Genomic DNA, 288,358 nt, shown 5'->3' on the forward strand with positions numbered 1-288,358 from the left:
CAACAGGCTACAAGACAGTTCAAAGGACAGGTTCACAATTTTTGAAATGTATTTAAAAGTTTATCTGAAGCTAATACGAAGCTTCAGCCGTCCAAATGAGTCAAATCAAGTAGATATCTTTCAACGTTACAGTCTTTTTAGTGCTAAAGTTCCTCTTTTTGTTACTTTACTTCCACCGTAGCTCAACAGGGAAACACTGTCCGAGGAAACACAAAGAGGGAACCTTATGCTAAAACGTTTAAATATATTTTTGCACAAAATGATTGTGCGGACAGACTGTGGATTTTGGCCCCCATCACTTCAATCATTCTTTTAATAGCCAATATGAACAGAAGGAATGATTACAGCAAGGAAAACCTCGTTGAGTGTTCATATGGGCACCTGACTGTTGTTTTAAGACACACTTGAAAAATTGTGAACCTATCCTTTAAGGGTCAATCCAAAGAACACGCCGTCAGCTGTTTTTATAGAGACTGTTTCTTTGGCAGAAAGTAGTTCCAATGAAAACTGTGACAGATATTTCAAAACCTGAGCCAAAAAAAATTAAATAAAAAATAAAACATAAGCTCTGTACGTGAATAGATACCACAAGTGTAAGTGAGAAAATATGTCTTTTTGGTGTGCGATTTGGGTGAAGCAACTCTTTAAACACAGTCACAGTTACTGCAGTCGAGGTCTGTCGGGACACCAAGCAGCTTCACTGGAACAGCAGGAGGGGATTGACGTCTTGCTCAAGGGCACCTTGACAGTAGTTGTTCAAGGAGGGAACAGCTTTACTTAGTCACACTCCCAGCTTAAAATGCTGCCCACATCATGTCAACGTAATCTTAGATCCTTGCCCAGAGAGTTTCCCTTAATCTTACATTACCATATCTGCTATACAGGGCCATATGAACCTGTGAAATGGAAGTAGAAGCCTAGATATACATACACACATTAAAGGTATACTATGCAGGATTTTCCTAAAAAACAATGTTTCGACTCATACAAAAGTAATCCCTCTCAATCATCACTTATGACCCACTAGAATTGGTGGCGATGTATGTATCTGCAGATACTCTGCCCTCTTCCTTATTATTTTGCTGTGTTCAGGAAACTTCTGGGCGTCAACCTTTGGGCTGTGGGTGTGTAGCCCCCAGCCAATAACAAGGCGCAGGGTGTGAGGTTGGGACTTGTATCGTAGCGACCAGGTTACATCCCTGTCTCCATCTCTCTCCTCTGCTCCGCTCTGCTCTCTGTCTCTGTGTCATGGATGTATAAGGAGCTGCAGGTCTGTGTGTCTGCTTGACCGAGGGCGAGGCTGAGAGGCGAGAGGACACAGCGGACAGGATGAAGCCATGCATTCACACCAAATCCAGCAATGCAGTACCTTCCTGCAGGGTTGTGCGGAGCTGTGGGTGTTTTTATATGTGCTTTAGAACTACTGTGAAACAAGAAGAACATAGCATTTTGTTTCTCTGATTCCCAGCTTTTGTCTCACCAGCACCACTTGCTCTCTTCATTCACTCTCTAGCTTGCTCAACCACCAATGTTCTCCCTCTCTCTCGTTCTGCTCTCAGCTCACTCTGATCGAGCAGGGCCAACTTTGAATGCTGTGTTAACAAACACCAGCCAACAAATCCTGCATAGTATACCTTTAATGTACATGCATATAAACCCTGCTTTTAACATGGTGGTGTTGTATGTGTCTGGTAAGGCTGGGGAGGTTTGGTTTTGATCATTGTCACACCAATGTCAATGTATCATCTCTGACTGGACTTCCACAATGACCTCTGACCCCTTGCAGACCATCCTCATCAAGTCCTAACACATAGATCATTCCACAAAGTGTAAGGCATTATGGGAAAACCAGTGAATTGGTAGCATTTGGTGTTACTGTATGTAGAAAGTTGTACATAAGATTCGTGTGTGTCTGACAGCTCAGCCTCTTGACTAATCTCAGAGCTCACCAGAAATCCAGATTTTTTTCTGGTGTTTTCTTCCAGTTTTCTCCCTTTCCCTCTTGTCTCTGCATGTTGAATTGGCGTCATTAAGTCTCTGCCAAGTGTGAATTTTTTGCTCGAGTTTAAACATTTTCAACTCAAACCATCTCATCTTCACCTCAGTTTATGCTGCCCAGGGCAAATTTGCACACACTTGCATCTTTCTATTCAGTTACTACAGATAAAATGCGCTTGACATTTGGGCTGAACACACCTTAAGAAGATGAGGAAAACTTCTCAAAAAGAAAGAAACTACTCACTAGAAAAATTACAGCACTGTTAGTTTGTTCAGACAAACTAACGGACAGAAAATGTTAGTGTTTCAATATACCAATACAAAGACTTTGCAACCACTGTGGATTTGACAGCAATGACTGCAGTCTGCATTTCATCTCCTACCAGCAACTTTTTTTTTTAAATTTTAGGTATGAATGTGATCTTTAGATGCCTAAACTTAAGCAGAAATGAACATAACGTTTTGCAGTTTATAGAAATTCAGATTTTATGTCATTTATTATCCAATAATGGCATTACAACTAGATATGCAAATCTAGAAATCCAGCTCAGTTGGTCTAATAGAAAAATCCAAAATGATGAGTCCAATGCTAGTCCACTCAGGTACAATATTCATAGTCTTAACATTGATTCAAATCCAGAAGTAAGCCCCCAGTCTGGATTGCTCAATCCTCATTGAACCTAACACCTGGTAAGACCCCACAACTCCAAGCCTAGTACCTTATTATCATTCTGACCACTGAACTCCAGTTAATTAGCTTCATTTAGTATTGACAGAGTGGGAGCTTCAGATTGCCCAGTCTCCTCAAAGAACTCTCGTAATCCTGTGGCAAATTTGAGAAGAAAATCGTGCTTGAATCATATTTAATTACTTTTTCACAAGTTCCCATAGGAATATTAAGGTAATTCCATAGCACAATAAAAAAGTTCACTAACATAGACACAATTTGGATTACAATAGAAATATGATGGAGGAGAAGAAATTACATCCAGAATAATAAGGTCATCATACTGTATACTTGCTATTGAGCTCCACAGATGCATCATACCTGTTGGAATATTCAATGAATATTATAGTTATTCTTTTTCAGGGGTTAGATGTATATTACTCTTTAGACTAAGTGAGAAACTGGCCATTAGGGGTGGAATGAGAGATCAGTTATTTACTTGCGTTGTCTGCACCCTGTCCAATCAAAATCTACCAAAAGCAGATTTGAGCATATAAAAGAGAGTGTTGTGTTTTCACCAGGCCAGTGGATTCACAAGCACAACAGAACATAGTGGACACTTAAAAGTGCAATATGTAGGAATCAGAAATTCCTTCTCATTAATGACACCGGTGGCCGTAAAGTGAGCTGCAGTCAGCATCCTGTTGCTTGTGCACAGGCTTGCATTCTGTCAGCACGAGCGAGCCGCCGCACTAACATTAGCCAGCTAAAACCACAATATCATAATATCTTTCAAAGGCTTTGCAGTAATATTAGCTTATCTGTCCAATAGGAAGAAAGCCAGCTCAGGGTCGGACGTTAGCAGACTCCATTTCTAAGCTAACGTTAGCTAGTGTTGCACCCTGTTGATGCTGTAGGGGGACGGGAGAGAGGCAAGGCACTCGGGAGCACGCATAAATGTCACATCCTTTGGATTTTTGCTCAATATTGCTTCAAGTGATGTCACTTGAGTCAGCATCAGTTGGGGCTGAATACTACAAGTCTGAAATTAAACAAATATGGGAGTGTGGAGGTTAGCAGACCTGCGTAGCTCGCTCCTCGTCCCTGCTTGAGGCTAGCAGCTCCAGGGTACATTAGCTGCTAATAGCATGATACACCCAAGTCTGTGAAGTCTCTGACCTACTGACAGCGGTCAAGTTTCACTGTGGATAATGTAGGTGCCAAGTTGGATGATAAATGCATGGATTAGATAAGACAATATCTCTGATTCTCCTGCATCAATGGACTGTGCTTCATGGGTCTGACAGTGTTATAGGAATGCAATGCTAAATTGATTGAATGCTCTTTTAATATCAGTGAGGCAAGTAGTAATGGAGGACAAATCGTTAGATCCAGGCTTTATTGGGACATAGCTGTTGCATATCACCCACACAACAATTGAAGTTGATGTCATGTATAGCAGTCAACGGTACGGTAGCCAGAAGGCCTTGGACATTTGATGAAAAGTGAAAAACCACTGCTTCTCTTGACACTGATGACATTGACACTGGAAAAAAAGACATTGGCTTACCCTGACATGTCATCACATGTGTTTATACAGTATATGGCTGGTATGTAGGCATGCATACAAAATATAAGCCGTGGGTGTTTTGTCATGTGTAATGTACCTACAGTGAATGATGCTGATTGTTTCTTTAAATGCTTTAAAAGAGAAAGCTTGATGGATTCAAGATCGCCATCCTTCCTTTTTGCCAGCCACCAAAGCACTACCAACGTTACAAGATTTATTTTGATATTCTTTGCAGCAAAAGCACTGGAATCAGACGACATTTCCATGTTTGCAACTTACAAACATGGAAACTTGGAAGTTCTGAGCAGCAAATGAAAGCAGCGTATGTCTCCATTCGCCCTCCCAAGCCTTTGGCTAGTGTTGCTCATTGACCTGTCACATCCAGCCTGGCTCGCCTTCTCCAACAGGGCCGGACAGCTGACACTAGTGCTCCCCTCCCCTTCTCTTCCTAATGTGTTGTGATAAGGAGCTTATGTGAGGTTTCCCTGGCAAAATTACCCCCTCAAGCTATTCTAACAGTCTGGCGTATGTGGGCGTACATTTCACGATCACTTCCATGTAGAGGTGATGCTGGCAAGCAGAGACGTTGACCACAAGGAGGGAAATGTTTACATGTTAACCTGGGCTAAAGACAAAGCAAGGAGAGGCCAAAGCCTGAAGACATGACAGCAGTGATTTCCATTGTTTTTCTGACACACAGGGACATGTAGTAGCCTGTAGCAGCAGCAGGGATCAGCTGTCCTCATACTCTTTGATTGCGTGAGCTTGCCATACGCAGTAGATAATATTGAACTGTGTATACAGCTATTGATTTGAATTGGTCGCATGCCTTTCCAAACAAAAAAAATACCAAAAGCAGATGTGTGGATGCAGAAAAGAGTGATTCCATGTCCATCACACACAATAGGATATTCTAGCATCCTAATCTTTGACAGCATTTCAGCAGAAATCAGTTCCACATGTGAGCCGTGGCACTAATGCAGTGTTTACATCAACTGATTCTGATGGCTTTCTCCTTTGTCTATAGGCTCTGTGCAACTAGCCTCTACATGTCCTTATGCAGAATGTGTTTTGTGTAGATGTGTGTGTGTGTGTGTGTGTCTTGATGCAGACCCCACATGTGTATGATGCTGCCATGTGCATGTCGATCCCCCGAGCTCAGACTGTAAGATGTCGATAGCCAACCTGTAAATGACAGGCACAGAGGGAGTGTGTTTAGCAGTTTGGCTGGATCTTAAAAAGGTCACACCCATACACACACACACTGACACACACACACATAAAGGAAAGGACATAGAAGCATGACCTCCTTTGTCGCCTCCATCCAGAGCTAAATGCAAGAGCCTTGTTCAGTTATTCAGGTATTTTTTTTTCTGTTGTTAACATTACTTTTAATGCATGTGTATCATTAAAATATCCCTAAAAATATCCCTTTACAGAGAAAAGGACACATCCTCATGCATTTCTGTTGCCACTGTCAAAAATTGCTGCCGTCATGGGAAAAAACTGTACCTCAAATTTTGGTGATTTGACTACAATTGAAGGATTACGCTGTTAGTCTATTGGTGGAGAGAAATCTGTCACCCCTGGGGCTTATGAAAGCCTCTCAAAAGCCACTGGATGAACTCAAAAATGCATAGTTGCTCAAGCTAAAATCAGAAACATAAAACCTGTTTTTTGAAGGACTTTTTTTTTCTTTGGTGTTTTAAGTTCTTTCCAAAAAGTTAACAATTTAAAGCTACAAGTTGGCTGGAGTTGCATATCAAATAGGGTTTCAGGACTGGAGGAGAAGTGTATCAGTAGAGTTGTGGTGCTCTGCTAGATATGATTCCTTGATTTGGCCTATATTTTTGAAGTGTAGGTGTAAACTATGCAATTTAGATACTCAGTGTGCAGACTGATTTTTTATTTGATTTCTTTTCTGCGATAAGATTTATTTTTTAATGAAATTGGAGTATTGCAAAGTTGTGCTTTTTAGTCATGTTAGTGGTCTGGCTCCAGGGATGGAAATGTCAATCATTCGGTCGACGCTTGGTCAATCCACTTCTGTGATCCAGACTGAAACATCTACAATTATTGGATGTTGAGATTAAATGTTCATTATTGACTTTGTAAGCAATAGTTGGCAAAACTGTCTCCCCATAAGGTCCATTTTGTAGCTTTGATTAAATTAAATTAAATTCCCTCACTGTTCCTCTGTTGGCACCATGAGGGTGACAGTTTTGGTTTTAAGTGAAGTATCTTGACAACTATATTGGATGGGTTGCCATGAAATCTGGACAGATATTCGGTTCCCAGAGGATGAATCCTATTACTTTTGGATCCTTTGGCTTTTCATCTAGTGCCATGAACAGGGCATGAACTTTTCACTTATCCAAAAAAATATCCTAACATCTACCAGATGAAATGGCCCAAAATTTTGTAGAGACATGCATAATTCACATATTGTAAATCTTACTAGTAAGTGTTCTCCTAACTTTCCTTCAAGCATCCACAAGGTTGATATTTTTGGTTTTGAAATGCATGTCTCACCAACTGTTGGATGGATTGTCATGAAATTTTGTACAGACATTCATGTTCCTCATAGGAGGAATTGTAATTGTTAAAAAAAAAAAGACCAACACCTGCAAAATGAATGACATTCCCATCAGCCTCAGCTATACATAATGTTTAATTCTAATTAGCAAATGTTAGCATGCTAACATGCTATGACAGTGAACATGGTAAACATTACCTGCTGAACATATTAGCATTGTCATTATGAGCATATTAGCGTGCTGACGATAGTATTTAGCTCAAAACACAGCTGTGCCTATGAATGCAGCCTCTCAGAGCTACTAGTGTGGCTGCAGACTCTTAGTCTTGTTTCAAGTCATCTAAATTAAACAACAAAATCCTTTGTTTTAAAATGACCAATATGAGCATTTTCTGATCTGATGCCCCAATTTGAAGGATGACATTGTTTGTTAGTGCGTTCCACAATCTTGCAACTTCTACTGGTTGGTTTAGGTTCCCTTAGAATAATAGAGGTAAAGGAATAAAGCCTTCTTACTATCAGGTGCACTAAATAGAAGCAGCTGGCAGCTATTAGAATGAAATCAGTATCAGTGACAAATGGAACGTCTTATGCCACTGTTTATTGCTCAAACACAAGGATATGTATGACCACCAGCTGCAATATTAATGTGTGTGTTCACATTTTTTTGCAGCATACTTTTCCTGCTTGGATGTCCAGCATTGACCAGTGGAAAGAATGAAGGATCACACAACAGATGGAGCCAACAAAGAAAAGTGAGTAAGTGAGAAGATTTCATGATCGATATCAATATGAACCAATGTCAAATTATTTCATGTAACAGTGGAGAATGGTTTGGTAGCCCTGCATTCACTTGCGCTCGCGGTGTCACCCGCACAGACATATAACATTATAAACCTCATTGGTACCATTTCTCTCTATTTGGCCTCCTTTTGCTTCTGTTTCTTTCTCTCTTTATCTCCCTCTATCCCTTCACCATCCTCCCTCCATGTCACCGGTGCCAGGACTGAGCTCGGTGGAAGAAAAACAGAAAAAAGAAAGAGTGAGGAAAAAGAGGGAGAAAGAGGGAGATTGGATTTCCATTCCACATTGGATCACTGGAGTGGAGTCTAAAACCACAGAGTGCGCTGGCACTGGACAAAGAGGCTGGATTCAATAAATATGTGGACTAAGCTCTCCTATTCAGACCCCGCAGTATTGAATTCCTTATTTAGGTCATTTAGACTGGGCAAAATTGATACAGTATGCAGCTCAAATCTATAGCTCCGTTTTTTTTTTCTCTCTGTCTTTGCCCTTCTAAATAAAAAGGAGATGAGAAGGAAGCCAGTGTGTGTGTGTGTGTGTGTGTGTGTGTGTGTGTGTGTGTGTGTGTGTGTGCAACGGCTGCAAGTGAAGAAGTAGCAAAATAGAGGAGTGGATTTTTTTTTTTCTTCTTTTCCATGTGAGCCTGTGAATGTTTGTGTATTTTGTCAAGAGAACGTGAATGACAAAGAGAAAGAAGAGGCAAGGAATTAGACAGGGGGCATGGAAAGCAAAAACAAATTGAATGAAAGAGATTGAGAAAGTGAGCGAATGGAGAGAGAAAGTGCGCGTGTGTGTGTATGTGTGTGTGAGGGAGAAAGAGAGAGACAGAGAGAGAGAGAGAGAGAGGTGGTATTCTGACATTTTATTAGAGTCTCAATGAGGTCTGCACAAGACAATGCTCTCCTGCCTCCTCGTTTAGCCTGATCTTAATTGGCCATTAGATTGAAAAATAGCCTATACCTCCTCTCCTCCTCCTCCTCTCCTCTTCTCCTCCTCTCTTCTGCAGCTTCAGAGCTGATTAGACCTTTGATTTACTAATAAACACAAAGAAACAGATTAGTGGTGGGGCTGAGGCGGCATCAGACATGCTTAACTGTGTCTGGAATAGGAAAATACCCGCCAAGGCCTTAACACTCACTGAAACCTATCTGATTTTCGTTGAAAGTATTTTATTTTTTTTTAATTTAAAGGTGCTCTGACACTGAAAATATTGCTGACAAAAGACATGCTTTGTGTGCTTGGATACACTGGTCTTCACACTAAATAAAACCTCACCTCCTGCTTTTTCTGTCCAAGGTTTCTTGACACTGTGAATTATCCACAATGTGACTAAATCAAAGTATTTTAGCAACTGTTAACAGAGTTGTAAGTTCCATTCCATGATGCCAAGCCATCCCGAGCTTAGATTGACCTGCTGGTGTTTATGTTTTGTAGCCCTTATCTTCCCTAGCTGCAGATGACAACACTTCACGCCTGCTCTACATTTTTTTCCCCACAAAACTCAGACTGGGCTCTTATGATAAATAAGACATTACCCACAATGAGAGGAACTCAATCAGTGCTTGTGTTGGCTGAGAGTGAGAAAGACAGGGATAATTACTCACTAAATAGGCAATCACCGAGGTGGCGCCCACACAATCAAGCCTGCATGTGTATTTTGGGGAGCTTCCACAGAAATGCCGGCCAGGAGCCTCGGAAAATGAAGAATCGAGCAATAAATTAGACGAGCGCCGGATCCCGCCGGGCTAATGCTGTAGCAGAGGTCACAGGTAGGGTTTGGAAGTGGTCATTAAAGGGCTGTGTTTCAAACTGAAAATCGCATGTCCATTGCAAAGTGAGAGAACAATCCTGTGTCATGAGAAATGGAAGAACAGTCAGTGCTCTCACATAATTTATTCTAAGCAGAAATTGAGTTTAGGCTGTATCTATTGCCTTTTGGGATGTGTTAATTTTCTTCTCTGACACATCCTGTAAATTTTGTTTGCTCATGTGGTTCTGAAGGGATTTCTTTGAATCATAAACTTGACTCATGACCAGACTACTAAACTTAAAAAAAATAAGTTCACCAAAGAGAAAAAGACATCACAAGCACTGTGCAGGGTTAGTTGTTGCTTAGTCAGAGTTTTGCCATAGCGATCTAGTCTAGTGAAGCATTGTGACAATAACCAGGTAAAAACACATGATACTGAGAAAAAAATGCAATTGGGTAATTTGTGATGTAGTAATAGAATATAACAAAGGCTTATACTTAAAGCTACACTATTCACATATCCCAAATTCTGGCCAAGTACTGGTCAAAGCCTTTATTTGCTTCAGCTGCAGTCTTTGTTTCAAACAGGCTTATATTAGAGACAGGCCTTTATTCCAAATATTTTCATATCATTTTTTAGTTTAAAAAAAGAAAAAAAAAAAACAGCCTCCCTGTTTTCTGATCTGCTCCCATTTTAATTTGCTGTTGATGGTGTTGGCTGTTACTTCAAACTCCTGTTTTTAATGTTTCTCATTACAAGTCTTCCATTGGCTCAAAGGGCGTAATTCCAAACATCTGCAGAAACACTTTCATTGACAGTAGCTTCACACCGATCATAAAAATGGCAAAGATGAAGCAACTGGAATTAGTAAGTGATGGAAACCAGTATTTTTGTTAAACAAGAAAAAAAATCAGAGTTTAAAGGATGATGAATAGGACATGACTCTGTTTTTATACTGGTGAATTGAATGCAGAGGAAACATATATATGTTATGCTAAATTCACCTTTTGTTTTATGTTGTCTTTTACTTGGGACTTTATAGTATGTACATTGGTGAGAAACATCACCATATATTGAAAACTGTGCACAATTTTGGCCCAAAAAAAACAAACAAACATTGGATAAACTATATTCAGCATACAGCAAGTCCATCTAGCTAACTACAAATGGTGCTTAATTACTTTGACTAAAATATGAATCTATCAAACACAGACTCAATATCTGCCTTGAACAGATATTTAAGTGCATACAATTTAATGACAGTATCTGAATAGAAAGCATATTTGCATACTGTAATATACATTATTACTTAGCAATTATTAATTGGCATCTCGCCAGAGTAGACAAGCTCTTCAGTGTGGCGGGGGAGTGGATGTAGCTAATTTAAGTCCGTAAGAGACTCATCAAATTTGGCATGAACACATAATTCACTAAATGGTTATTGATTTGGATGAAGCTGTATCAGCAACAAAATACCTTTCAGTTATCAGCGACAATGCCAATAAACTTTTCATTTGGTCTTCCAAGCTGCTGACACAGAAGTTCCTCCGTCTGTGTGTTGAGCAAAGCAGGATGGCAAAAATACATGGATGCCAAAGATGAAATTACAATATTTTTCTTCATTCCTATAAATCTTGCTTTGAAAAACTTGCTCCCAGCAGATACAATACATTTACATACTGAGACTTAGTTTTCTATTCACCATTCATGATATGCAATTCATGTATTTTTCCGTATTTTTTCCCCCATTTTCCCTATTTATGTTTGTTATTATAATTTGTAACATGAGGCATGCTGTCAAATTTTCTGGAATGATTTGATATAGCCCTTGGCGAGTACATTTGTACTGCACCACATACTACATCTTTCTCTCACTGTGGGTGTGGGTGTGGGTGTGTGTGTGTGTGTGTGTGCTGGAGGCTCCTATAAAGTAGCATCCCAGTTTAGCTTGTCTTATAGGTAGTTAAACAGGTGATTAGCTTCACAAGGCAACACCTTTTAAACTTTGATGACTGGGATATCCTTGGGTTTATATAGAGCACCGGTGTGGCAAATATAACTCATATGTGTGTGTGTGTGTGTGTGTGTGTGTGTGTGTGTTAATGTACATGGTAGAGTACAGACCTTGCTGTTGACTCATACTTTGTAACACATCTTTAGAGATAAGATTATCACCACAACAATTTGAGATTCACAGACTCAACACTGTTATGCATGCGCAAAAGCTTAATGTGTGTGTTTTAGAGAGGTATAGTTATTATTGAGGAGATCCTTCCTGAGAAAGAAAGGCCAGACCTCGGAATGGTTTAATCAATAGAGGAATGTTCTCTGTAATGAAGTGTGTCAGCTTCTTAACGGGACTAAAACCTTCATCAAGTCAATGAGGAGAGCGAGTTAAACCTGAAGCCCATCGGAATAATCACGCCGCCTTATTGACTAGCTGCAAGATGATGCGAATGCCAAACACCGGCATGGTCAATCACACACACACAAACAGAGAGACGCATGCAAAAGGTTAGAACTTACATCCTATAATCAAACACACAAATGCAGGTGAATAAGAAATCCAACATATGCAGGACATGCAGTGTGAGACTAGAAAGACAAACCAGGCTAAGACAAAACTGAAAATAGATAGTGTGAGGTGGATACTCAGATGGGTTACCTATTAAAGGAAATCCTAACATAACCTTTCTTATGTTGGGCCATCACAAGCCTGCAGAACAGCTTCAGTGCTCTTTGGCAAAGACTCTTCAAGTCCATGGATCTCTGGAGGGATGAACACGGTTCTTCCAAAAGATATTCCCTCATTTGGTGTTTTGATGATGGTGGTGGAGAGCGCCAATCCACAAAGGAGGCATTTTTAGAAACGTTTTTGACATCTGTTACTTGTCCAACTCATGGAACACATACGTTTCCATTTTATCAAATGTATCAAACCACACTGACGATGTCACCCAGGACCCCCGCGTGAGTCTATTTTTTTCCCTCTGACTCGCCTAGTGAAGCATAACCCTCACAGACAGCTGTTTAAATCACACAAATCTCCCGCTCTTTATGTGTTGTGAACTTATGAACCGTATCTGTAATGATTGATCAAGGCTCACAGTGTTGCTATGAGCTTGTGGGTTTGACTATAAGCAGATCCCCCCTGCCCCCCCGCCCGCTGAGGAGGGCTGGAAAATAAAATAAGTGCATCAATAAATAAAAACAATGCTGATTTCTTCCTGTGGAGCCTACATGAAAATTATTTTGGTTCAGTAAATTTCTGCTGTCAGTTAGTCCGGTGAAGACAGTTTAGCTGGCAGCACCTCAAGAGCTGCTGCTGACAAACAGCTGCTTCTGACAAAAGTGACGACCAAACATAGGTTGGAGTCAATGGCGCCATAGTGCACAGGCTTACTGGGGCTTAATCCCCGGGCACCGGGCCTCAGGGGCTTCATGAGACATGAGCTTAAAAAAAACAAAAACAAACAAACAAACAAACAAAATACCAGAGTAAACACGATGTAGGAGCGTAAGCAGCCTGTGATGTGGGGACAGAGGTGATGAGGAGTGAATCATCAACACTCTTGGTTTGAACATGGTGGCGTTGTACCAAGCAGCAGCAAAAGTTTTGATTGTCAAAGTAAAGAGATGGTAAAGGACAACAAAAGTATCACACGGTCTTAGTGGAGGACTTTGTGGCAGAATTGATTCAATTTCAGGAGTTGGTGTACAATGAGGTGAACACATCAGCAGTTGAACTGCTCAAACTCTTGAGGCGAAAAAAACTGCAGATCGTATTTCAATACACCTATGTCCCTAATATCATGGATGTATTATAACTCTACACCCTTTCCTTACTATTCCAGTCACCAACGCAGACAGAGAGTGATTTTCCTCTAAAAGTTCCTTTGTTAAGAGTGGACTGTGTGAATGCATGACATTCTTCAGGCCGTGGATGTTAAAGACACAATCCAAAAGGTTTGTGGCCCCAGGGCCCAAATTAATATTTAGGCACCACTGGTTGGAGTTGGTTTGGACTGAACAGACTGAACCCTTTAATCACTCTCACGTGCCGCTCACATTGTGCTTTTAATGTGTGTTCTGTACATTCTGTATCTCTCTGACATCTTCAAACGTGTTCACACAGGTTGAGATCTGTTAACTATGAAGGCCGTAACATGAGTTTTCATTTTCATCCTAATCGAACCATTCAGTGGTGGAGAAAGTATTGTGATCTTTTACTTACATACATGTAAAAATATCACATGGTAAAAACACTCCATTGCACAAAAGACTCCTGCATTCAAAAGCTGTACTTATTATTCATATAAAAGTACTGCACTCATTATGAAAAATGCCCACTTGCAGAGTGTTAATGTTATATTATTGGATTATTGATGTATTCATGTGTGAGCAGCCTCTTAATGTTGTAGCTGGTTGAGATAGCCCATTTGAGCTTCTTTATATAATGTTGGGTAGGTTCATTTATAATGATTATTATATTTTATAAGCTGATCATATGTTTTGTGCGTAAAATTTGAATCTACAAAATAAATAGTAACTGTAAATGTCAATTAAATGTAGTGGAGTAAAAAGTACATTATTTGACTATTTGAAATGAATTTCAGCAGAAATATAAAGTAGAATAAAATGGAAATATTCAAATACCTTGAAACTGTCAGCACCATATTGTATTAATAGGAAATGATGCAAGGTGTGCGTTGACAGCCGTCAATCAAACAGCAAACTACACCGCCAGTTTTCTATTTATTTCCAAGGAGATGCATCTCTCTCTAATTCTTCCTCTGATGTTATTATTAAGATGCAACTACAAACCACTGTTCATTCTAATACATGAGGTAGTGAGCATCGATTGTACCACACGCTCCAGAACCACCCACAGAAGCATTTTCTAATACGTTGCTAATCTAGGTTTAGGCACAAAAACCACTTGGTTAGGGTAAGAGAAAGATCATGGTCTGGGTTAAAATGATCACTTGAAACGTTGTGTTGGTTAAAGTTACTACGTCATCATGCATGCATTGTCATGGAAACGATTAACACAAGTAACTGTCCTGGATCACGGTAGAAGATGTACGGAGCCCCCCTGGGTTCAGCTGAGAGAAAAAAAAGAGCCAATCCATGCACTCCAATGACTTTTTTCCTCAGAGAACAAGGACCTTCATGCATGGAGCATTTTGATGGCGACCGCATCATTCCAATTTATCTAGATTTTATTAATGTACTTGTTACCTGAGCAGATCTGGCCATGATTCCTCTCTTCTTTTTCTCAGTATTAATGTAAAAAGTTAGCACCATATTACACATCTAATTGTTTAAATGTAATGTACAGTAACAACATTAAAGCCAATGTAAGGGCATTTTCACACCTATAGTTTGTTTTCTTCAGTGGATGAGTTGCTACTTTGTTGTATTTTCCCTTTGGTTCAGTTTGGTTTCACATGGCAAAATTTCGAGCAAACCAAAATGTATCAACAAAAGCCACGTGGGAGCTGTCACTCTGTTCATTGGTCAGAAACCTTGTGGGGTTAGTGGGTGGAGAAAGGAGAGATTATTTTTCAGAAACAGCAGATAGACTACAGAATTTATAAAGGAATTGATTTTCCTTCTTGTCTTTGTAAAACAGAAAATAACACTAATATATGAACCGTAGCACTCAGGAATATGAAGGAGTACTTGTTCCACACAGGAGGGTGGATTAGTAAAATTTTCTTTGAACATATTTTCTATCAGCAATAAAGTGTATTACTGTTATAACTGAAACAAACAGTGTCTCTCTCTCCTCTCTGTCTCTGCTCTCCATGCCTCTGTGGTGCTGAAAGACGCACAGCAGCAGCTACTTTTCAACTATTTTCTTATTCTTATTATTCATATTTTTATTAATATAAATAATGATGAATAAAAACTAAATCAAGTGCTTTATAAATGGTGTATCTGCTGTTTCTGACCATGAAAACTATTTACATTTTTCATTTTTTTTTGCCCCTGGGCACTCGCCCCATGTGATATATGGATAATCCGGCCCAGTCATTTGGGTCATATACCAAGCTAAAAGCAGCAGAGTGGTACATTTAAACAAACTTCAAGGCAACATTTAGAGAACAATGTGTTGCTTCATGTTACACAAAGAAGATGTGCTGCCTTCAGTCAGCTGAAGAGGAGAAGGGAGCATAATGTACAGTACAGCTGGCTACGGGAGCTGGTTTAAGCCAAAAAATGTGTAATGCTTCCTGCAATTGGTTCAGATCTAGGTCAGATCACGTTCATATCACAAACGAACCATACCAGAGTTTGTTTGTAACCGGACCAAGACCACCTCTTTAACAAGGTCCTAGTCCGGTTGTTTTGGTCCACACCTGAGTGCGATTGTGGTGTTCACACCTGCCCAAACGAACCAACAACTAAACAAGGCAGGTGTGAAAATGCCCTGATACAAGGCCAATAGACTTGTCATCATGGACTATTATTACATTTTTGGTTGATGTGGACACTTGGTAACAGAAACAGTTAATCCTCAGTAAACTGTTGCAAATACTTTGTGTTTCAGTTCTCTGCAACCATGTACTCTGTACTCTGTACTCATAAGTTCTATATGTCACATTCAACTGAAGGAAAAAGCACCACATTAGGATTGTACAGAATAAAACTTTATTTTACAAAAGGAGCATGTGAAGGATTACCAAAGATCCTTCACATCCACACCCCAACCCCTGGATGCTTCTCTCTGAAACAACTGAACAAGCTGATGCTCCCATCAACACACCAACACAGGTGCCATCACGCTGTCTCTCCTGGCTGGACAGACTGAGAGGATATATTGCATTCATCTAAAGAACATTGGTGGATGTCTGCAGCTTGTGCTTCAATCCCGCATCGAGCTTCACTCTCTTCATGCGTCCCTTGTTGCTGTTGTGGTCTTCATCACTCACTGTGATGAAGCTCTGCCCCTTGCTGCAGGCTGTGGGCCTGTTGATGGACTAATTATTGTTTAGTTATATCACTGGTTATCAACAGCAAGTGTCAAATGCAAGTAAGTGTCAGGAACTTTTTTCATTTCAGTCATTTTTAGGAAGCTGTACTAATCTGGTGAATGTACAACACTGATTGATGTGAATGTTAACACAGTGACACTGATAACATTAGTCTATTGAGAGCATGACTGACCTTTAGACAGATTGTACTATAGTCATATGTTAAGGCCTAAGATGTAAAATCTACAAATGATCCATATGAGCTGACTGTTGCATCACAAAACTCTATGTGTGTGCATGGTTGTGAGAGTGCATGTGCATGCAATACACATGGCACCTAGTGTCCCAGATTGGGAATCTGGTCACCTACCAGACAATAAGTAAGTAAGTAAGAAATTTGAAAGTCAACATTGTCTTCACCCTGTTTGACACTTCACAACTGGAAAAGCAGTTAATGGAAGATACTAGTCTAGTGACACAAAGTTTGGCTAACAAGTAAGCCTGGGAAGCTAACGTTAGCAGCTTCCACGCTAGCCTCAAACTGAAAGGTTGGTTTTGGAGTGAAAATCACACTTAAGTGAGTTGTGAAACGTCCAATGCACAACATAATATAGCATTAAATCTACCCTTAAATCTAGATAAATTGGACTTAGTTGGTGCATGCGGTAGCCGTTGAAATGCTCCATGCATGAGGGTCCTTGTACAGACAGGGTACAATACAGATTTACACATGGCTCTTTTTTTTCAGCTGACCCCAGGGGGGCTCTGTAGAAATGTGCCACTTGCGGTTGGAAACAGGAAGTGAACAGTGGTCTCTTGCATCCAAGTCCACTTTTTTCCATCTATCTATTTAGCCATCCACCCAAACCACCACCTCTCAATTTGGAAATTTGTCACCTTATATAGACATCATCTGAACTGCGTCACTTATCCGGGTCATAATTACTACAGTTGCTAGCTGGCATCTGTCACTCAAACCTAACTATAGGTCATTTTTGGCAACTGAATTTACGACCTATACTGTAGTTTTTCTTGGGAGGAGGGGTTGGAGCAGATGATAACTATCCCAACACAAAATTAATCAGATATAATGAGGAAAAATGTTCATAACCTAATTTAAATGAAAGAAGTTTGGACATTAACCATTAAATGTTCAATCAGCTCTGTAAAAACAGCCTCCATAAACACAACCTGCCTGCTCAGAAGCCTCCACCACGGCTGCTAGAAAGGTTGTTATTTGACACGAAAGCCTTAATACAGTACTGTATATTCACATAAATAAACATGCACCAAAGCTTGTGAACAGTGAATAATAACACCAACTGATCTGCATATGAAAACAGTGTAATGCATAAGCTCTCACTCTCTCAGCATGCAGCACACACACACACACACACACACACTGTTATCCACACATCCAGAAAAGCTGGTCATCACTCCCTCTGTCTTCACTCATCTTTCACCACCCTCCCTCTCTCCTCTCTCTGTCTTTCATTGATCTCTCTCTCATTGGACTCATCACTCTGCATTCTCTGCAGACAAAGAGCAACCGCTGGATGACAATCACATTAGAGCACACAATCTATTTATGGCTTTGCCTCATATTTCAACTCCTTTCTGTCTCTCTCTCTCTCTCTCTCTCTCTTTCTCTCTCTCTCACACGCACACACACGCACACTCCTTCCCTCTTTCTCTTTTTCTCATACTCTGTGATAATATAAACGCAGGGATTTTAGTGGTAATGAGTTTTTAATGAAAAATGAATTATTTACAGTGGCTGGAGGACAGAAGATAAAAAAAGAGAGAAGAGCAGGTGATATGAAAGCTGTGAAAATAATGCAATCACAATGCAGTAAAGTTTATTCGAGTTTACTTTAGATATGTAAATGACTGCATAGATTATATGTAGATTATTTAACAAAAACACCTTTTTAATTGTCAAATATTTGGTTGGCTCAGGTTCACCGAATCGTCAGTGAAGTGAACTGCTGAGCAGGTTCTTATAAAATCATGAGGAGAAGAATGATTGTCTTTGACAGCTTCAGAATGTAGTGTGGAGCCTTCTTCAGGAGACATCACAGGTGCCTGTGTGATATGAGGTGCCAGGTGGTTAAATGCCTGTCTCTCCAAAGTGGCAAGACTGTAGCCTTTCATGCAGCCTGGCAGCTTTTTTAGGATAACACAAAACAAAACTTTCTCTTGTCACTTTACCTGCTTAGCATTACATTTAACTGTTAAACTGTATATTTTAAACTGTATAAACCTTAAACTGTATATTTTAACAAATATACAACTAACAGAGCTCTGTCATGGAGTTCCATCCTACAAATATGAACTCTGTCAATGCCAAGTGTCAGATGCCAAGTTTCAGCAAAGCACTAAAGGTTTTAGTAGGAAGAAAATATCTGCACCAACCGCAGAACAAAATACTTGTTGATGCTGTTAGCTAAAAGAACATCATCATTTAGGTATTTCATGCTCAAGGCTGGAACATTATTCTAACATTCACGTGGTTAATGTGTTATTTTTAATACTCTTCCAGAATTTCTGTATAATATTTATGTGTATTTTTTTCTGTTTCAAATCTGTCCCCCAATAGAGTTGCAATGGGAGGAGCTGATTCTGGTGCCCCAAGTCCCAACATTTTCTCCACAGACTATTTTAAGTGACTTACAGTTGGAGCACTTCTGCAGCTTAGATAGGCATGAAACTGTCCTGAATCGTCAGTATAAAAGATGGATAACTGTTAGAAAATATCTGGTTCTTTGACAAACAGTCAAAGATTTAAGCCTGTGTACATAAGCACTTAAAGCTTGAACTTAGAGCTTAAAATCCAGTACACTGCTAATGACTATGCTGTAGAGAAAACTGAAAACTCACCTGCAGCGTCAATCAGTTCACTTTAGATTCTGTGTCAATTTTGCATGCATATTGTTGTATTCAGAGTCATCCACCATGCAAAACAAAAAAATGCATTTCTAAGGAACCTAAAAGTTTTTAAAACTTCTGGCCATAACATGAACCTAAGATTATTACATTATTGAGGAGAGTCTTGTGTTTCTATGCTAAAGGGACACACACATAAACTACATATGTGAAAAAGTTGTATAAAGCCTTTTGTGACTCCAGAGGGAGCTGTGTGAAATCTAATAAATTGCCTTCAGTGATGTCACTGGAGGCAATCAGTGTGCTTGACACACAGCCAATCAGTGTGCTTGACACACAGCCAATCAGTGTGCTTGACACGCAGGTCCACAGGGGGTGTTGTTAAGGTTTATAACATTACGTTTGTGTCTCAATCCTGAGAGTGCAATGAGATATTTTGAGCATAGAAAAAGATTTTTTGCTAGCACATTCTTCTTTAACAACCTAATGACATCCGCTCTTGCTAGAGACAAATGTGACCAGGGGTAAACCACTGGCCACACTGAGTCAGTTTTCTGGCTAAAAATTGCACAGCATCAAACATAACATAACACAAGGGGCTGTATTGGTACATGTTGCTACAGGTACTGTTGAGAAAAAGAAATACAAACCAGATGACAGATGACTTTGGACTTTGGTTTTGAACCAGAATTAACTTTTGCTGGATGACCATGTTGTTTTTACCCTCTCAAAGGTCCTCCTGTGGCAACACACCATTTGGCGAAGACAGTGTTCTCATTGAATAAAATGAGTGCTAAAACCAGTGTGAATACAACATTATCGAGACAGTCAGGGGTGTTTAGTTGTGGTTTCATTGCACTTCAATACAAATCCCTTGTGAAGATTTTGCTGCAGACAAAGAAATAGTTAGCCAGTAAAATAAAAGGTCAAGGGCAGAATTTGTACATCTTAAAAAATCCAATTTTTAAAAAAAAAAACTTTGCTTTTTCTTTGCTGATGCTGTGCACAAAAGGTCTTGACTACTGATGCATTTGTTACTGTTAGAGTGAAAAACAAAATGTTCCCCTCACTTTGGCCTTTAGCTTCCAAGACTCGAACTTGCAACCTCACTGCTACATTGGCTCGGCTCTACTAACCTGCAGCCTCTTCTGTGTCAGGGCTCAGCCTTGATCTTTATTCAAGTTCACAGGCTTTGGTTCCTCAGCCTGGAGTTCAAAAGGTAGAACCACCAGGGGAGATGAAGGATGGAGGTGTAGAGGGGACTCACAGTGTGTGGTCCTGAGGTCTGAATGAGGAGGGGTGGATGAACTTTTTTGGGATTTTAAGCTCAATAGCATGTTCACTCCAATCCAATTTTCCAATCCAACAACAGAGCCCTGGTCTTCAATAGCTCAGTTCAGGTCAGACCCCTCAGTGCTCCACACCTGGACATCATCAAACTTGATCTCTTTAAGAAAATTAATTTCCTACAAATTAATTCACTCCATCACTAACCGGCTATAAAATCACTTCCCACAATCTTACATAATCATCCTCTTGTATGTAAATAATGAAAATTTAGATTTACATATTTGTTCTCTGGTGTGAACACAAACAGGTTTTCTTAAGTTTACACTTCCCAAGCTCTTTTAGGAATAATTACAGAATTACTGCATGGTGTTGCATTTCAGCAAAAAATTACGTGGTTGTATAAACAATACTTATGTGTATATCAGAGGAGGCTCGTCCATAGAGGCAGAGGAGGTTGCCCCTCCTCTATTTTGGAGAGGCAAGAGGGAGATGATCAAAATATAACAAAGAGTAATTGGTTGAAATAAACCATTACCAAATCTCAGTATCATTTACAAAATAATTTTTCTGTGTTAATCGGAAAAAAATCCATTATTGAAATTCTGATCAAAATGCTTCAACAGCAACACCTTCAGGGCAGGCAAGAGGAGGAAAGGCAGTGTATGTGAAGTGGTGGTGGGGTGCTCCTGCTGTCCTCCTTAGGGCTGGATCTCATATCAATTTAATGTACTTCATTTTTTTAATCTATGATTGGCCAAAATATGTAAAATGATGCTCCAAGGGAGGACGTCCTCCCTAACCGATCAACAACCAGAATACAACATTGACATCACGTTGGTCCAATGACAGTTTCCAAATTTTCAAATCTCTATGACTGTATACGGTAAAGCCAAGTGGCAACCTCCAGGACTGAAAAATGAAGCCAATGCGGAAATGCCAAAACCCTGCATTCTTCTGGCTGCAAAAAGAAGTCCAATTGTATGGAAGTCTATGAGAAAATGACTCTACTTCTCTCTTGATTTATTACCTCAGTAAACTGTTTCCTAATGAGTTTATGGTCTCAATCGCTAATTTCAAGTCTACTTGAATACAGCATGATGTTCATTTTGTAAATTATGGCCCCATTTAGAGTAAAATAGACGATAAAGCAGCATATGCTTTAGGGCGTGGCTATGTGGTGATTGACAAGTGGCTACCACGGCAACAATGTTGCTTACATAATGTAACCATTGCATATGGGCATAGCTGCTGCTATTTTCAGTTCACTTAAGTTAATTGTAACATTGTGGTCGCTTAAAAACAGTCTTGTTCAGCGTTTGGTTTTAATAAAAGACTCATCAATGAGGTGGATGATCAGTTTTCCGGGGGTAAAATTTTGTTATAATGGTTTTAGGCCTGTTTTTCGCTAGAGAAAATTAGCATTAGCATTAGCATTAGCATTATCACTGTTAACCATAGACTGTATATAAAGATGGACGTCATGACAGCTCCCCAAAAGTGAAGCCAAAACGTCTCGATCGTTTATAGGTCATAAGTCCCGCCCCCTCCATGTTAGTGGAGGGGACATGAGCCAAACTAAAAAATCAAAGTACACGTCAAATAAATTTTTCTCAAATATGGTTTCTGTCATTTCAGGTAGTTCCTATCATGCTGATGTTTATTCAAGTGCTCATTTTTCTCGTAAGTTTGTTTTTAATTAGTTATTTGATGATATAGAAGGGGTGGGGGTGTGTGACGTCATGATTGACAGCGGTGACAGCCGCTCTCAAACCTCCGTCAGGCAGTGGGACGGCTGAGGGGGCGTGTTCCGCGGACCGTCATGCCACTGCCCGACTCTACTGCGCACACTCTGGCTCTAAATGACGTCACACAAGCAAGATGGCAGCTTCACTTTTGCATAGCGGTAGGAAGTGGCGACGCGTCGTCCATATGTATATACAGTCTATGCTGTTAACCACAGATTGTGAATGCATCGTGCTAACCAAGCTAGCAGCTAGCGCTATGGTCAGCTCCACCCTCTCGTCCAAATATGGCCCCTTCTGGCTCCAAAATCAAACATGGCGACAACCAAATCCAAGATGGCGATGATCAAATCGCTACACTCGAGGCTTCCAAACGGCAGTTCGCAAAGCAATGGGTAACGTGACGGTGACTGCATTTATATTTTTTTTTACAGTCTATGGCTAAGGCCGTAGTCCATATTTCCTTTTTTCAGATTTAGAGGTTACCGTTCACTTCTTTTATCGAGCAGTAGATAGCTGCCTCCGTTAGCCAACGCAACAGAGGGCTTGTTGTAGCAGCACTGACTGTTGAGGACTGTTGTTAAGCTAACGGGAGAATGGATTTGGACCGGGCGGCGCAGCAGCAACAGGACGCCGCCGGGGAGCGGCTGGAGCGGGACTACGGTGACGTGCTGCGGCCCGACATATTACTGGTCTGAAGTGAACTCCTCTCAACAACAATAGAAAGTTAACAACATAATTTAAATGAAACAACCATGAGAGTTAGCTTGTTTGTCATTGTTGCTAATGATATCAGACTAACTTAACTAACAAACAAGATGACCAACAGCTACAAATGGACATTATGACATGGATACTTCATCTCCATGAAAGAAAGAAGACATCAGATAACGTGAGTCAGATACAGCTTCTCTCTCTCTGTCTCTTTGGTCGCTAATTTAATCTCTGATGGTTAAATGTCTCTCTGTGTGGCTTTTTAAAAAAAAAAAAAAATCTCCTTAAAAAGAATGCAGCAGAAATCATATAATGTGCAGTAGGTAACTTAGTTTGCTTGTTGAAGTTACAGTGAGCTGTCTGGACTCACTCATTCATTTGGAATTGATACAGTTTTTAATTGAGTAGTTGTTCAGTCACCTGTTGATGTTGTGTGATTAGTGAATGAGTGTGCAGGAGGTCTGGTTACTTGCTTGTGACAATTTCTTCAGTTGGCTTTTAAGCTGAGTCGTATATTGAGTAATCAGCTTAAAGTAACTAGAATAACAAGTGTTGACATGTCAGCTTTGTAGACTATATTTTGTATATCGTACATAAAGACAAGCGTGTGTAAGTCATGTATTTGATACATGCATTCATACTTTCTGATGTGAACCTACACTTTTAGATCTGTGGATGTTTTTAGTGTTCAGTCTTTCTAGTGTTCAGCACTGATCTGAACTTGTATCACATTATAAGCTTTGTGGTATTTTATATATTTATGTACACTAAGAACATACATTAAAAAACACATGTAAATCATGTGATATGTTGTCTGTTTTTGATGAGAACATAAATCTGTTGTCACAATAGAACAATACTATAGGCTAAATCTGAATTTCACTTTGTTGGTAAAATGACACATTTGATCCTCTCCACAGCTAAAATGAGCACTTCTTGGTTTAGAAACAATATGTATATGCTAAATGTATTTAAAGAAGCAGCCTTTTCACCACTCAGGGGTTTTTGTTTTTGAAAGCAAATTGTTTTATTGGCATATAAAATTGCCCCCCACCCCTCCGATTTCATGGGTGTGGGACTATGATGTAGTATGATGCGGTTTGTTGTAAGATTACATGTTGGTTTTCCTCCTGTCATCCCCAATTTTTTTGAGTCACCAGCCGCCACTGGTGTATGTATATACATAATAGCCTATATGTATGCAGTATGTTGGTCTGCATTTTCTTAGGACTATTCTTCTACTTTTTCAAGGCTTACATGGCTTCATTTAATAGAATAAAGCCGGTGATGTTCTATATGTTTCTTATTATCATTAAATCACATGAAAAGACTAAAACCAACAATGAATGAACTACTAACAAGTATTGTGTGTTTATCCAAAGCCTGATATATCTTAGTCCTCTGTGCCGCAGAGGTTCATTGTTCCACATCAGTGAGACACACTGTTGCACTGGCTGACATGTTCCTTCATTACCATGAACACAATGTAGTTCTATTTTACTCAGTCCCACACACACCATCCTGCTGCTGGACTATCACCAGTTCACCAATTTCGAGCTTGAGGAACCACATGTTAATATTTAATCAATATTTGTATATTAACAATGGGCCAAATGACAATGTGTAATGCAAAAAGTCTCGCTCATAGTGACAAACCCACAGAGAATAACCACCCAACTCAGAAGCTCTCCTCAGAGTTATGCAGCATTATAGCATCTTTCAGCTCATTGTTTTGGTTTTAGGGTCCACAAACTACCTGCTCAGTAGCAAATGGTACACGCACAAAGTTAACAGCTAGCTGGTGAACATAGTGAAGCACTTAGCAGTGAAAGAGCTCCTCATTTCCATCAGGAGTTGGTGGAGACCAAAGCAGAGCTAAAAGGAGTGTGACTGTTTGACTTACATTCTTAAGGTGAAATGAATGCATGTTTGCTACAACAAATTTATGGGATGAAAACATGTCAATGTTGTGTTTATGGCTTGTTCTACTGCCCCCAAGGCCTTTTTAATGTATAATACTGCTATAAAGGATTAGATCTTCAATAAGAACATAGGGGTTTGCCACTGACAAGGTGGCAAAGTCAGAAAACAGAGAGACAGACTAACATTGTTGGTTTCAGTCTTTTAATGGGATTCATTGATGGTCTTAGACTTCAACAAAATGTTAGTAGCTCTTACATTGCTTAAAACTCAAAATAATCAAATGATTTACTCTTATTTTCAAAATGTATTCCATATCTTTGTACTTGGTAGCAAATGTATTGAGTTAAATGTTCTCCGTAAATAGATTTCACTTGGCTATAAGGTTGTGTATGTGTGGATGTATGTATGCAATTGGAGGGTGGGGGGGGCATCAATTCCCTGCAGAAATGCTGTGCGATGATAGTAACGGTACGAGCAGAGAGTAATGAAGGAATTGATCTCCACTCGGTAGTAAGTGCTCGACATTTCAACCAAAGCCTTGAGAACCTAACCTCCCCATACACCCCCCCCCATCTCCCTGCTTAAATACCTCTCTCTCCTCCTCTTTCTTTCTTCCTTTTACCTGTTAACACTTAAGTTCGCTCCACTTTTCCGTCGCAGTCAACTCTTTCAACACTTTGGCTCGCTGTCATCTCGAACTTTAATCGCCGTCTCTCTCCGTCTGCCTTTATTGTGATAATTTCTTTCTCTCCCGCTCTCTCAACCTGTCACACTTTCAGGCACACTCCCTTCTTTCTGTCTCTCTCTCCATCTTTCTCTGTTTCTCATTCAGTCATACACATGCACACAAACACACACACATATACACCCCAAGCCACTGGTCCCATGGGTCAGCCCATATTAGCTTACTTGTTAATACTTGGACGGCTCGGGATCAATACTTAATCAACAAGTAATGGGATTCCTCAGTCATCCCATATGATCTTTCAATAAAGACTTGAATCTGTCTGGCCTAGACCTCCCCATCCCCATCCCCCCCCCCACCTCCCTCCCTTCCTACTGGGGCATCACCACCGATGAGGGAGGGTGAGAACGTGAGAGTGAGAGAGTCGGCTCGCTTTCGTTCTCACCAGGCAGGTGGAGGAGGAGCTGGAGGCAGACTGCAGACTGCAGGTCTGCCTCAAATTATCTGAGATGTTCGTGTGTGTAGAAGCATGCTTGTGTATTTATTTAGAAGGTAAAGGCACATATACACTGTGCAATAAGGCTTATTGCATTGCCATATTGTGCGAGATGGGCCTTATTTGATCTTAGTCACAATTTTAATACAATATCAAAAAAAAAGTCAAGCTGAAGAAGGCTGTGAGATTGGTTTGACAGTAGCAGGTTGATCTCAGATTAATGTGTTACCTGTTGCAGCAATGTGATGCATAGGCCTGCAATATATCAGTTGATAGGCATGTCAGACTGTCAGGGATGAGTTGAAGTCACTGTCAGTCCAGGAGCTCAACAGTGCAGAATGGCCTACAAATGTAGGACTGTTGGGAAGAGCAGTGGGAGTAAAACCACTGATATACTCGCTTTTAACTATGCGTTTGCGTGCACATCATGGCTACTTTGTGTGTCCTGCATTCCTTGGAACATTGCTTGTGCATGTCCTAAGAAATTAACGCTACGTGTCTGCGAGATGCAATTCAGCACATGACTGGTGGGGCAGATTTTCAAAATAAAGTCAGCAGCAGCGTCTGGTCCCAACAGCAACAGTGGAAAGTTTTGAAGAGAAACTCATAGAGCTCATCTGCAACAACCCTCATCTATATGATGTCTTTATGCCAATGTTAGATGTTGCCGCTGCTGAGTTTTCTGCCACAATCTCAACATCAAGAATATTGTAATTTCCTCCAGAGTTGCCATGGTTACTGTTTACGTTGTGCAAAAGAGGAGTTTCAAGGAAGATATTTTGTTGTCGACAGGGAATGATTAGGTCCCAATCTGATACAGTTTTTAATCCTCTATGTATACACAAAGCACGCAAACAAGAATGTGAGCAGCGATGCTAGAATTGCAGCCATTGTCTACGTGTGCAAGTTGATAAAAAGCAATAACTGCTTAAGTAACCTGTTGCATATGCACACATAGGCTTTTCATATTTTAATACAGTTTCTAACACGTAGTCATTGCCAGCAGAGAAATGGCTGGAAATTAGGGAAAGAGAGATGAAACGAAGAACCCCAGTCAGACTGAGGTTCATGGTCAGCAGTCTACAGTGTATGGTACTATCTCTTTTTTGGATTAATTGGATAAATTATCGGGCAGTTAAGATGCAACAAAAACTTATAGCAACACTATGAATTTAACACCATTCCAAACAAAAATACATTCAACAGGCCTCTTTCACAAAAGACATTTTTCAGGTTCACAGGTGTAAATAAAAAAATGAATGATAACTGAATTCCATTTAGCTGCTTCAGTTTCAGGGTCCTGGTATTGTGCATGCTGGCTCACTGTCACACTGTCATGGCTTACTGGGACACCTGCTTTCCTACTATGACAAGTCAGAATGTCTGCTGTGAAAAAGACATGCTCTTAATTGGAAGCTGACTAAAAGAAATATTTTTTCTTTCTGAATAAAATACTACTAACTACTAACGTTAGCCTCGGCTCTCCGTGTGGATCCAACCAGAGCACCGAGCCCCGGTTTGTTATTCAGGTTAAAGTGGGAAGAAGCGCCGGGTCTGACGGGCAGCTTGAGTGAAGTGGAGTCTGCAGAGGAAACACCGGGACCGTCAGGGAGAAACAGTCCGTCGAGGAGCTGCTAAGTTTGGCTGCACAGATAGGAAACATCTGACTGACAGGATGTACCACTCTGTTTGGAAAAAAAACTTTTTGGTTTATAACGGCAGTTGGCAACCAGCGTATTAGGTGCATTACCACCACCTTCTGCTCCGGAGTGTGAACCAGAGATTAAATCCTACACATTAATCCTGTCTGTCTAATAAACTCAATGAAAACTCTACTGCTCCACCAACTTGGCAATTTCATTCAAGTTTTAAGGCTTCCTAAGTTCTTCCTTCATATATTGTCTTTCTTGATCATACTTAGTACAATCTATGCTTGCATGCATAATAGTCTCCTCAGCCAACTGGAAAAAATGTGCACATATCGATATCAGCAATCGGCCACAGTGAGTTGGAAATATCGGCATATCGGATATCGGCAAAAAATCCAATATCGTGCATCCCTAATGTAAGCAGACACCTGCTTTAGTTCTTACCAAAGCATTACAGTTGTCATCAGTGGACATGTGTCTCGTTTTAATCTAGGAACAACGTTTTGAATTAACAATTAGATTTCAGCATGATTCTCTCTGTCAGCTTTTGTCTGGGACAGCCCAAAATTGAACAGTGTATATAGAGAGTGTGTGTCTTTCATAACGTTTTGGCAGTCTCGCTTTCTCTCTCCAACATGCATCTGATTAAGGCTTTAAGGAAGTTAGAAAGACATGGAAAGCACCATCTGACACTCACATTATGTCATGTGAGAAAATTCTGGAGATTCTTTGAGACAATTCTAAAGACAAATTTACACTTCCTACGCCAAGATTCAAATGCAGTTTCACTGTTTTAAGAAATTAGGGAAAAGAGTGACAAGTTTGGAAATGAGTGGAATTATCTGGAATACATAGTAGGATAGAGTGTATTGTACCTTAATTGCTGTGTGGTCCTGTGGTCAAAAGTACCTTTTCTCTTCAGAAAATCATCTCTCAGGATGGCAGATGGTATCAAATGTAGACTTATCACAGCAGACTGAAATATTAAAACAGACCATGTTCAGCTTGTTTGGATTGTGGGAGAGATGATAGATTTGGTTCAAAGTCCTCATGAGAGAGAGACAGTAGCTGTGGATGAATGTTTTTCTCTGCCAAAATCACTCATTCTCTGAAAATGATAAACAGACTAGTTAATGCATATCTGCGTTTCTGTCTGATTGCTGTTAGGGGTTATCGAGATGTGCTTCTGAAGATCACTAACAATACTGTGGCCTAAAGGTGTTCTAAAAAGTTACTATTGTCTTTCAGGAAATTCCAAAAACTCTAAAAGACATATTCTTGGCAGCATTTGAACCACAAAGGGACACTTAATTCTCCACTGAAATTCAGACTAATGAAGTAGAAGTTCACCAAGGACTGACTGGCAACAGACTCTTAGACACATCTTGGACTAGCTGGCCCTTCTTCAAAGAATAATAACAAGAACGCCAATTAAAGTTGAACTTTTTTAGTGAAAGAAGCAGGTGATTAAAAAAAGAGAAGGTAATCTGTCAACTTCACCAAGCCTCTCAACTTAGTTCTATCTGGTGTTGGTCATGTGTATCTTCATTCCATGATGGTGAGGTGAAGGGGTAACATGTTTTGACTTCCCACAAGGGCAAATCCAAAGTGCACTCCACCAGTTTCACACAATATCAGTCAGTATCCATAAGAAATATATCTATATTTGATGATTCTGCTTCTCACAATTTACATTCAGTGCCAGTGAAGAAGTATAGGAGTGTGTCCTCTATACTGTATAGTGGAAGTGGAGAGGTCAGAGTGGTGGATGGAGGAATGAAGTTAGTGTCCCATCTCAGTCCTGCAGTTAATATTTGCCTTTTTATCAGCTGTAACCATGATTTTTCTCTAACCGTAGCTATACTGCAGTTGCCACGTGCAGATGCTCTAATAAGTGAGAAATGTATTTGTCATCGGACATAAAAACATGTTGTAATTGAACAATATCCAGTTTTTTTTTTTTAAATCGTCCAATATCAACATTCTTGTGAGGCTGTGAGAGTTGAGATCAGTTTACTACTCACCCTGTGAAAACAGTTGTATAATGTCACCTGTCATCACCACTATCAAGTCATCTGGAAGAGCTTTGTCAAGTATGAGAAACTAATCATATTGAACAGAAAGTCTGTGTTATAAATGAGTGAGGCTGGAAAAGTTTTCATCCCGTGTTAATGTGTTAGTGTTAATAAAAATATTTATGTGGTTGCATTATGGGAAGTGTAGGATCCTGTGTTTTTGGAGCTTGACCCGCACCAGCCTCTACAGATTGGATTTCAACTAATCTTTTCTGTCTGTCTTTTGTGAGTCCTGCAGCTTTATGGGAGTGCAGTTCTAAATCACTATAGAGACTCTTTGAATTGAATATTAGACCCTACTTTGAGCTTCCCATTGAAAAACAATGGAATGTCAACTTGGTTCTGTACTTATATAGCACTTTTGTTCAGGGCTAATTACAAAGTGCCTCTCGTTCCCCCATTCACACACACTCACACACTAATGGCAGCAAGCTACCATGCAATTATTTGAGTGTCTTGGCCAAGGACACTCCAACATGTGGACAGAACCACCAAACCCCACATCAGTGTATGCAGCAGATTGAGCAGGTGGTTCTGTTGTTACTCCACAGAAAATAACAAATAGTCTGTATATCAGTTTGTGCTCATTTCAGGGAATCTTATCATATTTATAATCATTCAGTTGTTCAGTCCCTCAGTCTTACGTAATACTTCTGTGGTCATAGAAATATTATCCAACTCTGACCTTTGACCTCCATCCTGGCTGCTTGTGATATTTTAGGATGATCCAGGAGCATTTTTTCTAATGTTGCTCTCATTGTAAGTTGCTCTGCATAAGTGCGTCAACTAAATGCCTGGGGGGAAAAAAAATGTAAATGCACTGTACAAAAAGCTGTGTTGCTGTATTAAGTTGAGCAGCCTCCGACATGGGTGCAGTGTGATAAATCCCAGCAGAGTCGCATGCTAAACAGCTTCAACCTGGCTGCAGCCAGCCAGCTCCCTGTAAACAGGCTTTGTGTCACCATTGTCATATCGCAGCGCCATTAATATACATGAGAGTCTGAGGTCTTTAAGAAGCTTCATAGAGAGAGCTGGCAGCCTCTTTCTCTATCCTTCTCCCTCCTCTCCCCTCACTCTTTTTTTTTTCATGTTCTTTCTTTCTCCCCCTATTTCTTTGGCACTCTTACTATCTCTCTTTTTCTTTGAAGCCTCTCACTTGCTTTTTTCTTTCTTCCCTCAACAATTCTTTTTTTTTTTGTTCTTTCTCCTGCTTTTCTGTGCCGTTTTAGTTTTCAGTATTTCTTTTTAGCTAAATGAAATCAATCAAGTCTTTTCTACCCCTCCTCGCTTTTTCTTTCCTCTACTCTTCTCATTCAACCTCTTGGTCTTTTTCCTGCTCTTAGGTTGAATCCAGGGGTTCTGTTTTTGTGTCAGGAGCATTCCAGATGCACTTTTGGTAAATGTGTTGCCAGACTCATAGGATGCACCTGTGGCACACTCGCATAGGAGGTGAGATCAGATACATTATGGAGGCTGTGACAATCATGGCCGGTCACATTCGCTACTTTCTTCCCCTTTAAACACAGGGCTTTCCCTGTCATGATGCACTGACAGTTTGGGAATCCTTTCCTTTAGAGGAAACATATTGCTGTTTGGGAGGTGCACAGTTTGAAATATGACCAGCAGCTAAAATATAATGCTTTTATTGCTGTTCTTTTTTTTTCGTCACACACCATCTCTGATCCATCACGTACTATCTCCTCTTTCTTCTTTGTTTTCCTACAACTCACACACATTTTCATTCAAGTGAAATATCTCAAATCTGGAACCTGTGCCTCTCTTCTGCATATTTGTGTGTGTGTATACAATATATATTTGTGTGTGTGTGTGTGTGTGTGTGCGCCCGCTAAACAAAGACAGAGAATACATTTTCAGTTTGGACGCCCACTGAGGCTCGTCTGTGTTATAGATGCATAAATGCATAAATGTATGTGGCTGTATTTGTTTACAATGACTTCTACCAGCTACAGTATGTTACATAACTCTGAATAATGTTGGAAATAGATACTCTCTATCATTTTATCTACTGCTCTCTCTCTCTCTCTCTCTCTCTTTCTCACCCGCCCCCACCTTACCATCCTGTCAGATGGAGTGATTTATACAGGGTGTGTTTCCCTCTCCTTATCTCTCATCCCTCCCTCTCTTTCTCTCCTGCCTTCTTTCTATCAGTTGCCTGTTGACACTGTGGTCGCTCTCACTTCCTTCAGTGTGTGTATGTCAGTGTATATGTGTGTGTGTGTGTGGGTCGAATCAGGAAGTGTGTGAACGGGCAAATAGGAAGTATGGGCAGGTGCAGAAATGGTAGAAGTAAGTTGCTGTTCTGCCAGTGGTTTTCTCTGCCCTGGTCTGTGTTTTGTCAACTTTTGTGTGTGTGTGTGTGTGTGTGTTTGTGTGTGTGTGTGTGTGTGTGTGTGTGTGTGTGTGTGTGTTGGACCTTCATGATCTTACCTGTCATTCTGTCATGATCTCTTCTTTTTAGTGATTTACCGTTACCAACAGTGGGAACGGATGTGTGCTCTAAAACACATATTCTCGCATGCTTGCAAACACACTCACACACACACACACACACACACACACACACACACACACACACACACACACACAGTTTCCTTTTAATGCTGTATCGAACATGCACAATACCCCACACATAGCCTTTTGCATGGCTCTATAAAACATAGACTATTATGACTAATATTATTATTTTACTACCTCCATACATATGAATATTTAATGCTACTTAAGCATCATTACACACACCTTAAGCATGCTGCAAGCCCATTTAAATATGTGTTTTTGTGTCAGCTCATCACTTGCTGTTATTACGTAGAACCAAAGAAAGTAACAACTCCAAAAACAGCTGATATGTTGGCATAATTAGTCTGGCTGCAATATGGAAATGTTTGAAATATTGTATGTCAAAGAGTCACCATACAGGGAATACATTGTATGAAAGTATTTTCTTGCTTTATTAGCAACAAACTTTGCAATAAGATACAGTATATGTAATCTATCTGGATGCAACGTCCTTGTCTACAGTGTCTAAATGTGCACAAGGAGTTTAGTCATATTCACCTTTATTTTTCTTCTTTTTCTCAGACCTCCAACTCCTGGATGCAAAACTGGATAAACTCTTGCAAGCTGACATTTGTTACATGATGACTTTAACCCAGAAAGTGCTTAAAAATAACATATGTTTAAAAGTTAGTCATTGGATCAAGTAATAATGTTTAAGGACTGCAAATTCAATTCATTTTTGAAGAAGAAAAAAATAAGATAATTAAAACTAAATGTTTACAAACTTGTGATGGCTTTGACTCCTACTACTGATGTTAAGGATGACTTTATATAAAACTTTTTTAAACTAAAAAGGATCAAAGTTTACAGTAGAATAGAGTAACAGTAAGTAAAACACACAAATCAATGCAGAATTATAAAATCATAGCAACAGGAAAATAATTAAATAATTCAAAATAGATTCATTAAAACTAGAAGGAAACCTTGAGATAAAAGTGTGCTTTAGGAAATGATGTGAAAGAGGAAAGTGATTTGGTTGTGATGCTCAGGCGGGCTCAAGCTTAAAGGCCTGATGATGTCTGATCAGTGATCACCCCTGCTAATCACTAGGGCTGTAGTCTCCTGGTCGACTGGTCAATTAATTGGTCGATATGCTTGATATGTGTTTAGGAATATACATTGCGCAGTATGTTTGCGTAGTGGGTGGGAAAGAGCAAGCGGTAGCAAAGTGACGGTGATGTCACTGTGATGTGAGCGGAGCAGAGGAAAAGGTTAGCAGTAAGTTGTCAGTCTGGCAGTAAATGTACAGTACAGACTACAGTGTGTCAGTTAATAAATGCTAAAAAGTCACATCTGTTGTTTCCCCAAGTGCTGGAAAAGTGAAGGTGATTAGCTCCAAAGTTAGCAACAATGGGTTTGCCTAACCTGAAGACACTAAACAGAGAAATAGTGAACAGAGAAATGTGTGGCTGCTGAGTTCACTGACTATCTGCCCTGTAAGATTGAACACAGTGTTGATACCGTGTGATGTTATGATAGTATTTATGATTTGAGACAGAGAAATCTCCATGGTGATACCTCCTCATGGTGCTGCCTCTCCATCTGCAAGAGGGATGAAAGTGTGTGTGAATGTACTCCGATGATGTGAAACTTATTCATGTGTATGTGTTTTTCATACATGTGTGCATACATCTTTTTTTTCTACACATCCTCATAATTAAATGACAGTATAGGTCTAAAATTCAGCTGGCAAAAAAATGACCTATAGTTACATTTATGCCATTCAGTGGCCATAGGAATGCACTCCAGAACAACCCATAGAACCATAATATGCTGCTTTCCAAAACTGTTACAAATCTCCGTTAAAGGTCAACTGTGTAGAATTTAGTTGCATCTATGGAACAAACTTGGCAGAAATAGAATATTATATTTATAAGTATGTTTTAATTAGTGTATAATCCCATGACAACAAGAATCATGTTTTGGTTACATTAGAATGAGCCCTTTATATCTACATAGGGAGCGGGCTTCTTCCACGGGGGCCACCATGTTGCACTGCCAGGTTTCTACAGTAGCCTAGAACGGACAAACACTGGCTCTAGAGAGGGTCTTAAGTGTTTTTCGCGAGTTTCACGGCCACCGCAGGTTCTCCTACAGGCTTAGAAGGGGAGGGTGGAGGAGGGGGGGTGTTTAGTTGGTTGCAATCTGCAACTTCACCACTGGATGGCACTAAATTCTACACACTGGTCCTTTAAAACATAATAATGTTTTATGGTGTGACAGCACTGTGGTTAAGGTCTGGTTAGGTTTAGGGTTAGACAAAGATCACGGTCTGGGTTAAAATGATCACTTGGTTTATACTTCCTTTAAGTTACGCAACCTTTGTCATCATGGCAACAGTAAACACCACGACGTTGCGGTTTTTAAGATAATGTCCTGACTCACGGTTGGAAACATGACACTAATGGGAAGCAAACAGCGGTCTCTTGCAGCTAAGTCCACTTTTTTGCCAGCTATCCACCCAACCCGCACCAACCTAATAAGGCAAAATCATCTTATCAAGTCACCTTATATTGACGTCATCTGAACTGCGTCACTTCCCTGAGTCATAATTACTACGGCCGCTGGATGGCATAAACGTATAGGTTGTTTTAGACCTATGCTGTTTTTTTCTTGTGAGGACGGGCTGTTTTTTCTTCTTAGCATCACTGATAACACACACAATATCTAAATGCCTGAAGGTACTGGGGTTATATGGGGGAAATAAACCACCTCCTGAAGTAAATATAGATGGAAGTGCATATGCATCTTTACATATTAATGTGATCATGTGTATCCTATCTCGTGTGTGTGTGTGTGTGTGTGTGTGTGTGTGTGTGTGTGTGTGTGTGTGTGTGTGTGTGTGTGACCTCAGAGCTATTGTTTGATTATAGGGTCTGTTAAAGTGGAGTGAAGATAAACACCACCTGGCACTCATGCAGAAGTTCACGCTCTGAAAAGAAGAATAGACAGTTTGCCCTTGTGAGTGTGTGTGTGTGTGTTTATGCTTGTTCATACATATACGCTATAATATCTCTTTCAGAGTTCAGCCCCCAGCATCCTTCTCATTGTTCATTGATTTACGAAATGCAGGTAGAACAAGAAAGGGAAGAGAAGTGGAGAAAAATAGAGGAATGAAAACTAAGAGGAGGATGGTGAAAGAGAAGAAGTGGTTTGATTCTCTTCACTATTCTGTTTTACCACAGTTTGGTCTCATTTTCATGGTTTCTGCCATCACTTCTAGTTGTTAGAACGCTGTATTACCAATGTACTGTGCAAAGTAAGTGTTGAGATTGAACCGTTATCTAAACCTTCTACAGTTAATGCAGTCAGTCAAAGTTGCTCCAGTAGATCCATCAGTAAACTGCTTTGTCTCTTCTCGTCTCGTGTCGTCACCTGTTCCCTGATCTATGGTACAGTAACTTACTGAGTACAATGTTACTATAACTGAGAGAAATGATGACCAAAAAAATCATAATAAATCTAGGGTTGTTTAAAAAAAAAAAAGACAAAAAAATGATAAAAGATTAATTTAGTCCCTTAACTGCTTCCACCCCCATTTAGCCCACGACTACTGATACCCTACCCTCTCTCAGTTCTGACGAGTCATTACTCCAGCATCCCTATCTTATCTCCCCAAATCTACGCCAAATGTGAACAGTTGTCTGTCTCACAAGTATCTGACAGACCTCGGTCATCACTTTGCTTTTAGTCACTACAGCAGTTTGAGTTTTAACTGCGCATAACTGTGAATAAAAGCATCTTTTTTTACCCAGCATGGAAAGTCGTGACAGTGGACTCCAATGTTGCAAATGACCGGACATGCAATCAAAATCCTTGTCACCACTTTCCCTGATAGTCCAGAGTCTTGTTTGTACTTGTGTGTGAGTGAGGGACAGGTAACTTCAAGGTTTCTCTGTGTCTGATTCTGATTTTGAGATTAAGGGGTATAATTTAGGGCTGCAGAGGGTTAATGCGTGCATAATTCTGCAGTTATCTATGACAATAAGTGCCAGAGAATATTCTGACCCTCTACTCATTGATTTGGTGATTTTTATATATAATATCTCATTCTGTCTGTTGCGTGATCCACTGATGCAGTTTGCTTCTGTCTTGTTGAAGCTACACTGTTGTGACAGACTGCAGTTAGTAATATAGACCCATAATTGTACAAGTACTGTAGTTATATATAATTTGTAGAGCCACTCAATCGCCCTCCCTCGCTTCACCTCCATCCCCCTCTCCATCACTCCATCTCCCTCCGTGCCGAAGTCTAATGTTGCTTTAAAGATACACTACATATGCTGAGGTTACAGCCAGAGCGTTGGCACGCGTGTTTCTGCATACATGATGGATGTGTGTGTTTGCATGCATACCAAGTGTTGACAAGAGGACATAGTGCATGTTTTGACAGTCATAAGGGAAAAATGCCCATCTTTACATTTAACTGTGACAATCACATGTTAAAACTGCTGTGGAATAAATCTGCAGGTTTCAGTCGTACATCGCCAGCGTCAGATAAAGATCTCAGTTGTGTTAAAATACAGCAGAAATATAAATATAAAACATCTGTGAAATAAAATAACAAAATAAATAATAAAAAGTGCATATTTAATCTTGATTATATAAGCTTTTGTCACAGATTTATTTGCTTTTTAAAAAGCCGAGACAAGAACTGTGAGTTTCACTGCAGTATAAATATACATATTAGTATTCATATGTAACTCTCTAACACTGGTTTCTGTTGCAGCAGCCCAGTTTCCCCATTGACTTCTATTCAGTTTGAGTGTATAAAAGTAAATATACATAGAACTTTATGACTGGAAACAGGTGAAGAGTGTAGTTTGCTTTCCCTGTGTGCTTGTGTGTGTGTGTGTGTGTGTGTGTGTGTGTGTGTGTGTGTGTGTGTGTGTGTGTGTGTGTGTGTGTGTGTTTCTGCCATGTAATAATCACTCATAGATGTTGTGGAAGCTTTGTGTATCTTAATTGTATAATTTATTTACCATTTAAGGAGGCAAACAGATGAGGTTTTTGTGACATATATGTAAGTGGGTTGACTCTGGCTCAGGAGGTAGAGCGGTGAGGTGTGTCCTTGGGTAAGATACTCAACACCAAATTGCTCCTGATGGCTGCACCAGCAGTGTGTGAGTGAGTGTGTGAATGTTTATTAGATTAGATTCTGATGAGCAGGTTGGCACCTTGCATGGCAGCCTCTGCTACCAGTGTATGAATGTGTGTGTGAACGGGTGAATGTTGACATGTGATGTAAAGTGGTCGGTAGACTAGAAAAGTGCTACATGCAGTCTCTTAACTTTTTCCATTTAAAGAATCATTTGCAGCAAAAGAAGGAATTTCATAACAAATATAATCAAAAATATTTGCATATTATTATAATTATATTATATCATTACTACTGCTTTATTTTTGCTACTGCTACAAACCTTTGACTGGTACTGCATATATATACAAACAAACATGCAGCCAGAAAACATATCCTTTGATGAATGGTTGTTACTTTTCACTGTTAACATTGAAAGTCCTGTGACCTTCTGTGACCCTAAGTGGGATCAGCATAGAGACTACTGAGAAGGTGGAGAATAGATGTATAAAAGCAAGTCCAAGCATGTTGACTGCAGGCTGTTACAGAATATTTTGGGAACCTAAAACAGAAGTATGTGAAGCAGTTAGACAGCTAATAAAACAAACAATCAAAAAAAAGTACATTTTCTCCTCCAACACATTATAATATTACTAATTATAGAAATTTAACAGTCTGAGCTTGGATTTTTTTCTTTAAATGACTTGTTAAAATGGATAATCTTTCAGTGTTTCAACCTGAAATCACTCCCTCAGGCAGCAAGTGTAGCTGTGGTTATCAGTTTATGATCCCCGGCCCTAACCCTGCACTCCCCTCTCGGTCTGTTTGTATCATTGTCCTGTATCAGTGCAGTGTGTAGTGTGATGTGTGTCTACCATCTGTTATAATCAGCCATGAATATTGCAGAGGCCTCGGCACTTTAAACGGCTTATATACCCTATGGATGTTGACATGCATGGGAGAAGTCATGTGTGCCAGAGATGCACTCTGTGTGCGTTTACAGTTGGCCCATTGATTTATAATTAACGCTGAGGTTACTGCTCCAGCACACACACAGCTGGCCTGCTCTCTGGGGTCACAGCAGTGTGTGTGTGTGTTTTTGCAGAAAGTTATTTCAGTGTCCGAGTAGGCCGTATTGTGCACATGTGGAAATGTGTAAAAAAATGTGTGTGTGTGTATCCTTGTGAGGGTGTGATGTGTGCTTCCGTACGAGTGTGTATATATTTCGCCTGCGCTCAGGAATCAAGCATATGTTCCTCTTTAAATAGGTTTATCTTTGAGTGTTTGTGTGCATAAGTGAGTGTGCGTACAGAGAGTAACCATGGTAACCCATTTAAAAATCCCTGCAGACCATACTTCAGTGCCATCAAATGTATTGATTACAGTGCTCCATGTGAATTAGATGAACACACACATCCTCCAGTCAGCTGCTTACACCACTAGGCTGCACTCTTGCAACTAGTTGCCTCCAACACACTAAAAGCTACACACAGAATGCATGGATGTGTCTTTTGTAAATCTTGAATACATTTCTTTATCAGTGTTTTATGACAGCGAGGGCCACTGTTCATATTGTCACACAAGAATGAATGACGGCAGAACTTCCCAAGGCCTCCGTTTGTTTTTATGACAACTTTTTTTCAGACTGGTTTAGCGAGTTGTTTTTGAAAAGATATGTTGTTGCAGCTCTGTTTATTTCACATTCTTCTCATTAACTGACATGAATGTGGTATATTCATAGAGGGTGAAAACAGTGGCTTTATTCACAGGTTTACGTTCATGTTTGCTCCTGAGCACACTCATGAAAATACAGTCTGTCGCTTCCACTCTCTGACATCAGGATTAGAGAAACTTTTGCTTGAGTGAACCTGATAGATATTTATAGTTATCCTATGAACTTCAAGATGACCTGAAAATGTTTCGGTTTGCCAGTTTCAAAAGCTTGAAGATCCTAACCATAATCACTAAAGGCCTAACCTTTATTTATAAGGTCAAATCCTATCAATCCCTGAAGGGAGATTAAACCTACAAAGTTTAATTTAGTGTTGCTTTTTCTCCAAAAATGCTGAATCCTTCCCTTCCTATATTGCTGTCTGGGTTTTTTCATTAATCTTCTTTGTTAATTGCCCATTTCTTTTAAAAGGTTCAGTGATTCAATTAATTTATTTTTATGGGTATTACCCATTCCCAATTCCATTTCCATACAATGAAAAACTTTACAACTCCGCCCCCAGTCTTTCTGTTAGACATTTGTAGAAACTGAGTAGTACCCACAGTCAAATGAACCTGCTGGGGGTTCTTGGGCCAACATGAAGTGCTGTAGGGCCCCTATTATCCCCCTTTACTAAATACAAATGCATTTACTAATATTCACAATGTAAGGCCAATATCAGCTAGAACAATAAAGGTCTTAAAACTAGATTTTGACTCAGGGCCCTTCTCCATCACAGGGCCTAAAGATCAAGTAAAATAGCAGAATACATGTCCCTTATAATGTCATGCTAGTATTGTGCTTCAGTATTGCATATTCCTAAGCAAAGTTAATATAAACTGAAGTAACACAAAGGAATTATCACCAACTGGAGCCCCATGACCAGACACCTGCTTTACCCAGTGTTTCATCCAGGCTTGGTAGTACTGCCCATGCTAAGTAAACTGATTTTAATGTGTAAAAAGGTGGAGTTTCCCTTTAAAAGTCAATAAACTTGACAATATAGTTTGAAAACATCAGTAAGCCAGGAGGAAATTAGGAGACATGATTGGGTACTAACTTTAAAGCAAATCTTTATAAGATCTGAAGTCCCTCATCCTAAAATAAAGCTTGTAGAAATGAGTTTTGTCCTGATAAGAGTATAAAACACAAACACACACATGAAGGACTACATTTCAGGGACTACGGAAATTTTGAAATAAGTTTTAAAAAACCTGTCATGTAAACACAATTTTAGACTGAATTTATGGATTCCATATATGTGTTCATGTTTTTATATTTGTTCCATTTCTGTTGTTACTGCTGTTGCTGTTACTGTATGAACTGTATACACAGGAACACAGTGTTGTGGACACTATAGCATATCCTGTAGTTCAGGGTTCACTATACTTTTATCATACACTATTCAGAGAAACAATAAGGAGCCCGTTCAAAGAAGCCTGAACAGTTCATAAAGTTCTCCAAGGCCATGATGGGTAAAAATCTTGCTTTGTCCACTTTGTTTACAACACAAACACTGTCACATACTGGGGCCCTATGGATGCCTCTAAGCACAGTCAGAGAAGCTTGAGGAAGTTCCACTGTCGAAGGAATAGTGAGATTTTAACTGTGTATGAGAACAATCACCGTGGCTGTAACGGATCTTTTAAAATAGTATTCCACCCAAAATTTGTGTACAAAACAACCTTTAAGGTGGCTGTAAAAAGACTGATTTGTGCAGATTGCGGAGGCAGTAGATTATGCTCAGGTCAGTATTAATAATAGTGTTTTTGCTTTGCAGAAGTACAGTAGCTCATACATGCTAACAAACTCAATTACATTCAAAGCTACTGTCTTTAAATTGGGATTGAAGTGGCTTCTGTTATTCACCACAGAGGGTTACTTGGGGATCAGTTTGGTTTTGTGGAAAACGTAGAATAAGGTGCAGTAAGGGTAACATTTTGGTAAGCAGTGGTGATGTTTGGGAGTTAAGAGTTTGAGACTGATTGTAGTTAATGGAAGGTTATTGGGACTGTATAAATACAAATCCGTCTTTATGTGTGCCTGTATTTGGTCAGTTCCTGCAGAGTGCATGAACTGTGCTCAGTGACATCAAAATAACCCTATTGTAGTCTCTCTATTACACACACACACACACACACACACACACACACACACACACACACACACACACAGAAGCCCGGCATGACAACTTAATCCTTCTCAGTCCCCACTCTCCACACTACATCGCTCTGCACTCACTGTTTGCCCTCTCTGCCCCACTTCTTTCCCTCTCCTAATCTCTCTCTTTCTCTGTCCCTCTTTTTTTTATTTTATTTTATTATTTTTTTTACTTCCACCTCCTCCACTTTCTCTGACCTGTCATCTCACCATCTGATCTCATCTGCTCCGTCTTATAAGGTCATCTCTCCACTCTCCACCGCTGTATTTTCTCAGGGAGCCGGGGCAGCGAGAGGCCCTTTCTCTTTGATTCATCTCTCCGTCGGGAGGTGAAGGGCCTGGGTGTGTGAGGTGACACACTGGATTAGGGGGTTGTATTCAGCCTAGACGCGGGGTCATCCATGGGGGTCCTCGGGGGGCCGCTCTGTGGATTGTTGCCCACTGATCTGTCATGGCCAACCAAAACACATTTTCAAGGCCTTTTTGATCCACCCCAACACTCTCCACAGGCAACACACTCGTGCACACCGCATATGCATGTACGCATTCGTGCAAACTTTTTTTTTTTAACAGGGTCACTTGGAGTTCTGGAAGATAATCTCAGGACACCATCAGACAGTCATTAGCATTGTATTATTCTGAAAAAACTGTTCTCACAAGATAAAGAATACCATTGTTTGAGACTTCGGGAGCTCCCGTGTGTAGAAAAGATCTCCTGATAGGGGCTACAACCAGCAGAATTTATTGAAGCACAAGTAGATGAGTGGGTACATATCCATATGGATGTTGAGGATGCAAAAATTAGATAGATTCAAGGGTCCAATCCGACACAGGACCATGAAAAATCTACCCAAACCTTAAGTGTATTAATTAATCATGAGGAAAAAAAAGAGACCTGATCTGAAAGGTACCCAAGGATAATTAGACCCAATTCCAAATGCAGTCAGCCCGAACAGACCCAAATAGAGCGAGAACATCAACTGGCAGCAGCGTGATGCACCACTAATTAACAAGCAGTCACAGTCGAAAAGGGTAGCAAAATAAGATGCACCACAGGATCCAACAGATAGTTTACTCCATCTATTCTAGGAGTAGACATGTTGATTCACAGACCTGAGACCCCAGGCAGTTATAACTCTATCCCACCCGATTAGACCGAATAGAATTTGAAACCCCGTCCACCTCTGGTCTTGGGTTGGATACTTAAGTGGACCTGTGACGTCTACACCGGGGTCGTAGTGTCCCCGGAGCGTTTTAGTTGTCTGTCAGTCAGATATGAGTTACAGCTATATCTGATCACCGAAGAGATACAGTTACCATCTAGTTTCGTCCAGCTGTGGCCTCTTTCATCTACCTTACCTCCCCCTTTTCATAGCATCCATGTTCTTTTGCATCATCTATACTTTTCTGTGCTGAATCCAATCTAAAAGAGAGTACAGGACATGTAGAGTGCACTTGAGAGCCTTCGCCTCTTCCCTCCATCCCTCCATCTATATCCCCTCCTCCTATTTCCTATCCTTCGCTGCTCAGGAAGCTTGTGTCCAGGCAAGTGGAGAGAGAAAGAGAGCTATTTTTAAAAACAGGTTGAACTTTATATTTGGATCATCAGAAGTGTGCTTACAGTACAGTACAGTATGTAGAGGTGCAAGTGTGTGTGTTTATTTGCGCTCTTGTGCATGTGTCTAAGTGTGTCTAATGTGACATACTGGCCATGTTTTGCAGCCTTCTGGAAGATAAAAATTGTGAGTGTGTGTGTGTGTGTGTGTGTGAATCATTGTCATTGTGTACCTAGAAATGTACGGACCTACACGCAGTGTGCAGTTCTATTTGTTTGTCTACAGTACACAAAGATCAGTATCTAACCCACACAAGAACGCACATAACTGTGTATGTGTGTGGACATGGTGTATGGTGTGTATTTTAAGCTTCCCTGTGTGCGTTTGTGTGTGTGGCTTGTGGCTTAAAAGGGCCCTGGCGTACTTAAAGGTGCATTACAGGTCTCAGGCTAATCCACAGTGATAGCTAAAGTGCTCTGTGTCAACCACAGGAGACCGTGTGTGTGTGTGTGTGTGTGTGTGTGTGTGTGTGTGTTTCTGTTTTTTTTTTTTGGGTGGGGCGGGGGGGGGCAGCACAGCACAGAGAAGACAGCATACGATGTGGCCACCATACACATTATTCAGCATGAATTTTGTATTGGGCCACAACTCTTCTGCTCCTCATATGTACACAGGATGGAGAGATGGAGGCAGGGAAGGAGGGAGCAAGAGTTCATGGGAGGACGGGAGGAAGGAGAAAGAGATGGAGGAAGGGTGGTCAGGCAAAAGATGGACAGATGAGAGACAGAGGAAGGGATTTGAGGAGAGTAGAGGAAGGAAATGAGAGGAAAATGAAAATAAGTAAGGAAGAATTGAAAGATAGAGTTTGGAGTATTAGAAGTAGGATAAAGGGCAGAGAAGTTGGAGGTGGAGGATCAGGGAGGCCTTAAAACATCTCCTGTATTTATTATGCAGATTCTCCTGCTTGTTTCTCTCCCTTCTTCTCCCTTCAGTTCCTATTTATTTTGATGTACTGTGTGTCTTAAGTGCCCATTGTAAACACCGCCATGCCATCTGAGTGCATGCAAGTGCGTCTCTGCACAGATGATGCGTGTATGTATTGTATATTTGCCTGTGACTATGGGCTGTTTACAGTTTGTGCTTGTGTACTGCACAGTGTATTTGTGTGTAGATAGGATGTGTGCTTGCATATCTATATACAGATCCTGTGTGTGTGTGTGTGTGTGTGTGTGTGTATTGTGCATGTAGGTTTGTATTTCTCTACTGAACATCCTTGATGAAAACACACTTGCTGGACTTGGACTGTCAGTTTCAGAATAGAATCCAGTCATTGATCTGTTATGACCATCATCATCTGTTACGTTTAGAGAAGAATGCATTGGAATTTGAGTTTATTATGTATATATAACAATATGGTATGATAACAGAAGGCATTAGAAACATGCTCTAAACACAAGATAGTGTGGAGACTCATTAGTTACACTATTATACTGCACAGTCCAATTTTATAAGACATGAGCTTATTATTGTGTAACAAGGTGATTATTCAAAATTATATAATTGATCAAATATATTATATAGTCATTTCCTGATTATAAATCAACATCTAGACCAACAAAGCAAAAATCAGCTGGTTTAGTAATCTGTGAGGTGAAGATTTTTTTCACAATGGAAACACTGAGCTGCTGCTGCAACACAAAGTAAGCTAGTTGATCTAATGCTAGTTCAAAGCTAGTTAACGCTGTAGGTAAGTTTGCTCCAAAGATGGACTTTTTAATGACATCTGTGATGGATGTGGTGGTGTTCTCAAAAATCTGTGTTAACAACTTGAAATGTATGGTAGGCTGCGTCAACCAATCAGGAAATGAATTCCTGATGAGTGAAAATGAGTCAAAGTTGTCCGGGGAGTGTGTTATGGGGAGTGCACTATTAATATATTAATTATTTTACAATTTGACAATGCTGTCTAGCCTATTAAACATACAATTCTATCAGCAGAAGTGACACATGAATAAAAGAGTTTACACACAAAATTTGACCTTTCTGAGTCAGATAAATTCAAAATTAGAAATATATAAAATGTGCTAAAATCTTGAGTGAAACCCAGTGTGTGTGTCTGTCTGGGAGTGTGCATGTCATAGAGTATTATATGTGCAATATGTGGATGCATGTGTGTCTATTTCTCACATTCATAAAATTGTTTTAGTAATACATTAGTAAAGATGAATTCAGACTGATTTCCATATATTTCTAGTTTTTGTAGCTCTTATTTATTTTTATGGCTTAAATATAAAACTGTCTGCAGATGCTATTTCAAGTAGGCGCCTAATCATTGTCATTTTAATCTGCAATTAGAGACTAGAGATAATATCAGAGGCTAAAACGTGTTAGCTTTTTGCGTTTGCCTCCTGGTCAACTGATGACATCTGTTCCTTCTGGCTCTGCGTCCGTCAGCTGGTGAATTCTTTCTGCCATCATGCTGCTGTGTCCATCTGGAGCAGATCCAGAGACCAACACATCTCCAATGACACAGCACTGATGTGCACGTCAGCTGTTTGCAGGTCTCCCTGTGTGGCCTTGATGCCACTGTGGTTGGCTGCTGTGCACTTTTTTACTAAACTGTTTTAAATCAAACCTACTACAGTGTTCACAGTTAAGATTCAACAAACTTCACTTGCTCTGTGACCTCCTCATTCTATATGTGTTTTTTTTTTGTTGTCAGAATGTTTTTCAGTGTTTTTGGTGCAGTTTGGTCTAGAATGTATTACTGTTGGTGTTCTCTGTTGCCTAATACAGCATGCATAGGTGATGCCATTATGTTAATTTTTGATAATTAGCATCAGCTGAACACACTTCCCATTTAGAAGTGATTTGGAATTCATCAACTTACACTCAAGGATGTGAATGGAAGCACACTGATAATTATGGTGTCACAAATTAATATTTCCTGAATGAAAAATAATGTGTACATTTGTATATCCGTGTAGAAAGTCTCCATGTACTGTATGTGCATACATATGTCCTGTAAATGTGTAAACACTCAGATTATGTGCAATATGTAGTTTTGTCCATGTGAAAGTACATATAGAGATACTGTGTGTGTGTGTGTGTGTGTGTGTATAGGGACTGGGCTGTGGAGGTTAGCTCGGGTGGTGCAGACCTATTTTAATTCTTAACTAGATGTCCATGATTTATTAATCTACGTTTGAAATAACAATTACCGTGTCAGAAGGGATCAGGCCAAAGCCTTAATTGCAATGGAAAACACACTTAATATGGAACTTGGTCCAACCAAAGCACACGCATGGCATCCCCAACAGGCCTGAGAAGATGTGTCTCTTTCTGCATATGTGACTGTGCATTATACAGTATGCATGTAAATCTGAGCATGAATGTCAATGCCGTTTCTTCACTAACTCTTGTGACTAAGTCATATGTTTCCACATGTGCATTATTCAGCGGCAGTCTCAACCAAATGTGAGCCTTCATCCTGCTCTATGGTTTAAACATGTGACATGTAGCATCTTTACCCTTCAGTATAGGCTACTTGTTACACAATGTCATACTTTGCTATACTTACTAAATGAGACCATAGTGTAACCGCTGGTGTTAGTGATCATCAAATACCACATTTCCCATAAACCCCAGTGCCTCTTCCCCCTTCCTCTTGTTTTCTATCAGTGTTTCAGTCTAAAACCAGCCCAGTATCCTGGGAATTATATTCATGGATGATTCTGCAGGTCCCACTTTACTCCCAGTGCCAACGTTCAGTAGTGTGTAGGAGGTCAAGGTGGTGGATGGGCATGTAGACTTTTATGTGAGAGACCAGAGTATGTGTTCTGTCACAGACATTAACATACATACATTGTCTACATGCATAGATATTTTAGAGAAAAATAACATGTTAAAAACATTGTCACTGAACATCTGAGGTTCAGAATTGTCCAGGTGATAGAAACCATGAAGCAATCTGTATCTGAACTGTGGGTTGAATGATATTTTGCTTTTTTACAGATAAGTATGCTTTGATTGTACACATACCTGCCTGCTTTCTTCATGTGTGCCTGGAGGTTTACTAAATAGATCCACTATGTGGTATATCATGGTGGAATCATCTCTCGCCAACACTGGAAGATTTCTCTTGAAAACTTCCAATTTTGCACAACGTAAACATAAATACACCTTGCGACCTTCAAGGAAGTAACGTTGTTGATCACGGTTGAAATCATTTCACTTTCCACCATTGTTGTGATTGTTGTGAGGACACACATCTTACAGACATGTAGCATTGATTAGGGGATGTGCTAAACCGTTACCTATATGTGGAGTAGCAATTATACTCACAGAAACACATGAAAGCAAGTATATGAGAGGCTTAAGGCAAATGTTCAAAGAGAAGTATGGTTTGCGTGCTTGGTGCATGCCATCCATTAAAAGATAGGTTCACTTATTCTTTCAAGTCTGTCTTAAAACAATACTGACATGCCCATATGTACACCAAGTAATCATTCGTCCTGACTAGGGCTGCACTAACAATTATTTTCATTATCAATTAATCTGCGGATTACTTTCTTGTTTAAGTGATGAATCCATTTGTCAGAAATGTCAGAAAATAATCAAATAGTGAAAAGTGTAAGGCACCTTACCTTAAGTTCTAAGGTAAGGTAAATAAGTTATTATTTGGGTTGAGCTGTCTGAGTTAGCCAAATCAAGTTATCTTTCAAATTTAGAGTATTTGTAGTACAAAATTCAGCCTTTGTCTTGAACCCCTCATATTCCAGCTCAATAAGGAAACATTGGGCCTCATGCAAGAACAGTTTTGTATTCTTATACTAAAACTCTTACTGGTTACTTACTGGTTCCAGCCCGATGAATGTCACCTGTTCATGAGGAGGTGAGCTTTCAGAAGATCTGATCATGAACATAGCCTAAGCATCGCCCCTAAATTGCCATATAAGACTACATGTTGTGCTTGGTGTTCCGCTCAAGTTTCATTCACAAAAATGTTACCAAAGAGTAAAAAGAAGAATTTCACAGTGCGGAGCCAGAAGTCCAGTCCAATCAGCAGACAAGTTTAGGACCCGAAACAATTAGAAAATAGTAATAGAAGGAGGCAGAGCAGCGGTGTAGTGTGAAAGCAATAAAGAAGGAATGCTTAGACGTGAAGTTAGACACTAAAAAAACATCTTTCTAAAGCAAAGCGCCTCATGATGGGAGGCAGTCCAGGGATGTGACAGACAGACATAGGCTATTAGACGAGACAATAATCAGGTGCGACAGAAGACGATGCTGGACAGAGACCTGCAGAGAGACAACCAGGAAGCTGTCGGAGTGAGAGAAGTTTCCTAGTAACTACTCAAATGTGGAAGTTGCGGCGCCAAAATATACCAATAAAAATCATAAAAATCTAAAAAGCTTCTCTGTAAACCGGCAGCCACGATGATGATAGTATGGCGAACATAATATTAAATTTGCATAAGACCTTATTGTGAAGAAAGGCAGAGCTCATGACTCATACAACAGGTCTGGACCAATCATAGATTCCAAGAAAATTACAGGAAGATTGATGAATGCCACAGATCTTAAATCACTTGTACATGTCTCAAGAACAACTCTGTTCATACAAGTGGTTCTTGCATGAAGCTCAATGTCAAGGAAAACACAAAGGGGGAATTTTCTGTTAAAAATACTTTTTTTTTTTCCATCCTTTGAATTTTTCCTTTTTAGCATCTGAGTTCAATGTTATACATGGCACGTCACAGAGGAAACAAGAATACTATACTTGTAAGTCTTCTAACTATACTCGTTTATTAAAATGCAAGGGATTTATTGACGTTAACACACAACACATGTCACTTTCTGAAAAACAAAACTCTTCTCCAGCCTCAGTGTAACAGCACATGTACAAGGATACGTCTCATTTGGCCCATTTCGTTAGCATACATCTTTACGAGGATTACCCACTATCACTTAGCGGCCCTTAAACAACTATTTCCTTGTACAGCCTTGGTGCATGGTTGCTAATGGCATCTGTAATGAGGCTGACCTGCAGGCCTTGTCTAATTTAAAGAGCCTGTTAAGTGACTCAATGATTTTAAAGGTAATCTTTAAAAGCCACGTAAAGCTTGGAGAAAGTTGGTGGGAGGCGTGTGAGAGCGGGGAGGAGAGCCGCTGAGCTTTTAAAGAGTTGGAGAAGAGCAGCTGCGGAGAGACTTTTCACTGACTTGCTTATGATGTATCATAGGTTTGTATTATCCATATTCTGTTAAAGAGGGTGCAGAGAGGAATGTTTCCACTTTCAAAAAAAAAAAAAAAAGTGTGTGTGTGCACGTCTCTGCTTGCTTTTCTGTCACTTTCTCACGTACTTCACACACACACACACACTCAGAAACACTCAAATATCCCCTTTCCTTTTTCTCATAACTCTCTTTTCTGTCTCTCCTCTGTCTGTACTTCTGAAGGAATTCTCCATCCATCTAATTCCCCTCCTGGTTCTTTTATATTGAGGCTGGGCCCCGCTCGTATTCCATGTCAAAGGCTTTCTCTTTTATTGAACATCAAATCCTCTGTGTCTCGCCTCGCGCTCTCTTCTCCCTGCTCGGCACCATGCATATTCAGGAGCCGGCGGCCACGCTATAAGGCCGGCTAGCCCTCCAAAATCCGCGATTGTGGGCATTAGCGTTGCAATAACACTACATGAATAGCCGGCACGCTCTATATTTAGGTGTTAAGTCGACTGCGCTGTAGCCAAGATTGAGGCTGCCGGATGGAAGTGCATGGGGAGAAGCAGACTTTCTCCTTTCTCGTGGTATTCTCTCTGTGTCTCTCTCTTTTTTTTTTTATTCTCTCTCTCTATCTGTTTCAGAGGCCGTCTCTCTTGGCTCTGGAGGCGGCGCTTGGTGTCCAAAAGTTCCAGCAAAGCTCTGGATGTAAGGAGCCGCCCCACTGTGTGACACTTTGCATACTGATTTGAGCTTTACTGCTGACTTGAAGGGGGGAAAAAAAAAGTGTAAAAACCTGACTGCTGTGAATTGGGATCTAATGCGCTCACTGTGTCAAAAATAAAAGCCGCAGTAGAGATAATGTAAGCATAAACAAGGAGTAAATGGCTTCACTGCATCTTGCTTATTTGCTTTATTCATTTTGTTCATTCATTCAAGTGTTACTGAAATGCAATCAGTCATCATATAATGGTTCTTTTACTATCATTGTTAAAAATCATTCTGTAATCATTGTGTTGTTATTATTATTTAAAAAACAACACAATGCACTATGCCTTTTGAACCTTATTGGTGCAATTTGCAACCGTCAGTGTCATATAGGAATTTTGGGAAATTAAATGAGAAGATCAATACCACTCTGTACAGTAAATATGAAGCTACCACCAGTGGGTTAGCTTAGCTTAGCACCAAGACTGTAAACAGTCTGTCATGACTCTCTATGATATAGATGTGCGTACATGCTAACAAAAGGAGGCTAAAGTAAAGCTTATGTAGTGGGTCAGACTCAGTGTTGTGTTGTGTAGAAAGTAAGAATCACAGGAATTTATTCCCAAGCAACAGCTGTACATGTGGAGAAACAAGACATTCACAGGATTTCTCTTGCATTCATGCTCTTGGCACCTGTGTACCATGATGGATAAAATCACCCCATGCTAGCAAACACAGTCTCAACAGTACACTAGCGTGGCAAACTACACAGCAGCCCTGCAACACACACAGGCCTCCACACACTTCTCCCCTAAGTAGAAGATTTATGCATGAAAAGAAATAAAATTAAAATGCAACAATGTTAATACAATGACTTCACATGTGTGTTTTAAGTAACTTCACATTAACAAAAAAAAAATGTTAAAAAAAGTTAAAGTACAGAGAATACCTTCCTGGGAAAAGTCCATTACACAAAGAGAGAGTAAAGCCAGCGGAAATGCAACAAGTGCAGTTCGTAAAATAAGATGATCGCTATGCTTCCTGTTATAACCCCTGACATTTGCCTTTATGGAAAGGTTCTAATCTTTACATGAAACCAAATATACTTATTTACACAATTTCATAAGAACATATCAACAAGTCCTCCACATTAAACAACCACATAGGTCTTTTGTACCTGCACTCCAGAATGATCCATTTAAGCGTAATATGCTGCTTTCCAAAACCCTTACAAATCACAGTTAAAAATATAATGATGTTTTATGATGTGACAACGATGTGGTTAAGGTCTGGTTAGGTGTAGACACAAAAACCACTTGGTTAGGATTAAGGAAAGATCATGGTTTGTGTTTAAATGTTCACTTTAAACGTGGTTATCACTTCCTTAAAGTTAGGCAACCATTGTCGTCATGGTAACAATAAACACCACGCTACTTTTTTTCTTTAAAAACGCCCCAACTCACAGTTGGAAATGGGAAGTGAACAGCAGTCTACTAACTATCTAGCCATCCAGCCAACCCACCTCCACCTAGTAAGGAAGTCACCTATCACCCATATGTCATCTGAACTGCGTCACCTCTCTAGATTCGCTAGATGGCATCTGTCACTCAAACGTAAGTATAGGTTGTTTTTGGTGACTGAATTTATGACTTATAGTGTTTTTCTTGGGAGGACAGGCTCAAACATACTGCCAACATATAAACAACAGTTAAGGAACATAGGAAACGTGACAGCAGAAATGTTAATCTGCATCCTTAAGAATAGAATCGATCTATATAGGATTTTACCAGGATGTACAATACCCTGTTCACAACATATCACAACAACATCACACTACCACTCCTACAGCTAACTCCCTGACCCCATGGCAACATGGATATAAAGAGAACAGGATACAATCATTGCCAATATGGCGCCCCATTCATTCCTAAGGAAATTGCTCACTGGGCACATACGCCAAAACCATTTGATGGGTTTTGTCAGGTTTCAGCATACAACTAATACAGCTCCTCAAGACTTTTTCATTTCACTTGACCTGGATCAAATTGTGATGCAACAAAGAGTCATTCTGGGTGTTTGTGACTCCCAGAAAACTTGATTTTTTTTTTAATATCTGTTTCTTTTGTTGTAAAATGACCTTGGAATTCCAAATGTTGGCACACAGATGCAACAATCACCTCACTGCCCTGTTACAAAAAAACAGAAAAAAAACCCAACCCGCATATTTTTCATAAAAACTGGCCTCAATATGTGTAAAGTAGCACTGACATGCCTGTTTCAGAGTAGCCCAGCTCATCCTAATAATGTTACAAGACAAAAGAATAATAAAAAAGATACATAACAAGTCTAGATAAGACATGTAGTGACTTTAGTGTAAATAAAACCAAGTGTAGGGTTCACAGAGTTCAATTGAATGTGAAATCATAATGTCATTTAGTGATTATAAAAGGACCAGTGTGCATTTATCCAGAATTCGTTTATGCTTTACAGTGCACCTTAATGTCCATCGACCTATTTCCTGTTCTGCATATACATTGTAATATCTACCTCTCCCCCAGGTCTCCGTTTCTTTCCTTTCCTGTTTATTTTACCATCCTTCTGCTTATTCTACGAGTGTGCCTTGTCAAAATATTGTTGCAGTCTCTTCCCACTGTTTTCTGGCCTACCTTCAGGTCCTATCTCGTCTGATGAAAAATACAGAGGGGGACAGAGAGGGAGGGAAGAGACAGAGAGAGAGAGGAGCTACAGCACCAAACAAGCAAACTGGGCTGGACTGAGAAGTAGGGGAATCCAGAGATCAGAGGAAGGAAAGAAAGAAAGGATAGATGGAGGGGAATGGTGAATTGAATGGAGGGAAAATTACTTGAAATGAGAAGAGAGTTAATACAAGAATCAGGGAAAGCCTGATAAAGAAAGTGTGGTGAGAGCGAAGACGAGGAGGAAAAAAGTGAAACAATGATGGATGAATGGAGGAAAGATGAGGTAGTAGTTTAGTGTTTTGGAGGAAATCTAGGAAAAGAAGGAGAACAGGAAGAATGGAAGGGTGCTAAGCAGGGAAAGAAAAGGGGAAGAACCTGAATATCAAGACATTAGGAGGAGAGGAGAAAATGAGGAAAGAAAGATTGAAGAGCAGAGGGGAAAGAACGAAAGGAAAGATGGTGAAAAGTGGAGGGATGGAGGGAGGAAGGAACAAACTAAGCAAGAGTGCATGAGTGAATGGATGTGTATGGGAAAGAAGAAAAGAGAGGGGAGCAATACATATGAGGGAGAAAGAAGAGAAAAAGGTAGATAAGAATGGAAAAAGTGAATGACAATTTACTGAATGGAGGGCAAAAAAAGTAAAAAAAAAAAAACAAATCAGGAAATGAAGTTGGAGGGACATACTAAGGACAGAAGGAAGGAAAGATGGCAGAGCGGATGGAGGCATGCTTAGTGGGGAATGAGGAGAAAAGATGACAAAAGGATGGAAAAAAGGAAATAAAAAAACCCAACAAAGCACAGGAGGAGCTGTATGTAGAGATGCTTATTTTAGTGCCTTTTTCTGTTCAAACTACACTCCTGCTAAATCTGTGTGTGTGTGTGTGTGTGTGTGTGTGTGTGTGTGTGTATGTGTGTGTGTGTGTGTGTCGTGATGTTGTGACGGCATCCAGTACCCTGGCATGCCTTTTTAATTCTACTGAGTAAATAATGCATCCACCACGGTTCATAATTTATGTAAGTGGACATGCAATCAGTTCAGATTAACGTGCACGATGCCGTGTGTGTGTGTGTGTTTGTGTGTCCGTGTGCATGTGTGTAAAGCAAAGGGATGGCTAAAACATGACAGGTCACTGACTTTCACCTGGTGGAGCTCTTTCCCTCTTTGTCCCTCTTGGTTCGTCTCTCTCTCTTTGCTCCTGCTTTATTCCAAGTTAAAGGAGCAATCCACAACAAAATCAACACAGATTAAAAGCCCATTTTGTGTTTTATCTTTTGCACTTATAGTTGATTTGATATTAGAAAGAAGATACTAGTAAGAACAGAATGACAAAATGTAACAGTCCAGAAGTGAGATCAGCTGTCAGATGATCAAGTTATCTCTAGAAATTGCAGTGTAAAAAAAACAGCAGCAATGTTGTGAAATCTTTTCAATCTGCTTCTTTTTTATAAGGAATTCTATTCTAAAGGAACAGTTCTGCTTATTTCACATGAGAGATTTCTGTATTTGTGTTTTCATCTGAACGCTCTGAAACATAAATATTGACAGTGAATACGGTGCACCATAAAGCAATTAGGGAGTGATTTTGGACACATTCCAAATCTATGCATGCGTTCAGTAAAAAACCATTACAACACCCGGATTAGACCATTGTTGCTGCAAACTGAAAATAGAAGACAAAGAGAGAAACACTGAAATAGACTATTGTGTTGACCAAGACTGTTTTGGACACGTTACGCTAAATGTTGATGACGTGCAAGGTGTGAGGTGTCATCAAACAAGAGAAGAACCCCTGATTTGTCCAATTCATCATGAATGCTTCAAATATGAGCTTCAGCTAAATTCCAACAATGTACAAAAAAAAGAAGATCACATAGTGTCCCAGGAGTCCAGCCAACTTCACGGACTATCACACTTCAAATCACTGAACCATCTCCAAACCAGCACCAACCGCTCCACGCGCTCCACATCTAGTCTTGTTCCCAACACCAGCTCCAACCACACCTCTCTCACAGCTCCTTCCAGGGCCATTCCAGAGATAGCTCTCCACCGGGCATTTGATTTAATCCAGACCAAATGCTAATAGGGCTGTTTGGTTGCTGGCCATCTGCCTGGGCTGCCGGTCAACTATGGCAAGCTGTGCCGAGCTGTGCAGTGCCGGGCCTCTCTGCCAAAGTCTGAGCTGCCCAGAGACCACTTCATAACCAGAGGACACTTCACGGCCAATCGTCCACACTTACTGGGAACAGACTCAGCGGCGAGTAATATGATCAAATTGATCTTTTCATGATTTGGGGGGCAGCTTGTCCATCTCTCACTCCCACGCCATTAAAATCCATATCAGAGGATGCCTTCTAGAAAATTGAGCACTTGGCCGTCACTAATGCCGTTAGCTCTGAACATTTATTTATCCAAGGAAAGTCTACTGAGCACTTCATGCAGTTACACATCTAGTCATGGGAGCTGCCCACTACTGTACAACTGTAGGCGGGCACTTTTGGCCACTGAGCAGCTATACTAGGGTCCAGTGTCACGCTCCAGGGCACCTCAGCAGCATTTCTACATTTTCCAAGTGTGCAGAAATGACTCTTTATTAGTGGAGGAAAGTATTCAAGCACTGTACTTCAGTTCAATTCTGAGGTATTCATGCTTTACTTTATACTCCACTACATTTCAGAGGGAAATATTGCTCTTTATACTCCACTATGTTTATTTGGCAGCTATGATCAAGAATTTAAAAATCTATGATGAGCTTATAAATTACGATGTCTTGTTACTGTACATTAAAGTATCTAACAGTATAAAAATGTTTCTAAACCAGCCACAGCATTGAAATGCTTCTTACACACTGATGAAGCAGTTCCTTTCAGCTCTGTGGAGCATTCTAGCATCTTTTCGCTCATAGTTTTGGTTTTACGGCTCACAACTTTAATGTTGTGGTTGACTCTCGCTGCTCTCATCAACCCCTTTTCCAGCATCAGCAGGCAGCTGTTTTCACTGAAAAAGCAGTGACACACTACCTGCCCAGTACCAAACTGCAGACAAAGTTATCAGCTAGCTGGTGAACATAGTGGAGCATTTAGCAGCTAAAGAGCCAGATATGTTTCTTAGGAGTTGGTGGAGACCAAACCAGAGCTAAAAGAACAGAGAATGTCAGACTTACATTTGCCAGGTGGCCAGAAACACAATGCTAATGCTGGTGTGGGTCTGCTGGTGTGTGCTATCGAGTTTGCTGTAACAACTGTATAAGGTGATAATATGTCAGTGTTGTGGTTACAATTTGTTTTGCTGACACCAAATGGCCAAAAAATCAATTAATGCAGGTTTAAGTCTTATTTTTACAATTTACAGATCAACTTCAACTTTGACCTACTCGCCACAAGTTGTCACACTATACACTATATGATTTGTTACGTTAACTCACACTACAAATTAAAATTTTGATCAACGTTTATGCACAGCCAAAACATACTGCTTCCATATTCACACTGCACAGATCGATTGACCAGTCACTTCATGTATGATCACACTCAAAGTAAAGAACCTCCAATCAGTTTTGTCTACTAACAATGAAGTTTTATTCAAAAAAATCGACAAAAATCTTTTGACAGCAGCAATATGGGTAATTGTATCATGGAACTGCTCAACCAAAGTTTCTGACATTTCTCAGACAGCCCTCAAACTGAACGTCAAACCAGAGCCATACTTGCAGAAATGTTGCCCTGAAAATTCAAAGTATTTCTTTTAATCTATGCCCAGTTTTACATGTAGTGCAGGATTTTTACATTGTGGTATTGCCACCTTTACTTGCGTAAAAGATCTGAGTACTTCTTCCACCACTGATTTCCATATCTTTATAATTGCATGATTTATACATACATGCATTCTCCAGCTTCATAGAACCTCATATACAGGTGAAACTTTCCAGCTTGTACTGTAAGTGTCCACTCTGTCTGTGCTTTCATTCAGCATCTTTTTTTATTCCAACCAACTCTTACCTTGACCTTGTGGTACAGGCTACAACTACAGCACTGCCAGCCACTCAGCAATGTTAGCTTCAAAAAAAAAAAAAAAGTATGTGTTTTGCACTGAAAATAGATCTCCAACTGATCTTGTTTCATTCAATATGCAGAACACTGAGTCTGTCCTCAGAGAGATGGAGAGCTGTGCATCTTTTGTATTTGTTGTGTTGGGTGGGTGGGGGGTATGTGGATGCAATTCACCAGATTTTCCGTGCTCACATAGCCCCGTCTTTTGTGTATTTTGGTTCTCTCTGTGCTCCGTCTCTCAACCTTGTCCTCATTATCCATTCTCCTCCAGCATAATGGCACAGGGGTTGTTAAACTTCTTCAGCCCGGGAACCAAATTTAGAAAATCCAGTCTTACTCTGGGACCGGGTCTAATGACTACTAGTACTTTACTGTACAAACTCATATTCCTGGCACGCGGGGACTCAGAATCAGGCTCCTTAGCCATTTCAGGTCCCGACCCATGGTATAGATAAAGAAAAACTCGCTTAAAGACAGATAATCATGATAAAAGAGTGTGGGCATGAAGCCGTTTTTCTATGTTTTCTATGTGTGCATTCCTACATAGGCTCTCCCTGCATGCTTGTGTGGGAGTGGGGCTTTGACATTGTACGTATGGGGGCATCCTCAAGCACAAATAGCTACATTAATTGCTCTGAAGAGAAATCTATGTGAGGACATCATTAACTAAGACCAGGCTTGCATTGATAATTGATATGTATGGTGCCCTCGCAGGCTCTGGCGGCCATATTGCCGCGGGCTTTTCTGTATGAAGATACCTCTGCTTTGCTCAGACGCCCACTCCGACTCCGGCGACCTCTGACACCGAAAGGGTGAGGACCACAAACACAGGTGTGCTGCAGGGACCGCCGCTCAACACGCTCCGCATCTCTTCTAGGTCAGATGGAATGTGTTATTTTTCCCCTATCAATTGTCTTGTTTTAACTGTATTACCTATTCTGCTAATTAAGAGGCATGCGGTTCAACCTTTGAATGTTAACGGTGGCTGGCTGCTCTCTGACTTCAATATGAATTTTTATAGTTATTATGATTGCATTCTTTCATATGGCTGAAGTAAAGAACTTTCTTTTGTTCGACTTCATGATCAAAAGTGGCTCTTTGCATACCTTCAAAGATTAAGTCAGGAAAATGACAGACAGCCACAGAATAAACAAGCAGGGATAAAGGATGAAGAATATCACCTTGTGTGTGTGTGTGTGTGTGTTACTGTAGCTTTTTCATGGGGGGCTATGACACAAGCCTACCTTTAATACCTCTGCGGAACTCATTACTCCCGACACCTTTGGGAAATTCATTTTCATATATCTACACAATCTCAATTACGCCACTTAATTGATATCTTTATTTGCTTAATTGGTGGCTTTATTCCTGGCTGGGAGAAAGAGAAGCTTTTGCGTAGGAACGCCGCACTTCAAAGGCTGTTTTCTATCATTCTTCCATCGCCTCGTTATTTCCCACATGTCAGGGATGTCACAACACATCCAATGCAATTTTAATGAAGAATGACTTTGACATGTTTCCAGTGCATTTTTTTTTTCTTTCTCTTGAATCAGAAAAGGTGAGTTGGAATTTGTTAGCTCCATGACTGAATTATCATAGTCAAGCATAACAAACAATTTTCACAATGAGGGTTTTTTTTTTTATGCAGGAGACATTAAAAATATCATTTTTGTGGCCCGTACTGATGAAAAGCGGTGGTTCTTTGTGAGATCAGAATACAGTTTGCTCTGAGGTCGCGCTGTCGAGCGAACGAGTGGAATCCAAAGTGTTGTAAGTGTGCCTTCGCATTTAACAGGAAATTAAATTAGCATTTCTGATGAATAGGTGGACAAACAGCTGCGTGCCTTCCGCGTCTCTCTGTTGCTGGGTTAGAAAACAGCTTAGCGCAATTAAGTGCTGCAAGGTTTGGCCGTGAAGTGTTGCAGAGTAACCCCTGGACATGTTTCCTTTTCTGCCAGTGCCAGAGCCTCCCCCCTACAATACGCAGCAGCCAAGGCCTACTCCACAGTCTCTTATCCTCAGCGTGTAGTTTCACCCACTCTTATTGATTCTTTATTGACCTAAGGTGTCCTCCAGTGCCACCGCTCCTCATCCTCCCTGCTATCCACCACCGCCGCTTCACCCCCCTCCCCTCTTCCCTCCCTTCCTTCTCCAAGTGCAAGGTGAAAAGGAAGACCGAGCTTGACATTGATTTCTTCGCCGACTTTTCTCTCCCTCTCCCTCTATTTCTGTCGGGGGCGTCGACCCTGCCTCCCTCCTCGTACGGCCAACCTTTCTGAAAAGGCTGCAGCGCGGTGGACGCCTCGCTGCGGCAAGGGAAGGTGCTGAGGCAGTTTTTTTTTTGAATAACAGCTCCTACATATGAAAAGAGATGTAATTCTACCTTTGATCTGCAACTAGAAGCCATAATAGCGCAGGTTCAGAAGTACAAGAAAAGACTTGAGTGCCAAAAATAAAAAAAAAAAACAGATTTGTCGGCCGGAGGGAACCTTTCAGAAAGAGCAAGTACGTACCAGTTAGAGTTTTGCCATACAGTCAATAATACTGCAGGAGGGGGGGGGGGGGGGGGTGGGGGGTGGGGGTGGGGCGGGGGGTGTATTCATGCTTGTGATGTGCAATGCCAAGTCAAAGCGTGAATTAGATTCTGACATTATGATAATAATAATAAAAGAAAAATCAACAATTACTCCCACTGTCAAGCCAATTATAGCTTAGCCTATTTCCTCTATGGAAATTTGGGGAATATAATTACACAAACAAGGACAAACACACACTCTTACACACACAATAATAAGTCAACCCCCTGGAAGGCTACCCCCCCCCCCCCCTCCCCCCAAACCCCCTTCCTCATCCCGCCCCTTTGGACAACACATGAGAAACCAAATCTCTCAAATGGAGAAATAAACAAAACAAACAAAAATACACCAGATGAAAGAAGAGAGACAATAAAGGAAAAGTGTCCCCCGTGGATTGTTCTATCCCTCCTCTTTGCTGTCTTTTTTTTTTTTTTTTTTTCTCTTATTATTTTATTTGTTTGTTGCCTGGCCATTCATTACATTTTCTTTTTCTTTCTCTCATTGTTGTTGTTGTTTGTGTCTTCCAGATCTTAGTAATTCTTAAATGTTTTCGACTCTTGCTTTGATCTCATTTAGAAAGTGAAAGAAGCCAAAGCTTTGGAAGTTATTTTGATTAGACTTTTATTAACTTCTGTCTGCATTCCTAATACCGTCTCTGAAGAATTCATTGGAAATCCTGTGATACTAAAGGAGAGACGAGAGAGAACAAACTAATATAGCCATAATTTCCAGGACTGTTTGTGCACTTGTGCATGTGTGTGTGTGGAGCACAAATCCAGCCTGATACTGTTGTCTCAGGACTCTGACACTTAACTTTAACCTAAACTTTAATTATGCTGTGCTAAATGAAGACACAGTGTTAGTTTTTACTCACTTTGAAAATACATGAGTATTTCTATGTCGAGGTATTTCATTTTGGGCGTTACACACACAGTTTTAATAAAGAATGACTGACATGTTTTCAGTTCACTTCTTAACATCAGAAAAGTGAGCTTTTGTTCAATTCAAATGTGTTAAATTATCATATTCAATTAGCACCTTGAGTCTTATGCTGGAGACCTTTATAAAACATCATTTCTGTGGCCTGTATTCACAAAAAAATGCTTTTCATTGAAGTTGAGAATACACATTTTTAATTAAGGCTCTGACACTTTCACCTAAACTTGAATCATGTGGGGACTAAATGAGGGCACAAGGTTATTTTTTAACAGACTGTTAAAGTACATATCCACTGATGGGCTAAAGTAAAATCAACACATGGCTCTGCTTGAGTATCTATGTTAGCAAGCAGATGATGTAAATGAAACATAAGACTGTTTACGAATGATTTCAACCGTTATTTAGACGCATTTATCCGTATTCACCAAAGAACCTCGCTGGGTTTTGTGCACTGCAAGAAAAATGCAGGTTTGTGTTCACTGTATTTCCAACTTATTCACTATAATGTGAAAAAGCAGCCACCACCCAACAACTGAGAAAACATACAAAAGACTGCAGCTGTAGGCCTGCCAGCAACAAAAGCTCTGCAAGAATCTCAACCACACTTCAAATAAATCTGCGATTGTCCACAAAGCCGATGTTTTATAGCGCTTCTGGGACGTTTGCGTTTCACAAACACGGATGCTCTGATTTCCACATACTGTTATAAAAAGTAAGATACAACCTAATTTCACAAGTCTGTATTTAGATGGGATTTTTTTGGAGTAAATAAAACTTGATTTATGACCACAGACTGACCACTGCAGCAGAGGAAACTGCTTCCAAAGTTCTGGGAAAAGCAGGTGTAAAGTGCAGTACTGATAAGACAAGTTTCACACAATGACAAACCTTCAGTAACAGCAGTAAAGAATAATGTATGAGGTCACTTTACAGGAGCTGTCTGTTCAGCACCACAACCACCTAAACACCAGCAATGCAACACTTAATATTTACAGTTTTCTTCTTCTACTTACATTTATTATTTTTCCATATTTTTATGGCTCATAGCAAGTCCAATCTAGTGATTGAAGTAGCCAATAACATTTATATAAATAATTTTCATTTCTGTTTCCAGCAATAATCAACTCCAAGAAGATTTAAAGGTTTTACCAAAAACCTCACACTTTCATTTATCATAACACCGGGAGGTCATTTTTACTGACTGATGTCTTTGTTCAGCTGAAAGCATTTGTTTTTTTTTAATGTAACAGTTTTTAAAGCTCTTAGTCACATATGGCCTTCCTCTTGTCAACCAATATTTCAAATGTGGCAGCAGAGAACCTCCATTACTTTCTGGACATGCACAACACACTGTATGTTAAACAGCGCAGTATCACAGCTGATACAACTGCACTTGATGCAAATCAGATGAACTGAGGCTGGGCTCATATGAATTTTCAGTCTTAATAAATACAAAATGAAAATTTTAGGGGAAGCAAAGCATTTGCACCCCTGACAGTAATTTCCGGAATGCTTTACTATATCTGCCACAAAAGGTCATAAAAGTTCCTCACACTTAGAAGAAACCATGTCATTCTTCAAGTGAAATGAAAACACGAATGTCACCAAATATTGAATTAGAAAACATATAAGACGAGACGCAGTAGATGTAACTTCCAGTCCAAGCAAAACTTCTTTCATGCATCCGTATGTGTGGTTAATAACAGCAACAGCGCAGCACAAATACGCCTGGTTTTAAGACGTGATGAGTCTTGGCTCCTCAGTGGATATTTATGAGGGTCTAAATGGCCAGGGCTGCTTATTAAAGCACCTTATTTGAACTAGATAATGTGATTATGATAAGATCGATTAACGCCCAGCGATAACGGCAACTGCGAGCCCATTGTCGTTTTGATGACATTTGCGTTTGGTCTGGTAATGTATGTCCTATGGTGATAATTAAGACGGCGGCTTCAGAGGCAGGCGCACTGAATGGGAGGGAAAGCATTACACCCGGACCTTTTGGCGATTAGCATCTCCGCTCTGTCTCTGCCGCCACCAGCTTCAAGTGGAGCTTTTGAAGAAGACCAAATTGATTCCGCATCCCACCGCCGCCGCCGCCGCCGCCGTGCTTGACAATAATTTCTTGATGTCTTGATGTGTGTAATGTTTACAGAGCATTAGAGAGGGAAAGCCTTGAGCAGCAGACTGCCGTGGAGAGGGTATTCTGTGAATACTTTAAGGTGAACCCTCTGATCAGAAGAGATTTCATATTGTATCAGAATATGGTTCTTTAGGGTTACACCATGGCAGAATGCTACTAAAACTCTAAAGAACCTTTTAAATGTCTTCCTTTCTCTGTGTGTCACACTATTACTATTTCCTCCACATCTTATTTTATGAAGCGTTTTGTTTGTCAAATAGGAAGTGATTAATAATCACCACTTCTATTTCTAAAGAGTAATTGAAAGTGTCCTCAAGCAATAATAGAAGAGGGAAGAGGTGAACCAAAATTCTAATGTGAAACATAATTATATCATTAAAGCATGTTAGAGTTGGATCATGTAGGATACATGTGTCTGATGTTGTGCTGGTGGAGAAATCCAACACTAGACTAGAAATCAAAGCCTACATCATTGAGCATAAATATGGATGAATGATTAGAGGGCTGCACAGGTAATCATAGAACTGGAGCTGATAGCTTGCAGTATATTTTCTTCCATTCACCTTTATCTGACGGCTTTCATTTTTACAGGTGAACTCATGTCATTTGCTAGCTCAATCTCCTCAGCTTATTAAACAGATGCAGATTTTACTGGTCTATTTACACCTGGCATTAAAACACAGTCTGTATCTGGACACATTGTCACACATTTATAAGAATGTGTGACAGAAGTCGGCCCAGTATATTGAAAGTTCCACTAGCTCCGCCTCTTCCTGCCAGCTACAGCAAGCCCAACAAAAGCTACAAATAATAACAGCAGCTAAAAGTCTAAACAAGAAGTGATTTAGAAATGAATGACGGTCATGACAGCAGTTTCCTTGACCTGAGCTAGCTCCACCCAGCTAATCTGCATATTGAGATATGATCACGATGTGGGCTCACCTGAGAACACGAGAATGCATTTTAATACCAGGTGTGAATGCAAAGACCCACTGATCCAGATACAGGTCACGTGTTAACACCAGGTGTAAATGGGGCCATTATTTATGAGAGTGTTATTTCAGAAGAAACAACACGTTTACACACAATTAGGTTTTTTTCCATCACACAAAGTTACATTGTCGATGTGTGAGAAGCAGTTGAAACACAGTGATATAACCTGCTTGGTTTTGAAATACTTGAGTCCTTTTCACACACACACACACACACACACACGCGCTGTGGAAGCTGACACAGTGATTAAGTGAGTAACACAGCAGCACAGTCAATCATCTTTACAAAGTGTTGATCAGTATTTACACATCTAGCAGGCGGCCTTGAACTGAGAGATCTTTTAATACAGATGTTGGTCAGCCACAGGTCTACACTTCAAAGAGCTTTTTTGGCAATTCTCTTAACAGAGTTAATTGATTTTCTCTCTTTTTTTTTTTATTTGACATTATTCCGCTTGGAAAATGCAAACAAAAAAACCAACAAAAAAAAAAAAAACCTCTTCATATTTTCAGCAGGGACTTGTGCTTGAAGATAAACAAGTTTGAAAATATCCCTGCAAATCAAAGATGCTGCGCGAGTTCAGTTAGATGTCTTCGGCTGCATAACACCTGTTCCAGCAAACAAGACCAACTTCCTGTGAAAAGCAGCTGTGTGTGTGTGTGTGTGTGTGTGTGTGTGTGTGTGTGTGTGTGTGTGTGTGTGTGTGTGTGTGTGTGTGTGTGTGTGTGTGTGGAGTCTAAAGGAAAATGCAGGGGGAAGAGGGGGGGTAGTTGAGGGACAGTTGGGAGCTGTTCACCAGAGAGTGTTGTTGTTTTGACTACAGCACCTTCTGCATTAAGGATTGTTAATTTGTTTTGACAGAGGTACACACTAGACACTACAGCCCAGAAAGAGAATTAAAAGTTAGTCTCCAAGTTCTATTCAGCTCTACGTTTTCTCCTCCTCACTCCCACATCTTTGACTTGTTTTACCTCCACCAGCATAAAAAGTGCTGTCTGTCATGTCGCTCAATCAGCCTGATCTAATTTAGTTCTGTCTTCATTGCAATAAGTCTCGCTTGATCTCGATTTAACATTGAAACCCAATCATGACTTTTGTGTGCTGCAAAAAAAAAAGGTAGACTTTTTCATTCAAGAAAAATAGATGAGCTGAACTGACAGTGATAAAATGTTGCATTCCTCATACTTAGAAAAAATACCTCACACCCAATTTCTGTAGAAAATTGACAGGAGATCAGGTAACAATCAATATGATTGCTTAAGACTTTGTCCTAGTTTTAACTATGACAGATTCATTCAATTAAACTATAGGGTTGGGTTTTGAAAAATGAATCAACACTAAAAAATGTTATGAAGTTAACCAATCTTTGCTAAGTGTGTCAAAATAATAAAGGCTACTGCTTAGTTCTTGTAGAATGTATCCACAGCTTGCAAGAGCATCAACATCTGCAGCCTCAGTGTGTTTAGAAGCATCTTGAAATAGATTTCAGCCGCCCCTCATGCACAAACACAACTCATTGTCCATTAACTAATCACTTTGACCACTCCTCATTGTTTTAAGGCTGCGCTCATGGCTAGTAACGCCACATCAGTTGCGTTTTTCATCTCGGGAGAGCGTTGCTGTCGCGCGGCTTCAGTGTCTTCTGCAGCCTTAATGAATATCTGGGAGCATCCTCAGATTGATCTCAGTTGTCCCCAGTGGGGGCTCCATGGGGCAGGTTGAGAGAGAATAGACGCCATGAAGGGAAAAGATAATGATGAGATGAATGGGGGGGGATGAAAAAAAAAAAGAAGTTTGATTGACAACCACAGACTGCAATTAGCGTGTTGTGTGGAAGCATCTGTGTATTGGTGGTGGATGTAATGTGTGTTTATTTTTGGTGATGTTTGGTGTGTGCAGTGATCTGGATCCGTGATCCAGCGGTTCTGATCCGACACACAGGGACGAGTAGCACTGGGTGTGAGGCGCCACTGCCAGATGGCATCCTGTATACCCAACCCCTCTCTCACGCGCACTCACACACACACACAGACACACACACACACACACACACACACTCATAGCTGACCGCTCCAGCGGTCTGATGGAATGGTCTTGATTCTGTCAACCTGCCAAACTTCACATCAAATACATGCTGTGAAACCAGTGTAAAATTAATTACTCTCTGTTTATTTATGGGCTGTGAAATCATGTTGTTTTTTTAGTGTTAATAGCTATCCCTTGATTGAGTTCTTCTTTACTTTTGTAATGTGTCTCAGTATGTGTGGAGCTACAAATCAAAGGTTTGATGGAGGCTCAAATCACATAATCACAAGCTCCATATACATTCAATATTATCATCATGTTACACAGAGTCTTACATTTAAAAGAATGAAATACTTATATGCATATATATATATATACATATAAGAAGAGATCAAATGAAACTTCCATCTTGTTTGTTTTTTGGGAAAGCACAAGGTCAGCTCTTTTAGTCTTTACTCTTAATTTCCTGGGAAAACTGTGTCTTTATTAGTTGAGCTGTTGTTGTTGTTGTCATACTTAAGTGTGGTAAGTTGTTTCAAGGCTATGAGACCAGTAATGTGATTGGCTGAGAGTGTGTTTATTAATCACCACACCCTCCAATCTGTATTCCACTTCATTGTGCACTTTGTGCTGCTGTGAATACATTAACCAAAATAGCAGGTGCACATGGAGACGCCAACACAGACCTTGCGCCCAAGACCTGCTCTTATCATTGTGTTAAAATGAGGCCTTTAGTCTTGTTAGGTTGTAAGACTTTATTTCTCAGGATTTCTGCTACAGCTGCTATTTCAGCATCAAGATAGATAATAGATAAATAGAGAGTTAATTTCTTTTATTTGTACTGTACTTATCACTTATTCATACCTACATGGCCTGAACCAGTATTATCAGAGGGCATGTCAGAACAAGGTTAAAAGAAAAAATCATGGAAATCCGCGGTTCCCTTGTGTTTCCCTTTAACTCTGAATCACAGTCGAGCATGGATCATACATATGTACAGGACTCCTTACTCCCCAACGCACGCAGCAGGTCCATCGCTGCAAATGAACGCGCCCCTTGATATAATTCTCATCAAGGTTCAATCAATTTTCTCTTCCTTTGCCTGCAGCGGTGTATCAAAAGGGTTCTTCATCAATCTCTTTCCCTCTATTCTCCTCCGCAACAACCTCCCCCCCACACCCCCCCCCTCACCCCCGCTGCTCCTCCTCTTCAGATTGAGACGAGGGACTTCAGGGGGTAGGGGCGGGGGCAGGCATGGAAGTTGGAGATGGTTGTACGCTGAGGTTGAAAGTTGAAAACGCGGAGAGGTTTCCGTAAGATTCCTTCGGGGTGAGGCTCAGCCAACCTGGCGGAAATGGAAGAGGTAGAGGTAATAATGCAGATGCTGCGGTGCGATAGGTGTTAGATTGAGGTGGTTTGTTAATGATGACAGTTTCATGTACGCATCCGCACCCACGCAAAAGGCGGTAGAAGGCTGAATTATAGCCGTCGGGAAGGCTCTTTGGCTTAAGGTCGGCTGGTGAGTGAAGGGGGCTGCTAACAGGAGAGATCGGCTGGTTTTCAGGGGATAAAAGGTGGATCAGAGGTCACCTTTGCTTGGGTTTCCTCGATTGGGATCACCGCCCCCCACCGTCTCTCTCACACACACACATATACACACCCTGGTCCAGTACCGTGGGAGGTGATGGTTAAATGTTTTGGCAGCCGGGTCAGGAGACGGTGGTCTGCTGCTCTGCTGGTGAAGGCTGGAGTTATCTGGAACTCTCCCAGTGATGAATGACCACTTATGGTATGGAGCTGCAACCTTGCACCGGCTTGTCGCCTGGGGTCCCACACCAGTGCACACACACACACACACACACACACACACACACACACACAAATAGCTATACGTAAAAGAACAAAAGGAGCTTATTATTTCCAGTTTTCAATTTTTCAATTTTGTTTTTAAGTTAAAGAAAAAAAAAGTTAAAGATTAAAAATGATTCAAATTGGATTATAAAAATAGTCTTTACCAAACAACCATTTTGTAGTTTCACCATGTATTATTATTTTTTAATCTTTGAAGGTTAACAGGATTTATTTGGAGGGCAATTTTGAGAAAAAAAGAAAAAAAAAACACCTCATAATGACTCCCACTCAATGCAGCGATTGGCCAGGTGTGTGAAGGCAGGTTAACAGTCGCCCTCTCGAGCTCTTTTTCATTCTTCACATAACTTCTTATGTGGCTTTTTGTAAGTACAACCAAGTACAACACCATGAATGCCTTCAAGGAGAAACTGTCCAAAAGTTTGCATCCTTATCCACATTTGTATGATTCATTCCATCTCTGCTGCTCTCCCCGGCTCTGGGACTCACACTGAGTCTGACTGTTGTCGCAATATTTCACTAAGTTTAGCGTTACTTGATTATGATACCGGCCTTGTTAGCTAAAGTAGCTAATGTAAGCCAAAGTGTTTCCAGTAAGCTAGCGCTAGCTTGGGTCCGACGTAGCGCGGCGTGTTTCGAGATCATGAAAGGCAACGCTCCACGCTCCTTATTTGGAAGGTCCCGGCTCCAAATGGAAAAGAGCTCACTGGACATAAGCAGCAACTCTGGGCTTCAATCTGGCTCTATTGCAAACCAACGGGTGACACATCGCTACATAGGCCTACATCTTTATGAAGTAATCCATACAATTCATCACATCGAGACTACAAAGACACACGAAAGACATCATAGAGATGGAGAAGGCACTGAGATACAGCCAGGAGACGGCTGTAAGAACAGGCTTTTTACCATTTGGAACACATATAAACACTTGAACCTTGAGACATGGTTAGACAACACTTACACATACAACCTAGTTCATTTGAAGCATGTAGAGCCCTTTAGATTTGTTCATGTTTCCTGTCTGTATCTACTACTATCCCATAAAACAGCAAAAAACCCGATGATGCACAGGATCATACAGTACGTGTGTATACACTAACACATAAAACACACATCATTCATATAGTACATACATCACATGTGTTCATACACTTATTCAGTCTTATAACCATGCAAATGAATCATCATATGTTTAATGACAGAAGTGTTTCATGTTGTTTTCCTGGTTAATAAATGCAACTAATTTCACTCTTACATTGAATATAAAATACACATTAGGTTTATGGTTCATTCTATGATTGAATGCATATAAGAGATTTACAGACACACACTGTACATATACGTCCTGTGTTTATGTTGTATTTAGTCATCTGTGGGCACTGAGACAACCTGCCGCGTTGTAACGTCCCTGCCGTCCCGATCTGTCGGGACCCAGATGGGAATATGAGTCCGACGGTGTTTGTCAGCAAGCCCAGACAGGCTCGCTAACCTCCTGCACCTCCTTCTTCCTTCCTTCCTGTTCTCCCATCACCCCCATCCCACTCACTTGCCCAACCCAAAAAGCAATACCGAACACAGTAATACCTCTGTTGGTCCCCGCTGCGTGTGGTGTTGCCGAGGTTACCCAATCAGAAGCCTCAAACAGAGTCTCAGCGATGGAGATAGAGAGGGTGGGATTGAAAGAAGAGAGAGAAAGAGAATCGGATGGGGAGTCCCAGGGTGATTGTGTTGTGTCCGTCCGCCGACTCCTGACGTGACTTCATTTAGATTTACATCAGCCGCTAAATTAGAATAATCAAGAGCACCGCGGGCTTTACCTCATTTCTTTTTCTCTTTCCGTTTCTTTCTTTCACAAGCCTTTCTCTTTTTTTCTTTTTTTTTCTCTCAATGCCATTTCTCTCAACTTTTCAATCTTTCCATTTGCTCTTCTTAAAGAGTATCTTACTATCTCAATTTTACCTTCCACTCTATCTCTTCATGGCCTTATTCCTGCCATCTACTTTAAACATCAATATCTCTCTTTCCTTGTAAGCTTTATTTTCCTCCGTCAAGGAAACATTACATCACTACAGATTCCTTATTTTTAAATACAGGCTGTGCAAAAAGTCAGTTAATCCACCAACTTGATAAATCTGAGAACAATTTTTGTGGAGATTTGTGGGTCATTTATGTATGTTAGCTTTACCTTTGCTGGTAAAGCAGTTGAGTTGCTCTCCTGGAGCAGTTGTAGGGGTTAAATACTCAAGTGCAACTCAAGATTAGTTGTTGAGGAAGAGCACAATGATTGTCCCTACATACATTGTCCAACAGATTATTCAGCTGCATGAAAGAAAATTGACAAATAAGTCATTTACCAAGCAGAAATCTCAAACATTTGCTGTTTCTAGCATCTAAATGTGAAGATTTTGCTGCTTTTATTTGCTTTATATCTTTGTAAAGTGAATCTCTTTGTGTTTTGGACTATTGGTTGGATGAAACAAGCATTTTGAAGACTTTTCATATATTTGTTAGTTGCAGGCCACTGACTCTAACCACATGGCGCTGTCTGTAGGCAGGAATAAACTATTCCTTTACCAAAATGTGCTGGTGTAATGTCTTGTATTGTTCCTCCGAATTTAGTTTTGATTCGCAACCAAACGGCACATGGATTTATAAGTCGTGTTCCACTTAAGAATTCACAGAAAAGCACATGCGCCGTGCACATGAACGCACCATTAGCCATTATTTGCACACCACCGATCCTCCACGGACACGGTGCCAGATGTGGTCGCTCAGAGTTTTGCGACAGAGTTGGACAGACCGGATGGGCTCAGGACAAAATGTGGCTTTTTTCCCCCCACTGCGAGGTGACAGCAGGGCAGCCCGATTTAACAACTGGGTCATTCCCAAAAGGAGCCCGGCGGATGTTTGTTTTATGACTTATGAGGTTTGGTTCTTGTGCATGTGCACACATGCGGACACAAGGACAAGAAGGCACAAACGGACACCAGCAATCGCACACGGACAAAGTACAGTATATAAGCACAAGCAGACACACTTTATTCATAGTCATTCTGAAACATGCATGATCTTAAATAAATATACACTCACGCACACACCTCTGAACACGAAGGCAAACCCACTAACAAACAGAAACATACATAAATGCTTGGTCACACACACAAAAGCACGGACAACCCTCCTTTCTAAGCACTCTCCCCCACTCTCACACACACACGCAGAAGAATCCTCAATAGTGCTACTAGTCCTAATAATGCTGGAGTGTTGTGGCAACTAGGCTTTAAGCTACAAATTGACTGCTAGCCGCGGGTGGGCTCATGTAGCGGCTTACTACTGCGACGCCACCACTGTCCATTCAGCCAGAGGAGACTGTTAGACAGATATATGGCCACTTAATTGGCCCATGATGGCAGTGTGGCAGAGTGGTGATCGCCAGCGGAGTGCTAGACACCAGGATGATTAGGGGCCTGTGTGTGTGTGTGTGTGTGTGTGTGTTTTTGTGTGAGAAACTGTGTGTGTGTGTGTGTGCATGGGATATGAAGCCAAGCTCAGGGTCTGGGTTTTCTTTTTGTGGATGTGTGAGTTTGTATATATATGTGTGTGTGTGTGTGTGTGTGTGTGTGTGTGTGTATGTATAAAGAGACTGCTCAGCCCAGCAGGACAGCACCAGGCCTGGACTTATTAGTCACTCGTCTCGAGCTGTCAGCCCACACAAAAGGCATCAGACGATTAAAAAAATGAACAGCCGCAAACATATTCTGCACACTGCTAGTCTTCTGCTACATATGTGTCAGGTGTGTGTGTGTGTGTGTGTGTGTGGTTGTCTTTGTGTGTGGGGAAATGTGTGCGTGAGAGCGTTTTGATGGAGGCCTATTTTCCCCTCCGAGTCCACTCTTCCTCTAAGTGGGGAAATCAATGCAAATAAGGGAAGCGGGGAGGACGGGAGGAATGGAAAGAATGACAAGAAAGGGCTGAAAAACTGAAAAACAAACAAAGGCTTGGATTTAAGAAAAAGAAAAAAGACAGAGAGAGAAGAAGCGAGGGGGGGGAAATGGGATGAGAATGCCCATTAAGGTGGGAAATTGGAGCCCTTTGCTGTTAAGCATTCTGCTTGTGCCCATATTTCCCTGATGGTGGTGCGAGATTCACCAGGCCCCGAGTTATCCAGATGAGACCAGCAAGAATTAAAACGCCATATGTTCAGGACGGCACCTCGGTGCAAATCAAACGCTCCTGTAATTTCTCTCAATACAAAAGAGGCCCCTAACATTAGGCTCTCTCCGCTTTGCTGGTTTGTTTATTTCCACCCTCTTTTTGTCATGTTGATGTGGTGATTTATTCTAACTTAGTGCCGGCTTCTGCTGCTCTATAAGATTGTGTGTAAGTAGGTGTGTTGACAGCATGTTAGGTTGCAGGTGATGGACATCACTGTACAAATCTCATTGCATTAGATGACTTCAGCAGCCTGAAACAGTTATTCCTTTCTAGTTTCTCTGTTGTCATTTCACCAAAGATAAAAGTCTGATGGTTACAGATATATAGATGGTCTTAGATGATTGGACAAATACTTTGTTTGAAGGATCCTAAAGCCTAAAACTCTCAAAATTCAATATTCTAGGAATTCCAATGACAGTGGGCTCTGTGTATTGTCCTGCTCTACTGGTTTGCCATAGTTTTGGACTGGGAGTGAGCCTGTGTGACTTTTTGTCAAATAGTGGCCACTGAGCCCACAAGTTTGCTAGCATTAGCTAACATTAGACACCATACTGGTCATACCAGAACAAGTAGGGCCGTAGTGTATTGAATTAAACAAGGGTTTGTTTTATTGTTTATGTATTCAACCTTTCATTTGGAAGAGGAAGAATATGGCATTTCTAATTTCAAATGTTACATCTAACTTTAAGTAAAGATGAGGGTTGAGCTTGCTAGCTTCATGCTCTGGCATCAGGCTTTTCTTTCCTGTGCAGGCTGAATGCATCTGTACCTAAATTTACATTTTTTTTCAAAGGAGATATTCACACATCTAACTATTTCAGATGCAGGTGGAAAGTATCACTATGTCTTGAAAAAGGTAGATCCCTCTCATCATCACAATTTATCAATCATACTAACATTTCAGTCCCTCTGGACCTTCTCCAAGAGTATTTTAAACAATTCCTACAACAGTGATCTTAAATAGATAATGCTCCGCCCATTCTGTGTGCACAGGTGTGGGATAATTATTCTCCTGTGGGAGTGTGTCTCTCAGTAATTTAAAGTGGCATGTCTACAATCTGTTATATTCTAGTCCAAACATAATAAAAACAAAAGAAAAACAGGAACAAGTGAGACACCACAACACATACTTATGTTTATTTTCAAGAATATTTACAGAAATTGCATATCTAATGAATGAAAACATCAGTCTTGCAGCTTTCATAAGTCATTCAAAGTTGTGCAGTCATATGAAACATTTATATCTTGAGTGCATCATAAATAGGTCTCTTTTCACTCTTGGTGTAGGGTCTCCCCGGAGTAGAATTTCTCATTGCCAATTTGTCTCATAATTTCTTCCTTGTATTTGCCATAGCCCTCAACTACTACTGATCCCCCTTGTCTGATGGTTTTAACACTATAGTACCATCTTTCACCAAATCTTCTAATGCTTTCTAACAATGAACTGTGCAAATATCCATTCATTCACCCAAGAAAACACCGACAGAATTCTGTTCTCCCCCTGCCCCAGTCTTACTGAGGACAACCCAGTCTCCATAGACAAACTGAAGGTTCAATTCCAGAGACTCAAAGAAAAATAGATGCGCCTATAACTACATGGTATAACTCAGTGACTATTGGCGCAACAAGCGCATTCCTGAGCTAAGGATCTAAGTAGTACCTACTATAGGCAAGAACTGTAAGACATTCATACAGAGATCGCGTGAAATCTTAAACAAATGTTCGCTTGATCCGATGCTACTGATCATTGAACAAGTGTCATCAGAAATGAAAGAGGTTGACTCTATGATAAAAGAACATGAAAGAGAAATTAGGCCCTGACTTCAGCATAGATGAATCCATCAAACAGTCTGTGGCTAAGTGTAAGGACCTCCTACAGATGATTATTCACAAAACAGAGTGTACCACTGGGAAGGTCAGAAAAAAGAGGTGCCCCAACCCCAGAGGAGTGCCACACCATATCCAGATGACTCCACTACAGAAAGCAAGTATCATAGTGACAGTAACTCCAGCTACTAACATGGCCAAGCGCGTTTTTTAGCGCAGAGGGGCAGGGACATCCCTCAAAACTGAAAAAACACTGCAGAGGGGGTAACGGTCCAACAAGAGACCCAGGCCACAGACCCATAACTTGCAACTATAGCAGGAGGATGCAGTAATCAACCTCTCCAAAAAACTATTGACTGACACACACATCTCTGTCCATTTAATGCATTGATGACATCTTTTGTCTGTTTGGGGAGGACACAGATGAATTACAAGAGTTTACCATGGTAAAAATCCCAATTTAAAGTTCATTATAGAAAATGCTTTGGATAGAGTTCATTTCCTGGACATGTGGGTTGAGAAGAAGTCTGCTATACTGTGCACTATTCTATACAGATGAGATACAGATCAAAACAACCACTGCTTGCCAATAGCTAAAATGAGGTCTACCAAGAAGTCAGACGAATTTGTCACATCACAGAGGATTTTATTGACAAATCGTTGGATATGAGACAAAGGGTTTCAGAAACGAGAGTTATGCGATTGTGTGGAGCAAGCCTATTATATGGCCTTGCAGAAATCAAGAAATGAATTGTTACAAAAGAATCCCTCGCAGAAAAAGAAATATTCCATCATGCCGTAGACCGGGCTCTATTATTAAAAACACAGAAGCACATATTATCATCAGACACAGCAATGTCCATGAATTTGAAAGAAGCACGATTAATAGTCTATCAAAGAGGACGTAATCTGAGAGATAGCCTTGTTTAAACCTCTTCCAAATGGGTGCTACAAATGCAGAGGATGTGCTCAATGTAATAATATGGTCAAATGTAACTACTTTACTCATCCTCATAAACGATCCACTTCTCATGTCATTCATATGATCAGATGTCCTTGTGGGTTAGCCTATGTTGGGAAGACATCACGTTCATTAATATAGAGAATAAGTGAACACAAGAGCCTTATAAGGAGAAATGATAGAGTTTACCCAATAACAGGACATTTCAATGACTTCAAACATGACATCTCATCTTTCAGGTTCCAGGGCGTTGAAAGGGTGACTCCGCCAGAGAGAGGTGGTAACATTGACGAAATTCTTAATAGAAGAGAAGTATACTTGATATTTAATTTGCAAACGTTTTCCCCTGGAGGACTGAATGATGAGATTCCATGGCATGTCATGCTGTAAGGAGCTTTGGGATCAAAAGAGACCTATTTATGGTGCACTCAAGACACAAGTGTTTCATATGATTGCACAACTTTGAATGACTTATGAAAGCTGCGAGGCCGATGTTTTCATTAGATATGCAATTTCTGTAAATATTCTTGTAAATAGACATAAGTGTGTGTGGTGGGGTCTCACTTGTTCCTGTTTTTTTTTCTTTTTCTGATATGTGGAGAGATTGTGCTCATGTCAGTTATTGAAAGACACTCCCACAGGAGAATAACTGTCCCACACCTGTCTACACAGAATGGGCGGAGCATTATTCAAGATCATTGTTGTAAGAATTGTTTAAAATACTCTTGACAAAGGACCAGAGGGAGTGAAATGTTAGTATGATCAATAAACTGTGATGCTGAGCCAGAGCAGTTTGCAGGATCTACCTAAATTTACCTAAAAGACTACACAGAGTGAAGTTTCTCTCCCTCCTTCACTGACTCTTGCATGCATTCACATTTATTGTAACTCATTCTGTCTAGGTTTAAGGGTAGTCAGATGAATCATAGCTAAACAAGAAACATGGTTTTGCATGTTGGAAGTCTTTGAAGGTCTCAGGGGAAACAAGGACATAGAATATGTAAGGAGATATGTCATGATATACATCTCTAACAGCACCTTTTCAACACACAATCATCCCAAACTTTCTTTCTTTGTGGGGCACAAAAATGTTCACAACTGCGCATGCATGCAGGCATGAGCCCAACAGCGACAGCTCTTAGAGGGCGAAGCCTATACGAAATAGAAAGTCTCTATCTATCACTATCTTTTTTTTTTTTTTTTTTTTTAAATGTTGGCCCTGCCTCGCCAGTCCCCATCAGCCCGACTCGCACCAATAATTGTGTGTTTTCAACCTCTGCCGCCTTCAGCTAATTTAACCACAGATTGAAATGGAATGACCCCCCCACCCCTCCTCCACCCACCACCATGGCTACCACACACACATACACACACACACACACACACACCGTGCAGGCTGGCAAAAGGAGTCTGAATGGACTGTGTTTCCTCGGCAGACACAAGGCTGATTCCAAAGCTAATAGTCATTGTTTGAAGTGACACCGCTGCCCTGGCATTTGCTTAACCTTCTGTCTTATGCACAAGGCAGAGTCAATTCACAATCCCTGCTTAATTAATATCTTCCCTCTCTGCCCACTCCCCCACTCCTCCCTCCACCTCACTTTTTATCCCCGTACAGCCAGACTGAGGAGAAAGAGAGATGGATGGTGTAATTTCCACATTTTAAGGTCTTAAACAGATGTTGATTATGTAACTAAAATATTTCTTTTTTTTTGTGTTTTACAGATCAACAACCAACATTATACTGGGAAGTCTTTCAAGTGTTTGTAAGTGGCTTTTTTATCAATATATAACATACTTTTACATTACATCAAACTGAATTTCTGATACCATTTGTTTCCAGCAATAGCCATTCAATGTATTTATGTTCTGTAATTGCCTCTATAAGTGTTGTATATCCATACATGAGAGGGAAACAACCCATTCACATACATGATATGATACTGAAGACAGAAGTCTGTGCTGCGTATTCAAAAGATGATGTGCAGTTGTTAGTCATCTTTATTAAAACAACATAAACAAAGAATCCTCTATAATCACATACAATTTGCTCTTCTTGACAGAGTAGCTGCTCATGGCCAGTGGTCAATAGACATGTAATTTCAAACTGAACTATGAAAACGGAATTGACGTTACTTGAACAAAAAGAGAGATAAAACAACATTAACGCTAACAATAGCTCTGGTTAAGCTTTAGCGACACGCGAATGGAAATTATAATACATACAAATAATTACACAGCAAGAGCAAAAAGAAAGAGAGAAAAGGTGTCATTGAAGATAATTAATTTGCCTTATGATGTCCCCATAAACACTCAGAAAGGTGATTTCAGAGGGCCTCTTTGTTAAATCCACTTTTTTTTTTTTTTTCTACAACCGTCGTGCTCGAGACTCTGCACTCCTAAATAAGAATCAATGCCTAGTTAAGACTGAAGCCCTGCCAATAAGCCCGAGTATAAAGCAGGAGGTAAACAATGCCACAACTGCTCCAACAAACACTCTGAATCCTAATCCCTCTGCTTTCTTCTGTCTTACTTAATTCTATCCTGTTCTGTTTTTTTTTTTTTTTTTTTTTTTTAATTTTCTTGTGATGTTTTATGAATGCTCCATCAGACCAAAGAGCAAATGTAATTTACCCAGTCAGAGGGAGAAAGTGCAAAACTGTGACATGACTAATCAACTAGGGGGGCAGCTGATGTGAAAGTGCATCATAAACATATAACAAACACATTATTCCTACATTCAAATTAAATCAGTAATTCACATACATTGTAATGTGAATGTGGTATGATTGTGTTTTTTGGGAAAGCCTAACAAGCATTCAACCCGTGGAGTTGCTATGCATTGTGTGTTACAGCATATTGTGTCTTGTCTTGATTATAAGGATTATAATGCGGCTGTTTTATAATGCTGCTGTGATTAGACAGAAATGGCTTTGTCAAGGCACACGCGGCAATATTCATAGTTTAGAAGTGACGCTGCTGGTAGCTCATTCTGTGCATTGATAGCATGTGGGGTCTAATGTGCTATTTGAGCTTTTTTTATGCTATTTTATTCAGTGTTTCTAGCAGAATGACAGAAACAACACACAGCTAAAACATTTCACTCTTAACCACCCTGACCCTTATTGCTCCAATTAGATCATAAAACAGTAGATCATTTTGATTGTTGCTCTTACAATGGATTTGGACATAATGTTTAATGATTTATTGCAATGTTGGACCGCCAGATTGTTTTGAAAGTAAGGAGACACTTTCTTTTAAACACACTATGTCACATAGTTTTATGAAATGCTGAAGTGCAATGAATGGGATACATGCACAACACATCTGTTCCAACTGCTTTTTACTGCCTGATTGATCAGGAAAAATCCCTGCACTCATGTGCATACATGTTACCATGGTAACCTAATGATGATTACATCACTTACACTCATCACTTATTATGTGATCGCTTGCTGACCAGTTTACAATCAGCAGACGGATTTAATAGTAGTTCAGCTTTTTTTTATTCATGCTAAAATTGCATGAATTGTTGTGTTTGCTTCCAGACCACAAGTGAACCGCACTGGAATCCACTTCAAAGTGGACCCAGACCTTTTCAAGCCGTCTCGGTCTGCTAATTTAGTCCACACCAGAGTTTGAGCTTTCATACCAATGCAAATCAACCACACTAAACTGGAAAATGCACCAGAGTTTCTTTCAACCAAACCAAACAAGTTGTGTGTGAAAGCACATTTACTTGCTGTATAGCTGACATTTCCTTATGCAGGGAAAGGGGTTAGGGATGCAAAGGTTGTGCGATTTTGCATCCCTAATTAAAAAAAAAAAATTGGAGTGCATGGCTGCAGAGTAGAAATCTCAGTGTTTTATGACACACATATAGACTTTCTGTGTCTCTATCTGGCTTTGTTGTACAGTAGGAGTGGACCCATCTGGACAGAGAGGTCAGTTGTTTGCTCTTCCTGCTGTGTGCCTCTAGTAGTCTCTCTCTCTCTCTCTCTCTCTCTTGCTCTCTCTGAGGGTGTCCGATGAAGTGGTCAGCAGTTGACAGGTGCTGCCATGGCTGACAGGCCAAACACAGCGTGTGTGTGTGTGTGTGTGTGAAAGAGAGAGAGAGAGACGCTGCTTGAGGGCACATCGGCCCTGTGCTGCAGAGCATGGCAGGAACAAAGCCGCAGGGACACAGAGTCAATGACATCTCTCTCTCTTTCTCCCTGTGCCTGTCCCTCTCTCTCACCTGCCTTCCTCCAGTCACTCTCCCTAAATTTTCTCCTCACTCCCACAAGAAATAAAAAAGAGCTGAATAATTGTTTGTTTTTTCTTGTAATAGAACAGAGTATTAGGGGTGTGCTTGGGGTGTAACCTGAGACAGAGAGGGATTATAGTCTGGTGGTGTGAAGACTGAGCTAATAACTCACTGGTTTGACCTGACACTCATGACATGGGAGAGTCTCAAGGGACCGCTAAGTCGTACAAGGTGAGGGTGACAGACAGAGGGAGCCAAAGACATCAGTAACTACTTTTTAGAAGCTTTGCTAGCTTGGTTACGTGTACTTTTAACAGGACTAAGAGTGTCCAGCCATGCTAGCTGCTCTGTGAGACTGATCAGTGGTGTTTTGAGCTAAGCATGCACAGTGACAATTGTGCAATGTTAACATGCTGATGTTTAATAGATAATGTTTACTATGTTCACTTTCTTAGTTAAGGGTGTTAGCATGCTAAATTTAGTTTCTCTGTTCTTTCACCTGTATTTAAGTTTTACATACAGTACAATGTGATTTAGAAGAATCTTCAATGCAATATTTGTAAAAAAACAAAAAAACCAATACAGTATGCATTGACATGAATAGTTACTATCTCTATACACTGTGCATAGAGTATGTGTAATAAATTAGAGAAAAAAATACATGGACTTAAAAAAATGGGTGCATTTTGAAAAAGCAAATGTAATTAATAAAGTAATCATAAAAAGTGGATATGGACATGGGATATGAAATATAGAACAATATGTGACATGAAACTATGGAACACAAAATTGTAGAATAGAATATAGAGGAGAAGTGTTACATAAAATGTAATATAAGACAGCTCTGAGAATGGTGTAAGGGTATAAAATGAGTAGTATACTGTATAGTTCAATACATATCATATATATTATTCTAATCCTATAGATGTTTATACAGATGGCTATGTGCAAGTTTTCATCTACATTTTTGATTTTCACAGAATCTTCAGAAACTACTTTTGTTGGCAGCCCTGTTAAAGGACCAGTATGTAAGATTTAGTGGCATCTAGTGGTGAGGTTGCAGATTGCAACCCACATAGAACCCACAATGGCCGTGAAACTTACGAAAAATGCGAAAGGCCCGCTCTAGACCCAGTGTTTGATTTGTCCATTCTGGGCTACTGTAGAAACACGGCGGTGCAACATGGCGGGCTCTATGGAAGAGGACCTGCTCTCTATGTCGATATAAAGGGCTCATTCTAAGGTAACAAAAACACAATGAGTCTTATTTTCCTGGGATTATACACTAGTTAAAACATACTTATGAAGATTATATTCCATTTCATTAGATGCCACTAAATCTTACACACTGGTCCTCTCAGCTTTCACCAATGCTTTTCAAAATTCCTTGCTTGAGTATGTGACAATGACAGCACAGACATTTGGACTGGACACTACCCATCCTTGCACATGCCTTCAATGCATGTGGTGTGGACTGTTATGTCTTACCTTGACAAAAAGGATTTCATGGCCCAAGAACTATGGTGGATGAGGCACACTGGGACAAATCAGAGAGAGAACAACTCCTCAAACAAGTGAGGCCAACCTTTAATAGAGAGAGAGAGAGAGAGAGAGAGGATGGGATGGGGAGAGAGAGAGATTGATAAATGATTAAGTCCCAAATGATCACACAATCTTAAATTTGAGAAAAAAACAGACAGTGTCATAGATTGTATACTCACTAAGTCAAAAAAGGCGTCTTGGCCCAAGAGGTATGGTGATGAGGCACAGTGGAACAAACAGGAGGGAAAACAACTCATCAAACAAGTGAGTTCAACCTCTAATAGAGAGAGAGGGGAAGGATGGGAAATGTGCATTCTCAGGCCACCTGGGTGAGTGTCAGTGTCGGAAAGAACTTGTATGCCAGACCAAGGATATGGTATGCATCTGTAAGCGTGTTGAACCACCTTAGTATTTGATAGCAGCATAGAGGGCACTCTTTGCCTGAGGCACAGCTTTTGGTAACTATTTCAAACTCCTCTTTGTCGTCCTCCTCTCCACCAGATCCATCCTCCAGTGTCCTTGACTTGTATTCAGCCAGTGGTGACACTTTCAGTCTGCTCCACTGTCCTGCTAAGCTTTTCAGCTCAGACTCTAGCTTTTTCACCATCGCCCTGCTGCCAAATCTAAGTAAGCACTTGCTGAGATCTTGGAGGGCATTCTGGGGAAGAGTACTGGTCCCGGTCCAGTGGAAGTTCCTGGGGTCAAGATACGCCATGTCAGCATAGAGTGCCATGGGTGAGAAAGTGTCTGTGGATTGTGATTAGGGGTGCAACGGATCATAGTTGATCCGTGATCCGTACGGATCGCCCCCCACGGTTCGGCACACATGTGAACCGCGGATTAATTGCAAAATTTAATATCTCATTTAAAAGAAATAAACAAACTGCTGTAAGTACAAGTCATAGACAGACAGCGCGTCGCTAACAGGGATTTTGAAGAGCAACGACCAAACCAGCATTTAACGGGTCCGTAGTGACATCTGCAGGTATGTTTACATGCTGTTTAATGTGCTGCAGCTGAGCAGCTAATTAGCTACGTAGCTGCTAACTGACGTTAGCGGTGCACTTTCCCCCGGTTAATGTTAGTGGCTCGTTCAACAAGCTAAGCTGCAGGACAAGATGTGTGTTTATGTTTGTAAGTTAAGAAGTTTTGTTGATGTGGACACAGGCTGTCGTTTCATTCACTACCATGTTTAAAGGAAGAAGGTATCATGCTTCTAATTGCAATTTAATTTAACAATTGAGCTTTGAATATTTTATATATTTTAAGATTTTATTTAAACATTGGACATCTTGAATGTTGTTTTCATTTAAGACCATGGGCAAAAGTTCCATGCTGTAAGTATTTTACAGAATATATGGAATACAAAGTTCTGTCTCCCCCTTTTTTAATTTTTTTTTATTGCTGATCCGAAAAATGCTCCGATCCGTGACTCAAATCCATGACACGATCTGAACTGTGAGTTTGTGATCCGTTGCACTCCTAATTGTGATGGCCCTAGGCGTTATGACAGTATCTGTGTTGGCCTGCCTCTGCTCTTTCCAGATTTTCCCTGATGGTCTGGCCCTTCCCACCTCATTGAGGGATTGGTGTCACCTGCTTGGAGCCTTTAAGCTGGGTGATTTTAAGATGGCTCCCTCTCTCTCCCTCCTGGAAGGCTGGTGCCTTTCAAGCACGGAACGGTGCGCGGAGGTTACGCAGTAAACGGCTGTGGGAATGATTGTGGCTGGGCAGCTGTGCCATTAGTGCTGTCTGGTTAGAGCATTCATTGTGTCCCCCAGATAGGCGGTAGCAGCAGTCATCTCACAAGGAGGAGTTGCTGATTTTTTTGTTTTCAGGGCCATTTGTTTTTTTTGTGTGTTGTTTGTGTGGTTATAGCAGAATTTGGCTCAGGAGCACCCAGAAGTATTGGCTGGGTCAGTTTGTTTTCCCTTTTACAGAGCGTTCGTAGGTGCATAAGTATCCACCGCCATTATACACATGAAGACTAGGGTGCAGTAAGTCAGTTTGCCTGTGATTTGTATTGTGTGACTCAGACTGCCTTATTTTGTTCTTTTGGATGTGCTTAATGTATTTAACTCTGGCTGTGTAGTCAATCTGATGGTGTTAAACATGGATACTGAGCACAGTAATACTTTGGCCTCTGAGTTTCTAAAAAGACCCTCTCATAGTACTTTAACTCAATTTACAGAGGCATATTTAGTTGATTTTGTAGCATGTTTGGGCTGGTTAAAAACTGAAACTGAGCTGAGGGGCATTATGGAGGAGCTTGCTGTATCTGCCAGGCTTTTGGAGGTAGTTCAGGCTCCAGTGGCTCCAACAGTTTCAGAGCTTTTTGGTGGGACTTTGCCATTTGAACAGTATATGCAGCTAGAGAAGGAAAAAGCAAAAATAGAGGAGAGATTAATGTTTGAGGTGGTGCAGGAGAGAATGAGGGTTGAGGCAGCACTGGAAAGGGAGAGAGTAAAAGCAGAGCAATTGAATTTGGAGCTGATAAAAGAGGGAAAAGCACATGAGTCATTGATGAGCACTGGTAGAGGAGGTGAATCTACAGGTGGCTGGTGGCTTCTGCCTATATTTGATGAAGGAGACCTGGACACATTTTTTGTATTGTTTGAGTGTGTGGCAGAGGTTAGAGGATGGCTGGATAGTCATAAAACTTTGATTTTGCAGTGTGTTTCCACGGGCAAATCCCAGAGAGCTTTCTGCCCTTAGTTCTGCTGAAAGTGGTGATTATGCTAAGGTTAAAAGTGCAGTTCTAAAAGCATATGAACTAGTTCCTGAAGCATACAGGCAGAGATTTAGGAACTCGAAGAAAGGGGACAAGCAAACCCATGCTGAATTTGTGTAAGATATCTTGGCTCACTTCATTCGCTGGTGCTCTGCTGCTGAGGTAGACAATTATGAGGATTTGTGTGATTTAATTGTGTTAGAACAGTTTAAAAGTTCATTGCCTGCCCACCTTGCTACTTATATCAAGGAGAGAAAGATGAAGACAGCATCTGCGGCTGCAGTTCTCGCTGATGAATATGTTTTAACACATGCTAGTGGCTCAGTATTTGGTCAAGTCCACAGAGAAAGGCAGCAGAGGGAAAATTTCAGATTTAGGCCTAGTAAGTCTCTAGGGGTCACTCATGAGCCTGCTCATCTTGTGGTGAGGCATGTTCTAGGGACAAATGGAAGGTTTGATCCAGCCAGGACATGTCATGCATGTAAAAACAAGGGACACTGCAAAGGGGAATGTCCAATCAGCTGATTTCAGTGTATATGTGACATACATGAGATGTATGCACCATTTGTCACAGGTTTTGTGTCTTAGGATGGAAAGGACAAGATACTTGTTAAGATTTTGTGAGACACCAGGGCTATGCATAACGATGCACAAGCAGCATTTTATTGTTGTAGCTTCTTGAAGTGGAGCTAGTTTGAATTGCTTTGTGTGGGTTATAAAATAAATCTCGGGGGTGTTGAGATGATAGATTAGGTAGGAAAGAAGAAAAAGCATAGTTCTGCTACATAACATTTAATTTGGATTCAATTAATCTTTGCATTTTTGTGAAATGTACTTAGTTACTTTCCACCACTGCATTTGAGTAACTGAAATCAACAAAAGGCTTTCCAAAGCTGTTTTGCTGTAATAAATGAAACATAATTGTGCATTAAAATCATGCTTTCTAAATTTTGACACCAAGATTTTCATTTTTACTGCAGTAAAAGTTCTTAAAATCAGTTATCTGTCTCCTTGATTACTAATAATCGGTATCAGCATTGGCCCTGAAAAAAACCATATCGGTCGATCCTTAATGAATATCGGCTATTTTAAATTCTTTTAATTCCACTTGTGTAAATATCTTAGATAATGTTGCTCCTAATGGGCTTAAAAAGCCTAAAATGAGATCTCAGCCCTGGCTTAACAATGAAATCCGTTAAATAAAGAGAACTTGCAGTAAAGCAGAATGCAAACGGAGGGCTATAAAACTTTCCAGCCACCATGAAAGGCTGAGAGATCTCATGAAAAGTTTTAACTTGGAGGTTAAAATTGCACATACTAATTATTTTTCAGATCTTATAGCTAAACATAAACATGACTCCAGAGGACTCTTGAATATTATCAGCCACACCACAAACCCTCCCCCACTTTTTATTGAGCCCACAGTAGATGAATGTGAAGACTTTTTTTTTATTATTATTTTTTTTTGAATAAGGTTCAAGCTGTTAGGAATGCAATTATCCCCCCTTCTCAAACTCTTCCTGACATTAATGCTATAAAACACCTTGCCCCCTGCTAGCATTTAAGTCACTACTAACTAACCATCCAATGTTATTACTAAAATGAAATCATCCTCCTGTTCACTGGACATTTTTCCAACTCATTTCTTTAAAGAAATATTTTATTCTATCTCCCCATTCCCCAAGTATCTGATCATTTTAAATTCGCTATAGATCAACCACTTCTCAAAAGCTATCTCTTGATCCATCCGATTTAAATAACTACCGCCCAATATCTAAACTTCCCTTCCTGGCTAAGGTCTTGGAGAAAATAGTTGCTGGGCAGCTCATCAAACATATGAATGGCAACAGGCTCTTTGATAAATTCCAGTCAGGTTGAAGGACAGGTCGCAGCACTGAGACAGCACTTCTTAGAGTTCTTTATATTCTTTTAGCATCTGACAATGGCCAAACATCTGTTTTATTGCTTTTAGATTTTATTGCAGCTTTTGATACAGTTGACCGTGTGTTTAATTGAAAGTTTTAAGCACTGGGTTGGCACATCAGGTACAGTTTTAGATTAGTTTTATTCTTATCTTTCTAATAGGAAATTCTGTGTGGCCATTGGTGACTTTAAATCCTCCACCTCCCATTTCTCCTGTGGAATGCCTCAAGGCTCAGTCCTTGAGTCCTTGGCCCTTTACTTTCCTCCATTTATATTTTGCCTCCAGGTCAAATCTTTCGTTGGTACAACATCAGCTTCCATTTTTATGCAGACGACTCTCAGATCTATTTCTCATTCAACAACACAACATAACTGGGCAAAATACAATCCTGTCTTACAGATGTTAAAAACTGTCTCTCTCCAACGGTTCTTCAGTTAAACAACGATAAATCAGAAGGCAGAAGGAAATCATAGGTCCAGACCCCTCCAGGGAGCACTTCTCCTCTCACTTAGGTTCTTTATCCTGTTGCATCAAAATCTAGTGCAGAAATCTGGGTCTTATCTTTGATAACAAACCAGCAGGTGAAGTAAGTCATTTAGTCATGCTTTCTGCAACTTCGTAATATCTCGAAAATTCTTTTTGATATGCTAAAAATCTGGAAACTGTCATCCACACTTTCATTACATCCTTTACAGAAGTAACTCATTGTATTCCTGTCTCACTCAGTACAACCTCTCCAAACTTAAACCGGTTCAAAATGCTGCAGCAAGACTACTGATAAAACCCAATAGAGGAGTCCACATAACGCATATTTAAGCATCTCCACACTGGTTACATGTACATTTTAGAATTGGTTTTAATGTTTACTTTTAAAGCACATTTGGGGTTGGCCCCTGATTATATCAATGATTTACTAATCCCTTATAAGCCTGAATGCAACCTGAGATCCTCTGGCAGAGGTCTATTAGTAATTCCTAGAAGAAGGCTGAAAACCAGAGGAGACCGAGGCTTGGAGTCAGGGCCCTGCAACTCTGAAACAACGTGCCAGAGGAGATCGAGCTGGCTACCTCTGTTTCTTCTTTTAAATCTCTCTTTAAAACGCACTTTTTCAGAATTGCTTTCCCTTAAATTGGTTATTCTTCCGTTTTTACTTGTTTTTACGGTGTTTTAGTAACTCATACCTCATTATTACTGTAAAAATTCTACTTTTATTTATTATTTATCTGGAAATTTCTGAAAAGTTTTTACGTCTTTGTAAAGCACTTTGTAATTTCTTTTTGAAAAGTGCTATATCAATAAAGTTATTATTATTATTATTGTCAAGTTTAAAATTTTCCAGAACCTCTTGACAGCAAATTGACAAAAGACTGTCCAGTGGACGCATTACACTTGACCACTGCAACAAGCCTCTCATTAATAACATCAGTGACATACCTGAGAATTACAGAGCACTGGTCCTGAGAAGTGAGGTCCTGCGCTGTTTCCAGCTAAACTGACAACATTCCAGCTTTTTGGATGTCAGTGGAAATGCTTTCTTAAATTAGATGCCGAATTGTATCTATTACTGAGTTTACTGTAGTTTTTGAGAGTAGGGTGACAAGGGAACCTCTGCCTCTTTTCCCACCAGACTGATGCAATTTTTTGCTCATCTCAATGCAACTACTAAGATGCTCTTTTGAGCAGACATCATACTTTCCCAGTAAGCGTATGAGCTGTAAAGAATTGCCATTATCTATGCTGTTGTGTTCAAGGGTATATGCCACCTCATTCTCCACCTGCTTGTAGCTTAGCCCCCTCCATAGAACTTTCACGACATCCACCATATGCTCCAAAACCTCACGTCTTTTCGGACCTGTTCTCTGTGAGCAGACATCTGACTGCCACACAGCATACTGTTTATATCAGCGTTGGAAGACTTAAAGAAGTAAGCTTCAGCACAGTTTCGGTCTGCAACGCTTATTTCATGCTCCTCTGTGCGCTGGTGTACATGCCTCCAATCTGACATTCCAGTTATGTACTGTATATACTACTGTCAGTTTTCTTTCTGAACGCCATGCAGACAAAGCAAAACAACGTGTGACGTTCCTTGCTATGTCAGCCACTTTCTACCGGTGCCGTCTTTACAACAAAACACTTTCTACACCACTGGGTTTTGGGTCTTTTGTTGAGTGTGGTAATTCAAAAATGACTGAGGGTTAGCAGGCTCAGGACAGGCAAAATAATCTCTAGTTGGGCTTAGACTGAAACTCTTCTGGCTCTCCCCTGACCCCCTGAGTTGTCCTGGACTTAACCTGAACCTGGCTGGATTGGGCATGCAAAGAGTTTTATATTACATTTATATTACTATTGGGTAAGGGATTAACATGATACATAGTTTTTTGTTTGTTTTGTTTGTTTGTTTGTTTTTAGCTCAATTTCATTAATAGTGCCAGGAATTTTCACAAAAAAGTGAAATACTGCTGCTTTACATCTCAATGAATTATTTTTTGTTTAAAAACACAGTCCTCCCCAACAAGTTAGAGTCATTTATTTAGCCTTATATCCTGTTTTGTAGAATTCCATTAGACATTTACTATTACCAATATACTGAACTCATTTCAGGTAGGCTATGTTTGAAGAGTGTGTCATGTACACCTCAATTCTACTTTTGCAATTAAGAAAAACACAAGAGGTTCAAAATAAAACATCTTCAATTTATTTGCTGCACTTGGTAAAAAGTAAAACAAACCGGTTACTGTTACAATTACATCTGGAACCCAATAAACCCCTGTACACAACCCCTGTGCTCACTTAACTCACACCGAATATTGCTACACTTTAAAAGTAAGTTTTTAAATGCCTGCTATAATATTTTAAAATGGCGTGAGGTTTGTTGAAGGAGCGTGAGTTGCCTGTCTGTGTAATTGGTGCTAGCTGCTAGCTGGCTAACAGCTGCTAACTTGTTAAGTTAGCAATTTGGTCCGCTACTTAGTGCAATTACAGTCACAATCCTTCGTTGGCCTATATACTTATGTTACTGCTTACCACTTCAACAACTCCTACGCTCTCCTTGGCTGGGTCACACAGTCCTGCCCTCCCTTTCGCTCTGCCTCATCGCATACATCTTGTTACGCTGCCGCCAAAGGTGCTATTGCGGCCTCTGCAGCAAATAAATCAGTGAGTTTGGCACATTTGGCGGCCTCCACCTCAAGAGACCTGCACTTTTTCGCCAGCAACTTCTCTGCACTACTTGGGTGTTGTTTTGGCTTCTCCATGCTTTTTACCGTTTTGTGCAGTGCCTCCTGCTGCTCACTCACAACATGAGCTGAGGGCATGGCATGGAGGGATCATAGTGGGATGTAATTGGGCCAGCCCAGTGCGCGTTGTGTGAAACAAAGAGTGCTGGCTTCTGCAAGTCATGAACCATAAGGTGATCCGCCATTGCTGTTACCACGGTTGTTTCTCCTTCTACGTATGTTGCCTAAATAAATGATGTGTTTTTAAATGACAGAGGAATTAGTCACCCTAAAAATTGCACTCTATATAAAGGCCTTAATAGTAGCTCAGATAGCTAGATGGGGCCTCGCGTTTGCCTCGTCACACTCGGCTCCGCTATGGTTCGCCTGGTGGTAGTAGAGGATCCTCATCAGGCTTGACCAAAGGAATGTGTGTGAGTGTGTGTGTGTGCGTGCTCCTTCTCCCCCCCATGTTGGTATCTAAATTAAATTGTCTTTATCTCCTCCAGAAAAAAGGAAAGAGGGAGGATGGGAAGGGCTGGGGAGTGGGGGTGAAAATTAATTTGTTAGATCAAAAAAAATATTTAATTTTGCTGCACATCAAACAAACTTTGTCTTCAGACAGGGTGTACTGAGGCGGGCCCGCCTTTTTCTTCTTCTTCCTCTTCTTTTTCTTCATCTGCTTCCTTTTTTTTTCTTTAATTAAAAAAGCATTCTATTATTACAGCAGATGAAAAGGAAACATCTATTCAAACAGTACAGTCGTACCGGACTACCACTAATCTTTTGGTAATTATTTTTTAATTGAATCTTTTGAACACAAAAGCCCTGAGCAGATGCTTGCATTACCGCAGTCCCACATCGCGCACCACGCCATGTATACGAGATGATGCCTGTCTCGCCACGAGCAAACGGCAGGACAACACGGGAATGGAAGAGAGAGAAGTTGGGAAGAAGAGGGAAAAAAAAGGATGGAAGGAAAGGATGGGATTGGATGGAAGGAGGGGGAGAGGATTGGACTGGAAGGAAGTCTGCAGAGATGGAAAGTTATGTATAGATGAACAGCTCAGCCGCTCTTTAGATGTCTGCAGTGTGTTTGCACGCACACACACAGAAGAATCCTTTCTGCTGATACACACACTTAGATGTAAACCGAGAGGTCAAGCAGCTTTAATCTAAACTGCGCCTTCTTACCTCCGCCACTTTTCCTCGCAATCCCTCCTTCGCCTCTCGTCTGGATGCATCTGAACTTCTTCAGCATCTGCAGCGTGCTGATTCCAAGCACATAATGACCGGTCTTAAGGGGATGGAGGGGGATGTTTTACTTAAAAAAAAAAAAAAAAGCTCCAAAAGATGAACCCAGTCTAAACTTTCAAGCATTTCACCTCCCAGAAAGGACCTTAAAAACACCTTATTACCACAGAGCTCCCCATTTCACTGACATTTGATATGCTTCTACGTCTGAGTTAGGGATCCTGGATGATGTGTGTGTGTGTACAGTTCTCCCTCTGAGATGCTTCAGAAGTGCTTAAAAGACATGTAGAAGGAGATGCAAAGAGGGGCTTAAGGAGCAGGCAAATAGGAGCTGCTCGGAGAAAGAGACATCTGTAGCTTGGCTGTATGCAACAGCATATTGGCTCTTAATCATGTTGAGTACCCGTCAGAGCTCGCTGAAGCAGGTTAAATCACATTACTCGTGCATTGTGCATGTGTGTGTGTGTGACTGCAAGGGAGTGTCTGCCCATGCTCTTACGTGTGTGTGTGTGTGTACTGTATGTGTGTGTCTGCATAAAGCAGGACAAAGTGAGTGTGTGTGAAGGTGTTAGCCCAAACTGTGGCTATAACCGAAGCTTTCTGGGAACATGTTTATTGAGCATCTCAGAGTAAGAAATTAGTCCTAAAAGCCCAAATGATTCCAAGAGTGACGGCTGTTTGTTCCTACTACTCAACTTTCTTAACATTGGATGTGTTTCCTGTGTCTCTGCTGATATTCAGGAGAGCATACAGTATGGAGGGACATACAGGATGATGTTTCGGTACGGTGTGATAACGATGAGCTCGTTAAACGGAGTAAGTTTGGTGACCTGTGCGGGATACAATTGTGCTGTCAAGAATACAGCTTTGCAACAGTGATTATTTGTTTCTGTCACAGTCAATAATTTTGGCAATAATAAATGAAACTTTGATCACTCAAAGATCACTCAGACTACTAATCATTCTTACAGCGCCTCTGATAATACACTTCCATGTCCCCACTCAGTGTGAAGTCAAATCAAGCTGCATTCATGCAAATAGCTTTATTATTACACATTACTAATGCTGTGAAATATTAGAGATGTGTTCATATTGTTATAGGCTGAAGTGTGTTTCAATAACCCGTTTCCCCTCACCCGCATAGAGCACAAAGTGAAAAAGTTAAGCTGGGAGAGGAAATGATCATTTGCTGAACCTATTCGCCAAACAGTGATTATCCAATCAGAGCTTAGCAACCACGACTAGGCAAAGCAAGCCTCTCAGGCTTTAGATTTCTTCAAACGACACCATTTATTAATAAATGTAAGGAAGGGGTTAAACAGTATGATTGTCTGCTCTAGCATAAGTTGTAATTTCCTCTCTGCACCGAGGTGTCCTGGTTGACATCAGCGTTCATGGTGACGTCAGTGACTCTGTCCTGCTCTTTATAAGATTCTGGGAAGTTAACACTCCAGCAACTCCACCCAACGTTACCTGAGAGAGAGAGTCACATTTACCAAACACAGCGGGTAGTCTTCATCCTAAAATCTGCTTCTCTCATATAGTGAAAACATACAGTTTTAAAATACAAACAAATATAAAAGTTAATGAGCAAAACATGCTTCTGTTATAAAGAAATAACAGTGTAATCTTAGATTTTTCCTTTGTTCCTTTCCGCTGTTTCATTATTTCCATGTCTTCTACATGAATCATTAACTGGTGGGGGGCTGACTTTTTGCCTGGGAGATGCAGCTTTAGCCTAAATCTTTTAGCCAATGTCATGTTTGTTATCATCAAGTGCATATTTAAGGCACATGAAAACATTAAAATGTCAACCAGAGATGGCAGTTTTAACCAACTCATGGAGCTGAGGCTAGCTTAATAGCTAGCTAACTCCAACTGATCAAATCTGCTTGTGACTGTTTTCAGTTCAGCAGGTAGATCAACGGTTACTGGCTAGAAATGAGAAGCTGCTTTTGTCTACTTTTGTCTGAAATAAAAAAAAAAAAACATGTTTAAAAAATGTTAAATCTGCCCCCTTTGATAACCACAGGCCCCGATCTCAGAGACAACACCTAAACAAGCACTGTGTGCACACATAGCAAATGATCTGCTTACTTCCATTATTTCCATTATAAACATAAACTCATCAATATTCTGATTGATCAAGTCTGGCTAATGACAACATGAGGTGAGGAGGCAGATAAACGGCGAGTGAGGAAGAGAGATGCCGCTGGGATGTGGGATGGCGAGGAACGAGGGGAGGGGGGGGGGGATCGGGCGACGGAGGGGACCGACTCTGAGAACGAGAGATCAACAATGCCATAAATAACCTTGGGAGAAGTCACCTATCCTCCCGCAGGCGACAGCTCGTCAGAGAAATGAATGGGTTGTCACTGTCGTCTTTGTGCCCATGGCTGAGGGCACTGAAGCTGGCACCGCTGCACTCAACACACAGATGGAAAAAAAAAAAAAAAAAAAAGGTTTTCTTTCTGTTTTTAATGTCTTTGCACCACACAAACACACACACACACACACACACACACACACACACAGGTTCACAAACACTCTTTGAAAGCGTGCATCCACTTAAGCAAAAAAGACGAAGTGAGGAGGGGGAGTGCACGGGAATGCTGGAGCGCACACACACATATGTGCACACACTTACCAACCCACACATTCACTACTCACACACACACACCTCTCAATCTCTACGTCCGTCTTCCTCTCCATATCTGCGTTCGTCTCTTTCTCTCTCTCTCTCTCTCTGGACTCCAGGTGTGTTGCTCGGATTTCATCCCCGCAGCATTTGATTCTCATTCGACACAATATTTACCCACAGTTCAATAGGCTCCGACGCCGCGTCCTACAAACACTGCGAGGGGAACAAAGTGTGTGTGTGTGTGTGTGTGTGTGTGTGTGTGTGTGCTGCGGTTCTTTGTGCATCTCGTGCCATGTGGATGAAACAGATCAACGGCTCGGAGCTACAGTATCTGCACGTTGTTTATCAAATTACAAACACCTTTATTACTCAACAGCTACTCATACCAGAAGAAACCCCACATATTGTTAAATTAGCGCAGATGTCATTGTTTTCATGTTTACCTGATATGGTTTATTCATAATTATGAGGGCGTATTTCTGCTGAGGATGGAGAGATGTGTCATATCTTTGCCCACCTATTCATTTACAGTTTTATGCTTTCACTGAAATCTCTCCAAACTGCTAAAATCCAGATGAGAGAAGCTCTGAGTCGATAAAAATCCTGATACGTTCATGTAGTTCACCTTCGATTGTTACCGTGCACGCACAGCAATAAGCTTTGTGGACTTTGTGCCTTGAATTTCACCTCTGAGGCTGCAGGCTGCCCTAACCCGCGTTTAAATTACTCTTTGGCTTTCGGAAGGCAGCGTGGGGATGATAGGTGATTGGAGATCTTTTTTTTTATTTGCAAGATGCATTCACACATAGATATGTACATAGAAAAAAAAACACTTGAATTAAACAGCTGATATAAAGCATTACATTAAACGTATTACATATTGTTTCAGAGTTTTAAATTTTACTAAAGTGATAAATGTGGCACAAATCCTGTTTTCTTTGTTTTCAAGTCCACTAAGCTAAACTTGCAAGCTTGAGTGTGTGTGCTTGAGTATGTGTGTGTGTGTGTGTGTGTGTGAAATAGCTGCTTTGTCAGTGAACAAGCTGACGTGTCAAAAATACATGACTCCAGCACTATTCCACATATTCACATCTCAAAAGAAAAAGTCACGGGCTCCTTTCATATAGAGAATGGCTTCACAATTCATTTCAATTTCCTGCAGGGCCCGAGTGACTTCAGAGAGCGAGTAATCTGACGAAGAACTCCATTTAGCCTCGCACTTACATCTTAACCCCAAAACCCGATATTTCACAAATATGACTCTATTGCGTGTGAGTATTGCTGCCTGTCGAGTTTATTTAATTTGAGAAAGGCCTGGGCGTAACGTATTACAACCCCTCCCTCTTTGACATCAAAACCTCGCCTAAAGTGGCGCTCCACACAAGTAACAGGACTACTTACATCACAAAATGGACTCTAAATGCAACCAGGCATAACTAGGGACAGCCAAATCATACTCTACCCCCCCTCCATCCCTCCCCTCCCCTTATTCGTATTTTTTTTTTCTTCATCTGGAAGAGGGTTCGGGGGCCTTTTTTCTTCAAATTTCACACTGTGTAGTATTGTGCTTGGATAAAAATGAAGCGGAGAAATGAGGAGAAAAGGATGGACTGAGGGAGAGGGGATGGAAGAAGAGAGAGAAAAATCAATAGTGAGGACATAGCTGGGGGGTTTCCATATTACATTTTGCATAGACGTCGGCTGTAATTTGCCTTTGATCTCGGTCCCAAGATGACTCACTGAAGCCATCTTCCACAGCCAATTGGGGGTGGTGGGAGGGGAGGAGAGGGGAGAGAGGAGGAGGAGGAGGAGGGATGGAAGGAGTGGGTGGAGGGTTAAGGATGGAGAGAAGGAGGGGAGGGGAGAGTCGACCACAGAGCTCGGATGCCAGGCCAGGCCTTCGTCTCCGGTTCATACATTCTGCTGAGATGTCTTTTCTGCTGCAGACTGGATGTAATGCAGACTCTCCTGGCTGCACCGAGAGACAGCTGTAAGTCCAGTATGTCCAGTTTGCCCAGACAATCTGATGCACTGGGCCAGACCTTCATCTGTTCAAGGCTTTTCACTCACAAATGGAATATGTATGATTAGAAAAAAATGATTTCTTTATGCTGCTTTCCTATTAATCAGTAGATAGAATATTTGGTTGTGCAACATATAGTGCGTCACAGAGTTTTAAAGGTGTAATATATACAAAAATAAAGACGTAAGAAGTAAAGTCTACAATATGACAACATTTGAATGAACTACTCATTATAGTTGGCATATATCTCACATCGGGCTTCCAATGACAACTTGGCACAGTCTAGTTCACCATGCACAACATTCTTTGGCATCATTTGGTTAGTTGCATACTTTACTATGGTCTTGTAGTATGTAGCAGTTAGTAGATAAGTGCAAATATTAATGTGAGGTGTATTTATTTTATTTTAGGCTGCAGGTCAATGTCCAGTGTTAAGCCTAACTGCTGACAGATGCTAAATGTTGACTTTTTTCTTTTTTTAATGGGATCAGAAGAAAACCTACTTTTACACCTTGGATTGCAGTTTAAGCAAGTAAAATCAATGTTGTCACCATCTATAGTTATGCATTGAGATTATTAAAGCAGATATAATCAGTTTTTATGATAACAGTGTATCAATGACAGTGTGTAATGTGAGAGGCATCGCTCGTAGTGATGAACCTACAGAGAATTATCAGTGACTCTGCAGCTCCTCTCGGCTTTACGGAGCTTTATAGCCAGATTCAGCTCATTGTTTAGTTGTGTGGCTGCAACTTTAGTGTTTTGATTCACTCTCAGTGCTCTCATAGTGTTATTTTTGTTCGCAGCAGGCAACTGTTTTCAGAGTAAAAGCTCTAAAAAGCCACTGTACACTACCTGCTCAGCACCAAACGGCAAACAGTTAGCTGTAGACTAGCTGGTGATCATAGTGGAGCATTTAGCAGCTAAAGAGCCAGATATTTCCCTCAAGAGTTGGTAGAGAGCAAAAACAGAACTAATAGAGAGTGAATATTGGACTTACATTCACCAGGTGGACAGAAACACGACTCCAAATTAATGAGAATGTTGCTAACAAGTTCAACATATCAACTTAGAAGGTGATGATATGTCAGTGTTGTGTTCACAACTTGTATCTGCTGCCCTCAAGTGGCCAAAAAATCAGTTATTACAGATTTATTACAGATTTATCAATGCTACAAAGTATCAATGCCACAATGTAAAAGAACCTATCCTAGGTTCAAAATTCCACTAAATAAAAATAAATTAAATGTACTTTAAAATTTTATTAGAGCAACATGTGCTCAAAAATAAAAGGACTGTGTTATATGTTACATAATAATGCATCAAATTGTATTAGCTTATCATTTGATCATATATGTGACTCTAATATATAATATATAATATAATATATATAAAATTGTGAGAAGTACAGTATCTGTCAGATAAATAAAGGGGGGCAAAAAGTATGCTTTCCTCTGACATGCAGTGCAGTAGACATGGTAAGTAGCATAGAAAGTACCTCAGAATTGTACTGAAGCACAGTACTCAGGTAAATGTATTTAGGTACTTTTAACCGCTGATGAGCGTGTTACAGTATATTGACCAGATGGGACAAACTTATTGCTGTGAAACACTATCAAATCTCACATGGTGAACTGCATCACCACAGGCGATTAAAAAAATCACTCCGGGTGTTGGAATGGTATGAAATAATAAATGAAGACATAAAAGTAATTAATAGATAGAGCCATCTCAGAGAAAAAAGAGATGAGGATTTGTCATCTCTTCTCTACACAATGCCATTGTTCCCAGCGACATTCACTAGTCACTGTGTTATTAATGAGACCGTCTTGCAGAACATACATTTTTCTCTTTCGGCTCGCTCGCCGTCTCTGGAAACTTTTTTTTTTTTTTTGGAGCTTTGTGTCCCTCCTCCCCACCGTCACCACCACCACCACCACCACCACCACCACCATCACCATCACCACCCTTTTTACGTGTGAAATTGTGCATGTACATGCTCTCCAGAGAGCCGTGCAGCCTCAGGAGTACTGATGTGTGAGGAGCAGGGATTTGGCTGAAAGTTTCTTATTCACACACAGAGGAAAAACTGGTAACAATGAAGCCCATATCTATGATGCATTATAAACATAATCAAAAAGTTGTGTCAAATTGGAGTACTACTAATGACTTTATAATGTATTACAACTATGATAATTATAATACACTATGACCCTTGCAAATAAATGTCAGCGTGTGACCAGCAATTATAAAGCAGCAATTATGAATGAAGTATTATGATATTTATACTTTTTAATGTGTTATGATTATAGTTATAAATCATTATGGATATTTATGAGCACCTCTAACTATAATTCTACAGTACTATAAGCAGATTATAACACATCATCAGTATGTTTATAATACATTATAGACATGGGCGTCATAGAAAGTGTTACTTAAGACCTTTCTATGGCTCGGAGTGTTGAATAGTCTATTATAACAGTGTGAGTAAAAAGGATGCTTCCTCTGACGTCTGACATTGATGAAGTTCATGGTGTTGTGCCAACATTTCCATTCAAAACTGGCTTGAGTTTTAGCTTGTTTTACAGAGACGCTAACAAAAAAAAAAAGAGCTTATTGAAAACTATCTTTTGAGTTTTTGTTTTCTCTTTTTGGCCCTTGACATGTACCCTTAACCTTTCCATTTATGTCAGAAGATAACCCTTACTTTTCAAATAGCAGAGACAGTCAAACAGCTTTTTCAGCACATGCAACCCTTTACAATTACAAGAGTTTTACTTGACATTTGAATGAAACACACTCCACATGAATAGCTCATAATTATGCTATTTGACACTCAGTGCTGTGTCCTGAACATTTTTTTTTTAAAAGTCTTTTAAGCTAAGAAAGTGCATTCAAAGTTAAATTGGCAACTCCTGATGCTCCAGTAAGTTTCCACCTATGCTGCATTTCTGTCATAATTTGGCCCCCACTGTCAAGCATACAGGAGGGTGTTATTTATTTACTTTCTTCTCATGCTAGCACCCAGTTTCTTGGTGCGGGTTGCAGAATTTGATATTATTTGAGGCTTATTCCTAATCGTCCAGACGGTAAATATTGCACACTTCTTCTGCGGTGGCCTAATGGGCATGTAACTTTATAGGCAAACATGTGAAGTGGTATTCCTCCAGTGACTGGGAGCTTAGAGAGAGTGCCAGGCACTCCCTGAAGATGAAAGACTTGTCAGATGGCACCGTCTAGCTCTGTTCAGACACTTATGAGAAACAGACCTTCAGGAGAGGCTAAGTGTCCAATCTCCTGTGAGTAAGAACAGTAATAGAGCACAATCGTCAGTAAATGGAGGACTATTTCAAAACCAGAAGAGTTTGCTCTCCTCGTGTTTTGGCGTCGTCCCCCTGTTGAAACGTACACCTTCGCCATCCCTTACCATGGAGTGCACTGCAGATTATTGCTATTATTACCACTTCATAAATCCCCTCTGTTCGCATGATTGATGATTTTCCACTGCACACTTAACACAGTGTGGTGGATCTTTTTTTTTTTCTTTTTTTTTTTTTTTTACAGAAAAATTTGGTTTCTTTTTATAAAGTTTCTCAGCAAAGTCCATTTTTGCTGTCCACTTTCTCCACTGGAACTGAATTAGCATGCAGCTTCAATAATCTACCCCGTCGTCTCTCATGGCCCAGTCCGCAATCCCTAATGATGAAATGAATTACACCGTCTATTGTCAGAGTGCTTTAATCATATTAGCTTCTGCTAAAATGACAGAGCATTGTTCAGGGCCCCAGACAAAAGAAGACACATCTAAGGTACAATGGACCTCGGATCTCTCTCAGTGAATTACATTAATTCTAAATAACGTCACGTTAAGCTGCCTGTCCGATAGAGGTAGTAAAAGAGGTTTGACTGGAATGGCATTTGCACCTTCATCATTGCTCCTAATGAGACAGTAGAATACTGATAGATGTTCACTGACATGGGGAAGGGGTTTTTTTTTTCCCACTTGGTAATGGATTCATTATATCTGCCTGTCTTATTTCAGGGTTGATTATTGTATCAATTGTGCTATATCTGTTCTAGATGATTTTACAATCAAAATTACAAAAAAAAAGACATAAAAGGAATTAATTAAAAGTGTAATTAAAGTGTGAAAATCTGAGAAGTTTAAAGAGCCAGATTCATCACAACCTACAGTTAAAATCAAATACATTGTACAGTATGGCCAATAATATATGGACACCTTTATCCACCTCTGTGTGTGTACTTTTGTTCTGGGGCTGTTTTTCATACAGTTAAAGGATAAGGCTGCTGTTATTCTGTATTTTTACAATAAGAAAAATATAAAAATAACTTTGTAACAATAATTTTCTTATTGTGTCAGTCAGAGCCAGTCTGTTGCACTCAGTCCCAAGCCCATTGGTTCAAGCCATGAATTTTCTACCAACTCACAGATATGTACTTTCAGATTCCTTTCATAGAACAGCTGAGCATCTTAGTTTCTTTTTTAAAATAGTTTATTAAATTTTTTTTTAATAAACTATAGTGCATATGGCCCAGTGCAACAGTGTGGCTCACTGATGTGTTTTTAATTGAGTCTGGACAACAACACAGATTGGCACAGAGGAATAAGATATATCAGGCTTTGACTACTTGTTAGTTGGATTAGTTCATTGGCGGATTTGGTCTTTTTATGGGATTTGTTGACAATAAGGAAAATATACAAGAGTTATCCTTTAAGGTAAATCTTAATGCTTCACAATAGAGATTTTCACAGGTTGAAGATTTTGGACCCCATAAAAACCTGCTTGAAAAAAAGAAATTAATTCAACAAAAATGTGACCCAAGCTGACTGAATATAATTTGAACTTGACCCAAGTTGTGGTCCAGGTCGGGTTAAGAACCTGTGAATGAATCTATACAACATACAATAGTGTGCTTCCAACTTTGTGGTAAGAGTTTGGTGTAAGCTCTTTCACCAAATTTAAATGCTATAAATACAACCACAGATCCAGTCCAACACACACACACACTGAAAGCACTGAGACACACACACTCATGCATGCAGGCAGGCTGCAGCTATGACTGCTAAACGATTGGCCAAGTCCTTAATTCAATAATTTCTACTGGGTACTAGCCCACCCCCGTCGCTGTTCATTGATGAGGGCGCTTTAAGGAGAGCAATATTTAGCATATCTGACTAAATGGTCCTAACAAGCCCCAGCTTGCACCGTGTTAAAAATTAATAAATAATAAAAGAAGGAGAAAGTGTGATGTTGCCAGGGAAATAATTTGCCTCTCTTGAACCGATGATGGCATGCACTTTATGCAAATTGGTGTCTGGGGACAACAAAATCCCTCTTAATACATATGCAGACTTCATAAAAGGGAGAAAGAGAGAGAGAGAGAGAAAGAGAGAGAGAGATCGCGGGGAAAGAGGGGTTAGATGAGATGAGGAAAAGACACGGAGGGGAAATCGAGGCGAAGATGATAAACAGCAAGTCAGCACAAAATTGGATGTATGTGAATTTTATGTCCATAAAATCAATGTAAAGGTTTAATTCTACTGGTAGTGAGATTAGAGGCTTTGTGTGTGTGTGTGTGTATGTGTGTGTGTGTGTGTGTGTGTGTGTGTGTGTGTGTGTGTTTTAGGTAGTCTGAAGTGTGTGTAATAATAAATCCAAACCACTAGGAATTCCAATTTATAAGCTTTTAAACAACTTATTAGGTATTCTCATATCTTAATATTATATTTTTCTTGAAGTATATTGTCTTTGTAATTTTGTAATAAAACATACAGATGTTAGAAAATTTTATTTATTCCAATCATGCAACAACTACAGTTGAATTCTCATCTAATTCTAATAACTTTAATTTCTAATGTGTTTATAATCTGCTTGTGATGTCTCATAATGTCTTATGAACACCACTACAAGTAAAGTAGAGTATAATGACTGGCATTATCAGACACTATGAATCTGATATGATTGTGTTAACATATTATTTTTGACACGCAGCCACAAAAAGTGAAACATTTCAAAAACCCCGTGTAGAGAGCTCCTCTGATGAAGAAATCACATGTTTCTGTAGGAAACAACCACAACAGTCTCAGCCTTTACAAGAAAAACTGGTGACTGTTGATATTCTAATTTTCCAATAAATGTCAAGAAATCCCATGAAAAACCAAAACAAACAATGAACTGATCCTACTAAGAAGTTATGTCAAGTATTATCTGTGTAAGCAAAAGTCTGCCTCCACTATGTGTCACAATGGATTCATACAACTTTACATCAGTTAATGACTATCAGATGTTTTTGAGTCATTATCTGTTCAGTAGGATGTGGTGATAGGTGTTTGATAAGTTGTGGTAGGCTGCTGACACAAGGATAAGTCTATTAATAGATTAGATTCTCTCTGTTAAGGAGAAACATCAGTACTTTGAAATCATAGAGAGAAGACGCTCCCTATAACTTGATCTTGATTCATAATCATATCATTTATGACTTTTCCTCCAGATATTAATACTTGTTTGTATTGTATGTGTAGTACTACTCACATGCAAAATGATTCCATCTCTGAATAGACTAACTCGTCCTGAAAAAACCAATATATGTCATGCCTGGATGACACATATAGTAACTATGCCATGAGTCTATAAATGAATGAAATGAAAAACAAGCAGAAAGGATCCTACAAAGGTTCAAAGGGTTAAACCCAAATTTCACTGTGAGCCGTTTCAAGTCTGTTGCACCAAGATCCCAGACGAGTGTAAATAACAACATTATGAAAGCCCCGTACACGAGTACCAATTTGTAAATGAACGCTCCACCATGAAAACAAAAACCAGTAATTATTTGTGGAATGATGTTGAGGGTATGAGAGTATGCAGATGAAGCCAAATACAATGAAATATTACAATATAAAGATTTCCATAGATGAGCAGTGAAACAGTAAAGAAGCCTGCAGTGTAGGGATGCACACACACACTCTACATACATAAACATGTACACTTGCTCCATTTCGTTGTCTCCACTCCCCCCCCCCCCCCCCCAACCCTCCACCCACCCTCCACCCCCATCGGCTCCCCACCACACCCTGCTCGCTCTCTCTGAGGAAGTTTTGAATCCTGTCATTCCGACTCGGAGTTCAGCACTTCTTTCATGTGTGCCTCGACAGCGGGCCTCCCCTCCTTTTGTATTGTTTTATTATTTATGCATGGGGAGGGGGTGGTGGAGGTGGTGGTGGTGGGATGGGGGGGGGTGCAGAGCGTCTTAGGCATAAGCAGCAGCAGCATTAGGACAGATGGGGAGGGGGGTGAGAGAGGGACTAATTCATATTCTGTTTCAGCAACATCTTAGTGAGCCAAAGAGTTCAAACATTTTCCAAGCAAATGCAGATAGAGGAGGGGAATGAAAGGGAAGAGGCGAGAAGAGAGGGAGGACAAGACACCAGGGGTAGGTGTGTGTGTGTGTGTGTGTGTGTGAGAGAGAGAGAGTGTGATTTTTGCATGCACTTGTCCATATGCCTGAGTGTGTATATATAGTATATACAGTATGTGTTAGTATTCCAGAACAGATGGAGATAAGAGGAAGTGTGTGTGAAAGAGCGGGCGCAAGAAAGCGAGGGATGAAAAAAGGGAGGAGGAAAAAAAAAAAGGAAGGAAACAATACACAGAAGAGTGGATGGAGAGTTAACACAAAAGAAGAAAAAAAATAAGTTTCTCTGCACAAAGTCATTAAAAATAGATTTTGCTTTTGGTGTGAAAGAGGCATTAGGGGGTGAAAAGAGAGAGAGAGGTGGGCTCTTGCCTCTACCCCCTGTGTGTGTGTGTGTGTGTGTGTGTGTGTGTGCACATGCATACAGTATGTCTGCGCATGTGAACGCACGTAGTCTCACAGACAACATGAACACGCACACACACATTTCTTTGTGAAAAGTTTCAGTCAGCCAGAGAAGGAAGTTGTCATTCCCTGTAGATATTCAAGAAATCAGGACAGGATCTATGACAGAGACGCAGTAAATTATGACCACAAAAAAGAACTCACTGACTGTTATTTTTATGCTGTTTTGTTGTTCTGTTTTACCAGCGACTCACACAAATATATTTACAGTTGTAGCTATGAAAATATATATGAATAAAATGTCATAAAAAAGCATTTTTCACAAGTGAAAGCATCCACTTTTACTGTATGTATACTAGATATGATACCTGATAGTGTTGTATGTATAAATCACATGAAATATGTACTTTGAGAATATTGTAATTAAAAGAGTAGTGAAATGGTTAATTTGCACCAATATGCACATCCAACCAGAACAAACAAAACAATGACTGAATGCATTCATTTATAGTTCCACTCACCTACAGTTGCAAATGTGTGTAAACAAATAAAAAAAAGATGAAATTTACTTGAGCAACTACTTTCCATTTAAAGTGTAAATGTGAAAAGCTGCAGTTTGATCAGGTTTTCTTGAAGAAGTCCTTCTACTTTAAATAAACTTGAAAGCAATTAACTATCTTTACACAACTTTACACACGGAGGGAGATTTCTATGACATTAGCTGGCATGTGCATGTTCTCATTATTTAATGAAGTATAATAATAGTAAAACTGTCATTAGAGTGACTGTTGACAGATTACAGTATGTGCAGTGCTGTCAACATGTTTGATGAGAAGTAATATGGCAGAAACTGAGAGCTCATTAAATATGAGCCTTTCTATCAATAGTCATTCAGAGTGTGAAATAGAAAAAAAATGTTCTAATATTAAAAAAGGGTCCTGTGAAATGCTTTTGTTTTGTAATTACAAGTATGGTGGCCAAGAAAGCTCAAGAAAAAAGAACATCTTCACAACTTTGAAAACACGTACTGTATGTGACATTTAAAAAAAATACAAGCAAAGAGGAAACACATTCACCAATTTAACAGCAGTCTCCACATATAGAAATGCACTGTAACAACTAGTAAAAGACTCATGTTACCAAAACAATAGTTGACAAAGCAATTCCAACTCAAGGTCCACTTACTCACTTTGTTCTAGAGTTTTTGACTCTATCACACTGTTCATTCTTGAGCTTGGAAACAGAAGTTAACAGAACGCTCTGCTGATGAAGACTGTGAGATATGATGGAAAACTCTTTGCCAGACATCGAGAGAAAGCACGTAAGTGGACCTTGATTTGAGACTGTTTTATCAGCTGCTGTTTCCAATAAACCGTCTGTTGTTATCGTGATATATCATTATCTGTTGTTGAAAAGTTCACTTCTATGACAGCTGAGAAAGGAGCTGATATGCAGCCTGTGAGCATACGTATCTGTCTCTACTTTCTGTATTTGCACAGTTTCTTTTTGGCTGGACCGCAACAGACAGTTCAGCCTTATAAATGTGACTGAGTGAGTGAGTGAGTGATGAAGTTACACCATTGGTGCCACTTCATGTATCTGTTTCAAATAAAAAACCCTCGTTTCAAGTTAAAAGCCTTCCAGCACGGTTTCATACACAGTCCAGCCATATACTAGCTTTTGATCTAATATTGTGTTTCTAAATGCAACATACTGTATGTGCTGTGACACTAATGTTTTTTTTTCCTTTCATTAGCTTGTGTTTTGTCTATTTCTTGACTTGCAGTTGTTAAGCTCTCTCAGCTACTGCACAAAAATGTGAAAAAACTACTATAAGTATCATAGTTCATTACTATTTCAGCAAACACCGCCTGTAATTAAATATGAGACATTTCCAGCAGAGTACATTTAGCAGAAATATAACCACATAAATAAATAGAAATCTGGAAGGCGCATGATGTTGCTGCACCCTAACCACGTCACTCCACAGTCATCAGTTAAAACCTTGTCAGTCCTCATACGCTAGCTGTACTCCGGCCAGTTTAGGCTGCACTTAACTAAAGCTGATCCCTGCTGTGGCCTCAGGGTGCCCCTGTCTGTGCCAACCATATCAATAGTCACCACAGCTGGGCTCAGCTCCGACGCCGTGCTGGAGACTATCACACCACCGCCTTAACACCCAAACCATCCAGGCCAATCACAATCAGTGGATGTATGTCTGAGTGTGTGTGTGTGTGTGTGTGTTTCCCCACTCTTCCTCCACATCTTCAGTACATGCCCTTGAGCATGTGCAAAATGGCTCAGTATCAAAGAGTGATGATTGAACTGAAAACATACTCCACTCGGAGAAAAATAAGCCCTCAGTGTGTCTGTGCGAGTGTGTGTGTGTTTAAGTGTGTGAATGTGTTTGTGTGCTATCAGCGTATATATGAATGCGATGTGTGTGTTTGAAATGGCAGATGTGTGCGTTTGATGATCTAACTTCTGTGTGTGTGTGTGTGACTGTCCACTGTAAAAACAAAGCGAGGCAGAGAGGCAAGGAGACATTTGCTGAGATGTATTGAATTTCAATAAAAACTGCAATGAGGAGTATGAGGCTTGGGCGATTTTTCAATCTCTCATTGCTCTGTCTTAAATTAGTCGTGGTACACTCCATTTTCACCATGCCCAGCTAATCAGATCTCTCTCTGTCCCCTGGGTCTTGCCTCATTTGGTACGTCCCAAGAGTCATGTGCCAATCAAATTGCTCATCAATGTGTGTCTTCTTTCTCTCTTCTTGGTCTCTCTCTCTCTCTCTCTGGCTTTAAAGCATTTCATTAAACTGTGCCATGAAAAAAAAAAAAAAAAAGTTATTGAAGCTGAGCAGCCGTGTTGTGTTGAATATCACCATGTACGTCTTGATCCTGTTCCTGTTTCATACTACAGTTTAAGGGTTGCGTGCTCTTCTGTGGGTTGACCACATTCTATGACGCAACCCTTTAAAGACACATAGATAAGATCAAATGAAGCTTGTCAGGTTGTAGGTTGTGCACACAGCATTTGGTAGCATGCATTTAGTGCAAATAGTTGTTCTTCAATAATTTGAAATATAAATAGTTATTTTCCTGCACAAATGATCAACATAATTACCTGCCAGACTCTGCAGAGACCGTGCTACAGAGGATTTCAGAAGTTGAAATGTAAGCTGTTTCGGCCGGAGTGTGCTTGAAACTAACTAGTTTGTACAAGTTGTCATCCGTCCAAAGGAAAAAGTTTTTATAGGTGTTCCAAATGGCTACACTCATAGGTGCAAGCAGAGGCAAGACACAATAAATTGTAAAACTGGTATAACTGTGCACACATTCTCTCCTCAAATGCATACATGGTGTTTCACTCATTTATACTCACCAAAGGTGGCTATAGTTGTATGAAGAATGAACAAAGAGAGCTTTGACATTCATATCCTGCCAACCTTCTCAACTCCACACACCTGTCCGTTCACTGCACGAAGTGGGTTTGACTGTCGAAAGTTACAAAAATTGTTGGACACAGTCCCCCCCCAGTCTTGTGTGTGTGTGTGTGTGTGTGTGTGTGTGTGTGGAGGGGGGGGGGGACACCTTCCAAATAAACTACGCCACATACTAAACTTCATATGACAGCAGTACATTTTTGCCTCCTCTCATGGCTTAGTTAAGAAGAAAGACGCCAGGGAACCGTGTCACAAATGATCGTCTCTCGCAAATTGCAGGTCGTTTTGTGAGTCCTGCCACATGCTGGGTCGCAAGGATGGTATTTCTTTTGAATAGTTATACGTGTCAAAACTAACGTGAGAGGAAATTATCTCATGTTGCAAGTTACAGCTTGAATGTTGCAAATGTTGCCCATTTAGGGTGGCACAGTGGTTAACACTGTCTCAAGAGGGTTGTGGGTTCTAACCCACTGGCCGACGGCATGATTCTCTCTGGGTACTGAAAAAAATATGTTAACTTAGGTTGATCAGTGACTGTAAATTACTGTAGATTGGAATGAATGGTTGTCTGTCTCTATACTATATGTTAGTCATGTGACTGACTGGCAACCTGTCCAGGGTGTATCACGCCTCTTGCCCAATGTCAGCTGAGATTGGCTCCAGCTTCTCTGTGACCCTCTAGAGCACAAGCAGTAAAGAAGATGGATGGATGGATGGATGGCCTGTTTAGTCCGACACTGACCTCTTCACTAAATGGATCTTTGACACGTCTCTGTCATGGTTCAAGTTCACTGGAAGCACTTAAGAAGTGAAGCATCTTCAAGCTAATCCAGCTACAGTTCCGATACTTTCTGCCAACTTTTTTGTATCTAATAATCATATCAAATATGCATTTACTATATGTCCGATGGACACTGGGGCTGACAACACGCATATCTACATACACAGATCCAACTAACTAAATTATTTTCTTGATTAGTCAATTAATCGATTGGTCATTTGGTCAATAAAATGTGATAAATGTTGTGGTAAATGTTGATCACTGTTTGCCTAAGCCCAAAATGCAACCTCAAATGTCTTGTTTTGTCCTTACCAACAGTCCACAATGCAAATATATTCAGTTTACTATCATAGAGGACTAAAGAAATCAGAAAACATTCACATTTAAGAAACTGGAACAAGAGAATTTTAACATTTTCTGACTCAAAACCATAAATCATTTATCAAAATAGTTGGTGATTTATTTTCTGATGATCAGCAAATCGATTAATCAACTAATTGTTGCAGCTTTAAATCTACATTCATTAGAAAGTTGCAGTACTGAGTAAGAAATAATGCAGTTGGACAATCTAAGAAATCTCTACCATATACTGATGAGTACGTCCCGATGCAAGCACTGTTTTAACAAGGAGCAAGGTTTCCTCATTACTTATGAAATGCTGACATATACGTATAATGTACAGATTTTTAAAAAATGGACCTGAAATGTCATAGTCACTTATTTTTTATTTCATATCATTAGTGCTACCCATCCTGAAATAATTGAGCGGCTATAAGGCAAAACTCAAAAACAATTTTCTTGAAAAGTACAATAATAACTTTTGGGGGCATGATTAAAGTCTCACCTCTCACACTATTCCAATAGTTTCAGATTAATTCCCGGTCTCTTATAATTTCCTCGATAAAGAAAAAAAAAAAGTTCTTTCTCTACAATTATACTGTTGGAGGGAACAATGTCCCATTTGGGATTTTAAGCCATTTACACAGATGATTCCAGTAATGCCATGCAAATAGAATTTAATTCAAAGTTAATTCGCCCGCATTACTTTTTAATAAAGAAATGATAAATTATAATCTCCTCTGCAATTTAATCTATTTATGCTGCCTCCGTCGCTGGAAAGTGTCCACTGCTTGTCTTTCCATTAATTGGGAGAAAGACGAGAAGAAGAGAGAAAGAAAGAAAGAAGGAAAATAAAGGAGGTAGCAGGTAAATTTGTTATCTCAGCGCCGGACTGTGTTTGAGAAAGAAATAAAGGGTGTAATGAATTGATTTCATATTTAGTCTCAGGCGTGTTGATACACATAGATCTCTAGTGGTCTTTCAGTGCCTATAGCCTGCAGTATTTTCTTTCCTTTCATTAAGGTTGAGATTCTGCCCTTTGATAGTGTTATCGATTCTGCCTCTGAACACTGTGGCACCCCTGTGAAGTTGCTCTTCAGGTAGAAAAAAAAAAAAGAAGAAGCTATTATCTTTTGTGTTATCCTGTACCAGTGTAGTGGCGATTCACAAAACCGCTTTACTTACCAGTGAACTGTTTTCCTCGCTCTTTGTTCTAACTCACTTTCATTGAATTCAAGAGATAATTACAGATTCTGTAGCTGCCGCTGCTCGGGCCTGCTGTAATTTCAGCAGACTGAAATTTATTGCTTAAATCATTATGATTCTCTCCCCCGTCTCTGTGTTTTAAATTCTATCGCTCCTTCAATCTGTTCCAAATGTGTATGAAGAGGTGCAGAACTTGCCGTGCTTCAACTTAAGTCCAAATTTGACCTTGTGGTTTTTATCATTATAATGGAGAGCAAATATCAAGTGAACATTGGCTCGCTCTAATCTGATACTTTAGTGACCTACATCTAGTAATTCGTCACCTTCACCAAATAATATCCTCTCTGTCCTCAGTCGTGGCTCCACTTTGTCTTCAGAGGTACGCCGGTGTGGATGTTGAATAAGAGAAGATCCACCGGAGTTATTGGACACCCCTGTCATGGATCCACCTGGCAATCCAACGTCAAGCTATAAAAAGACTCACTGTAAGTAGTGTTTTCAGCTGATACACACAGTGTCTTGACAGTTAAAAATGCACAATAAGGTCTATTAAGAATAGGTCAGTTTCAACCCATAAAAAAGGTAAGGATGCCAGTTTCTGCAACTCTAAGTTTAAATCAATTACAGACTAAGTTCACAATGATTTAGGGCCACAAAATGATAAAGGAATTCCATCTAGTACTTAAGAGGTCAGATCAAGACCCTCATGGGCCCAAAATGCCCCATAGTCATTGTGTGTCAATTGGTTTGTAGTGATTTTTTATACTGCTGTAGATGTGTCCTATACTGTTACCAGTCCTTTTATACCTGTCTGCAGTGATGTGATCAGTACTCAGATATTTCACTGAAGTACAAATAAGTAGAAGTAGATTTTTTTTTAAGTGAAATGGCCCATTTTATATTGTTATATTATTATTAATGTATTATAATACTATTTATTATTACTGATGCCCTGACCTGTAAGCAGTATTAGCAGTTGATGGAGCAAATTTTAGAATTTTACGCTGGGAATATACTATAATATACAGTATTACATACAAAGTGGCATAAACTTATTTACTGAAGTACAGTACTTGAGTAAATGTTACTGTTGCTGTTACTGTTGCTGTCTTGTAGGTCATTCACACGGTCCACAAAGGCCCATAAAAGGTCCCACCACTAACGTTTGCCCCCAGGCCTCCCAGCAGGTTAATCCAGCCATGGGGAAACTATTTTAATATTAGAATGTACTAATATAAAATGTGCCCTCTTCATGTTGCCAGTTTTCATAAATATCAGACATGTTGACCTTTCTTCTTTCTGTGTGAAAAAAAAGTGTGTAAAACTTCACAGGGACTTTTGAAACATGTAACTTGGCTAACTTACTAAAACAGACACAGGTTGAGAAAATCTTCACATTTATTGTTGGAAAACAGGAAGCTCCCTGATAGCCTGAGTAACAAGAGACAGAAAAGGTGAATTTTAACATTTTTACTTTGGCATTAATGGGGAGTCTCTACATGTAGCAAGTGCATTCCTGCTTCTTTCTGGTCATGTCCTCCTCCTCTCTTTCCATCTCTCGGCTGAATCATATGTTAAGCTGCTAATTAGCACCTGATCCCCAGCAGACATTACTACAGCTAACTAACAGCAGAGAACAGAGCTAAACGACCCTTGTGGACAGCAGTCAGCATCACAATTGGACACATATCACTGAGTTGAGTCCGATTGTACTGGTATTACAAAACCTGTATTCTTTTCTTGCCATTCTATGGCTTTTCATCTATATTGTTCTATGTATAAAACCTTAAAAAAAGAATGAAAATTACTCAAATATACCCTCAGTGACAAAATAAAGAAATATACCATCTGTGCTAATCACAGCAGCAGAGACTATGGAAGAATTTAGACATTTGGCTGATGTATCCACTTAAAAAAAAGAGAAAGAAAAAAATTACACGCGGCAGCCAAACCAAGGACATAAGATCAAACGTGATAATATACCAAAGCTCATTTTCCTCAAAGATCCTAATTGATTGGTTGATTATGCTTTCTCTGTTCCTCCATCTCGGTGGGTCTTCTTTAATAGCTCCATAATGACGCTACTGAACTGGACGTGTAAGCCTCAGCCAATTAGAATAGTAATAGGCTCTAATTAACTAAAAAAAAGGATTTTCAATAAAAAAGGAGGAGATAGCGAATTTGATTACTCATATTCATTAACTTTTTTTTCTGCCTCCCCCCTGCCATCCCTGGAACTTTGCTCCCTTCATTTTTATGAATATTTTATCTTGTGTGAAACATCACAATACACGCTGTCCCTGGCAAAGGCCAGAGACATAACAGCAGAAAAGCCTTTCTTCTGCTCTCATTCAAAGAGCCTTTCTTTGTTTCTGCATAATGAACAAGTCGCTGATGGCTGCAGAATAAATTTTAATTAGAGTTTTTTGGAGGAGACTTGTAAGGATGATAGGTTGTTTTAAATCAAAACTTGACAGTGTGAAGGCTTTTTAGGAATAAACCAAAGTTAGTCGCTGAAGTGTGTTCACATGTGTGTTTTTGTGTGTGTGTGTGACAGGCAGAGACATAGAGTCATGTTGTGCCAGCAGGTGTCTGTAACGGTGCATCAATAATTTGCAACAATTTTAACCAGCTCCCTCCTCCTCTCTGGCTCTTTCTTCCCTTCGTTCCATCTCTGTCTTTCTTGCCTCGGGTCAAGTTAGCACCACTTAAGGACTACAAACTGTGCCCGATCACAATATGTTTTCTGTGTCTGTGCAGATACGTGTGTGTGTGTGTGCGTGCATGCAAGTGTATACATACCTGTTTTGCTTGTTCCCCTACCTGATGCCTCCCGTCGCTCGCAGCCAAAGCATGTCAGCTTTTGAGAGACAAAAACAAAAACAGAGGCGAGCAGAGAGGGGACACCAGGTATACCAGCATGCGAGTGTATGTGTGTGTGTGTGTGCATGCGTTCATCCTGCGGGCTGATTCGCCATGAGACAGGGCCAGATGGTCACCCCAGGCAAAGCAGGTTGGGCCTGTTTACCTGCTTCACTCTGGGTCATGTCAGCTTCGTTTTCAGCTTAGCCTCAACACGGCTCAAGCCTCGTTGCCAAAAACGCCGCATTTAACTCCCCTTCTCCTCCTCCTCCTCCTCCTCTTCTTTCCTCCTCCACCTCTCTCTAGCTCAGAGTGTTTGAAGGGATAACTTTTGTCCTTCTGCTTCCCTGCAAATGTATTTTTAGTAGTGAAGAATGTGACTCAACACTGGAACAAAAACCTTTTCTGAGGCCAAAATCTGCTTCTGCAAAATCAAAGAGCAAATGGAAATTAAAGCTGCAACTAACTAATATTTTCATTTATTCATCAATTTATTTTCAATCAATTAATTCATCTTTTTTTTTTTTTTTAATTAATCCATAAGTAAGCTTAAAAAGTCAGAAAATAGTGGATAATGCCCATTACAACTCCTCAGAGCCAAAGGTGACACCTTCAAATTGCTTGTTTTGTTCAACCAGTTGTCCAGAACCCAAAGATGTTTCATTTACACTTATAAAACAGGGAAAAGCAGCAAAGCTGAAATACACATTTTTGCTTTATTAAAAACATATTTAATTGATTAACAAAATTGTTGCTAATTAATTTTCTGTCGACTGATTAATCAATTACTTGATTAATTATTCCAGCTCAAGTGGAGATGATGATGAAAATTAGACCACAGGGGGTAGTAATAAATTACAGTCAGCGTTACTGAGTAGCTTTTATTGAAATGTTACTGTACTCATGCTGAAGTGGTTCAAATAATCAAATAAAATCCTTAAATAAACAATATAAGAACAGATAAAGGACACTCACTGTAATGGTAGACATGATGTATCGGTAACCCTTCTTTTTAACAATCCCCTAATTACTACGTATTTACCTGGTAAATATAGGGTAAATTATAGTATATTATTGGGTAATTACCACTGGTAATAAGTAGGTAATACAGATAAATTACAGCTGAAATGTTAAGAAAAACCTTCACTATTACCTATCAACTCAACTAAGTACCATGTAGTTGTGACCATTTTAGCTTGGTAATAACTCAGATATAGTTGCGTACTTCCTAGGAAAGTAGGCAACCGATTCTTAGAACAATCCATTCTTACATCAAAATGTGAAGTAGCTGCGTTGGTCCACAATGTAAAAGATATTAGTTTCACAATAATAGCTCTAAAATTGTGACATGCCTGCAAGTTTTTTTTGGCCTTTTTCTATTGGCCTGCATCCACGTCATGTGATTATCAAGTTTCTGAAAGTGCTTATTCCATTTGTATGCAGCATGGTATTTGAAACTGCTTTCCAAGTTCATTGTCAAAAAGAGGTACAGCTAATGTTAAAATGACCTGACATTGTAGGTACTGTATTTAAGTGTAACCAGAGAGCAGAGATAATTGGGCGGTTTTTGCAGTAGAGCTTTAGAAACAAACAACATACAATGATGCTCCCTTTTGTTTGTTAAGGAGGACCACCCCACCTTTTCATATTAGATGCAATAGTGAATGAGAAATGCATCAACAGTGATGAAGTGCAGCGCACTGTGATACACTGAGTCAAGAGACTTTAAGGTGGAAGGAGAAGCATATACAATATCACCATAATCAAGCACAGACAGAATTGTAGATTGCACAAAGGTCTTTTGACTAGCAGAAGATTTTATATTGATGACATTCAACAGTTTTAATTTCAGAACCCTGAAGGGTTTGGATATGGGCAGTTGGCTGGATACTCCTATGTGACGTAGAGAATGGCATATATCTACTTTTGCCAGAATCTGAAATAAGCTTATGTTTGATGAGAGAGATCTGAAATATACCAAAAGCAGACTGTAGATTTGCAATGGCCAGATCAAGAGAAGAAGAAGAAGAAAAAATTGTGTCATCTGCATAAAAATGCACATTACAATATGGGGTGGCAGAGATGATATTGTTAATATATATATGGAGAATAAAAGAGGACCAAGAATGGACTCTTGTGGTACACCTATACTAATGTTAAGAGGACGACATTTGGAACACAGGGTTTTTGCCAAGCAGGACAATTTTGAGATCGGACAGTAGTTATTTAAATCACTAGCATCACCACCTTTCTGTAATGGGATAACCTGTGCAGATTTCCAGATTTTCGGAATTTTACCTGATGCCAATGATTAGTTAAAAATGTTAGCTAGAGGTGCTGCAGTTGAATCAGCACTGAGGCAAAGGAGAGAACACCCTTAGATTTGTCAAGCTTTAAACTGACCAGTTCACTGTACACCTCACCTTGGCTTACTGATATAAAAGAAAATTTATTGCCAATGTGGAGAATATTCGGTGAAGAAGATGCAGAGCCAGCACTTAAGGTAGTAGTAGTGAACCGTTTGTTAAACATATTGCCAGGTGAAATGAAATGATGATTAAAGACTTCACACATATTTAATTTGTTTGTTATGATTGGATTTTCAAAGCAGATTTTAGGGGGGAGCGAGGCAGGGGATTTATTTTTCAAGGATTTTATAATTTTCCAAAATTCACTGCATTTCCAGAGGTATTTGCAAGCAAGGACAAGTACAAGTCAGATTTGGCTTTTCTAATAAGTCTGAGACAGTTATTCCATTGGTGCCTGAAATTCTGCCAGTTGGATGACTGGTAGTTTTGGCTGTCTACCAAGCAGTATCTCTAACAATAAGACCTTTGGAAATGTTTGGAAAGAACCAGGGATTAGAACAGTGTTTTACTCTAACATTTTATAGGGCGCATGTTTATTAAATATGTTGTTAAAAAATGTGTTAAAATGATTAAAAGTGAGGTTGGAGTTGGAAATGTTTTCAAGTTTTTCATGATCAGAGTGATACAAATCATTTAAAAAAGTTTGCTTGTCTATTATGTAAGGATTGGTGTTAGTCTGGAGGGTTTAGGTATTTCTAACATGCCATTGGGCAATAGTTGCTGATGTCTTGAGCAAAAACTGCACTAGTTGGACACTTAAGTGAACTGGCTTCAGCACGATTACTCTTGCCCCCCACAACACACACCCATTCTGGATACTTAGTTTGTGTTTCCTCACTGCATAAGGGGCAAATTCCATCCCTTTTAGTTCTGATGACCAGCCTCTGTGTGCCATTTCTCACACCCGCGAGAGTATTGGATCCCTGTCAGTCCATACTCTCACTTGATCAGCAGTCACTAGTGTGATGTCAGAGATCTCCACCATGAGAACCCTCTCCTCTGGCCTCTCCAGGTCAGGTTTGTCCAGTAAGGACAGGCAGCTTAGGGCATCAGCATTGTTGTGGTACTTTCCTTCTTTGTATACTATTGTGTATTTGTAGGCTCTGAAGGTCCACACAGTCCACTGTTGGACCTTGGGCAATGTCATTTGTGGTACTGCTTGCATCTCACTGAAAAATGACAACAAGGACTTATGATCAGTCACTATGGTGAACTTCCATCCATAAATGTACTTGTGGAAGAATTTTCCACACATCACTGCCAGTCCTTCCTTATGAAGTTGTGAATAGTTCTTCTCTGCAGCATTGAGTGTCCGTAATGTAAATCCTGGGTCTTTCAGTTCCATCTGGCATGTGATGTCACAGCACTGCACCTATTCCATATGGTGATGTGTCACATGATAACACAGTGTCCTTCTCTGGGTCATAATGCACCAGCACCTCAGCTGACTGCACCATTTCTTTTACCTTTTCAAATGCTGCCTTGTGCTTCTCCCCACTGCCACTGTGTGTCTTTTTGCAGCAGTTTGTGCCCTGGAGCAAGGGCAGTTGACAGATTTGTCAGGAACTTGTTATAATAGTTTAACAGCCCTAGATATGCCTTCAGCTCTGTCACATGTGAAGGTGTGGATGCCTCCTTGATTGCTTGCACCTTCTCATTGGCTGGGTGCATCTACTTTATGCCCAAATAACATTATTTTCTCATTTATGAACAAGCACTTGGGCCTCTTTAGCCTGAGACCACCATCCCGTAGCCACTGCAGAACTATGGTAAGAGTCTGTAAATGCTCTTGGTCATCTCTCCCTGTCAGCAGGATGTCATCCAAGAAAATGGCCACATATGAGAGATACCCTGCAGCAGTCCCTCCTTGGTCCGTTGAAAAATAGCTGGACTAGACGATACTCCAAAAGGTAGCACCCTGTACACGAACAAGCCTTTGTGTGTATTGATGGTCACATATTTATTTGCTTCCTCATTCAAAGGTATTTGGTGATAGGTGTGATCTAGTTTTGTGAATTTCTGTCCACCTGAAAGGCAGGTTCTCAATTCTGGGTATTGGATACTGCTCCACTTTTGATACCTGATTTACAGTCAGTTTGTAGTCTCCGCACAGCCTTGCTGAGTCATCTGGTTTAAATAGCAGAACCACCCACCCACTCAGCATATTTTACCAGTTGAATTATCTCCTAAGCTAGGAGTTCGGCTTAACTCTTCCTCTCATTGCATATGGGACAGGTCTGGTTTTAAAAAACCTTGGGGTTCCTTCCTTGTCCACATATATTTTAGCTGGGGGGCCTTTGAATCCCCCTAGCTCCTCTTTGAAAACCTCCTCATATTCCCCAAGTACCTCCTCTAAGGTCTCATCCCTGACATGGTGGATTTTGGGTCTCCACTGTAAGCCTAGCCTCTTAATCCAGTTCCTGCTAACCAGACTAGGGCCTGTCCCTGCCACAACTACCAAAGGTAGGTTTGTTGCTGACTTTTTATGCTGCACCTTGACCATAGCTGCTCCCAAAACATTTACACTATGTCTTGTGTATGTTCTGAGTGGCACTCTACATGGCTGTAGTTCTGGTACCTCTTCCCCCCACAAAGTTTTGTACACAGTGTGGTTCACTACTGTTACCCCACATCCTCAGTCCATTTCAAACTGTATTTCGGTCTCATTAACTGTGTAAGTGTCTCCACAAATGGGTCCTCTGCCGATATATCTATTTCATCCACTTTGTACAATGTGAATATGACCTCATCTTTTTTTTTTCACAAGCTTACTTGCCTGTTGAACTCCACCCCCTTTAGCCTTTGAAGTGCTAGCTGAGCCTTTGGACCTGCACACTTTCTGAATATGGCAGATTCCAATGGCTGTAAGACTTTCACGTCCTTGCTGGCTGTCTCAACACCCTGGGCCAGCTTCAATGCCTTGTCAAAGGTCAAATCCGGTTCTGACAACTCCTCACAATACATGGTAAAAGTTTGTGTTTACTGCAAGAAAAAGAGAATAACCAGTTAAAAGGAATATGGAAAGAGCCTGGTAAAGCCATGGAAACAAATTGAAAAAACATTTGCAAGAACGTGCCTAGTATTGAAGATGTACCATGACGCCAGAGGAAAACTGTTCCTGCTGAGGTTGTTATCAGGCAAGTATAAGGTAAATCTAATAGACCCTTTATAAATGGGTGTAACCATGAGCAATAACTATATAAGAAATACTATCTTAATCTCTAGATAGTACATAATTAAGCTTGGCTTGTTACCAACATAAACCTTGGATAACCTCAACTGTCACTTGAATTGATGGGTAATAGAGGAGGTGTTTCTAAGAATTGGCTGCCTACTTTCCTAGCAAGTATGCAGCTTAGTATTTCAGCTGTAGTTCATCTGTATTTACCTACTTATTACCAGTGTTAATAATTACCAAATACTATACTATAATATACCATATATTTACTGGGTAAATACTTAGTGATTAGTGGACTGTAAAATGAATGGTTACCATGAATTCAGTATAATTTTCCATCAGTACAAAACAAGGTCATGCCATGCTCAACACTCTGCTCTGAGCTTCTTTTTTTAACAATAATATTGTTCTCATTAGCTAATTAATCCCAATCACTTCTGCTATGCTGTTTTATGTGTTCAGACTACTGTGAACAAACAATTATTCTAGATGCTTCACATTTAAAGCCCTTTCAGCTACTGGAAGGCTTTTAATGTGAATGTCATAGCATGAATTGTTGAGTTTCACTGCTAGTTTAACAGCAATCGACAAAACAGCAAAGTTGACCTTATTGGGATAATTTAGTGAATGAAAACTTTTTTTTTTTTTCCTGTGAAAAAGAGAAAGTCGGAGTGGTGATTATGGAATGAAAGGTACAGTACATTTCCATACTGTAATAATAATAAGTATTATTATTTACACATCAAAGTTTGTGTCCAGGTGTTGGAGAATACTGCTGCTTATGTGTGAAAACAGTTGTATAAAGCCTTTTGTGTCTACACAGGGAACTGCATGAAATCTGATAAATTGCCTCAAGTGATGTCACTTGAGTATCGGTTGGGTCTGAGAATAAAAAAATCTGGGAGTGTGGAGTTAGAAAGAAGTGAGGTTACCAGACCTCTGTAGCTGCTCCTTATCTGTGCTGGAGGTTAGCAGCTCCAGGCTTCATTAGCCGCTACTAGCATAACACACCCGAAATTCTGACTGAACTGTCGGAGGTTGAGTTGCATTGTGGGCATTGTAGTTGTTTTGACAAGGAAGAAGAATGTGTAAAATAAAAAAGACAATATCTCTGATTCTGCTGCATCAGATTTTTTTAAACTGTCCATTGTGAGCCCAACAATCTTATCAGAGTGCAATGCTTAATCAGTAGAGTAATTTTAACAGCAGGAAGCATCAACAGCAAATTAAAATAGGAGCAGATCATAACATGACTATGATAAAATATAAAACAGGGAAAATTAAAATGAAATAAAGTCCTGTCTCAAATGTAAGATTATTTTAAATAAAGGTCTGGTTCTCTCTGCAATTGAAGTAAACAATAGCCAGGACCATTTTTGACAATTTAAGGTAACACAGTTTGATTCATGAATTTAGACATTACCATAAATAAAACATATTGAGCTGTCCTCTACTTTTTGAAATAGATTTTGAGAGCAGTAATTTCTGGTAGCATCAATATTTCATGTTTATAATAAACACGAACAATACATTTTAAATTATCTTTTTTTTTTTTTTTTTTACTTGTCTCTGGTACATTGTTACACCAGGAATGTTACATCTACAGCAGCAGCAGTTCAGCAGTGTAATATGGGGCTACTTCCATCAGAGCAGAACAGCCCCTCTTTCTCTCTCTCTCTCTCTCTCTCTCTATCTCTCTCTCTCTCTCTCTCTCTCTCTCTCTGCCCCTGTTAACCCCCTGCTGTAGCAGCAGTTGCTGGCACCGTGGCTAAGCATGATGTCCGGCTGTAGCAGTAACAGGTGCCTACATGTTGCCTGCTGGCACCGTGCCGCCGCGCCGCAGCAGCCATCTTGGCAGCGTGTTCAGCCCTCACGCCCCAGCTCGCCAGCTGTAATCTGCCTAATCTCAACCTCCATACAGCTGCCAGTTAATTTAGAGTGGTCATACACACTGATGATATGACTCTGCATCACACTGGTGCTGCTGTGTGTGGGTAAAAGTATGGTATGTAATGTATTGTTAAGATTCAGTCGGACGGTCAGTTTTGGATTCTGCTGTTTGCCCGTGATACTGTCATTACACACACACACACACACACACACACACACACACACACACACACACACACACACACACACACACACACACACACACACACACACACACACACACAATGTGGTATCTGCTTCCCCTTTAACGTCAAACCCATCAGCCACACAAACCTATCCATCCCCCCTTTTTTTCCTCACACACTACCACCCACTACATCCCCCCTCCCCTCCCACACCACTGCCCCTCAAGCCTACTGTCACCCCTTGCACCCAACATCCCCTGCCCCCCTCTCCTACCTCCCACACCCACACCCACACACACACACACACACACACACACACGCCCTCCACCCTACCCTTTCTCCATTTCAGATGCAAAGCTGGGGCCGAGGCGAGCCGTGCATATAGTCACAGCGGCAATCTCATCTATGTCCAATCTGTCATGCCACTGCCTTTCATTATTCTCCTGCGTAGGGGGAGAGATAACGCCGAGGCATATTTTATGGACAGTGGAGAGAGAGAGGGAGAGAGAGAGAGAATGATAGGAAAATAAAGGGAGAGAGAGATGCCAATGGTGGGGTAATGGTTGCAAGATATGAGGGGTCCCGCTCTGGCCAGGGGAGAAGTGTCACTCTGCTTCATTGGTATCTAGGTCAAGGCACAGAGAGGGAGAAAGAAAGAAAAAAAAAAAAAAAGAAAGAAGCAAATGAAGTGATGAAATGATTGAAATAGAGGTTTGGGGGCGAAGGAAGGAAGGGAGGAAGGAAAAGGATGGAGAGGGAGTGCTGGTCAGTGCCATCTCGTCTCTATTAAAAATGAACAGCCTGAGGGCTTGGGGGTGGGGGTGTAAATAGGCAGTAGCCATTCTTCATGGTCACTCGATGGCCCCATAAAATTGGGGCTCGTATGCATGCATGCATGCCGCTGTTGTTGAATATGGAGGAGTGAGGGAATGCGAGGGGGCCAGCAGATGAAGGAGGGGAGGGATGGATGGAGGGACGGGTGAATGCACCGGGGTCAGGTATTCTCTTCTGTCACCTCTGTTGCCGGGCTGAGTGGCTGACTGGTTGTCTCTCTGCTCAGCGTGCTGGAATGATTGGGTCCTGGCCTGCAGAGAATGGGCTGGCCAGTTTTACATATATACATATATCACAGCCATTGTCATGCTGTGTGTGTAGCATGCACATTGTGTGTGTTTGAATATGCAAATAAGATCCAGCAATGCCTTTGATTTTGTGCATGTGTTGGTGTCCATGCGTGTGTGAGTGTCACTGCAATTGTGCAACATCCAGATGTCAGCGCAGCCTCACTCGGTGTCTGTCATTGAGACAGCGGGGGTGGGGTTAAGGTGACCTGTTTTAAATATAGACAGTGTCACGACAACATGCCCGACTCGACTTATAAAAGCCATTTGCATAACGTTTCTCCCTTATCCCTTGCTTTCTCCCTGTTTTTTTTTTTTTTTTCCTTCTTCCTCCTGGGAGACAGGCAGAGCAGACACGTCGTGTTTTGCCTTTGTCTCGGCCGTTCAAATGCAAAAAGATGTCATGTCAAAGCTTCCTTCGACACAGAAAGACACAACTGTATACCAGTGTCGCACAATGGAGAATGGGACAAAATACAAACCGTGCGCAACAGCGATGAAGCACAGCACGTTAAGACAAAATAGGTTTCCTGTGACATCACGTCAAATGATAAAGTCGCGCCAAGGAAGTGTGTCAGTACAGTATGTCCCCGCTAAATAACACCAAGAAACAACTATACAATAAATGACAAGACTGCAACTCAAATGACACCAAGATTCACACATCATTACACCTCTCTCTGCATATTTTACCCAGTCACTGGAGGTGTTATTGCTCTGCTGCTAAACAAGCCAAGATCTTTCAAAAAGTAATTTGAAGAGGCATTTTTAAACAGACCTCATGGACCTTGGACTTTGATTTCGGCTTAACTTTCGTTGCATATCTTGTTCCTCTTGAGCATTTGTGTGTGCAAGCCTCATCAGCGTGCCCTTCAGTTTGAATGCACACTTCACTCTGGCAAACTACTGCGTTATTATTATGAGTACAAAGTCCTGCTACTCACATACAAATCCAAAAAAAAACAGACATGCGCCTTCATACCGCAAACCTCCACCTGCAGCCTCAGATTTGCCAGCAGCTTGCTCCTCCAGGCCTACAGTACTAAGCTCCGCACCATGAGGGGTCGAGTCTTCTTCTCTGCTGCACTAAGTTTGTAGAACCTTCCTAACCGTCTGAGGACATCACAGACCCTACACTCTTTTAAAAAAAGGCCTAAAAATCTTTCTATTCAGGAAGGCTTTTTCATCTTAACTCTTCTTACTATTTTCTTTGTGTTGTGTGTTCTATGTTATCAATCCTGTAGCACTTTGAGTTTCACTATGAATGAAAAGTGAGGTACAAATTAAATGTATTATTATTATTTATTATTATGATTCCCCTCTTCACCCCTCTTTATTCATCCATTTGTTTTAGTTTTTTTACCTCTGTGAAGAATGCACGCCACATTCCTTCAATACCTTTCCTTCTCTCAGACTCAGTCCCTATTCATTAGGAATTCAAATTAATCAGTATTTACTGTAGCGCTCGCCAGCTCTGCTCTCAAGTGCAATTTCTATCAACAAGGTTGAGTGGTCTTTTGTTTCTCATAGCCAATTGGAATAAGGCTTGCACTCTTATTGTCCCTCTCCCACTTTTTTTTAGATGTGCAATTGAACACATTAGTTTGGCACATAAGACGGAATTGACATTCTCCCACAGTGCAATGCTACAAGGACTTTTCATTTGACATTCGATGAACTCTGAAATTAAGGCCCCACAACAGTTGGAGAATGAATCCAAGCTAATTGTGTTTAATTACTTCTGTTGTGCATGGCCACAACAAAATTCAAACCAAGAGGCCTGAAAATGTTTGTTTACGTTCAAAGGATATTTGCGGGTTATAACAACTTGGAACTTATTTTTGTAGTTTTGGCCATCATTTCTATGGGTCATGACAGTGTATTCACCAAAGTAATTGCTATCTAGAAGTGCCAAGTCAAAGGCAGGTGGACTTGCTGTAGATTTCTTTGTGACATTTTGCCTCTCATCCAAAATGCTTCTCCAGTTCTGACTGAAGAGTCCCTGGATTCTGTTTACCTCTGTTGGGTCATTCACACACTTAGAGTGATTGTGGGTTTTTAAACTCAAGGTAACCATGAGTCAAGGTTTGAATGGGTCACAAGACAGGGGTATGCTCAAAAGGAACTAGCTCTCAAGGAACAAATTTTTTTTTTTTTTAAGGAATTCATAGTGTTACACTTGCTTCTAACACTGCCTAACTTCTCACCTCAACACACCTGGGTTAAACGTTGTGTTAAGTGGCCATGCTCATCAGATTGTCAGTTTCAGAAAGTTGCAAAAGTTGCCAGACGCAGTATACCCAATTCTGAAGTGGGAAAGGGGATTTCAGATGTTGTTCAAACATCCAATAGAACTTCAGTTGAAGCATACTGACACCTTTAGACTGCCTGGTAAGTGATGTCAGAACAGCAATCTGGTTGAACTGTAGGCCTCCTTCTCTTGAGAGAGAGATGGTTGTTTCATGAAATCCTGTCTCCAAGAAATCTAGGCTAACAGTAGTCCAGTGGCCTTTGACTTTGCACTTCTAGATATCATATAATTTGGATGAATAACAATAATAATAATATAATACATTTTATTTATAAAGCACTTTTCAGGGTACTCAAAGACACTTCATCTAAGTATGAGAATCTCCACTGACACACAAGCCAACAGCTGAGTTAGATTATCTGAACCACTTTATTTGGAGGTAAAATTGGCAGTTACATCCAAAATGTCAGGGATAATCCCGTGTGTTTGTGTATGTGTCTATGTCTGTGTCTGTGCAACTATGGTAAGTTCTTTAGGTCAGCTCTACAGGGAAGAATGTCTTTTAGCTAAGATCAACATTTACAACAAATAGTTGAGTGAATTTAGGGGGTCTGTTTAAAACCTGACTTCTCATGTTTCTTGCCCTGTTTGACTTTTTATCAATGTCGCCATGTTTCCAGATCAACTTTGTCAGTGTCACTACTGATAAGAATAATATGTAAATACTACAAATATAAGATCTGCATTATAATAACCAGAAATTATCCTCTCAACTTTGAATAGTTTAACACAAAAGTGGCTTTTTAAAATGTTAGTCTCAACTGTTGCCAGGTTGACTCTCAGTGAGGGTGTGTTTGAGTACATGTCCATGTTTATGCCTGGCCAGTATTTGTGTGTGTGAGAGTAGTGGATGATAAACCTGCTCCAGTGTGTAATCACCAGTGTTAAATGCAGCTTTAACTGACAGAAGCAATGCCAGTGTGTTTTCCTGTGAATTCTCTCTGACCTATTCTACCATCATGTTTAAAATGCCATAGCACCTGATTAATTTTTGCGTCTCAACATTTAGGCTGATGAATGAAACTTCAATGGCCTCAATTGTCCGTGAGTTCTAAAATGGGTGATTATTTTTAATAATCTTTGCCTGTAGCACGTTAGCCGTGTCAGTTCTCAATGTAACTGGATTTTTCTACATTACATTATGAGTTGCTACATTTCTCCAAATGCCACTTTTTATCTGAGCCAAGGCTGTGATTACAGAGAAAGTTACAGACTGCTATTTAAGTTATCGACCCCTGGCTGGAACTAGCCTTTTGGCCTTTGCAAGCTTTCGCTTTACACAACTTCTTACTTAACAAGGCTGGCTGAAAAACACACAGATCTAATTGAATATTGATATGTGTGTGTATGGAAGGCCAGAGCAAGGCTCACCCATGTTAAGCCATTCAGTGCATCCTCTTGATTGAAATTCCATTAGCTTGTTAGTGGAGGATAGTGGAGAGTCGGTGAATACTTAGCCTTGTTAGCCGAGGCGCAGGCTAAATGAGTGTGCACAGGGTCATTGTCCACTTAAAACTCACTCTGGAAACTGGCGGCCAGCTTGAATAATTCATGGAGCATGACCTGCGCTGACTGGGCTTTAAACGAGTGTGTAGCTTCTCTTTCTGTCTATTTGGATAATATCTCCACTCTGGAGTTAATTAGGTTTTTACTTTTTTATTTCAGCTGTGTGTACAGCGGTCAGGGACTTGTCCCTGCAGACACACTGAGAGCCAAATGAAAAGAGAATGGAGCAAAAATTATTGCAATGTAAAGTTGTAAATTCTTTTTTTTTTCCTATCTCTGGTATTTTATCATGAGGAGCACACTAATCCAGAATGTTAACTCCTGTGATACTGTAGAATACAGAAAATTGTTTAGGCTGTATCAGGAGTAAATGTGACAACATCTGAAACAGGAAATGGGTAGATTTTGAAGGGTGCAGCTAAATCTCTTTAGCAGCTAGCAGTAAGTCACTTTGAAACATTTCTCCTGTCAGGGGAAGCTAAATGTCAAGGCATTTCTTTAAAGCTGCAATAATAAATGTTTTTAAATTAACAGTTGATCAAATGGCTATGTGTAACGTGGTGTAACGTGTCGCTAGTAGTGATGAAATCACAGAGATCCACAGTTAACCTCAGTGTTTTAGTGATAATTAACTCAATGTCTTGGTTTTACACCCAACAACTTTAGTGTTTTTGTTCAGTCTCACCGCTCTCATCAACCTCATTTCCAGCAGCAGTAGGCAGCTGTTTTCAACAAAAAGCTATGATAAATTGACTGTACACCACCTGCTCAGCACCAAACAACAGACAGACAAAGTTAGTGGTTAGCTGGTGAACATAGTGGAGCATTTAGTTACTATAAAGCCAGATATTTCCCTCAGCAGTTGGTGGAGTCCAAAGCAGAGCTTAAAGGAAAGAGACTTACATTTATCAGGTGGCCAGGAGCACGACTCCAAATGAATGCTAATGTTGCTCTGTGTCAACTGGATGTGTAAATAATCAACTGTTTGCTAACATGGTTCAAAAACTTTATAAGGTCACAATATATCAGTTTTTTTTCAGCTTTTTCTGCTGTGAATGCCTTGTCATTGTGTCTGCACATCTTCCTCCATATGTTCTAATGCTTTGCTCATTTATTTTTGTATCATGTTTAAAATGCTAATTTGCTGAATTTGTTCACTGTATATTTTTTATGTGCTCCCTATTTATTGTATTCATATTTATGTACAGTCTGCTGCTGCGATGACCCATTATTCATTATCAGTCATCTAAGTTGCAAGTGAGTCAACATACAGTATATCATCAGTGATTCTTATCAATGTTCCTCAGATGTCAGACACAGCATGACAGTGCTTATGTCCAGAAAATGCTAACTGGCTTTCTTTAGGCATCTATTTCTATCTATAGACCTACTCAGACCATCTCAGACCAGACTCATCTACAGAATAGCACACATGCCATGCAGTAGTGTCACTTTATTTTCAATAACTTTCACTCTCACTTTGTGACGTTATACATGTCAATTAATTAATACTGAGTGGCTAATAGAATATGCCAAAAAGTTTTACTTTATACCTACTAAAAAATAATTTCTTGGAGTCACTTTTCTTTTTCTCTTTCTTCACTTTTTTAAAGTGAGTTCTTCATTGTTGAAGATGAACCCAAATCCACTGGCTGATTGTGTTCCTTCAATCTTGATTGTACCTCAATGTGTTAGAATCGTGCTACCACCACTAGTCCCCAGAACAACCAAAATTAGTTGGGAACATCGCCATGCACTTGTGCTCTGTGTTTGCACTTCCACTCGAATTTTGCTGCCTTTCCCTTCCTAAGTGATGCTCAAACATCCGAAATCAAATAAATTTGGTTTTAATAGTTGGAGACAAATGACTACCAAGCTAGAACATTCTAAATGTGAACATCCAAGGCCCATGCCTCGGATGTAAGCCCTAACAGAGCTAAAAAATTTAAAATTGAGATGCATAGTTCAGCCAGCTGACTCACCAGGCCTCATTCTGACTCGATTGAGATGTGAGTGATTGGCAGAGGCCTCCAGTGGAGAGGAAATTTACCATTACCATCCTCAAGTCAGTCCAAATGAACAAATCTGATGCTGATAGAGGTGGTAGAGCAGAGTCCATTTTTTATACAGCATATTGGATACAATAACATAAAATATATTGAGCTTCACAAAGGATTAAAAATGCACAGCAGCTAGCTGGATTGAAAAGGGCAGGGACTTCTGCTTTGAAACACCATAGAACTAGTGGTGGCCTTAAGCATCTGGGGGCTGAGGCTAATGCGCCCCCCCACCCCCAAAAAAACCCCAGCACGGATTCAAGTTGGTTTGCATCAATAATGGTATATTTTCAGACTTCAACTTAAATGCACTATCTGTAATTTTAGCAGCAGGGACAGCTCAACATAGAAATAATCCAAACAATTCTCATAATTAAAAACTGAAACAATGACGTGATGCTTTGGTATGAGGAGAAGTCTCACCCTTCTGGGCAACTTCTAGTCTGCATTGAATAGCACTATGTGTTATATATCCACTGACATAAAAACAACTTAAACAATTCCCTCAAATTAACAACAAAAGCAATGCCATATTTTGTTTGTTAAAACTGTCTGAAACTACTGGTAGCCTACAAGGAATTGCGCTTCGCGCTCTTTCAGCACCATGGACAGCTCACATCAGGCCTGGAGAGTGACAAGGAAAACGGGAGACAGAGGGGGAGCAAACAGGAGAGAAATTACGACTGGTAGAAAAAGAATACATGGTTTGCCGCCTATGGACATTGAGTGAAATAAGTTGAAGTGGTCTCCAATAGTAAGTAGAAGAAGAAGTAACTACAGCTCGCCACAATATATATATCTTTAAAAAAAGGGGGGGGGGGGGGTGAATTATTCAATTCTTGCATGTCAGTCAGGGGCCCCTTTGAAGGGCGGGGCCCATTTCAATTGAAGCAGGTGAAACATAGCTAAGGCCGAAAAAATGCACAGAACATAGAAACATCAGCCTTCAATGAGCCTACAAGGAAACGGGATGCACCCATGTGACCTCAGATGTCAGATCACCCAAACCAGCTTGTTGGGCTGCAGATCTCATCCCTCATTATCATGGATAGCAAGAGAACATGCTTTGCCTGAGTGAAAGCAACATGATTCAAACTGGTAAAAATGTTCATTCTTTTTTTCAAGGTCAGCCAACAATCTGTGCAAGTTAGCCTTTAAATGAGTATTGTCCTTGTTAAACCTTTCAAATGTCAGGGATTTTCTACATTTTGCAGTGTTAAAAACTTTGATTTTCCCTGGTCAGCACAATTGTAGATGAAAATAAAACCTGTTACAATTTATTGAATTTTGCTTATGCTTTTGTCTGACGTCTGGTCAATTTCTATTCCGCTGTCCTGAAGAAAAGATATTTAATTTCAACTGTATCTTTTATAGCTGGAATTACTTTTTGAACTTGTACCTAAAATGTCCAAAATATGACCAGGGAAAACTGAGAAAATCTCCAGTGAAACCACTAAACAAAGGCCATGTAGGTGAGCGTCTGGCACACAAGTCTGATAAAACTTCATAAAAGCCAATAAAACTCCATAAAAGCTCAATAAAACTTTCAGTGGTGCATAGCCCCAGCATATACAGTCAGAATCAATTGAAGGAAAAGTGACATAAAGCCTGCACTCCACCCCACCTCAATGCATTTCCAATCACATTCCAGTCTGCCAGGATGCAGAAGGTTGTCTAACTTGCTACGTATTTCTTATACGACCCCATTGCAACCTGTCCATTACCACCAGCCCTCTAACTCCAACTGCTCTTACTGTCTCCTCCCCCCTCTGTTGTCCTAGACATGGCCTCACCCCTTCCTCTTCCTCTTCCTCCTCACCCCTCCATTCTGGTAGCTGTCATCAATCTTGCTAAAATGACAGGCGACAGATGTTAGCCTTTGCAAAGATCAAATCTGCTGCTTCAGGGCAGCCTAGTCAAACATGCACACACTCACATATGCATACACATATATAGGTATGCACACATGCATATGCAGTCACACACACACACTCAAACATGCATGCACACACACTCTAGTCTTCTGACATGTCACATAGCCCACGCAGACATTCACTAGACCTCTCTCTCTCTCTCTTTCTGCCAATTGCTAAATCTATTCTGACACCAGAGAGACAGAGCAGGATAGAGTGGAAGGACGGTCAAAAGGCTTGCACATATAGGGCACATGCACCCGTATACACACATACACACACTAGTGCATACACACACTTTTATATGAATGCAATATGTGCATTCATTTCTTTATTTTATGTTACTTAGGTGTGGTATGTCAGCCAATGCACACCGCATTTTTTTGCCTGTGTGTGCTGCTGCATGTGTGTATTTTTATTTTGTGGATCATCTCTTGGTTTTGCTGTGAGTCACCCAGGCCAGACGGAGGGGAGAGTGTTCCTTGTGGCTATGTTGAACCCAAATACACAGAAACAATGCAGCACCTGCTGTGTGCTGGCAGAACAAGAAAGCATAAAAAGAGAGGGTCAGCTTCCAAACATGTCTTATTATATTACTGCTCCAAAATATTCTATTCTATTCCATCCACTTCATGTACAACGGAACAAGCTGATAAGTAAACATATGGGGGGTCAAATTTTTCACTTTGGGTTCAACTTTGGTGAACTTTAACACAAATTGACAGGAGATGATGGTTGTGTTAAATTGCTTAAATTAACCGAGTAAACCTATCATGTTAGGGATTACTAACTAACTAGCTAGCTCAGCGATTGTGACGCAGAGGCTGTTCTGTTGTGACTCATAAGCACTAGCATTTTGTTTCTGAAATCACTTCCTCATTTACTCATGCACTAATAGGCACTTATAATAATAGTTATTTGCTCTGTAATGAGTGATAAATTGAGATTTTGGGTATTTGATTTTGCATACATTGATAGGTGTAGAGTTGCACCACTGCAATTTCTGCTTCTATAAAATACAGTGCATTGCATATGGGTTCCAAAAACAGTAGCCGCCTTTCTATATAGAGCATAGATTTCACACTCAGAATTCAGACACACAGATTAAATGGCGGATGGTAAATATAGTGAAATATGTAGTAAATGGGGTATCAGACACAACCTGTGTTTCGCATGTTGCAGCTATAGTGGTTTGCCAAATAGCACTGCAAGTAGTCACTAAAATACCAGGCTGCTATCACCGCATAGCTTGAAAGGATGCATGGATGAACTCCCCGCTGCCACTTTCTGGTGTGTATTCAAGTGAAGAATTTCACTTTAAAGCAAGACTATGTACCTTTTGTGCACATTCTTCTTTCTGAGAAGTTGAATTCACGATGAATAAAATGAACCCCCGCTCAATTGAATACACTCAGGGTTTTTCAGTTTTTGTTGCTACAGCTTTACTTGGTCTAGTAGGACCAGCAGCTTATGGTGGCTAATGTTAGATAATTAGTGTTGGCTGTGTAACTGACATTACTGAATTGGTTTGTTGACTTGTTGTACTCGCTACTGTTACACTATTTGTTTATTTTCCATTATCCCGTACAGTAATTGTAACTTGTGGTCACGGTGACTGCTGTTCAGCAAGTGTCATAGACGTGCAAGCTGCTTCACTTTATCACTTCCACTTATCCACACTCCAAATGTTATGTGAATGCAAATGGAAGTGAGACTTTGTTCTGTTCTCTAAGCATATGGAAGTACTAAGACATTTTCATGTGAATCTAATATTCCCCAAACTGTCAGTTTGTACTAGGATAGATGTTAGTGTTGCCATCTTTAATAGGAGTACATTTAAGTGCAGGATCCATGGGCATGCAGCACACCTGGTTAGTATGTGGAGTTCCTCCGGGTGCTCTGGTTCTTCCCACACTGTCCAAACACCTGCACGTCAGTTAAAAAGAAGATTCTAATTTAAAGAAGACGAGGGCTTCAAATTACAGTACTTCCAATAAACACAAGTCATACTGAAGCTGTAGTATGAGTGAAAAGTCAAGTTAAAAATACTACTATATACACTATGCTAAGACATAATCTCATAACTACTCATAGAAAATTGTGTTTTTATGTTCAGGGGGAAGCCTATTTATTCCAGATGGACAAGCAAAGGTTATTTCTCTGTCATTTAAACACACCAAAATAATAACAGCTAGCTAAACTAGTCCCTCACAGCACCATTTACATCTTCATAAGCAAGCATTACAGTACAATCACATTAGGCTCACGTAACATGAGGATTTTTAATAACACAACTTTATTGCAGCAAGCGCTTCAATATTCATGTCCATACTGTGTAGTGCATGCACACACGCACACACACACAGACCCAGTGGTAACATGTCCCAACAGGGGCAGAGAGCTGCTCTGCAGGAATATAACTCTCCCTGATTGTTTGGCTGTGTGTCTGTGTGTGTGTGTGTGTACAGCCTCAGGGTGTGTGGGGATACTAAAGCTGTCTTTCCCAGGAGATGACAGAGAGAGGCAGTACTGTCATGTCTACATACCATGGGGTATGAATACACACCTACACACATGTAAAAGTTTGGATCTGTTATGTATAGGCAGTATTTTGTTCCAAGATGTACTGTAATAACATAGTCCATTCACACAGTAACACATAAAAAACACAGTAAACAAGTAATTACATACAGTATTGTGGATACTAGAAGGTCACAACCCTTAAAAACAGAAAGGTTGTTACTAATGACAAAACCTCTGACATAGACCTTTCTGAAATGAGGTGTGTCTAATCGTTAAATATACATCAATATGATAATAAACAAGTAATATAAATGTTGCATTTTTTAAATACTCCATGGATGATAAATGACTTATTTTGACCTTTATTTATGACTACAAAGTTCACTGCACTACAGTGAACTTTCTGTTTGCCAAGAGAAGATATTAGCCCAGAATATGTAAAGTCATATTCAAGTTTGTCGCATCCGTTCATGCTCCATACATGCATAAGGTTGCATTTTTAATATTTCCATATTATTCTTACCAGTTCAATTTAATCCTTAAGGTTTCAGTCCTGGTTGATTAGGCAACATCTGTGGTAACAACAAGAGGTACTGTTCAAAATGACGTGAGGCAAGAGAGGAGAGGGCAGATGAGAGAGAGAAATATGAGACAAGCTTCCAAAAAACCTCCAAACACAGAAAGTCTAGTTGGGACCCAGATTGGCCTAATATACCAAGATTTAAGCCTTGGCTGTACCATATTTCAAATGGTAAGTTTCAAATACAAAATTACTGTGTAAAATAAATAAATTAAAAATACGTAAATGAAAGTATGAATCTATCCATCAATTTATAGGAATGTTCTGCTGCTTATTTAGGCAATAGAGACATGCTGCCAAGAGGGGAGTGTCAAAACACCCATTTATTGAAGAGGGCTCACTGGTTTACTGCCTGGACTGTTTAGACAGACACATGACAAGTGAACACCATAGGGACAGTGTTAAATCCCATGCCGTGCTGGCAAAAGATAAGATTATTCATTTATCAAGATAGATTTTGTATTTGGAAGAAAAAAAATGATGTTTCTATTTATATGTTTTTACAAATGCACAATGCACAAAGGTTCCTCAGTCTTGGTTGCCTTTGAGCCTGTTGTTGTCCTGGAGCATGAAGCTGTCATAGGGGGCGAGAACAGTCCTCCAATTATCCAGCACTATTGGACAAGCTCAAAGTAAAAGGTTCCATACAATTCTGAGCTAATTTGATGTTTTATTATAACTTAATGTGAAAATTTAGCAAAAATAATATATGCTCTGTTTAACTTATAGAAACACAAACTACAGGTCTCATCTCATAATCGATGAAATGCTGGAGGTCCTTGCTGTGGTGGTGGAGGAGCCCATCCTCCCTCAAAGCAATGCAGGCCTTTGTGGCCACAGGCCTTGAGGCTGATGAGAGCACAGATGTTGCCATCATGAGGCAGCTGGATCTACATGTCAGATACTAAAAACAAAAAAATGATGTAATTATCAACTTGTATTGCAGTAATCCCTAATTTAATAGTCTTCTATGAAAATGCTTTTTATCATTTTCAGATACATGGACCAAGAGGGGAAACTGTGGGTTGTGTTCCTAGACCTCGTCACAGTGCCAGATGGGAGGGCAAACACTATAGTGGCTGCAATTAAGAGGGTGCTCCAGAAAAAGAACATCCCCACACACAAACTGTTTGTGCTGGGGACTGATGGAGCAGATGTGATGACTGGTCAAGTCAAGTCAAGTCAGTTTTATTTATATAGCACCAAATCACAACAGAAGTTATCTCAGGGCACTTTTCACATAAAGCAGGTCGAGACCATAATCTTAAATTTAGAGACCCAACAATTCGCCCATGAGCAGCACTTGGTGACAGTGGCAAGGAAAAACTCCCCTTTAATGGAAAGAAACCTCAAGCAGAACCGGACTCTCGGTGGGCGGCCATCTGCCTTGATGGGGTGGGTTGAGAGAGAAGGGGGGGGGGGGGGGGGCAGGGAAGCACAGCAACAAAAATAATAACTGGTATGAACACAACAACAAAAAGCCTATTTGCATACCTGGGTTCTTACTAGTAGCCTATATTATGTGATACAAATAAGTATTGGCTCAGTTAAAACAGGGCAGCATAATGGAGTTGCCAAATAGCTGCAGGATGACTTCCCATGGATGGTGTCTGCTGCATGTGCCACACACTGACTGGCACTGGCATGCAAAGAGATCCAGCACCAAGAGATCCAGCACCTAGTCATACATGGATACATTTAGAGCTCCTGCAGCAGCTTCACATTTATTTCAGAAATAGCTACAATAGGACTGCTGTCCTTCAAGGAGCACCAAAGGCCTTAGGTCTTCCCGAGTTTCATAGAAACTATCAAATGTCAATAATCATAAGTTAGATTACATCTGTAATACAACTCCAGAGCTGTCTTACCTAAGCAATCTAACTTTATTGTTATCTCTTTAATTTAAGCTGTGGGAGACATCAAAGACATTCGCTGGCTGTCCCAGCACCGGGCCTTCACTAATTTACAACAGAACCTCAGTGTTGTCTTGGCAGCATTAGCTGAGGAGGTGGAGGTAAACGGGTGCACACTGGCAAAAGGACTGTACAGTTTTTGTGCCACACATCAGGTTGTGGCAGCTCTATAAATGCTAGCGGATGTGTTGCCACCTGCAGCAGCTAATGTACAGTCACAAATAATTAAACTATTCTTCAACTCAATATTTAAATTATGTAAGTTTTAAAGCAAAAAGAAAACAAAAGAAAACCACAGGAACAATCTTGTTTTAGGTCCCTGTGACTCTATGGCTTCTATAAAAGGCATTAAGGATGCTGGTGAACACCAGCCCCCTCGTTCTTTCTGGGGATAGTTACACCAGGACCTATAGGTCATCTATAGATGACCCCAGAGGTCTTGGTGCCTTCAGCATCAGGGATTAAGAGGAGAGGGGGAGGAGATGAAAAGAACAAAGACATGGAGGGATGACTAGGAAGCAACTCTGGGCAAGCTATTCATATTTCATTTGCTGTAAAGACTTATGTTAATGTGTGAGTAAATTAAACACTAGAGATAAACTGATTGTAATTTTCTTGACCGATTCCACTTTCAGTTTTTAAAAAAATCTGACCTGCCGATTCCAATTTTGTCCAATTCCAATTTTCTTTCTTTCTAAGAACTATAATTGACAGCACACAAAAACATTTTTGTAACTTTTCTTTCATGGAAATTCAATTGCATGTTCATAATACAACATTGTTAATATAAAACATAAAACATGAGCATATTATTTGGTTCTCTAACTACATGATGAACTTTTAAATTCATTGAAGTAAACTCAAAGTAAAATACTGATAAAATATTATTCATTGGTGCAGATAAACCCTGATGGGACAAAAAAGTACTTTCTCACCCTTTTTTCACATATAATCATTTGTAATTTCCTTAATATTATCCTTTTTTTAGTGTAATCAAAAAGCATTTCACTTATATAGCAAATATCAACTCTAATGTCGTTTTAACAGTGATTTGTGGCACTCAACAGGTGTACAGTTTTTTCACTCTGCTCTACTTATTTGGTCATCATATCTAGTTTAATAATATAAAGCTGTATTAATTCAATTCAATTATTTTATATTTTTCCCTACAGATTGAAACACACAGCAGGATTCATGTCAGTGTGTCAGATAATGAGAAAGAGGATCGATAGTCTTCAGGATAGCCTGGTCCGCAGGTTACAACATCTCAGCATTCTGGGAGAATTCAGTATGCTGTACATGTGAAAAATGTATTTGAGTTCTGAGTTTAAAGTCAGAATTCTGGATGCAAGGATTCATTGCATCACATTGTATCATAATACTACATGTGTTGTTTCTTGTGAAGCCTCTGTGGAAAACATGGCATCAATAAAAATTACAAAAAGAGGTAATTACAGAACGCAAATACATTGATTGGCTTTTGCTGGAACATTGTTGGCCATAAGCAGTATCAACATGGGGTTTGATATCATGAAAACGAGGGAACTAGGGTTAGCGGTTAGGGTAGGGTTAGGGTTCAAGTTTAGGGTTTAGGGTTAGGGTTAGGGCCAGGGTTAGAGTAGGGTTAGGGGTTAGGGTTAGGGTTGGGTTAGGGTTAGGGCTAGGATTAGAGTAGGGTTAGGGGTTAGGGGTTAGGGTTAGGGTTAGGGCCAGGGTTAGAGTAGGGTTAGGGGTTAGGGTTAGGGCCAGGGTTAGGGTAGGGTTAGGGTTGAAGGTTAGAGTAGGGTTAGGGTTAGGGAAAACTAGAACTTTAATGCAATCAACATCTTTCACAAGCTGAACTAGAAGGCAGTCAGTAGCAATGCACACCACTTGCTATTTAAAAATGACACAACTCACAAAGTTTCAGTTTCTGGATACAGTTTATCAGTTACAGTGGAGACTTCTTTGATTATGCAAATCAAGAAGACAACTGCATCGTCAAGAAAAATGATATCTTATGCAGCGTAAAGGATTGAAAATCATCAATGGTTGGATAAAATTCTATGGCCACCAAATATAATGCATTCTATATGAAAAAAAATTTAATTAAACTCACAACAAGAGAAAAAACAAACATTTCAGAGATGCTGACTGTTATCCAGTCAGCAGTAAGGCTTCCTGTTTTCAGACCTACATACAGTACAGTATTTCTGTCATGGGTGGAGGGACATATTGACCAACACTGTAGGTGCCCTTCATAGTGACTTTAGGGCATAGAGAAGGTGAAATGAAGAGAAGGATGAGGAGAGGAAATGATAGGGAAGGAAGATGACAGCAAAATGGAGAAAAGAAGAGAGGAAGAGTGGAAGAGGAGCAGGGGAGCCCCGTCACATGGGACCGGGCTATTGATTGAATTCTGACATTGATTAAGCATCCCCTGATTCACAACGCCATGAGTTTGTGCATGAATGTGTGTATGGTCTGGTTTATGTATGAGTGTGTGTTTATGCATGGGGATAACACCTGCTGGAAGTGATAGCAGCAGTCTATAAAGAGGAAGAGAGGATGAAGAAATAAGAAAGAGTTTATTTTCATCAGTGTGTCTACTTGCATTCACATGCATATACAGTGATGTGTGCTCTTTTGAAATGTGTGTTTGTGTGTGCCTATAGATCTCTAACCCTAGGAGGCCTGACTTGCAATACCACTTCATCCATCCTTGTGGGATAAAAAAGGGTCTCTCTCTCTCTCTCTCTCTCTCTCTCTCTCTCTCTCTCTCTCTCTCTCTCTATCTCTCTCTCTCTCTGTCTTTCTCCTGCTACCCCCTCGCTCTCTTTTTCTCTCTCCTTCTCCTTTGTGTGCACTCCTTTCTTTTTTATTCATCATTAATCCTCCAGTCTGGGTCTGGGATGTCACAGCCTCTCCCTCCCTCCACTGCCCTCTCCCTTGCTCCCTTTCTTTTTCACTCTCTGTGTTATTGTGTGTGTGTGTGTGTGTGTGTGTGTGTGTGTGTGTGTGTGTGTGTGTGTGTGTGTGTGTGTGTGTGTGTGTGTGTGTGTGTGTGTGTGAAGGGCAAGGGCTTGTCATCCTGTGCCCCTGTCACTCTGCCTCCCATTCAGAGCATGGCACTCCTTTTGCCAGGGATAATTACCAACCCCCCCTCCCCTTCCCAACCTCCTCCTCTTCCTGCTCCTCCTCGTGTCCCTCTGCACCCATTCTTTTTCTCCCAGAATTGGAAATGCACATTTTCAGAAAAGGCAAAAATTCAAAATTAAATTATTTAAATCATTTTATATGCTGATCAGTATAACCAAAAACATGGGAACATAGCCATACAGATCACTCAGAAAGACTGTAAGGGGCATACTGGGAATTCTAGTAACTTTTTTTTTTGTGTGTGTGTGTGTGTGTGTGTGTGTGTGTGTGTGTGTGTGTGTGTGTGTGTGTGCATGCTTATGTGAAGGCAGAACAAGGGGTGGAGAGGGTGAAAGAGGGTCAGGTTCAGTACATGGCCTCAGCCTGGGAGCCAGACATATAAACACAAACAGGAACGACTGGTATGCAACGCCTGTAAAGAGTGGAGGACATTTACAGATACGGTCACACACACCATACAGACACACACACACTCACACTCACACCTATGCAATCTACAGTTTTTATTTTTGAGATTTTCAGTTTTTCTTTGGTACTTTAAGTTTGTTTAACTATTGCATAATCCATCTCTGGATCCCAAACTGGGGTCCTTGAGGAAGTTTCAGGAAGCCCTCCAAAAAAAAAAGAGTTTAATATCACTATTCTCAAATGTGACTGAAAAGATACCAGAGCTACAGTAAACAGTGATGTATGTCTGTACAAAGACATATCTAATAACTTTGAATGTAACTTCTTGAAATCTGTAAAAACATGAACCTTTGTTTCCCTTATCCTTCTTACAGCTCCACACTGATTTTCTTTTAATCTATTTCATAAAGGCTGTTATTTCATATGCTATGTAAACATTTCATTTGAAGACATAATTCATAAGTTTAACCACATTGAAGTAAACAATCTAAAATGTTGTTACTTACTGTAGACTGTAAGTAACAACTACTAGTGAACCTATAAGTGACGAGCAGTTTATACTGCTTCCCACAACCTACATGTGTACAAATGTCTGTATATATTTATATGCAAATACAAATTGTGTATACTGTACTATGTACTTTATCTAACAAAGTGCAATAAGCGTCTTACACCAGTGTTGGCCTCCCTCCACTTGCTACTCATAAAATTTATAATCAAACATAAAATGTTATTTATTACCTATCAAGCACTACATGGTGAGGTCTCTGTATGTATTTGTGAAATGTTGAATCAAGGAATCTAAAGGCTGACAGGTCATCTGACAAGGGTCTATTGAAGTTTCCCAGCGTTTGCTTGGACAAAACAATCTTTACTCAAGGTCCACATTACAAGCTCTATCTGGAGATTTCAACCACATCTCAGAGCTGTCAGTGAGTGAATGGAGCTTGTTCAAGTGTCATGAGGTGATGCAAATATGGAACTTTGTTCAAGTCTTAACAAGTGATCATACTGAATATGGGGGAGATGGTAACTGGTGCCTCTATTCAAAGATGGTATTTGCAGTCACATTTGAATGTCCTGCATGACGTATGTCTGGCCGTCCACAGTCTCCTGCTGGATGACTTTGACCCCTTTGCAGTTGATTTGTACTGCTTGTTGTCGTGCTGTTGTATGTTTTGATTGTGGGGGATTACGGATGCTAATTAGCTTCGAGCTAACTCCAGTGCAGTGCATCTTTAATGTTTAAAACTGCACACTGTCCAAATCAATAAATCAAATCAAAATGATCAGTTTCTTCGAGACATGATATCCATTTGCTGCCCCCCCCCCAAAAAAAAATAGTCACAGTCTTCCTCCTCTTACTATTACATCATTTAATTCAAATGACATAAAAAACCTCTCTAGCCTTACTTATGTTCCTTTACTTCTGTATAATTTCTGGTTGAATTCTGTTGTTTTCTGTTGTTCTTGTTCCAGCTCCTTGGCTTTAGACTCAGTTGCCATTTTTTGTAGGTACACCTAGCTACAACTAATACAACAGCCCTGCAATAAATCCCACCTTCATCATGTTGTCACATGTTGATTCAACTTAATGGTTATTTTGGAGGCTGTTTGTGGTGCTGTTGAATTGTGTTGGCTTATTTACCGAGAGGTGTTTTTCCACTCATTGATATAAATAGGCTGCATGAAATATAAGAAACGTCTGTCAATATAAAGGAATACAATTCAACATTATCCCTTCTACAAGGGTATTGTACTTTATCATAAAGTGATAAAGTACACACCTTTTGAACAGACACTGGTGTGTGTGTGTGTCAGTCAGACTACACACTGCAGGAGTCAGACACAAAGACAAATACATGCTCCGCACTCATATCCACATATACTGTACATACACACACACACACTCTCTTTCTCTCTGCTCTCGTCTCCTAATTGGTCTTGAATGGCGACCCTCATAAACAAAAGGCAGTTCAGGGGCAGATAAACAAAAGCGTGTCTTGTCGTTTATTATGGCTCCTTCATTCTTTTCCTTTTATTTCTGCATGGCCTCTGGTCGGTCAGAGGGGAGGAGGGGGGAGAGCGGGAGCCAACCCTCTCTCTCTCTCTCTCTCTGTCTCTTTCTCTCTATCAGATGCCTGGTGTGTTGCGTGTATTGATCGCAGAGGCTCAGTAGCAGAAAATAATGGGGTGGTGAAGGCTTAGTAGAGAGAGGGAGATGGAGAGAAAAAGAGATCTACAGACGTGTGTACACTCACACACATATACACACATATCACTCCCATACACAATCCTATTTCCCTGCCTCCTCTCTGCCCTGTGCCCCCATATGAATATTGGCTCTCCCCTAACTCCTCCATGTCACCGTCGTCTCAGTGTATGTGTGTGTGTGTGTGTCCAGGCTGCCTCATTTGCATGTGTGTGTGTGTTATCTATGTGAATAAATCCTTCCAAGCCCTGTGCGCCTCAGGGTGATGTGATGCGGCCAGTGCCCGAGCAACCATACCCTAGCTAATTTACAACCAACCTAGTGTGTCCCCCCACTCCCTCACACACACATGCACGTCCGCACACACACACATACACACACACAAACATACACCGACATACACAAGGCTTGATGACACCACGGTGAAACATGTCGTCTAGACGACATTGAACCCTGAGTCCGCCCAGGGTAATTGTTTTATGCAAATGCAGAGAGCTAGGGCTGACATGATTGGGCCAGACTTGGTGTTGATTGAAGTGTGTGTACGTGTGTGTGTGTGTGTGTGTGTGTGTGTCTAGGTCTGGTTATGGATGTGGTCATGATTGTGGTGTAATGCTGGTAGCCATTAGTATTATTGTTATTGTTGGAAATGTTCTATTATTCAGCAGGGCAGGGCGGGGCAATATACATAACATGTAGAAATATGGAGGCGGATGACATGCAACTACACACACACACATACACACACACACACACCCAGGGCCATGTGTTATCAGGGCAGCCATCAGAGGGGAGAGAGAGAAAGAGAGAGAGTGTGTGTGTGTGTGTGTGTTGTGGTCCAAGTCGTAAATTTAATTTCATGCTGGATTTGCAGAGCTCATCTGAATTGCATGTGAGCACAGCCTGATGGGCCTCAGTCTCAACGCTGGAGAGTCACACACTAAGACGCAGATGCTGCCATCGATGGCACACACATAACACACACACACACACACACACACACACACACACACACACAACACCAAAATGACCTCTAGGCATGACCCCAGATACCCAAGCTTTTTATTAGTATCTAAAGATCATGATCTCCCTACCTGAACTCATATTTTGGTGTTTTTTTACACTGTAAGTTATCTACACTAATCAACTTGAAACTGATGATACATTTCTTGATCTAGTAGGGTGTATTGGCTAGTGGAAGCTAATCAGGCTAATGGCTACTAGCTTGTTGAAGGCAAAGATATACCTTCTGCATCCTTGTAATGGAGTCCAAGTGATGCACATGTCGTTATCTGCTCATGTCTATGAGGTCATACCCACAATTTATGACAACCATGTACAAACAACATGTGTGTCTGCTCTGTTGTCTGCATCTGTTTTTAAGTATATCTGATGACAGGTACAGACATAAATTCTCCGTTATATTCATTTGTAATTAGCTGGTCATTGCATAAGGTCAGAGAAGCACTATGTTCAGTTTCATACATGACAATCTTGGGAGGGATATGATAATTAATGCTTTTAGAGGAGACTGATAAGGACTTTCTGACTTGATACAAACAAAGACATACAAGCAACTTCATTGTAACACTTTGCATAACGACATGTAATCTAATTATTTAAAGAAAATCCTTCCTTCACATTTACAGTCTAGTATTCTCCTAAATGAAGAATTAACACCTGACAACACACTCACTAATCTTACTACTCTGCTGCATCAATAATAGTTTTGTGTGAATACCATATCAGGCAGAATGTTACATGTCTCAAAAATGTCTCAAAAAATCACCATTTTCACTTTGTTATTCCTGCAATATATATGCACATGTAACTGATATATGATTCAAATAGTAATGCAGCAGTGAAGAATTGTTCTTTCGTTAAGTTAGGGCATTAACAAAAGAAAAGAGATTGGTCCATATCAGTCTAGCAGAGGTTGACATTTTGATTTTGTAAAAATGCTTAAATCCAACACTTCCCATAATGCAACTTGCAAGCAGTCTTTTTTGTTAGACCTTTCCTGTCTTATAAATGCCCAAATCTTTCAAACTCCTCATCACTAGTTTGTGATGCAGACTTTTTGTCAAAAACTTGCAATGTCTAAGCCCCAGCAGAGGTAACCTTGATGACATCCTCCAGGTTATTTTGTTGGACTGGGCAAAGCTCAGAGCCACGGAAAATACTATACAACTGTTTTCATGGAGCAAGCAGAACTCCTCTTATAAAATAGTGGAGTTCTCCTTTAAGGTTTTGTTAAGGTGAAGCATATAAAACCGCTTGTGTAAAGTTGGGGGAAGATTGTGGTCATGGTTAAATAAGCCAACATTGAAGGTGAATGCCCAACCACCACCCTGGCCTTCACACCTTCAACTCTTCACTCCTGTACTAGCAGTGAATGTTGCCATTGAACATAAGTAATGTAGAGTAGTTACAAAGAAACGTAATTCATAGAAGTTTTAGGCTATTCAAGGGTTTAGGCTTTTCAATATAAAGGACATTCTGAACAACAAATTATTCAAGGAAGTTACTCTCTCAACTTGTTCTACCTTGACCAGATAGTAACCCCTGTGTATTGTGTGCATGTTCACTGCCACACTACAGCTCAGCACCCTACTTTCATACTTCATATCTCTGTATGGGCACCATATTTTTTACTGTAGTCACAAATGATTGTTACTTGCAAATAGCAGATACATTTGTGAGTCCAACATCTTCTCACATGCATTGGTTGCGAGTATGGTGTTTATTTTGATTAGTTAAACATGTCAAAATTAACACCAGAAGAAATGATCTCATGTTGCAGCTTGTATGTTGCAAATTTAATGAAAATTTGTCCAGTGTTTTCATTCTGGACAAATAGTAGAATGGATTAAAACTGTGTTCACAAGCTGCATTCATCCAGGCTTTGTCCACTGGACCTCCAGGGCCACAAAGAATGAAGTGTTTGTGAGTTAAACTGTTAAATTGCATGTCAAAACCTTTCAACTGTACTGCTGGCTCTAATGGTAGACTGAAGTTATTTTGAAATATACTGCAAAGAGTGTTTTTGTTCATTTTTAGTTTTCTTCATTTATGGGCTCATGGAATAGTCACTATATGTGTCACCCAGGCATGCCATATATAGTTAGCCTATTCAGAAATGTCATTGCATTTTGCATGTGAGTAGTACTACACATAATCTAGGAGACTTTTTATGGAATAAAAACAAAAAATATATATATAAATGTACATTTTGTCCATTTAGAATGCAGCACACGTATAGGGGAGAATGGATATGAGAGTAGAGGAGATTGTCAGGGTTTCAGGGATATTAGAACCATGTTGATGAGACATTCTGATCTTTAATAATGTCTAATATGTTCATAAACGAACAAAATACAGGAACATAATTCTGATTGATATCAAGTTGTAATGTCAGGTTTTCAGCGAAGAAGTCTTTTTTTGTTGTTGTTTTGTTCACATTATGGCGATTCTGCTCTACAGAGTTTCATGCTGCATTTGTTTCTCAGCACTTGCAGTTTACATACAGGCATGGTTGTAGCTGTAAAAAGACTGACTGGCTTACTTTTATTGAAGAAAAAAATCACATGATACATGACAATTATAAACCAAGATCTCAATTTATAAGGAGCATCTTTCTTCTGTGATCTCAAAGTGGATTTACTGATGCTTAGTATCCCTAACGCATCCCAGAGAAACGTCAGTGTTTGTAAAGGATAGGTTCTACTGATTTTTACAGTATGTGTGATGTTTGTGCATTCTGGTTTGATACTGTCATGATTTTGAGATTAAGGGGATTGAATTCGGGCACAAATTGCATCCCTCAGTCAAGAGTTAAGGGTATGTTGGTGGGAGTCTGACACACTAACATATTGACATTTGTTTACTTTCTTGGCTTAATTTTTACAGTAGAAATTATGCCTTATGTTTATATTTTATAGTTTATAAGATATATGACAAGAATGTGTTTCTTTTGTTCCCACCATCACCCCAAAACCAAACAGAAACAAATGTTTCCTGGAGTTACTCTGTGGTTCTTCACATGTGTATGCCTGTTTGTAAAACTCTATGTGCTTTGCTTTCAAGTGTGTTTCTACACTGCACCATATCTCTATAAGCACTCTGATACTGTATAATACATAAAAAAACACCTGTAAAATTCTCACCTGTCTTCACTTCTAATCATCTCATACCCCAAAACTGTCACGACCATCATCCAATATCCATTTAGATAAAACGCTGCCTCCGTTTCACTCCCCATCTCTTCTTCATAATTTACTCCCTCCCTCGGCCTTCATCGCCGAGGTCTAAAGAGGAGCGAGGGAGCGAGAGACCCTACAGATACATACAGGCTGAAGTTAAAAGTGAGAGGGAGAACTCTGCAATTACCCTGTTACAAGGATTGGAGCAATTAAGGAAATGTACAGTTCAGCTGGGTTCACAGTTTCAAATGCCCGTCAGAGGCATACAGAGAGCCTCATAAAGAGATGAGTCATATTTAGCAGCTCAGGGCTCTTCACACACACACACACATAGAGACACACTCACACCCTGGCATTATAGCAATTGCTTAACCCTTCCTGACACACTGAGCGGATCAATTCTGTATCTCAGGTTTTACACTGCAGCACTTTCCTCTTTCACTTCCACAAAAGTAAGTAAGGAATCATGTTGAATGTTGAAAAGAAAATCTCTGATATTTTTTTTCTGTTTGTTTTTACTTTAAGAGTTTAGTTTTCTCACTTACCTCTTCACTTCCATTGTGCAAAACCTGTTGAGGTCAGTGGCAATTCATTCAGTAACATCTGAAGAGTGAATGAAGAGTTCCGTTATAAAAAGCTTTAATATTTCACTTTTTTAAAAGAAAAAAAAAAAAAACTATTCACAACCCATCCAGTCTGTAAAAGTGTTCACATTTTGTCACCCAAGAACTCTCTTTAATTCCTTTTCATTTTGTGCCGTCAATCATCGCATGCACACAGAGCCACATTCTTTTCAAAAATGTGAACTAATTTTAGAGAGAAACTTTGTTTGACTCTTATATCTACAAAAACCCTGCAAAACAAACAGGATGAGCATTTTATATCCAAGGTTTCTTCTGACAGACATTGCTTTCTTTGTTCTTTCCTTGAGAGTATGAACATGCCTATTGTGGAGAATCGTCTGACAGAGCAGAAGGAAAAATGGAGATATGCAATCTGTGGTCTTTATTTGAGGCCTAAACGTTTTACCAGTTCCTCTAGTCATTGACTCAGCAGACGGTCTGAGTGTCCCGGGACAGTTTGAAGTAGGATGTTTTGCAGGAGGAAGACACAATTGTTAGAAATAAAGAGAAAATGCGGACAGAGTACATAAATATTTAACCACCCACTCAACCACATATATTCATCTTTTTATTTGCAGCTACCACCATTTTACGCTGACATGAATCTTTATGACCTAATCTGAGACATCATAGTTTGAATGAATGAAGTTGTTGAAACTAAGGTTCACAAATTCAATCACCTGTGCATACCTATAGAGGCGTGTCGAACCCCTTTCTCTCCAGTTTGCCTCAGTTCTCATGATCCTCCCCCCCACAAACCCCATTCTTTTCCTCTCTCCCCTTTCAGTGGGCTGCACGGTGGCTCAGTGGTTAGCACTGTTGCAGCAAGAAGGTTCTGGATTCGAATTCCAGCCGTCGCATGTCCTCTCTGTGGTGAGTTTGCATGTTCTCGCTGTGTTCGTGAAGGTCTCCACCAGGTGCTTCGGTTTTCTCCCACCATCAAAGACATGCCTGGTAGGGCTAATACGTCCATCAAAGTAATTCTTCTTCTATTATAGGAAGCACAGGGGGATGATGAAGCAGAAAGCTCATCAAGACATGTCCCCACCCTGAGTCTCGACCCCCCGGGATCCTAGCCACTCCAGCATCATCCCACCATTCATGACCCTTATCCAGTTCTTCCCAAATCTTCTCGCCAATCCAAATTAACTATTTCTTTATACCGTGCAAATGATGTGGTCTTTGTTAGTGAACCAGCTTGTAAATGACACAACTTTCTTTTTAACCTAATTTTCCTGAAGTCAAAAATGAGGCTTGCAGCACAGTGTTTGTTAATTATTTTATGGATTTTTAGAAGCATGAGAAGGTAAAAGTGTCTAGTATTTTACATGATTCAGCAATACAAATTGTGAAACATCAGACAAAGTTATGGAACAAAGATATTTTTTCTTCACTTGTCCTCATCTCATGACCTCTTAGATGTATCTTGGCAAGCCTTGAGGGGTCCCAACCCCCCAGACTGGAACCACTGATATACATTACTCAAATCATGTGATCTCAAGCTCCACATTCTTTATGTTGCTGTGTAGCGAAACAGGATTTCAATCGCGTTGTCCACATAGTGTCACACCTCAGAAATTACAGTAAGTATACAGTTATATCAAAAATAGATAAACACATACATTTACGACTGTATCTCAAAGAAAATCAGATGAAAAAATATTAATAAAATGCAAGAATCTAAATTAATCCAGAGCTGACCTTTTGGTTTGTAAATCATTTCTTCCTGTCATTTATTTATTCATTGATACTGCTGTGTGCTGGACTTGAAATTTTCCTATAAAATAGTGAGAGTACTTCATGAAACCTGCCAAAGCTTTTAGATGTGTTTGATCACAACTCATCACCTTGATAGTGAAAGTTCATTCTTGACCTTGGAAACAGTCGCTTGGCAAAATAATCTTAACTTACAAGCTTTCCTCCCATTGACTCACAGCCTTCTATAGTGGATGGCGTTTGTTATTTCCATCTCCTAAGGAAGACTATGAGATGTGGCTCATAGTGCCAGAAAAAGTCAGGGCTGCGATTATTTTTGGTTCATTTGTTTAAAATAAAAAAAATTATCAAGGACTAACAAATCTCCATCATTGAGATGTGCAATTGAAACTTACTATCAATCTGCAAATTGCCTGCTACAATTTACACAAAATTCAGACAGTTCAAAGTCAGTGGAGCAAAATGGATGGGTGTATGTTCAATTCAAATGGTTAAAGAACACTTACTAATCAGTCTTAAAACAACAGTCAGATAGCCATATGAACAATGAAACAGGTTTTTCTTACTGTAATCATTTTTCCTGTTCATACTGACCATTAGAATCAAATTTGAAATGCGTTCACAATGTAAGCGATGGGGTACAGTCATGGTTTTGAGTAAGATATCTGAAGCTAATAGGAGGATCCATCAGCCATCTGAGTTCATCAATTAAAGTGGATATCTTCCACAGTTAGTCTTTTTAGTAAAAAGTTCCCTCTCTGTCTCAACAGACAGTGTTTTCTTATTCAGCTGCAGTTGAAGGGTCATAACAAAAAGAAGGAATTTGGCACTAAAAACACTTTCACTTTAAAAGATATCTACTTGATTTCACTACCTGATTATATCGTCCCACCTTGACTATTGTAACTCCCTTTTCACTTGCCTCAGCAAAACATCCCTTGATCATTTACAAGTGGTCCAAAATGCTGCCAAACTCTTGACCAGGTCCTCCAAAGGCTCTCATGTGACACCAATTCTGATTGCTCTTCACTGGCTCCCCATCAAATTCAGAATCCAATTCAAAGTTCTTTTGATCACCTATAGAGCTCTGCATGGTCAGGCAACTGCCAACATTAGAGATCTACTGCAGCCTTGTGTCACCAGCAGGTCTCTAAGGTCCTCTGATCAGGGTTTGCTGCTTGTTCCTAGGAGACTGTGCTTTTGAGGTTGTGGCTCCTAAACTTTGGAACCCCCTCCCATTGGATTTAAGATGTGTGGACACCTTTAAAAAGCAGCTCAAGACCCATTTCTTCAGACTTGCCTTTGTGTATTTTTTTTTATTTTCTATTTATTCTGTTTTTTTATTGTGTTTTATGTCTGTATGTATGTTTTTGCTTTACCTACTCTGAAGCACTTTGTGACGTCTCTGCTCTTGAAAGGTGCTATATAAATAAAGTTACATATTTACTTACTTGACTAATGTGACCCCATCACTTACATTGTAAGTGCATTATGAAGGGATCTCTAAATGCTCAGTATGAACAGGAATGATTACAGGAAGAAAAACATGCGTCAGTGTTCATTTTGGCAGCTGACTGTTGTTTTTGGATAGACTGAAATCATTTTGAACCTACCCTTTAAAAGTTTTCTGCCCCTCATGTTGTGTGTTAGAGACATTAAACTTCAATGGACACAGAGACAGGAGCTCCTTGTCTCCACCTTCATCACCCTGACAGAGACAGATGGAGATGTCCACAGACAGAGGCATGTAGAGATTTAAAATTCTGTCCAACAGCTGCTTAAATAAACTCCAACTCATTTCTGTTGATCTCCTGGGCAGAGGTGTCATCATTTTAATTCTGAGGCAAACTGTTTTCTGCAAATTAAAAAGGTAGTTATGTAGGTGGGTTGACCGGGCACTACTTGTGTATGATTTATTGCATAGAGAAAGAGAGAGAAATTATTTATGAATCATATTTTTCATTTAATTCAGTGCTTCTGCAAGCACAAAGTGTGAGAGGAGGCCTTGAGATAAAACAAAACAAGCCAGCCTATACAAATATCTAAGAAAGATAACTTTCACTAACATCCTCCACACAGCAACTATGACTGCACTCCCAGGGCGCTTTACCTTCCAAAAGCTGCTCCAATAACGAAGACAAAAGCCAGACACACACCTACCTACACACTAAACACACACACACTCTTCTCGCCTGGCCAGTCTCAACATCCCAGCGCTCTTTGAGGCGACGTCCCAACAATTCCACCGGGTCCCTCATTAAGGCCCAGGCGCCGACTCTCAAGGGGAGGTGGGGGGGCTGCTGGGTAAACTTTGGAGAGGTCACCTCCTCGTTTCCATCTTCTGCCTCCTCTCATCCCTCGTTCCGGCCCATCCTTAGGCCCTGTCAGCGGAGAGTGTAAACAAGAAGAAAGGTTAGCGCTGTTTTCACCCCACACCGTCTTTTCTCATTAGGGACAAGGGACAGTGAGCCACCAACAACGCCACACTTTGTTGTTTGAGAGGCAACTTGTGTTATGGTTCCTCCTGGAACATCTTCAGCACAATAAAAGTGAGGCACTAGCTGGGTTAAGTGAGGAGCCAGCTGTAGTAGAAATAAACTTGTGTTTAATTTAAAACGGTGAAAAAAGAATGCCTTTTGGAAATACTTCATAATTAGATACTATGTAAGGTCAACTGTCTGATCACATACCAACATGTTAACTACAAATCTTTCCTGAGGTCTATTGTGGTTGTGTCCTTTGTCATTGTGGTTGCTTGACATGCACCTGTCCACTAACAGTCTTCAGAGACAGCATCTTGCACCAGAGCAGGACAAAACATCTGTATAATGGGCAAAAAAAGAAATACTCATTTTTAATTAATGTGTACAGACAGGCTGCTGAAATAAGAAGAAGAAGAATACAATAAAATCATAATTTGTAGAGATCTGTCCAGGGTATCCCTGCTTCTCCCCAAATGCATGCTGGGAATGGCTCCTCCCACAACTCTGCAAAAGATAAGCAGGTATAGATAATGTGTGGATGGATGCTCTACAATTACCGTACACCCTCTGATTTTTACATTTTGGTTATTGCCTGTTTAATTTTAGCAGTGTGCCCTGCATTCAGCAGAGTTCTGGATATTTTTGGTTGTTGCTTGTTTGTGAAGTGATTTAAAGTGAATGGATTGGGCTGCAGTTCTTACATTAACAGGTCAGAGCAGGTCTGGAATTGATCTAGAGGTAAGAGGTGTATGACTGGTCCATTCCAGTACTGGGCTCTTCAAGAGCCAGGTGGGTAAGGGGTTCCAAAACTGGACCTTCAGTATGCATGACTCTGTTCAGAGGTACACTTTTTGACATTGTCCTGCTGATTTTGAATATGCTCTTTAAAAATACCCTGATTCATGTTACACACATTACTTATATTAGTCTACAAGAAAACTCAGCGTGGCACCTTTAATGTTCTACTAAATTTCCATCACCTATAGCACCAGTCATAGACTTGTTTGTAGAGTGCTGCCTTATCATTTTCAAAGATAAAAGAGTAATTGGTTCTGTTTCTTGCTGTTGCACCCCAAAACTGTAACTCAAACATCAAAATAACCAACTTACTTCCCAGCGACACACACTGTTGTGCAGGAAGAGGCAACAAAGTGCATTTGCGTATACATTTCTTCTGAGTTTGATGTTTGTCTTTTTTCTACTTGCCCTGTAACAGTGTTGCCTCTTTCCCACTTATATATTCAAGTTTTTCACAACACTTACTCTTAAGTGAAATACTGTTTATCACTGTGGCTTTTACCAACAAATACTGTAAAGTCTAGTTCAGATTACAGAACAAGACATGTCTTATTGTAAGCATATTTTATAAGTCTTGTAGTCTGCAGAGTATAGTTATGTACTTCTCAGTACAATAGTAGTATAGATTATACTGAACAACTTCATTACTTCACTGGAAAACTCATGCAGAACAAATACAGTGCACTGGGGAGGAGATTTCTATCTTAAAGTGGCTATCGCAGTATTGATAGGAACTTGGAACTGCACTGCGGACACAAAACGACCAAAAACTGGAATGACTGTGTGCATAACCTCTGCATACCAATAAACTAAAAGATCCTATTAAAACTTCCCCCATGGCAGTCTTAAAACCTCCTGCTAGTGTCTTCTCTCCTTTCCTTTATAGTAGCTCTCTTCCCCCAGTCAGTGTCCATCCTGCTCTTGACACACACACACATAAAACACACAGAGCCACCGTCTAGTTCTGGTGTTCCTCCCTGCTACAGTGGTGAATGTCTCCTTGCCTGCTTGTCTCTGTGTTTGCTGACTGGCTGTGGAAGAAGCCATTTAGCATGCTGAATGTCAAGGTCAGCTTGTGCTGTCCTTGTCATCACTCTCCACAGCAGAAGGTCAGGGAAAATCTCTCCTCAAATGGCCAGTGCTAGACAAAGAGGAATGCTGGCAAGGGGGAAAATGGAAGAAAGAAGGACAGAAAGTGATACAAACAAGCAAACAAACATCCTTATTTTCGGCACCAGTCAACCGATATGCCAGCTCCCTTGGCTCCAGTAGTGCTGCTATTCAAGGTATTTCACCGTTTTTGTGTGTGTGGCCTTCTAATTGTGTCGTTATTAGAACCAAATGACTCTGCAATAACAGAGAGAGCCGCTCTTTCACTGGGGGCTAGTTTACAGCAGGATTAATTAAAACTTAAGTTTAGATTTAATTTGGAATTTGGTCTTTACTCTAAATGAGATTAGATACCTGTTTCATGGTTAGGGTCACAGTGATAATATTCATGCAAATGCAGTACATGTGTTTTTTGCTGTTCTCTACCCGTAATTGCTTAAAGTCAATAGTGATTCAACATTTACATAGATTTTCAAAGATCTTTTAGTTTGCCAGGTCTTTACAATACAAACAGATGTATATCAGGGGTATTGAATTGTTGGGTCAGTATCCATACAAGCATACACATCATTCCCCTTCATGCTTGCCCTCTGTCTGAGCTGCACGGTGTATATTTGCTGTCACATGGAGTAATGACCGCTGAAGGAGACGACCGTCGGCCGTTTCAAACATCACCATTCCCCCTGTGATCCATAACACACAGCGATTTTAATGCAGCGAGTAATTACAATATGCCCCAACCTGCTCCTGCTCACTTTCTTGTGCAAAAATATCCTTGCTCTTGTGCAAAAGTATTCCTGCTCTTGTGCAAAAATATTCTTGCTCAGGATGCATATGCAAACTGATGCACACACTCACATGCACAGATGCAGACAAAGATTGCACAGCAAAGCTTAAATTAGTTACATTTATAAGGAAGTCCTAAAAGCTTACACAATGAGAAGAGCAATTTAATTTGAGCACACCATAAAATACTGTCCTTTACATCAGCACCTGGCAATTTATTAAGATTATTGTTTGTGGTGTAAACTGACAAAAAACAGACTGTTGTAAAGTAAAAGCCTGTATATGGAAATAACAGGCAGGTTTAATAAAGGGCAAATAAAAAAATACAGCAAAATGTACATTTAGGATCGCAATTTCATGAAGTTGAGAGACCCACAAGGGACAGATTTAAAAAAAAAAGAAAGCAGCAGAGGTCAGGATATTGTGACTTTTAGTCAGAATATTGGGAATCTACATGGTTATTTTCTTGCTAGAAAGTGATATTAACAGTATTAAAGTGAAAATTACGACAGTCTGGCTCAAAATGATGCCATTGCCTTTGGATAGGTTTAGTGGACTGCAAAGCATACTGGGTAATGTAGGCCCAGCAAGGCCAATCCTCTCTACTCCAAAACTGACAGAAAGTTGAAACTGAAGATCAGTGACACTGAAAAAAAAAGACTGTAAAAAACAGTCACTGAAAAAAGACAGACATGAAGAAAAAATCTGAAGATTGACATTGAAAAAAAAAAAATCAAAATAAAATAAGATTGTAAGATTATCATTTTTTTAATGCCTTTGTTTTATTTTTCACTGGAACTTTCTTTTCAGTGCCAATACAACTTTTTCCAATACAAATGTTTCAATGCCAATGCTTTCTTTTTCAGTTCATGTTTTGTTTTCAGTGCCAAATTTTATTTTCAATGCCAAATTTTAACTTTTCTAGCCCCATAATTCTGACCACATAATTACAATCCTAACTGCAGGAACTAGTTAACCCAATCCTTGTTGCACTGATATTCTAAAGCAAGTGGTTGCCTAGTGGTGATTTTAGGATTCACTGTGTGTAGTACTAGACTAAATGTGAGGGGTATGTGGACAGTGGTAGGGGTGGAGGGACAATGCTGACAGGTACTCTATAGACACCAGCTATTCGCTGCTGTCCATCCTCTCCACTCCTTCTATCATTGATTCTCTGTGCTTGTGCCTACTTTCCACAGCTTGAGTAAACACTGCCAACTCTTTCATTAGCCTCTCACCACAGTCTCTATTTCACTCTGCATGTCTTTCATCCCCTCTCACTTGGTCTCTATGTTCCTCTGTTTAAACAGATGAATGTGATTAGAGCCAGTTTTAAATGACATTGGAAGTTTGTGTGTTTAATGACTCAAATAAAAGGCACGGTTATTATGTTTAAAGATAGCCCTTAATATGACGTCTCTCAGTGCTGCTCTGTGTACTGTGTGTGTGTGTGTGTGTGATACTCCGCCGACACAATTGAGTTTATTTTATCTTGCAGATTGTCAAATGATTTACTGTAATGCCTGGCTCATGAAGTGGTATTCTGTAAATCAACACTAACATGCCTTGCGGCCACAAAAGACATCTGGGTTCACAATTTACTCATTAATTTTAAAATTTGTGGATCCAGCTTGTCAAACGTGAATTTATCCTTCCAAGTTGTGCATATTATTTTAACTTTTGGTGATAGTAAAAGTAAGTCACTGTGGTAACAGGTTGGTTTGCTTAATTTACAGGCAGTAGTGTTGACTTTTGTGGGGCCTTGTTCTCAACCAGTCTTGTCCTGTTGAGCTGTGGTCTCACAAATCAATGCTAGCACCACACAGGCTAACAGCTAACTAAGCTAGCTAGCTTACAGCCTGCATTTTATGTAAATGTAATAATTTTAATCTTTTTCCCAATTAAGACCACATTTGTATTGTATATTTTTTCTAGCTAAGCTAGCTGTAAGAAAAAGATCAAATAGATAAAGGCTTACATATTCAGAGCTAGAACTTTTTTGTTCATTTTCTTTTTTAAACCTGCATTAATTGATTTTTTTTTTTTTTTTTTGGCCATCTGGTGGCAGTTTAAACAAGCTTGTCACTGGAACATTGTCACCTTTTAAGTTTATATGGCAAACAGTTTCTTATTGGCATTTATTTGGAGAGGTGTTTCTTGCTGCCTGGTAAATGCATGTCCTATATTCACTCTCCTTTAGCTCTGCGTTGCTCTCCACCAACACTTGAAGGAAATATCTGGCTTTTTAGCTGCTAAATGCTCCACTACCTTAACCTTATCACTTCACTTTTCACTTTGTTTTTCTTCCATTTGATCCTGGACAGGTAATGTACGGTGGGCTTATAGAGCTTTGTCTTTGTAAAAAAATCAGCCTGCTGCACCTGGAAACAGCAGGGCTGAACCAAACAGTAAAGTTGTGGACCGTTAAAACCAAAACAATGAGCTGAAAGATACATAGGCCTTTATATAAAAACATTGTAGCAGATTTTAAAAAAGATAAGTGTCATAATATTGCACTTGGTTAAGCTCTTGATCCAAAATGGCAGGAAGTAAATATTTCAAGGCAGGAATCACAGCAACAAGCCAAGTTATCTAAGTCATTGGCATTGGTCAACAACCCTATCAATACCAGTGAATAAATAATGGCTATTTTGTGCTTCAGGACAGTACAAATATTTCCAATTTCCTATTTAACTTTGGCTGGTGCCTGAAAAAATGTCTTTTTATTTGCCCAATATTATTTCAAGGTCATTCTAAAATTCCTCCCCATCAAGTTTCATAACCTAATCATTGACAATTAGGTCTCAACTATCTATGAACTATAAGTGCAGCAACAAACTAGTCATGTGTTTGGGTCAGTGAGAGTCACAAGGCCTCTGAATGCCCAGCATGAACCCAACATCGCCCTAGGTCCACAGCCTTTAAATGCCCAGTCACTCACAGAATAGACTTTGGAAAACAGAGAGATGCTGTCTGGACGCCTTCTGGGGAAATATTCAGAACAGATTTGTTGATGTATGATCATTGGTCAAACCCGTGATGATATAAATTTGACTATAGCGAGGAAAGATAAAGCATGGATCATAAATCAGTCTTGAGTTCAATGGAATCGGCAACATTTTTCTTTGAGGGGAAAAGGTTAATTTTAATGGCTCATGCACTAATAAAGCATGTTGCTATGACACATTCGGAGAATTGGCCCTTTTTCCTGTTCAGTCATTTTTCTAATTTTAATGGACAACTACACTCTGGGCTTTTGAAGCCAGCAATGCCTTCAATTATGAAATTTACATTTACTTAATTATTATTTTTCATGTTAACCCTGGAACTATTCCTCTTACTATAAACAGTATATATGTGCACTATATTTTAAACAAAGCTGTGATATAAGAGAGTGGCTTTTAAGCTTAAGTCCTGGTGAACAGAGATTTTGGATTATAGACTACAATGTTCACCCTGCCTTTTGGTTACCCAACCCTATCTTCTAAAAAATATGTTTTTATACTACAGACTTTAGTGAACAATATTTTTGGTTAAAGATTGAAAAAGTAGAAGTAAACCCAAGACAACACTGTAAAGGAAAATTCCAGTACATTTCAATTTTCCATAAATGTGGCTATATGTGTAACTCTATGTGCATGGGTGCCAATGGGTGCCAGTTTTTTTTCAATATTAAATTATTTACCTATCATTATTAATAGAATATTTTATTCTTGATTTTGGCAAAAAGTAAACTTCCAGAGCCTCTGTATTGGCCACCCCCTCTATTTACATGAAATGGTATGGTCCTGCCCCCAAATCAGATGTGAATGGTACTTGCTAGCAGTGAATTGTGAGTGAGGAGTGCTGGTGGAGCATCATATCTCAGCTTCCTAAAGAAAAATCAATCTTCCAAAAACAAAAAGAAAAACATTAGTTACTTAATATCTTCACAGAAAATTGTGATTGTTTACATTTCACTCTACTTTTAGCAAGTTATTCATACTAAATCAGTTGTCCCTGCCCTGCCTGGTGCCAGGCCCAACAGTTGCAGCTTCAGGCTCAGCAGCCCTGTTCCTCCATCGCCATTATCCCTACCAATGAACCAGCCCTACGTCAACTGAGGGAAGAAGTGAGCAGCATTGTGTTGAATGACAAGTCAGTTGGCATAATTGCATGGGGTCTGTGGGAATTTCTTTTTTTATTATTATGAAAAAAGAAATTTTTTAAAATCCTTTTCATTGATAAGAATTGGAGAATTAGTCTGTATTGGATGCTGGACAGTTTGAAGCATTGGGTGACTAAGTCTGTATTAAAGTGACAGCCAATGTTAATATAATACCTTCAAGTCATATGGCCAAGGTATGTCTGTGTTTATTTTAAGTTATTCATTAATATTAAAAGAATTTTCCATTCAGGAATTTCACCATTAAATTATATTTACACTATTAAAGATGGCCTTGTGTTATATTTTCACAGCTCACTGTCAGTAAATATCATACAGTAAGTATTGCACTACAAGAGAGTTGCAATCCTGCAAAGGCAGAGTTATCTAAAGCTTTGAATGGGTCGACTGGGTTATGGAGGTGTTACAGCAATTGCACAGGGTTGGAATGGCCTGTGGTGGTGGGGTGGAGGGGTCAAATGTGATATCTTTTCATGGGGCGCAAAATCCCTGGTGGGTTATCTATATATCATGCTAACTTTGCACTCACCACCACCATTGTTGAGACTGAGGGGAATAAGGTATCATGCAGAACCACGTATATCAGGGTGAACTGTACAAGCTTCCTAGAGCTTTCCAAAAACATGATTTTTACATTAATGGCTGTCTCTTGTTTCTGAGTACATCCAAAAGTAAACACAGAAAGTAGCCACCTGGAATGACCATTATGGCTAACTGCGTAGGGATCATTTGAGGCAACATGCAAGCCAGGGCAATTTACAAGTGGGAAGCTGTGGATTGCTCTGTTCGTGCTATTAAAGCAAACAAGATAAAAGGGTTCATGCAAGATTTCAAATGGCAAGAATAAAATAGCAAGATACACACCAGAAGAATCCTGGTCTCTGGTGTCGAGTCCTGGTGGATTCATAGACTGGAAAAAGCAGTGAAGACACAATCCATGCAGCAATTACGTTTATTCCAAAAGCAAAACATTTAGTAGTATAAACATCATTCTTGACAAACTGGGTTTTAAATGAAACACCTGCTTCATTTTCTGCTGGAGCTGTAGCCATGCTTGCTAATTGTTTCTTTACTGTAATAGTAATCTAATTAATATTTCAAAATCAATGAAGTAAAGTTTTTCTGATCAAACTGTTGCACAGTGTGGTTGTCACACTGGTGGGAAAATTCTTTTTTCATCACAATTTTCAAATATTAATTTTAGCACTAATGTAATGGATATGGGTGTAAAAGTGAATTAGTTTAAAACAATACACACACATTTATTGTGAAGGCTAAATTGCCAAATTTAAAGTAACTTTCCTGTCATTCTGGTGCAGGGAAATGCACGATGGAAATATATGAAAATGTGGACATGCAAAGACCTAGAAACAGACGTCCAAGCTCAGGTGTGCCTGCATGCATTGACAGAATTAAACATGGCACACGTCTTACAGGTTTCAGTAATATGAAGACAGTTCTGTTTGATTAAAAATAGAGCAACATTTTGTGGTGTATTTTGTTTGTTTGCTTTGTGATCATTGGTGGGTGGGGAGGAAACAGATACCATTCATCATTCATTTATTGCATCCTGATTGTCTTGGACTGCACGTGAGTTTTGAAGCAGATCACACAAGCCCTCTACTCTAACCTCTAGACTGCTGCTGTGAGGCCACTTCTAGGCCATGTATAATAATACATGAAAGATTAAGAAGTGTTGTATGCCCCTTTGTCATACCACACACACACACACACACGCAAACACTTCTGCCTGTACCTGCAACACCCTTTGTGCTCTCATCTGCATATCCCTTGCTCTGCACTATAAATTCCACCAGAAACGGGCACTTATACTTTCATAAATCTCCTCCTTGTCACTTTCAAATTACAGAGATTTATTCACAGAAGAACAGGCCTGAACAGAGTCGAGAGAACAAGGGAGAGTATAGAGAAGAAAAAAAGAAAAACACTCATGTCTTTATGACCCGGCACAGCAGTGTGGGGGGATTTGGAGTTGTGTGGAAGTGCATATGCAGCTATGTATGCTTCCACTGTACTGTATGTACATAAATATAATGTTTATGCCTCAAGTGGGAGTCCCCTTAAGCAGCAGACATTAATTTTGTGAGTGTGTCTGTGCATGTGTGTGTATACAATATATGATGTCATTCAGTTCTGGTCACTGATGATGATGATGTTGTAAGAAAAATGTTCCTGTAGCCAAAGTCAAACTGGAACTTCTGGATTATGTTCCAGAAAAAAGGGAATGTAATTCAAAATCACATTGACATTTGTAACAATGCTAAAAATCCAGCTGTGGAACACATAACCTTGGAACCAGCACACAGGTTGTGCAGCTCATTGGTTCATGGGTGAGTCTAGTGACCGTGGTTAGTTCAGACCATAGACTCTATATAAAGACAGCCGTAGCAAGGTCTGACGTCACCAGTCATTTTGTATCGGAGCCAGTTTGAAATCCGAAGTTGCAGTTCATGGTCGGCGCCATCTCTTTTGTTTTGAGCCAGGAGCTTCCGAATAAGGAGTGCAGGGTGTTGCCTTTCACTCCTTGGAAACACCTCAGACCCAAGCTAATGCTAGCTTACTGGGAACACAGAGTGCTGCACCCTTGAGCTAACGTAAGATACTTTAGCTAAATTATGCAAACAGGGCAGGTATCATAATCAAGTAACATAAACTCAGTGACTGTCAATCACAGTTGTCAATCAATGCCCACATGGCAGACATCAAAGCGACTATCAATCTTCAAATCTTAATGGATCAATAATTTCCAAAATGACCACCAGCACACTTATTAGAGGGCCTGAATTTAGCGATTGAGACAATAATGGCTTGTTTAAAAAAATTACTGACTTAGTATATGTAGGGAGAAGTTGACACTTTTTGAATTGGAGTCATTTGGAGCATCTAATAGCCGTAGGTGGCATTGTACTTTAAGGTACTTCCACATAGGCATCAAGCCATGGTAGTTGCTGCTTGGTTCAGAAGTGACTGTAATAATAGCCATACCAGGAGGTTAGACATTTTTACATAGCAGAGATTACAGCTAAAAAGTTTACTTGCCACCATTCTGCTACATTTTCACAGGAGCTTTATGTTTTTCACAAAAAATCACAATAATTTCTAATTGCAGGTGCTGTAAGAGCCATTTCTTTTTGAATATAGCAAAAATCCCTGGAACATGTTTTACTCTGGTAAACCGATGAAAGAAATGCTCAATGAAAGACACTGAGTTACAGAAGCTAGTGGAACAGCAGGACGGATGGAGGTGAAGTCAGACTTAACAACACCAACAAAGGTTTTGGTAATAATACAACCGCTTCTGTTAACTCTTTAGTGATCCATTCTATTCATGCATCATTTTATTCATGTACAGAAATTGAAAGAGCTTTTATAAGTTAATTTTAGTTAGGAAGACCAACTATCAAATTGCAAAAAACAAAAGCAGTTCAAAGCTCAAAACAAAAAGCTAAGATGTAAAGTATTTGGCAAGTTTGTGAGCTAGCATCGACAAACATCAAGATGTTGACAGGAGTTAGATCATTTAGTAGAAGTATCGTTCAGAGAATGAAACAGTTTTTGACTGAAACTTCATCAATAGCTTGTGAGCTAGTAAGCTACCTAAAAATGACACAAAAGAACACACGTCTACTGTATTTAATCCCACATGACTGACTGACTTTGTGTGTTGTAAAAGCACCTTGTGTATTCAAGCAAACCCACAAATCACTACAGTTCAATTTTAATACAATAAATATGGTAGCTTAAATTATTTTACAGTTATAAACTGCATTGTGAGCAGATCTTCCTCGCCTGCTTATTCTCCCCTTCTGTGCAACGCTATGACTTCTCTCACCCTCCGTTTCTCTGTCCCTCCTGCTTCTCCTCTTCTTCTGTCACTTTGTCAGATGTGTTATGCAGTTTGGTTAAATGGAGAGACCTTTGAAGTTGTAGTTAGTGAGCCGGCAGCTCTGTTCTCCTTTGTCTGTCTGTCGTGCTCTCTCTCTCTCTCTCTCTCTCTCTCTCTCTCTCTCTCTCTCTCACTGTAGGGAAAGACTGTGATTCATGTACTTCTTGTGAAGACCACCATTAATTTCATGTAATACAGCTTTTATCTCCGTCTCTGGGTGTGCTATCGCTTCTATTTTCTCTCTTTCTGACTGTCTCTATACCTCACTTTCTTTCATTCTATGTCCTCTCGGACTCTGCTCCCTCGCTCTTTCCTTGCTTGTACAGCAGCTTTATCTCTCCGTGTTCTCTACTCTCTCTCCTCTTCATTAGAGAAGGGTTCATGACATGTTTGTCCCCTCTATTTTTCACTGTCTATCATAAGCATTGCCATTTTCTGCCATATACTCTCAACCTTGATTTTGTTACGTTTATCATCATCACCATCATCATCATCATAACAGCATCTCTCATTATCATCTCATCTATCTCAATAATTATAAATCATAATTTATCTCAGTCATTTAAATAATCAGAATCATCATTATCACTTACAATTTTCATCCTCATCATTAGTGTCAGCATTGTTATTATTATGATCATAACATCACTGGAAACATTACCTTCATAATAATAATCAATAATCATCATAATCAATAGAACTGTTGAAAGCATCCAGATTCTCATCATCATCATCATCATCATCATCATCATCATCATCATCATCACCACCACCTGATTCACTGAAAGCATCCAAATTCTCATCTTCATTCTCATCATCAGAATCACAAAAATCTTCTCTATCCTCATACTTTTCCTCATCATCATTATAATCCCTGATGTAATTTGAATAATCTAATCAACTGCCATCCTTACAGGCTTCATAACAATTATCATCATAATTTCAGTCATTATCATTTACATAAAAAAATATACATTATTCTTCATCACAACTAATGTTGTCAATAATTGGGTTTGTGTGCGTTATGTGTATCTACATGATTGGCATAATCATCATCATAATCATTAGCATCAACACAGTTTCAATATTGGTACTGTCAGGAATCACTACCATAGTCGTCTTGTCATAAGAAGCCCTAAACCCCTTCCACACACACACACACACGCAGACTCACCCCATGTCACATCCATTGCTCTTGATTGCTGCCCCTCTTCCCCTCCCCCTTCACTACCCCTACAGAGCCTGCAGTGGCACCAAGCCGTGCAAATGTCAGGGGTCAAGTTTACATTGACGCTAAAGTGCTGGTCACCCTGGGCAATGGTAAAGGTCGGCACCATGGCAACAGCTGGTTGATATTGTCGTTGGGGAGGCACTCATGAGTCACCGCTCCAAATCCTCCATGTGGCATTAACATCATTTTCTGATCTATCTCTCTCTCTCTCTTTCTTTTCAGATGCCATCTTGACAGATCTGCCCTGCACTGGGTGTGAAGGAAAGGTCAGTTCTTAAAGTTAACACAGAAGTTTGCTTTTTTTTTCCTGATACTTTTCTGGTGTGTGATGCCGTGTGAAAATGAAGAAGGTAAAGGATAAAGTTGGGTTAATAGCATTATATCATTTACTAGTAACTTGTGCAAATTCTGGAAATAGCATGTGCAGTGAAAGGAAATCCAGATTTATTATAACCTTAATGAAAGTGGGATTTGATGTTAAAATAGCTGAAGGTGGGTTTCACCCTATTTATTCAACCACCAGAGCCTACATGTATGCATTGATTAGGAGTGGAGGGTTCATCTAATAAACAGTGCATAGACAGTTCTACCAACAGTGATGCATCGCTCACATATCAAATTTCCTGTAAATACAAGCTGTCATCTGGGAGAAACCATTCACGTCACTCTGCTAGTGGTAATTACCAGCAAGACATGGATTTTTTTTTTTTTTGTAGGCTATAATGTCTTAAACTTGGTGTTATGTTAATGAAATGTGTGACACACGAAGCAAACATGGCTAATGCTGACAAGAGAGGGAAATTAAAATTAAAATCATCAGCTATTATCGCTTTAATACCCTGAAACTTTACATAATAAAAAGCAAGTGATATCTGCTGTAGTTCATTATAGCTAATTTTATGTATCTTATCTATTTACCTTCTAATATGATGTGAATGACATAATAATAACTTAAGTTATTTATTTGCACTATTCCAAAGAGTTGAAAGATGCTTTGCAATAAAAACAGAATTTAAAAAAACTAAAAAAAAACACTTTCCACAGATGGTTTAGCAGTGTGTAATGTTGACCTCTGGAGTCCAAATTCACAAATATGAAGTTTGCAGTACACACCATTACACTTCAACGCAACTGTACACCAGTCATCCTCATTACAATCTATATTCACAATAAAACAAAATCTAATATCACACACTATACTCACTGTTCATTCTAATTTATAGTTCAGTCAGCTCATGTGGATTGGATTGTTATGTGAATGTAGAATATGCACAGTGTTGATATTTGATATGTAGGCTCTGATCTTGTTACTCCCCACAAGAAAACTTATTTATGTTTTGGTAATTAGTATTGGTTGATTATGATTGGAGTACTGTAATGAATTAAATAAATTGAACCTTGAACTGAAACTTGAGCTCAGCCAGCAGTTAGTGTGGAGTGATGATAATCAGTTTCCCCCATAGAATGAGAGTTGACTTCCTGTTCTAGCGAGCAGGATTCGTCCGATATATTTAACATTTTTTTTATGTAATTGTGGCAAGACCTGCGACATCAGTGCCACTGGGAAATGTTTCTAAGATAAGACTGTCCAGGGATAACCATGGACTATTAACTGGCCAGTCATCTCGGGACCTGGTGAGTCCAAGGTAGTTGGTAGCCCCACTAGTTACAGTTCAGTTCTGGAAACTGTAGGTATTATTTGATAAATTGACCACTTAATTTTTCTCACTTAAAAAAATTCAAACAAAATAACAGTTGTAGTATGAAAACTGTAATGTGTAGCTCTACGTTTGATCATCCACTGCCAGTGTTGCATGCTGGGATACGTGTGCACCCAAGATTCATAGAGGCCAGCTTCCAATATTTCCCTTATAAAATGGACAGAGGAGAACACTCTTGGACATTTGGTCTATTCTTGGCTAAATACTGACTTTGAATTGTGACAATTCTCAGGCTGTGACGGAAGTCTACAATATCACGAGTACCGAGATTGAGAAAGACCTTCTGACTCTCCATAACTAGTTTTCCCATCATGCATTTGCCAGTGGAAGCTGAACATTTTACCAGCTCTGATTTTGCTCTCACTGTAAAGTCTCTGTTTTTACATTGCCTGTTGTATGAGTGCATTCATACCCACAGTGATTTATCATTCACCATTAGCCTGCATCACAACAGGCAAGGAGGAAACTGGAGGGTCTGCACCTTCCCAAATAGTGAGCTCAGCAATATCTTACTATGTTTTTTCACTTTCTCCCTATTCCATGTATGTCTTGCTCTTTCCATCTCTTTGTTTATTCTTATAGTGAGAGTGCATTCAAGATTTCAGCAAATGTGCATTTTAAACAATAGTCCCAATGCTCAGTAATAAAAGATATATAAAAGGCAGTAAAACACTCCAAGCAGCACCGTGAAACATATTTACATGGTCTTACTCTGGAAAGGATGGGAGAAGCACTTTACATGCAAACTATACAGAGTGTATTTAAATGGTCTCTGTATTCATGCCGGTCCACTGTCTGTTCCCAGCCTTTACTGATTCCCTTGGCCTTTGTTGTTCCCTCTTACTGGCAGAATGAATATCTACACTCTGCAGCACCACAGGGGGTCTAATGTGTGTGTGCTGGAGGAAGGAAGGGAGTGTTTAGACAGCTAACATAGGTGTAGAAACACCAGAGCAGCAACCACTCATACACTCTGACACACAAGGGTTAATATGGCCTCCAGCCGTGTGGCGTGGCTGACTGGCCCACCTTCCATCTTGCCCAGCCAGGCTCCATGCTGGGCACGACACGCCTGCCTGACAGTATGCATCCGCCAGGCCACAACGGCTCACATATGGAAACCTTCCACCACCACCAGAGAGGGGGGGCAGTGGGGTTGAATAGAGAGCTGTACTGTAAAAACAAATGCATTTCATGCTGCAGAGGTTATTTAGGGGTGTAGAAAAGTGTGTCAAAAGTTGGGTAAAAAGTATGTCTGTATGTAAGTTGGGTTTAATTGGAAATGCATTTTGGGAAGCACAGTGAGCCCTCAGGTGTGTAATTGAGTGATGGTGAATAATTGGATGGATCTGCACTGGGAACACATTCGGTTCCTGTACAGTGTGTTGACAAGATGCAGAACAGAGTGTCTGAAAACAATGCACTCATATGGAAACCTCCAGCTATACAAAGATCAATACTGGCTTTCAAAGGATTTGAACCCCTAACAATCTGTTTGAAGAAAAAAATTAGACCACAGCTTACTTTACAGTTATTGCACGCAGCTTAATAAGAATGTAGAATGATGAAAATCAACAATGATAAATCAAAAGAGGTCAGCACATACACAAAAGTACTTAACTATATTTATTAATAATTTTTTGTTTTTTTCTTTTTTGAAATTGAATTCATGTTTATTCTACAAAGACATTGTAAAATAGCCTGGACAAAATTATTTGTACCCTTTAGAAGTTGGATGAAATAATTGATTTGTAGTGATACTTTAAGCAGACTATTGTGTTTTAATTAGTATCACAGGTGTTTTCAATCTTATAATCACTCATGCAGCCAGTTTAAAAGGAGATTTACTTTACTTACTCTGCTGTTTTGTGCCACTCTGTGCATCACACTGAACATGGAAAACTAGAGAGTGGTCTGACGACATTAGAAAAAAAGTAATAGCCAAGCATGGTCAACGTAAAGGTTACAAGACCATCTCCAAAGAGCTTGATGTTCCTGTGACCACTGCTGCCAATATTATTAAGAAGTTTAAGGCCCATGGAACTGTAGCCAACATCTCTGAACTTGGTCGCAAGAGGAAAATTGGCCTGAGATTGAACAGAAAGGTTGCTTGAATGGTCAAGAAAGGATCGAGGAAAACTTCAATACAGATCCAAGCTGATCTTCAAGTTCAAGGTACAATAGTTTCAACCCACACCATCCTTTACTGTCCGAATGAAAATGGGCTCCATGGTAGAAGACCCTATCTATCTATCTATCTATCTATCTATCTATGCACATTACACTTCACTACACATGACAGAAATAGACTTGGAGTGTAAAAAAACAGAGTTCTCTGTGTCCTTTGTCATACAATACAGAGCGACAAGAAACACAATCAACAGGTCCGCCATTCTCATTAGGAGTTGTGACATGATGTCCATTCTGCACAGCGTGATTGGTTGATGCCTTAATTCGTGGTGCAAAAGCTCAGAAAAATCAGCCTCAAAAAATTAACGTTGCTTTTTCATCGCATAATATTTGCATTCTGTGTTAAAGTACTCATGACAAAAACAACAGTTCGAAAAAGTATATTGATGTGCGAACTAATTGCATGAAAAAGATATTCCCGGTGTGTAAAGGCCTTAAGTAGAAGAAACTCTAAGGAGCAGGGTGAGTTCCACTGAAAAAGTTCTATTTGTCAGGGTGGAGATGGTCCATACAATATCCTGCCAAAAAGAGGGTACTTATTCCCAATCATATAATGTGTATGAAAGTGCACCAGCGTGCCAGTTGCCTGCTGGGCAAACAATAAGAAAGGGAAGATAAACCCATGAGATGTCATGTGTTGAATGACAAAAATGAATAATGAAAAATTAGTAAAATGAATAAATTGTTGATTAGGATTCTGTGTTTTGACAACCTTGGCACAATCTATCTTTCTTTCAATTTGAGACATGGGCATACTTTTGAAGGGTGACAAAACATTTTGAAAAGAGTTGAAATTGATATCAATGGAGAACAAAATTGCAAAGAGAAAAAGAGAGAGAAAGCAGGTATCTAGGTTGAACTGTGTCAACCTAGATAAATAGTGGAGATGGAATCTTGAACTTAAAAAATATTTCTCTTTGCTCCAAAAAACTTTTTTTTGGCAAAAAATCATAACAAATCAGGATCATGTTCAAAATAATGTACTGCATAGGTGGTCATACTGAAAACTGTGGCATCTCTAAAATGATCATTATTATTTTAATGTCTCAGGTGACATGTTCAACTTCATTTATCTACATGAACACTGTTTGAGTGATTCAGCACAGGATTACACGTCTGTGTGCTATTTGCTTTAAATAGCTCTAGTGGATTTCTCTTCCATTTACAATCTACTCTCATGTGTCTATGCTTTTGTTTTGTTTTTTTCTATTTACATGTTTAGAACTAAGAACAGATCATATGGCTATTATTGATATTAGTAATCAATTCAATTTTCAGACTGAAAGGGTTTTTTTCTTTTAGGTGTCTTTTAATTTGTTTTGTGGTAATGTTCAGTCACAAACTATTAATCAATTTGTATATCTATCTGTCAGATAATCTTAATTTCTACACAGTTCTGCCTTCAGATTTGACCATCTTAATGATATTTCAGCAAACCCCAAATACAACATAACACAGAGAGAGAGAGACAGATAGCTAGATGGAGAGGTGAGTGACACCAGGTGGTGTGTGTGTATGTGTGTGTATGTATGTGTGTGTGTGTGTGTGTGTGTGTGTGTGTGTGTGTGGAGTGTAGCCATCTGCAGTTCATCACTCCTTCTCCAAGTCTCAATCTTCCTCTCGTCTCTAGCATTTGGAGGGACTAAGGTCCCTGATGCCAGCAAAGGTCAGAGCCAGTGATTTATTGGTCCTCTTCTGGGAGGCCTTCTGTGGACCTGAGATGCCTGCCGTGCCCCTGGATCACAGCCAACATCCCTGACACCAACAACATGCTGCCAGCAGACAGATCTCCTATTGCTTATCACAGGCATATTTCATATTGTATATTTATCTAATGAATTAACTTTATCAATATTAACAGATACCCTGGCATGGCTATTTATGAGTTCAACATAACATGTCTGTAAAATGAGTGAACACCAATAGCTTCTCACACTAGGTTGCTGCAAAGTTGAATTCGATGTTGTCAAACTGCATCTGAGGAGCAGGCATACCTACTTTATGATATGTTTTTACATCACAGGTGTTACTTGAGGGTCAAGGATTGTTGCTGAGCTTTATTTCACAGTTATATTAACTGGTATGCTGAACAGAGAGCTCACTGAGAGACAATCATAAGAAGACCACACAGTTTGAATGAAAAAAGCATGTTTGTGCCTAATATGGAACTAGTTAGCATCTCTTTTTATTTTGTATTCATATTCGTACTTTCTGACAAAACAAGAAAATCATTCAGTATGTGTAACAATGCGTTCTGAAGGTGCTGAAAAGGTCCTAACTGCCCAAATATCAATCAATGCAGTGTCATTTGTCGCTATTCCAGGTCGGAGTTCAATTCATTCCCTGGTTAGCTTACAGCAACTGTTGGTTTAGCTCAGCTCATCCACATGCCAGCTCATTTCATTTTTCACAACTACTTCTGTTACTTCTTGTGTGTAAAACTGAGTGCAATCGAGTACAACACCATGAATGCTATAAAGAAGAAACAGTTGAAAAATGTGTGTGTGGTTATCCCCATTTCTAATTTGATGATGGCAGGTTTTTGTCTCAACTTTGACTTTGGCTATGTGGCACAGGTATGTTGAACAATGTTTTTTTATGACTTTAATTTATTTAAAGTATATTGAGACCTTACAGCTCATGAGTCATGTGTTCAGTATGATGCTTATATGATGCAGTCACACTGTGCAGGTGAGCCAGCTGATGTGCAAAACTGATTCGCTGGTAGGAAAGGTGTGGGGTGTTTTCCCATACAGTACGTCCAACTACTTCAGATCAGTATCTGTGGTCAGAGAGGCAAATTGCATGACCACAGTGAATGTGGTACATGTATAACGGTGAGATAACGGTGGCTCTCAGTCCCCCATCTCTCATACCTTTTACATCACAATGTTTGCCCTCAGATATTACTGATACAATATCTTAACTTGAAATTGAAATATGGCTGTATTGAACTAGAGGTTCATGATCACACGTCTGCGATACATTCAAAACCAACGGCACAAATTTAAAAATGCACAAGGATAAAATTCTTATAAAGTGAGAACTTGAGCATGGAAATCGTTCACACAAACAAAGAGCTGCAGCTACATTATTCCACATGAATAAAATCCAGACAGTGAACCCTTCTGTGTGGTGACTGTTTAATTTTTACTGGCAGCTATGTTTAAAGCATTTTTATTTTAAGCTTCTTGAAACTATAAATGATGAAAGGAAATTGAAGCCTGTAGCTAATTACTCTTTAATATTTAATTTTGAATAAGGAAATTATTAGGATATGGCCTTGTGATGCCAAAACCTCATCAAGTATGGACAGTGCCTTGCCAAGTCAAAAACCAGAAATGTATGCAAGTGAATTAACTCCTGAAGTCTTCCTACTTGGCCAATCAATGATATTGATCAGCCGTTAATGCCAGGGGGAAATCATCGATTGTCCAGCCTGACATGACAAGGTCTCCTAAAAACACTCTAAAATGTAAATGTTGAATTGAACTTTTTAAGTGATTTTGCAATGCAAGTTGATGTGTGTCTGTTGAGGATCTAAACTTAAAAACAAAATATCATTAATACATGAATTCATGGAGCATTTCCCAGTCACTCCTCGGAGCCCTTCCACTAATTGTGCAAACAGTCAAGTCTTTAAAACACTATAACAAGACGGTGTTGATCATTTTTTCAGCCTGACAAAGACAAATGAGTCTGTTTCTGTCTGTCTTTCTTTCTCTCTGCACCTAGTTTTCTGTCCAGGACATAATTAGTGGAAAATGAGAAACAAAAAAGCATAAAATCCCATGAGGCCTTGCAGAGTGCTTGGCCTACAGGAAATAGATAACCACTCCTACCAAAGGATTCTATGGACATTTATGTCAAAGTCATTGCAAAGTGCAAAAATTAGTCATATTTTTTCCATGATTGCATTGTAACATTTAAAAACACACTATGATACAGAGCAATCTGACAAGTGGTACAAAGTAATGTGATCATTTTACATGTTGGTCTCATGTCTGAATGAGTGCCTGAGTCCGGACAGAGTAACATTTCTGTAACATTTTCAACACAGTGCAAAGCTCAGTTCAATGCCGTCACATTATGAGGACTGTATAACATGAAACACTGTTCCTAACTTAAAGGTGCCCTGTGGAGTTTTCTTGTGAACGGACAAATTTATGTGCACACCAGATGCCAAATATCTGCTCAATATTTTTCTGAACGGTCCTGTCATGTCTGAATAAAGCCACAATAATCATATATACCATGAACACCTATGTATGACTGACAAAAAAGCCATTACTTTAATAGATAGATGAAACCAGCAACATCACGTATTCCATGTCTGCAAAGGGCTATAGATTCTGTAAAGTCTCTATGTATGTAGGCATTTATTGATAATTGATGGGTAATTTAACTTTATATTATAGAAGCCAAAGTATATTCATTAAATGAGTTTAAAACGAGATAAGTGAGCAAATGTGTCATCTTTGTTGCACCTTTCTAATGTCTGCTTTCTTTTTGAATTTCCATTACATTTACTTTGAATCATTTAGCTTCAATGCTATTATCCTCTTCCTCTGCTTTTTCTTCCATTGGATTTTCTTATTCATTATGACTTTTGAATCTTTTTCAAGAGTGACACTCATAATTTTACTTTGCACATCTCAGCGTCAGAGCTTACAACTATCTCGACTGGCAGAAAAGCCTTTGACAAAGTGTCACCTCAGTGAAAAGCAGTGATTTCTGGATGAACTAATAGATTGGACCATTATCTAACACGAGCTATTGAAGGTATAAATTCATTACATTACAGCTGACACGAGTGGTGCTCGCCTCTGAGCTATTTAATGTTAACGCACATTCCTTTCAATTATAAATGCGGTTATTTGGTGTAGGCCAATGGTATTTTATTGAGAAAGTTGCAGTAAAGGAATCTTTTTTTCCCTCGTTCCTGCATTGTGACACGCGTGCAAACCTTGACTAGATAATATAGTTGCGCTCTGACTAGAACACACAACCTCCCTCTCTGCTTTCTGGCAGCTCGGAGAAGCTGCCTTCAGTTGTTTTTTTTTTGCTGGAGGCTTGTATAGTTCACCAGCAACAGCTATTCATGAGCAAAGAACGGAAACTCTGCTTTTGACTAAGGCGGCAATAATGTGTGGAGTGCAACTGCAAGGTCTGTGAAGGTTCCTGCAAAACACAGACAAGAGAAATGTCAGGAAAATAAATAAAGATGTAGTTGTTTGCATGAGGGGGTGTGGCATGTGCGTACTCATCTCAATGGTGAAAAACAACCCTTGACCTTCATCACGGTGGTAGTAACACTTGACAAGAGCTCAGTCTGAACTCTCTTTAAAAGGCCTTTGTGTCTTTAAAGATACTTTTAGCACTGTGTAATTCCACTTTTCAGTAAAACCATTTCCATAAGCTTATTTGTTACACTATAGCTGCAAGGTTTGATTTCATGGTTTGCTTTGTTTTTTTTTTTATATGACAGAAAATTTTGACAGTTTGAAGACCTTTGGTCAGTTGTATACAGTCAAAAATGTTAGGTCAAAAATTCAAGGCTGGTCAAAAACATGAAAAGAATATTTGAAGGACAGAAACATATTAAATTTGAAGTTGAAATAACATCTATGACTCAACGCCAGCTGAAAGAGGAACGCCACCGATTTTACAGTCTGTTGAAAGTCTGTTTACAGGTGTAAGGGACTACTACTGCATATGTGAATAGTCTAAAGCCTTGTGTGTGTCCAGAGGGAGCTGTGTGAAATCTGATAAATTGCCTCAAGTGATGTCGTTTGAGTCAGTGTTAGTTGGGGCTGAAGACTACAATTTTTCAAATGAATAAAATCTGGGGATGTGGAGATAGAAAGAAGTGTTACCAGAACTCTGTAGCTGCTCCTCATCTCTGGTGGAGGCTAGCAGCTCCAGGGTACATTAACCACCACAACCACTCAAACATTACTCCTGGTGAGCTTTGGTGAGTACTTACTGATTTACAAGTACAGAAGATTCATAAAGTCAGCAAACTGTCTCAGGCACAAATATGTATGTTGAGTTTACATATTTGCATATCTAACATGGCTAGCTATACATAGCTTACATTAGCTACCATGAGCTACTGACAAGTAAGGCTGCAGCAGCAAAACCTGAGTTAAGTAAACATGCATTTTATTGCTTATTCTTTCAGCTTTTCATTTGTAAGAGAAATTTTCTTTCATAAATGACATAGTTTGGCTTTAAAGACAAGAAGAAGAAAGGAATAGTTGAGCATTTTAAGGAAATATGTTTTTCCACTTTCTTTCTGAGCTTGCTTGCTTCCTGTCTTTATGCTAAGCTAGGCTAACCACGTCCTGACCCCAGCTTCCTACTTAACATACAGACATCAGATTGATTTCAGTCCTCTTATCTCGCTCGTATAAGGAGAGTGTGTCTTCCCAGATGTTAAACCATTTCTTTTAAACCTTGGTAGCCATGGGTGTGCCTGCGCCACCTAAATGTCAAACTGGCACACCCAGCATAATCATGAAAGAGACACAGCCAGACCACCCTGATTGATGTAATTTTTGAAATGTGACAGCCTGTGTAAGTTAATGATACTTCATTTCAATGAAAAACGAGAGCATGGACAAAAATGTCAAATACACCCTCTTGTGTCTCGTATCTTCACTCGCTTTGGTTTGTCTATCACTGTCTTACCTTGCAAGGTAGCCGATTCGTGACGCTGATCGGTCCGAACTGACGGTGGTTCAGACACAAGCGCATAACTTGAAGCCTGACACGATGGGCTGTCGTGTGATTGCATGATCTTGTGATCTTGTGAGTCCAGCTACCTTGCAAAGTAAATCATGTCATGGTATAGAGTGAAACTTCAGCTCTGCGTAAAATATAACAGATTCATTTACATTCTAAGCTCAGTTAAATACAGTATCCACACTATCTTGGGACATTTCTATTACTTTTGTGATAAGTATGCACGTCTTTGGATTTAAAGCAATGTATGGTTGTGTGGTTACCCTTGCTATTAGAAAATTATATTGCAGTTGCCACAAGTCCAAGTTTGACATTGCTTTTATGCAATAGTAGTGCTATAATGTTATTGGGGAAATCACTGCAGCCTTAAATGAAGAAATAAGTTGCAGCTCACCTCCGCCACCTTATTTCTTGAAACTATCACATGTTGCTAAGCAACAGTAAACAAAACCAGTAGCCTGCTAATGATATAATGTTGGCAAATACTAAAACTAACGAGAAAACAAGTAAAAAAAACAGTTATGTTTGATCTACAGATCACATTGGTTCTTGCACACTTTATATCCCACAGGCACTCCTAAATTAATATCTCTGGCTATGCTACTGAACTGAAGCATCCACCTTGTGTCCATGAATGAGTGACTGACCACAGCTTGTGATTCTGGCTGTTATCTGGGAAACAAAGGAATTCCTTGATTACAACTTTCTGTCTCGTTTTTTTCCAAAATAGCTCAATGTAGGACATGGTATAAACACAGTACACAGCAAACCTGAATGCACACTCACTACCCTGTCAACATTCAAGAAGATTCATGATTGCATAGAGTCTATAAGGTAAAAAAACACTTCTTTGAATGTAGTGGAAATATTCCTGAAACTACATCCCTGCCAAAATGCCTTCCCATCCCCCAAATTAAAGAGGCTCTTATATGGCTGTAAAATACTTCTTGGATTTAAGGTGGCACACAACCTTACTCTAAACATTAATCGAATAGAGGGCTTTCAAATCTGGCATTTTACCGCGGGAAAAGACATACTACTTTGCTGTCATGTGAATGAATGGGAGAGGCATTTAGTGACAAAGAGGTGGCCTTTTCCCTTTGCCGTGTAATTCGAAGGCAGGGGGAAGATTGTAGCTTTATCAAACTCTCTGAATGGCTAAATGCAATAGTTGCATTAACACTCTGAAAGTGCTCATCATCCCGGTATGACAGAAAAGGAAGGAAGGGAGGAGGTGAGGAAGCAGGAGACAAGGGGAGAATGAGGGATAGGTTCACCGGTAGAATAAATACTGAGAAATGTTGCAGAGGAGGAACGGAAGATTTATTTCCCTGCACATCCACATGATTAAATTAAATTCAGGGATAACGAAATGACAAAAAAAGAGAAAAAAATTCTTTCCTGTTCTTGTTTGTCATCCCTCTCTCCATTCGACAGATGTCTGAGCGGTTGTTAACATCCCTCCTTTGCCTGATGGGGTGAAAGAGATCTGCTGCTCCCCGGGACAGAGGAGACCTCATTTTTATATGTGAACGGCTGTGAACACCGCTGAATGACACACTACAAAGGTTGGATGTGCCGCTGCCCTTTCTCTCTTAAATGGTACGTTGGCATTTAGCTTCACACGTGTCAGCGGAACACACACCTCTCAAGTATTTGCACCCAAAATGTGTGGAAGTGTGTGCGTCCACATCAACACGGAGGATTTTTATCAGTTCCCAGAAACAGGAAATAAGGAAGAGAAAAGTGTGCGCGTGTGTGTGTGTGTGAGTGAGGGAGTGAGAGAGAGAGAGAGGGTGATAAGACAGAGAGGAGCAAGAGAGCAGATTCACATGCACATTACATTTCACAGAAAGACAATTTACATTTTGAGTCCATATTATGTTAATTTTGAGTGGCCTCTCAAGATAATTCTATTACACAGATAGCTCTTCCATGTCGTCCAGGGCAGAAACATCATTTCACCCAGGAACACACACCTGCTGACGAGCGCCGCAACATGACAGAAAACAAGGGCTAGGCAGGTGGGTGTGTATCTGAGTTGTGTGTGTGTGTGTGTGTGTGTGTGTGTGTGTGTGTGTGTGTGTGTGTGTGTGTGTGTGTGTGTGTGTGTGTGTGTGTGTGTGTGTGTGTGTGTGTGGGGAGGGAGGATGTGTGCTCACGGATGCCTGCAAAGAGCAACTTATCTAAACAACTTCTGATCCAGTGAAATGTTTTATCAGTTTCTCTTTCAATACAGGATGTACTGCCAGTGAGTGCGGTGCACAGTATTATAGCTTCTAGGAAAGCATATCACTGCTGAAATCCCACAAGCAACCAAACTGCTGTAATTCACTGTCATTCTCCCACAATCCTCTACTGGCTCAGCACTGCAGCCCAGGAAGTGTAGCCTTGGATGGCTTAAAGTTGAACAGATTCTTATAGGGGAAAGTTTGCTTGTCAACACAACTCACAAGCAAACAGAAACTAGAATCCAACTCAGAATATGTTGTTTAATCAAGTCTACTCAAATTTGATTGATTTTAAATCTTCCACTGTCAAAATTATATATTTCCGTTGGACTCATGGTGAACATTTACAGGGAAAAACAATCAACAAAAAGATCATAATCAATTCTGCATTCTTCATCTTTCCTTGTCCAAACCTTGTACTTGCCCACATTACCCACAATGCAACTGGACTCACTCAACTGTGCAGATTCCGGCGTTTTGCACTAGTAGTGCCCAATGTAGCTTCAAGCAGAGATGAGGAGCGGGCTACAGAGGTCTAGTAAGCTCACCTTTCTAACTCAACACCCCAATTTTTCAGACACACACTACAGAACTAGTCTGTCAAAAGAACTGACTATCTATTCATGCAGCTCTGACCAACATACAGGAGCATTTTTGGCTCATATTTTATTGTTTTTATTCACTTTGAAAGAGGCTTTTAACTACATTCTTGATCAAGACAGTGATGAGGATGAAAATGAAGAACAGACAGAGACAGAGGGAAACAGAGGACAACATACTCATAAATTAAATTTGCATAAATTAAATCCAGAAATATCCCTTTTCAGGGGATTTTCCTCTTCGTTACCATCACATATTTTTTTTCAGCCGGTGCTGTATTGGCCATACAGCCAAATGTTATTATCCTTAATATAGTGCTAGAATACATTTTTTTTAGAGTATACCTTTAACTGTCAGGCACTGTGACAATTTTGTTGTGTCTTGCTGAAAATAAAGTCCAAGCCCTTCGTGTTTCTCTGTGGCTTGTCAGAGGCCACTTTCTCTGGCCCCTCCATCTCTCTGAGCAAGTAGGGATCATTAATGAAGTGGCCTTCTCATGGATATTGACTAGCCTGTCAGCTGGCCTGCCACACTCACTAATAGGAGCCATTGGTCTTGGCTTAAGACCTGACAGAGGAGAGGCTGAAAAGGAAGAAAATGAGTGAGCGTGTTCCTTCACCTCAAGGTGGGGTTTGGCTTTAAACTTCAGCCAGCAAAGTTGCAGTCTGGGTCGGATGCAGCCAAGGTTTCTCCCCAAACAGTGCAGAAAACCTCCTGTTCCAGAGAAGAATGCTTACTGAGAGGTGAAAATACTGTCTTATAATGTCATTATTGCTTATACAGTGTAAGCAAAGGGTGTGGGTGTAGGTGCACAGCAAGCCAAGGAGAGCTCATTAAAATAGATGTGGTAAATTGGCACTCTTTAGAGCCTGAGGGTTCTCTAGGACTTTTTGTGAATTTAAGTAATAATATGTGACATTTTCATATGAATAAATGGCCATCTATCACTGGTTGATATAACAGTGGTTTACTGTAATCAGTGCCATTCAATCCAGTTAAAGTAGGTTGAATTGTACAGTTGCAGTTCTAAACTGCAGATTTCTGGTAGGTTGTTACTAGGAAAACTTGTTTATACTCAGGAAGTGATGTTAAATTTGTGGGTTTGTTTGGAATAAACAAGAAAATACACCAATAGCTAGATGAGGATAACCGCAATGCCTGAACAAAGCGGGGAAGGAAAAAAAGGTCCATGCTGATGATGGGAAGTGCAGGAAAACAGTGCTAGAGCACTGTCAACTTAGTAACATCCATGCCAAAACTGACAACAATAAAAACAAGCACAAAATCATGCAATTCCACCATATACAATAGCTATAGAACACTTATGTTAAGGCTCTGACGTTCTTTGTAACCACATTGCAGGCTGCAACTGCATGTCCTCATCTCCGTATTGAGTGGTTATATGTTTTACTCCATGTCACAGGTGGACTAAGCCTTTGTCTGAGCTTTATTTCAACCTGACTTGCATGAAAGCACATGATTAGACAGGCACTGAAACTGCTATGCAAACTAACTTAATGCATGTGATTGGAAGTGTATTGACTGTCCATGATGTGTTCATGGTTGCAGTGCTGTGGGGAAAAAAATAAAATACACTTCAATTCAATCTGAATTAAAGAATCTGTATTGTCTGGATTATCAATTTAAAGGAATTTCTGTCCATTTATAGGTTTCACACTTGGTCAGTGGGCCATCTGGCCATAGAGAAACTGTTCTCAATATGTGTAAAATTTTCTAAAAAATTGTAAAATGAAAATGCATTTTTTGGTCACACGTCAGCCAAAATATTTTTATTTTTTCTTGTTTAAAGGGGACCTATGATGCTTATATCCAGCTCTATGTTTTTATTCTGTGACTCCACTAGAGTAGCTTTGCATGATTCACAGTTCAAGAAACTTAGTCTTAGCTCCTATCTCTTTAAGGCTACCCTCAACATGAGCCCACTCTGTTCTGATTGGCCAGTTTTCCGAAAGCCTGCCAAGGGACAGCCATATCAGCATTGTGTTAAGTTACCTCTGATGCAAACCCAACATTTCCTGCTTTACTGCTTCAAATTAAAAACTTTTAAATGACTAAATAACAGGAGACTTTTATTGTGAAGAATTTACAGGAAATTAAACATGTTCCTCACTAAATTAGTGGAGCTTTGTTAGTGGCTCTAAAACCAGTCAACACAACAAGATATGGAGATATTTGTAACTCTTTGTTGAGCAGTGATGATGATGTTTGATGAAGAGCTGCAGACAACCAACAGGTAAACTTCTTATTTTACTTTGCCATGCTGTGTAATGGAAAAACCCTCAGCGTGCCCGCTAGACTCAAGTCATGGCTTTGCATGACTACCCCCAAAACAATGGAAAAACACCATAATGTTAGTGAACTCACTTGCTGTGCATGGAGCAGATGACCATATAAAGAAATCTGTCACAAGCCAAAGTCAATTCAGGCTGAAAGTAGAAAAAAACGTTGGAAACTTAGCGTTCAGAGCAGTCTGAAGCCCGTGCTTTTTGCTCACAGGGATAACTTCTACATACGTTTATGTATATATGACTGAAAATAAGGAAAAGCATATTCCCCTTTTAACAACATAAGGGAACAGAGGAAAAGTAAGTATGAGGTATGCATGTGAATTGCACCCTTCCTGTGGGCGATGGGTCTACAGGGAATATCTGACTGGAGCTAAAATTAATCCAGACCTGACTGTTGGTTTTCTCCAAAATGTTGAATTTCCAGCATCTCAGTGAACAAACAGGAAGGGTAGTAATTTCCCTAATTTATTAGTAGTTTCACCTCCAACACGTTCACTTATACCATTGTGAAGTTTGTGCGTCGCTTGGTGAGCATGTAAGTCCAGTGAGGTCCTGCTTTATATTAGAGCACAAAAGTAAGGAACTGTAATGGATGTGTATTTTACAAAGATTACATAGTTCATGATATATCATTCATGAACTGTCAATGCCAAGCTTATAACTACCTCTAGATCGGAGGACCTGAACTGCAGTGACCATTTCAATTTTTATTCAGCATAAAAGCAACACCTAAAAGATTTAACCTGGTTTATGCTGATGAACAAAACATTGTCCATTGTTTTCTTCAACTGTAATTGATAGGGAAGACTGTCAAGTAGCAGTGTGATGGGAATTTTGAGGAAACTACCCTAATTTATTCTCTTTGACCCAAGTTTTAAACTACTACTACTACTTTAATGACAGCAGTATGGAGTGTTCTCCTCATTGGGACTACACTGTTGGTTTCAGACACTAGGAATCACTGGCTTGTTCCGTGCCAGATACAGTACATCTTAAATTTCTCAACATAATGACAGTCATTCCAAAGACTATCATTTCTAACATAATTTATGTTGACTTTGTTTGTGTTCATCAATCCAGAATTGTTCCAGAGACTTGTAGAATCAATGCCATGGTGGGGGAACACCATGTTTCTATGAATAAACTAACACATCAGTCCAAAATCTCCCACTGGTGTTCAACTGGGTTGAGATACAGTGACTATGAGGGCCCTAGCGTATGATTCACATCATTTTCATACTCATCAAACCATTTATTGACCCCTCATGCCCCATGAATTGGGGCATTGTCATCCTAGAAAAGACTAATCCCATTTTTATTGATTTTTAGCCATTGTAAAATAATTGCAACTTTACTGTTGGTTCAGTCTCACCACTCTCAAACATAATGGAGCATTTAGCAGCTAAAAAGCCAAATATTTAATATAGGAGTTGGTGTAGACCAAAACAAAGCTAAAAGGAGAGTGAATATTGGACTTGCATCCATCAGGTGTCCATAATTTCAGTGTTACTTTAGCTGCTGTGGCTACTTCCACAGAGCACTAACTGATTGGGAGGATTAAACATTACATATGCGCCTTGGAGAGACGGATACAATTACACCATTTTAACACCTTCCTATAGAATGCGTCTCAAACCCCTACCTGAGGTAGCTTGAGCAATCGGATTTCAATCCCTCTTGAATTCTTTATGGGTGCATTTATACTTAGCAAGATCGGATCGCTATCCAGCACGCCAAAGGTGCATGGTGTCCAGATGAATCCTAATATTGCTCTGTCCACTAGATTTGTTACTGTTTACTAAAATGTTTTCCTCAATTTTTCACACACAGCAAATTTGCATCTGTTTGTGTGTTTGTTTGTGTCTTTACATTGACTTCATACGCAGACACACCACCCCTAGAATTCGGTGTTGCTTACAACACAGAGTTTAAGTTTTCATTCAGTAATTGGGCTACAGAAAGAAGACCTTTAAAAAATGAAAAGACTGAACATTTAATTTCAGGACATCATGCATTTGGCTGAAAAGCAGCTGTTAAGCTGTCATAAAAAGGGAATTAGAGCCTGATATAATACAAGGAGACAAGAACACAGGGACAAAACCAGCCAAAATAAATAAACAGACTTCTAGGAAGATCAAGGCTTGGCAGAAAGTAAGGAGAGTACGGCAAAGGTTAGTTTGCTGGCCTTTCTACAGTAGATCACGGAATGTCTGCTGATGGGAGGGTCCCTGAGCAGTGGAGGGCTGAGTTAGTGTGTGTGTGTGTGTGTGTGTGTGTGTGTCAGGGGAAGGGAGAGGCTGATGAACTTCCCTTTCTATTAGCAGCCGACAGGGGCTCGCCAGCTCGGTCGCCAATCAATAGGCTGAAGGACAAGGGTGTCAGAAAAAATGAAAGACCCTTTGCTTTCCAGCTGGCTAAGAGAGGAGAGGGGACAGGAACAAGAGATAGGGTGGAAGACAGAGATGAGGAGACTGAGAGAGAGGGAGAAAGATGCTGGATAAAGAAATTAAGAATGAAACAAATAGAGAGTGTATGTGAACAGACGAGTGTGTGCATGTGTGTGTCAGCTACAGAGCACGTGCATGAATAACTTCTTCTGTGTGAGCTGTTAGTGTCGTGTGAGGAGGTTATCAGTCGAGGCGGAGTGTCTTTCCCCCTCTATCTTCAACTCTTTGTTTGATTTCTCACAGCTACAGGATCCCTGGAGGTCCACAGTTCGAATTGAGCACACTCAGCGCAGACCCCCAGGTCCAAAACCATCTTCAGGTCAAATAATGTGACTGGACCTTTCCTATCATCAATCAGATTATCCTGGAGAGTAAAAGCATTCAAGAATCCTGATGACTCCGGAGCAGCCAGAGCATGACATTGTATTTGCCAGTGTGTTTGAATTGTACACATGGACCTATTTTATTCATGCTTGACATGAAGAGACAACATCTAAATCCTTTGAAAAGCTTTCTATCACAGCAGATACACACTGATACTTCTCTAAACAGATGTTACAAAAATTACTATCGGACACAATGCAAAATATTATAGGGAATCATCAATCAACAGTAAAGTTGTAATGCAGGTTATATTTAAGGCACAGCTATTCTGCTTCATGAAATTTATATAAGCTTATGTAGCCTTAGTATGCACTATGAAGATGTATTAAGTTGGAAAAAATTCACAAACAGAAACTTGGATTGAACGTAAGATTGACAGGTACATCAAAACTGCCATAATAATTTTTTGGCCACTTGGGCACAACAAGCCCTTAACCCAAAGCTGATATATTATTGCCTATAGTTCATGCAAACATGTTAGCAAACAGTTGCTTATTTACACATCCAGCATATATGGAGTAAGATTAGCATTTTTTTGGAATTGTGTCTCTTGCTATCTCATGAATGTCCAAGATTCACTCTCTTTTAGCTCTGTTTTTGGTCTCCACCAACTCCTGAAAAAATATCTGGCTCTTTAACTGCTAAATGCTCCACTATGTTCACCATTTAGTCGCTAACTTTGTCTGTCTGCGGTTTGGTGTGAAAACAAGGTTGATGAGAGCTGTGAGACTGAACCAAAACAGTTAAGTTGTAGGCCATAAAAATCAAAACAGTGAGCTGAAAGGTGCTAAAGCAGGAAATTGAGGGATTATGCCATGTGCATTCATCACTGTAAGTGACACCTTGCACTTATCACATTCAAATATATAATCCATTTTAAATATAAAATATTGATTTGTACAGCTTCAAAGACATTTGTGAACACAAAAAAAAAAAAAAAAAATGGACAGATGATCCATATTTTGACTGAACTTTCCACCCTTAGGACCCTGGACATATGTCCAGCCTTCCCTTTCAGTGTCAATATTCTGTATGTGAAAAACACAGATTTCCGATGTGTTTCTACACAGAGCTACAAGACAAAACAGTAATGTTTCCATGCGTTTTCTGTTCAGACAGGATGAGACAAGAATTAATAAGAGTGATAGCTGAGTGACCATGCTAGCAGCTAATTGGAATAAAGCTTGGATAAATGGGATGTCACCTATAAGAATGGCAGTTCAAATCGATAATTTACATGTGAGGGTTTTGGCTCTAATGTACAGGCACCTTGAAAAATAAACCTGGTCAAAAAGAGCATACATGAACCGTTACGTTATACGATGTATCATGAATATTCAAAAGTTTTTCAAGATTAAAAAAATAAATCCCATGTTCTTAGTTTGGTGACAATGCATGTTTTAGACAGGGTTTTGTGGCATTTAGAGCTACCAGTATTTTCTCACTCAACAAGTGAAAATCACCAACCTTGGAGATACATGGTTTTGTCTGGACAACTATTTAACATTAAAATGTGTTTTTTGAATGAGTAGCTAAATAAAATGCTATTTAAATGCAATGAAAATACAATATGTTCTGCTTCATGTAAAGTAGTGGAATCATCTTTTTCACATGTAAAACATTCAAAAAGTCTTTTGTGTTTTTTCTTTAGTCTTATAAAGGAAATCCTGACATCAATATTTTGCCTGCGATATCCTGGATGTGAGTGCACATCAGCCCGTATGAATGTAACACAACAGCCTTTCCTCTGGCCCTGTCCTCCTGACTAAAAGCCTTTTTGACATGAATTAGCATGTCGTCCTTAAAAGGTAGACGGGTCCAATTTTCCTCTGAAAGGTCTGTCTGTAATAGGTACTCCTTCACAAATTCCAGCCTGCTCTAACCTTGAATAAGGACCCATATACTTTGTTTTTTTTCTCTTTCTCTATACCTCTCTCTCTTCTACTTTCTCTAGCCCTACTCGTTCTCTCCTCTCTGTGTAAAAAAAGAAAAAAAACAACATAAAAACACAGCACCCACAGAGAAAAAAAAACAACTTGTCATATCAAGGCGTATATTAAAAAAACACAACAACAAAGATTTCATTTCCATAATGCATTCTAATGGATGGGTGATGTGTTTCAGCAGGTGAGACCAGAGGGCAAAGGCTTCCCAGACAAACACAACAATAAACCTGACAAGCACCATTATGCCGTAGATATTACAGGCTGTTAGGGAATGGAAATGATGATAATTAGCTAATTCAGCTATAATCTCATTTGTTTGGCCTCACCTTTTGCTAATATGGCTTTGACCCTGACGCTGGAACGTTCCAAACGGCATAAATGAGAGTGCCAGGATGCTAATTTAGTAGGAATATATATTGGTTTTTGTATTGTTGTTGGGATAAATGTTGGTTTGTGTGTTTAAGTATGTGTGTTCAAGCTATGTTTTGTTATTAATGACATCTCTGTGTGATCAGGGAGAAATTTTGAGGCATTTTAGGGTGAATTTAAAGGTTGTTTTTTTTTTATTTCTCTTTGTTTTTTAACCAGCTCCTGCAGTAGAAACTTCTTGATTGGCACATGATGACCAGTCCTAAGGGGCCATTTTTGTTGATATACACAAATAGTGCACTCTATACAAATATGAACAGCATCCAAATGTTTGCACTGATGTTTTTTTCATCCAATTGACACAATTTGCCTCAAAAGTCACGTTTTCTTCTCAGAGTCATAAATCAGTCAAATCAGTCAAATCGAAACACACAGACATCATACACACAGTGCTAAAAAAGCTGAGCATTCTCTTTAATGTCCATCAACGATAAACATCCATAGTTTCGTAGAAATAAAAAAGGCATTCCTCATAGATTTAGATCTTGTCTCATAATGATCAGATTTAGACTTTGTTCTCTGTACAGAACTTACATGAACTGCTCAGAGCCAAAGCAGCAGGAGTTGTCATAGTGCAGGTTTGTCTATATGTATATGCCAAAAACATATTGTAGATAGTTTTTAGGTATTCAATATTCAGACATTCAGTGTGGTTTATTCTCAATTCATCAGTTTTCATCAGATTTGTTGTGCTGTGCAGAGTAAAGCTGACTGATGTCGCACAGCCATTATTCTAGCCTCATGATCCCATATGAAAACTCTGAGAGCAAACGGGACAATGATCAGCTGAACTCATTAAGTTATAGACCCTCTCAAAGATGCATGCAAAATGGCCACAAGACACATAGACACTTCAAACTAACTTTACATCCCCCTGGTATTCCTCCCATTATATACACAACCTCCAGTTTTTAAAGAAGAATCATGTGTATGGTCCAGTGCATATCTGTGGTGTATTTTCTGACTATTAAAACCTCTTATTTCCACCACTTCCATGTGGACCATTAACAGTTACACTACTTTTATTTAGACTAGGACACTTACTTTTTTGTTGTTTTATCTTTTTGTTTTTTTAAGGTGCAGTTCAACTACAAATCTTAATTTTTTAAAATTATTATAATTATGATTTCTTTTATTTTGTTGAATTTATTGCCATTTTGCATTATGTGTGAGCAGCTTAACTTCTACATATACATAGCAGGAGTGTAAATGGAAACAGAAAACCATTTAACACACCAAACCATAAACCCAAGCTCATAATTCTATAATTAACATGTTCATTCACAAATACACTCACAGTCACACACTCAAAACAAAAATGTACATCTGCATGCACGCACACATTCTTACCTTTATCATGCACTAAATACATTGACTTTTATCATGATGAACACACACACACACATGCGCACATATGGTCAGCGTCATAAAACAAAAACACACTTTCCTAGAAATACACACATGCATGCGTAACTTTCTTTCTTTCTTCAACCACATGTACCAATGTGCACACATTTTTATCTCTATCATAAAAACAAGCATGTGCAAATACTACCATACTACATAAACACACTTGCATGCACACACAAGCCACACAAATAGGAACTTTTCTTTGCAGATACCTCCACACTGTAATCTGCTGTTGACCAGGCACATTCCTCCAGCCCGGGCCGCAGCACATGGTGCTCAGTCTCCTCTCTAATAAACGCTCCATAGGCGCTGGGCTGCGGGCCAGGGTCCAGGCAGGGGGCCGGTGGGGGGGGAGGGTGAGGAGGGTGAGGGAGTGAGCCATGGTTATGTGTGTGTGTGTGTGTGGTTAGACCCAGGGCTTCTAACCGGCCTTTCATCCCATGCCAGCCAAGGCCGGGTGTGAGCAGCTAGGGGTTGAACTCCAGGATTTATTGGTTCCTCTGCTTCCCTGGTTCATATACTGCAAACCCATGATGCTGGGATAGAAGCAGCAGTTTACGATCCACTTCCCCGCTGCAACGCCACCGGATGTGGGTCTAAAAACCTCCCTCCCTGTCTGTCTTTCGCCTCTTTTGAATGGGACTACTATTATGTTGTGAGTATGAAATTTGCTGAAATCATTTGGCTCCCTGGATACAGCCGTGTAAAGCCCCTGACGAGTGACGACTTGTTATGCAGCTGAATGTTGAGCTTGCCGATTGGCATGTAGATTCATGGACAAAGCTCAGACTGTGGCATAGATGGGAGTGTTTTGATTGCAGCTGCTGATGAATGGTTGCATGTTCCCTGCTGTGTGCTGACTTTTTCATCTTCCCGCCGCTGACAGTGCAGGCTGCCGTTGTTGGCTGCCACTGTGTGCTGACTTCTCAGTCAGTGCTGTGGTTGATGCTGGTAGCTTCTTACAGACAGGCTTCCTGGCAGTTATGCCTCCCTCTGTGCTGGAGAGTCCCTGTTCAGGCGCCACTGTGGATGACGGTCCACAAAGGCACTGGTTGTACCAGCACAGGAGAAAGCTTCAGTCCATCCGTTCCATCCCGCTCACACCACACTTGCCAAATGACTCCTGTGCATCTCTTCAGTCTTAATATCTTTAGAATTTAGAAAAATCTGTTACACAGCAATCACCATGAAGTAAGTGCCCACACTTTCACACAGTCTAAACATTCTACTGCACCCCCTCCATTTGTCATGAGAGGAGGAAAAATATGCTTCTAGGGGAAGAAAACAAAAAAATCAGTTGACATTACCAAATCTATTCACTTTTATTAAAGGCATAGTAAAAATTTAGAAATTTACATTTGAAATTATGGATCAAATTGGTTTGTAAATGAAATTGGTGTCTGCGGCCTTTAGTGGCTTTTAGAGGCTTAGATCAGTGGTTCCCAACCTCTCTGGCTTGTGTCATTGTAAAATGAAGCAACATCTTGTGGTTCCTCATCATAGGTTATGGCTGCAGTGTGTACGTGAGTCGTTGCTACAATAACTACACTATGGTTAAGGTCAGGCAATTATCATGATTACGGCAAACTAACTATGGTTAAGGTATGGTTAGGGTTGGGCAACTAAAACTCTTGTTGAAGGTTAAGTAAAGTTTCGGTTAATATAAGTCAAATGTTAACTGCAGGACTGTGGTGGATGCAAACTCTCCTGCATGAAAGTCAGAGGTTCTACACCTTGCTACACACAGGGTGCACTACATCCAGCATTGATACTAAATGTTGGCATTGGATGTAAATTGTGAGATGAAATCATCCAATATGGACATAACTCTTAGGATACTGGACTGGATTTATTTTATCCTCCAACTCCCAGGTTCAGAACCACTGGCCTAGATAATAGCTGGTGTCTGCAAGGTTGTTGGTTTGACACCTAAGAATGAATCAGAAAATGCTGAATTTGACCAAATTTATAAGGAGTTCACCACATAAAGTATGTACATCATTAGATCTAATCTCTGTATGAAATTTCACTCTCTAGACTTCTCTAGATCACAAGCATCCGAAACCATTTGACCCTTTCCTGCGGCCTGAGAACCACTAGCTCTCTCTTGTCTTTTCATCAATGCTTCCTCTTTTCGTTTCGCTCCTCACTCGTGGCCTCCTTCCATCTCTCTTTTCTCCTCTCCATCTCACCGTCATCTCCTCCATCTTTGAACACAATCAAAGCGGGCCGTCTGCACTCGCCGCTGCTGTTCCGAAGTCTGCCCTAAAACAGTGACGAGCCCGAGGAGAGTGTCCCATAATGCACCTCTCAACAACTAACCCCCACCCCCCTCCTTTCCTCCATTTACACATGCTGTACCCCTCTCTGGCGCCCCCTCGACCTCCATCTCCTTTGTGCTGTGATATGAATGCACTTTGATGCCTAATAAGTGGCTCCGTCCTTTTTGACATGAGCAGCCTGTGCCAGCCCTGTTCAGCCAGTAATTAGCCTGCTCTCCTTACTTAGCAGCCGTGTACAAATTAGACCACTCCGCCTCTCTCTCTCTCTCTCTCTCTCTCTCTCTCTCTCTCTCTCTCCCTGACTTTCATTCATTCATGGGCACTGTCTGTTCTCCACTCCTTCTCCATCTTCCTCCCTCTCGTTTGTTTTAACTTCTTCTTTCTTTTCTTGCCCTCTCTTTCTCTTCGTTGTCGCTTCTTATCATGTCAGGTCGTGTGGATGACGAGCAAGATGTGTTTAATTAAATTCTAAATGGATTATAAGGATAGGAAGCTGCTGGCCCTCACTAGTTTAACCCTTTGAACCCCAGGATATTTTTGCTTAGTTTTCATTTACTTTATTTACAGGCCTATGGCATATAGCATACATAGACATACTCAAAAATGAAATCATCATCAACAGTAAGTTGTGCCAATTCACCACCAGATTGTAACTAACATGTCCTCAGTATTTGGTGAATCATACTGGTGAATAAACTGTTACAGTACTATATACCACTTCACATTTGATTGAGTAATCAGGTGTGGATAGCTGTCAAGGGTAATGATTAGTCACTACATCTGCTTACAGTTTGAAATGTACCTTTATTCCTATGGTGAAACGCATTTTGTTTGTTTGTTTGTTTGTTTTTTTACATGGTTCATAGAGAAGCGTAACAGATCAGTTTTGATTAATAATATAAATGGTACCTGACCTAACTTACTGGTTAGTCATTAGTGAATGATGTTCAGATGTGACTTAGTGAGTTATGACTGAGAAAAAAAGATGTGCAACTTTTGACACAATTGTAAACCTGATTGATGCTCGCCTGCTTCTCAGTCATGACTCATTCAAATCTAAACACAGATGTTCAGATTCCTCTGAATGAATGAATCTGCAGATCTACTGTGTCTGTTGAGGTAAAACTAGGAATTAAACCACTTAGACTTCATTGAAAAAAAACATTTCTAGTTTCTTAAGACTTCAGAACTCGCCTCATAGTCAATATGTTTAGAGAATTTCTTCTTTGTCAAAAGTAATCCAGCAGATTGTTGTCTTCACATTCAGGTATTTGTGTTGAGTTGAAAACTTGTGGACAAAGAAAGTCAAATTTCATAAAACTTTCTTCTTCTAAATATTACGTGTCCTAGTACAGTTTTTATGCCAAATGATGGACTTTCTGAGTACTCTAACCTATTTAAAAAATAAACTACAGTACATTATATGCTGATTAATATATGATTAGTGAAGACATGTAGGGACTATGCTATTAACCCTTTCAATAAAGCCTATAGAGCTGGAAGGTTAGGACTAGGGTTTAGCTACATTTCTGTTAAATATAATTTAGGTAACCCATAATGATTGTCGCAAACATAGCACCATGTTTGGACAGTATTTTCCACATCAGAGCACACAATTGCCAGAGTACAGAGCAGGGTAAATTTGGGGGGTGAGTGGGAGGCAGCAGAAGTGATGAATAGGCACACATACACAGACATACAGACACACCAGATCTTTGAGTGCTGTGCTTCTCCAGCTGCCCTGACGACCAACCTTTTACAGCCACATCCACAACAGGACAGCTTCATTCAGGTAGGCAGGCCCGTCTGGCCTCACAACCCCACCTCACCCTCCTTATGTGCCCCCCAAATCAATAGATATGTAAATAAGTTCATGCAGTTAGGGACCTTTGTTTGGGGCGCCCACATTGGAGAAGGGCAAGTGCTTGTCCTTCTGCGGCCCCCTGCATGGACAAAGCCTGTTTATGAAAGGAAGCTTGTGTTGTCCCTTATGAGATGCTGTTTGTGCATGTGCACTGGTGTGTTTGTGTACACATCTGCTCCCACGAGTCCTGATGATAATGATGAAAACAAATACAAAATCAGGAATGGCACACAGTATTCTACCCATTTAGCCTCATAAACATGTATCACTCGCCACCTTTAAACACAAGATGAACTCAGAATGTGGACCCTAGCATACAATAGCTTTGTTAGCTTATATAGAATAAATAGAAATTCTAATACATCTGTATTTCAGGCGCAACATCACTGCTTACAAACCTAGGCGCAATATCATCTCCAATTACACAGGCGACCATTCTCAGATCGCTAATTGAAGAGGTTGAGTCACTAAACATCAGGGATAATATTTTCAGAATTTTAATTCAGGGCAATTTAGCCCACTCTAATGGAAACTGCAAAATAACTGGATAAATAAAAGCAATACGAAGGGATTTCATAACTAAAAGCACCAGGCAATCAGATGAAATCACGACAGTTATGAGTTTGGCAGGCGCACAACGTCCAAAGCTTTTTGCTATAATGGCCGGCGCTATTATGAGCATTAGCCCAATTCCCTTACGAATTGCGTACTCTGTGGTGAGATGGGTCAGAAGCACATACACACACGCACACACACACACACACACACACACACACATATATGCATACACATACAAATGCACCCCCCACGAGTCAGGTCCGGTTGGGTGCTGCGGTGGTGCTGGGAGTATTTGTAGGTTGGCTATTGAGGAGAGGCAAGAGGGCAAAAGGGACATGCTGGCATAATGCATTTACGACTGTAATAACTGTTTATTATTGTTGGTTCCCCAGGGGGAGCACTTTATGGAAATGGCTGTATATGAAGGGCAGAGGTGTGAGAAGGCCACTGGGAAAATTAGCTTTTTAGATTCCCCCACAATGTCCTACCAGCTGCACACCTTGTCTGCCTGCGGCGTGTCACCCTGAGAGCTCTGATCATATATACATGTGTTTGTTTATGGTGATGCAGATGCGATAAATCAAGGTGGATTATGCAAAACAAAAACTTGTATTTTAATGCAGGGATAGTTTTAGCTATTTGTGTGTGGATGCTTTCACTACTCTTCACCCTGAACCAGCTCACATATCAGTTCACACTTTAGAAGACAGTGAACCCTGCACATCTAACTAATTAACACACACACACACACACACACACACACACACACCATATGCAGCACACAACTGCACTGTCTCATAATACTTTGGCAAGGTGTGATCTTGCACTTATTTGCATACATTAATTAAGTGCTTTGCTTCTAATAACACAAAATGACAACTGCATTAATGAATTGACTGTTCCAGTGACACACAACTCATCTTTACAGTCACAGTAGCTCAAATTCTGTAAGACTTTGCATATTTTAACACGATTTGACCCGACAGACACACTCACAATACATGATATACAAGTGCTCTTATGCACTTTGTTCTATTAAATACATTTTTATAATCAAAATCCCATTTGGTTATGTAAATTTAATCTTTCAATGACAAATCTTATATAAAATATGCACTGATTTAGTAAGAATTTATACATTTGCACAAAAAGAAGTTTTTTCTTAACAAGATTTGAAGGTTGTTAACCATAAATTTCACTGCAGTCATCTTGTTGTCAATCAGCTGTCAATCATTCAGCCTTATGTTTTACAGCTAAGATCAGGTTAAACAAAATAACAGGTCTAGTCATCAATAAAAGATAAAAGATGAAGATAAAAAAGATAAAACAGAAGATAAAAAATGAACAGAAGTTTTGCATGCAGCACTATTTTGTCTCGGGTGCTGAATTGTCCATGTTAAGTGTTTGCAAGACAATTACAAGTTGATTGTAAATGCATGCTTACAAAAAATACATGAGGATTAATGACATTTTAAGCACATTTCACATATTGATTGCATGTGGAACAGCATTTCATATTTGGAAACTTCACATGTTAGCATGTGTGGTTTTCAGAAATTAAAAACCTTTCAACTGCTGGTTTTTTAGAGTTTTTTATTTTGGCCGAACTATTGTTTTCACTCAAAGGATCACTTCATCTTGCATGACATGCATTTTAAGGGGAAAAAAGTTTAAAAATATCTTACAATGTGCACATTACTTCAACAAATAATTTCACTACAAAACATCTTCAAACAAAATAGTCTTCCACCAAAACAAGTCCTGGAACCAGAGCGGAAAAATATCTGACAGGACACTGAGGTCATTTTGTTGGACATTTTTTTCCAAGGTCAGGGATGAACTGTCATGCTCAACTAGTTGCATGAGAGTTCATGTGTGAAATGTTAGACATCACATGTGAAAACATAAATTTCCTGTGTTTTGCATGTCAAGTGGTTTTCAGACGTTTTACACGTGAAATTTAATAATAATTCAATTTTGATCATTTGTGATTAATTATGATCCTTTAACATTTGAAATGTAATAATACAGAATAGAGTTAGCTCAAGCAGAGCACTGAAGTCACACTTGTATTAGCTGATGGGCATCAGCTGTTTCATTCATGCTCACTGGCTCATTCATCAGCTGCGTGCCTACCAGCTGACTAGTCACGTCCAATCATATCCGTACAGTGTAGCCATTGTAATCTGGCACTTCTCATTATTTCTCTGCTGCAGCTCCTCCAACACCCAAACATCATCCTTATATGCTATGTTTTTGGTATTTAACTAAAATGTAATGTTCATGTACATGTTCATTAAAGTGGGGTTAGTTCATTGCATTCATTAAAAGCTCCCTAAAGAGCAGAACCTAAATCTAATGTGTATCCTTTTGCTATAAATGGTCAAATTCCTGATTTTTGTTCTTTCAATTAAAAAATACTTTATTCTACCCTCAAGGGACAATTTGAGGCAAGTCTACATATACAATTCATTCATAGATATTTTCAAAAAAATCTAATAAATACAAATATGACAATGACACACAAGCATTAATGGCAGTGACCAGTCTACAGTTAGGCAACAATATCCAACACGACAAAGGCTCAAGAGTCAAAGTGTGAGTGCATGAATTTATCAGTCTAAGGCAAACTGACCATTTCTTGTACTGTGGCTGTTCACAAGTCTAGTGGTTTAGTGTCAGTGACTGAACTGCATGTGGAGACATGAATAACATGATTTTTTTGTCGGGGTAAAACTGATTCACTCTTTTTTTTGTGGCTCTTCCAAAATCCTTCTGTGAACCGCTGCTGCATTTACAAGCTTATGCCGTGTATTAATACATTTTAAAGCACCGCAATATTTACACCATGGTCTGCAATTGGAAGGTTCATCTGTGGTAGAAATAGCCTAAAACTCACCAAGCAAGCCACATAATTCACCTCTGACACAGATATACAAACAGCCGGGCAGATATACGAGCACTTCCTGGCTCAGAGGTAGTTTTCCTAGCCCTTCCCAGTCGTTATGTAATCTTTTTGATTTAAAGAACCGGCGAGGAGAGTTTCATGATATTTGGAAGAATTAGGGGAAATACTGTGTCAACTCCTCATCTGTGCACTGCAAAAAATGCTGAGCAAAGTTTTATGTTTGGACTGGCCTACACACCGCAGTAATATATTTTATTGCTGGATATCTTATTATTGATGTAGTTTGGTGGCTTATTTTAAGAACAAAAACAGAATAAATTCAGGAAATTGTGTGACCAAACAAAGCATGATTAAATCTTTCAGGATATGCATTTCAAAGAAACTTTTTTTTTTTTAATAAAAAGTTAAAATAAAAATATGCATGTATTTCTTCATAAATGATTCTACTGCTAAATGTCTTTAAACAAATCAGTCCTTCACTGAAACAAGTGCAAGTTCTGGAACCAGAGCTGAAAAATATCTGGCAGGACACTAAGATCATTTAATTGGACATGTCTTGAAATAAACCTGGCGTAGCAGGATTGTAGATAAAAACATTTGTCAAGCCTGATCATTTTTGCAGAGTGTGTGCTTGTGTGAGTGTGTGTGTACTTTGTAATGACACGGCTGGATGAGCCTGTTGACCTCACAGCGAAGCACCGGGAGAGCCTATTTTTCCTCATTCTCCAGAGGAAGCAGGAGTCCAAACCCCGCTGGTTTTGGCTGAAGGACGTGTTTGTCTGCTGTGTTTGTCTTCAGCCTGTCTGCCGGTGCTGTTCTGCGGTCGGGACGAGTCCACATGAAGCCCCAGCCAGCTATGATCCAGTCTGGACCCAGCTGGGCCACGTCATGAAGGAACACCAGATGCATGGTTACACACATTATAACATTGTGTCATTTACTGTCTGTCTTCGTATGTAGGTATGAAGCAGAAAGAGACACAGACATAACCAGCTGTGCATGAAATCTACACTTGACAGCTTTATGTGTTAAAAGTCTCATCAGCATTCTCATTCTGATTTATTTCGACTTGGGTGTCATTTAAATAGTTTTGCCAACAAAAAAAATCCAAGTTCATCTGAAGAGAAGAGAAAAGTAAATGGTTAAATTATTACCCAAACTGTCTGTGGTATACTTCTTTCACAGTTTACAGAACAACCTCCTGCTTCAACTCCGACCTTCTGCACCCCTCTAGTTGTGTGAACAGGTGGATACAGCAGGTGAACAGGCAGGTGGCTGGATTGATATCTTCTTATTGATACCACAGAGTCTAAGTTTTGTTTTGCGTATTGATATGGGTGTCAAAAGGATCACTTTTGATCATTTCCTGGGCACAGGAACCCCCTTTTCACTGCATCCACTCTTCTGCACCTTTGTTATTCACCATTAAAAACTTCTCTTGTTTTTAATATTCATGTGATTAAGTAATTAACATTGAACAGTTAATGTTTGGCAAATCACTCAGTGGTAAAGCAAATGTATTCAGAAGTAGCCTATTAATGATTAATTCACCTCATTAATAATGACACCTGGCGTCACTACATGATAGCACATTAGTCATTTTTGGTTATAAAGTTCAATCAAATCAGTATAGATATCTGTGATTAAGGCCCCGGTTTATTTGGCATTGGATTGGGACCCAAATTTTGGTATTTCTCCACCCTAGTACACACACTTTCCCTGTTCAATAAAGGACAATTTCAGAAATTTCAGGTGAACCGACTTCCAGTTGCACCTTTGAATTAATTTGTTAAGATTATCTGGCTAAACTGTTGGCTTGTACACAACATGTCTGATCATCTGACATGTAGTGTACATGTGTAGTAGGCACTCAGGTAAGCACAATACATGCATTTCCAACCACCTATTTTTATTGTCATTTTCTATTTGTACAAAAACAAACCTGAGTGGAAACATCAGAAATTCCAGAAAAGTCAAAATATTGCAAAAATGTATTTATACTTGGCTGAGGTTTAAAAGCTGGTCTATCAATAAAAAGAAAATGCCACAAAGTGCAATTTGGTGACTAAATCATGATGTACATATAACTTCATATAATGTCACTCAAACTTCCACTAAAGAGATGTTTTCCATCATTTGAGTTTTGACTGCTGCTCTTTTATAACATCATCTTGCTGTGTGTCTGCAATGGGTTAATGCACCAGACTGGAGAATTAGCACCACCAGTTGTTTATCTGGATGAACCAACTTTTATTGTTCACATAACAGTAGTGGATGGAAACATGTATTTGTTTGCATTTTCACTTGCAGATTTTCTGGAAATTCAGTTAAAATTTACGTTATATTAGGATGGAAACCTTGCTGATGTTATTTTAATCAATAGAAATGATGGCCAAAACTACACAAACAAGACCTTACTTGTTATAAATCTTAATTTTCCTCCACAGTTTAGATGCACCCGCTAGCCAGAATTCATTTCTGGTGTTGGCATGGTAACAGGCAAAGATCAGTCTTTCAAATTTAAAAAAAACTCCAAAGAAATCTAGACTTATGAGCGATGGTTGAACCTCTTAACCTTTCCAGACAACACAGATATTTACTTTACTGATGTCAACTCACAGGAATTTTGGGTAATGAAGTCCTAAAATTTAACTAGATATTCCTGGTGCCTTTTGGGGTTGCAACAACGTGAAATTGCCTAATGCATGACATCATGTCCCTTTTGCCCTCTTTGCTTTCCTCAGTAACCTACAAATATTTCCAGCACTATTGCATCACCTACTGTAAAGGAAAAAAAACTTGCTTAATAGATGATTTCAGCCAGTAGTTTCTTAATAAAAATGACAAAGATCCACTGGAGAGACAAAAAAAAAACCCAAAAACAAACCAGAAGCAGGAAGACATACCTTAGCATGAGGAAGAAATGGTGAGGCAACATGGCAGGCAGGCAGCCGGCCTGAACTGTAATTAATGAACAAGTTTCTCATGATTAACTTTTATTAAGCGATACTCCTGAGTCCTCCAGCCGGCAGGTAATAGGAGAGGCCTGGGGAGAGGGAGAGAGGGATGGAGCGAGGGAAGGACGAAGGAGGGAGACACTCGACCCCATTATTTCTCCTCAGCCGCTCGTAAAAGCAGCATCCCGTAAACTCATAAAATCCTTTCCCACTGTAACTGGGCCCTTAAGCTGTGGCCTGGTGAATTAGAAGGGCACGCAACGCACAGCGAGGGAAGCCTACTATAGAAGGAATGTGGCACGTCTGCATTTTGAGATGTTATTTCTTGTATAACAATTCAGTGGCATCCTAAAAGAGATGGTGATGGATAGATTATCTTTCTGGTCCTTACCACAAAACATTCCATATTGCAGGTGTACACAAAGCCACACAAGCACAAACACCAACTTCCAAGATACAATGGGAGCAAATTATGTTCATGGGTACTTTTTCTTACCTTCTATTTAGCTGCTTTTGACTCAATAGTTCTTCGGGCATTCTTTGCTTTCCGCAGTCCTTTTGAAATCTGGCTTTTATACTGTTGTGGCCACTTGAAGCAATTCCTTCATGTTCATCAAGCTCAGACAGGAATTTCACACGTTTTGATGTAGAAAAAAAATGCTGTAATATACATCAATTTATGTCCCATATTCAGTGTTCAACCGGGTGTCACGACCCCTACTGGTCTGATGTGATTCTTTTCAGACTGCTGGTGAAAGGACAGTGTTTTCAACATTGAGGCAAAAAAATAACTTGGCGTGCTTTGTTGTTAGTTTTTTAAAGCACACAAGTCCATGTCGGCATTGTACATTGTCACAACAACTGGGTCCACTGGAAGTGCTTACCTTCTACTTATGAAGCACATATCTTTTGGGAACTCCAGGTCCACATTAGCATGAAAGAAAGTTAATTGAAACTGGAAATTAGGTGGTTTGAAAGACGATACGAAGTCTGGCATCTAGCTGAAATATTTCCCCTTAAATTCAAAACAAGAAGTGGTTCAACACTTGTTCACTTTTTGTCTGAGACTTAGATGAGCAATACCAATCTCATGTCACTGAGTCAGGTATGGAGCTAGAGGGATTAGCCAAGCTTAGCATAAAGACTGGAGGCCAGGAGAAACAGCTAGCCTGGCTTTCTCCAAAATAAAGGTCACTGATTAACACATTGTATCACCTTTGCGTTAATCTGTACATGATCAGAAAAGTTAAAATGACAACTTGTTGTTTAGTGCTTCTTTCATCATCTCTCCTTATCTTTGGATAGAGCCAGGCCAATAATCTAATATTTCTAAAGAGTCGAGTAACTAGTTCTTATAATACATCTCTACCATACACGTCTCCTTCTGACTCCAGCTCTGTGCTCAATGCACAGACATGTATCTTCTTAAATAACTCTCAAAAAGAAAGTAACAAAGGATATTTCCCAAAATGTGTTTTTAAAAAGCATTCTGTCCTCATCCTCATACTTGCGCTCAGCTTTACACAGCCTGTGAAGACTCAAATACCATGGCAACAAACTTTGTTCAGTCACAAGGTACAGGTATGTGATTGCTCTCCCTCTGTGGTTTTGTTCTATTGACTCAAGAGATTGGCTCACATATAATTTAATAATTTACATATATGATATAGATGAAAATTTGATTTAAAACTGACTGAAAAAGACATCAGGGTTTTAATGGCAAAGAGCTGTGGCTGGACCACCCTGACTTATTGTAATGATACTCTGATGTAGACCTCTCACAGTGAGACCAATAAGAATGACAGATCATGGAAATATGAGATATCTTTAAATCTGCCAAATGTGTTGAAAAAAAGCCTCTAAAATACTGGTTTGGACTAAAAATGATTTGTTCCAATATATCAGTCCTGCTGAGCATATTTCTCCATGTCCAACAAAATTCCACCAGCGAGTCAGGCTTTGTGGAATATATGGAGAATCACATCAAATCAAAATGGAGCTCATATTTTCAAATATATTAAACAGAGATTCTGGCTGCTAAAACCCAGCAAGGTCTATGGCATGGTCGTCTGAATTACGCGGCACAAAGCCGGCACGGTCTTCATGTAAGAGCATTTCATAAGGCGAGCATCCTGCTCAGACGCAGGCACTTCATAAAGAAGCATTAGCCATTAGCCACGAGGGCTCACATCTCATCCCCTCCGCTTTAGGACTGCTGTGTTCCTTAGCACGCCTGCTAGTATATGTTATTAAAATGACACCTGCTTTACCACAACTCCACATAGGGTCACAATGACAGTCGTTATCCATTACCTGCTTGGTGTGTTTCTGAAGAGAAAGAGGTGCTGTATGTAAGGTCAGAGGAACAGATGGAGTAATGAAAAATGTAAAGAGAAAACCCGAAAGTCAGCAAAACAGCTGAATGTGTTTGAAAGCCACACCACTGTATCTACCTGATAATCTTTTGTCAGTCACATTGTTACAACCATATCATCCATTTGTTTTATGTTCTCTCTTTCTCTCCACCATTACCTCTGTGCTGCTCCCTCACACTGCATATGCACTCTGCAAACAATAAATCCCATTGTGTATAACAGTAGGCCTACATGAGTGTGTGTGTGTGTGTGCACAGTGAAGGTGAAGCGACCATCACTGGTGTTCACTAAAGAAACGGGTGTGCGTGACAGTGTGCACAGAAAAATACATGTATATGAAAATATATCTGTGTTTACATGCATGTATGTGTGCTATGCTTCATGCAGATGTTGTTACATCAGGACAAAGGAGCGTAATGGGATAGAGGGGACTAGGTATAGCTGAAAAGACAGAACCACTCTGAATGTATCCAGCCTGTCAAATATTGCACCTATTCAAATGCAATACTACTTATCTATGTGGACATCAATGAGAAGTGCTCAGAATACCGTCCTGACTATCTATGTCCACCATGCCGAGCATAGCAAGTTAACCTGTTGTTTATGAATATAATCAGGGAATCGGCCATTGCTATTGCTACCTGGCAGTGTTAGACTTTGACAATAGCTCTGAATCTACGCTCGTATATTTCAGGATATCTGTGTATGAAGTGAAGACACACAATAGGGCCAGTGGCTCGGCTGATGTATCAGCTTCCAGCCTTCCTCGGGTCCAGCTGACACCTCTGGAAATTGAAAACGGCAAGGGCCTTGTTCGCCGACGAATGGTCCTGCAGTGCGGGATGCACACAAACACACATACGCGTCTGGGCATTTCCCATTCATGGAATATATATTCCCATCCAGCCCCCGCGCAGGAGATATTTTAAAACATGAATGAAATCTAAATGAAATCTTAACATACTAGCGCAGCACTACGCATCCCTCATGCCTCGTGTGGATTGCACACGCTCTGTGGAGAGTTCACAGCAGGGCAACCTTGGTAATGGAGGAGCTGTTTGCAATGCAACATGGGTTTAATGTGAGTGACTGAAAAACTCTTGATACACAGACATCTTCCTTTTGTCGCTTACAAGTACAGCTGCATTTAAACTGCTTTGTGAAGGCGTCACCACCAGTTATTAAGCTGCACTGACATTGAACCAGCAAATAGGGTTTAAATTTTTAAGACTGTTTTTCTTCAGTATTGGGCCATTCATGCCTCGACTGTAATTATAATGTTGGTGCTGCATTGAAATGGTGTAAGCCTTTACAGACAGACAAACCTTGCAGTGCATCCACTGAACATCCTGTACATCACCCAACCTTTACATTTCACTCTCCCATTAGCGGTGTTATTTAAATCAATTTGCTGTTTCTGTAATAGAATCAATGGAGTAAGCCTTCAACCCTTATTCAAATAACGTAGCATGTATTAGTGTCACAAGAGTTCCATCCTGACATGTCAGAGCAGCTACAGCTTATTGCTTATTGCTTAAGCCATTAATTGATTTTTCTTCCAGATCCTATAATTTAATATGTCCAGTATATGTCAGGGTGTTCACTGAGTAAACTAGCTCTTCCAGTATGGAAAATTTAAAAAAAGAACTCAGTACACCGCATTAAGTCAGACAACTTAATTCCAACAGTGCAAATTGCATTCTTTTTCTATTGTTTCAACTAAGTGGTTTCAAATGTGGCTGTGACTGTTTCCACTTATGTGCTCTTAAAAGGGATGAGTCATCTTAAATACCTCCATGAGAGCACTTAGGGACAAAACAACTTGATCTGCTTTAAAACGCGTTAATGCATGTGTAAAATATGACATGTCTAATTTTGCGACATGTTTACATTACATTGTATTTCTTAAGCACGCATGAGGAAAGTGCACTTTTACAACTAAAAACCTATAGGTGGTGGTTGAATACTGTGTGATCAGACTCAATATACATAAATTGGACTACTTTTAGCCCAACAAAAAACGTATTAAAGGACTAGGGCTGGGCATTGATATCTCTGATAATCACTGTTAAATAAAGAACTTTGCCTCGATAATATACAATCAGAAGTTTCCTGACTGCAAACAGAAAATATCTGATCAAAGAATCAGTAAGCAAGACTGAGAAACTGGCCAGTGCGTATTAATAAGTGAAGAGCGTATAGAAAGGTTGGTATTCAATGCTACGGACATATTTTGGTTGGTGTGCAGAATGTAATGAGGGCAGTTTGGAGACAGCTTTGAAACAGCTTTAGGCCTTCATATTGGAATAAAATTTAAATGTATCATGTATACTTGAACAGTAAATTAAATATCCTTAAATCCTTTCTACAGCCCTGCTGAGGAAAGTTGTGAGAATAATGTTATTTAATGTTTTTTTCTCATTTTGGAATTCATTTTCTTTATGTTGCCTTGGCTTTTTTAAACAAAAAATCATAAGTCAGGGTCCATACGCTAGCTTTTTTGAGCAGTTTTAACCTCAACATCACCATTTAAAAAGTTGCTCCTTAACACATCATGGTCACAACTGTATTGAAATATACTCCTCCATTCAGGGACTGTTTATGAGACATTTTCACCTACAAATATCACAGCTGAGTCCATATCGGCCTGCCACATTTAAACTCATACTGTATGAAGTCACCATCTCTTCGAGCAGATTGTTTTTCTCTCTCTCTACCTCTTCCCACCTCTGCTTCCTCTTTTTCTTTTTTTTCTTTTTCTTTTTCAAGCTCTTTCTCGCTCATCACTCCGAGTGACGAGCTTCAGCCGCTGAACTGGAGTCAGGGAGTCAGGCGGCAACACCGGCCCTCCGATGTCGCTCGCCGCCATCCGCCGTGTTGACGAAAACAAGGATTTACACATATTAATGAATAAGACTGTGACACCTTGAGAGAGGTCTGGGAGAAAGAAAAGAGGAGGAGGAGGAGGAGGTGGCGGGGGGGAGGAGTGAAAATGGAGAGAAGGAGGGGTTGGGTTCATTCGGTATCAATTTAGTTGGTATTCCTTAGGGAATATGCTAATATTTTCTGAGTAGCTGTGTTCCCTCTCCGTCTCTTTATTTCTGTCGCTCTCTCTTTGTGACCGCTGTACCTTGTTAGGGCTGTGGCCTCTTCCGTGGCACAGAACGAGAAGCAGCGGCAGAGAGTTACAGATGAAGAAAAACAGGCAAATAATAAATAAATAAGTGAAATACAACAAAAAAAAAAGAAGAAAAGGAAGAGTGATAGAGGAAGGGAGGGAGGGAGGGATGGCAGCACCTTGACGCCGATGTACAGCTGCTCTCTCTCGGCGCGCTGGTTTCACCTTTCCAACCCCCTCCTGTCTGTCGAGTGACGCGTTTGATTTCACCGCATTCATACATCAGTGCGCCCGTGCAATGCTGACACCTCATCTCAGCCTGCCGACTTTGGCTACCGAGGCCCTGCTTTGCATAGTGCATACCCCCACCCCTCTCACCCCCCCCCCCACTCTCTATCCTCCTCCTCCTCCTTCTTCTTCTTCCTCGCTTCCTCTCCTCCTCTCTTCTGTGTGACACTCTGCCCATCTTTAAAGAGAGAAAGATAGATCAGGAGTGGAAGCCGGGTTTGGAAGGGGAGGGAGAGGGAGATTGCAAGTGACAAGATTGGGGGGGGGAGGACAGAGGGAGAGGGCATCTGGAAAAAGAAATCAGAGAAGAAAAGAGAAGCTTCTCGTTAATTTATGCTATCGCTGTCCCTCATCATTTCATTGTCGCTCCCTGTCAGTTAAAAAAAGACATTCTCACAGCATGCTGGTTAATATCTTTCTTCTTTAGACTCATGGTGGCGACCATATGCTCCGACCTTTACCTTTTACCGACTGCACGCATTCTCATCATTTCACAAAAATGGGACACTGCGATCATGACGGACGAAGACAATACCCATTTACTCAGAACTCGATAATTATGTTTGTCCAATTAGTAAGCAGCTCTAACTGTAAAAGTACTTGGAGCTGCCTCCTTCAGAGAACAGTTCTTATTATAATCCTGGACCACATGGTCAGGATGGAGAGCTTGGCACACGCTCAGGACATTATGACAGCTCTGGCTTTTTTGATATGCATATTTCCCCACAACGTGCTTGGTAATTGTGTGCTTATTAGTTTTAATGGGTTTAGTGAAATAAATCTTGTATGCTAATGTGAAGAAATACTTGCAAGGCCCAAACTGGAGGTGCTAGGTTAATAACTGTACTGTACTGTTGACAGGGAAGCTGCAGTTGAATAAGCACTGCTGCACAATGCAAGTGTGAAAATTATGGTTTGAAAAGTAACTGGAGTGGCTTTGCAATAACCTTGACTGATTTCAATTATCCACATGCAATAATATGCCCTTATTCTTTACACTGTCCCCAGCCAAAAGCACACAGTACATGTTTGAAACTTTACATTCCCAGTCTAATTGATCTTTTAAACACAGAACATTACTGTCATTGGCCTGTACTAAGTAAGAAGGGTACAAAACCTGCTGTTCAGGTACCTTTATGATATAAATTCAAAAGTTTTAGGCAACACTCGCTCAGCACAACAGACACCACGATTCAATTCTATATATCTGGCTTGGTTGTGCCTTCGAACAAACACGCTGGATAACAACTCTTATTGGTTGGTTGGGGCATCTGCAAGGAGGGTGGTGGTATGGGGAAGAGTGTGAACCTGACTGACAGGTGACAAGAGGAATCGGCCGTGCCAAAGAAACCGGGGGCGAAAAAAAAGGAAACGTATTTATTATGAAATTGTGTCTGGGTTGATGTTGAACTTCCTCCTGCATGGTGCTGTCTGTCACATACTTGGGTTTGGGCTGGTTGTAGTCCACCTCTATAGGCACTTTGTTTATGGTGGTTGGGAAGAGATCATAGGTGTTCTGTGTTGCAGAACTCAGGGTTCCAGGACAGGCATTCATCTAGCTGGTGTTATGGGGGCCAGTGAAGCTGATCTACATGGAAGTGGGCCTCAGATGTGGTTTGAGAGCTTGACTGGATGCTCTATTTGCTTTTTTAATGTAAATATTAGCCCAGTATCCCTAGGTATTACATCCACATTTGATTGCACAACTCAAGATGTACATCAAATAGCAATGTTCAGTGCCAATGCTGGCAGTAGTGCACTCTGCGTAGCAAGGCGTTAAATAAGGGTGTGGTGGTCAGGGTGGTTGGATGGAAATGTAGCGCATCTGACCATCATGAAGGAGACCAGAGTTGGCTTTGGCCTTTACAAACCTGCAATTAATGGTCACCTTTTTAACCACAGTTTCCTTAACTATGTGCTCAATCTCATCTAACCTTAATTGTTTCTCTTTGTCCTGATGGATGGTTGCCATGTAGACATTATATTGGTAACACTTTAAGTTCCCCTTTTTTAGCATTTATAAGCAGTATGTAAACAGTTAATAAAACACACTATAATGTAATTGTAAGCAGATATTTATTAATTTATTTTTCAACAACTACAACTCCTCCTGTGAGCTCCCATTTGTAAAAATATAAAATATGTCTTCACAGGAGATGTGATAATTGTTGACAAATTCCACCATCCACACACTTTTACTTTCCTTCATGTTAGTACACACTAACTCTGTCCATGTCGCCTCATTACTCTCTGTCACTGTCTAGACAATACAAACAGTGACACACATTCTTGATGTTTATCCTCCTCTCAGAGAGGCAGTGGTGAAAGCTACAAACGATAAAGAAAATAAAGTTGTTCCCAAAAAATGGGGGCGGTTCAGGGGGCTGGTGGCAGGTCCAAAAAAATTAAAGGAAAAAGTCACATATTCATATGGATATAGATAGCCACTTACTAAATCTAGTGTGAGTTTGGCCTATTTTTTGCAAGGTTAAAAATGGAATTTTAGAAGCAGTGGGTAATTGGTATGGTGTAAAAGGGTCACATACTATCCCTAGGGGGATGAATAGTTTAGAGTTGAGGCTAAAATGTGCTAAAAGAAGAGATTATTTACTTGTTGTAAATATTAAACAATGGGCACTCCTCTTTAGTGATAAAATGTACAACAAGTACAACAAAGAGTGTATTACTTCATGTCCACTTCCATCTGAAGTAAATAATACAAACATGAGTCAAGTATACCAATTCATTATGTGTGTGTGTGTGGACTGGTAAGAACTGTTGTTGGATGGTAACTGATGCTGAGCTGCTGGCTTTACAGATATACCAAGGTATCATATAGGCATCAAGACTAATGTCACATATTGACACCTTTTCCCCTTTTTTCATGAATGTGTGTAGTATGTGTAAAAGTGAGAACGAGGACAGGAGAAAAAGAAGGGAGTGTGAATGTCACTTTGAACTGTCACACTGTTGCACCCCCCTATAACACACACACACACACACACACACACGTCCTAATGAGACAGAGAGGGGCTTCCGCTGTGCCAACCCAGGGGCCAAGGTGGGAGAGACACTTCTCTCTCTGCACCCATTGTAAACACACCAAACCCCCCCAGACTCCCCTCTCAGACACACACACCCACATAAACACCCACTGAGGCCTCCCTGGGCCTGACAGGCTCAGATAAATCAGGCTCTCGACACTCCTCCGCCCTCCCCGCCTCTCCATCCCTGCTGCCCCTCCCCTCGCCACCTGGGGTGGGAGGAGAGTGTTAATTTTCTTCAGGGAGAAATGGAGGGGAGGGAACGAGCGATGGGGAAAGGATGAGTGTGTGTGTGTGTGTGTGTGTGTGTGTGTGTGTGTGTGTGGTGGTGGTGGTGGTGGTGGTGGGGTGTTAACCCAGACTTCTAAACACCTGCTTGGAGAAGTGGGAAGTCCTTGGAGTGAAAAGCAAGAGGATCTACAAATGTGACAGGAAGCTTTCTCCTTAATAATGGCTCTGACTTCTTAGATAAGATGAATTTTATTGTCCTTGCAAGGAAAAAATGTCTTGGACCTAAAAGCCCCAAAATCAGCAACAAGCGATCTTACTGTCATACATCATTGGACTATAAACAATACAAAGAACTCTTTATGTCATAAAACAATCCAGCAGACTCAAACTTTTTCACACAATGTAAAGTTCAGTTTGTGGGTTTATCTATTAGCAATAACCCTCTCAAACTCCTTTTTAGCCTTGAGGTCTCAACCCTGCAGGATTCCCCACTTTTCCTACCAGATTCACACCTGGTTATCTGCACATGCTTTTTGTTGTCAGTCCAGCCATGTCAATAAATGAATGAATAAATGCTGATATTATAACTGTCATTGTTTTGAATACTTTTGAATACGCTCATTCTGGAAAAAAAAACACACAAAAAAAGGTTGAGTATCAACCCCTGTGTTAAAACCTTGTAGGGGTCAAGAGAAGATAGAAAATGAGGAAAAAAATCATTCCAATGCTCAGATATAGGTTTATTTGTCTGTCTTTTCTCTAATCTTTGCTACTTTTTTGTTGAAATACTGTACTTTTACCCTTTCGGCTTCAAAAAATTAGTCATACAATTTATAGACATGCATCCTATGTCTGTGGATCACAAGAGGATTATGATTCACATCATGGGGTCAAAAGTAAAAAAATATGGGGAACCACTGCTCAAAGCACCAAATCCTCCAGTCTTGCTTCTATCTGGGCATAAACTCTGATGACTGACAAGATATTATTTGGTCCTGATGGCTGTCTTGATGTGTTTTCTAGAACTATTTTCCAATGAATCTGGTTATCTTTGGTCTTGATCTCTGTCCTCTATTAAAATGATAAGAACTATGAGACTATGTTTAGAAATTTAGCACAAACTTTAACCAAATTTCCGGAAAATCAGCAAAAGAAAATGTAAAATAATATGTGTTTCCATCCACTACTGTACTGTTGCACTGGATAAACAGCTAATACTCCAGTCTGATGGCATTAAACCATTGCAGAAGAGGGTGCAATGTGCACAAAGAACTTTTTGTGATATTTTATTTTTTTTCAAATTCCCGGCATCTCAAATCTGTTTGTTATGTGCAAATTGAAAATGCGCATAAAAGCAGGTAGATAGAAACGTACTTACAAATAAACAGTAGGGGAAGAGCAATGTTGATGAACAAGCAATGTTGATGTCAGCACAGTTCCACTGCTATTTGGTGCAGAAGACTCACTGAAATGCTGTTTTCCATCCTGCTAAACTGGCCTCTGGGGCTAATTATCCCGTTGGATGGGTTCAGATGCCACACAGTGTGAGAAGTGGGGGGTTGAAGGGGCACTGGGCAAGGGCAAAGACTGAGGGGGGTCGAGGGAGTGCTCACACCCAGGTGTGCAATCTCCATGCTTGTTTCACTTTGACCTCAGGGTCAAAGCCACTGGAGGGCCAAGGCTTTTCCTCACCTGGATTTATGCAGCTTGTTTTTTTCCTTCTACTTCTTCTTTTGTGCAAAAGCTTAAATGTTCTTTTGCAGCCAACTTTGAGCTGGGAGCCGCCCAATACAACCACAGTCGTCCACTGGTGGCCAATGAACAACTTGACTGGAAAAACAAAAGGCTCAGTCCGACATGGACACAAACAAAACCCATCTGTGTGCTTTTGCATGACGTTAAGACAATGACTGTTTCAGATTTTTAATTGAAAGGGAGATATGGCCCCTCATGGCAACCCATCTGTTCAAAATTGATATCTGAGCGACAGTTGCCCTCTCATCTCCATCGACGAACAAGCGTGAGATTTTCAAGCCCTATTTCATTTATTTCAGGTAATTGAAATGTGAAGCACGCTTGCAGGTCGATAACGACGAAGAGAACTAATAAACAACACACTGTGTTTATTGTTTTAATCACACAGGATGATTTATTATTTTCTTATCTCTTTTTTTTTTTTTTCAAGAGTTTAAAAACTTCAAACTTCCGCCACCGGCAAACAGGTTTTAAATTTGAAGAACAAATGTAAAAAAAGGAAAAAAAAGAGTGTGTTGGCAGGAGGGCGCTTCCTACAGGCGACATAGGCGGCCGCCTAGGGCACCACCCAAAGGGGGGCGCCAAAATGTGTTCATCAGTGAGTGATCATTACAGTCAGAACACGCTAGAGCATTGATGGGTATGGTGGAGTGGAATGTATGTGGAGAGCATCAGTTGAGAAAATGAAAAGTAAAACACTATCTGGGGCGCAGTACAAAATAAAAGAAGGCCAGGTTGCCTAGTGCAACAAATGTGCAAAGTCCGGCCATTTGTGTTGGACAGGTGGAGGAGAGCAGGATGAGGACTGACAGGGAATCTGTTCCTGGTAGGCCCAAGTTTAGTATGGAGGGATGATGAAGATGAAAAAAAAACTGTAAACAGATGGTTGAGGTATAGACAAGGAAGAGGATGAATGAGATAGAGAGACAGTGGGAGGGAGTAAGAGAGGAAGAGGGGAGTAATACACTGTCAGGAGAATCTAGGAATATGACCTGCCAGAGTTAAAGGAGAAAAAAAAAAGATGCTTGCATTGTTGTTTTCATTATCTGGCTGCTGTCTGTCTGCAGGCTTTGTATCTGTGAAATGAAAGAGAGGGATGGACGAGAAAGGAGGAGGAGGAGGAGGACAAGGATGGGTGAGGGGGGGGGGGGGGGGGGGGGGGGAGAAAAGGAGGAAGAGGGACAGAGGGAGGGAGGAGAACGAAGAAGAAGAAGAGGAAGAAGAAGAAGAGGGGGGGAAAAAGCTGTGAAATTAATCTTTTGTGCCTAGCCTTACACAGCCACAGACATGCTCAGACAAAAGCCCGGACCTGGAGAAGCTGCCTGGGTGTGATTGATGAATAAAGTAAAGGTGTCAGAAGTGTATTATGTAAATTAGCCCAGGCAGGGACCATTTCGGTGGCGAATGAAAGAGCGGGACGAACGTGTGGGTGTGAGTGTGTATGTGTGTGTGTGAGAGAGAAAGTGTGTGTGTGTGTGTGTCACGGAGGGTGCGATCGTCCCCAAGCGCCACAGCCGTGCCATCTTTCATCTCGCAAGACAACCTCGGACGGCAATCTCTGCCACGGTTGCTGGTTTAAACCTGAGAGAGAGGATGGACAAAGATGCGGAGAGAGAGAAGATGGACAGATGAAACGTGCCTGATGGAGAAAGGGTCATGAAAGAGGGAAAAAGAAAGATGGGGGCATGTTGAATGAATACAGCCCTTCTGATTGACCAGTGTGGGGCATCTCTCATCTTACGCATCTCTCTCCCTCCGTCTCTCACTGTAGTAAATGTATACAGTTACATTTCCCACCACCACTCTATCTCCCACCGGGGAATACAGTTATTTCAGTCGGAGTCGTAAAGACTGCCATAAAGAGCCTGTCTGTCTGATTCCCAATGACAGTGTACAGTTCTCTGGGAGGGCAGATTGAGCTGTTGTGTGGAGAGGCGGGGTGTGTATCCGCCAATGATGTTATGGACAGAAGCATGCTGAAAGTCTTTTGTGGTATAGAGTGTGATTTGCATTAGATATCAAGGTCTGTCATGGGAGGGGAAAGCGAGTGAGAGGGACATAAATTGTGAGAATGGGCATATTTTTTCTGCTATCCAAACACACACACGGATGCAAACACAAACACATACCCACCACCTCTAGATCCGACGGATGTGTTCCAACCTTTGCCGTTGACGCACCCGACGTCACTTTTAATAGGCTGACAAAAACAATCTATCATGCATTCACCTACACAGAGCAATATAAAACAGGTTAAGGGAAATTGATGGCATCCTCGGCCCTAATTCTTACCTTGAGTGGCGTCTCCTCGTGATTGAAACAGACAAAGACGTATAGGGTTACCCCCGCGCTGTGGATGCGCTAATTGCCGGCGCTTGTCGTTCGCCGAAGCATTGTCTCAGAGGCTAACTAGAGCGCTAGCCCCCTCTTTCTTCCCCTCTCCATTGTGTGTTTGTGTGTTTGCGTGGCGGCCAGACAGGCTGCTGAGAAAGCTGTTTTATTCACGGCAGCGGCACCCAGTTATTAACGGGTTCATAAGTAAGCCCAGGCCCCGACTATTTCTCTGCGTTAGTATTTATTAGGAGTCCACAAAGAGAAGCCGGGGCCCATGCCTATAATGAATGAAAGAACCCCCGTGTAATTGAGCCTTATTAGGCCACAGTCGAGAGAGAGGGAGAAGAAAATAGGACAGCAGGGCTGAGAAGAAAGGGATGTGACGAGAGAGAGACTTTCATTGTCAAAACCCGTTCCGCTCCCATGCCTCCGTTTATTAATTTCGTCACTGAGGCACGAGGCGGAGCAATTTTCAGATCCCTTCCACTACACTGCTTCCCATATTTACAGTGTAAGTATGAATGACAGTCTGAACTGCGTGCTGTGCCATACACAGTGGTAAACACTGGCAAACACATCAGGCTGGCATGCTGTTTCGAGGCACTCTGTTGAGGGAGTGAGAACTTGGAGTCACACACACGTACAGAGCATGAACGTAAATCATGAATGTAAATCGGAGTGGGAGTTACTGTTTAAGCTGCACCTTAAAGTTTAAGTCTGTTGGTTTGGATCTACATTTTATCAAAGATGTTCCACTCAAGCAGGTGTTGCTCAAAGCAGATTGAACTATTGGGAAAACTGCTACACCAGAGTCTGAGTTAGGTGATGATGGATATTTGTAGACATAGAGACTAGTTGCTTTCTCACAGTTGACACAGTTCATTCAAGCAAACATGTACAACATCCACTCTGTGGATCAGTCTCACAACTGACTGCAAACCATACCGCAAACCTTTAGTGGATGGTTTTTGGATGGTGCAACATAACAAATTGCTAATGTGATAGCTTTCTTCATTTTGGACTCCATTCCATGATAGGTCAGCACTCTTAAGACTGTTTGCAATTGCTCAACTGGGCCAACTCACCAAAGATGAACTCTATGCCAAAGCTCCTTTCCATGATTGACTTCCATGGAAATGAATTGTGTTTGGTCAGAAGACTTGTAGTTTGTTTGCTTTGGTAGGTTCAGAAATAGCATTAACAGAAGCCACTTGGAAACCATTATTTCCGTCTTCAGTCACTAATTTGTGGTAGATAAAAATGTACTTCTAGGAGAACATCTCTTCCTAAACCTCTAATACATATTGTGCCAATCCTTAAAAGCACAGTACTTACTTTAGCTGCATGAGATAATGATTTGATCAAACAGCCATGCACAAAGGTCAATTGCTAATTTGGAAATTTAGTGAGTAACTTCAACTGGTCTTGGTCAGATTCACATGTTCTTTTATGACACAATAAATCAAACCAATGTAGAAAACCAACCCACGGTTTAACATAATTGCTGTAAACCAACTTTTCTTGTGATAATACTATGAGCAAACCATAGAGGTCAGACTGTCTAAACCACAATCAGGGATTTTCCTTCAGTTACTTTTCAATAGTCTGTCTGTTTTGGGCCCATCATAAGTTGATTTAGTTATATATAAACCTTCATGCAATCCAAAAAGTACTGACATAAAGCATTGGAGCAACTGTTCAATGGAAAAAGTATGAACCTCAGTGGCAACACCTCCAAATTTACCTCCGCTCTGTCTTTTTCACAGCAGACATTTTGACACATCATAGCAGGGAAAAGCAGAGGTGTAATTAATAACATTAATTAATGATGGCTGCATTCCATTTAGCTGCTCCCCTACCAGGGCTCTACTATTAAGCATGCTGGCCCATTGGCATGTTTCACTGTGACATGCAAATGAAATGCAGTCATCATTAGTTTTATCAGTTTCATCAAGTCAAAATATCAGTTGTGCAAAAAGTCTATTGACACCCAAACAAAACCTTGCATGTAACAGACATCAGGATGTGTTTTTACATGACAACAGTGTTATTAAATAGCTCGGTTCCTGGAGGTCACACAGCACACTGACATGTAGAATGATAATTTGTCCGAAGTTTATGAGACTGCATGGTTGTGACAGTCAGAGGTTAATGCTATCCTCAGGCTTACTATCATCCTCTTTTCCCACATATTCTCCTTCATTATCTTCCTGTACACTCTTTCTGAATTCTGTTTTCAAGAAAATATATGCAAAATGTCCTTTTTTCAACAAAAAAGCAAGCATGTATGTATTCCAAACATTAAGATGGATGGTAATGAATAATTTGCTTTAAAATGGCATTACATAATGACCTGTGTTTTTAAAGGAATATTTCAACATTTTGTGAAATATTTTGCCAGGTTTGGTACCATCATGCTTGTACACATTTGGCAACCCAAATGGATAAAATGCTGTTTGCCAAGAAATAGTTCCAACACGTAACTCCCAATAAAAGTTTTTCTACATTTCTGTTCATGTATGATGATATATCATGTAAATATAGAGTTGCTGATGGGTGCATTTTTAAGTTTGGACACAGTCAAGCTGGCTGTTTCCCTCTGCCTCTTGTCTTTGTGCTAAGCTAGGCTAAACATCGCCAAAGTTAATAACACAATTCAGAACAAATGAGTGCACAAATCATTTAAAACTGGACATCACAATGACCTTTTGCCTTTGAATGTGTGTGTCTGTTTATATGTGACTGAACCTGAATACAGGACAGAACCCCCTCTCTCTCTCTCTCTCTCTCTCTCTCTCTCTCTCTCTCTCTATCTTCGGGATATTCCAAAAGGCTGAGGTAGTCATATTCTCCACCTGGCTATTTTTCAAAGCCAGACAACGTCTTTCTTTTTATTCGACCCAGAATCCACACACAACACTTGCTCGTGCTCATACACACACACTGTAGACATTTTTCCACACCCCTCACTACATATTCACCTCTGTCTCTTTTACTGTGTTTTTTCCTGTACCCCTTTGTTTCCCGATTCATTCAAGGAACAGACCGATATTTCAATTTGCTGATTTAAGTGCCTGATATGTAGGCCTGGTTTAAAAAACAGATCTCGTCCAGTCAGTGTTGTCCACTCCTGATGCATTACAGTTTAGGCTTTTATACCTTTACAAGCCTGAAATTGGTCATAGTATAAAATCAGCAATCTTTAATCCAAAAAATCTGTGTTCAGCTTCAAAAGTCCCATATCAGCTGAGTCCTATTTTGCGCTTTTTCCACTATTCCTCATTTTCTCTCCTGCTCTCTCCATGCCTCTTCAGTTCCCCCTCTCTTCCTCTGTCTCACTATTTCTCACCCTCCTTCTCTCTAATTCTCTTTCTCATTTGCCTCCCTGTTTCTTCTTCCATGCGCGGGAACTGTCATTATATGTTATGGCGTATCGGTTCTCTGCATGCATATGAGCCTCTCTCTTCCTCTCTGTCTCTTTCATGTTTTCCTGGCAGTCATACATTACGTTGGAGAGACAATACCTCCTCCAGATAATGCCATAAATGAGGGAATTTACATACATATGCTCGCATATGCAACTGCAGCCTCTCGTATCTGCCACACTCAACATGGGCTGGATTTGAGCTTGTGTGTGTGTGTGTGTGCGTATGTGTGTGTGTGTGTGTGTGTGTGTATGAAGTGGTGCTCCAGTGGGACCATCATTAGAGTGGATCTAGACTAATGACACAGGAAACTGATTCACACTGAGAGAACTTCTGTAAAGCCCACACACACACACACACACACACACACACACTGGCACACAGCCTACTATATTCCTGTTTATAAAAGAGGAACAGTAGGATTAGATCTTTCCACTGCAAAATGCTATGACCAAATTATTTACCAATTTAACTGATCAGTAATCCTCACAATTTTATCCCACCAACCATCACAGTTGAAAACTTACTTCACATTGACATTACACACTCTCTCTCTCTCACACACACACACAATAGCAAAGCATCAGATGGTGTTAAAGGTGCAGTCACGCCCAGGCCGGCATGCTCCTTTTAGTAGATTAAGATTAGCAGTTTTTTACAGAGCATGTGAATCTACATGGTCTCAGCTGGCACAAACAATTTTATTATGTTTGTATGTCAAGATATGTGACAATGCATATACCTTTATTTTATTCATCACTGATTTAATTGACCAGCCAGTGAGAGTGCTTAGGTACCAATAATGAACAATGAAGATGGAGTTGCCCAGTTGTCCTGAAAGTATAGATGAAATTTAGATTTTTTTATCAATGCCTCACAACTTCTCATTCATGTTTTTTTTTTCTATTATCTTTCAACTTTCAACCTTTTTTCCAGAGATCTCTATGCTATTTTTGATGCTGATGTATATTTTGCATGTAATAATAAGTTTCACTTGAAAAGGGAAAGAAGGAAAATGTTTCCAAATGTAAAAAATTGTACTTTGTTTCTTCTTTGTGTTATATTTCTGTTCTTTTCTGCTGTTGTTGTCAGCACAAGATGAGATAGGGAGGAGGATCCACTGCTTAGCAGTAATTTCAGTAAGTTACATTAAAACGCTGTCTGCTTTGGCGATGCTTCAGTCAGAAATGGAACAGCCAGGCTCAACATTTGGATTGGGCGACGTGCCCCATCATGTGTTTTACACCTTTGCTCTCTGTTATATTGTTCCACTACTGCACTATACAAACAAACCGAGGCTTTTTTTTTTTTTTTTAAACTGAGACTTTAAAAAGCATCAAGTCTTGTTTTGATAGACTTTGTTTATTTGTGAGTAATTTTGTTTAGAGGTTAGACTGCAGCACTGGAGCTCACCATGAGAAAACACTGAACAGATGTTTGTTTAACAGAAAACGCTCACTTGTGGAACCGCTTTAATCCCCATCTCCCTCAACCGCTGCCGAACATGTAACTGGGCAGAACCTGTGAATTAGCTCGGAGACTAATTGTGCCAGTTTTAAATTTCTGCCGTCACGGACTGCACAGGGCTTGTTTAAAGAAATCTCTACCAAGGATTGACCACTGTGGGATTTCTAAGCCTGCAATTCATATATTTTTTTTTTTACAGCTTTTCAGAGTTTGATACCAAACAATCCAGAAAAGGTACTGTTTTTCTCAGAATTACTTGGCAGAGAAGATGATTTTTCATAGTATTTGTCCAATCTTTGTGAAATTACATGTTTGTCCACCTTCTCGCCTTATTTCAAAGATAAGAGGTGTTTTGGTGAAGTACAAGAAGTGCTTGCAAGCTCATAAAGCACCACTTGTTTGCCTTCCTTATCATTTAGGAAATAAATCACTTCAGTAACATACAGGGTAACCCATCAGGCATTTTGAAATATCTAATAATCCAACCTTTTGCTTTGGCCTAAAAGGCCATAAAAAACAACTTCAGATAGTAACAAAGTCATGTTCCGGAATCAAACAACCTCCAAACGACTCAAACGAGCAAAAAAAAGGAAACACAAATTGTCGATGAACCTTCTTCCCATCTCTCTTTTTCCATTTGACTCTTCTCTTTATTGTTTACTTTTTAATTAATCGCGCCGGTTCATTCTAAACATGTCAGAATAAATACATTTTTCATCCCGGTGATATCGGCCCGCCGCTCTGTTATTAATGCTGCGGAGAATTCAGCCACTGTTTGCAAATAATATCCTCAAATTGAATCATTGTTGCATGAATATATGCAAAATATTCATTTCAGGCGGCGTGAGGGTTGAGTGCTTTTAAATTGGAGAGATCATTCATGGCTTCACCTTTTCAGGCGAGATAAAGTCGTGTGCAGTAACATTACAATGTCAGTGGAGGGGAGGGAGAGGGGGGGGGCTGAGAGGACGAGATGAAAAAGAGAGGGATGAGAGAAGGAAAAAGGTAAAAATAATGTCAAGAGAAAAGCAGCATGAGTCAATAAAAACAACAATATCCAGAGCGAATGAGAACACAGAAATATAAGACAAAGGAATAAGAGCAAGGACAGAGTGAAATAAAAGGAGATTCTCTCTCTCTGTCTTGTTCCATCACTTTGTAAGCATCACACAGCAAGGATCAGTGTTTGTGTGTGTGTGTGTGTACTGCTCTGATATTACAGGTTGGAGGAATTAATAAGCCTGGAGGGTGATAAAATCTGAACTAGAAAGCACTGAGGCTGCCCGATCCTTTACATTTGTCATTTAATATTTAGTCTGCATCTGGATCAAAATATATATGTTGGATGCAGATCGAGAAACAAACAGACATTCATAGGAAACGTGTGTTCACAAGACATACCTTACCTTAGAATCCTTTTAGAAACTGCTGCTGCACTGCAATTGTAATTTTTTAAAAAAGTATCCTGCCAACAGACAGACTGAAAACATAACTTCTGTGTTGGAAATATTAGCTAATAATAGGCTACCAAGAATTTAGGGGTTTGTGGAAGCTATGCAAACAAAATGGCAACAGAAAGGAATCATTTTCAATCATACTCCTGTGATATGTTCAAATGAAAAAAGTAGCACATGTGTGAAAGAATGAAATTGAACCTACTGACATGATAATTCTATCCTTACATGACCTGCTTTGGCGGTAGGTGGGTGTTTTTCTACATATACCTGATGGTCCCATGATGGTCCCATGTCCAAAGACTTAAATAAGTGTGCTGGGGCTGCACACAGGCATGACTATAATGTAAAGTGATGCAAGACAATAGCTGCAGTACCTACTGAGAGTGAATCTTATGATTGAGGTGGTGTATAGGTTGAATATAGACTAGTAAACAAGTTGCACAGTTCTTCTCCAGTATAACATGCTTTATCTCTCAAATGTTTTGTCTTCATCAGGGTATTAATAGAAAACAGAGCCTGAACTCAAGGGTTAATTTTTGACAGTGGAAATAGTAATTTATGAAAAATTCATAAACTCAGGGTCCACTTACTAGATTTCTTGTGATGCTTTTAGTTGAAGCTCATGGACTCAGCGGATGGATTTATTTTACCAACAAAAGAGAGCCCCTAAAGTGGATGTTCAGTTACAAATGTTTTGTCAAACAGATATTAGCCTGTTGTACAGTTTAATTGATTACATATTTATTGTAGCATTGATCATTACTACACTGAATATCACTTGGAGGACCAAGGGATATTGGTGACTCTTTCTGTTTGACATTTAAAGGTGCCCTGTGAACCACCAGAAGTGTGAGGGAGCAATGTTTTGATGACTATGTTTTTTTTGTTGTTTTTTTTTATTCATGTGCCTGTTGTGCAAATACATGCACAAGTGGGGGACGCAAAACACAGACCTTCCAATGGTTTCATACTATTCCACTGATAGGTGGCTGTAATGCGCCACGAAAATCAGCAATTTGCAAACAAAGTACAGAAAAGAAGGAGATTGCTAGCAAAAAAAAAAAAGAATGAAGAAAACAATGCAGGTTTCAAATTTTTCAAAAACAGCAACTGTTTTATTAGGAAGGGAATACACTCAACATGTCTGTCAGGCCTCAAGGATACACACAATGTGTTCTGAAGAGAAACACTGAATGTAAACATACAGTTTTGTTTGTTTGTTTGTTTGTTTAGAAGAAAACTCCACAGGGTAGCTTTAAATTAAATTTGGGAATTATATTACTGTCTTTACTCTTGCATTTTGCTCCTGCTTTGCCATGTCTATACTCCATTATCTTTTCAGGAAGTATTAATTTTCAAAAAAACTGAGACCAGGAACAAACCTACTAAACCAAAGCAACCATTCCTTAACCAGCAGACCATCAGATAACCCTGTATACAATTTGCATGTTAAGAGGTTATTCCCCACACTCCTCTCTGTCTTTCCACCCTGCTTGCTTGCACACATTTAAAAGTTTCTATGTCCTGTATCTAATAGGGGGGGAAACTAATATCCAAAAGCAAATATTATTCTCTACCCCACCTCTGCCCCCACTTTCTTCTCTCTCTTGCAGCTGCAGATTAACAAGTCTGAACGCGGCATAATCACTAGCAGAATCAAATTCCTGCGATATGAATGCCGATGCTGTGCTCTCACCAATATTTTATGGTAATGCAATAAAAATGTAAAGTTGAAAATAACAGTTTTTCTTCTTCTTCTCCTTTTTTTTTGTAATGTAAAAGGTAAGCTGAAGAGTAGTGGAGGGAGGTGTGTTGGGGGGGGGAGTAGAGTTGGTGGGGGGTTCATCACATGGCCCGGGCCTCGCCGAGGGATAGGCTGTCGCTAGGAGACAGAGGCAGGGAACGGACCAGTGGCAATGATGTATTAACTGGCGAAGGTGGCTGACAGTAATCTTTGTCACTAGATGCAGTGGCTGTCTAAGTCCTGTCATTTTATGCATCTCATGCAAAACAGATGTACCCGGATACTACAGGCTCAGGGAGAGAGAGAGAGAGAGAGTGAGGGAGAGGGAGAGATAGAGAGAGAGAGAGAAGGGGTGGAGGGGGGGGGGGGGGGGCAACAAAAAAAATCATTATACAGCTAGAGGTTGGAAGGGCTGTCACAAAGAATTTCATTATTTTTCATCCCATATTGAGAAGGTGGATTGTGCATATTGTAATTTTTTTCCCGCCACCATAAGCCTCTAAATAATTTGGGAAGTTTCCAGGGCAGAAGTTTTCCCTTTCTCTCCGCTCATTACCCAGAGTTCAGGGCAGAGGTGCTCAATCACCCCAGCTGAAGGAAACGCTTACACATAGAAACACGCCCTGCCACCGCCGCTGCCTTCTCCTCCTCCCTCCTGTCCTCCCCTCCGCTCTCTATCCACACTCCATCCTTTACCACTCCATCTCCCATCCCTCCTCCCCTCGCAACCATTGTCCTTGCTACTCGCTTGGTTCTTCCTTTATTTCTCTGCCTTTCTTCCACTTTCAGGTGCTTGCTCCCCTCCAGCACCGCTGTCCTCGTTCTCTCCTTTTCTTCATCCCGATTGTTGGTTTCTTTTCTTTTCTCCTCTCTTTCTCCTCGTCAGCACTGCCCTCGGTGACCTCTTTTCATTCTTTGACGTTGTGCCACCCATTGCCTCTCCTGATACCTCTATCATCTCTTTTCCTCTGTCTTTCCATTTTCTCATTCTACCTTTTTATACCAATCAAGGAAGACACAACAATGCGTAGGGCACCATTTTTATGCTTTATCACCATGACATCTGATTGGATGAAACGTTTAGTATTCTCTATTGTCAAAAAGATTCCTTCAAATACGTATACACCCTCATGTGATGCATGCTTGAATGACACAATCATCTCTGCTTCTGCCTTGTGAACCTGCATTAACTGGTTAAAAATCACAACATTGTATATATTATGGCCTTCTAAAGTTGTTAGTTTGCTTTGGAGATTTATTCAACCAAACGGAGGAATGTAAGCTAAAAAATTTCATAAAGCTGTTCATTCTCACTGAGTCCATCACTTCAAGTGATGGCTTTCACATTACGCAAAGTCATTTGGTCCATTGTTAATATCAAAATATTGATTGTGCAGATTTAAAGATGCTTAATGAAGCATTTGGGCCTTAAAAACCCTGCTATTATAAAGTAATAGTAAGTATTAGGGATAAGCAAGTACACCATTGCCTGTATCTGTATCTGTTCAACCAACTAAATTATCTGTATCTGTATCTGTAGTCAGAATGGGTGGGACTTAAAATGTAAGTGGGTGGGGCCTTACCGGAAGTTGACATTTTAAGCTTGAAATAGATATGGGTTGATCAGAAGTTGCTATATTTATTGTTTATTAGAAAACTATTCACAGAACATCATCAGAATTGACCTTCAGGCACGTTTTGAATGGGCACTGCACTAGTAATTATAAAATAGAAAGAAAATAGCTCCGTCAAACCATACAAAACAATAAAACAAATAGCGAGTAGCAATGAAACATACGTCATCAAAAACCAGCATGAGCCAAAAACAAAGACACCACAACTCAATTCAGTTTTCAATAGGTGTATTAAATCAAGCAAATAAAGCAATATTGGGCTGTGCGTGTACGTGTGAAACTCGCCCCACAGTCTCAGAGGTCAATCCACTTGGTAAAGGGTCTATTTTGTTTTCCCCACAACCCTAAAACAGTTCAGTTTAATCCAGTTCACAACCACAAAGAGAAAGACAACTCAAAATCTGCTCCGGGTTTTACCTGTTTTACCTTTTAACTCCAACTGCTAAATACACACATCCACCAGATTATTCCTCCTCCTGACACAGACTCCAGAGTCAAGGCTTACGTTTTACCATGAGTTGGCTACAATGTTGCAGACTTTACAGTGTGATCTGATGCTGAGGGTAAAGCTGGCGTATCTCACCTCCACTGACCAAAAATATCGTTGGAGACGCACTTATAAATTTCCCAGAGTTTGGTTTCAAACTGCGCAGTTTTTTTTGGGAGTTGTGATTGGATTATTGGAAGATTGTGGGTGTTAACTGTTGGAAACATGAATGAACTCTTGACAGGTGGGCGGTGATGTAATTCAGATGGCCGGTTGCTACAGAAGTATGAAATAAAATGCATGAGTAACCAGTGTAGAAGCAGTAAGAGTCTTGAGCTGTTAATCACTGTGGGCAGGCTATGATGATGGCAAGATTGTGTTGTGTGGCACAGCAGCAGTGAACTTTATATAGACTCCGTGTAGGGGAGGAGCTCTGTGTGTGGCTGCCTGGCCTATCATGAGTACAGATATTGACACATTTTACTCAGATGATACTCATGCTCGTAAAAAGTACATTATCCCTACCAGATACTCATTTCAGTTGAGTATTCGGCTCAACCCTAACAGGTATAGGAATTGATACATTAGCCTTGTGTTGTTTCTGTCATTGTGGTCATTTTCAAAAAGAATGACTTGTCGTAGCAATAACCCAGGTACAAGGCACAACATAGTATACAAGTGAAATCTCAAAAATGTATTCCTACCTTCAGTCTGTCAATCCCACAACATAATACATTCTATAAAAGTTAATGTCCAAATTCATCATAAGGGTCTAACAATCAATTTGTTTTAATTTAGGTGGACCACCAATGGTTGGAAGGGTAGTTAAAGATTCATCAATGTTAAAAATGTTCACAGAGTCCTTAAGTTTAACTATGTTTACAGTTGTATTTGCTTGTGAAGGTGGAAAGGCCTCTGAAATACCACCATGCCACCATCTATACACAAGAAATACTATAAAGACATAGTAATCTATCACAATAAACATGAATTGTAACTTACTGCATTGCATCATAGATGAACAAAATGAACTTGTATTCAGCACCAAACTGATGTACCAGCAGACTGATATATTGGTCTACACACACACACACATACAAATTGTCTGCACACAGGCCATTTCAACTGTACTACGTAAAGTACACTACTTATATTTTACTCTTTTTCTTCATGCTAAAGCGTCACTGTTGCAGCATCTTAATTGCACATCTATTTGCTGCAGAGAGGCACATCACATATTAACGACAGTGTACATAGTGCATGTAGACAGCAGCAGAAGGACGATATCTTTTTATCTACCTGCAATAAAACTCACCCTCTGTCCAAGCCATGAATAACACTTATACTGCCAGCTCGTTTCTTTACCCAGGAGAGAGAAAAGAATGGGTAAGGGAGAAGACAGCAAGGAAATTAAGAAAAACTGCATGTTTAGATACAGAAAAAAAGAATAGTGGGAGAAAATGCAGTGGAAGGTTAGCTCACCTAAAGACAGATTACCCTCCTTTCCAGTTCATATAAACTTTTTTGACTAACATTTTAACTTTTAACCCAAACTGTGAATTTAGAGTTGGATGCAGTTGAGGTCAGGGTTCTTTTCAGGCCATTCAAGTTCTTCAGCACCAAACTGGGAACACCATTTCTTTATGGAGCTGGCTTTGTGCACAGGGGCACTGTCATGTTGAAACAGGAAATGGACAAAGTCAGAAGAAGATTAATTATCTAAATTATCGTTGTATGCTGTAGCAATAAAATTTACCTTCACTGCAATCAAGTGGCCTAGACCAAACCATAAAGAACAGGCCCAGACCAAAAGTACACTAAAATTTGTGGAAAGAGGCCTCCAAGGCTTGATTACAACCTGGCAAAGTGAGCAACTTCCATGTGGCCCCCGGACTCCCAGGGAAGAACAGATCTTGAGGTCAGGTAATAAAGTAGCCCGCACCGTAAAGTGGCGATAATTGATATATTTCTAATAACAATGTATGAGCTGACAATGTGTGTGAGAGGCGTTGTGCGTAGTTATGAATGTACCGAGAATTATCAGCAACTTTGCAGCTCCCCTCAGCTTTACAGAGCTTTATGGCGAGTTTCAGCTCATTGTTTAGCTGTCTGGCTGCAACTTTACTGCTTTTATTCACTCTCAGCGCTCTCATAGTATTGTTTGTGGGCTGCAGAAGGCAGCTTCAGAGAAAAAGCTCTAAAAACCCACCGCACACTACCTGCTCAGCACCAAATGGCAAACAGATACAGTTAGCTATAGACTAGCTGGTGAACATAGGAGCATGGAGCATTTAGCAACTAAAGAGCCAGATATTTCCCTCAGGAGTTGGTGGAGAGTAAAAACAGAACTAAAAGAGAGTGAATATTGGACTTATATTCACCAGGTGGACAGAAACACGACGTTGCTCCGTAACTGCTGGATGTGGAAATAAGCAACTGTTTGCTGTAACAAGTTGAAAATATCAACTTAAAAGGTGGTCATTGGCCAATGTTATGTACACCACTTGTTTCATTCCAAGTAGCACAAAAATCACTTACTTACTTACATTATTGTGCTTTAGTGTTATATACTGTATATTAATAAACACATTTTCTTTTAAACTACCACAAACAGCTGACACACCATAAGCCAGGAGTTTCAGGGAGCAGTTTCCCACTTTTCCAGGTAGGTAATCCAGCCGTGAAGGAGGCTCTTGATTGTTACCTAATCTTGTGGCTTTGTGTTGTCAAGGCCTCTGTGTCAAAACAAATTCATAATGTATTGCTCAAATTGTTAATCATATTCCTAAATAAAGTTGTGTTTAATCAAATTACCACAATCAAACTAACAAAGAAAAGCTGGAGCCAGGTAGTGTAATTTCAGCAAAGGAGTGCTGGTTGAGAAGGAGATGAGGGGGGTCAATAGGGGCCTAATAGCAAAATTTTGCCCTGGAGCCCCAAACAGGTTAATCTGACCATGTTGGTGTCCACATACTTTTGACCACATAGTGCAGTTAATCCACACATTTTTACCACTAAACCTCCGTAAAAGGAGGAGACAGCAAGAAAGATAAGGGGGAGTTCAGCAAGAAGAAAAAAAAAATATATACACTGTATAGTCAAGTGAGAAAAACTCACAGCAGTGAAAAAAAAGGGAAGAAAAAAGCAAGAGTGGAGGAAAAGAGGGAGAGTGAAGGGTCAAAGAATAAAGAGAGGATAGAGAGATAGAGAAAGAGAGAGAGAGAGTGAGAAGGAGAAAGAGATGTAAGTGGGCTCTGCGGAGGCCCCGGTCGGTGGCAGTCTGTCTCTGATTTCCATTCATTGTTAAGATGGATGAGATCCCAGCCGGACCAAGAGCAGACCGCCGCATTTCTTCTTCTTCTACTCTTTCTTTTTTTTTTTTTTGGATAGGGGGGCATTATTCAAAACAGATCTTATTTTTGGTGGCCATTATGCATGCACACCTGATCAGCATGTCAGCCTGGCCTCCCCACATCGCATGATGGAACGGCCCAATTTACCTCTTTCACCTGCCTTGCATAAAGGCACACTGAGAACACACCAGCAGGCACTCGCTGTACTGTACAACACACACACACACACGGGAGTGGAGGTGGGAGGATGGAGTTGAGCTAAGTGTGCGTGATCATACACCGCATGCATGCACACGCACACATACACTGCTGTTTATTTGCAAAGTGTGTATGAAGGTGTGTACTTACACTCTATACAGCCATCGGATGTGTTGCATGTGACTACTGTAGATGCATACACACACACACACACACACACACACACACACACATACAGGTCTCCCACACAGTCTCCTAACTGTGTCAGTTGTTACTGAGTCAAAACTGAATTCATTAGCAAGTCAGGACACACACACACACACACTCTCTCCTTATCTCTCGCTGTTTTCAAAGGAGAGAGGGTCAATTTTTACAACACAATGCAACAACTGTATCAATAAAATCTCATTTCAAAGATTATTCATTTGTAATTAATCAAATAATAATGTATGATATGTTATTTATTGCAAACATGTTTATTTTTATACTTTTAAGTCATGCATTAATGCTTCTTAGCACAGGAAAAGCTTTCAAAGCAGCTGTGTGTGTCTATTTGCAGGGTGTATCCAGTTTATATTTTGGAATGTGGATTTAGCCAAGTACGTCCTCAGTTTGACCCCCAAAGTATTAGTCTGGGATTTGTTATTTCTTCCCAGTATGAATTTTCTTTTTTAATTTGGTCACAATGTGGCTTGGTCAAATTAGCTACAGCTTTGCTGAAGCTTTGCCCAAGCCTGTATTTATGTTCTTACTCATCACATGAACACTGGCAGGCCTTCAGTAAGACAGCAGATCTACAGAATGTACATCTCACTATTGATGTTGCAATGTTTTACATTAAGAACATCACTTTTATGCTATATATGATTAACTGCCATGACACAACAGTGACGGAGCCTACAGTTTAGCAACAAATAACCAGGATTTCGTGGTTTAAATCAAAGAATCAGTCAACCGCAGCTGGAGCCTCCTGGATGAAATTATATGAAACAAACACCAATACTGTATGTGAAAGTTTCCCCAAACTTTAATGTCATATTTTTTTGGAAACTTTAAAATGACTGAAGAATGTCAGCCTTTCAATGTGTTATTTCATGTTGAATGATTAATACGATAATAAAATGTCACTGCTAAGATATTAAAATGACAGCTTCCGCTTAAAATTGTGGCCTGATGTGCTTTACCTGACAAGGATGATTTTCCCATCACACAAATGGATTTATTTTCTACCAACTCTAGTGTAAGTATGAGTCAATTCAATGCCATAGAACTTTGATTAAATGATGAGTGGATGTCTATAATAACCAAACTTTCACAGAATGTGTTAAACAGACCTCTTTTCATATTACTTCCATATTAAGTAGGAAAAAAAACATGTTTGTGATGCTTTAATTTAGTTCTATGCCTTCTGTCATGTCCTTCACTGAATAGTTCTCTGCCATGCATTCCTAAGGCTATTGATTAAATGCTGTACACAAATGTGGGATACATTATACCTGTGCTGCTATTCAAAAAAGAAATCTCTCTTCATTTTAAATGGGTAAAGAAATAACTGAAACAACACATTGGAGTGAGCTACTAGCTCTCTGTCCCTGTTGGTCTTGGCTCATGTCATCATTCATTAGATGGTTAATCTTTTGAAATGAAGCAGAAGAGTTACACAATTGATCATGTAGACTGTGTTACAGTAATAGTACACAGTAGCCGTACTGTGTGAGCCAGCATCACACTTACATCTGAATATATTTCATTCTGTTCGAAGTTCATTCATTTCAGATGAGAGGGTCTGTTACTGTTTAATTATTCAGCTACAGATGCATTGTGTTGAAGGTGCTGAGAATGTGTTTCCTTATGTGTTAAATAAATTATGTTTTGTTCTGGTTTTTACGTTTTTGTGTTTTTTTCTCCTGGAGAAGTTGTCGTGTTTAGAATCACCAGTCAGACCTGCAACAGGTTTTAAAGAAGCAATTTACTACACATTTGATGCTTAGGTTGCTGTAGTCAAGGATACTATTAAAAAATTAGCAGAAGAAAAGACTAGAATTTTTAATTTATGCCACTTTGTTTTCAGTACTCAACCACATACATCATAAAAAGGGGTGAACATGAATTTTTCACAGAATTTTTTTAGCATTACTTGATTGTCTCTAGCAAAAGGCAAATTACTATTATCACAATGAACACTATAGACTGAGACCAGGATAAGCTGATAGTAAAACAAAGTGACTAAAGGCCTACATAACTTAGTTTGGCATTGGGGTGGTAATGGAATCACTAAATCCTGGTGGAATCAACAGAAATAACTGACATACTTGTATATGTAGTTTGGTGACAGCTTGTCTGTACATCATTATTACGGAAGCATTTGAATTATTTAGGTTTAATGTTAGGATTTGTGTAGTTTGAGGACAGTATTTAAACAGTAATTGCAGATATTTCTCCTTCGGTGAGGGTGGGAGGAGGTGAGTGATACCAATTTAAGTAAGTTTCAACTATGATTGCATTATCTGCGAGCAGAAATGAGACCCACGTATGCAGATAGAGGAGCTGCGAATGCAACTTAAACAGCCGTGCACGCATATTATTTTTGTGAGCACTTTCACAGCACTCGCACAAGCAGTATTATAGGCTGGAGGAGAAAATCATGCTTTGAGCATGCGCAGAATCTGAAGGAGCGTGTGACTGTTATCCCCGAGCACACGACTACTATCATTGCTCTCCTGCTCGCAAAACTTTTAAGCGCTCGTTCGCAAGTGATTTTTCTTTTTTGACAGTAAGTGGGCGGACACAGTCACCATGTATCCCTAATTATAATTAGTTGACAGGTCCACTATCATGGACAGCTAGGTACGGCAACACCACCTGGACAAACCACATAGACCAGTTCTATATGAAAAGTGCCCTGAGATATCTTACACAGAACAATGTACTTGGATGTGTTTGTCTGAACTCTGTTGTTTCTTCCATCGTTGACATTGATTTGATAAAACATTGGTAATTTGTTTTTTTTTTTGTTTAGATCCTGTAGTTGTTTTTATATTATATATATTATATTATTAACAAACACAGGCTTACCTGATGGAACTTTTTTCATCTATTTTCAGCATTCTAATTGTATTATATGACATTTCACAACATACGAGTTATTACATAAACATGTTTGGTTCATGTTCAAGTTCTTTGGCAAAATACAAAACTGTACCATTCAGTAATGAATTGAATGTGTTTGTCTGAGCTCTGTCTTTTGTTTCTTCCATCTTTGACATTAATCAGATAAGACACCGGGACTTTTTTTCTTTCTACTTAGATCCTGTAGTTGTTTTTATGTTGTTTATTTTGGTAAAATTGTTTGGTTCAAGATGTATTTCTTTGGCCCAGAAAGTTGTAAAAGTAGTGTTAAAATTATAGTATACAAACTTTGTATCTGCTTGAGCATTAACTGTGAAAAAGCTATTGCCTACATTACCACAAATATACAGCATAGCCAATAATGACCTTTGCTTAACCATTGTGTTATCTCTCTCCCTGTGTGTGGCCTATGAACCTATTGACAGGGGAAAGTTTATGTATGTTTGTACTCTGTCACACACACACACACACACATATATACACAGAGGACCAATTTCAGTTTTAGACCTGTGTGTTAGTGTATGTGTGTGTGTTAGTGTATGTGTGAGGGTGTCTATCTTTGGAAGGACTACATCCAATTTTATTGTGATATGCACCAAGCAGTAGGCACACTCAAGATATCTCTAAAATTTTCTAGTCCCATTATATTATCTGGTGTGAACAATTGACAAGCCCCATGTAGGAGGATGTAGGAGGAACAAGGATACAAGTAGTGCAAAGGTATGTAAGAGTGCTGAAATAAATACTCAATGGTAATAAGTCAGGGACATAATTATAATGTATGGATATACTGTATATATATAATTTATATATATCAATCTTAATGTTGTGTTAATGTTCATATAACTGTTTGTAGTGTATTGTATAACTGCATTGTATATTGTTCAAACATTTGGAAGAATTGAACTAAGTCTGAAATGCCACACTATGTATTGTCAGTGAAACCTGCAATAGTTTTAGTAAGACAGTTAGAAGTTAGACTTGGAGATGGACAAGTCAATACTAATTGAGTTATAATGAAAATGTAATTGTCTTCTCTTATGTCTCCTTATACTGCTAGACCTCTCACCTTACTTATATGCTGCCTTTTACACTTGTTGTTATAAACTGTCACTCAGTTTGGTGTTTAAGAATAAGTTCAAAAGCAGTTGATCATAGAGAAGCACAGCGTCTGTTTTCAACTGACTGTTGACCCCAGGAGTTTTTAAGAAATGCATTTGTTTTGTTATGTAATGTTATGTTTTCTTTGACAGCATTAAATAAAACCTAATGTGATGAAAGGTAAAGATCTTTACTTGTATGTTGAGCAAAAAACTTGACTGTGGAATTCTTTCACATATACCGTGTGCTCCTCTAACAGTGTGTGATGCTACAGTAAATCAGAGGCATTTATTTGCACAAAAACAGGAACAGGAAAAGAGGACTTGTGGATGACCCTACAAACCCCTGGCTACATTCACTGTGGTTAAAAACAACTGAGGAAGTACATCAGGTGGAAAGGTTGGGGTAAAGCAAAGGGTTTGGAGAAGATGGAAGAGGAAGGGAGAGGGAGAGGAAGAGCTGTGACAGAACTGATAAATGTGATGGCTACCCTTGAATGTAAAAAAAATAAAATAAATAAAGTGTGCACATCAAACATCACATTATGTATAAAAATTCTGGCCTCTTTTTTTGGTGCCAAAACTTTGGTGGGAAATCCAAATCCACCATCACCCTACTGGAATTTGTCTTTCAGACACAAGTGGCCAGGACCTCTACGCTTTATCTGAGGATGATGTACAACCTTCCACCAATAGACAAAACAAAGGCAGCCATCACACAGTTACTGAAGTGCCTGGTGATTTGTCCATCTTCTTGGGGTAGGCAGACCTCCACCGCATCGCTTGGTGATGGCAGAGAAGATGATTTTCATCTGAGGGAACTGCGGTGGAGATCTTTTAAGTACTGCTTGATCCCTGCAACATGCTTCGCGCTCTTGATGTTTCCGAGATCATTTCCGTCAGAGTGGATCAACAGGACATCTGGCACAGCTCTTCCTCCGAGGCACCGATGAAAGAAGGGAGGAGGTTTTTTCATACCATGCCACCTCAGCCAAACCACTGGACCCAGGCATCCAGACCGAGGTTGGTCCCAATGGTCTCCTTATAGCTGTCAACAGTAATTTAAATTCTGGGTCCTGTTGATTGAAAGAGAAAAGAAAACACCATCACCTTTCTATGAAACCTTGTGCTGTTTTTTTTTTATTAAATTTAACACATTTATTTCATATTTTACCAGGCTGTGGTGTGCTCTATGAGTGTATAATGGATGTAATGTAATGTTAAAAACTTAAGTTAGTTTATATTCTTTTCAAATTAAAAAATATGCCAAAATCACAATAGAGTGAATGACGATAACAAAAATAAAACAATTACTATCCATTCGAATAAATCGACTCTACATGAGAAAAGAAGAGGTGTGTTGCATTGCTAACTACCAGTTGCTAACATATTGAATACATGTGCTAACCTAGCTAAAGCATAGACAGTATGAGTTAAGATGATTTTAAGCTTGGTGATTGGCTGTTTCTTGCTGAAATTGTACCTTCGACTTTTTACGACAGAACCAGATATTTTCTAGGGAAGAATGAACGGAAGATGGTTAGAAGGAGAGGAGAAAAAGAAGACTGGAAAGAAATATACTAAAGAGGTGAGGGAGAAGGGAGGAGAGGACATGAGAGAGAGATTATCATCAAGAGGAGGAAATGAGGTGAGAGGTGAAGATGAGAAAAAGAGAGGACAAGAGGGCAAAAGGAGAACACATCACTGAAACAAGGAGATGAGACGTGAAAGAGGTCAGATGGAGGGATGAGAAGAAAGGAGACAGAGAAAGAAGATGATGATGGTGGGGATATGCATGAGGAGAGAAAATGGTGTGAGGGAAGGAGGTGAAGTGAGACAGTAAGGGACGAGAGGGCAGAAATGGAGGAGAGAGGGATGAGAAAGGTGAAGTAAAGCCCAGCGGAGCCTCCTCCAGATATTTACGGCATCTGACTCCATCTCAGCCTGGCCAGCTGGGGAGAGCAGGTGGACCAAACAGGTCAGCTCATTAAGACACACACACACACACACACACACACACAGTCACCATTGTCCTGTTTTAGCTTAATGTTTGAGTGTGACATTACTGTGGCCGCGAGGTTACTGCTCCACTCCCGTGTGTAAAAAAAACAGCTTGACTGTTCCATGCAGGCCAGCCCAGGCGTGTGTGCGTGTGTGTATGTGTGTATGTGTGTGTGTCATTGTGTTAAAAGGGTTAAAAAGACATGACCCAAGTATGGGAGAGAGAGGAGAGATGGTGTGTGTTAGTGTCCATTAATCATAGCTGTGCTCCAGGCCAAGCCCTCTGTCCCATCCTATCACACAATGGACGACACTCACCTCTCTGTGCAGTCCTCTGCGTGCACGCACACACATGCATGCGTGCACAAACACAAACACACTGCAGAGAGAGAGAGCGCAGTAGAGATTCAGTCACAGCAATTCTACTCTGGAGTAAAACATGATAGATTAAAAATTATTATAAAGTATATCAATGATAAATGCCCATTTTAGGTGTCACCAAACATGATACACAACACTGAATGTCCCTGTATAGTACTAGTAAATTGTTCTTTAGTCATACTCCATTGTAGAATGCTACTTGGTTGTACGAAGAATCACTTTAGAAAGGTTCTCTTTATTGCCATTTTCCTGTATTCATTTAACTGTGTGCGAAAACATTTGTCCTCTCTCTACAAACTGTCCTGTACAAACTGTTATGATGTTGGATATCTATGTTAAACATAGTCAAAGGTCCAAAACTTGAGGTGAATGTAGGTAGAAATGTTCCCTGCAAGTCTACCTTGCTGACGCACATGACCATAAACAGCCACCCATTCCATAACCTTGGTTGCTAAGGTTGTTGCTAAGGTTTCCATGTTTTGTTTGCATGTATGGATATATTTGAGAAGTTGACATTTCATGTAAAGAATGAGAAAAACTAGTGAAATCCTATTACTATTTGTGTCCTGGTTTGTTGACGTAGCATCCTGAGCGGCCCAGGAACAGCGCCGGACAGTGAAGCCACTTTGACATAGTGGCCATCCGTGTAATTACAATCGCTGAGTCCATCACATGAGGCACACTGGCTGAAAAAGCATTTTTCCCCACACACAATCATTGTAAAAGAACCAGAAGAAATCTCTAGTGCGCATGCTCTATGGGCCCAAAAATCACCAAGCATGAACAATATCTGGATCATTTCTTTACAGCTTTAAAGCTGATTTTTTTGGCTAACCAATCAGAACAGAGCTCATTGGGAGGGGCGCTCGAAAGAGACAGGAGCTTAAACAGCCTGTTTCAGGCAGAGGCTGAACTGAGGAGCTGTGTAAAGGGTCAGTATGAGGTAAATAAGGAGTATTTTAACTGTAATTCATGCAAAGATATTCCAGTAGAGCCCCAGATTAAAAAATACAGACCTGGAAATGTGCACAATATGTCCCCTTTAATAAGAGCTGTTTGCTGATACAGAGGCTGGTGCAATACTTATATTTAGCTAAATGTTGATTAAATATGTATCTGACACATTGAAAACGCAGTTGTAGCCTACTAAATTTGGCACAACTTACAGTGTTTTATACAAGGGTCTGGCATAAGAATCAAATATTGAAGGTCCTGGTTCAAAACTATTAAGTTGATCTTTTTAAACTTTTCATCTGGTATGAATAAAAATTTAACTGGGAAAAAGCAATGTCTGAAATTGATGTGAAGTGATCAGACAGAGAGAAGATGTATCACTCTGTTGGAGTTTTGGGAACTACAAAAACACTCAGTCCACTTTGGCTGTACAGCAGTGTTAGAAAAAGTTTCTTTTCTTCTTTTTAAACTGTTGGTGAGGCTCCACAAATACCAAAAATGTTTGTTTTATCCAAAAACACACATGATGTGGGGTGTTATGAATACACACAGTATCTCCCTGAAAAAAATATTAGAAAAATGCAAAATAATCAGCATCATTCACTCATAACCAATTTAAGCCAACAGTTGTTTCCATGACATTATCACTAATTAAAATACTGTTATAATCCTGTCCTAATAAAAATGTGTTATGTACACTAACAGCACTAAATATTGCATTGAAAACCTCATATCAGTGTAACCGATGTGTGTTTCCGTGTTCGGCCCCGCCCCTCCCTATGTATCTATTCACAGGTAAGGCTGTGACAGTGTGGCCAAGGGTGTGAATCTGCCCCCCACCACTCCACCACACCAACCAACCCACCCTACCCCCCCAGGGTGACAGCTCGGGTGTCAAAGCCTGGTAATTGGTGGCAGCGTAAGGTGTAAACAGGGTGACGGTGGTGGGGCTATAATCGTCCTGCTGGTGGTGTGAGCGGAAGGGAGGAAGAGGTGGAGGAAGAGGAGGATGAAGAGCTGCAGTGACAGGGTGTGAGGCCATCACAAATTAAAGTGTATGGACACACATACACACATGGAACTACATATTCATGCATACATGCAAACACACACCTACAGCTACAGAAATGCATGCACACAAAAAAAAAATTGTTAAAATACATGCACACATTCACATCAATGTGTGTGTGCGCATGTGTGTGCATACTGAAAAGCTCACACACAAGTGCTTACACACACTCACACAGTTATACAGCAGAAATTTACACAAAAAGTACATAAAATGTTTATATCTAAAAACATCCATACAGTGTGTGGACACATAGAAAGGCCTTAAAAGTGACAATGACACACACACACACACACACACGCACACACACAAACATGTACAGTGGGACTCTGAGAGGCTGTGAAGTATGACAGGAAGTAGCAGAGCTTCTGTGAACCGTCCGCTTCCATTTAGATAACATTGGAAAAAGTGTATGTGCGTGCCTGTATGTGTGTGTGTGTGCGTGCATGCGTGTGTGTGTGAGAGACATTTTTCTCACCCAGAGCATAGATCCTCGGCCCTGCATTAGTGCCAAACCAAATTACCCTCCTGCCCGTCTGCTGCCCTCAACCCAAACCACACACACACACACACACACACACACACATGCACGTGTATGGATTTGTGAGGAACGGAACACTGCTGCAAGTAACATTTTATGTTGGACACACACACACACACACACACACAAAGCAACAGTGACTATGACATAGTATGACAGGCAGCAGTAGCCCAGCCTGCCCTCTGTCCCCTCTAACCTTTCTACTTTTCCCCTCCCTCTCCCAACACTTTCTGTGTTCTCTTTCTCTCTATATTTTCATTACTCCTTCTTTTTTGACTCTGAAAACTTGAGGGCTGTTTAAGGTTCTATATGTGGAATTGTGAAGCAATTAACATGTATTAACTGTTTTTTATTGCCAATGAATGAGTGGTTGTAATGTAATGTAAAAAATTAGACCTTCCCCGACTTTACTGTAACAGCCTGTGGACTGACTTCTATGTGAATGACCTGGGCTGGATTTCCCGTGAAAATCCAAAGGATGTGACATTTTTGCACGCTCCCGAGTGCCTTTACTCTTTCCCGCTAACGTCAACGAACAACTGGCATAACAAAACAACAACACAACACAACAAAAACTGTGCTATCCAGTAGAAACACCCTGCAGATATAAGCTCTCCAGCTAATGAGACAGCTAGCTACCTCCATCAACCGCTACACATTTCACAACAAAACACCCCCGCAATGACGAGTCGCCCGCTCCCGAACACACACACACACACCTCAAACAACATTATTTCCTCAACAAAGGTACAGAAATCAAGCTCCAGAGTTACAGCAGAACATAACTTGCTTGGGCCTTACGCTTTTTCTGTTTGTAGTCCAAAGATCGTAATAAACACACACCTCACAACAAAAGCTTGCTGAGCCTATCGGTGTTTAGTAAACACGGCTGGTTTGCGGGTCGGTGGATGGTGGTTGGTTAACGCATTTTGCAGACTGGGCGGCGCGTATTGGCGCTCAACCATGTGTGTTTGTGTGTGAGTGTGCACACGTACAGCAGGGGAGCGGGGGTGACTGACAGGAAGTGAGAGATTCTTTGCTGAAACATGGTGCAAAATACAACATTAGAGATCTTTTATGTTAGCATCAAAAGTGTGAGAAGTAAAGGAAAAAGCACAGGCTGCTGGCTAAACGTCCGACTGTGATACATTCCCTGCCAGCTTTTTTTTTTTTTACACAAAACAAGATGCAAATCTCTTTGTGGCCTATAAATAACTTTATAACATAAAAATAACTTACTTACATAACTTACATCTTCACAACGCAATGAGTTTATTAAGATTAAAATATCAAAAGCGTCTAAAGCGTACTTTACGCTTTGCAGTCTTTCTTCTTAGTAAGAGTTTCTTTTCTTGAGCTCTCAGCTCTCAGGAAAATCGCCACTTATGTTTGACGGTCTTAATATGATCAGCCACAGTGGCTGATCATATTAAGACCAACCAAAAATGTACTCTTGCAGTGTGTGTAGAATGCAGCATTTTCATTGGCGGGTACTTCATGGCTTGATCCCACTGGGTGCGTCTTTGTTGCGTTCAGGCTCCAACACAGTCACTGGAGCTGATTGCGGCTGCGCTAGTCACTTGCTGCAGTGTGTTTCAGAAGTGTCCCAGAAGCAGCTCTCCGCTCCGTTGACCATACGCATCTAATCTATTTTTTGAGCAGATGAGTCGGAGAGGAAGTCAGACAGCAACGGCATAGAGCATACAGTCATTTTCAAAATAAAACACCCTGTGCAGATTCCCGATCGTATATCGCATCACTACATCAACATTACATTATAACTGGTGATGAGAGGTTGGAAGTGGAAAATCACAAGATTTTAGGGCACTACTGCTGCCATCACTGCCCCACTCCCTGGCTTCCTCTCCTGGAAGAGGGGCGCTTCTCTTCTCTCTGGCGCTGCCGGAGCAAAATGCTCTGCTTCTGAAACGCCCCCGATGGGGTATGAAGCCATGTGGAGGATCGAACAAAACCGCCGTGTGGTGGAATCAAGGCGTTACGAAGGAAGGGGTAAGCCTCTTGGAGTTCTTTAGAATAGACCATTAGCATGGCAGCTAACCGTTAGCATGCTGGCAGCTTCTGTCAGAAGGAGCTTCATAGGCTAGCAACAGCCTTGACAAAGACACATTGATTGCCACACACAGACGAATCAGTGTTGAATTCAGATGCATGGTGCATTGTTTGTGTTTTTATATTGGGTTAGAGAATAATGAGTGGGACAGAACATGATAAATGTCTGTGTAAGTGCTGAAAACAAGTTATTTTAATTGTGGTGAAAACTTGGACAATTTAGTAGTAGTAGTGTTTTACAGATATTTGTCAGGACTCGGGACACCCAGCTTGAAACCGGGACAATCCTGGACAGATCGGGATGCCTGGTCACCATATATACTAGGCCCTATTTTAACCGTGAAAGTGCAAGGTGGTAGGTCTTAGGCACATGGACTGTGAGGGCATCTCCATGCACACCTGCTATTTTGGTTCATGTATGTGCAGCAGTGCAATGTGCAAAAAGGCTGGATGAAGGTGAATAGAGATCAGCAGGTGTGGTGATTATTAAATACTCTTTCAGCCAGTCACATCACTACTCTCATAGCTCTGAAACAGTTGTACCAACCACAGTTAAGCATGAAGACAGCTCAACAAACAAAGTTTTTCTTCAGGAAATGTCTGGATGGTTCAGAACGTCACAACATGAACAAACATCACCAAAAAATCTGCACCCAAAGACAGACAGAGTGCTTTTTTCATGAGTTAGTTTCTATAATAACGATAGAAGTAAAAATAAAGAAATTGATTTGGTAAAGCCATTTCTATGATTATATTGGACCAACACTATTTTAAGCAATAATTCTAATGTCCTGTATCTCACCTCGTACATGGTCACATAGTTTGGTAATTAATGTTAGACAGCAGTGTTTCCACTGAAATGTATTTCAAGGATAAAACATCAAAGCTACTTTTGCTAAAAAGAAAGTTTGAAAAGAGGCTTTGATGAGCCCTGCTAACCCAATGTCTCCTTCATAAAAGCAGAATATCACATCATAACTGACCAGTCTGATGACATCAGGCTATTTAATGAAGGTGAACACAGTGAACGGCCGTGCGTAATGGCGCTGAACTCTGGCACAGCACTTCTCAGAGGCTGCAGATTTATCAACATATCAGTCCTGCTCCCTTCAGATGCTGCAGAGATTTAATGAACTAAAGGAGAAGCTTTTCATATAGTATAAAGCAGCTGTGGACAACAGATATTGTAACTGAAAATACTGAATATCGTGCCATCTTTCAAAAATGAAAAGAAAAGCTTCAAAAGGTTAAAACTCAGTGTTTGAAAGCTTGAAATCTAATGAAAAAGGTACTTGCATAATTTTTTGAAATGCTGAAAAAAATGTCAAATCTCTGTAAACATTATTTTGTATTGGAGTTTTCCTTCATCACTACTGCAGAACTCTTTTTAGTGTTTCTCCAACACATTTTCAGAGTTTAAATTTGTCATTGTTCTCCCGGTGTATTAGTTTGTTTTCCAGGTTTGAAACCTTATACATGCTGATCTGAAAACTGGTGCGCATATGTTGGAAAGAAAGTTGTGAAACGTTGAAACTTGAGTTTCAAAAGGGCGAATCTTTATTTTGAAACTTTTGCAGATGTACATTTACACTCGTATTGCAGACTGTTCTTTCAGAGCTAAGTTTACAGATTTACAATACCCACTTTTCAGAGATCTGCCCACACAGTTGCGGGCTTGCGAATCAAGTGACTTCTGGCAGCATTGTGTCGCAGCTCTGGTCTGAAACTCTGAAACGGACGGTCTGAAAAAACAACGCCCCTACCTGCAGGCATTTGCTCTTAACCTACTGTTTGGTCTCTGATGAGGTATAGTTCAATCATGTTGTGTTTACCCATAACACAGAGTTTCAATATTGGAAAACCTTTTTTTTACTACATTTAAGCTTTCAAACACTAAGTTTAAACTTTTTGAAGCTTTTTTTTTTTTCAGTTTCAAAACATGGCATGATTTTCATCCCGTGCACAGATGCGCAAAGGAAGTTTCAAGGCCAAGAAAATATCAAAAAGTCAACCAGCAAGCGTTGCTTGTGCTGGTTGTTGCGCCTCCATGAAAATGTAGCCCACAGTCTGTGTGTGTGTGTGTGCACATGTGTGTTTTGTGGGAGACAGTGTTTAAACTGTTCCCTCTGGCACTCCTCACCAGCTTGCTGGCATACACCCCCAATTCATGCACACACATGTTTCAAAGTGCTGCTAAACTAGACAATTAGCACAAGAAGTTGTCTTTCATTTGCTTTCATTGCCCATTCACATTTTCAGTTTTTTATGTTATTTAATGTTTTTTGATTCTATCACTCAAATATCATAACTTTTAACATGTGTAACCCATATGAAACGATTCTCTGATACATTTTATTTTATATTTTGTTGACTTATAGTATAGTATACTATAATAGTATACTATTTTACTTTGTGTGATATTAGAGGTCAACACTGTAACATCTCATGGAATCATAATATATTGTATGCTATACTCATATTGTATCTGATCATATCATTTTCTTCATCCTATATTACATAGTATATTTTGATCTTGTATTAAACTGTAACACTTTGGTATTGCATGACTTAAGTGTATTATATTGTGTTGTGTACGCTACTAGAATGTATCATTTTATTTAACCAATATCGCTCACAATCCTGGAAAAGTGATTATCTTCTCACTGTCAGCGTTAAATCCAATCTGTCCATTCTGTACTTAAATTCAAACCAGACAAGCCTCACATCCTACTCTTCTTTCAGCATCCTTCTGTCTTCTCCATCTCATCATTTTCTTCTTGCCCTCTTCCTTTCCCTTCTGACTTTCCCACATTCATCCATTTCCTTCCTCACTTATTCAATGTCTCGTTTTCTCTGATTTCCCAGCTCTGCTTCTCTTTCTACTCACTTTCCCAGTTCCTCCCTTGTTAGTCTTCATCTTTCTGGTTTATATCTTTTCTTCTTCCTGCCCCAATTCTTTTATTCTGTCCTCTCCCTCTCCCTCCTCCTTTCCCTGGCATTTCGTGTCAAGACACTCCTGCTGAACCCTTCGTGTCTTGTCCTGTCCTTACAGAAAGCCATGGTGCTCCTCACTGGGACTGTACAGGGTGACTCTACAGCTAACCCAGATGGACTATCCCTGTTCTGCCAGAGACTAAAATAACACAGAAGCATGTTCGCATCATGGGAGGAGGCGTCATGTGCCCCCCATAACATCATCTACTGTATTATTCAACACATCGAGCCCTCCCTCTGTGCAGCACTGGTCCCTGACCTTTTCATATGAGCCTCTTACAACCAAACTAAGCTGTGCGATCCACACAGAGAGGCAGAGGGTTGGATTTACTAAATTTCTTTTAATGATGATTTGATCTGATCTTTTAGCCACGCTACAGCTCACTCTAAGAAATTAAACTTGGATGTTTGCATTACATAGTTGTTTTATGGTGACACTACTAAATAATTGCAGTTTTGCCCATCAAAACAAGAAGGTTTCATTACATTAACATAATAGCGTATGGTTTCAGGAATGATTTGAAGCTACGTAATCAGGTTATTTAAAACATACTGCAGGCATTGGACTGAAAAAATAGTGTCCCAACACACTTTCAGTACTTCTCTACACATGTGCAGTATACACAGGTTAACAGCCATTTTCTCTTGCGACTGCAAATGGACCATGTGTTTACAGCAACCGTTGGTTGAAAGTTGTTATTGCAATCTAAAGCAATCCATTGATTTTGATAATTATGTGAATTATTTCAACAATGTAATTTATCAATGCATTAACAACAAGACACAAGACTATGCATATTTTTGACTTTTATGTGATCAGTTGTATACTTTAATGTTAGATTTGAAAAGCCGGTTGTCGCTAGCTTAACTCTCACACTATTAAATGATGTTCCCCTACTCGTGTTTGTCTTGTAAGAGCAAAATATTAAATGTTCCCCCGAGGTGATGTATAGTGTATTTAACTTTTCTTTTTAGCTTTATCTTATTTTGTTAGACACTCAGCAAGCTCTTCTTTGCTGAGTAATCTGAGCAATCTAATGCAATCCAAAACAACAGCTCTGCCATAAATTCTACTTTTACAAGGCTCATACATTTTCAGTTTTTGTTGACATTGTCAGAAAGGTGATGATTCCACTTTACATTTATTATTGAGGTCGTAGTGTGTGGTGGTGGTGGTGTACTGGATTGTTACTAATATTTTGCCCACTTTACGTATGTTAGTGGGGTTGACAAAATATTATAAGCACTTTTCAATATAATGCAGTCCAGTACACCACCACCACCCACTACGACCTCAATACATACAATGCGACCACAATACATTTTCTGCACTCTTATTTCTTACTGGTATATCAGCTGGGCACTTTTTCACGCAGGGTCTAGTAAGACCTGTTACTATTTGTGTCCATTGTATGGGTTGTACTTAATCAGTTTGGCTAATGCTGACGGTGCAAGTCCAAATCTTCCATGTTCTAGTCAGTGATGAAACAATAAGTTGATTCATTGAATTAGTTTATTGACCAAAGTTATTGGCAACTATTTGATAATATTATAAATAAGTCATTTGCAAGCAGAAATACCAAATGACACTTGTTTACAGCCTCTTAAATGTGAGAAATTGCTCCTTTTCTGTTTTTATATCATTGTAAATTCAACATATTTGGATTTTGAACTGTTGTCTTCACATTTTGTTTTGTCCAAATGTCTCATTGGGCTTTGGGGAATTCTTATGGCCACTTTTACTATATTCTGACAATTTATAGACATTTGAGAAATCAAATGAGAATTCATATTGAAAGTGACAGCTGCACTCAATACTTTGTTCTTCCTCCATTTTGAGGATATTAATCAAACTGGTGCAAGGAGAGAAATGGAGGAAATGGTCTTTGGAATCTCTCATTAGACACGATGGAGCAGAGCTGACCAATGCCCTGAGGATGTTGGCATCATAAGGGGGGTGGAGGTGGTGAACGAACTTAGAGATGTGGCAAATGGGTTTGCAGTCCCGCTTGGCCTGATCTATAGCCTAAACTTGAGCTACCCCAAGGATCTGAAATACACATATGAATTTCTACAAAATTTTGTTCTCCATCTTGTTGATGGAGTTGGATGGCAGCAGGCTTTCCACAAAGGTGCGGGTCCTCAAAAACAGACTACATGAATAAACTCACCTGTAATTGATGAGACTGTGAACCTTTGGTTAGGTTCAGTGAATAATTGTGAACTGCATATCTTTGGACCAAAAAAGCAATTTCAACAGACATTTGTTTCCGGTTGTTCAGTTTTGAGCATTTGCTGATGTTATGTCACAGCAAACTGAACATCCTCAGAGTCTGGACTGCAGTCTAGACAAAAGAATGTCTAAAGAGAGAATAGTGATAGATTTTTATCATATTTGTCATCCCTCCAAACAAAACTGACAAATATTTTATTTATTTTATTTATTTGTTAGCACTTGCTGCTGCCTGTTTTCATATCACTGCAAATTGATTATTTGAACTGCTGGCTCAACAAAAATGATATTGAGAGAAAGAATGGTGTTTCTCATTCTTTTGCTGATATTTTATTTATGTCACTGCAAACTGAGCAGTTTTGCATTTTTGACTGCTGGCCAGACAAAAAATATCTAAAGACAGAACATTAATCGATCTGACAATTTCAATCATCTGAGCCTTAACTGCTAAAACTGAAGTTTCTATTTCTATCTAATTTATAGTATTTGCTGATATTTCTGATATGTCAATGTAAACTGAGCATTCACGCATTTTGGACTGCTGGCTAGATAAAAGATCTCTAAACATAAAATATTGATCTTTTTTATGATTTTTTTCATCCATCAACCAAAACAGCCAACATTTGCTGTAATTTGTTGGTGTGAATGTTGGAAGCATTCACAACATATTTTATTCTACTTTCTTTATTATTATTCTTTGTCCACTTTTTTGGCCCTTAACTCCTTTCACATTATTCAACGTAGAAACTTCATTCAAACATCAAAACATTCAGCTCAATAAGGATGTGTGCTATTGTTTTTCATACTTTCTGAAATTTTCAACATTTTATGGCAGTTTCAAATGAATGGACAGAATGTTCAAAATTGATACATTTTCACACTTTCATGTATTTTAAACTCTTATCTACTCATTCATTCTTTCAGCTACAAACTTCATTCAAACTTTGAAATGTTCCACATCTTTCATACATTCAAGGAATTATTCAACTTTCAAAGCCCATTTAAACTTTTCAAAATATTCAACTTTGTTTGAACTTTAGTTATAATGGTCAATTAGAAAAACATTCAAACCCACTCATCTTCAGCCTCTTCCAAATCATTCATACATTCAAGTAGAAACTTCATTCACACCTTAAACGGGTCACAAGACTTGAGACTTTCTCACATTGCTTCAACATTTTCATATCATTCATACTTTTTACACAATTGCAGTTCAAATTTCATAAAATTTTCAGCCCTTCTCAGATTTTTACATTAGTATGTATTGTACAGAATGTTCAGACCTAGAGACATTTCGCGCTGTAGGTCCAGGCCTTCAAATTTTGTCAAAATTCTTCAACACATTATGATCTTACTCCCACAGCGTCCTTTCAACAAGCACAGTTTATACTTACAAATGTAGACAAATTTGTCCTCTCTCAACCTATGTTGCTTCCATTGAAACAGGACGTTTTTTGAATAAATCACTTAAAAGGGCAGAGAAGCAGAGGAAGGGCAGAAGAAAACAGAGATGATGGTGATATATATTTTGTCAGAGCTCTTTTATTTTAAATCATACAGACACATATCATGCATCAGTCTGGCCAGTGAAGTCTCGGGTTGCTCAAACTGAATTTTTTTTTTGCAATGTGACATTTAGTTTTTGAGTTATAAGAAGTTGTTCAGTGACTAATTTTGGCTTAATGGCTGAAATATTTCAATGGAATATAAATGTTGGTGCTTGTTTCACCCTTGCCACAGGGGGCCCTGTCACCATAGCAACCTGTGACTCCGTCTCTAAGTGATTCAGTCAATTCAGCGGTTAAATTCTCAGTCTACACACTGCGCACACACTGCGCACACACACAGTCATTTCCGATTTTCAAAATAAAAGTCCAAGATGGTTACTTTATCATAACAAGAAAGTCAGGATGAGCCACACTTTTCAAAATAAAAGCCCCCAATGATCAATGTATGTTAACAAGAAACTACCGATGGACCTAGTTTTTCAAAATAAAAGTGCCTATAGTTCAACCCTTGTCAGGGCTTAGACCTCAGCTGATGTTTTATCTTTATTCCAACAAAGGCAATTAAAGGAAACCTCAACTCCTTCTTAGTACACTTAATCTCATTTAAGTCCTTGCTCTAAAACTCACATTTGAACTTCTTTCATTGCTTAGTCGATATTTTGTATCCTTCATCCCTTTCCCACTTTCCACCTATTCATACTGCTTCAGCTGCTTTTTCATGCATTTTCAACTCTTATCTTCTGATTCATACTCCATTCAAACCTTAAAATGTTCCATATCTTTCATACATTAGGAGTTTTATTCAACTTTTAAATCCCATTCATACTTTTTGAAAATGTTCAACACAGCTGATTGATATTTCCTAATTTGACCCACCTATTTTCCACTTTTCCAAATCATTCATACTCCATCAGCTGCTTCTTCACCCAAATTTAGGGATTTAACGGCAGCCTTTTAACAGGCAGCATTCATACTGCAGTCTCTTCAGAAATTGCCTTTTCTAGTTACTCACTGCAGTTACCTGTTTTCATATCACTGTAAACTGAGCACATGTGCATTTTGACATAAAAAACAACTTTCTAGTTTTTCAGTCATGAGCATTGGCTGATGTTTGAATGCACAAAAATGGCAATTTGATCATATTGAGCTCTAGTAATTCTTGACTTTTTAAAGAATAAATAATCCAGGCAATGTACTAGAATATTAAAAAGGGTAATTATTTGTTAATTTCTTTGTATATTGTTTTTTTTAAATATAATTTATGTATTTCTTTGTATATTTTATCTATTTTAAGGAAGGCATGACAGCAAGGTCAAAACAGTACAAAATGGTAAATCTTTCTGCATTTGCTTCCTTGGTTTCATGTATTATGACAAATATATTGATGTCATTTTTTGTGAAGCACATTCCTCAACTTTTTCTGACCTGACACTGTTAAATAAAGTCAGGTGAAGTACAATTACTTAAGTTGTATTTATATCACTCACTCACCTCCATGTAGCATATAGTCATGCAGTCATGTTTAATACAATCAACAAAATAAAGGTAAATTTAACTGTGTTTAGTAAATTGAATTGTAAATAAAACCTAAATGTCTTAAGTAAGTTAATTCCACATGACTGAATGATGTACCATTTAGTTAATATAGTTTGGTGAGATTTGCTTGACAGTCTTTAGTAATGATCAATTCTCTGTTCTTTTTCTCATTTATTCAACTTAGTTATATGGGACCGGTTGACATAACTAAATTAAGTAAATGTAACATTTTATTTCTTAGTGTATGGCTCTAGGGATGCAGATGTTGGTTGGTCAGTCAACTAGAAATAGACATTGATATAACATTTGGTGAACACATTCATGGTCCCCAGAGGATGAAGCCTCCTGACTCTGATTATCTGACTATTCCTCCAGCACCACCATGGGGTGACATTTTCTGACTTGAAGTGAAATGTTTCGACAACTATTGCACAGATTGCCATTAAATTTGGTACAGGTTTACATGGTGCCCAGAGGATGAATCTTGTCTTTACATGACTTTCAGCGGGGAAGTGAAAAATGAAAGGAAGGTGAAAGGTGTCTAAAGAAACAAACTGCACCTTCTACGCACTATGCAGTTATCCTAAACTTGTGCAACACAGAAACATTTTTGAGCATGAAAGTTTGTTCTTGAGCTTATGATCAGTAGTGTGGCAAAAATAAATAAATGAATAAAAAAATCTTACGGTTATTCAAGATCCACTTGCTAGCTTTTTTCAGAGCTTTCAACCACAGCTTGCAGTCCTCCTCAGCAGATGGAGTTTGCTCAGTTGTCATATGATCTTAGTTTTATTTTTTCAGGGTATTCTGTGTGAAGTCCCACAGTGCATTTGCAATGATATTCTTGTGTAATTTTAGCATTCTGACTCTCGCTGATCAGCTGCCCTAATCTTCTTTATGGGAAATACAGTAAAGTTTTGCTGCTTGTGTTATATGCTAGTGAAAGATAGACACTAGACTATTAGTAAACATAGCTTATAGTGTATTACGTACTATACATAAAGACAACACTGCTAAACTTACAAAAGAGAATGATGGATATAAGAAATGAAAGCTAAAATGTATAATATTAATTGAATTTGTATTTCACAAGTTTAAAGCCATCCTAATCAATATTTAATCTTAACAATTGATCAAATTAAAACATATAATTTGAAAAGGGGCTGCTCATTGTCATAAACTCACATAGAATTATCACCCAACTTTACAGTTCCCCTCAGCACAAATGGAGCATTTTAGCGTCTTTCAGCTCATGTTTTGGTTGGCCCACAACTTTACTGTTTTCACAACTTTACATCAAAGATCCCAGGCTGGAATAATATTTGCTACTAGCTTGTCATAGTTTAGCCAGTGTTATGGTACCTGAAGATTCCCTAGTGTTTCCCTGTTTTTTCCCCTTCCCTGTGTTTCCAGTGTTCCCCTGTCTGTCTTTCTCTGTTGTGGCTGTGTGTGTGTGTGTGTATGTGTGTGTTGGCCTGGGCGTGGCTCTCCTGGCTCCCAGCTCCACACTCCTGGCTGCAATCAGCTCATCACCTCTCCCAGTCTGCTCACCTGCCTCTCATCATTTCATCAGCTTGCAGTATATCTACCCCGGCTCTTCATCCACTCATCGCCAGATCGTTGTTTCTGCCCAAGTGGTAGCTTACACCTCAGGCCTCTAACTTATATTTAGTGATTTCTCAAAGTTTGGACTTGTCACCAATTGCTGTTTCTCTATCCAGTGCTCCTGGACCATTACTCGCCTGCCTGCCTGCCTGCCAGCTTGCCCGCTCTCCAGCCCACTACCACCACCACCTACTCCCTCCTGCCTGCCCTTGCCATTCTCCCTCACACCTCTCAGCCCTCAAGTCCTCGGCCTCAGCCTGCTTCATCCCCACTCCATCCACCTCAACTTCCCCCCACTTCCCTGGCAATAAAGCCTTACTTCATTTAACATCACTCTAGTCTGTGTCTGCATTTGGTTCCACACTGCAAACCACAACAGCCGGTGAACATAGTGGAGTATTTAGCAGCTAAAGAGTGAGATATTTCCTGCAGGAGTTGCTGGAGGCCAAAACAGAGCTAAAAGGAGAGCGAATATTGACCTTACATTCATCAAGTGGTAAACTTCATCTCTGAGATGAATGGGCTAAAAGCAATTTTTTTCAAGGTTGTCTTATTTTCCTACTTGAAGACCTAAGCACTTTGAATTTCTGTCCTGCGCTCAGTGGTTCATGTTTCCTGCTCCTCTCTCCTGTGCTGTGTAAAAAGGACAAAGTCCTTAAACAATCTTAAAGTAGCCTAATGTTCCAAGACATTTTACACAAATAAACCTCTTGTGATAACCTCTGCTTCAATGTGTGATTTAACATTCAAGGATCTGTAAAGACAAAAATATAATTTAAATGAGGAATTTATAGAATACTGCTTTCAAGAAAAAACTATAAGGAGAAGTTTGTAGGTAAAAAATAGTCAGTTTGCATAGATTAGACAGAGAGCTGCATAGATAAATGTGCGGCCCTGTATGAAGTTGTCCCTGACACCCAGAGGCCTCATCATCCACCATGATCCAGACTCTGATGCATCGACCCGAGCCCGAGTCTCACGTCAATAAATCCATCCGTCCTCCTCCGACTCTGCTCCATTCTTCTTTTTTCTCTCACTCTCCTGTGACCGGGGAGGTGAGAGGTGTCCTGAAAAAGAAGAATGAACACAGCGACAGTCTATCACGGCAAGGTCGAACCGTGTCCAAAACTCTGGGACACATGGACAAGAGGTTGTGAGGGATGTGGAGGGTGAGTGAAAAATGGGAATAGATGTTAGGACAGAAATAAAGACAAAGAGGCAGAAACTCTGTCAGGATGGATAGATAGATTTTTGATTCCTCTGTACCTGACAGCAAGGCGGTTTGTTTGAAACATTGTAATTTTCCTGATGTAATAAAGAAGAAATTGTTAAAGGTGAATTTAACAATGTTGTGAGTCCGTTGGGAGATAGAAATCAAAGTTTTCAATTATACAGTAAATATAGCAACTCTTTCAAATAGATTGGAACTAAAAATGGATGGAACTAAGAAATTTGGTACAGACATTAATGTCCCCCACAAGATGAATTGTAATAACTTTGATCCTCTTACTTTTCCTGTAGCACCATCATCGGGTCAGTACCTGCAAAACTAATAGCATTCCTGTCAACTTCATCTGTACATAGTGCTAACTGCCAAATTAAAGATGGTGAAAATGAAAAATATTATACCATGGATGTATAATAAGACCTGGATACAGTACCACCACTCAGCCTTGTTTCTAATTTTGCCCAGTGGTCACTCGTGTATTACAGCGAAAAAATCCCCTGCGGCCCTAAAAGCATTTTCCCCATAGACCACCATTATAAAAGAGACTAAAGTAAAACTGCTGGCAGGACACCTCCAACTGCAAATAAGTTCAAATACATTTCTTTCTAATATGAATTTTTGATCCATGAAGGTTTTATGTTTGTGAAACTTTCATCAAACCTTTTTATTTTAAAATCTGTGATGTCATCACAATGTAAAGTCTCCAGGCCAAGTGGGTTTAGGGTGATGGTCATTGTGACAATAATGCCATACTGACCTTAGCGTACACCTTGACAGTAGACTCTTCTTCTTTTTGTGAATAAGGCTTTGCTCTTTTTAAATCTGTTTTTGGCCTGCCTGCAAAGCTCCTTGCCAGACTGAATATGGCCCTCACCAGGCTCCAGCAATCAAAGACTTGTGTTTAGAGGGTTGAGGTTATGTTTGGATCCACTAATACAAGTGAAAGAGTGTTGTATCAAGGCCAATTCATGGTTACTGGATCAGTGTCCAGACTTGCATGCGGACAATATCTGGATGTGCTTCTACACATACTTCAATCAGGTGTCATAAGTAAATCATGTAAATCAATAATAAATATGTGTTCTGAGTTTTTCCACACAACAGAAAATTGTGTAATTAACCAGCCAAATTTGAATGATTAAAGTAGTAATAAATAAAATTAGGTTTCAAAATTGTGGAAAAATAAACAGTATTCTCTGCTCTGAAATACTGGGGGCATGTCCACTGAAGGTGCTCACAGCCCAACTGAACAGCCTCTGAGTTAACAACACTCATACCAAACTCTCGTATAAAAATACACAGTTTAAAATAGGCCTTGTTTGTAGGTGTAAGGCAAGCAACATGGATGATATTTTATAAATAAAGTAACATTAGGAGCCACTGTTTAATTTGGCAAATATTTTGTGGGTAAATCTCTTGTTTCAGTAAAAATGTAATTTAAATGACTAGTTAACAAGCGATCATCATTGCATTAAATTGACGTTTTTTTCAATGGAGTCAGTTCTCTGCTGAAAAGTCCTTGGCAGCTTCATTGTGGCTGTCACCCAATTGCCTCACATATCATGCTTTTTGGTGAAGTGGCAAATACTCTCACTTTGGCCGGGGACCTCCCAGCCGTACAGCCGGCACTGACACTGAAGCCACGAGTGGCGGCCAGTCTCAGTAACATTGAGCAAAAATGGCCCCATTCACCAGTAATAGCGGATTATATGAAGTGAATCCCAGTTGTCTCCAATGAAAGTCTGTAAAACTACCCAGTGTAAAAATAGTAACTATGAGCTCTACTGTTTATGTAGTGGGGGAGGGGTCATGCTAGTAAATCCTCTATGTGATTGAGCCATCATTTCAGGCCCGCCCAGAAAATCCTGAACACGGCAATGGTGAAAAACAGTTTAATGCTCTAACTCCACAATTCAGTACTTTATAACGCTTGTCACATGTTTTAGACAATTATTTTCCAACATGTATAAAGTGTTTAAAAAGAAATCTCAGATTTTCCTTTACATGGACTTTAATGAAAAGTTCCTTTGTAATTCCATTGTCTTGGACAATGACAGTACAGCTGATTCTTCTTTGTTGTATCTGGCAAAGCAACAAGAAAAAAGGTTGTGTGTGCGCCAGCTTAATGAGAATAGGCCCAATAATGGGGAATACAGTCTATACATACAATATACGAAACAAGTATCTAGTTTGCTATTCTAGCTTGTGCAGTTGGCACAGTTGTAGTGCGTACAGTCTGCATGGTGACAAATTTTGTGCTGTTTGCATACATGGGCAGATGACAAAATTTACCTCAGGTGGACCCACATGGAAACTATGAATTGGCCTTCAGTATTAGGCCTGAGAGGTATTACTCGGGGTAAAAATGCTCCACTTGTGCTCACTGATGGACCATGAAGCTTTTAGCGTGGGGGGACGGTAACAATTGGATTTTTGTCAGCCCAACATATTCTCTTATCTGTATTATGATGGCTGGGCAGTAAGAGAAGAATACTCAGCATGGTTTTAGTCATTTACCCAAAATCCATCTGTAAAACAGTAGGGACAAATGGACTTATAGGAAAGTGAGATGGAGGACATGTCCCCTCATCCTGGCCTTTCTAGGTATGCCGTGGTTCTCTACCCTTGAGTCCTTGAGGCAGTTAAAGGGGTCCTCGAGGGTTCTAAGGGTTCCTTACTAAAATAATGAACAGTTTAATTGAATTTAAATTTAAATCACTGGAATGATTTACAGTATGTTTAAAAAGGACTTTTGTAATCACAGGCTTCAGTGGTGTCTCATCACATATAATACAGAGAGTTCTACAGTTCAACACTGAATCAGAAATGTTTGGACAGAAAAAAATCAAATGTGTCTGCCGTCTCTCTTGTGCTTCTGTTAAATATTTTTGGGTTTGATATGAAAACGTTTACAACCACATTCTGTGGTTCATCTGCTGCATAAACGGCATCATTCAAATCAAGACCCACACCTCGGAGATAAGAAATGAGAAATAGTGTCTTGCAGGACAACACGCAAACACACTCTCTCACACACACACTGGGCATAAGGATGGGGGCTTAGCCAACTTCTGCGAGTCGTCCCGACTTAACTTGAGCTCCAGACCGGGTCTTAATATTCCGTCGGAGCGGCGGAGCCGTTCTTCTGCACGACCAATCCCATCGTCAAGTCAAATTTGCATTAGCAAATGGGAAAGCAGCGACGGCCTATTTGTTAATCTGATCTTTGTTTACCCAACACTCTTGTAATCCACTTTTAATTAAATAGCCGCCCAAATATGTGCGAGCAGCAGTTTGACTTTGTCTGTGCCCACATAGCCAGACTGACGCAGACAGAGAGAGAGATAGAGAAAGAAAGAAAGAAAGAAAGACAGAAAGAAAGAAAGAAAGAAAGGAGACTGTTGTTAAACTCCCTGCTGAGCTGGCTTGAGAGATTCAGTTCTGCACACAGCACACATTTCCTTTTCATGCAAAGAAACTTAAATTGCTCTGTGCATTATTTTCTAAAGCACATCCAATGATACACACACACACACACACACTGTACCTATACACCATACATACACACCCAGGGTTTATGCAGGTCACTTCTGGAGATGCAGCTTATCCCATTGTCTGGTCAAATATCTAATTCTAACCTCACAATAGATTTGTATATCCTATCTGTCATAAACCACACGCTGTGTAGTTTGAATAAATCAAATAACGCACATACACGCACACGCACACACACACACACACACACAAGCAAACACACTTTCAAAAACACTCTCTGGCCCTATCACCCACCAACCCATACACACATGCACAGTACACAATATGGCTGCATAATGTCCTTTATCTATTTATAGTTAATGCCATCCTAGGCCTGATAATGCAAGCAGATACCTGGTAGGCAATTACATCTTCCCGATTCCCTCTGCAATAAAAATGCACTAGTAATAGAAAAAAAGGGGTAAATAACACAGCGGCGTGAATGAAGCTGGCCTGGCCTGCACTACACATCCCCAATAAGTCAGCCTGCACTGACACAAGCCGCATTGTCATTCATATGTGCCTCCTCCGCTGTTTTTACATGTAAAGGCAAGGCACTGGCAGGGACATTGTGTCTCTATCTGGGTATTAGAGGTGACATCACATTATCCTCATCCCCAACACATATCTAAATAACTCTCTTGTGGGATATTTTTTGTGCTTTTCCTCTGTGGGTTTGTATTCATGCAGCCATACTGCATGTGTGAGTTTGAGAGAGAAAGAAGCGCCATGCAGATTGTGTGAATATGTGTGCATGTGTTTTGTGCTGTAATTCAATGCTAAAGAATTGGTAACATCGGACAATAGCCACATTGCTTCTCCAAGGTGTTGTGAATGATGGATGGACAAATCCATTAACTGGACTTTGTGTACATGTATGAGTTACGTTTACAGAATCGGAACGTGGGACAAGAAGAGTCTGTGTAGCATTATTTAGCGTGCGTATCTTGCACAACAGAGCCATGTCAGTGGAGGCAAACGTTCTCTCTCTTTTTCAAAGATTTTTTCTTTTAGCATTTTTTTATTTATTGGATAAATCATCTGGATGCAGACAGGAAATATGGGGAAAAGAGGGTGGTATGACTGGGTTATTTGTTAGTTGCTGCTATTAAGGCTGCTACTAACATCATCTTTTAAACTTTTTAAGACCACAAATTTAGGAACTTGAATTAGTCTTTGAAGACTCATTTATAGTCTTTTGCATCTTTTAACCTTTTAAACCCATGAACCATATTTTACCACTTACAAAATAGTTGTTCCAGTTACATTTTAGCTGTCTCCCATGTTGAAATTAGGTTAAATCAGATTTTTTTTTTTTTCTTTTGTAAACTCATGTTTGTGTATTTTTTCCATGTCCACTTCAATGTCTGTTTGGACAGCATAAAATAACATAATAATAGATTTTCCTATTAATGGATGTCATGTATGTATCAACTATAAACATATAGACATATGATGTGTTCATTCTTAAAACCCACAGCGCATATACAGTATGTTGATGATGTCAGACATCAGGTAAAATATCTCAGTTGACACATGACATGGGTTCAGATGAGTGATTTCATTAGGTGATATTTGTAGTATAGATGGCTGTAAATGGAATAACGAATGAGTCTTTCTTTTGCTGAGACCAGTAAACAGTAATTGATACAAATAACCTTCTTTACATTACAGCTGACTATTCCAAAGCTTCCCATCATGGAAACTTCTAGATATTAAATGCCAACTTCCAGAGTGGAAAATTTATTATACTGCAAATTTCCTCCTATGTTTCTGTAAAAGTTTCAAATTGAAATAAACCTGAACGTAGACACAGCTTTCAAGCTAATAAGCAGTTTACCACATGCCAATTTACTTTTGAAGATGACTATGAATGTAAATATTCACAATTTGTATTAAATCTGTTCTGGTATGCTTCATTATTTTCTTGTCATCATTAAAATTTCTAGCATGACTGCAAAATTGTAGTTTTCATGTTTGTTTTTCTGTTTGTTTTTACCATTTACTATTTAGCAAGTGTCACCTACCTGCACAACTTGTCACCATCAATAAACAATTAATCTATGACCAATGGCTCTCTGATTTACTGCTGCACACCTTGCACCAAAATGTTACTTTGTTAACCTAAAAGAAAAAGGTTAACGTGGAGGACACACAGGTTCCTGTCTCAAATGCAAGGAGAACAACAGGAATCACTTGTCTTCAACTTCCAAACGTTTTGTGGCATCAAAAAGTCATCAGGCATTTCTTCTTGTAGTTTGCAGTGTATGGCTACAACTTTGGCTGCTATTACGTGTAATTTTTTTATAAAATATGCATTACTGTTGCCTTGGTTTGATAGCCCAAACTTGTTACCACATGTTTTCCATTGTGTTGTATTTTTTGCATTAATCTAAAGGCTTGGTAATTTTAACCCTCCCACAGACATTACTGCAGCCCCCTGTAAGTGCTTTAGCTTGGAAACACCTTCTATTCTCACTGTAAACAGAAACTGTAAGAAGTATTTAGCTCCGCTGGACCATGAATATTCATTGCTGGTTCATTTTTCTCATAACGCTGCAGTCATAAAGGAGGAGCGGGGCTTTAATACAGCCGTCGTTCCAGGGAGAGTATTAAGGAGAGATTTAATAGAGGCGTGAGTATGGACTGACTCATTATCTTTCTATTAGCTCTGTCGCTGCACGCTCTCTGCCAGCAGGGTTATACCGACTTCTATTAGGTTAGCGGTCAGATACACACCCTCACACACACACATTCACAAAAAAAACCCTGCTAATATAGGCTAATTTAGTAGCCAGTACTGCCCAACAGCAATGGTTCAAGCAAATGAGTGTCCTTCTTAGGACTTGATTTACGAGGCTGGTAAACCTGTAATTCTGTGTGTGTGTGTATGTGTGTGTGTGTGTGTGTGTGTGTGTGTGTGTGTGTGTGTGTGTGTATGCACAAATGTAGTGTATTTTTGTGTTAAAGGAAAAGGCTGGTACATATAACTGGAAAAACCATTATCTCACACATGTAAACTCACAATAATGATTTTTGCATTTACCTACTCTCTGACCAATATTCATGTATTATGAATACAAGGAAGGAAGGAATAATATGAAAGATTGTTTAATCTTTCTGATGTTATACTGTAAAAAAGGATTTTGAAGGTTGGTAAATACAACCCATGCAAATTCTTTAAAATGTTCTTAAGTATATTAGTCAGTAAGTGAAATATATAATAGTGGGTAAATTTTACCCACACTACCTATTTGTTAACAGTAACAACTGCAACATAAAAAAAAATCATATACTCCAAGACTATTAGCCCTGCACTGCAACTCGCACATGCGTCCGTGCTGCTAGCCAGCTTTCTTGTCAGTGCTTGCTACCCGTAGTCCAACTTTGAGAAGTAACACGGTGAAAAACTCTACTCAAGTACATAAGTATTAGCAGCAATACATACTTTAAGTATTACAGTAAAAGTACTCATATCATCCCTGTGACTGATATTTTATTATATAGGACATCTATAGATTGTTAATTCTGATACATTAATGTGTAAGCAGCATTTTACTGTTGTAGATGCTGGAAGTGGAGCTAGTTTGAACTACTTTATATACTATTAGCTACTTTAGTCCAGTGGTTCCCAACCTAAAGCCAAAAAGGTTGGAAACCACTGTTTTAATCTTTAACAATGTGTATTTTTAAAGCTTGCTATATTATCCATTGTGTAAAATCTTAATCTATAAAGGACTAAAGATGTAAAATAAATGTAGTGGAACAGAAAGTTCAATATTGAAATGTAGTGGAGTGGAAGTATGAAGTAGCATAAAGTGAAAATTCTCATATAAATTGCGACTGGCTGAGGGATAGACTCAGGGGCAGGTTCTCATGAATATCTTGGCTTCTCTCACCTGAGCCAGAAGAGAAACCATACACCATGGCAACGCTTTCGGTTCCTAAAATTGTGGAGTCTGTGGGGCATCAGGGACCTGAGGCTATCCTGGCCAGCATGGCCTTGTCAGAGGAGCAACAGAGGGTCATTCAGGTGGCAACATCTGGCCAGCGCACCACCCAAACTGGCATCTGTTTAGGAAAGGGAGGCTGACTGCCAGCAACTTTGGAGGTTACCTTAACTCAAAGTATGTGACTGATTCACTTCTTGCCAGGGCGCTGGGACAGCAGCAAGCACCGGATGGTGTTTTGTCTATACAGTGCTGAACTGTGAATGAGAGTGATGGCATCAGGGCATTCACCACTGCAACACAGATGCCAGTCCAGGAGTCAGGCTTGTGACTCCTTTAATCAGAATTGTTGATAGCATCTTCAGGTGGTCGGGTGGGGTCTTCCACTGTGCTGGAGGTGAAGTGTCCCGATGGTGCCAAGGAAATGACTATTACTGAAGCATTGCAAATCAAGGAAGGGAGTAGTTACAGCTTGTGTGAGGACCATCCTTGCTGGCACCAAGTACAGGGGCTGCTTCACCTCACTGCAAGACAGACCTACTACTTTGTGGTCTGGACTACAAAGAGAGTGTCATTATCCCCATAGCCCAAGATGACAATTGACAGTCAATTGTGTAGGATCTGGAGGACTTTTTCAAGGCCCACATACTTCCAAACTTGGTTGTTCTGTAAATAGTTTTTCATGTATATAGTTTTTGTAACAGTTTTGTTAATCATAATCAGTTATTTTGGGAAGCAAAGGATTTGTGTCAGTACCTTTGTATAGGAAAGCTAATGATTCTAAAACTATCAAACAACTAAATTCAATATAACATAGGCTCAAACAAGGTAGGTTGTACAAGTGTTTCTTCTTAGCTCCCGAATCAAGTGTGTTTAGTAGGGGGTTGGCGGTAAAATGAAAACAGATGGGGACAGAGAGAGGGAGGCAAGGATACATAGTCAGTACAGGTGTGGTACATTGCCACTTTTTAATATACTTTACTGATTAATATGATTTCATGAAAAATGGAGGGAGAGAAAGGAGGAGGGAGACAAGAGTACTGACCTTCACGGTGAAGTAGTAGGAAGAAGAAAGCCTGGTGTTGCTGGCTGGACAGAGGAAGTGAGCCTTTTTTTGCACTACTTTACTGCCACTTCTTTTATGAGAGGACTTTGGAGATTCACTAGTACACAGCATAACTGAACCAGTTTATCTCAGTTCTGTGGATGAGGTGAGATAAATTTCAGGATTCTAAATTCTTTCAAACAGGCATTTGCCCTCTCAACATGAATCCTATTCTGTGCAATCAGCTCTTAGCATGTGCTTCACTGTGTGTCAGTTGGCCATGATTGAGGAAATGGGGAATGTTTACTGTGACTCCTTCAGGCAGAATATTCTGGATCAGGAATTCCTTGTCAGGCAAAATCAGGTCTCCAGGCTTGAAATCGTCCAGAACGCCAAAATTCAGTACTAGCCTTATCACGTACTGATCTTGGGTAAAGTTTGCTACAGTATGTGATCACAGCATTCGGTACCACTCCAAGGAGTAGTTTAAAGGAGTGCATACTACGGGATGCAGAGTAGGTCTCTTTCCGGGTATCCATTTGCTTGGGGATAGCGATTTTGATGTCAGTGCAATCCAACATCATCCTGCAGTTTGAGAAGTGCAGAAATGAAGAAGGCAAGCTGGTTTTATTTTTCTCCAGGCTGGGTACACTGCTCGTTATGTCCTTAAAAAGGAGACTGTGAAGAACCTCCATGAATGTTATTGACACATTCCTGACAGTGCTTATACTGCAGAGGAAGAGTGTAGCCAGGTGCAGGTGTGTATAATTATGATGGTGTTTCATGAGAGTCATGAAAAAAGTTCTTTGGGGCACCAACTTTCTTTGGGTAAGAGGGACTTTTTCTCCATTATCTATATTTCAAAATTCAAAATAAGTTACAGTAATAGTCAATTCATTAATGGTTAAATCTGAATCTTTCAATTAAAAGTATGCATGAGTCAGTAGGCTTACATGTAGCATTCTAAACACATTACAGTGCCTTTAATCTATTAAACAACAGCAAAATCAAAAAGTTCTTGGATAGGGTAAGATTAAATCTATTCCACAGTGAACAAAATTGGAAAAAAAACTATTGATTGGAATATACTATAAGTTGATTAATATATATGTTGGAAAGTTTGAGTTAGAATAGTTTTCAAGAGTGCAAGTATAAAAACAATTAAGGGTGGACTAGTGAGTCGATGAGTTTCTGTGTTTGGCGTGGTGACATTTAATGTCCCCGACAACCTCTCTAGTCTCATTTAGCCACTTTTTAGCAACTGCCTTTGTTAAGACACATAAAAGCTTCAAAATTCACAAGTGGGGTATTTACTGACATATTTTATGTCATAGAGTAAAACATGAAAATCTCTTAAGCCTGTGTTAACCACAGACCTTATTTCAGGCATCTAACTAAAAACGACTTCAAGACAAGGGAGCCGGATGTACAAAAATGCTAACTGATTTCCAGGTTGTAGGACTCATTCCTGCAGCACTCTATTTACAGAAATAAGTCTTGTTACTGAAATGCATCTCCTTACAGTCCCAGAGTGTTGAGAAAAAAAGGGATGCATTGTTTGTTGCCTCATTGAGTACCTTGGGGAACACCGTGAAGAGCTCTTCCAAGATTTCCTGGTATATTATTAAATGATTGATCAACTCAAGGTATTCACATGGTTACGCATAGGGTTGCCCTGATACCATTGTTTCATTTCTGATACTGATCACAGAACTTTGATTCAGCCAATCAGCCAATCCAATAGCAAACCTTTGATTAATAGGCAGCCAGGGTATTACTGTACACCTTTTCCTGCCCTTTACAAAACTTCAACAAACAGTTCAGAATACCTACATTTTAGTTATGGGAAACGTATTGCATGGTTGTTGACATTTATTCCCAATTTTCTGTTTACTTGTACATTGATTAATATTGAGTAACATTTGATGGGGAACACTGACAAGTTAATGTTTGATACATATGGGGGACACATTAATTATGAAAATCTGAATGGTTCACCCCTATAGTCAGATGGTCTAGTGGTGGCTATGTTATGCCTTCATTCTATGATTACATGCTTAAATTGAATTAAAAATGCATATACTTTTTGTTTCTTTCTTTTTAACACGGGGGTCAAACGTGAAGGCCACACGGACCAAACCATAAAGGTGATTGTGATCCATAATCCCACGGCCGAGGAAGATCCAGCAGATGTGTCTATTGTGATAGAGGGCAACCAAGTGCTGAATGGGTGTAGAAACCAAACCAAGGCATGTATGCTTGTTGATGGGATTGATCTATGCCCTAAACCTGCCCTGAGTATTCCAAGAAGCTCAAGTACACCTTTGAAGTGTTCCTGAAACGTTTTTGGAGCTTGACGGAGCAAAGCTGCTCAAGAAGGTCTACAGCCTCAAAAGTAAGCTAATGGACTGAACTGTTTGTACCCAAGTTCAGGCACAGACTGACTGTTTCCTTCTTCATCCCATAAGACTTTTTGGTCCATATAATTTTAGGAACTTACTGTAACTGATCTTTATGTTTGTTTTGGTGCTGAGTGATGCTCACTGTAAAATGTGATCACTCAAATTCAACTCCCTGGAAATGTAAAAGGACTACAGAGATATTTGGAAAGTGGACACTTGAACCAAGGAGCAGCTTCCCGTTGACATTTTTCTACATTCAAACAATGCATACTCCTCTTGGTTCACTGTTTCTCAGAGGACACTAATCACTAATCAATATGCGTGGTGTGCCACCACTCCGTTTTTGGCTGGTTTAGCACTTTCTTGTTTTGTTTTGTTTTTTTTCTTTTAGTATTAGTAATACTGGATGCTTGCCTTACTCTTGTTCCAGATATGGCTCCAGTTAGGTTTGAATGGGATCTGACGCTATGACGCTATGGGTTTTGGGTTTGTTTACATATTTTGGTCTTACTTCCTGTTCCTTCATGTTACATCCATGTACTGTAAAATTTGTAGGGCTAATGGTGTACTGGGCCTTCATTTGCTTTAACCAAAGGGACATTGTGTGGGGATCTGTAAAATGCTTTTTTATGCTCAGGCACAGACTGACTGGTTCATTCAACAATCCCTTAATACAATATGCACATGTTCCTCAAACAATTTGATGGATAGAAAATGGATGGATGACCTTTGATAATAATGACTTCCTCTGAAGGAGAATGAGGAACTAATCTTTATGTTGGTGTTGATGATAAACCGAAGTGTCCTGCATCGTCAGTGTCTGGTCAGGAACATGCCCATTGAACCAGATGTAACTTCCATACTAATTGTGACTAAGCATTGTTTGATTTTCTGTTAACTTAAAAAAAGTTTCAAAATGTACCTTATTGTTTACATTGAAGAATGTGTCTATACTCTCTAAATTAGACATAGCATAAGCACTTTGTAAATTACAAATAGACAATAGTTGAAAATAAAAAGAAAAGTTGAAAAGTTATGCTTGTATTATTATCATGTATTTAATATTTATTTTTATTTGAGCAATCTTATATACCCCAAACTCACATATCTGAAGTGTTCTAGAAATGTTTTGTGATCCACTCATTCCAGAAACTTGGAACCACATTTGAAGCTGTTAATGGCATGACCATAAGACAGTGTTTGTGTCCAAAAATCAAAACAAAACCCAGATCCACATTTAAAGTGTTAAAGAATCTTTTGTTTCAGTTGAATATGTAGAGTGAAAAGGGTCCTTTTGTACCTTATTTCTTTATATTTTGAACATTTGGTCGACTAAAAAAAACTGACATGATCAATATTGTCTCCTGTGTCTGACAATAATTTTTCAAGTAAAGCTAACCTTCTCTGAATAAGTAATGGTTATTTAGTCATATTGATAAATTATTAATAATAAGTAGATGAACAATTGCCTAATAACAATCAAGAGTTAATATTACTCACTTTTTATAAGTAATTTGTTGCGTAATGTAATGAGAAATGTTAGGTAGACTTTACCTAATTTCTTTTAGTTTGTCATAGCTGTTAAATTTAGGTACCCAAACAAATTGAGTGCATATGTTACCTCACACTCATTGAGTAGATTCTATGGATTTTTTAGGTTTTTTACAGTGTATACTGTATGTACCACCCCAATCCCTAAGCTGTGTCTTAGACACCTGTAGAGTGATGGTAAACTATACAATATAAATTCCATCCAGTTCACCCACAACGACAGTATTACTTTTAAATAGTATTACTTTTAAATCACTCAGACGCTCCATTTACAGTTCTGTTTCAGTTTTGGAAAGATGGCTTAGTTGTTGGGGAGAGGGGAGTAGCAGACAGCAGTGGAGGCTAAAATCTTATGTTTGTTCAGACCAACAGTGACCACTAAAAACCAAAAGAGCCAACAATAAAGGTGTATTTTTATCTTAATCAAACCTAACTATTTGCTTCTGTCATTATAACTAAATTGTGATCAGTTTGAGTCCCTTACTCAACTTTATTTCTTACTTTATTTAGGACTTATCTTAAACTGTAATCCCTCATTTAACCATTTTTGTCACCCTTTATTTAGAACTAAAGTAATTTTAGTTTAGTCACTCATGTCTGACACTGGGGATACATGTAAAATATCTGTATGTTTTGCACAGTGCTTCTTACTGTACAGTGCTATCAAGTCTTCCATGGCAAGAGAAGCAATGCCCCAATACAGATACATTACCAAGCACTTAGATCTTAAAGCTTACACAGTAAATTCCCTCTTATAGATCCCGACTGCAGTTCTATTGCTGCCCTAATTGAATCATAAATACATGTATATGTATATTACCCATTAATAAATAAAGACACCATTTTTTATTAATGAAGTGGAAAATGTGGTATGGTGAGACATCAATCATTTAGCATAAAAACCGTGCGTATTAGTGGGGTGGGTGATACGGTGCAGGGGGATAAAATTAGACCCGTTAAATAGGGAGCACAGTGTGCATTAGTGTGAGTTTTTACATAAGCAATTATGGAAGCCTTCAATGTTAATTTATGTGTGATCAGTGAACAAGAAGGGGGGGGGGGGGGCCGTCATGTAAGCGGGTGAGATAAATAGATAGAAATGGGAGAAAAGAGGGGGGAAAGGGACAGTGGATTGAGAGATAAAAAGGGAGGTGAGGAGATGGAGAGAGGAGTGGTGCAGGACGGAAGGGATGCATTAGTGAGGAGCGAGACGTGGGAAGATTGTGTGAACAACAGGCATATTAATGAGGCAATATGAATCACACTGATTACAGCAACAATTAAGGACCGGTGGTCTTGCAGCATGCAGCAGAAGGAGGGATGAGGAAAGAGGGCAAAGCAAGACAGGAGATTGTCAAGGAAACGATGTGTTTCACTGGAGAGGGAACCGGTGGGTTTTTTAAACCTTCTCCTTTGCTTCAGAATGAGGGAAAATGATTAAAGTCCTGGAAAAAAAGTTAGCCCTTGCTTCTCATAAAAAGTCACATTTACCTTTTGTAAAAGGATCCAACAAAGAAGTGCTCAAAATCAGCCCAAGTTTGCATGAACTAGCGTGGATACTGGCAGTCAAGGAACTAGTGAGACAAGGTAATTACTGTCCATTTAAAGTCACAGTAAAATGGAAGTTAGTGTTAGGTTCTGTACTGTGATGTATTTTCCAGTGAAACGGAATATGTGGGGGGTGTACAGTTACAAGAGGGATTTAAATCAAATCCTTCACTTTTGATTGAACCATTAAAAAGTGCTTAGTGAATATAGTGCGATACAGAGCTGCAGAGAGAGAGAAAATAACATATAACATTTGAGGCAAACAGTACGAGCAGTCAAACGGGTTCTTAACAATTCAACCGTTTTATGCAATAATTAAAAGCAAAAGGGGAATTTATAATTATCCTACTATGCAGTCAACAAATATGCAATAGACATTTCAGTGCGGCTTCACTTATGTTTTAACTTCCAAATGAAGTGCTTCAGATAATGACATAAACTTTGCTTCTGTGGCTTGCCTTAATGAGGTTGTTATTTTATCGCAGTAAAATAAAATGTTATCATATCATAGAAATCACAAAACTTCAAAAATAATGCCCTGGTTTTCTTTTATCTGTAATTCTACCATTAAAGAAGCAGCTCTGTGTCACTTCTCAGCCATTTCAGACCTCCCAGATGGTGTCCATGTGAAAAAGCAACATTGGATTGGTTGCCACTGTGTTCTTGAGCAGGTGTTGTCTGCCTCATGTTACTGAATCTGCACCTGAATCTGGTATTTTCATTTAGATATGAACACCAGGGACACAAAGATAACACACTGATGATGTAGAATATATCTTTATTGTTTATTTATTCTTTTTTTTGCTCAAATGCTGCTAATCTTTAGATTTTTTAAATAAAAAACTATCTCAAATGGATATGAAACATTTTAGGATGAAAACCACTGCTCTGTGTGGAGAAGGGATAGAGTGAATGAATGAGGATGAATGAATGAATGTATAAAGAGATGAAGGCCTGTTTAGATCCAGTGTTCTTCTTTGTAACATGGACAGGAAATGTCATTCTGCTGTGTGTGTGTGTGTGTGTGTGTGTGTGTGTGTGACCTGCAGATGTTCTTGAGCTATACACTGGTCAAGCCCTTTAAAGGGTCAGCTGCAGTCCGGGCCACTCGCTTCCTGTCCACACACACACACACACACACACACACACACACACACACACACACACACACACTAGCTAGATAAAAAGAGAAAGTGTATGTGTGTGTGTGGTCGCGAGTCTAGCCTTTCTTTGTGCATCTGTTTGTATCACTGACGATGTGTACATGTGTGAATTTGCCTGCCTTTGTGTGCTTGTGTGTGTGTGTGTGTGTGTGTATGTGTGTGTGTTTGTGTAGCCTCTAAGCAGGATGTGTGCAGTAATCTAATTAGGCAGTAACTTGGCTTGCCATGACCTTACTAACCATAGCAAGACCCTGCCTGGCCCCCGATCACACAGAGAGTCCCCTGTCTGGACGAGAACACACATACACACACACACACACACACACACACATGCACACAAACAGGCAGACAGAAAGCGATAGAGAGATAGACTGATAAGGATTACACACACACACACACACACACACACACACATAAAAATGGACAGGCCAATAAAGAGTGAGTGATACAGAGAGAATAGTGTCAATTACAGGAGTTGCACACACCATGACCTTACATGGAGCAGTTCAGTTTATATATTGGCATTATATTAGAGACAGTTTACATTATTTACATTGTGTTTACATGTTATTGTGTTAATGTATGTATGAAAGATACAGTACCAGTCAATAGTTTGGACACTCCTTCCCGTTCCCTTGAGTGAGAAAGTGTGTCCAAACGTTTGACTGGTACTGTACATCACAAAGTTTTTCCAAGCATTATTTAAACAAGACTAAGGGTCAGATTTAGTAAGAAAATGGCTTTTTGAAAATGTGTGATATGGTTTTTCATCGAGTTTGTGGTCACAGTCTAAAGAGTGTATTCAGTGACGCCCCTATCAGCAGTTAACAGTGGGATGACATCATTTGTCTGTGCCTTCTAAAGCCAATACACATCACTGTTGAAAACTAAATATGTTTTGTGATGTGACAATGCTATGGTTAAGGTCCAGTTGGACCTAGACTTGGTTAGGTCTGGAGAAAGTTAAGGGTTTTGGTTAAAATAGGTTGTTAAGGTCAGGGGATCTTCAAAGTCATGGTTTAAAATAAAAACAACTAAATGTCGACTGGCGGTTGGAAACGGGAAATGAACAGCAGTCTGTCGTGTCAAAGTCCAATGTTTTGTTGACCCATGTATCCAATTTGACTTCCCTATGCGGTCACCCAATTTACTACTTTTGCTCCCGTCATAATTGTTATGGCCACGAGAGGGCTTCTGTCAATTAAACTTAAAATTTCATTTTGGGGAACTTGCTGAAAGAACTGATTAAATATCACTAAATTAAATTAAATGAATTATTAAAACATACAGAAGGCAATAAACAAAACAAAAAGGAGATTAAGTGATATAATAAGACAAATCTAAGACACAAAATATCACAAGGTAAGGCAACCGGTGGAGAGAGAAGAAAGAGAAGTTTAGTTGCTGCCTGTAGTGATTTTACAGTTCATTTATGGTCAAGTTCAAATTCAAGTTGAATGAACAAATCAAAACTCCCTGTCCACTATTTTGTTCATTAATAATATCTTAATTGCCTAACTTTCTTTCAAATAATCAGTTTTTAGTTATATACAAGCCTATATTTCTATATTTCTTTTCCTTCCTTGTATCTCATGTACATCCCGCTTGCAGTATGATTAAGCCTTGTACTCAGAGTGGGGGAATTTTCCTCACAAAACTGACATAAATCATGTGACTTCACTAAATCCAGCAGAATGCGTAATCAACCTCTGTTAATATAAGAAAAGAGGCACAAAGGTCTTAGTAATGTCAGCATGCTAAAATGCTCACAAAAACAGTGTTCACATAGGTTACTGAATTAAGCAGGTATAATTACCATGTTCACCATCTTAGTTTGGTATGTTAGGATGCTACCCTTGGCTAATTAGCACTAAACATAAATGCTGCTTGACTCTACTCGACTCTACTTGCTTGGAACAGTTATTTTTTGGTTTTCCATGGACAAAAGTTGTTGATAGTATCTGGTACCTGGCATTTTTTTGGTATCACCTCTGTCAAGGTTCCAAGTGAGCTGAGATGATACTAAAAGGTGACGTGAAAACACTGCAGACCACCAATTGTTCCGAGAGAATCATCACTAAAATTCATAGCGACCACAATTCCTTTTACTCACTGGACTACTTGGTTCAAAAAGAAAGTTTTTTTGTCAGCAGTCTTTTGTCTTGCTGCCTTCTGCCTCTTTTGAAACAAAATTTGTCTCCTTGCTGTGACAAACAGCCACATACTGAGAATCGAGAACACCATCCCCTCAATATCCTCCATTGTTCCTGTGTGTGTTGCATAAAAGATGATGTCACGGCAGTTTCACATTGAGGGTACTGTCTGCAGTGGAAAACGAAATCCAGAAAAGTATCTGGTACCAAAAGCGAGTCGAGTAGAGATGAGCTGAGCCGGTACCATGTAGTGCAAACACGGCTAAAGTAGTCTACAGCTGAGGCTGATGGGAATGTCATTAGTTTTCTTTTTTTAAAATCTCTTTTTCATTACATTTTAAACACTGAAGGAAATTTGGAATATGAAGAAAATCTCAAAGATTATAATGATTTGGCTGTGTCATGCAGGTGAGAATTCATGCTTGTCATTTAGTTTTCGAACTGTGTGTGTGTGTGTGTGTGTGTGTGTGTGTGTGTGTGTGTGTGTGTGTGTCTCCAGGGCAGAGGAAGTAAGGGACACAGCTGTCTAAAATCACCATTGGGACAGAGAATAACCTGGGGTCTGCATGGCCTTCACACACATACACACACACACTTAGCTCATGGATGAAGCGTGGTGTACAGTAGAGCCTTGGGGTCAGAACTCACTGGCCTTAAATTACATTTCTCAACATGACAGAAACAGAAGTAGAGTGGAATTATTGTTTCACTTTGGTTTTGGCCTGGGTGTTAAGGTGCCCTGTGGCACTACACTACTACTTTGCTATGTTCTCTTTCCATCACACAGACACACACACATATATACCCTGCCAAAATACCCAGCTCAAAAACCATTTCATCACAAGTCTGAAAAATTGTTTTACTTTTCTCACTTGTTTCAAGTGTATGTGAGTCAATGTACGTGCAGTGACAGAGTATTATCTGAGAAAAAACATCTTCACATGGGTAATATACAACATATTTATATGGGAGAATACATACACTATATGGAGGTGTAACCAGGCTTATAATGAACGGTGGTGGAGACATCATGTAAGTATGTATACTTTCATATACAAAATTAAAAGCAGTGCCTGTTAGGTGTTAGTGCAACTTAATCTGAGCCGTTTATGCTTCTGTTTGGGACTTAACTAAAACCATGGTATAGTTGGTATATGAAGAATTATTCTGGAGAATTAAAAAACATATTCATAACTTTGACTGTGATGTATGTATGTATATGTACTACATGTTCAGCATGTGGATATGTGCACAATAAATAAATTCCCATGTTTCCATATGCTCTCTACAGTTTGAAATATGGTTCCAGGTTTAAACAGATATGGATGTTGTTTTTTTTCCATCATTTTATTATTTTCTCATTCCCAATCTCAAATACTGTACTGCATTAAGCATTAATTAAATGATGATTGAATGAATAATTAAATAATTTGCTATTCCCTGTAGTACATTGTGGAAGCGTATTTTTAACTGACAGTTCATAACTTAAAGAAATCCACCTCTTATAGTAATATACTGGTCATTAATTGCTATGTTACTGTGCCATTTTCTTCTAGTATTCTGAGTTTCTTACTTGGGTAGTTTTCATTACAGTGTCCTCAAGGCTTATGGCTCCAAATATATTTTTACAGCCATCTGCGCCAGTTGGCTATTCTTAATCGCTGCACTGTGTGTGCGTGTATGTTTGTGTCTGCATGTGTATGTGTGATTTTACCAACCCTACATACTGCAATGGATAAAGAGAGTCATCAGCAACACTTGGCTCAGGCACTGTGCCTCTGTGGTATACACTGTGATGCCAACATAAATGGCAATGGAAGAGTCTAAATGTCACTCATGCACACACAGACACACATGCAGAGTTTTGAGGGATAAGTCTTAATGCAGTAGCATGGGCTCCTTGGCACAGACGGCTAGCCAGACTGGTATGTGGTCTGGGGTAAGTGGGGAGGCGTTGGCTGGGCTGACACACTACCAGACGTGACATACTGCACTCTATTCTCTCCTTTTCTGACTGTTGTTCTGTTTCTTAGCGGTATAATAATAATCCTAAGTGCCTTACATGATGAGAACAAATTGAAGTGAAAAGAAAAAAGATTAAATAAACTGCAAAAAAGTCACTAACACTCCATATGAAATTGTAGGTACATGTAATTGATTGGAATCTACAGAAAAAGAAGTGTATAGGTACCGTTAATGGTGATAGATTATGGGTAGAGTCTGTAGAGATACCACAACATAAAGCAACTATAACACAAACTATGGCTTGTGTGATACCTTAAAGAAACTATACAATTTCATATCATTTCTTTAAATAAAGATAAGTGTTGAGTATAATATACATAATATGAAGATTAACATTGCATCAGAGTTGAGTGCTCAGCTTTCCCCTTCTTTCTTATTTAACATACTTACAAATTCTCAAAAGCTGGTTTCCTTGACACCAATTGCGGTCAGACTTTTTTGTTGAAGATCCCCTCCAGACATGATACTTCAAAAATCCAGAATCTATAAATATGTAAATATTTTTCATTTCAAAAGTTTAACTGCTGGATGTGAGATGTCTCAGGGTGTGTGCACTGCAGGGTTCAAGTTTACACATTAAACTTGTGTAAGTCACATAATGGACCTTGATTGTCTCCAAACTGGTTGTGATGTCACAAATCATGCTCATAGGTGAGCACAGTGAAACATTCTTTTTTCACCAGATGAATGTGAAAACAATACCAAATTCACCTGCCCGGTGCTGTTCCTGGGGACCTGTGTTGCCCCAAAACCTGTCCTCATTGAGCTCACTCCACATTTGATCAACAAGTCTTCATAACTTAACAGCAAATAGGTCATTGTCAGTGCAATACTAAATTGCAGGAGTACCCCTTTAAATAATTAGTTGAAGTGCTAGGGCTGTTGGACATCAACACAGATCACAGCAGAGAGAACAGACTCTTGGTGTTTGAAAGGAAGAGCGGCTGTGATGGCCAATTTGGAGAGTATAACAGAGAATAAATATAAGATAATATAAATAATATACTACCACTACCACATGCCCAACACTGAGCCTGCTCTTTTAGTTGGAACAAAGTGACAGAAACATTCAGGGGTCCAATTAATGTTGATCTGTGAGCCTGTCTCTCTATGATTGGCTCCCCTGCTGTCCCCCCTGATCACCCCCTTCTCTCAGATGAATTAGTTATATTAGAGGGATATAGTGTTTGGCATAAGGTAATAATGTGATGCATGTGCCAGTTTAGCCAAGGTCCTTTCTGCCTCTCCATTCAAGCCCAGCCTGGCGGGCCATGCAAGATGCCAGGCTCAGCCAGTCTGGCATCACTCCCAGCTTGGCCAGTGGATGACAGAGGGCTACCAGGGATGACTGGAGACAGATAGAGAGGGAGAGAGAGGAGAGCTAAAAATGTGCAGAATGGAGAGAAAAGATGAAAGAGGAAGCCAGGGACTGAGCTAAAGAGAGGGAAAGAAAGAAAGACAGGGGGGATAGAAGGGACTTGGGAAAAACCTTAATCAAGTGAATGTACTGATGTAAAGAGAATTGAAGTTCATTCAAAATACAAATACAGAGTAGAAGTTAGCAACTGGAGGTTTGGCCAATCGTGTGATGTCTTCTTTGAGGATGATCAAATCTCACTCAAATGGAGACTGTCCTCATCTGTCTTTAACAACTTAGTGCCACAAAACATGGAAGGAGGTGGAGATGAACATGTCAACATAGACCACAATCTTTCTCCAACCTGAACAGAGTAGGTTTAGCCATGCTATGCTATGTTCTGACATTCATGGCTCCCAGCCAATAAATCCTAATAATTTTGGTTATTCCCTGACTTTTACTCTTGCTCCACTGCGAGGTTGACTTTTGTTGTTTTGAGTGAAGTCTGTTAAAAACTGTTGGATAGATTGCCATGAAATTTGATATGCCCAGTACTTTAGTTTATGGCCAAAAACCTGCAAAACTAGTTAAGACTTAACTTTACTTTGTGTGTAATGCTAATTGGCGAATGTTAGCATGCTAACATGTTAAACTAAGTTAGTGAACATGGTAAACATACCTGCTGAACACCATACGAGCAAGGTAGCATACCAATGTTGGCATTTAGCTACAGCACAGCCTCACAGAGCTGCTAGCATGGCTGTAGAATCTTAGTCTTCATTTTACTCAAACCACAATCTTACCTAACCTTAAAAACCACATTTAACCCACAACTGTTGTCACCAGATGACTAAATGTCTGGCACCATAAGTCTATTACACCAAACCTCTTCAGATTGCCATTCACATGGTCAATAATATGACAGCAGGAATAAATGAATGTTGACACGGGACAGTTTTTGATGCGCCATAGCCTATACATGATTTATTTTGTGAGTTTTTGAGGCATTGTGTTTGCAAATTATTTCCTAAAAGATGAAGCAAGTATTGTTTCCATGGCATTTTAACTGATTAAATTCAGGACAGAGTGTAGGAAAAGCTAAGTTATCTGAGAACCAAATTGCAAATTTAAATTTTCTGATCAATCAAGTCATGAAAAGTCTTCAATTTTTTCTTTAAAACAGGGGGCTAAAGCATGTCAGTTTGCCTACATATTGCCTTTCACTCCACACCAAACAACTTAAAACAGTCCAGTGTGTGAGGGCTTTTAGCTTAGACATATTTTGAAGCTCTGGGCCATTTCTGTCGCTGGAGACAAATGTTCTCTCACTGTCACTGTTCAAACCTCTTAAAGTGCTGCCATATGTACACTGCCATTGTTGAGAAATCAGAGTTATTTGGCCATTTGTGTTGGAGGGCATAATATTTCAGGATGCAGGAGTGGAAAAAGGGGCTAACATGTTCTGACACCAGGGAGGCAATGGGTTAGAAGTTACCCTGCTGTCATGGAGGGCTTTGGACCCTGTGGCGCAGGGAGGTATTAATGCCATCGCCTTCAACTTTCACCTCTCGCCTGACTAGCTGTGAGGATCACTGCCACAACAAGACAGCTGACTTGAACCCCAGCAAAGAATATAAATGTTTTCCCCATACCGAAACAGAGAGAAGGTGCTGTGAATATTGCTTATTTGGGTTTAAAGTAGGAGCTGTAGTGAAGGGATTACAAGAGGGATTTCATGTTTGTTTTTCTGTTTTTGTTGCTCCAAATGGTCAGCATCTGCCAGTCTGGGAAAGCAAAAAAGTTGTTGGAGACTTCTGACCATATTTTCAGAGAGTGGTTCATCCAAGAGTTAGAAAGACAAACAGTGTTAATGATTAATGAGAGGCGGGAGGGGGCACTGTGACGGAGAAAGAGTCCAAGTTAATTATCATGCCATAAGTGCTGCTTTCAACTTTACACACAAGTCTACAAAATCTTGCATGTGTGTTTGTGCACTGTAATTTTATGTGAATGTGTTTGTGTACATGGGCTGTGTCATATTACTTGCCTGGCAGTGAGTCGTACCAGGCCTGTGCCGGAGACGTACACTGTAAAAAATGTCAATCATCAATATGAGTTATAAAATATTTCTCTAATTTATGATTTTTTAGATATGAAAATTAGGGGGGAGTTAATTTCTTTCTGAATCTGCATACAATTTCATATATGAAATAATATTCTGAGATAGGTCAACTAAAAAGAAAATTACACTTGGCTTACTCTTGATACATTGTTGATCTACATTATAATTTAATTGCCTTGTCCCATATTGGCTTAATTTTTTTAACCTAAATTAAGAAAAAAATAAAATGACTGAATACCAGATTCGCAGGTTAAGATGAGTATTTGTCATATATGAGGGGATGCATGTGTTGTTGTATAGCACAGTAGGTGGTGTGTGATTGGAGGCCATGGTTTTGGAAGAAGTGTTACCACAAGGAGGTGTGGACACGACAGAAAGCCTCCTGGTGGAGGCAAGCTGGGAATCCATCCAGTTCCTCTTCAGTAATGGAAACTGGATTTTAGACAAGGCTGGAAATTAAGAGGGGATAATATGATGAATATTTACTTACCTGTGCTGCATCAAAATAATGCCAAATCAGTTTACTGTCAGGCTTTTTAATATGCTGTTGTACATTTGACTTTAAGATGACATCCCATGCCAATAAATGAGAAATTCACCCTGTCAGCTAAGAGCAATATTTTTGTTCAGCAATGAATCTGTCATTGATAACTTGCCAAATGTTGAGTGTGCTGTTGTGTCAACATATTTCCTATAAATCTGTTATAAAGCAATATACATCTAGAACCACCTAATGATTTAACTTATGAACAATATATTGTACCTATTAAAAGAAAACTCACTATGTTCCGGTGGGTCATCTTTGTCATCACTATGTTTACAACAGCTCTCTTGCTGTAGAAGAAGAGAGGCTTTGTTCTCATTGGCTAAAGATTCTGCTGTTTACAGAAGTCTCCAAACTACCTGGGAAGCTCAGGAAGAAATGTTCTTTCAATGTTGTGTTAGGGTTAGGGTTAGGGTTAGGAAAATCATGGTTATGTCAAATAACAATGGTTAAGGATAGGGCTAGGCACATCAAACACTTTGAACTCCAAGATTGTGGATTGTGAGACAGGACATGAACTTCACCCTCCGTTAGATGCACTACATGCCCATCCACCACACTGACCTCCACATTTACTTTCCACTTTACTACATAAAGGACACACTACTGTACTTTCTGCATTGGCACTGAACATTAACACAGGTCGTATATAGTTTTTATATATTTTTATTAGTATCTATCAAAATTCATTTTAGAGGAACTGCATTAATCATTTCATTAATCCGTAGTTATCAGTACATTCAAAACTATTTGTCGTCAAGATATTACTTTGTTGGTAAGAACCATAGGGAAAATCCAAGCAACATGCTCCATTTTCTTGTAGACATCAGTGGTAAATATCCAGTTTTGTTATCATACCCAAAGAATTAAAAGACCAACAGCTTCATCAGTTTAGCAGCAGCATGTTTTTTGCTCCAAAGGCTTGATTTGTCTGTGCAGAGAGGAGTTTTTGCATTTGGTCATTTCTGACCACTGTGGTTTTGAGAGGCAAAACCAGGAAACCTTATACACTCCTAGTGAGTAAACTTTCTTATTTGTTTAGTCTGAACACATTAACTATGTTGACATTAGGGAAACATTCTCATTATGATATTTAATAGGGTAATTTTTACAATGACGCTAACATAACATCTGCAAAGGAATCCTCTGCACCGGAACCAGGTAAGTTTGACCTCTTGTCTGGACCATAGAGCCTCAAGCCACTCCTCCCTTCCCCTCTCCTCTCTTTAACTTGTCTTCCTGTCTTTCGTCATCATGTCTTCATAATATCCTCTGCTATCCAGTCGTCTCGTTTTATCTTCTCCCTGTGGCTGTCTATTGTCTATTTCTATTTCCTCTGCCTCTTCTCACTCATTATTCCTCTTTATGTCCCTTTGCACACCACACTCTTACTTATCTTTAAATTAGCTTACATACATTTGCAAGAAATTAATATACTTACAAGTCTCATCTCAAATATCTGATCATTGTCTTTTTTTAAAGTACATCTAAACGCTTAAATACTTCACACATGACCTCTGTATTACAGATGGAAAAAGAAATACCTTGATATGCATTATTTCATTTGGTATCATTCACACATTGATGGCTTTGATACCATTACTTTGAGTGGACTCTTAAGGAGGCCTACCCCTTGCAGAGTGTGTATGTGTGTGTGCATGCATCCATATCTTTTTTAAATTCTCCCCTCACTTCATTGAAGATAAATGTCTTGATTTGAGGTGTGTGTGTGTGTGTGTGCTGGCAATGTCCTCAGTACTCAGCAGGGAACCGTTCCATTAAAGTTGGCGAGAGGTTTTCATGGGGCTCTTGTTCACTCTGCGCTCGTTTGGCTCTTGATCTCACTGTGCGAAGAACACTCGCGCTACATTAAACGAACGGACCGGGTCCCCACTGCCTACAGAGCATACGGAGATGACTAGGTTAAAAAAAATTAAAAACACAGACTCCCCAGGCTGCCACATAAAGCAGACTTCAGAGGGGAAACTTTTTTTAACCGTGTGGTGTAAAATTAGAGCAATGATAAAAGGAGAATGTTGAGTTTTGTTTAAAGAAGTGTGTGAGGTATAAGGAGGGAAAAAAGTTTAGTGAGGTGTATGTGTGTGTGTGTGTGTGTATAGCTGATATTTGATTTTTTTTTTATTGCATTACTTAAGCAATTACAGCAGAAATAATTAGTTACGTTACTTGATTCCTTATTTTATGGAAAATAGAGTACAGGACATTATGGTTTAGCATACAACACATTGTAGCTAACGGTCAGTAGAGATATACTGACCAGCTTAGCCCTGGTGCCTGGACCCTGTCCTTTAAACTGAAGGGTTCAAACATTACTCAGGTCATTCTTGAATGTAGCCTTACACAACATATAAATGAGGCCAATTTGGACATATCAGAGGGCATCTTCCTCCTCTTCTAGCTAAGGCTAGTCACCTCCAGCCTCTGCACCAAGCTAATATGTGTACTCTCTCCCCTAAATGCATGAAAGAGATGGAAATGATATTATCCCTCCATTCAGCTTCTGGTAAAAAAGCAAACCAGCTGACTCCTAACATGTTTTATTTGTAATCCCCTATATTACTTTCTTAATGTTTCTGAAAAAGTAATCATGGTAAATGGCTGCATTAGCGCTTTTATCCGAAGCGCTTTACAGTGTTTCTGCTGCTCATTCACCCATTAACACTCACATTCACACTCACTCACACACACACACACACACACACACACACAAGTGTTAAGTGTAGGTGCTTCAATTATGTTACAATTATCACCAGCCATAGGGGAAGAAAGAATTTTAACAATTTTTTTTACAGTCTATTGATATTCCCTTACAGTGTCTACACTAGATGTGTTTATCCCCAGTACTGCTGTGGGCTCAGACGTGTTTTGGCAGCGCTCATACCCCAATACACATGCATGTAGCACGTAAAAATGCTCTGGAGTCACAGTAACACATAAAGTGTGAGTGAAAAGTGAGTGACAGGTTTAGATAGCCGTATTAATTCAAATGGAAGAGCATGCTGTTCTGTCAGATGCGTGAGGTGGATGACTAAAAAATGTTGCTGAAACACTACAGTGTAGTCGTAGAAGCCAACAATCTCTGTTTTACAGCATAGTGTACTATGAGCTATAGTATATTTTATGCCAATCTTCAATATAAATGTGAAATATTCAATACACACTATGAGAAAGGACAATAAGCCTCTGAAAAAGGATTTCCACCACTGACTAATTCTCCAGTAAATACTGTAGTAGTATGGTATCATATGGAGAAAATTCAGTGGCACCATATGAGGTGGGCTGACTCACCTGAATGCCTGCTTATATGACTAAGTGTCCAGAAAGCCCAATTAATATCAGCTTACACTTTTTTTGTCTGCTGCCAGTTCACCTTCCTATCTTCAGCCTGACAAGGTCCTACCTTTCACCCAGGGCAGTGTCATTTTGTTGCCCCGCTGTGTGATGAGCTGCTCTGAGATCATTGTCTCTGCTCTGGGCTGCATTTCAACCCCTGTGGAGGTGGAGGCGGTCAGTTACCGACCTGACGCCACGTGGACCGTATTCATGTTGGTGTTTGCCACGAATCACCCTCATGTGTTTGCAGGTGAAGTGACAGTCATGTCTTTGAGGTGATGTCACTTCTGCTAGAATAGGTTTGGACATGCTGAGCTTTTGTATGTGTGTGTGTGTGTGTGTGTGTGTGTGTGACAGGGAGAAAGTGTGTTTGCATGCTTTCCAAGTGTCCATGCTTTTCATTTTGAGCTTGCTTCATACTTAACTATAAACTTGTCATTGAGTGTGTTGTGGTAGGAATTGAATATGTTTTTGAGCATATATGGTTTCATATGAGTGTGTGCTTTTGTGTGCTTACTCCAGGCTTGTGTGTGTGTGTATGTGTTGTAGGTGTGTTGACACTGCTCCCTGTCAAAGGCGATTTGAGGCCAGTTCAGTCACTGTCAGGGCCGAGGCCAACCGGGTTGTGGGGCGTCTGTGTTTATCAGCTCTGTTAGATCCTGTCATCCACCAGGCTCAGAGCAGAGCACAGGGGACCGATCATCATCTCCTCCAGCAGGTAAAGAACATTGAAGTGACAGGAAAGGACCTCCAACCACACACACACACACATACACACACACACACTCGTGCACACTCACATACACTTGATGAAAAAACATCCAAACTGTTGGCCACTCTCAGTGCTGCCTAAACCTTCAGGTGTGAAGGAAAGGTGTGTACATGAGGCTCTCCCAAGTCTAATTGATTGTTTTTCTTCAAGAAGTCTGACATCCAATCACTTTTGTCATGATGAGTTAGTAGAATGTAAAACTCCCATGAAAATAGGTCTTAGAGAGCTCATATATCTTTTATATTTTAGTCATAGTATAGTCATTTGAAAATCTTTAGGATCTGGACTGTTGGTCGGACAAAACTAGCAAATTGAACGCAACACAGAAAGTTCTGAAAAATTGCAAAGCAAATATTTTTCACAATTTTGTAACATTTCATAGACCAAACAGTTAATCAAGAAAATAATAGACTGACTAGTAATATCCAATCATATTCATACAGGTGTACACTATACACCTCCAAAGAAAAAGGGCTCACTTTTTAACTATTAGCAGTGGGCAAATCACACTGCTTCTTTGCTGCCACATGAATCAGCCTCCTTTTATTTACACTACTTCCTATTTATTTATCTTGTACGTATTAGCAATGTGTCTTGTGTATGAAGCAGTTTCTGAGTTTCATTTCATTCAGTTTGCATCGTGTTTTTCTTTTTAAGTTTTTAGGTCTCAGTTTGAACAGCTCTATAGGTTGATTATTTGACAGTTAAGGTTTCTACATCTCCTGGCAATATCACAGATGTAATAAGCGGAGCTCTGTGCAGGCTTTCGCAAGGCTGATCAAGTAGGAAATTACTCAGTAATATATACCATGTGTATGGCTACATCATAGAAATCCAAGTGCCAGATTGCAAATAAGTGTTTCTAATACCCTCTAGAGTATCAAAATGCCTTAGCCTTGGTGTCAACCTGTCAGCAGGGAACCTTACTTTCTTTCCTTCTTGCCTTTCTTTGTTTCATTATTTCTTTCTCTGCCAAATGAGAAGGAATGTGAAACAGGCTCAAACCCTGGGTCGTTGATGACAGATTTTTGCAGGCACAGCTGTGGCATTGTTATGTGATCTTCAGACTACAGTTGAATCAATATAATGATGTTTAATTTCTGATTGGCTGGTATAGGTATGGTATATTGTCTGTTCAATTCGCACATCAGGACACCTCAAACATAGCTCAGGTCAACAGTATCAAATTTTAAAATTAAACTGTTCAAACCCTGGTAGAGATTTCTTTAAGCAAACTTTTCTCCAGTCCACGAAGGCAGAAATCTTAAAATGCTGGCACAATTAGTCTGGAAGCTAATTCACAGGTTCTGCCCGGTTACATGTGTGGCAGTGGCTGAGGGACTTGGGGATTTAAACCATTCCACAAGTGAGTGCTTTCTGTTAAAACAAACATCTGTTCAATGTTTTCTCATAGTGAGCTCACCCACCGGACAAAATTACCCAGGAAAAACATGCCCATCAAATATTCTTTTTCTTTTTTCTCTGAGTATTGGCCTTCAAACCTTCACTTCAAAAAATTTCACTCAAACTAGTTTTGATACTAATATGATAACCATTTAGAATAAGGTACAAACTAAGAAAACACAAGGAAGAAAATGGCTGGGTGGGTAAGGGAGGGAAATACACAAAAGAAAAAAGAGAAAGAGGTATGAGTTAGAAATGTAGAGGGATGGAGATGGCTATGGAGTGGAGGTCAGGATAATGACTGTGGACAGGTCCAGAGGAGTAGACCGCCAATCCGTGAGTTCCACCACTAATAGGATTAAGAAGGATGGGATTCCCCCTGGAGGACTGGACACACTCACACCAGAGAGAGATGGAAGGAGCGACATCTCTGCCTCACCCGGCAATACACCCGCAGGACTGGGTTTAAGTGTGTGTGCGTGTGCATGTGTGTGTTGGACTTCTCTGAGGATGAGGATGTATGAACTGAAATGTCCACACAGGGATAGAAAGATGAAGGAAATCCTCCGAAGAGAGGACAGTTGCCTGGTAATAAGAGGTTGGGTTAGGATTTAGGAATATGATAAAGCTCTGCTGAGTGAGATGTAAAGACTGAATGACAATTGTTTGTTTTTGCAACCTCTGTGAACTTCTTCTGTGAACCTCTAAGCACTCAATAGAGATTTTTGTACTTTTGTAATTGTAGTTTCTAAAGATATTTTACTTGATCGAGCGCCTACAGCTGGAGAACTTGTTTGAAACCTGCTAGTGGATGCAATTTCAGCCAGTCAGTTGGTCCACCACTTTTTTCAAAGTTGAAGTATCTCAAATATTGGATGAATTTCCATTAAATTTTGTTCAGAAATTCATGGTTTCCAGAGGATAAATTATCAAGACTTTGTTTATCCCCCAACTCCACCTCTAGCGCCACCAACAGATCAAAGTTCCACTGATCCAGTAAAATATGTCCAAGTCGATGCAATGGTCTGGCTCAAAAAGTATTGGATGGACTTACATAAAACTTGGTACAGACCCTCATGTTTCCTACAGAATTAATTGTAATCACTTTGGTGATGCCTTAACTTTTCATCTAATGCCTTTATCAGGTCAAATTTTCTTTCTGGTTTATGACCAAATACTTGCATAACTAACAACATTCCCATCATCCTCAGCTGTGTTTGTGTTAAGTGCTAATTAGCATGCTAAATGCAACATGCTAACCTAAGCATCATTTATAGTAAACATGGCCTGCTTTCATTTTGGGCATGTTAGTATGCTGACATTCACTCTGAGGTCAAAACACAACAGTACCTAAGTACAGCCTCACAGAAGTGTTAACATGGCTGTGATGTCTAAGTCTTGCTGTTGTCTGTTCTTCCATTGTAACAATTTGATCTGATTAATCTGATTTTCATCTATTCATTCCAACAACTACTAAACAACTCAGATGAGCAAAAACTGGAATGGCTGTTCAATTTTGATGTATTTAAGTTTGCTAATTTTATCTCAAAAGCTTGGAAAAGAAGGCAAGATAGTTGTTTAATTAGTATTTACTTAGATTTTCAGTAATATATGGAAAGCTTCTGACAGTAAATTAGGATGTCTTTACTATTTAATGATGGTCTCTAGATTTGAAGGTGAAAGATTTTCTTTTTACAATATATACGCTGTACTCTGGTCCTGGCTTGTTGGAATTTATGGTGTTTTGTAAGCCCATGCGGGCTGGGCATACAGTTGTATGCATGACACAATAATACAAATGTCATTCATTCATTCACTAAAGGAGAGTTTTTGTTTGCTGTACATGTTCCTCCTGTCCACATTACCACAAAGAGATCCCCTCCTAAAGCAATTTCAATGTAACTGATGGAGGACATCAAATCCACTTTCAAATAATCAAAATATCAATTTTGGTTATATATCAGGTAAATAAATGTTGTAATAGAAATTGTGTGATGGCACTTTCCCAACTGTTTTGTAAATGAAAAGTTCAATTTTATATCCAGTATGTCTGCAGTCAGCTCTCAGGTTCAGGTTTCTTTCCAGATGTTATATTGTATAGTTTTTGTTAGCAGATCATATTAATTTCACTTGTATTCATGCAGTACCTTTCCCGTTTTCTTCTCACACCTCTGTTCCACCCATCCCTGCTCATTTTTTTCCAGTTTGATCTGTTGGTGTCTTCCACTCAACTCCCTTGTTGTTTACTCACTTTACAGTTGCCTGCTCCCAACTTATCCAAATTGTGACTACATGACAACAACACAATTATGCACGCAAACCTCTTTCTTTTCTCTCCACTTGTTGTTCACCTCCTTAAAACAGAGGAGGCAAGGACGAGTGGGAGGAGGAGGAGAAAGAGAGGTCTGTGTGTGATGGCGAGTGATGGTGACACGGTGCGCTGCCTGGGAGCCTCTTCACGGCTCTGTCCACAACATCACAGCCAGCAGAGAGCCAGAGCATTACATAGCCTGCAACGCTTCTTTGTCCCTTCTGTCACACACACACATTTGTATTACTACACTTTTGAGACTCTAGGTATTCTAGTTCTGCTAATTCCAAACTAAAATGAAAAGTGAAAGTGGAAAAAGTACAAAAATGTTTTGCTTGAGTCAAAGGTAGCTAAAAGTCAAAACATTAACGTTTTATACAAATAAAAATATAGTTAAATATTAGGTTTTATGTGTAATGTTATAAAATAAATACATTTTTCCTTTAACACTTTAAGTTATAATTCTTAAAAAATTCATGAGATCGAATCCTATTTTTGATAATATGTATGTTTTGCATTTCTTCTGCAATAGCTCATTATACTTACATTCAGTAATCATCTATAAGGACAGATCAGTCTCAATATTAATGAATGCACAGACGGATTCAGTCCAAAAAAAGTGTAAAAAAAAAAAAGTTTCATAAATGTATTTCTGATGCACAAGATTATTTCTTGTTTTCAATATATATAGTAGAATTCCACAAATATATGTATTTAAAAGTATTTGCAATTTCCATCAAAAACATATTTGGATGTTGTGATATTCATTTACAAACTGTTGAAGCTGCACTTACAAACTGCTTGTCAGTTGTGAACTTTACTGCATTTGTGCATGGGTTTTTTGAGACTCGATCCACAAATGTATTTTTTTCAACAGGGAATTATCTGTAGCCAATCAGATGAGTGTAGATTTGAAGGGTATGATTTAATGTGATTATACAGTGATACATCTGCGCAGTCTGCAATTATTAACAGGAGGATGGACATCATACTAACACATGAACTAACTACATCCAGGTGCCCAGAGGTCAGAGGTCAACTTCAACATGGCGTCTGATAGTGGCGCTCCAAGTGTAAGTGAAACATAACATGTTTAGCTTGTTACGAATTGTTACCAATTGTCATAAGTCATTAAATGTTCTTGAATTGTGAAAGACTGGCACCAATATTTTAATGCTTCAGAAAAGATTAATCACTGTCAGTCCAACAAAGATTTCGGTATGTAGATATAGCTTAGTGTCCTGTATTGTCTATTAAGTTACACATCTTCACTTTACTGCCAGTGATTCATTTTTTCTGAAGCATTGAATATCGGTGTCCAGAACATCACAAGCATGGTGGCTGTAACATTACTGAACTGATCAGCCACGAGGAAAAAGACGATACTCAACTCCTGCCCCTTGCATTATGGCAGACTTTCATATAAACATTATGTCCTTTCAGGACCCAGTCAATTCACACCAAAGGGCTCCAGAGGGCTAAAACTTGGGAGGAGGATGCTAAGTCTACCAGACCACTTGAAACACAGTGAGGTAATCATATAGTATACAATATTGTAGAATGCTTTAAAAAATGTTAATCGCTTTCTGAATAGTGAATCTTATTTCACTCTGTTTTAAAGACTGTGGCTCTACTTGAAGAGGAATTTCCTAAACTGAAGACCTTAAAAGAAGACTGGATGTTTTTCAATTCTACAGGTGGTATTTTTCTCAATTTCCAATGATGAAAAATATGGCTGTTAATGTTTTTCACATTCAAAGCTCCAGAGATGTGTCATGTGACATCCTACTTTGGATTACCATTCACATCACTCTTCAAGTTGTAGAGGACAGTACTTAAGTACTTGAAAGTTTGCCTGACAAAGTATAACTTAGCCTGATTTTAATGTATATATGATTGCAAGGTTTTAAATGACACTTGACCTCTTTCCATTTTAAAATAGGTGGTAGTGGTCGTCACAAGTTGCCCATAATTCCAACTGAGTCTGAGGGGTACTCCACAAGGCTCCTTAAATCAGTGTTCAACAATGGCAAAAACTTAGTATTAGTTGTTCCACTACAGGAGCAGCTTTCTACTGAACCACTTCCTTATGATTCAGCAGAGATCACCAAGATGCCACAGTCAAACTGCATTACAAGTGGCAGTCAAATGCCTTTACAGCTGTTGCCATTACATGTGGAGGGTTGCAATGGCACATTAACTGTAAGCTCTTATTACAACATTTCTCTCATTTCTCAAATAAATATGTAAATTGTTAGTTTGTACAAATGAGTGTTTCAAAGTCTATAGCCCTAGCTCTCTTTCTTTTTTCTTTTTTTTTTTAGGAGAGTGAATCTGGGATTTTTCTTGATAAAGACTGCCCAGTTATTGAGCAGCCAGTCCCACCTGCCACAGGGATGGGACATTCTTTGGAGGTAGTCAATGCTGTCTTTTGTGTTACTTTGCAATTCAGTAATAAAGCCTTATTCTTTATTCACCATGGGAAGCAGGGTAGCAGATGTTTCAGTACATAATGACGTGATGCTTTGAGGTGTATAAATAGGTGGGGTATAACACATCTCACCAAACTGACTTTTTGTACCAGGACACACGCACTATATGTACTCATCTTTGATCATAGAATTATATTTTCTGTAGCTAGCGAATATTACATGTCTGAGAGAGGTTAATAAACCATGACACTTTTCTTATAATAATTTGGTCTGTTTTAAAAGTATTTACATTTGTTTTTTTGCAGGTTTGTGCAATCTGTCTGGCATCATACTCAATTGATGTCCTTCCATCCAATGCAAGCACATGTAGTGTTGTAGAAGAAGTTTATGACTAATTGAGTCAGGTAAAATATAGAAGGTAAAGACATATTTTGAGTGAGGTGAAGAACATGTGTGAAGACTGTCACAACTAATTAGAATATTGTCATGTGCTGTGAATGCTCTTGTTCCACCATTACCATTCAACCATTACTGCTATGGAGTAGTTTGAAACTGGACCATTTTTTGGTTATAAATGGTTTGAGAAAGTTTCTACTCACAAACACTGTTACAAAACAGTGAACCCCAAAAGAAATGTTGCTGCAAGAACTTTGATCCAGTAATGTCAAAAAGGAATATTTATTTCAAATACCTACCTTTAATATATTGCTTTAAAATGCAGGGCTTCCAAAATATCACTGTCGATACAACAAATTTATTGACTCTGGAATGGAAGCTGATATGAGTATACAATTTGGAATTTCCTTTGCACCAACCACTTTTTTACATTTTACATTTTCAGCATGGGCGAATGAGGTAGACCCCCAAAAAGCATATCAATTGTTTCGAGAAGAACTACTGAACCCTAAATCTGAATGTCCATGCCTCTTTCGGTTACTCTAAATGTTTGATGCAGAAGAAGAACAGGACTGTTCATTGATGTCATTCTATGAAATGAATAATGTTAACTGGGCTCACTTCTCTGAGCTCCATTCAAGTGCAAGCTGAGCGGTATTACTAAACAGTGTTTCATTATAGGTAGTTATTATCTGGAATGAATTTTGACTGTTTTTTTCTTAGTTGCACAATTGGAGTTGAGTGCATGTTCTTTAATCCACAGAAGACAGAACTTGTTGCATTCATTATTGTAGTGGAAGCTCAAAAGATGGTGGCACAATAGCCATGCTGTGTCTTAGTAACTGTATATTGGATATCATCTGGCTGCTTGTACTTTTCATCAGAGGTCATCTTTTCAAGGATATGCAGTAGTCGGCCAAGGCATCTACCAGCATGTTTTGTCAATGGCCATGCATAGAGAGAGAGTAGGTGCATATGTTGACACACTTCCAGAAAGGGTTGATGTGTCATCCATTATCTTTTCATGTTAAAACATGTTTAATTGCTCTATTAATTGTAGTATATTTCTTTGACATTGATTTCATCAAATGAGGGAGTAGTATTGACATATAAACACTCAGCTTAATTTAAATAAACCACTTATTGCAGTTTAATCTAAATAAACCTCCAAAGACACCAACTGTGATCATATGTTCAACTGTGCATGTTTTGAAACAGATTGCTCAATGTTGCTTGACCTACATTGATGTGATGGCGTTACACGATGTTTAATACATTTTCTCCTTTTTTATTAAGGCCCCTCTGCTCTTATAACCCATTTTGAAGGGGAAAAAGAACATCGGGTTCCTTCTGCAGCTGCTGCGCTTCAGGAAAGCAGCGTGTTTGAGATTGCAGGTGGGATGATAGGCCATTCCTTCGTGCATGGTGGTTTCGGTTTCTCAGGACTCAGTTTGCCCGTGGTGACTCTGTTGACTGGTGGGAGTACCAACACTGCAGCATCAGCTCTGACTCTGCAGGACTGTCCTGATCTTGACCATCGTGAAACAATTGGTTTTGTGAGTAACGCAGTTAAAAGTTGGCATGCCATACACCAAATGCACCACAATGCTACATGTGTTTGTCATCTCACGCATCATCAAATACATTCAGTTCATGGGTCAGTGCTGGGCTGTTTGGCAAGACGTGATTTCCAAAGCCTTTTGTGTCCCTGTGATTTAATCCAGATGTTGGCTGTTTATATTGTACCTTTTGCCTTTTTGTGGATTGCCCAGAGATAACTTTGCATGTAATTCTTAAATTCTTTCCCCTTTTTGTCAGTGTGTACCTGTTTTAGCTCAAGAATGTAGAACTTACTGCAGAAACCACCAGTGTGACTGATCTTTGCCTGTCCTGGTTTCTCCCTGTTCCAACCTCCACCAATCATGACTGGCTGTTCTAGGAACTGCTGTAATCATTTTATAAATATCCTTATTCAAACAATATAATGGTAACATGACAGTCTAACCAATTTGGATGTATATTGGAGGTTGGACATGAGACTCATGCGGCATCTGTACATGTGGTGTCTGTCCAATAAAGTAGTACCTCAGTGTAAATGTTGCCTTCTGTCCTGTCAGTTCTGTTTTCAGATACTTCACCATATTAGGCAGCCTATTAAACAGATCCGGAAAGGCCTTAAAGAAACAGGAATCTGGCCGCTTCTTTCAGATAGGCCAGATGTCCACCCCATAATTTTCCCATGGAAGTCAAATGAGAAGCTTAACTCCCAGGTAAGCTGCCTTTTGTCTTCATTGGATTTATGTTATTGCTGGGATTTGTTTGCAAAGACTTTGTGTAATTTCATTTGTTAGGTCTCCATTACAGGTGTGTAGATCTAAAAAACAATGCTGTACGATTTAAGATCGTTCTGCAACATCTAACAAGTCTTTCAATCTTAAAATGAAACATGTTTGTATTTGATCCCCTGTAGACTGTGATCCAGAACATTCACTGGCCACAACCCAAATGTGACAGTGATAAGGATGAGGATGACCCAGCTCCACTGGAAAAAGTCAGTCTTGTCACTGGATTTTTTAGGAAATTCATAGAGGAAGATAATGCTCATCTTATTTCCTCTTGTATTTCTCATCTCAATTTTCACCTAGTTGTTTGGGTGGGACAGCTATGAATGGATAAAAGGAGGAAGTGTAGAGCAGCTGAAGAGATGGCAGTTCTGTTGCAAAAATAATATGCACACAATTTGGGATACAGATATTAATCTATGCATGGTGTATGTGATATTTTAGTATATTGACAATCGTGGAACCGAAGGTCCTGGCATTTGGTGTATGTAAGTTTTATGTGCTCAATTTCAAGTTTTGATGAAATGAGGTGAAATGAGGTGTCACATACATAAAATTTTCCATAGTGTCACCAGAGTTGTTGCGTGACCTCATGAGGTTCTGGGTCAGGTGGGAGCTGCTGGTCAGGTGGGTGCTGCCGACAAGAAACCACATTGTTGAGGTTGTAACCTCAACTTACCCTGTGGCTCTCACATGCTTCTCGGCCACTAACAGACCTACAAGATGTTCCACCAGGACTTGATGATGGCCCTTGGTTCCATCAGTTAAGGCTTTGGGCTTGTGTAGGTGCAAATTTCAGCAAGGTCTTACATTTAGTCCCTTTTAAAATTACAACATTCTAAAAGCGATTCCTGTTCATATATGCACTTAGTGCACTTGTACACTGACACACTTTAGTTTCTGAAGTTTTATTTTCATTCTTATTCCACCCGATTCTCAAGCGGCTTCTCTTCCTTAAAGCTTTCGAGATAGAAATGTGGGAGTTGGTTTGGTGTTCGTCTTATGCCTGTGTACTGCTTATGATAACAACTTTTTGTTAACATGGCTAGATGTGTCCTAATCCAAGCTAAATAATAAATATTACAAAAGCAGCTAGTAGTAAATAAGTTTGAGCACAGCAGTGGAATTCTGTGCTATTAGCTTCAGTCTTTAGAAACTCATGCAGGCTGAACGGTTGAGAACATCCATACTTGGTGGATTAACAGCCTAGGGCAGTGATGGACAGCAGAAATTACAGACACCAGAGGACACTTTGCTAAAAAGGGAAGTGGAGGAGGCTTTCCAAGAACTAAATGGACATAAGGCTCAGGCTCCGGACTCCATCAGTGGCAAAGAATTGAAATCATATGACACACTTAACGGGTAATAATTATCTTGCCTCAGGTAAGTTCTCAACATACTGGACAGTGTTGAGATATATGGTCACTCTGGCTTTTTTGTTGATTAAGGATCAACAAGAGATTGTGATGAGACATTTTAACAAATGCATAATTTACCGCAGTATCAGCATCAAGATCTGCAACAGGATTCAGGGCCTGGCCCAACTGCCACAACTTGTTTGGTGTCAGGTTTTGCTCTGTCCTGATGGGATGGTTGGCTCACTCCTCACTGAAGACATCCAGACTGGCCTGGATGCATGGCAGGAAAACGTAGTGGCAGCAGAACATGTGCAGGATGTTGCTGATGTTGAGGAAGTGTTGGTCCTCAAGAGTGCAGGGTGTTGTAATACACACCTGTAACACTCATGAACACATCACACCAAAATTCTTGCAAAATTCTGTATTTGGAAAAAGAAAAAAGACATTTTTCATAACAAGTACTTACATTTTTCATGACATGTACTTTAAGATCCTTTGAGGAACTGTTCGCTTTGCCCCAACCATTGCATCAGTGGCGATATTTCTAACTGGATGTTGTATTCCTTTTAAAAGAATCAACTGACTGAGATGGGAGTGAGTACACAACATCATGAAGTGAGTTTTAAAAGTTAATTTCTGCTTTAAAATGTTCATGATCATGGCCAGTAAATTTCTGAGAATTTCTCATTTTCTTCTTTGTGAAGGAGTTGTCTGTTCTTATAATTTCTTATGGAGGTTTGTTAAAGGGAATCTTAAGAATAATTATCTTAAAGCTTCCAAAATGAGTTTTAACTCACTGTTGACTGTGATGTAAATTTCGTTAACAAAACTAAATATGTTCGTCAACAACCTTTTTTTACGTGACTAAGACAAGACGATGATGAGACGGGCCAATGTCATTAAACACTAACTGACTACTTGCAATAATGTTGATGAAAAAAGACAAGACTAAAATGTAGTAAAAACTTTACCAAAATCTCTCCTTATTTTCATTGACAAAAAATAAGAGACAGAATACTATAGACTCACAGGAGGCGTAGCCTGAGCAGCACATTAGCAGTGCTCTGTCTGTGTATCAACACTGGTGGCATTCAGATGCAGTGCTTAGTGTAGATCACCACGTTGTGGAAGCACTCAGAGCCCAATACACAATGACTGTAGTTACACGCATAAAGTAGAGCAATATAGACTCCAGGTCACGTTAATGTGTATATAGTGCGATTGAAACATAAGCCATTACACGGCACATGTAGACAGCTGTATTGATTAAAATAGCAGTGTGTAACGTTACCTTTCCTTATCATGGTTGTTATTCTAGCAAAACTTGCCTTGTTAATACTCTGCTATTGATGCCATGTGAACTAGATTGCTAGATAGCAATTTTCTAACCTTATGTCATTATTAAGTCCATGTGGCACTTTTTTTTATTTTCTTGTTATCACTGACCTCAGATCTATTTATTTTTATTTTGTAATGCAAGCAGATTGCAATTGGTGTGTGTACAGTATTCTTTTCAATTTTATTAGGATAAGTACTTTTATTTCCATTGTTCAGAAGAGAAAGATAAGTTTGTACTTTGGGCAACCAAAAAATTGGTTTAAAAACATTTTATTGTCTGTACAACTGTCATTGTTTTAAAGAGAGTATTGGGCCCCAGTTTTTTGAATTGTGTTGGTTTAAAATAAATATGCAAATCAGAACATGATCCATGTCTGGATGTATTTCTTAAATTGATACCATAAAATAGTTCCGGTTTTCTTTGACTAAGATAAGACTAAAATGCTCAGACTTTTAGTCAACTAAAACTTGACTAAAGGAAAGAGGATACGGTTGACTAAATATGATAAAAACTAACAAGGACATTTGACACAGAACTAAGACTGATACTACATTTTTTTAAAAATAGCTGACAAAATGAACACTAGTAGATTGTGTGCGCTTTTCCCGCAACAAACCTGTTAATGTCAGTTCCACGAACTGAGAACATTAATTCTGCTACATTTTCTCCTCCATGATCTCCTTTCACTGAAAATAAAATATGAATTGTATGCCTCATCAAGGACATAATTATGCAGAATTGAAATCTTTGTAGTTCAAGCATCACAAACACATGAGGGGTTCAATTCCAAAATGATCTACATCCATTTGTTTTAGGTACAGTGCCAAGGAATAGTAAGTGAACCCCTTGGATTTCCCTGCATTTTTGCATAATTTAGTCATAAAATATGGTCTGATATTCTTCAAAGTCACAATAATGGACAAGCTAAATCTGCCTGAAATACTAACATAAAAACAACTGCATGTTTTGGTGTATTTATTGAATTAATTGCTTGAACATTCAAAGTCAGGTTGGAAAAAGAAACTGAACCTTTGGTTTTAGTAACTCATTGTTCTTATTTTTCAACGCTGATCTCAACCAAATGTTTCCTGTACTGCATGTGTTCTATTGAGCATCAGATGACTGACAGCTACCCTGAAACGTAAACTTGTAAAAATTATTTTTATACAATTGAGTGCTTTGTTTTCTCAGTGAGTAATGGTTGCTCAGGCCCAGGGGCAACAAAACGACTACAAATCATGATGATCCCTACTCCATGCTTCACTTTAAGGATGATGTTATGGTAGGCTATTAGTTTGCTTTGCTTTATTACTCCAAATAAAGTTTAAGATGTTTCTGCAACAAAATATTGTCTTTTGTTTCAAGTTTTCACATAACATTGTCCCTTCTTGGCAAAATGTAAGCCTTTCATTGTTAATTGTAATGGGAAGCTATGCAAAAACACATTTTTCTTTCTGTAATATTGATGGTATTAGTCACCGTATGACACAAGAAACACTTAAATTTTAGAGGTACAGTTGGCTATGTGGAGTTTCTAGCCCTATTGAGAGGAGATATTAAAAGTAATATCACTTGAAATGTACATTTCCTTTTAAAAACGAGTGTGGCGAAGGGCTCTTGCTGGATGAGACTAAGTTGAATGACTAAACCAAGGTGAAGAGAGATTCCACAGCTTGTATTCATTTCTTTGTGAATTTGTAGGCAACTGGAGGCATAATAATAGTAAACTCATTCATACGCTCATGTAGGCCTATGGGTGAGGTTAAAGTTCATTCATGTCAGAGACAAAAATGACTTAATAGTAGCCCATGTTATGTAAAGTAGAGCAAAGCAATATTTGCGATGAAAGAGCTGTCTCAATAATAAGTTAAGTCCAAATGTTTTTTTTAACTGATGCAGCTATTTGAGGGGAGCATCTAAATTCTATGCATAGATCTGCAATCACACTGATAATTACATTTGAAATAAGATGAATACCTCAGTGGAAACCCATGCTCATTCATAGCTTCATTGAAGAAGGTAAAGTGGCCGTTGGACCGGTTGTTGTCTGCTACCTTCAGGTACATAATCTACACATACAAGCACAAATAGAAGAACAATTTGGTACTTTGATGAATCAGTTTTCCTTGACAAAGTTCTGTAGGGACCAAAACAATCAATGCTCAAATGACAGGTGCAACAGCAAGAAAATACTGAATCATTCAATGTATAATGGGATCTCATGACAGCTCAGATGAGTCTCATGACATGAGAAATCATGAAAGCAGAGGTTCAGCGCTGATAAACTGCATTGCCAATGAGGAATAGTTGTGAGTCAAAGCTCGCTGAAAAGGATAGATGGACACTTGACAGGAAAGTTGTTAAAGGTTAAAAGCACAGCCTCAAAGTTAACATAGGATGGGACAGGAACTGCTGTCATCCTGTCAACAAAAAAAATTTGCTTCTCCTCAGCGATGGAAAAGGGTAGGTCACAGGCGTATGAGAGAAAAGCAAAAGAAGCAAAATGTCACTATGTACAAGTTATATTTTTTATCTGAGGAACATAACCTGTTTGTACAGAATATAAACTGAAGCTTATAAGGAGTAATACATCCTCCCTGCTTAAATGGGGATGTTCAGCAACATTTTGCAGTTGTCGGTCCTTCACAGTGAAAAGTCTTACCTTCCTTGAATAGCCATCTATTCCCCAAAGATATCAAAGTTGTACCTGAGTAAAAACAAATCAGACAAGATTAGACGTAACTCCCAAACACAAGACATAACATGTCTAACAGCATAGCTCTCAGGATACAATATCTGGGGGAATGTAAGCAGAACAAAATCAGTTCATGGTGCTCTAATTCAATGACGTTCAATGCAAAGTACTATTCTGGTTGCTATGTTCTGTCAATGATAGACAATGGTGTGATGCAATACACAAAATACAAGATACACAGTACTAGACATTGAAAAAAAGTTTACAGTTTACATACAGATAGCATGCAGACATACCTGATAAGCTTGTGATTGGTGTCAATGTGCACTATGTACTTCGGTAGGAAGGAACCATGTATGTTCTCCTCACCACACATCCCAGACAGGTCATCCTGGAGAGCACACCAACACTGTCCACATGATGCATGGATGCATACACTCAGTCCCATTGCACTCTGTGTCCCTGTGCAAGTGGAGCACCTCAGACTACAATGTACCCAGCATCAGGCATTGTGCTCTTAATTGCTGTCATCAATGAATCTAATTCATCGTCACTCCAGCCTCTGTATGAGGCAGATATTGTTTTCGACCACCCGCCTAAATAGCGTTGCTCTAGACTAAGGAGTCTGGCGATGCAATTTGATGGCAGCCCAAGTTCAATAAGATGTGTGAGAGTCTCTACTGACACTGTCAATCACGGACGCCCACGAGAACATCTTTTCAAATCCAGTTACAAATGTCTGTTCATTCTTTCTCACCTGCTGGATAACAGTATTCAGATCTGTCAGTGCAGACAGTATATCCTCACCTACATCCACTATGTCACCTAGAGTACTTAATAAAACTAAATCCTGACCGCACACAAACTGTAACCCTTCAATGTCAAGAAATTGTCTCTCTAAGATGTGTACCAGCCAATCATGCAATCTCTGAAGGATGTCACGCGTCAGTGATTCCTTGGGAATAAATAAATGAATAAAACATGACAAACATGGATCGGACCATAGACTGTATATAAATATGGACGACACGTCATCCACTTCCTACCACTATGCAGACGTGAAGCCAAAATATCTTATTTCCGGGAGTCGCCATCTTGCTTGTGTGACGTCATTTGGAGCCAGAGTCTGCGCAGTAGAGGCAGGTGGTGGGATGATGGCTCGCGGAAGACACCCCCTCAGCTGTTCCACGGCTTGACAGAGGTTTTAGAGAGGCTGTCACAGCTGTCAATCATGATGTCAGACCCCCTTCCTCTATCATCAAATAACTAATTAAAAACAAACATAAGAAAAATGAGCACTTGGACAAACATCAGCATGATAAGAACCACCTGAAATGACATAAACCATCTTTGGGAAAAATTTATTTGACGTGTACTTTGATTTTTTAGTTTGGCCCATGTCCCATCCACTAACATGGAGGGGGCGGGATTTATGACCTATACTGCAGCCAGCCACCAGGGGGCAATTGCAATGTTTTGGCTTCACTTTTGGGGAGCTGTCATGACGTCCATCTTTATATACAGTCTATCAATTGGACAATGACTGTTTGTTAGCTGCTGGCTAAGATGACAGCACACAACATGACAACTTCAAAATATTTTAAAAGGCAATTATATTCACTCTCTAGCTAATGTTAATGTCAAATATGAACTTATCAGCAGTTCTTGAATAACTACATTACCAATGCAAGGTTGGTGAATTGGCAAGCTAAGAAGCTGTCATTATTTACTGATGCTCTAACTATTGTAGCTCGCTCCATTAACCATTTCATATAGTCAGCACTGTACATATGGCTATGGTCAGCTACTGTATATATAATGTTAGCGAATCAAAACTGCTGTGTGATCAATGTGTCGCAAGCTAGTTACATATTTACTTATTATGGTTTGCTAGCAACTTATTTTACTGCATATATTTAACAGGTAAGCTATTTACAAGTGAGTTACCCATAAGGTTTTGTTGTTTTTTTGTTTTTTTTGTTGGTTAAGTTACTAGGATCATATTATGGCTGGATAGCTAATGATCCTAGGTTGTCTACTAGCATTATATGGCTAACTTGTTAGCTAACGCTAGTGTTAAATACCACACATAATACATTCATGATGCCACATCACTAATGTAGCAAGCATCTATAACTTAAATCATATTTAATCATGCACGCCAAGACACTTATCACTGACAGAGAGCCATTACCAGACACCATGTTGAGGTTGACCTCTGCCCTCTGGGCACCTGGATGTAGTTAGTTCATGGTTTAGTTTGATGTCCATCCTCCTGTTCATAATTGCAGACTGCACAGATGTAACACTATGTGATCACATGAAATTATACCCTTGAATCTACACTCATGTGATTGGCTGAAAAGGAAGGAGACATCTGATTGGCTACAGATATTTTATTTTTTTACTTTTATGTACAATAAATATTTTTGTGTGCATAGAAAAATATTTTTGTGGAGAGTCATTTATATATAAATCCCGAAATACATTTGTGAATCCTTCTGTGTGCAATCATTAATACTGAGACTGAGCTGACTCCATAATCACCTCCCTATGTTGTAGCTTTAATTGTTAGTGGCTGAGTCCGTCATTCCCACACTGGATTCAAATAGTCTTCACACACACAAGAGATTCATAGGAAATGATGCATGCATGTAATCCATCATAATTTAATGTCATTGTTAACAGCGTCAGTGTTTACTATCTACTCTCATTACACTTTATCATAGCTGTATTATGTTATGGTTAATGCAAACTGAACATGTCTTACTGCTGCTTCACATTAAAAGTATTCAACTAGGAAAACACAGGGTGGCTTTTATTGTGAAGTACTCACAGGAAACACAATGTATTCATCACCGCCTTTAGTGCCGACTGATCATTCATCAAAATTGCATCTTCCGGCATTTGCAGGCAACAGGCTCCACACTCCAACTCCTCAGCAATATTGAGCTCTGCTGTTGTGTGGAAAACTATTTCTAGCATTTAATCAGATCATCTTCGTGATTATTATTGATTGGCATCTTCATTAAAATGATATCCGTTTGTTTGGCTGCACTATAAACAGATACACCTCCATCTGCAAATCACCAACATCTGTTGTATTTCTGACAAAGTAGTTGCTCATGAAGTGTATACTGTAGCATTAAACTTGCTGTTACTATGGTAACCACTGGTTACCACGGAGCGGAGGGGCAGACAGCTGCTGAGTGCCAGGAGCTCTGGAAGAGAGAGCCGGATTCTGCTCCGATCCAGTGTCGTTTACTGGTCGGAGGAGAGCTCAGAGTTTATTTTTTAAACTTTGATTAGCAGCAACAGTTAGTGCTCCGTCTGTGTGTGTCTGTTAGCATGTTTAGCAGAGCAGCAGCAACAATGAGTGCTCAGTCCATCACTGTGGCTACTGGCTAGTCAGGCTAGAGGGTTTATATCAGTTTATTTCATCATGCAGAAACCTACATCAGGACATGTGGGAAAAAGTTTTTAGAAGTGCCTGGGAAAATGGCATTTTGACGCTAAAACATAGTACTTTGATTTGAATACATATGGAACACTACTGGGAAGCTTCAGAATGATATAAAAACCTCAAAAAATAGAGACCCGCCCATTAAGTAATACTTTTCAGCTTCTCTGTGCATTGCTTCTCTATTTGCTCTTTGATGTTTTTAATATGTTTTATGTCTTATGTAAAACACTTTGAATTGCGTTTGTGTTTCAAATGTCTTCTTACAACTAAACTTGCCTTGCTGACTTTATGCATTACACAGCAAGTAATGGCTCTACGAGTGGATAGGCCACTTTATCAATATCATGATCAATATTATTATATAAACTTTAGACTTTAAAATGTAGAGAGGTACAATACATTTATCTTCACCTTTTTGCCCTCATAAAGATAGCATTGCAAGTAGGCATACACATTTGGACACACATTCCCATGGGTGCCATGTTTGAACACTCCCCCACCCACCCACCCTCCAGCTCAGTACTTAGGGAGCATATGCTGGGTGCTGTGTCTCTCTGTCCTCAGGGGCCCGTGGGACCGAAGCCCCTGCCCGCCTGCCTCGTCTGCCTATTTATGACCAGAACCAACTGGACAGGGCTGACGGATGGGCCCCTGAAGCTGGGGACAGGGACTAGGGAGAGGGAAGGGGAGGGTGGTGGTGGTGGTGGGAGGCGAGGGGGTTGCACTCAGTACTTGGCAATTAGAGGGAAATAGTGTGTGCGTGTGCTTGTGTGTCGGGGGGGCAGACATAGTGTGAGTTGGACTTTCCTAATCCATTATCGCCAGGCCTTGCTCCAGGTGGCGTTATGTCGACACGCTGAACGGCGAGTATGTCGTGATGTGACAGGTTGGGTGTGTGTGCAGCACATATCTGCATGCATGTGTGTTGGAGAGTTGTCCGCAAACGCATCTGATGTGCGGTAATTGCTGCCCTTTCAGTTAACTGTTACAGATTGTCTTGAGAGGGGAAGCTCAGTCAGCCCACACTTTGTCTGCCAAACTTAACTTCTTTCTTTAGGGGAGATTCAGACTCAAGAGGGAAATGGTAGTTCAGAGGAAAGAGAAACATTCCTGCTTTGTTTTGGGCACTTTGACATGTTGTAGCATGCTGTGCAGAATTTATTTCTGACATGTTTGATTTCCTGCAGTGAACACATTTGCTGTTGTGTTTCAGTAATCGACACCTTCACACCAGCTGTTTATCTCCATTAAAAGCTGTGGCTATTGGAGCTAAACTATTCCTCTTAAAGGTGCTATGTGTAGCATTTTTTAATATCACCATGTCATTGCCAAATTAATTTGTGAAAGTTTCTTACAATTGATGTACAGAATAAGACAATGGTGGGAGCAAGTGGTAGCCTCTAACTCATGCAATTTACCACGGTTTGAAGAAAACATATTTTTTGCTGTCCTCTTATCCATACTTGAAAGCAATTTGAACTATTACACAAAACTCACCTTTTTAAAACAGCCACAAATCAGCTACCCTTTTTTTACCATAAAGTAGATTAGAAATAGCTCAGAAAGTTATGTCTGCGCCACAACAGAAACAGTAAACACGGAGAGTGATACAACTGGTAACTTTTTAGCTAGTTCCCAAGCAATGAGCTAAAGGAATAGCTACCTAGTGGACATACGGCTTATTAGATTTAGTTTAATGGTTACAATTGCTTTAGAATTAATTTCATTATCTGAAGCGTGGTATTATTACAGTGATATATGTGTTAGTGTTCTTGTGAATTGAACCACATGGCTGTAGTGTGTCTTTGTGTGAAATAAATTAGGCTCCAGCGTAGTTTGGAGGAAGCCTTAGCAGGTAAAGCTTGCATTACTCACCTAGGGTTGTCTGCTTCAGCCCTAACTCAACCCGTAGTGCACACAGTGCCTTTTTAACTTAACTACATTTGGGGTGCATATTTAATGATACTGTTGCACGTTATACAGACAGCAAATGATATGTGAAGATTTCAGGCAGTGGTAGACCTGGTAGAGTCTAACATTTCTTCAAAGCACGTATATGATCAGGGAATGTAGAGAGCTGCCGACAGAGAGGTTCCACACACTCACTGGGCAGAAGCATAGAGAAAAGATTATGTGAAGAAAGATCAGTTTTGTTTTGTTTTTTTACAGTTTTTCACACAGAAATACACATCTGTGGTTGTGTGTGCTGTATTTTTGACTCTGGTTTTCCTCTTGTATCGGTTAATCTTATATCATAATGTATTGAATATTACATGATGTTTCAATAAATGTATTTTTACTATTTTACTCACTTTTTTTTAATGTCCATCCATCAAAACTGAATGTAAATGTGAGTTGTAGTTTATTTAATTATTCAATTATTCAGGCTGTATACCTGATTAG

General features: G+C 39.7%; 2 long non-coding RNA genes across 6 annotated transcripts; one reads left to right on the plus strand and one right to left on the minus strand.

The window, feature by feature from the left end:
- The first annotated feature begins 23,026 nt into the window (after positions 1–23,026).
- LOC137196628 (uncharacterized) lies at positions 23,027–178,376 on the plus strand. Of its 5 annotated transcripts, XR_010931274.1 has the most exons (8): positions 23,033–23,116; positions 49,713–49,776; positions 57,238–57,400; positions 75,800–75,840; positions 107,621–107,751; positions 158,676–158,719; positions 170,549–170,713; positions 176,942–178,376. It is a non-coding gene; the product is annotated as an uncharacterized lncRNA (long non-coding RNA). The 5 variants fall into 5 exon arrangements; XR_010931273.1 differs by lacking the exons at positions 158,676–158,719; positions 170,549–170,713; positions 176,942–178,376 and adding an exon at positions 132,847–133,209; XR_010931276.1 differs by lacking the exons at positions 158,676–158,719; positions 170,549–170,713; positions 176,942–178,376 and adding an exon at positions 125,346–126,030.
- Positions 178,377–281,618: 103,242 nt separating this feature from the next.
- LOC137197624 (uncharacterized) lies at positions 281,619–283,381 on the minus strand. The gene is made up of 3 exons (XR_010931487.1): positions 282,789–283,381; positions 282,460–282,504; positions 281,619–281,866 (listed from the first exon to the last, which is right to left on the minus strand). It is a non-coding gene; the product is annotated as an uncharacterized lncRNA (long non-coding RNA).
- Positions 283,382–288,358: the final 4,977 nt, after the last annotated feature.

Source organism: Thunnus thynnus, chromosome 14, assembly GCF_963924715.1.
Source record: "Thunnus thynnus chromosome 14, fThuThy2.1, whole genome shotgun sequence".
Lineage (NCBI taxonomy): Eukaryota > Metazoa > Chordata > Actinopteri > Scombriformes > Scombridae > Thunnus > Thunnus thynnus.